The sequence below is a fragment of the Ciconia boyciana genome, chromosome 6 (genome assembly GCF_034638445.1).
Source record: "Ciconia boyciana chromosome 6, ASM3463844v1, whole genome shotgun sequence".
Taxonomy (NCBI): Eukaryota; Metazoa; Chordata; class Aves; order Ciconiiformes; family Ciconiidae; genus Ciconia; species Ciconia boyciana.
The window spans coordinates 68,805,081-69,040,428 of record NC_132939.1 but is presented as its reverse complement, the minus strand read 5'-3'; the positions used below and the strand labels follow the sequence as shown (position 1 = coordinate 69,040,428).

At 52.0% G+C, this 235,348-nt stretch overlaps 6 protein-coding genes and 2 long non-coding RNA genes across 19 annotated transcripts; 4 read left to right on the top strand and 4 right to left on the bottom strand.

Moving 5' to 3' along the window:
* The first annotated feature begins 8,106 nt into the window (after nucleotides 1-8,106).
* ATL1 (atlastin GTPase 1) lies at nucleotides 8,107-41,980 on the top strand. Of its 2 annotated transcripts, XM_072865084.1 has the most exons (14): nucleotides 8,107-8,310; nucleotides 19,581-19,828; nucleotides 20,173-20,307; nucleotides 22,433-22,537; nucleotides 23,543-23,593; nucleotides 25,508-25,564; nucleotides 29,670-29,762; nucleotides 30,687-30,825; nucleotides 32,830-32,957; nucleotides 33,645-33,701; nucleotides 34,508-34,579; nucleotides 35,615-36,046; nucleotides 38,422-38,436; nucleotides 41,159-41,980. In XM_072865084.1, exons 1-14 carry the CDS (start codon nucleotides 8,277-8,279, stop codon nucleotides 41,267-41,269), a joined length of 1,677 nt encoding a protein of 558 aa, XP_072721185.1. In that variant the 5' UTR covers nucleotides 8,107-8,276; the 3' UTR covers nucleotides 41,270-41,980. The 2 variants fall into 2 exon arrangements, with proteins under 2 accessions (XP_072721185.1, XP_072721186.1); XM_072865085.1 differs by lacking the exon at nucleotides 38,422-38,436 and having other exon boundaries at nucleotides 8,109-8,310.
* Nucleotides 41,981-42,613: 633 nt separating this feature from the next.
* On the bottom strand, nucleotides 42,614-64,057 carry SAV1 (salvador family WW domain containing protein 1). 2 transcript variants are annotated; one of them, XM_072865086.1, is made up of 6 exons: nucleotides 63,702-64,057; nucleotides 63,221-63,361; nucleotides 61,356-61,799; nucleotides 51,931-52,201; nucleotides 50,828-50,971; nucleotides 42,614-43,845 (listed from the first exon to the last, which is right to left on the bottom strand). In XM_072865086.1, the coding sequence occupies exons 1-6, from the start codon at nucleotides 63,793-63,795 to the stop codon at nucleotides 43,644-43,646; spliced, it is 1,296 nt and encodes a 431-aa protein (XP_072721187.1). In that variant the 5' UTR covers nucleotides 63,796-64,057; the 3' UTR covers nucleotides 42,614-43,643. The 2 variants fall into 2 exon arrangements, with proteins under 2 accessions (XP_072721187.1, XP_072721188.1); XM_072865087.1 differs by lacking the exon at nucleotides 63,221-63,361 and having other exon boundaries at nucleotides 42,615-43,845; nucleotides 63,702-64,043.
* Nucleotides 64,058-64,738: 681 nt separating this feature from the next.
* Nucleotides 64,739-130,796, bottom strand: NIN (ninein). 4 transcript variants are annotated; one of them, XM_072865081.1, is made up of 30 exons: nucleotides 130,731-130,796; nucleotides 124,223-124,426; nucleotides 117,883-117,964; nucleotides 110,275-110,444; nucleotides 104,441-104,480; nucleotides 102,588-102,778; nucleotides 101,282-101,428; nucleotides 100,055-100,222; nucleotides 98,594-98,730; nucleotides 97,015-97,155; nucleotides 96,664-96,838; nucleotides 95,567-95,677; nucleotides 94,673-94,762; nucleotides 93,365-93,518; nucleotides 92,923-93,044; nucleotides 90,930-91,456; nucleotides 88,105-90,177; nucleotides 86,756-86,881; nucleotides 86,058-86,127; nucleotides 84,877-85,092; nucleotides 84,363-84,476; nucleotides 83,145-83,267; nucleotides 82,520-82,633; nucleotides 81,656-81,802; nucleotides 80,351-80,530; nucleotides 79,649-79,798; nucleotides 79,000-79,098; nucleotides 75,137-75,328; nucleotides 69,743-69,856; nucleotides 64,739-68,714 (listed from the first exon to the last, which is right to left on the bottom strand). In XM_072865081.1, exons 2-30 carry the CDS (start codon nucleotides 124,403-124,405, stop codon nucleotides 68,505-68,507), a joined length of 6,366 nt encoding a protein of 2,121 aa, XP_072721182.1. In that variant the 5' UTR covers nucleotides 124,406-124,426; nucleotides 130,731-130,796; the 3' UTR covers nucleotides 64,739-68,504. The 4 variants fall into 4 exon arrangements, with proteins under 4 accessions (XP_072721182.1, XP_072721180.1, XP_072721183.1 ...); XM_072865079.1 differs by lacking the exon at nucleotides 130,731-130,796 and adding an exon at nucleotides 130,507-130,560; XM_072865082.1 differs by lacking the exons at nucleotides 64,739-68,714; nucleotides 69,743-69,856; nucleotides 130,731-130,796 and adding exons at nucleotides 71,795-72,204; nucleotides 73,273-73,319; nucleotides 130,507-130,560.
* Nucleotides 66,652-84,006, top strand: LOC140653224 (uncharacterized). Its single transcript, XR_012043056.1, has 4 exons — nucleotides 66,652-66,739; nucleotides 75,157-75,413; nucleotides 83,359-83,412; nucleotides 83,894-84,006. It is a non-coding gene; the product is annotated as an uncharacterized lncRNA (long non-coding RNA).
* On the top strand, nucleotides 84,043-94,042 carry LOC140653225 (uncharacterized). The gene is made up of 5 exons (XR_012043058.1): nucleotides 84,043-84,625; nucleotides 86,293-86,458; nucleotides 92,099-92,279; nucleotides 92,397-92,490; nucleotides 93,516-94,042. It is a non-coding gene; the product is annotated as an uncharacterized lncRNA (long non-coding RNA).
* Nucleotides 130,797-135,969: 5,173 nt separating the features above from the next.
* ABHD12B (abhydrolase domain containing 12B) lies at nucleotides 135,970-141,934 on the top strand. Its single transcript, XM_072864824.1, has 13 exons — nucleotides 135,970-136,074; nucleotides 137,895-138,022; nucleotides 138,508-138,610; nucleotides 138,722-138,841; nucleotides 139,193-139,223; nucleotides 139,387-139,432; nucleotides 139,522-139,651; nucleotides 139,870-139,910; nucleotides 140,187-140,266; nucleotides 140,409-140,491; nucleotides 141,051-141,129; nucleotides 141,298-141,422; nucleotides 141,790-141,934. The coding sequence occupies exons 1-13, from the start codon at nucleotides 135,980-135,982 to the stop codon at nucleotides 141,809-141,811; spliced, it is 1,083 nt and encodes a 360-aa protein (XP_072720925.1). The 5' UTR covers nucleotides 135,970-135,979; the 3' UTR covers nucleotides 141,812-141,934.
* On the bottom strand, nucleotides 141,750-155,556 carry PYGL (glycogen phosphorylase L). Of its 2 annotated transcripts, none has more exons than XM_072864822.1 (21): nucleotides 155,404-155,556; nucleotides 154,548-154,800; nucleotides 152,894-152,995; nucleotides 151,112-151,190; nucleotides 150,708-150,811; nucleotides 149,090-149,221; nucleotides 148,376-148,487; nucleotides 148,215-148,297; nucleotides 147,001-147,144; nucleotides 146,727-146,819; nucleotides 146,322-146,468; nucleotides 145,571-145,734; nucleotides 145,361-145,475; nucleotides 145,014-145,115; nucleotides 144,784-144,931; nucleotides 144,612-144,670; nucleotides 144,165-144,306; nucleotides 143,807-144,014; nucleotides 143,593-143,727; nucleotides 142,927-142,993; nucleotides 141,750-142,698 (listed from the first exon to the last, which is right to left on the bottom strand). In XM_072864822.1, the coding sequence occupies exons 2-21, from the start codon at nucleotides 154,788-154,790 to the stop codon at nucleotides 142,510-142,512; spliced, it is 2,568 nt and encodes an 855-aa protein (XP_072720923.1). In that variant the 5' UTR covers nucleotides 154,791-154,800; nucleotides 155,404-155,556; the 3' UTR covers nucleotides 141,750-142,509. The 2 variants fall into 2 exon arrangements, with proteins under 2 accessions (XP_072720923.1, XP_072720924.1); XM_072864823.1 differs by lacking the exon at nucleotides 155,404-155,556 and adding an exon at nucleotides 155,098-155,112.
* Nucleotides 155,557-158,342: 2,786 nt separating this feature from the next.
* TRIM9 (tripartite motif containing 9) lies at nucleotides 158,343-228,281 on the bottom strand. 6 transcript variants are annotated; one of them, XM_072865642.1, is made up of 13 exons: nucleotides 227,395-228,281; nucleotides 188,809-188,904; nucleotides 188,221-188,343; nucleotides 178,653-178,763; nucleotides 177,905-178,058; nucleotides 174,931-175,088; nucleotides 172,726-172,864; nucleotides 167,074-167,262; nucleotides 164,630-164,671; nucleotides 163,890-163,913; nucleotides 162,555-162,858; nucleotides 161,598-161,760; nucleotides 158,343-159,248 (listed from the first exon to the last, which is right to left on the bottom strand). In XM_072865642.1, the coding sequence occupies exons 1-13, from the start codon at nucleotides 228,208-228,210 to the stop codon at nucleotides 159,186-159,188; spliced, it is 2,382 nt and encodes a 793-aa protein (XP_072721743.1). In that variant the 5' UTR covers nucleotides 228,211-228,281; the 3' UTR covers nucleotides 158,343-159,185. The 6 variants fall into 6 exon arrangements, with proteins under 6 accessions (XP_072721743.1, XP_072721745.1, XP_072721744.1 ...); XM_072865644.1 differs by lacking the exon at nucleotides 167,074-167,262; XM_072865643.1 differs by lacking the exons at nucleotides 163,890-163,913; nucleotides 164,630-164,671 and having other exon boundaries at nucleotides 174,931-175,076.
* Between the last annotated feature and the right edge of the window lie 7,067 nt (nucleotides 228,282-235,348).

Sequence of the window (235,348 nt, the reverse complement as noted above, 5' to 3'; positions counted from 1 at the left end):
TGCCATGGCAAAACCCCCCTCTGAGCTGAGCGCCGGAGGCTGATCTGCTCCCAGAGAGGCTCAGAGGTGCGAGAGGAGGAGGAGGAAGAGGAGGAGGAGGATGTACCAGCTGGGGGGAACAGGGACGTGGACTGGGCAGGACTCCCTGGGTCATTGAGTCTCATCCTTTGCAATCTGGATTGCAACCTTGCAGCCGCATCACGTAATCCTTTCCGTGGGCTAATCAAGCACCACAGTATTTAGCTTTGTGGGCAGCCGGTGCAATGATAGTCACATGAGAATTAACTCGGCCTTGTTGGGACTTGTCTCCTTGGGCTCCTAAAGTCAAAAAAGCTGCTGTGAAACTGCGAGATGGAAAGTATTCTGTACCTGCCTTTCCCTCTTCGGAGAACAATTGTTTTCAGCAAGGCAGCTGGAATTCTGAGCAAAGCTCACCTATGATCTCTCAAATGAGTGCTAAACAATTTAAGAAATACAAAGGTGGGGATATGGAGTAGAGGAGTGCTGGAATTAGCAGTAGTATCCGCTGCGTGTAAAATCATGAAGGCCTAAAAGGAGGTGTGGTTTTCTAGGCGCAAAAAAATACCACATACTCAATGCAGGAACTACGTTTGCAAAAGTTAGGTAGAAAAAAATTAAATGGATGCCAGATGTACAAGTCTCTTTGGTGTTCAGGACTCTGGATTGGTTATTTAAGAAGAGATTCTGCCTCTTTGGCAGTCAGACAGCCCACGCAGGTCCAATATAGTCTATCGACAAAGTAGCTGGGTATTGATTCTCGGTTTAAAATGGAGTCTGGGTTTTAAGCTTACTCCAGCACATTTAGAAATCCCACGTGCAAGTACCTGAAACAGCGGTGCTGCTTGCATAAGCTTTTCCTTCAAAACACGGGCTCCATAGCATAACTCATTAGGATCGGCGTGTTGCTTTAGGTTAAACTCAAAGACAACGTATGCAGACTCTCGGGAATTGCATAGTGACATTTGATGTTATTGGGGTTTTATTTATGGGCTCGTTGGAAACGGTGTGTGTCAGAAGCAGGCTCCAAATGTAAACTGTCCTGCTTCCAGAGAGACGGGAGCACGGGACTGCTAACTTAGAGAGATTCGCATTTAATTTCCCCTTGTACTCTGAAAGCCTTCTACATCCTGTATGTTCTCTCCAACATAAATACGTAAGTTTTCCTGAACACCCAGCAAATAAAGAAGAAACTATTTACCCTTTAGGGAGCTGTATTTCCTCCAGCAATTTTTAACAAAACAATTACCTCTCCCCCCATAAATTAGCTTCCTGCACTCCCGATAGCAAGCTGTTTGCGTCCTTTTTGTTTTCTCTTCCTCGGCTGAGGGTTCGAACGCCGCTTTTCACTCTACTGGTTTGCTGCTCTTGACAAGCCGTCCGATGACAGCACAGGAAAGGGGCCATTTCATTTTCCAGTAGCAGATGGTGTATTAAGACTTGGCCTCCTAGAACGACTTACAGATCCAAGGGCCGTCTGACGACTGCAATTTAACGCAAAGGCTCCTGTATTGACCACTGTTTTGTTCTTGCGGGGTTAAAGTTTCACTTCCCACCTGGAGGTGTAGTTTCCCGTCCCATATTGCCAGTGGTGAAGAGCGAGCTCTCAGAGCTCGCCCCGTGATCCGAGGGTCTCAGTCCCTGCTGGAAGCACTACTGGAAAGCGTACATAAATAATAGCAGCACCAGGACTCTATTGCCATTGCCATTTCACGACTAGAAAAATGGAGGTAACTGAGTTGTGCAAAGCGTACGGCGCAAGACTTGGCCTGACACTGTACGCTGCCAGGCGTGTACTCTTGAACACGCGCCGACTCCCACTCTGTGTTTTCCACCCTAGACCACGTTGCTTTTCTGGTCAAGCGTGTTAAGGAATGTGCTTTTATGCAGCATCTTTCGTCTGGATGGGTCCCAGCCTTAAAAGGAATGTTAAGTGGTTTTACATAAGGCATTACGTAGGATTAGAGAATGTGATCTGTTTGCATTGTAGTCTTAAGAGGAAGAACAGCCAAGGTTATTTTAATGAGACATCGAGATTCATCTGGTAACAGTAGATGCAAAACTGTAGAAATTTGTAACTGAACAATATAATAAAAGTGGTTTTAAAAGCAGTGGAATGTGCTATGCGTGTGAACGCATGTTCCCTGTCAAATAAGAAACTGAGCTATGAAACAGCAGCATGAAGAAAAAATACTTCAGCCCTAGTTTTTATCAGACCGCTAAAATGTCTTTAATTTTACATAGTCTGACAATCTCACACGGAAGGTGTTCAAAACTATTCTGTGGGATTGCTTCATGTTTGTGGTGTGTTTGAATAATGAAATAGATTACCTGCACGGCAACGCTGAGGCCAAAGACTCAGGAATCAACTCGAGGGCCTGCAGCTTTTCCCGCTCATTGACTCCAGCAATACACTGTATTTTACATCAAACTTCATTGCTGAGGAGACAGAGTATGCTCTCAAGAAACGCTGCAGCATCTTCCCTCTGATTCGAGATGTAGCTTTTTTTCCTAAGTTTGTGGTTTGGGTTTTGCAGGCTGGTTTTCCTCCCCGACGAAACACAGTGTTGCTACACCCTGTCTCCCCGCGGCCACGAGCGAGGGGCCTGCAGAGGAGCTATTTCCAGGCTCTCTGCGGGCAGCTGCCCGCCACTGAGTCCAATTCTGCCTGCGACAGGCAGGATGCTGAACCTACTAAAGCTTCGCGGCCTCACCTCGGCAGCTCTCAGTGCTGTTAGTGCCGCTTTACCTGCCTGCTGAGCTCTGCTAGTGGGACCCGGAGTAAGAGGGACAGGGCAGGTTTTGCAGGGGCCGTAACGGTCTGTCGCTGCTGGAATGGCCCTTTGGGGCAGCTGGGATGGCAGTTGCTGTGAGCGCATGATGACAGGTACAAAAGATGCCTGGAAAAAAATAAAGAACTTGGGTAAGGGGGCTCCGAAGGGAACATGCTATTTCTGTCACAAGAGCAGAAAGAGGGAGACGTCTTGGCAAGACAGATGCGAGGTACACAGCCAAGGGAGTAGCTTTGGGCAAGAGAAGGAGGCGGAGATGGCATCCAGGCCTGTTAGATGCTCCTTATGTCCAGCATGGGAATGTACTTGCTCAAGAAAGCACCAGTCTCCCATAGACTGAGGATCTCTCCAGGGGTTGTCGCTGAGATGCTCTGGGAAGAGGGAAAAGTCACTAAGGGAGAGCAAAGCCTTTTCAGGAGACTCATGTCCCTTGCAGGAGCAGGAGAATTAAGTAAGATATAGCTCAGACCCTCACGCCAGCTTTAACTGAGGTCCTTCTGCAAGGATTTGTTTTTCACGGAAGGAAGAGGAGCGCTAGCGGCTATACATTATTTTTGTGTCACCCTGTTTACGTAGATGTATCTCAGGAGACTTTGCAGCTGATTGTGCTGTTTGCATTCAAAGGAAGGAAACCAGCTGGATGCCCTTCCCTCCCACGTGCACGCGCGGGAGGGCAGAGGTGAGGCAGGCAGCTCCCCGACAGTAACTGCTCAGCATGAGGATGCCGGAAAATGTGACCGTTCCATTAAAAGCAGAATTAACAAGGGGACTTCAGAGCACTGCCTGGAACCCCGGCTGCTCCCCCTGTTTCCAGGTGCACGAACCTGGCTGGAACATATTGCGAATATCTTGCTGAATCGTGCAGGCAGGTGGATTCGGTTGTTTCTGCCAAGATGCAAGAGGAGCTGGAACCCTTTCCCTGGACGAGGTGTATCTTCAGGGGGAAATCCTAGAAACAAACTTGGCACACACAGATTTTGGCTTGGGTTTAGTAAAGCCACGTTGCAAAAAAAAAAAGAGACTGGCGAGGAAGGATGTTTTGAATACAGCATCCATCTGCCTGTCAGCGCAGGAGAGAAAGAACAAATTAAAAACATTATTGGAAATAAATGGGAAGTTGGGCTTAGAAGAGATCTTACCGACCTCTAAAGAGAAATAAGAGGAAGGAAGAGAAATCTCGGAAGGTTTTAGTTAGTCCTGCAATACTGGCGTGTCTCAGTGTCTGTGACAGAAAGGAATAATGTGGGGCTGCGAGGCAGCGAGGTTCCAGATACAGCACCGAGGCACGCGCAGATGGGTCTGCAGTGTTATCTGAACCCACCGCTGAGAGTGGGATGTTTTATTCAAATCCAGCAAAACCTTGCAAGAAGCCCTGAGGATGCTGTTTGGGGTGAGGAACCTACTAGAAACCAGCCTGGTAGTCTAATTCAGGTTAGAAAAGTTGCGTTTGTTTATTGCTGGACTTCTGCAGTTTCTCATCGTTCCGGCACTCAGCGCTGACCGGACGCAGATGGTGCAAAGGCAGCCCCCGAGGTAAAAACCAAGCCTTGTCTCTGAACGCACGCTGGGGTTGGTTTGGTTGAAGTTTTGGGCTGATGGCTCTTTATCGACGTGGCTTTTTGTATTCTTAAGTAGTTCCTTCAGTTTACAGAGCATCTTCCAGAAGGAAGGACCTTCGCACAGACTGATTAAACAAGTTGTTTAATTAACCGCTGAAATTGTCTCCTCTATGAGTGAAATACGATGGCTCTGTTACAGCCATAGTGTGCAATCATGTTTACAGAAGAAGCAGTAAATCCTTTGGCTGCAAACCCCACGTAAATGTAGGCGGTCATAACACTATTCGGGGGGAGAAATAGGAACAGCAGGAATAGAAGGATTTCCTAAGCAACAAAGATCTGCTTCACTTAAAAATATTTCAGTAAGAAAAAACCAGAAAGATGTCAGGAAGGCTTCAGCTTTCAAGAAGAGTGGGGAAAAAGCTGATTCTGTTTTATCACTTTTTGATATTTGCTAGGAATTGTGGCCTCTTAACCCAAGAATAAGGGTACAGAAACTGAAACAGCGATGACAAATCACCGCCACAGAGTGTAACTGCTTGGGAGAAGTCCCCTTGCAATGCTCTTCAAACACAGTTGAGACGTGTATTCTTTTTACTTTCCCATGCAATTAAGCAGAAGCAGTGAAAGAGCGAAGACTGAGAAGGCAGAAGTGATAATAATAACTGCAGGGAAGAAGCAAACATATTCAAGAAGCTTGTCTAACCACCATAAGAACAGATCTGTCGCTCAGGGTTAAGACAGCGCCTTGTCTGTGTCATGGCAAAAAAACCTCGTGCGGATGGCACGGTTTCCCTCAACAGCAAGCCCCGGCGAGTACTTGGTGGCACCTGAGGAAGAGCAGAGATTCTGTAGCGTCCCTTTCCCACCTCTTACGTAAGTATTGCACAACGCGGCTGGTTTCTGTTTGCAAAGGGCTGGGGATATGAAAAGCAACTGTAAATGCTGCCTGGGTAAGTGGGCCAGTCAAATCAAGGTGAATTATGGAACTGCCCCTGCAAGCTGTGCGAGCGGTACACATGATGGATTTAAATCCAGGTTCTCTCCTAATTCTGGGGCCTTCTCAGCACTGTATCTCCTGGCACCCCGGCTTGGGGAACCCCGGCTGCGGTCTCTCTCTGCAGGGTACTTTCTCTTTTTGCCTTTCCCCCATTTAGCATCGTTTTTCCTCAAGAATCCTTCCATTGCGTGCCTGTTCAGCGCGTCTACTGTGAAATTAGCTCTTTGTGATCTGGCAACTCGGGCAGCAAGAACGTAAAGATACTTCCTAGGAAGGGCTGTTTGCAACTGGAAAAATAAAGGAAGGATGAATTGGTGGAGCAAAGGGATGGATAATGGGAGAAAATGAACAAATGCTGAGTCACCCCCGGAAACGAAATCATCTGCAAAACCCCTTGACTTGGGATCATAGGAAATAATGCAGGAAAAAGCCTTGGAGTTCACGCAGACAATCCCCCCAGCACAGCACAGGATCAAACCTCTCCGCTCCTCTTTCATTTTGATACCACGTGCCATAATGGAAAGGGAAAAAATGCCAGTAAATGGGGCAGCACAAGCTTGACCTACGCAGCAGTTCTCAAAGAGAACGAGGAAAGCAGGACCTGAGCCCATCTCAGTTTAATTAGACTTTCAAATTAACAGATCTCCTTTTCCATCCTCCTTTTTTTTTCCTTTCCATTTCCCAGCTGATTTTCTTTCAACCTATCTGAACCCCTCTGACAGTCTCCAGCGTAAGAAATCCCCCCCTCACAACGCCCGTCGTTGGTCTGCCGCTTTGAAGAAGCAACAGGCACATGCGACTTCAGGGATTATTTCTAAAAATCATAAGGGAGCTTCTGCCAAGGCCATGAGCGGCTGAGCTCCTCGCGGTCACGGTGCCTGGCAGCCGTGGGCAGGAGGATTCAGCTGCCCGCCATGTGAGCCGGCACTTCGGCGAGCTGAAATTACATGTTCCGCTCTGACGCTACAAACAGAGGGAGGAAGTCAACGGGACGCACTTGCTGAGTGTTGGAGAAGGCACTTAGAAATTAACTATCAGCAGTTGAACGGGAGTGCAACAACTCATGGCTTTGGCAGGGATGGGCCGCCTGGAACAGGAGATCAGTTCATTTTTGAATGTTTTCCTGCTTTCAAAAATGAAGAGCGGATCCTCTCGGTTCCTGTGCATCCGACAAAGCTGGATGGCCATTGGCTTTCCCTGACCACTGCAGGCCAGCGTGCAGAAATGAGCAGCACTCTCCCAAAAATCTCCTCTTGCAGATACAGTCTGGGGCTCAGTTCCCTCCTCACCCTTCCAGATTTTGGCCCGTACAATCCTCTGGTGACTGTCACATTTCCAGTTTAGAGATCATGCCTCGAGCGCTGGGCCGAGCTTCTTCCACAGAGCAGCACAGGGCTACAGCTTCAGACGAGTTGACTGGCAGCTTGCTGGCATCAAAAATACAGACGAGCGTTAGCTTGGCACGCTGAGGACGAGCACGCTCGCCGGCGTGGCAGTCTGCGGTGTGCGGGTGGGAGTGGGCGAGCTCTCTGTGGCCAGCATTGCAAAGGGCTTCAACGCTTTTCCTGGGTTTGCAGAGTAAACGCAGGCCTGGGAGGCTGCAGCTGGCAAGAGAGCACGGGAAGGCAAAGAAAAAGAAGTCAGAACGTGCTCCCCGCGTCCCCTCAGGTGGGATGTTGTGGCTGAGGGCACAAGGGGCACCTCGGGGCAGCCGGGGCACGGGGCCTGCACCGCTGCTCCCCAGCCAAAGTTTTGTGCCTGGGCGTTCCCATGCGCTCGGGCTGAGTCACGGTCTCACGTGGCAGAGCGCTGAATCGGTCCCAAATACAAGGGGGCAAGCGCTGGCTGTTAGAGGGAAATCTGGAGGGAAGGTGCGTGTTATCAATCGTACTGCAGCTAAATCTTCTCCAGGGGTGCCCAAGCCCAGGTCCTCGAGCTGCACCTTGCCTGCTGCATCTGCACATATACAGCGCATATCTCCTGCTGCCCGTGGATGCTGTGGGCACAGGCAGAATCGGGGGAGCAGGAGCTGGCTGACCCCCACCCCAGGGCAGGATCCCTCCGGTGATTTCTCAGCCCACGTGCGCCTGCGCGCTCGCTGCGTGCTCTGGGAAGGGCGCGTAGCGTGTCTGAGTTCTGCGTGTGCGTGAGCCATGCTGCGTGTGGCTCTGCTTTGGGGTGTGCGTCCCACCTGGGTGCTCTGTGCATGTGGGTGACCCCGGCCGGGTGGGTGTTTGTGTGTGTGTCCCCCTCGGGAAGGTGTGCGTGGGCATGGGTCCCAGCCCGTCCCGTGCTGGGCAGGCTGAGCGGGGAGCTGTGTGCCCACTGCCCCCACGCAGGTGGGTGCCCATGGGGGTGCCCAGTGCCCCAGATGAGCCTTGTGCCCCGGGTGGGGATGCCCCCAGGGTGTGGGTGCCCATGAGCATGCTTAGTGTTCCCCAGGTCTGGATGCCCCCCATGTGGGTACCCCCGTGAGCCCAGGGCCCTGGCAGGAGTGGCCTGGGTGCAGGCGCATCCTGGATCCCCCAGGCATGTCCCCCCACCGTGGGTGGGTGCCCGTGGGGGTACCGGGTGCCCCGTGGGGGGTGGCACCCTTGGGTGCGGCTACCCCGGGCGGTGGGTGCCCCTGGATCTGCCCCTGCCTGACCCGCGGGTGTCCACGCCTGATGCCCCGCGCAGGGGTGCCCTCGGGGGGTGGACGCCCGTGGGCGGGTGCGGCGTGGGCGGGTGCCCCGGGCCGCCGTGCCGTGCCGTGCCGTGCCACGCCGTAGCGGCGGGCGGGGATGCTGCTGCCGGCTCCCCCGCCCGCCCCGCGCCACCGCGGCAGCCGCGCCAGACGCAGCGCGGCTCGGAGCGCGCACGGAGCCTCCCGCAGCCGCCGCGGCCCGGGCAGCCCCGCGCCCCGCCATGGCCCGGAACCGCCGGGAGAGGAGCAGCTGGGGTAGGCGGCGGGGGGCGGCGGGGCGGCTCCCGCGGCGGGGCGGGGGAGGGGGGGGACGAGCCCGGGCGGGGCGGGCGCGCCCCGCGGCCGCGAACAATGCCGGGCCTGCGGCGGCCCGCGGCCCGCTCCACGCCGGGGCGGCCGGGGCGGGGGGCGCGCCCGGCCCCGCCTGGGCCTGGGCCGCCGGGGCGGGGCGGGGCGGCGGTGTTGCCGGCGGGCGCGGGGCCTGCGGCGGGAGGCCGCGGGGGGCTCGGCCGCCCCGGGAGGGGCCTGAGGGGGCGGAGGGCCGCCCGCTCCCTCCGTGGGGCCACACCGGCATCTTTAACACCCCCCCCACCCCCGCCATCCCTTCTGGGCTCTGGAGCCGGCGGCGGGGGCGTCCGGCCGCCCCTCCCTTCCTGCCTGCGGTTGCTGCCTGCTGGCAGCGCGGCCGGGGAGGGGGGCTTTGGGCTGGAGGTGCCCGTTGCTCCGGGGGCCTCGCTGGGGTGCCGGGCGGGCGAGGCGGCCCTGGCCTGGCACCGCCCTCGGCCTGGCGTGTGCGGGGCCCCGCCGCCGCCCCCGGCAGCCGCCTCCGTGGGGAGCCTTCCGGCCGCCCCGGCTCTCCTCCGGCCTGCCTTGGCGTCCCTCGCCCCATCGCTGCTGTCCCCACAGCACCTGCCCTCAGTCCCAGTGCGGACGGGGCTTGTCACCTCAGCCGGGGAGCAGGAGTCCCGCTCACCCCCACCTTCTCCTTCAGACGGAGCCGCCGGCCTTCCCCGGCAGGTCGCTCCTCCAAAGGGCTTTTCACGTTTCTGGAGGCTGTAGGGCTCTGTCGGTGTGTCAGACCCTCCAGAGAGGGGCCATTTTAAATCCATCCCTTGACAAACCCCGCCCGAGCCCAGGGGAGCTGGCAGCGGCGTCGCCGGGGAGCGGAGCGGGGTGGCGGGAGGAGGAGGAGGTTCTGCGGCGTCTTCCTGCGAGGCTTCCCCGCTCCTCCGGAGCCGCCCGCCGGCCGCGGGCCTGGATCCACGGGATCCACCGGCAGCTGCTTCCCCACGGGAGCCAAAGCTGGTCCCACAGGTGGCTGCAGCGGGCAAGCCAAGGGGCTCCTGCCGCCTTTTACCCTGTGTACAGCCAGGGCTGCGGCCGACCTCCTGCGTCCAGTGCTCAGCGATGTATCGCTTTACCGGCTTCCACTGATGCGCTGCTCGTTTTGTGTAAAACCCGATTTTCTACAGCCATTTGCCGTTATTTGAGGCTGCTGAGGAGCATAATTCGTCATTTTCCCTGAGTTTTGTTCCACGCGAACTCGCTCGTCCGTGCTCGTCAGGCAGAGCAGGCGAGCTGAGCTGTGATGTTTAGATACACAAATTGCATTCTAATTTGTACAGATGAGTGTAGTATTTCCCATGATAATGATCGGGGACACGTTTACGGAAGCGTTCGGATAATGGAGTGTGTGATTTGAGCAAACGGAGCGGGTAGTGGTCTTTTTGCAAGAGAGCGAGGAAAAAATGAGCAGCGCTCGTTTGATCAGTGCCATTTTTAACTGTGACTCTTGACGAAGGTCGTTAGACCCTCAGGTAAACTGGAGGGAAAACTTCCCAGTGAATATGCTGACGTTCTCAGCTTTGTCTCACAGAGCTGTCAGTCCCGTCTCTGTGTGTGTTGTGTATTGCACACACGTACACGCACTTGTGCTTTCCTGTCAGATCTTGATAGCATGAGAAGAAAATGCAAATGAAGCCAAAACGGCTATAAATGGAGAAAACATCATCTTGGAAAGTATAGCCTTGATCCAGCAAGCCAACTAGGCACATCCCTCAGTCTAAACATGCTGCTAAGCCGTACTCGAGTGAAATGTGATGTGTCACTGATTTGCTGAACTCTTCCTTAGCGTCTCTGTAAGTTTTGCAAGAATCTGGAACCGTCCATGGATCCAAGTGGATCTCTGTGGGATCAGCCACCTTCTGCTGCAAGCCATCCAGAGCTCAAAATCATACCCTAGCTTCAACAGAGGTTTACATATTCCTAGAGTGATCTCCCAGCACTTTGCCAGGCTGGTTGACATTGCAGGTAATAAATAAGAGAGCAAAATGCCTGTATTTTTTTACTAGGAAAAAAAAGCCCCTTTTAATAAAAGTGTGCATTTATACAACAGAACCTCATTGCCCTGAAAGATGTGTTTACATCCAGTGACTGCAGCATTGTCTGGTGACATCAGTCCATGGGGTGACTCTTCCACTGCTACATTTTTCAGCCTAGCTGGCGAAGGAGGAGTCTCAGGCTTTTACTCAAACTAAGGCAGAAAGTCCTCGCTGTGTTCTAAAAATGGGCTTATGGGTCATTAAAAATATTACGCTATTTTGAAACGGATCAAACTTTGTCCTAGTTACTCTCTGGTTAGTCAGGCCTGAAAACAGGCAACTGCTTAGTGCAACCCTTCTCCTTTGTTTCATAAAAATAATTTGCTTTTTTAAAGGTCACAGAGCGAATTAGGGTGAGTAAGTATATGGCACCCAGAAGAAATTGCCTCCGGCCAGCTATCAGAGCTGGGTTACTGTCACATACACGCATCCCTGGGAGCTCGTGTAGGGGCGTGTAATGCACCAAGTGTAGGATTTAGCCCTGGGCAGAAGGTCAGCATAAGGCTATGCATCGTTTTAAGGCTCTCTTCCTGAACGTGCGAAGCGGTGCGTAGGCCTCACAACTGCTGCTAGCTGCTGGATGAATGGCTGAGGGAGCTGCAGAGGTGTAATTTTTTGGTAAGAGTAAGGGACCCTGCTTCTCCCGAAATAAGGGTTGTTAGTCTAAATCCTCATTGGCACGGTGAAGTCCAGCCAGCTCGATGAAGGTTTATAGTAGGTTATACTGATTTTTTTCTGAAATTCTTTGCGCTTGGCAGTTGCAGATGCTCAGCAGCAGGCTTCCCCATTAGAGTAAAGCCATTGGAGATCTCTGCTCCCAGTCACTCATGTAAACAGCACAGACTGGAACAAATTGTGTGAAATCTCTCGTGTTTCCCATCATGGCTCGTGTTGTAACCAGAATGAGCCACTCATCAAGAATTCAGTTTCAAAACCATAAAAGGGATTACAGAGGTTATATGTACTTCTTGGTCAGGATTTTCAAACTGGATGTGAGATTCGTGAGAGCTCTTAAAGGAGCCCGATTGCCAGGAAGGGCCGAGCAGCCGTTTCGGGGAGAAGGGACTCCTCTCCAGCAGCGGGCAGGCTGAGATCATCGATGCCGCACTTGCAGACTGCACAGCAGCGGGTTAAACTGGAAAGAAAAGGACTATTTTGGTAGTCTTTTTTTTTTTTTTTTAACTGATAGTGCTAATATCCTTTTTGTTTGTTATTTGGTTTCTGATCTTTTATGGTGGATTTTCAGATTCCACTTACTGGCATTTCTTTGTGACTCTGAATGCTGGGAACCTCCTGAACAGTGAAAGCTGAGATGTTTCAGACAGGCGGGCCTTTACACAAAAAGCCACTCAATATGAGAAGATTCACAACCAAATTACTAGCTTGTAAACGAGAAAAGAAAATGAAACGTTGGGACTTGAAAGAAGAGACAAGACAACATTGCAAGGTAGAGACCCAAACCACTAAACATGATGCTTGGTCTTTGTGCCTTTGGTTTTGAGGCAGCAGCGTTGTACAAAGAATTTGAATAGCGTGGTCTGATCCATTACAAGAAGAGCAGGAGCAAGATCAGCCTGCCTTTCCCCTTTTGTGGGAAGAACCGAGATGCCCTGAGCCTGCCTCGCAGCGGTGACATGGTGCCCTCGTCATGCTTCATGTCGTGTCCGTGACGCGAGCGGCTTCGGCGTTGGCTGCCTGCCTGATTAATGGAAGGGGGAAGCAGCGTATGGAGTCGGTTGTACCTTGCTGCATTTTCTCTGCTAAGCCCATGGGTGAGAAACAGCACACATAAATGTTGTTTAGGGCTTAGGTGATGTTCATAGGCAGCAGGCCTTATATTAACTCCCCTGCATCATTGACTGGAACCTTCTCCAGCAGGGGAGTGTGTCTGGTGCAGGTATCATCGTGCTCTGGGAGGCACAGGATGTCCCGTGGATCACCTCCGAAAGTCACTTCAGTCTGGAGAGACCCCAGCTCCTTTGGTCCTGCCAGAAATGCTCACATTTGCTATCAGTTGAAGGAAGGTTAAGTGTTACGGCAATAAAGTAACTGAAAGCAAATTTCCCAAATGGGGTGGGGGCTGCAGAGAAGGCGCTGAACTTTGCCAAGCCAGTAAAACGTATTTGAAGCACTCTATATACATAAACATTTTCTCCAGGGCGTAATCACCTTTCATGCTATATCCTACGATTTCGTGGCACATTTACCAAACTTTATTTTCAGTCAATTTTAACAACAAAAGGGTAAAAACAATTTCATGTCAGAAATGACTAAATCAAATACTGGTTGTGAAGGGAGGCTGGTTGCTGACAGACTGGATGAAGGACGGTGCAGAAAATTCATGCTGGGGGTGAAGCGAGAGTTTTGGAGATGTATTCATGCAAGATGCGTTTCAGTCATTGTGTCACACCTGAATCTGGCTAGGCTTAAATGTGGGTAAGCGAGCAGGCCCAGGATTTGTACCTGACAAATAGATGATGGCCTTTTGGTAGCACTCTCTTATGACGGTCTTTTGACAAACACAGGTGGGAATAAGATTCCCTCTGAGAGTTGCCCACCTTGCCCTTGAATCGACCCGTGCTGGCACGTGAACTGGCATGGACATAGCCACATAGCTGTCTAATGTGACCTCAAACTTCCTGAAAAACTTCTAGAAAAACCTCTGTCTGATCTGCTTTCTTCCCAAGGTAGTTGTGTGCCTGTGTCTCTGAAGCATGCTAATAATGAACTCAGCCTGGGAATTCCACAGCGGTAGGCATGGCTGCTGTTTCAGAGCCAGCTAAGGCACTGTAGCTTCATGTAAGTCGTAGTAGGTGTCATCGTTAAAAAGTTTCACGTTGGATTTTGGCATTTGAGATGTGTCTGTTGTAACAGGTTTGGTGGCCAGTAATCATCCAAGCTCTTGTTTCTGTCAGCAGTCTTTCATGCAGGAAGGTCCCAAACCACTCGTGTTATCAGCATAATCATTCATCTCCTTGTTTCGTCTGCCAGAGGGAAAAGGGGCTGAGTTGGCCACGCTCTAGCTGAAGCTGCTGTGCTGCCAGCTGGATGACTCAGGGCTGGCAGGAAGAAGGTGCACTCTGCATCGTACCACTGCTCCAAAAAAAGCAAAGGATGAGTACCAAGCCTGGCAGCGTTAGCCACCCTCCTCGGTTCCCTGCTGCAAGCATCCTGGGGTGCAGAGAAGTGGGGTGCTCACCAGGAGCACGTGGGAGTGCAGATTGCCTTGGGCAGAGGTGTTAACACTGCTGTGCAGCTAGGTTATAAGAATTCGCCCTGACTTGGGATAGGATAGCTTGGTGATCTCAAAGTGAGACCCCAAATGACTACCAAGTGTGGCCTTCTACCTGCCATTCTTGATTGTTGAAGGCTAATTTTTTACATGACAGTTTTCTTCACCTGTTTTTAAGCAATCCCTGCAGCTCCCTAGGTGGAGATGTTCATCGCGGGCTGCGTCGTTTACCCATCATTTCCACAGAAATGAAGAGCCCGCTTTGCACCTTGGTTCATGACAGAGCTGTGATTGCGTCTGTACATCCAGTCTGGGGAGGTGCAAGTGATTTCTTGCTTGGGCACGAGAAGGTCTGGCTCTGCCTTCCCGTTCACTGCTGCATTTCCCAGACCACCAGCCCCACGTATAAGGAGGCAGTGAGCAAGGCTGGGGGCTGAGGGAGGTACATGTGTACATCTGCGGCTTCAGAGGGGCTCGGTGGCTGTGGCCAGTGTGTGTTACTGATGGCTAGCGCCAGGCATTTCCCCTCCCTGGGTCCTGGGGTCTTCTCACTCTGTGGGGGTGTCACAAATGCCAGCAGAGGTGTGAGCAGGGTGGAGGGAGGGTTGTGTGGCTGTGTAGTCAGCCGTGCCCTGGGTGTAGGAGGTGCAGGTAGGATATAGAAAGGGGAGGTGAACGTGTGTGCGTTGTGAAACCCAGCTCGGGAAGCTTTCTGACCTGCTGGCTAGGAACCCTCTGAGAGCGCGGTGCAGGCAAGACTGCAGAGTACTGATGGGTGTAAGAGAGGGCTTTACCCAGCCAGGCTTCCCTGCTTCGTCCTCTCGAAGACACCCCCTCCCAGGAGCAGCTCAGTCTAGACACCTTATGGCAGCCCTGCGCTGAGGGAATTTGCTAACTCATAGCTGTCCAGGCCAGGCTCCTGCGGCAGCCTCAGCGCTTCGAGATGCAGCTGTGCCCTGCCGTGCATCCTTTGTGCAGGATCCCGTCTGATCCTTTGTGCAGGATCGATGCAGGTTATTGCTCTACAACATCCCCTCTGCCCTGGCTGTCCAGTATATATGCTTTGCTTCAATGCTTTATTTCTCATTTTTCCCTCATTAGCTGGATAAGCTGCAGAGCTCTGCGCAAGCCTGTCTCGGAGAGAAGGAGAGGGTGGCTGGTGCATGCTCAAAGTGGTGCTGCCTTTCCCAGCCTCCTCAGAGCCTTGCTGATGATCGTTGGCTGCTTGTCGTGCGGCGGAGGTAGTCCAGCATGAATAGAGTGAGCAGAACTCATGTCACAGGGGCAGCCGCGCTGAATGCGATAAGTGCAAGGGAGACCGCAGCTTGGAGAGAGATGTCTTTCTTTGCCAGTGCCATTTGCAGAGGGCAGATAAGCTTTCTGGAAGCTGAATCTCTCTGGAGAATGTGCAGAGGGATCAAGCCTGATTGTAAGGTCTGTTCAGTGCTTGGCTCGTGGTATCGTCGGTGGCACTGTGATATATTTGTAATGTAAACAGCTGGGGTGAACACAGCTTCAAAAAGGATCCGCACAGCTATCGCTGCTGATCGAATTAATCCCTAGAGGGCTGCTGATAAGCGACCTAACCCGATCGATGTAGGGATGCTCCATTCCAGGGAAATAACAACAAGTTAAAGCTTCCCATCAAACCTCTATTTTCTCTCCTTGGTAGTTTCTGTTTTTCCACGCAGTAAAATAACTTCGTTCGAATACCCTCAGAACAGCAGCACCGCATGACATCTGTGTATTTTAGGGAGGGGGTGGGGGCCCAGGCTGCAGCCCCTGCGTTTCGTGGGCAGCGCTTGGATGGGTAGGGCTCCTGGGATCCACAAGAGCACAGGAGCAGGGCTGGCAAATTGGCTTTCTCAGGATCTGGTTAGGCAGCCTGTGTTTGCACAGATGATGCCATGGGTCACAGCTGCATTTCATTCTCGGGAATGAAATGTATTTATTGTGCAAACTCATTTAAGGAAAAAGGTGACTTTATTAGTTGGTCTCTGGAAAGCAGTCAGCGTTTCTGTGACCTGTTCTTCCATAGCTAAGGAAGAACAGGCTTAAGCAAGCACTCGCCAAAGGTATGTTGCATAATTAGTGACATGTAATTTATCTAATTTAGTCTTCTGTAGGATCTTAAATACATTAGACATCAGCTGTCAGTGCACACACAGGTGCAATGTGAAATATACTGTTTTAATTTATTTAATTTTAACCAAAAATAAGTCCTAGAGCAGTTGAAGAACGCTTTATTTTTTCCTTAGACTCTAATAAAGTGAGCTGTATGTCCTGTATTATGGGGCTGTCTGTGGGAATTGGGCCATTTCCTTGCTGCTGTCTGACAGCCCAGTAAATATGAATGCAAATTCTGATCTCCTTCACCTTTCCACTTTAAATCACCATATGGAAAAGAGACGCGGATTCCACCCCGCTTTAGAGTCATGGAAATGAGCTGTTATGAAATGGGGAAGAGGAACTGTATCCTGGCAATTTCTGAATGAGCAGCTTGAGAATTGACGTAATTGCAAGGCACCGGGAGAGAGCTGACAGAAAGAAGGAGTCAAGTTAGAAAATGAGTGAAAACAAGAGTGAGTTTAGGAAAGCTTAGCTCTCCTTCCTTTCCCTTTTGGCCAGATGATGTTTCGCCATTGCCAGGTATAACTTCCTTCAAAGCAGGTAACTAATTTATGCCTGAAAGACCAATTAAAATAATTGATTTCCAGTAATGCACAGCCATCTTATAAAATAATCTCTGGCTCTCCAGTATGGCAGATAATCTAATAAACAGAACATGGAAGTTTCATCACATGGAAATAAATGTGAAAGATAGGGTTTTGTCTGCAGATGGCATACATGAAAGAAGCAGAGATAACAGGGCTGAAATTAGTTCTGAGACCTGCTTAGTATAATGCCTTTTCTCCTGATGTCTCCAATGAACTGGGAAATCAACATATCCTGCTCATAATACTTTGCATTTTGCCCCTGTGTTGTGCAAACAGCTTGGCTTTCCTGGTGTTCAGGCGATGGAAGCAAGGACGTCCCCTAGGAGACCACGGCCGCTGTTACCTGTGTCCAGAGACATTCTCCCAAAACCTGTCAATACCTGCTAAAAAAAATGTGCTCCTTACAGATTCTGATGATTTGAAGGGACAACACAATCTCTTCTCCTCTGCGCTGGTTGTCGCTCTTTCCAGCAGCTGAACCGGAGGGAGAGGAAGACCTGGGGAGATCCCGTCCAGGCACCGGCAGCAGCAGGAGAGGGAATCTGGCACCAACTGTCCCTCTGGTCGCAGGATGGGAGGGACTCTCCTCCATCCCCTGTCATGGTGCTCGGATCCTGGACCAGGACTGGCAGTCCATTCGGCTGTCTGAGCTGGGCCATCCCTGCTGCCTTTCCCTGTGCTTGAAGCCTGCAGACAGCAGGGTTTGTGCCCATCTTGGTACCCAGCTGGGCGCTCGAGCTGCAGCTCCCATTACTGCTAGTGTGGGACGAGTGAAATGCTGGTCCCCCTCGCCCTCTGTCTGCGTGCCCGGAGGTGGGACTTTTCTGATCTGGAGAGGTGGCACAACTATGTCACCTGCACCCTTGATGGCTTGGCTAGCGTCAGAAATGTTTCGATTTAATTAGATTTACAATTTTTTTCCTGCCTCTGCCATGAGTCACATCCTATACAAGGATCTCTCCACTGTCCTTTCTGTGCAGCTGTAAAAAGAAAAAAAAAATTGGACTCAGTTAGCTGAGCAGGGCGTTGGGAAACACCGCAGGAGAGGAGGTATTTCCTATCGTAGACTTTATATGGCACTTGCAGCATGGCAGTGCTTAAAAAGAGCACGCGAGCCTGTGGCTCTTTGGCACCTATCCATGCTTACGTGTTGGGAAGATCTTAATGCTGGAAACGGTGTTTGGTGTGTGCAGCAAGACTGCTCTCAGAGGCCTTCATTTTCCAAGTCATTTGGCGATGCGTGCCTGGATCCTGGGTCCGTGTGTTTGAAATGGGAAGGGTTTTTTTTTTTCCTGGAAGCCCCTAAGCCGTGACACGGGGCAGGGGCTGGTGTTTGAAGGGAGTTTGGTGCTGCTGGTCCCTGGCTGCTGCAGTCTGGTGGAGAATCTAGCTTTTCAGAGCGTTTGGGACTTTTGTTTTGCTAAAAAACCTCCAAGCATGGGGAAGAAAAGATCTTTGTCTTTCAACTGTGAGCAAAGAAAGCTCGTAGTATATGCCTGAGAGCCACCAGAAATCCCCTAGCAACCAGGCTTAATGATCCCGATATTTTGTTGCAGGATCATAGGAAATCAGAAACTCTTACAAAAGCACTGCTGTTATTTAAAATATGAAGTTGCTGCTGGAGGCTTCTTTATAAAGAGGCCCAGAATGGGCAAACCCTATTCCTCTTGGTATTTATAGCTTGCCTTTTAGCATGTGCACACATAGTCCTTGTGCTTTGAAACATCTGGGACTGACTGAAAACTGGGTCCCCGAGGTCAGGGTCTGAAACAGAGACCGAGGAGTTTTAACTTCAGGCTACCGTCTTTGGAAACTCGCAGCCTGAGCCAACGAACAAGGAAGTTTTTGTAGAAATGTGGGGGAACTTCCCATCACACGCTCCCTTCCCCGCTGGCGAGGAGATTTCACGTGGCTGTAGGTGAGCTGACTGGCATGATTAATCACCTTCGGCATCCCTTTCCTGTGCTGGGAAGTTTGGACACAACAAAAGGAAAATTACTGGAGCCGGCCTGCTCTTTGCAAACCCCAGGGCTGCAGTGTCTGTGGATGGCAGGTCTTAAAACGCATCCGTCTCCCGTATTGCGGCAGGTACACAAAGCAACCCAAACGGACCACGAGGCCATTGAAAGCTGTAATCATCTCGGCTGCCTTGGCCTGGAGGATCATGCGGGTGATACGTATCTGTCTGGCATTGCCATTGCCGAGCGTGGATGCAGTGACCGAACGCTGGGTCCCTTCCCGTCCCCTCCAAAGGCTCCTGCTGCAGCTTCGCGCTTGTCACTTCTCCCCTGTCCTGGCGGGGACACGAGACCCTCTTGTGAGGCCGTATGAACGCTGCACAGCCTGGGCAGCACTCGCCTCTGTGCCGGGGAGCAGCTCCGCAGGGAACCTTGCCATTCTGAAGTGGGAAAGTGAGCAGTGCCTGTGCTTTGCATATGCTTTCCACTTGGGAGGGAAGAAGTGGCTTTTATCAGGATGGGCATGTGTCTTCGTGGCCTGGTTCCTGCTGGGGCTGTCTCGGGGGAGGCCGTCCATGAGGTCGATGGCAGAAGCAGCAGATTACACTTCGAGCATTAGTGCAGACTGCAGATGGAGCAGGACTCTGCTATTGCTACAGAAACAGCAGTCGCACAGGAGGCATAAAGGCAGTGTCCTTTGATAGAGACAGGAGGTGCTAGACACCTCAGCTTGAATGCTGCATCCATCTTTGAGACAGCCTTCAGGGAGGACCCGGTGTGGAGTGTCCAGAGGAGAGCAGTCAGATGCCCAGTTGACACGGTAGCAAGGGGTGAGCGGTGGGCTTGGACTTCTCTTTTCTAGCAGATAAAAAGCTAAGGGAGGTTCCATGGTAGTCTTTGTGTACGTAAGAAGTTGTTGCAGGCAAGAAGAGAGTGATCTGTTCTCCATGTCAACTCTTGTAGGACAAAAAGTAAGGGGTGTGTTTTGTCAAGGGAGATTCCAGCAGGGAACTCTCTGCCTGCAGGGAGCATGCGGACAGATGGCCCCAAAGTGGCATGGAGTTTCCATCGAGATGTCTGAGGACAGGCTCAACAGACATCTGCTCTGAACAATGCTGTTTTGGGATGGATATTTGGGTTAGCTGGCCTGTTACAACCCTGTCCAGCCCTGCTGTCTGTGATTCTGCACTTTGCAGAAGAAGGAACCTAACGGCTCTTTTTTTACTTGTTTATGCAGGTAGTTTTGCAGAGAAGACTTATGAGTGGAGCTCAGAGGAGGAGGAGTCCGTGAGGAAGGCAGGACCAGTGCAAGTCCTCATTGTCAAAGATGACCATTCCTTTGAACTGGATGAAGCTGCACTGAACCGCATCCTCCTCTCAGAGGCTGTCAGAGATAAAGAGGTCGTGGCTGTGTCTGTTGCTGGAGCTTTTAGAAAAGGAAAATCATTCCTGATGGACTTCATGCTGCGGTACATGTACAATAAGGTATGGCTCCTCCCAGGGGTATGGTGCTGCTGCTCATTGCTCCCATGTACTGCCCAGGGATGAGCTGGACAGGACACTGGCTTGGTGCTCTAGGAATGCTCAAGCCTCTCATTAGCATGGGCTTCACAAAATAACATAGAGCAGATCCTTCCACAGCCCTGTGCACCAGTGGGTCTCTAGTGGACTCGACTTTGGAGCAGAGATGTTCACATTTGCTGCCCTGTTGGAAACCTTTCTCACAGGGGCTGCCCCCCTCCAGCACTGGGGTGCAGGCAGCACAGAGGAAAAGTGTAAAACCAAAGTGAGATGAGAACTCCAGCAACTACTTCTGTTCCTACCTGCAGGAAGCAGTGGACTGGGTTGGAGATTACAACGAGCCTCTGACTGGTTTCTCCTGGAGGGGAGGGTCTGAGCGGGAGACGACTGGCATTCAGATATGGAGCGAGGTTTTCCTGGTGGACAAGCCCGATGGTAAAAAGGTACGTGCTTCTCTGTTGCATAGCTGTCTGTTGCTGGTCAGCTCATTTTTCTCTTCCAGCTTTTGTAAGACTCTCCTGCCGTGTCTTAGGTGGCTGAAATGCCTGTGCAAGTTTAGAGAAGGTCTTCAATACCATATCCCTAATTTAGCATGAATGGGTTTAATGCAATGTGTTGATCTGATGTCTAGGTGTCCCTCTAACTCTGGGTGTCCAGAGTTTTTTCTCTGCTATTCCCAGGGATCTTGAATCTGAGGTCCTTGCAAACTACTCCCCTTTCCTAGAGCAGTAGCTGTAAAATGGAGTGTCTTCATTCAGGGTGGTCAAATACAATGCATACTGGATTTTGGGGCATCCTGCAAATTCAACTTACAGCCAGGAATGTTTGTATTCATCTACTCTTTAATGAAGAGCCCAACACCAAAGTGACACTGAATTATTCACGGTGTGATTTCTAATACTGGCTGGATGTGTTTTGGGTTAAGGAGGTGCAATACACTGCCGTGTTTGGCTTCTGTGGCACGAAGCTAATGCAGACTCAGGAAAAGACCCATCCACACTGACAGCAAGTATTTGAGGAGCAAAGCAGTTCCCTCCTCTGCATTGCATAGCATTCATTTTGCTGCCTGCTGGAGTCATCACGCTGTCAGGAGTGACTGGGGCTGCTCTTTTCACAGGATCACAGAATCAGAATCACAGAATCGTATAGGTTGGAAAAGACCTTTAAGATCATCGAGTCCAACTGTAAACCTGACACTGCCAAGCCCACCACTACACCATGTCCCTAAGCACCTCAGCCAAACGTCTCTTAAATACCTCCAGGGATGGGGACTCAACCCCTTCCCTGGGCAGCCTGTTCCAATGCTGGACAACCCTTTTGGTGAAGTAAAATTTCCTAATATCCAGTCTAAACCTCCCCTGGCGCAACTTGAGGCCATTTCCTCTCGTCCCATCACTTGTCACCTGGGAGAAGAGACCGACCCCACCTCTCTCCAGCCTCCTTTCAGGCAGTTGTAGAGAGCGATGAGGTCTCCCCTCAGCCCCCTTTTCTCCAGGCTGAACAGCCCCAGGTCCCTCAGCCGCTCCCCATCAGCCTTGTGCTCCAGACCCTTCCCCAGCTCCGTTGCCCTTCTCTGGACACGCTCCAGCCCCCCAATGTCTCTCTTGGAGTGAGGGGCCCAACACTGAACACAGCATTCAAGGTGCGGCCTCACCAGTGCCCAGTACAGGGGACGATCACTGCCCCAGGCCTGCTGGCCACGCTATTCCTGATACAAGCCAGGATGCCATTTGCTTTCTTGGCCACCTGGGCACACTGCTGGCTCATATTCAGGCGGCTGTCAGCCAACACCCCCAGGTCCTTCTCTGCCAGGCAGCTTTCCAGCCCCTCTTCCCCAAGCCTGTAGCGTTGCATGGGGTTGTGACCCAAGTGCAGGACCCGGCACTGAGCCTTGTTGAACCCCATACAACTGGCCCCAGCCCATCGATCCAGCCTGTCCAGGTCCCTCTGCAGAGCCTTCCTCCCCTCCAGCAGATCAACACTCCCGCACAACTTGGTGTCATCTACAAACTGACTGAGGGTGCACTCAATCCCCTCGTCCAGATCATTGATAAAGATATTAAACAGAACTGGCCCCAACACAGAGCCCTGGGGGACACCCCTTGTGACCGGCCACCAACTGGAGTAAACTCCATTCACCACCGCTCTTTGGGCCCGGCCATCCAGCCAGTTTTTTACCCAGCAACGAGTACACCTGTCCAAGCCATGAGCAGCCAGTTTCTCCAGAAGAATGCTGTGGGAAACGGTGTCAAAGGCTTTACTGAAGTCTAGGTAGACAACATCCACAGCCTTCCCCTCATCCACTAGGTGGGTCACCTTGTCATAGAAGGAGATCAGGTTAGTCAAGCAGGACCTGCCTTTCATAAACCCATGCTGGCTGGGCTTGATCCCTTGGTTTTCCTTTGTCCTCCACTAATTATAAGTCTGAGACAGAAGCAGTGAGATTCCCAGCACAATAGTGCAGCTGACTTTCATTTCCTCACCCCTTTGGCATTTGAGAGTGATTTTGCTTGGATGCAGATGCTGAACGGGTGCATCCAAGCTGAAGTGGAGCTTTCTGCCTCTCAGGTTGCGGTGTTGCTGATGGACACGCAGGGGACCTTTGACAGCCAGTCCACCCTGCGGGATTCGGCCACCGTGTTTGCCCTTAGCACAATGATCAGCTCAATACAGGTAAGAAGGGCGATGTCTCCAGGAATCAATTCCTAAAAGGTGGTGGCAAAAACCCAGTAGCTTGGCACCAGCCTAACACAGCAGCTAGCCAGGGCCTTTGGTGGGAGAGACAAAAGCCATCATGTTGGCTGCACTGAGTGCAGGATTCACACATGACTCCATCATCACAGAATCACAGAATTGTATAGGTTGGAAAGGACCTTTAAGATCATCGAGTCCAACCGTAAGCCTAACACTACCAAGCCCACCACTACACCATGTCCCTAAGCACCTCAGCCAAACGGCTTTTAAATACTTCCAGGGATGGCGACTCAACCCCTTCCCTGGGCAGCCTGTTCCAATGCTTGACAACCCTTTCAGTGAAGTAAAATTTCCTAAAATCCAGTCTAAACCTCCCCTGGCGCAACTTGAGGCCATTTCCTCTCGTCCACAGGGAACAGTCTCATCTCCCCATCTCAGGGCCAGCAGCAGATGCACCCCTTTGCTTCCGGCTACCAAAGAGGAAAGGACCTTGCTCTGGGGAACTGGGTGTGCTTTTGTCTCAGTGCTGCTGGAGAAACCTCTGGGCTGGAGGTGTTCACACACCAGTAATCGCATAGCCTGTTAGGGCTTCCCTTCCTACCATCCGGCCTTTGCTCTCGGAAGACAGCGTGAATGGGATGGAAGCTGTGTCTTGGTACAGACCTCAGCACATCATAAAAATAGAGAAGAAGGAACATTATTTAAACCTGACAGGCTTCCAGGCTGGGGCATGACAGCCCCTGGTGCTCCCATGCTGGAGTGTTTTGCTGCACAGGGAGCAGCAGTGCCTGTCTGTCTGACAGCGTGAGTCTGTCCAGCAGTACAGCTGTGCTTGGGGGCCTGTCTTGTACCGGCACCATGGGCCAGCTGGGACTTTGGCTGTGGCCCCATGGTAATGTCGTAGGCTTTAACCACACCGACCCATGTGTTGGCCCGAAGGACAGGCCATTCTGAGTGCTCTGAAGTTTTTGTTTTTAAATGCAGGTTTATAACTTGTCCCAGAATGTGCAGGAGGATGATCTGCAGCACTTGCAGGTAAGACCCTTGTCCCTGCTGCTCCGCAGCACTGGGGTGCCTGGATTATGCTCCGCACTTGCAAGCTGCGTTGCTCTGGAAAGGCATTTTCGCGCTTGGAGCCACAAAAGGGTTTTTCAGTTTCCCAACTCTCTTATTGGTTCATGGGCATGGACGAACGGTCACTTGGCTTGAAACCTGTCTTGCCTACGCTCTCGTAGCCTGGCTTCTTGGGGGCCCGGGTCCTTTGGCAGGGCAGTCAGTGGGGCACTTGCCAGGAGGGACTGTTCCTGTCTCTGGGACACATGCCTTCCTCAAGGCTGATCGCCTGTGGAGCTGGAAATGGCCCACGGCTGTGCTTCGTGCTGCAGCGGGTGGCTAGAGGGCACGGCGAGGCTGAAAGAACCAAGGCTGTTAAGTCAAGACAAAAGTGGCCGAGAGGGGAGGTGGTGACGGTCCTCAGCTGTGTAGGAGGCCACTGCAAAGTGGAGGGCAGTATCTCTTCTTATATCCGCAGTGCACGGGACCAGTTGTCATGGGTGGTGCTGTAGCCAGAGGGGGATAAGTTGACTTTCTAATGGTGAGGTTAGAGGAGCATCAAACAGACTGCGTAGGGTAGAGTACCCATCACAGACCATCTCCGTGTGGAGCACCCATCACAGGTCTGCCAGGAACAGTTTGGATACAGCTCATGCTGGCCTGTGTGTCCTTCCATGGGATTACACTGGGGTTCCTCGGGGAGCAGAGACCCATCAGAGGCCAGGACTGACCCATGGGGCTGGAAATATGCAATGACTTGCAGCGAGGGGCTAAAGTGACTGGCAGTAGGGAGGGATCCAGGGTAGTTAACCACGTATTGGCTGCATTCCTGCTGCTGCGAGCGTCCGTCTGCTGCCCCACGAGTATGGGCAGTAAAAGTGCTCGTTTGATGTAAGCGATGGGGAAGCTGAAGGTAGAAGTTGCGCTGTTCATGCTGTAGGATGGGATCTTTGGATTGTTAGGAGAAGCCCAAAGAAATTGAGTAGCCGCTTATAAGCCTGGATATTGACATCTGGTACTGGCTCAATACAGGTGACCCCTAAGGGTAATTACAGCCCTGACTGTTGGAGACAAGCAGCTAATTGGATTTTTGTGGCACACGTGTTCTGCCCATTTCCTGGTATTACCTTTAGCTTTCTCTTCTACTTAGGTTGTTGATTGATTGGTTAGGTAGGTTTTTCCAAGAGCTTAAGAAGAAGGAAAGAAAAGCAAAATCCAGCTGGAAAAATCAGCATTTGAAGAATTTTGTATCAGTTCAGTCAGTAAATATTTTTAACAATAACGCCTTTTTAACATTAAACTTATCCAATGCAACTCTGATCTTTCAGTTTGGATTTTAAGCCATTATTGTTTAACATGTTGACCCATTTTTAGGCATCTGTGAAATACATTATTGTGCCTTCAGTTAGAAATTACAGTCCAGAGAGACTGGAGAGCCTTCAAATCTTGCTGGTAGGCTGATCTTACAGTCTTTGCACAGTGGGGGTTTGCAGGAAAAGTACTTATTTCTGAATTCATTTCCGCTTCTTCTTGGAGTGTTTAAAGAGAGTGGGGCTCCAGCAGTCCCCTGTAGCATGTGAAGTTTCTGGTTGGTATGAAAGCAACAGCAAGCAGCTGATTTGAGCCATTTTTCACAGATTTGGCAGCCAAAAATTCCAGGCTGAGATATTTCACGTGAGGGCTCAGCGCAGTGATTGTCTGTAACAGCTCCGTGTGCCTCTCAGATGTGAACCGAAAGCACATAGCCAGCCAGTTTCTGTTCCAGCTCTGCAAATGGTGCTGTTAGCCCCGAGTCAACAACCGTCCCTTGCTGTCGTGCCTGTGGCCCACAGCCGTCTGCTCGGCCGTGCAGACTGACAAGCTAACAGACCTGTTGTTCTTTGCTTCTCCTTCCAGCTTTTCACCGAGTATGGCCGGCTGGCCATGGAGGAGACATTCCTGAAACCTTTCCAGGTGAGTCCGAGGGTCCTGGCCAGCACACGTCCCCTGTGCCGGAGGTGGCTTGGCCCCGAGCCGGTTGGCTTCACCACGAGGTGTCACTGCAGTTTGCAGGACAGGGAGGAGATGGGGATGCCTGGGGACTGGCTCAGCTGCACGAAGGAAAGGCTTTGTGCATCCTTGCCCCCAAAGAGGCTTCCAAACACATCCAGCATCCCTCTTTCTTTCCTCTCTGAACCATTGCCATCCCGAGAGCTCTGCCCTGTCCTGCCAGATGTCTTGCCGGCCTTGGAAAGCAGTCAGGTTTTGCAGCAGGTTTGTCACGCCGTCTACCCAGGGACTCTGCCCAGCCTTCGCCCTGAGAGGTTTGAACCCGCCTGCCCTGGGAATCCCTGCTCCTGGCAAAGTGAGAGGACAAGGATTAGCTCAGAGCTCTCACGAGTGACAGCAGAGCTGTGGGAAGGCTTGGTTTAAGTGGGGTTTTGACTTCAAATAAGGGACATCTGTTCACCCTGCTGCTTCCCAACCTATGAAAAGCTGGCGTTCAAGAAAGGGAGAGCGTCGGGCAGACAAGAGCTTGCTCTGGACACCAGAGCTGTGAGCCGCTGGGAGGATGGTGGGCTGTGACAGCCCCTTCCAGTAGGAAAGTGGACATGAACAAAAAGAGACAAAGCAGAAGGTAGTGGGGCAGAAGGAACCCGTGACATGGCTGTGGCAGCTCACTAAAGCTCCAGTCCTTTAACAGATCAGGTAATGATTTCTTATGGCTTTGATTACGGCTGCACCGAATCCTGTGCACCTGGGAAGGTGGTTGAACAGGTTTTGAAGCTTTCGGGGGCCTTTGGGACCAGGCATGAGACAGGGAGCGGGGCCTAAGGGGATGGAGGAGCGATGCTGTGAGGTCCCCACGCATCCTCATGCCACAGTGGAACTGCAGGGCTCGTTGCGTGATCGGGGTGGTAAATAGAAGGAAAACATCTGTGGGGCTCTGGCCTTATCCTGTACAAGTTGTTCCTTTAACCAGATGTGCTTTGGCAGCCCCAATGTCTTGGTCCAACTTCCAGCTGGCGTCCGTGGTAGGTTAGGTGGTAGCTGGATGGGGGTTTGTGAGGTTCCCAAAAAGGAAAACGGCAGAGAGCAAAATGTGCTGTAAAAATGCAATTAGTAATTGGGAATGGGTTACAGTTATTTTACTTTTGCCTTCCAACATAAAAAGAGAATTGCCGTCCTCGCCACCATCCTGGAAGGCCTAAGGGGTTTATAGGGTGTCTGTGGTCAGGAAGTGGAAATAAAATTAAAAGGTTAAAAAATACAACAAATGGACAAATTGAGATTTTGGGGAGCTTTGAGGGTATATTGGATGCTGGCATGGGCAGATGACTGATAAACCATGTGAAAGCTACCAGTAAAAATACATGACTTGTTGTAGCAAGAGCTAGGAGAAAATTGTAACATGGTACAGAAAAAAGCCAGACATTAAATAAATATTCCTGTTCCTTATTTAAAAACTATCAGGATAATGTAGCCAGATATTTCAGTGAAAGTGAAATACTTCCTCAGTAAAAACGAGGCTGTAAGGGGAAACTTAAATATGCTGAAGTCATTAGGACTGGATAATAGGCTCTGATTTTACCAAAGACTGTAACTGCTGTCAAGTCACACAGTTTTGTGGATAGCAAGTCTTTTCAAACAATCCCATTATCAATTTTTAAAAGACCACGAGTTCCGTTGATAAAGGTAACTATCACCATGATATGTTGCCTTCTGTAAGCCTTATCTCCCTACGATGCTGATTAAAAGGAAGTGAACAACATACCAAGTCAGCATTGTCTGTTTTAATCCATTGTAAATGGATTAAAATCTCATTAACTGATAGATGACAGAGCACGCTGAACTAATTTTAATAGGGAATCATCATCCTTCAGAAGTGTTTCCATGGGGCTCCCCCCAGGGTCTCTCTGATTCACTATCATCTTTGTTAATGATCTGGGGAAAAATATCAAACGGCCGGTGGTAACCCTTGCAAACGCGATAAAATTTGGTAGAAGGATCGATGGTGATGTGGCAATGGAGATCTCCTGTCCGCATCGCAAAGTGGGCTTGTTCCTGCAGCGCGTGTAAAGACAGCCAAGCGTTTTGGTTCGGAAGCAGGAGAAGGGCGGTGGTAAAGAAACTGCTTCTGCAGTGGGGAGGACGAGGCAGCGTGCAGCTCAGGGTCTGCAGCTGAGGCTGGACAAAGTCCAACTAGCAACGAGGAGCACGCTGTTCACGAGGGGGCAATTTAATGGTTGGGGCGGCTCAGCGGGAGATGCAGGGGCTTCTCTGGTAGCTGCAGGCTTTAAAGCAAGACAGCTCTCTTTGCAGAAGAGAGTCTCCAGCTTGCATTTCTTGGGTGAGGTTCCAGGCCTGTAAGTCAAACAAGCTGAACCTCTTTTGTCCTTATAATAACGAATCTGTAAAGGAGGCTTTGGAAGACGGCTCCTGTAGGAACACGCTGCCAAGCAGGGAGAGCACTGAAAGTGTCGATAGCGAGGCAGTTGCATTGATCCTGCTGGAAGGGAAGTAATACTTGGCAGTGGAAAATTAACGTTTCCCTTTGGCTCCCTGCTCTCCGCCGTGTGTCCTCGCACTTGGGCTGAAGCGTAACCCCCTGCGCTGCCCCACGCGCCCTCGCCCGATGCCAGTCCTGGTCGTCGTGTCTTCGCGAAGGCTGCACGTGGTGCCTGGCAGTTTGCTGGGCTGGAGGGGCTGAGGGTGGGTATGAGGCATGGTGAAGACAGCACGTCTGGAACAATTTTGCTTAAGAAGAAGGAAAATAATTCCCGAGTCAAACAGTGCAAGACATGCATAACGTGTTTGTGGAAAAGTCCTAAATGTGGACATGTCTCCTAAGCATCCCGCAGCCTTAGAAGGAACAGCGTGTCCTGAAACAGCTAACCGGGTGTAGTTGCTGCAGCTTGTCATGCAGTTAGGAATGGCCAACTCACTCTTCTCTCTTTTTTTTCCCCTTTCCTGATGTTTTATGGAAGAGAAATAAGGAGGGGAAATATTTTCCCTCCCTCCCCTAAATCTTTGTTCTAAACATAGCCGATTTTTAGGGAAATTCCAATGAAATGGATTCCACTTGCTGACCTGCTTATTCATGTGCATGAGAGAAACCCTGGCACCCCTGCCAGGCCCTCCTGGGCTTCGGCGGTCAGGGCTTCCCCCTCCAAACCATGTATTGGTTACATGGGATGTAGGTCCCTTGCACAGATGAGATACTGGAAACAGGATTTTTTCTGAAAACTTTTTTTTTTCCTAAAGATTAAAAGTTGACTGTAGTGGTATTTATTTATTTATTGCATAGGAACTTTGAATGCCTCAATAAAGATTACAAAAGCCAGTGATTTCTTATTCACCCTCGTTATCCTGCATCTGCTTCTCATTAAAAGTCTGTCTGGAAGGCTGCCCAGTGAAAAAGGCTGAAAAAATGAGCCTGTAAAATTCCCATAGGATGGAACTAAATGTGGCTGGAATTAGGGAGCTCGTTGCCTTTTGTCCTGGTTAGCAACAATCTCTTTCTTGTTTTGCAGTTTCAATGATTGAGGCTATTCTTCAAGCTAGGGAATCAAACTGCCGCCCAGCAAACCCGTGCAGCAGTCCGGGGTTTGCTCCCCGCTTCCCCCTTGCAGGACACAGCCACCCGTGCAGCGAGTCTGCGTGGTCTCAGCGCCATGCTGGGATGCCCTGCGCAGAGGGGTGTTTCCACCAGTAAAGGTGTGAGTTCCTGCTGGAGCCGGGCAGAGACTCGGGGCCAGGTCTTGTTGCGGCATGAAGGTGGGGACGAGGGTGCCGGGGAGTCCTGCCACCGCTGTGGGCTCTGACGGCTGAGCGTGATGGGCTGCTGCGAGCGGTGGCAGTGGGGAAGGAGGCCCTGAACTCCCTTGTGAACCCCTTTTTGATAATGTACAGCAGAGTTACACGTCTCACGTAGCCACTCCTGGTCCTGCGATTAGCAGCAAACGACAGAGCGATGCCCTTGAAAGATGAGTTTTTCCGAGCTGGAGCAGCTGGTGGCTTTGACTCCGGGGGTCCTGTGCGGCACTGACCCCATTGTGTTTCTGTCTCTGTTTTCTAGTCCCTTATATTCCTTGTTCGTGACTGGAGCTTCCCGTATGAATTTTCCTATGGATCTGATGGTGGCGCAAGGTTTTTGGAGAAGCGGCTGAAGGTGCGTTCTTTCTGACCTGGGTTCGTTTAATGAGCAGTGCTAGCCTGGGGGTACGCTCATGGGTGATGGAGAGTGAAGAGGCAAATCTGGCTTGTGACCCAGGGATGGTACACTGCCATCACCGATGTGGATGGAGAGTGCCCAGGGCACGAGGATGAGATCTTGATGTGGGGGACAGCCGGTGCTGGCGAGCCTAATCCTGGGCAGGGAGCAGGGAACGGGGTGCAGAGCACCAGCACCAGAGAGGGTTCAGCTGGGTGGCCGCAGTGCTGCCTGCGAGGTGTGAACTGCGGTGCACAGAGGTGCTGGTTACGGTCACACTTATCCAGTGCCGTAAAATCACAGAAGCAGCATTTTAGGAGGCTGAATTTCCTTGCCACGTTCAGCGGAGGGCTGAGGCTGCCTGTGCTGGGCTCCTGCCCAAGCCCAGGCTCCCTGGGCTCTCTTGCTGGGAGCGGCTGGAGAGGCGTTAGAGATGGGAGTCAGCAGATTCCCTAGAGACCAGGAACGATGTTTTAGTAGTAGCTAATCGTACAGTAAAACTGACGGGCAAGGGCTCCGCTGGGATTAATCAGGAAATGCATGGGTGATTTGGTAGTCGAGAGACCTAATTAAAGGGGAGACAGGAAAGCCTCCAGTGGGAAATCCCAAATGTTTTTGTATTCCAGTCATACACGGACACGCACATTTTCCAAATGATAATAACATGCCCCAGGGCATGTGGTCAGAGTTCCTTGGTCGCTGGAGGAGCCTTGGCTTTGTCCTCGTGCGGCATAGCCCTACGGGATGTCCTTCTGGCTTGCTCTTCCCGCTGTAAGCAGCCACAGTGCCGAGTACCCTGTGCTCCTGCCAGCACCGCTGGCCCAGCGTTACCGCTGTCCCCATCAGAAGGAAACCCCCTGACCCCAAACTGGTCTCTCACAGGTCTCGGGAAATCAGCATGAAGAGCTGCAGAACGTCAGAAAGCACATCCATTCCTGCTTCACCAAAATCTCCTGCTTCCTCTTACCTCACCCGGGCCTGAAAGTCGCCACCAACCCTAATTTCGATGGAAAACTGAAAGGTACGAAGGCAAAGGTTTGGTTTTTAAGCAGATGCCTTAAATGCCCTGGCAGACTGTCCCACTGGTTCCTGAAACCTCTCTAAGTATTTTCCATGAAAAAACTTCTGGGAGAGGAGTTGGATCCTCCTCCCAACGCCGTACACGCTCTCGGCTCGTTCTTCCAAGTCCAGCAGCTGCCTGTTTGTTGCCAGATGCTTTTAATCTAAGACAGAGGTGGAGGCTGAAAAAGTGCGGGAGGCCGAAAAGGTGTGGGAGGCCAAGACAGATGTGGAGGCCAAAAAGGCGTAGGAGGCTGAAAAGGTCTCGGAGCCGCTGGCAATAAGCACTATCAGGACAGATGGCTGATAGGCAACCGGGAGGGGCAGGGCTGAGATAGGAAGTTTATGGACAGGGTGCTAAGCCTGTAATTAACCAGTTATGCCTCACTTGCAATTAGGCAGAGATGCAGAGCGGTGCAGGCGGGTTGCTGGAAGGCAGGCTGGTGCTTGCGGAGGGTGGAAGGCCCGTTACACATGCTCTCAAGGGAACGTTATTTCACTTTGAAAAGCTTTCCAAGGAATATTTAATCTTCCTGACTTATCTGATCAGCGGTTTTCCCTACAGGTCAGACTTAGTTCAACAGGTAAAAAAAAAAATAGAGGAAGGGAAAAGAGCCATGGTAAGATTCTCCACCCTCAAAGGAGCCACACGCTGTGGCTTTTTTTAGTTGTTTGTTGTGAACCAACTGCTTACCAGCATCACTGGTTACAGGCTGCTTGCAATCCTAGCGATAGAGAAAGTGGCCCATTAGTCACTTAAATTAGCAGACAGAAAGATGTTACTTTTTCTCTGGGTTTGTCTGGCTAGCGATCAGACTTGTTCTTCTGGCAAACGCCGTGCTAACCAGCAAGCGGGAGAGTGAGGCAGCGGCGGGGCGGCGCGCTGATCTCTGTTAGTTCCCCCCTTAATTTCAGGCGCTGAGTAGTACTGAAAATAATTTTTCAGCCCACTGAAAAAAAAGTGGGCTGTGCAGAACTGGCACAGGAGTTGGCAGCGGCTTCTTGACACCATTTTTCTTGTTCCCTCAGAGCTGTACTCAGCTTTTTATGCTCTGATGGAAGAAATCTGGGGAAACTTCCTCTCTCTCCTCACCTTCCAAATGCCTCGATGTTGCATTGTTTTTTCTGTCTCCAGCCTTGTACAGTTTAATTTAAATGGCAATAAATGGATGTCACGCTATGAAGCCAGAAGAATGGCTGTTAGGAGATGAGTCTGCCTCTGGTGAAGTGACACAAGCAGCCCATGGACCCCTCAAGCAGCAACCTGTGCCACCTCTGTGCTTTGGCAAAGGGGACAGGCTGGTGGGAGCAGAGATTGTGGCCGTTCCTGGTACCTGCACTGAGCGGTGTCTGATGGTGCGATGCAGAGTCACTCGCAGGAGTCCGTAGTGTTCCTGTACCAAGCGCCTAATGGTCTGCAAAAGCTTTAAAATGCTTTGCAATGAGAATTTCACGTATGGGTTGATAGAGGACCAAGAACTGCTGGCACAGGAGGTGGTAGGGATGAGAGCCAGAGAGCCTAAGCCCTGGCAGAAGATTTCCACTACGGGTGCCATGGAGCAGAGCAAAGGGGAAGGCACAGCATGTGTCCATGCCCTCTACGCTAAAGGTCATGATTTGCAAAGCGTGTACGTGTCTAGGCAAGAAGATGCTGCTCTCTGGCTATCAGCGTTGCGTGCACATTACCAGCTTCATCAGCAAAAGCAGGGGTTTTTTCCCATGCAGTCACGTTTGTGTTTGCACAAGTATTTTTGAGACCATGAAGCTGGTTTGTGGATATGTGCACAGCTGCATATTCTGTCCGTGGGTTAAGGAGCAACTTAACTGCGGCCACGGTCATTTCTGAGTGCTCACATCACTAAATTATAGGGTGTCTGAGTCTCTGGCGTGACTCTCCTGCCTTTGTTTCATGTGAGTGCACACTGGACGTTGGGCTGGTACTGATGACGTTGGGTTTTGTTTCCAGAAATAGACGATGAGTTCATCAAGAACTTGAAGATTTTGATTCCTTGGCTTCTTAGTCCTGAGAGCCTGGACGTTAAGGAGATCAATGGAAACCATATCACCTGTCGAGGCCTTGTGGAGTATTTTAAGGTATTGGCTTATTTAACAGAAAATGGGCTTATTCATCTGTAGCACGCTCAGACTTTTGCTGTAATTAAAGGGGAAAGCAGCAGCAGGCAGGCTAGCACTGGGTGGCTGGAGGAAATGTTCTTGGTCTAGCTGATAGTCCTGACTGTCATTGCTGCAGAAAGCAAACACCTCACAGTTGCGTATTTGACCACGCAGTAAGCCCAAGAAGTGGTCAGGGCTGTTTTCCTCCCCTGGAGAATTGAGGACCATGGGGAGGTAGGCTGAGGGCCGTATTCCCATTGCCTTTGGAAAAAGCTTATTTTTGTTGTCATGACTACTGGGACATTTTAATGCAAGACATCAGTGAGTAATTCTCACCACCTACTCTCCAGGGCTACCTGACTCTGGCTCCTTCTCCTTCACTGAAGGATGGAGGTAGGTGCAAATTTGATGGTAGAGATACTTAGCGTAAGTGGTGGAGCGAGAGCCTTGAGTGACTGACCCAGGCCACGCAAGGAGTCGACCTCGAGCCATGCTACGTAGCATTTTCTGACAGCATCCCCTGCTGAAGCCATCTTGTGCCAGGAACATCCTCCTCGTCTTTTAACATCCTGTTAAAGCTGTGTCTGGAACTGGGTGGGGGTGTTTGCATGTTGCTCGTGAATGCCGTATTCAATGTGATTTCATTTTCTGTGCGCTGTTTTGCAGGCATACATAAAGATCTACCAAGGGGAAGAATTGCCACACCCAAAGTCAATGCTGCAGGTATGTGAGCATGAGCTGTGAGCTGGTGGCCATTCATGCACTGTAATTGCCATTGATTGCCAGTTAATTGTCAGAGGTACCCAGCTAGTGCAGGATATTGGCTCTTCTGTGATTTTATTTCAAATGCCTTACCGTAACAACACAAGAAGCAGCCTTTTTGGAAGCATTTGGCAGTCACGAGTCTGATGTAGCTTAGCAATCGCGGCAGCACGGCTCGGGCACCTTGGCCGGACTGTGCTGACTCGCTGTCTGCGCACACAGCGTCAGTCAGCTTCGCTGAAATTATTCCCCCGCAGGTAAATAGCATCGTCTTTGGCTGCGGTGGGACCGCACACGGTGACGTGGCCCCACACGCGGGCAGCGGCTGCTGGGCTGCAGCTCTGCTCTCTGAGCCAGACGGCTTTGCGGGAGGTTGCAGCTGTAGCTGTTTACATATGACTGAGCCTTTTATCTGTTTTCTTGCTGTTTCCCACAGCTGCAGCCAAAGTTTTCGTTGCTCTGGCTTGGAGAGTAGGAATCCTCTCTTCGTGGAGCCTTTTGCTTGGGGGGACTGAGGAGACTGGACGTGTAAATGTGGGATGAGCTTATTTGGCATTGGTCAGAGGCTGGGGAGAGTACACTTGGCTAAGACAAGGGAGCTGTTTAATTCTGTACGTGAGCACCAGGGTATGGTGCACACGTCCTGGCCGCGTACACGTGTGGACCATGGGTACCCAGGCAGCCAGTGGCTGCTACTCTCTGCAATTACACTTCTTAACCCTGTCTTTCTGCGTCTAAACTTTGTACGCCTTTTGCCCTTCTTGCAGGCCACAGCAGAAGCCAACAATTTAGCAGCAGTTGCCACTGCCAAAGACACCTACAGCAGGAGAATGGAAGAGGTAGGTGGTGCTGAGCACATCGTTTCACAGCGCTCATGTCTCCTGGCTCTCCTGTCCTCGTGGGGAAACCTCCCTGCCTGGGTTCCTGGTAGAAAACGTCCTGCATGGACTTGGCCGGGCCTGGTTACAGTGCTGCACGTTCAGGGTCCCAAAGAGGGTCTCTCCTCTGGTCATGGTGGAAAAGGGGCTTTCTCGCAGGCTGGAGGAGAGCAATGCCCGGTCAGGGTATCATGGCAGGACAGGGGAGGGTGATTGACAAATGGTCCCTGTTTCATCCGATGGCAGCTTTTCGCAGACCACGTGGCCTCTGCAGAATTTGCATCCTCTTCCCAGCGTTCCCCAGCGTGGGTAGATGCAACCCAAAAAAGTAGTGGGGTGGCAGTGCTGCGTGACCACGCAACCCGTGCTATGGCTGGTGCTCATTCAGGGATAAAGTGATTATAACTGGCTTTTCACCTATGCCCTGCCCTGTCAGCCCATCTCTCAGCTCTTGGGATGTTTGGGATGTTTTAAGGTGAAGCTCAGACCCCAGCCTGTCTCCAGCCACCTCCAGGCCCCCACTCTGTTCATCAGTATTGGAGGTTGCTGCCTGTTGGCAGGAAGAAGGTACGGAGCTGCGTGGCCAAACTGCCTGTGGACTGCCCTGGTCCTTAAAACTAATGCGTCCATTCTCAGAAGCAGAAGGAAAATGCCGCAGAGTTTCCAGCACTAGAAAATGCTGGGGCTCAGTGTGCTGCCGGTCAGTGTAGCTCAGCCGTCAGTGTTGCCCGAGATCCTGGCTTAGGCTGTGAGTGAATTGAGTAAGGGAGCTGTGGGACGCAGCTTCCCAGTGCAGACACCCACTGCCCCGTTTTAACCTGCACCTTGCAGAGCTGTCCCAGATGGACAGCGCAGTCGTGGAGGTCTTCCTGCAGGATCTAGCGGTCCATGCCAAACAGTGCCTGCAGAGCCCTAATGCCGATGGTTTGCACGGCAGAGCACAGGAGCTGTGGGTGCTGAGGTTTCTGGAGTGATCGGACTGTGTTTTCCATGCAGGTCTGTGGTGGGGACAAGCCCTTCCTTGCACCTAGTGACCTCCAGACCAAACACATGGAGCTGAAGGAGGAGGCTGTGAAGCTGTTTCGCGGGGTGAAGAAGATGGGCGGGGAGGAGTTCAGCCGTCGCTACCTCCAGCAGCTGGAGAACGAGATAGATGAGCTTTACATCCAGTACATCAAGCACAACGACAGCAAGAACATCTTCCACGCCGCCCGCACCCCCGCCACGCTCTTTGTGGTCATCTTCATCACTTACGTGATAGCTGGAGTGACCGGCTTCATTGGCTTGGACATCATAGCCAGTCTGTGCAACATGATCATGGGCTTGACACTTATCACACTGTGTACCTGGGCATATATCAGATACTCTGGGGAGTACAGAGAACTGGGCGCAGTAATAGACCAAGTGGCCGCAGCGTTATGGGACCAGGTAGGATAAAGAGCTTTTGATTTAAAACAAACAAACAAACAAACAAACCCCACCAAGTTCTTAAGCGTTGAGTTTCCTGGGGCTTTCCCTCCCCTTTGAAATGGCTTTTGCATTTAGGGTTGTTAGCTGCTCCGGCTGGGCCTGCCCGGGCAGATCCCGCTGCTTGAGCGGGTTGTGCTGTGATCAGTGAGAGAAGGAAGACCTGGGCCCTGTCCTCAGACAGCAGGACAACGAGTTTTAGGCCATTCCTTAGACCTTCTAGACGGGGAAAGCAGGGTCAGAGGAAATGTTTTCAGCTCAGTTTGTGGAGTTGATTGTAAGGGGGAGATGTCTTAGGGACCGGAGATGGGCCTGGGTGGAGTGGTTGTAGCACGGCGTGGACCTTGTGGTTGTAGCACGGGCAGGCAGTGCGAGATGGGCTGGAGAGCAGGAGTGAACAGCAAGGCTGGAGCTGCGAACCAACCCACCCCTTCCCCTGCTCGAGCCTGAGCCTCTGAATCCTGCCCAGTGTGAAAGACAAGCCGTGTAGATCCGGGCTGGGGATGAGAAAACTCACAGCAAGCTATTTTGTTCTGCCTTTTTTGTCTTCTTGTCTAACCCATCACCAAATGCTAGTTTGTGGGGCCTCAGGCCTTGCGGGAATGGGGCAGCTTTGCCTAGGGTCCCACCGGAGAGGCGTTCTCCCAGCCGGTGTGCGTGGGTTTTGCGTGCGTGTGTGTGTATGTCAAAAAGAACAGACCCGTAATTTCTCTCCTGGTTCAGGGCAGGGATTTTGGCTCTCCCCGGCTCTGCCGGAGACCAAGGCCAGGTCTCGGCTCTGCCTGTTTTGGCACTGGGCCCCGCTTTCCCGTTACAGCCACAGCTGTGCTGGGTCAGTTGGTCTCACCTGCTCTTTTTCAATTTCTTTTTTTTTTTTCCCAAACAACATGGGAAAGCCTTGGTTGGGCCCTCATGTCAAACAGAACACCTCCAAAAATCTTAAAGGTGATCACAGTGAGAAATCACCCCCCCGTGTCCCCCTGCGTTGCTCTGGCTGCCTTCCGAACCACGCCGTTGCAGTGTCCGGCCCCGGCAGGGTTATCTGGCAGCCCACGGCCGCAGTATTTTTAACGCTCGGTCCTTCCTGTTTCCCCTTCTGCAGCAGCCCTTTCCTCTCCCCACTGCAGAGCTGCCGGGAAAGCCCAGACCCTGCAGGCTCCCACTGCCCCGCTTCGCCCGGGCCAGGGGAGCAGCCCACCGGCACGCAGCTGCAGCCGTGGGCCCATGTGCCGAAATACCATTTAAAGGGCTGCGATGGCTTCCTGCTCTTCCCCTGGCAGAGCCGGGGTGAGCTCATTGTTTGCCCGGCCCTCAGAAGCCACCAGCCGCAGTCGTGGGTTTCATTTCTGCAGTGCTCCAAGGGGGAAAGGGCCGTTCCCACCAGCTTTACCTGCTCCCTCCCTGCTTTTTATCCCCCAGCGAGTTTTTCATCAAGAGTGACCACGTTGCTGCGCAGAGACCTGCAGCTGGAGCTAAACATGCAGCTTGGGGGGGAACAAAATGAAGCATTTATTATTCAGTTCCTTCATCTCAGAGCTGGGTAGCGGTGTGGCTCAGCCAGGCTGCCTTTAAAATAAGGCGGCTTGAGAGCAAGGGCAGCCCAGTGCCTGCGTCCCAGGTGGGTTCAGCCCTGTCCTCAGCAGCCTGAGCATCCACAGCAAACCCCGCTGCGGTGCGGTCAGTGCCTGTGCCGCAGCCGTTTGCTGGGGGACCCTTCCCGAGTGCCTTTGGGAGAAGCTTGGGAGAAGCTAAGCCCAGCATTTGCCCATCCCTGTGCAGGAAGCCGGGGGGGTTAAGCAAGAACAGGACACAGCCAGCAGGAAGCCAGAGACGCTGCCCGCTTGCAACCTGCTCAGCTGGGGAAAAAATAAAGAGGTTAAAGTGCCTGCAGCTGCTCCCTGGCACCCGGCTGGCCCCCGCGGGCTGCGTGGCATGGCTTTCCAACTGAGGGGAAAGTTCTGCCGAGAAGGAGCTGCGCAGACGGGTGCTGCCGGCCCTGCTGCAGGCGCTGGGGCTTGGGCAGCACGACTCTGCCCGCCGCGATACGCAGGGCTGGTGCCCGAGCACCCCGGGTGGGTTCAAAGCCCTTGTGGCTCTGTCCCCTGGGAGCGCTCGGTGTCCCGTGGTGGTGGGGTGGATGGAGCTGTGAGGGGTCCTGCAAGAGGGGCAGCCCGCGCGGGGCGAGCACCCCCCCGGGAATACACGGCCACGGTGGCACCAGCAAGTGGCTGCGGCCAGAGGCGTGAGCACCGTGCGCTCCCCTGGGCGTGCGTGATACACAGAGATGCTTTTTTTTTTTCTTTTTCTGTCTCCCCCTTCCCAATGCCTCTCCCCAGGGAAGCACGAATGAGGTAAGTGGCTCTTGTTCTCCGCATGCGACACCGCTCAGCTCCCCTGGGCCAGCTGGGCCATGGGCTCCCGGGAAAAGGCGTCTCGGACCCAGATGCACGTTTCAGCCATGTTGCTGCCTTCGGGCTTGCGGAGGACGGGGGCTGCGAGGGCTCTGGCATCCTGGCCCTGCACCAGGACGCTTGCCGGCGGCTGGGCTCTGGTTGTTCCCTGTGATCCAGACGCCTGGGGAAGGGGGTTAAACGTGGGTGCTGCGCTCCAAGTGGTGCTGGAAGCCAAGTGGGGGAGAGATTTGGGTGGGGAGTGTGTTTGTTATGACTGGGATTTTTTTTCATCTTTCTCCCATCGGTTTGGTTTGGGGATTTTCCTGTTGTGCTGAGAGGTCAAACCGAAACGCCAGTTTGTTTTGTAGCACCAACCATGCAGGCATCGCGCAGGCAGGGCTCCCGCCCCAGCAGCCGAGGAGCCCCTACGCTCGGCGAAGCCTCTCTGTGCTGCTGGAAGCACCACGTGTTGTGTTTTGGGCAAACCCACCCCGTAGCGCATCGAGTAAGCCGAACGCAGAGCCTGGGAGGCATATTTGATCTCCCCAGCCCCTTCCTGGGGCAGCGCACCGAGTACGGCCCCTCTCACCCTGCACGGCAGAGGAACCGCTCCAAGGGGAGCCGGTCCCTGCCTGGCACTCGTGGTGCAGGGGACACCTGGGTCGACAGCCGTTGGCAGCCCTCGTCTGCCAGCTCGGTGCGGCTCCGCTTGCCCAGTGGCTCAATGCTGAGCTGCTTGCCAGGCCTGCGCTGAGGGCAACTGGAACCTTGTTTAGGCAAAGCCTTGCAAGCAGCTAATTTAAAACAAACAAAAACAAAAAGGCATCCTTACCAGTCTGTACTACTGCGCACGTACGGTAATCCTGCGCTGTAGCCAGGTGCCACCCCGGGCTGGCCCAGGTCTGTAACAAAAGACAGCTCCATCTTCTATCGTGTTGCCAAAGCCTGACAGCTCCGTCTGTCAGTGTCAGCACACCTTGCAGCTACTGTTATGTGGGGAGTTCCTCCTAAAAGAAAGTTGGAGCAGCTCTCACAGGTCCAAAAGGCCATTTAAAAAAAAAAAAAAAAATAGTTAAACATCAACCCCCTCCTTCCCCAGGGGCCAGCCCAGGCCCGGCCGTTTTGGTACCTCGCTGTGCCACGAACACTGAGCTAAAAGCTTGCTGACCGCTGGGTCCGTGGGCTTTGCTCTGGTTTGTGCAACAGCAAGAGGCAGAGCACGGGCTTTGCTTTTGATGAGCTGTTGAACAAATCCTGGCAAGTAGAAGTCAGCTCCGTGAGACTGGTTAGGCATGGAAAAAAGCCTGACAGCACAAAATGCTGCAAGGGCGCTTACGTAGGATTTGATGGCGTATTTTTCAAGAAAGAAACCCAGAGAAGCTGCATGAAGACTCCTCCACCAGGCCGCTACATTCCCAAACAGTCCCAAAACCCTGGCGTGCAAAACCCCATCTCCGTTTCCTGCTGCCCACTCGGGATGCGGTCAGCATCGCCTTAAACACCCCTGGAGTCTTCTCACCCCACCCCGTTCCTTGCTGCAGTTTCAGCCTCGCCTGCTTCATCCAACGCCCCCGAGCACACGCGGAACACATCGCCCCGTGAGCCTGCCGTTTCCTGCCCGTCGTCTGCCTCTTCCCACCCGTCCTGAGCTAATCCTGGCTCCCCAACAGTCCTCAGGTCCCCAGCAGCAGCCGGTGGGGTTTTTTTTTGCTTGTGTGGTGGTTTTTTTTTCCCAATGACAGGTTCATTTGAAATGGAAAGGTCAGAGCTGTGCCAGCCGTTCACACCAAGTCCTCTGCAACCAGAACTGTATCTCGGCATCTCCTGTGCCATTTGCCCGCGGTATAAAGCCCACCACGGGGTGGGGGACAGGATGGTCTTGCCTGTTGCCACATACCCGCCGCTGCAGAGACAGCGCCTGCAGCAGCCCCTTGGGATCAGAGCCTTGGCTTGGCCCGTGACTGCCCTGACGTTAGTTCTGCAGGGGAAACGCAGCCCATGGCCACACCGACTTTGACCGCGCACGGGCAGCGCTGCGGCAGCCGCTCCTGCTGCCCCGTGTTCGGCTGTCGCCCTGTGAAGACGCTGCTGAGGCCGGCAGCCTGCTCGCAGTGATGCTCTGCAGAAACGGGTACACAGGTTTATCAGAGTGTGGTGCTGCTGTTTGCAAAGAACGGGCTTGGCTGTCGGACAGGAAAAGGCACCCGGGTACAGATGGAAAAGGGTAAAATTAGAAGGAAAAAAAAAAAATCCTGCATCAATCTGCAGAAAAACAATCTAGACAACTCAGCTGCCCGTTACACAGCGAAGCCCTCCGCGTGATGCAGTACGTCTCTGCCTGGTGGTGTAGAGCAAAATGCTGAGGCTGCAGAAATTTAAACTCTGTGTGTGAAACCCACAGGAAAAAAACCCCAACCATTCCCCGTAAGTCCCGTACGCGTACACCAGGTAGCCCTTGATTTAACACAACTCGAGGCAGCGCCTCCTGTAGCCAAGACGTTTGAAAACTTAGCGAGCGAGACATCTTTCTTCTTCTCCTTCATGGAGACGCGCTCAGGAGTTGGTGCACAAAACAAAGGCCCGGTTTGACCCCGCCGCTGCAGCACAAACGCGAAAGTGCAGCCCGTACGCGACGCAGGCCGGGGCTGGGGACGTAACCATCTTCTCTCTCTTCTTCCAGGCTTTGTACAAACTGTACAGCGCAGCCGCGACTCACAGACATTTGTACCACCACGCCTTCCCGGCACAGAAAGCGGAGCCCACCGAGGGCTCGGAGAGGAAGAAGGTGTAAGCCAGGCGCGTTCCCGGCAACGCATGAAGGAGGCGCGGACGTCTCATCCTCGGTTCAGTACTCTCATCCTCGTACCCATCACAAGCTCCTGCCGTGGCACAGGGAGAGCGGAGAACAAGTCACTTGTAAGGTGGTTCAGTGTGTTCGTTCAACAAGACGGTGTTTGACGGGAAGATGTTGGCGTGTTTTTCGTTTTGTTAATATGTACATATTGGTACTGCCGCAACTACAAAGTGCTTTTAATTTGTAATAGCCAGCATACTTCCCAGCTAATTTATGAAGCCTTATTTTCCCCTTGATTAGGTATGAAGTCACTGAAGAAATCATAATTTACACAGTACTGCAACTAAAAATCTTCCAGCCCTTAGCTTATTCAAAAGCCAACTTACTTTCAAATACTTGAACAAGTTATAACATGTAACCAAGTTTTTTCTTCAATTAACTATTTAATTCCATAAACATAATTAAAAGCGTATTAACTTGCTTTATCAGAAACTGTAAGGGCACTTCTGCTATGGTGTGTTAACGATCTTGTACGGAAAGCATCCTTTTCTGTTCGTAACTGATGCACCAAGCATCACGTTGTATATGTATTGGAGAAAGTTTCACTGTATTTCTGTACATATATTCATTATAGTGCATAGGAAGCGTGTTCCACAGCTCTATTCTTTTATCATCAGAACTATTAAAGTTTGCTTTCGGTTCCTAAGACGTTGGTGAGACAGGAAGCAGTTATTGACTAACGCGAGGTGAGAGCTTGTTGCCTTCTTGGTTTCCTTTTGGCCTCCAGAACTGGCGTTCTAAGGGTAAGTTGGTATTTTGGGAATACTCCTGGCCTCTCTGTCCCTACTAAGGCCAAGGCAGGTTTCACAGCCCTTCGGCAAAATAAACCCTCCAGCTTTTAACAGCGGAGGAAAAGCCGCTTAAGCGAAGGCCAGAGGCGAGGGTCTGCGCCGAGGTCCACAGCCCTCGCGAGGGACAGCACCAGACACCTCCCCGTCTTCCTTTGACGAACAGACCTTGGTGGTACAGGAGCCGACGCGTAGGGCTGAGCCGTCACCGCCTCGGGTGCTCATGGGGCCAGCGGTTGGGTTATTCCCCCTGGGCCCCGCGCAGGCCAGGCCCGGGGCAGCAGGAACAGCCTCCTCCCTGCCAGCCCCACTGCCGGCGCAGCCCAGCGCCGAGCACTCCCCCGGTCACGAGCACAGAGGATGGGGACTGCGCTTGTCTTCACCTTTTTACTGGCGATAGGAACATTTTATGTGATGTTCTAAAAGGCAAAAAAAACCCAACCCTCAGTTGAACAACCTTCCATTCATTAAACAAAATTATTTTTATTGAATTAATAGGATTTACAAGAAATGTAATTTTTTGTCTGCAACAGTGTTTATTGCACTAAAAAGAATCCATAAATAACATTTCAGGACAATCAATGAACCAAATGAAAGTATTGGAGAGGGTAACAGTATAATTAAAAATTTTCCCCCAGTGAGGAAGTTTTAATACAAGACAAAAGCTCGTTTAAAAAAAAAGTAATTGTTGTTACATCCCTGATTTTTTCCATGGTGTGGTACGGCAGGCAGGCTGGCAGGCTGCTTGGGCAATGCGGTCACCTCCTCACATGGCTTGGTCACGTTTTGGGAAACGCAGTTCAGCTGGCATTTAAAAACCAGGTTGCTTAGAGATCTTGGTCTTTACAAAGGTACAGGTATTTCCCCTCTGACTAATTTCTGTGAAAACTAAAAAAAATCTGTAAATCTAAAGCAGTAATGCATTAAAGTAAAAAATAAGGCAACTTGGATTGCACTTCCGTGAAGCGCTCGGTTTAGACTGACAAAATCCGCTTCTGTCTGGTCCGCACTGGGCGTTACTGGGCAGTAACGGTGTCAGTGTTCCGTACATTAAAGCTGTAAACAAGGAGCAGACCTCCCTCCCTCCCTCCCTCCCTCCCTCGGGATAGGAAGTCCCAAGGGAAACACACGGAAATATTCATTTGGATTTTAACAGTGTTTGGAATCCAGGACATTTCGTATAGTTGCATCTATTGCCCTTTAAAAATATATAGTCAGCTTCTTAAATAATACAGCTGACTGCTAGCAAAAGATACCAGAATCAAGTCTCTGATTAAACGCCGCGCTGGTTTTCAGAATAATAAACTAGTTCTTGTACGGAAAAAGATTAACAAACATTTTTCATTTTTATAAACAATACATAATACATGTAGAAAAATATTAAAGAGGATAATAACAAAGGTGCAACATCAACAAAAATAAGCTGCCTTTTCAACAAAAGCACTTTTTCATAGTTTTAAGTGTGAAAACCTTTTAAAGCTCTCGGTGTCCTCATACAAGTCTATTAAAAAGGAGTTGTTAGCTTAAAAATTCTTGCCGTGCTGCTGGGCATACCACTGCTGCCTCTGCTTGCGATGCTCCAGCTCGGTGAGGAGGGCCTGCCTGTACGCTTCGTACAGCTTCACGATCCGTTCCAGTTCTTTCATGAAGAGCAGCTTCAGCATCCCCTGGTATGTGTCCAGGTCCGCCAGCTGGAAGAGCTCCCACTTCAGAATGTGATCATATCTGGTTTGATAGGAAAGATGATTATCTACATGCCCCCCGCCAGCAAACGTGCAGCACTGTGTGTTTTCTGAACTGGCCTCACAGCTGTACAGCCGCCCATCAGACTTCTAGCCAGCTACCCTAGCATGGGTTCTGTCAAGAACGAAGGTCATTAATACCAAAAGACACGGAGCCGTGTCGCAAAGTGAGCTGGAGAAACATCACGTACAACTAAACGGCAGAGTCGCTCCCGATACGCCAAGATAAACTCCAGAAATACTAAAGATCCTCTTAACTGATTGTAATAAACCGATGGAGAAAATGCATTTTGGACGCATGAAAACAGCAATTCCATTCAACAAGCCTTGAAGATTTCGTAGTAAAACATCTTTTAAAATTAGAGTAACATAGGAAAAAAAAAAAAAAAGAGAATTATTTCGACAGCTTACCCTAACACTGCCCGGAAGGCACAACACTGCACGCCTTCCCTCACCACACACGTTTGTTTCCAAAGCGTTCTTGTTCCGGCCTTAACAAGCACCCCTGGACACCGTCCCCCTCCTGGTTAATTAGCAGCGGTAACTTAACTCAGCGCATCTCAAACCGCGGGTCACGAACCCCACAGGGCCAAGAAAGGGGGGTGCTGGATAGCACCAGTGAGGACTGAGGCGGGGGGAAATCCAATTAGGCCGTAATTAATGGCTAACTGCCCGTAGCTATCAGCGGGGATCTGTCTGCCACAGGGGGAACGGGGTGCGTGTCAACGGGAGCGATGCAAGCTCTAACAGCTAAAAATCCTACATGTTCTTACTCCCCACACTGGAAAAAGTGAGCTGCTGTGGACGTGGGGAGGTCCCCTGGAGACACGTGCCAAGAGCCTGAAACACACTGGTGCCACCCTGAACTCCTCCTTTAGGAATATCTGATCTAGCTCCCTGCACGAGCTGGAAACAAGCTCAGCTGCGAAGTCAACCGATTACTGTTGTGTTTCTTCCCACCTCCACTGGTTACAAGGAGTTGTTGCTTGAGCAAGGCAAAATATAGCAGCTTGGACCACCAAAGCACCATCCACGCTGTCAACGCTTCTTCCTCGAGGAGGGAAGCGGACGCTAGTCAGCAACGCAGAATGCGACAGCTCGCAAAGAAAATACCAACGGGTGGAAGAAGGGGGCTACAGACAGACCAGCTCTGTTAGAAGCCACACTCCTCGCTCTCCACGATGGAGAGCGGAGTAGGTGAAAACAAACTGCAAAGAAAAGTGGAAGCACAACATCAATCCATGAGGTGGGAGAAACAACGTACGAGGAAAGCTGCTGAGTGTCGCCAACCACCGCAAACACCCCCGGGTCAAGGGGCTGCCAGCGAAGCACGTTCTGCCTCGCATTCGGCAGGTCGTCTCCTCTCCTACTCAACGTGCAGCCCTGCTTTTCTTACAGAATCTGCAGCACTGTCAGTGCCGGGGTGTTTTTATTTTTACTTTTTAATATGGAGCAATTCTGAATTTCTGTTTATACTCCTCATGCTTTTTTCAATTTCTGAAACATATAAACACGCCCCTCCGTTCAGAGATTTGGGATATCGAAGCTGCTGCCATTGGACAGGTACAAACTTAGTGTAAGGTAAGCCTCTTCAAGCCTCCCTTGTTTCACTAGCAGAGCTGAAGAAGTTTCCTGAAGGCTGTACTTTGCGTCGTAACTGCCAAACCATTCTTGTGACTAATCAAGGCTGTGCCATTTCTCCTGCAAGTAATTCTCCACAATCCAAACTGGCACTCTGAGGTCTGCGAGGGAGCTAGAGAGCTGGTCAGAGGAAGTCCAGTTTTGTCATGGAGCTCTGTTCAATCATACATTAGTCAGCGACTTGCTTTCGTGCCACAAATTCTTCAAAGCTAGCGCTGACAGTCTTTTATACCAAACACATGGTTCTACATTTCCCAAATGTAATGTCTGTAATATTTACCTTTATATATAAGCTACACAAACTGTCCAACCTTGTTGAAGTGAGAAAGTACCAGAAGAAAGGCCGTGCGTGTAAACACGTTCTACCTGTCCACAAGTCTGCAGTGAGAAGGGTTAAACACACGTCCACACGCTGTATTTTCCAGCACACTCTACATTTCTATCAGTCTCTCTTCAGCCACCACCAGAGCAAACTAGACGGCGGTGGGATTGCCTCCGCAATCCCCACCTCTGTCCTCCCTTCAAGCAAGCAAGCATTTTTCTTCATTACCTTTTTTTAATGGACCCCTTTTTGTGCCAGCAGTAGGGGAAGGTTTCCAAGATCCTGGTAGAAAACTAGTATTTCTAACAAAGCTTTTCAACAAAATCACGGTAATTCTACAGCGATAGGATTAAAGGTCTCCGGCTCATGGCCAGGTGCCCAGTACTACCACCACATCCTGTGGGGCAATAGCTGCGGGATGATATTAAGCAGGAGACGCAGGTGTTCAGGATGTTCCTCGAGGAGACTGGGCCAACAGCAAGACAACTGTTCTGGTGAGCAGCTCACAGTACATTAGTGCAGGCTCCGAAGCCCACGCGGCCAAACGGTTACTGACTGGGATCTGGCTCGTGTCCGTCAGCGCGTCAGTCAGGCGTTAACAGCCCACAGCGCCGACCTACCCTCATACGCTTAAATAAAGTAGTACAATGACTTCAGATAGCTAGATAGATACCAAAGCTCAAAATAAACAGGTTGTGCTCTTTGATGGCCTCCTTCACCTGAGCGTGATGACTGGAGAAGTCTGGCAGGGTGACATGAGCTGGCAGCCATGAAGAGACCGGTGGGGTTCAGGAACAGACACACTTCCCAAGGCTCAGAGGGAACAAGGGACACAGAAACAACGCGTGATGCAACTGGAAGCACAGTTCTCATTAGCGGGAATATCTGGGCTAACCTGAGTCTACCTAAACTTGAAGAGACTGGTGCGAGAGAACTTCAGGGATATCACCCCAAAATGAGGAGGGGTGCTAATGCTGCCCCTGCGAAGGGGACCTGAGCAGCACGGAGTGTCCTGGCATGGGCCTGGCCAGCTCTGGGAACAGGACAAGCCGCAGAATTTCCTAAGCGAGGTGAGGAAACAGCAATTCCCAACCCAGTTCTAATCTTGATTTTGTCCGAGTCTTGCTCTGCAAAAAGCATTTTAATGCTACTTTATTTTGATAGAAGAAAGCCTTGATATAGTTACATCATCACTGCAATACCCTTCATTTCCTGCTTTTTCCCAGTGCTTCTAAATGCATACAATTCATTTGCAATTTGAGTTTCTTATCTTGGAAATAGGCAGCTGACTACTATAGATATTAAAAGAACAGAAGAAACTCAGGGAATAAACAGAGTTATTTGAGCCAACTGAATTACATGAGAAAATATATTCACTTGAATATATTTTCCTCCACTCAAGTGAATTTACGCAAATAAACTACATATTGAAATGATATATTCAGAAGGCTGTATGCATCAGAGGAGTATCAAGACATAGAGATGACTACTAAAGATGCTTCTGAGGAATTTCAAGAACTTAAATAACCACAGCTTCTATAAACTTCCCAAATAACAGCTTCTATATTAAAGTTATCCCAAGTCTTGACAGGGCTGCACTGCTAAAATCGCCTCTCCCCAGAAGCAAGAAAAAACAAATTGCAGCTGTTTGTCAGGACAGAGATCAAACTCCAAAGAGAGGCAGATTGCAAGCTGCTGCTTTTGAAGGTTTGCCAAGTACAACTATCTTTGTAAGCACTTGATTATAGAGTTTAAGTGAACAACACCTTTCCTTCTCTGCTCCTTTCCCACTCATGAGCTGAATTCAACTGCAGCAGGATTTCCCCTGGCTTGCCCTGCGCTAACATATCCTTTCAAATGTTCTGGGCCAATGGCATTTATTAAAATACACTCCACAGCAAGGCCGATTCTCAATGGAAGGGCTGTTTCTTATTAAGGTGGCAATACAAGCAGGAAAGAAAACAAAGCTCCATCACATGCAGGAATGTGTTTGCAGGTTTTCTGGGGCCTGCAGCTTTGTTTTTTTTTTTTTTAAAGCATCATCACAGATTGCTAAAACCTTGGTGGTTCTTTAGCTCTTTGAAGCTGTCACTGCTGACAGTTTCTCAAGAAAAGCAGCACATCAGGATGACTCTTCTGTGTGAGTTTCATTTCGCCTGCCCAGAGCAGTGTTGAACTGGGGAAGAAGTCTAATTGAAGATTAAGCCATCAGCAGTGCCTCAATGGGAATGGGCTCATTCAAATCCAAAAGGTCGTAGGTCTAGGCACGCTCACCACAGACACGCCTAGAGGAACAGGGCATAGAGTACCAGTACCTGACCTAGACGCCCCAGGCGTTTTTTAGACGGGCAACTAGTCACAGAGCCAGAGATGGAGGGGAGAAAGCACGTTAGTACAAATTTCCTGCAGAGCCTGCCCTCCTGGGTGAGAAAGCAGGAGCTTACTAGACAGACCACACAGCCAGAATACCCCGTCTCCAGAGCTCCTCCCAGTAGATAGTAAGTATTTAATATAAAATAGGACGCTTTCAACACAAGAGACACTGAGCTGCCCCCAATATTTCCAGCCTCTCAGTTAGGGCTGGAAGAATAAAGTCCTGGGCTCAGATCCTTGCTCCAAAAGGGGCGGGGGAGGGGAGAATCTGAACCCTGATCTCTTATATAAGGCAGGCATTTTTTGTCTCCTCGCCCTCACAGTCCCATGCATGCAGTGTGGCATACTGTGGGAACACCTACCAGACTGGTCTACCTAACCTGGAAGGTGGAGAAACATTCAATTTTAGAGTCTAGCAAAGGGTTAAACGCAAGCCAGGAGTCCCGAGTCCACTGTGCTAAGATTCTGCTAGCTGCATTTATGCTCTCAGAACAAACCTCGATAGATGCCAGGAGAGAGGGGAAAAGGACACTTCAAGGTATCATGATACTTTGAATACCTTGATACTGGAAATCATTACCTCACATTGTAACTAGTCAAAGCCTCTTCACTGTTTAGTGAGCCAAATATCTTCATTTTTTATCTTAACAGTTTGACCATTTTTCACTAAAATAGGGAAGCATTATGGCTAACACCTACTAAACGCTCCATTACACTTTTCCAGTGGCCAGAATTCTTATCCTCTAGAGAAACTTGTTGAAACAAAAGCTAACATTATCTATTTTTGCTATCATTATCTACTTTTCTGAACAAAAACGACTGGCCTTTAGTCAGCTAAATCAAGCTACAGTGTCAGGTGTAAAGAACAAATCGTAACAAAATATACCACAATGATTTCTGATTTCAGTGCAAAACCGTAGTGATAATAAACAGATTTTTACAGTGAATTTCAAATAGCAGATCGCAAAAGGTATTCCTCTACTACTACGAAAGCGTTTTGCCCACTTACTTTCATTTCCGCACCAGAACACAGGCGGATATGCATACAGCTCTGATACTCAGCTTTTGGACAACACTACTGAAGAACTTAAGCATTACTGGATGTTTTTCTCCAGCTTTAAGCCCATTGCTTTGGCAGCAGAGAAGAGGTTCATTATTAAAATTACATTGAAAATATGTAAGTCATCTTGATTTTAACAACGGTGAAAATTATTTTATCAGTTGTTCCTTAAGAAGTCCTCAAGATGAGGTGACACTAAGCCAGCTGCTACCACTCTTCCTCACTTTTCCAATATAATATTAGCATAAACCAGCATTTACTTCTTCCCAGAAGTGTTTGAGAATTACGACAATATTCCTACTACCACCAGCACTACTTTAACAGAAGGCTAAAAGGATACTGGGAAATACATGATTTTTGATTCCTCTGAACAATGTAAATTCTATTCAAAGAGCTTGAATTAATTAAATGTTTTTGATTTTTTTTTAAAATTAGTCTCAGCCTACTAGATGTAACAAAATTCCTGATAATCTTAAATTGTTTAAATTGTCTTAATTTTGTTTCTCAGGTTTCAAGAGAAGTACCAACAAGAGTCCATACAACAGGCTGAAATATTTAAAGCTACATTGTCTGGATGTGCCAAAGACCTAAATAAAGAAATGCAGCTGCAGCCAAAACCTAAAAGTATTTCTAGGAAACCAGTCCTCCCATAGGTTACAGGAACTTAGCATGTCCCTGGTGCATAAATGCGCTGGTGGATTTTAGGCCCATTTAAATCTTTATGGGCTGCTGGCAAGCCCAGCAGCCACAAGAAGTAATAAAATCCACTCAAATTATAGTTACTAGAAGCAGCTAAAAAAAAAGGAGGATTTTTTAGCTGAAGTCACTGAACATCATACATGGTCTGAATTTGCAACTACAGACTGACCTGCTCATTGCTGTAAAACTTAATTTCTCCATATTCTCCTTATGAAAAAGTACATGATTTCATAATTATTAAAACGTATCTGGATTTTTAAATTGCTTTTCTATTTAGTGTTACTCTTCTGCAGAGCTGTACCCCTTAGAAAATGTAATTTATTTCATTATGCTGACTCAAACCTTTTCTTGGAGGAGAATCCCTGTTCCTATACCATTGTTTCTTTGAAAAAATGACTTTTTACTACCACTTAGCTTTTAATTAAAGTTCTTGAATAGAAATATAGATTTCAGTCTGTATTCAAAATTCTTAATTGCGAAGGAGAATTTGTATGTCTTTTTTAAAAAGGAGTAAGACATACATTAAGAAGTTAACACCCTAAAAATATTTCACGTATTTTATAAGCCATGTGGTACCATTCTCACATATACACTGAAAGTAAAAATCATATCTTCAACTCTAATATATCATTCTGCAAGTCACGTGAACTGCAAGAAGTACTGTGATGATTTTAAGTAATGCCTAATACAAAGCAAACTAATGTGATGAACACCTGGTACAGCTTCCTCATGCGCTGTCAGCTATAGTTCTTATGCAACTAAGAAACAGATACCAGCTAGAGTTCTACTTTCAGTTATCGAAATTCATTTGTTTTCCTTCTAAGCTAGGCATGCATAGTGTGAAACATAGAGGGAAAAAAAAAAGCTCACTTTACAGGAGCCCTGGCATAGACCTGCAGCCAGTCTGGAATCTCTGCAGTGTGGTAGGGGTTTGCAGGGACGAGGAGAGGCTGGCTTCTCTCAGCTTGCTGCGGCTGGTAAGTCACCGGGGGAGGCTGGTCGTAACGGGGAACGCTGTACAAAAGACGACAGACAAAGTCTGTAACCTCCAAGCAGTAACTTAGACATACCAATATAATTAAATTGTTAACATTAATACACAAGTTAATACATGCAAAGGCCAATGATGCAACCACATACAGAATGTTGCCTCAGCAGGCCTATACTGAGAGCAACTTTCTGTTGCTGTTTTTGTGCTTCGCTCCAATCACAACTGTAAGCGTTGCTGCTATCTGTTAGCATGCTGTAAAATTCACCTGAGACCTAATCACCTAGTGCCTGCTACCTGGATACCAAAGCAGAACACAAAATGCTGTCTGTTTTTAAAAGGTTAAAAAGGCAAGTATTGATTCAGCCAAATAATCCAGCATTTAATGTGTTAGAACAAATTTATTCAGGCAGCAGCTGATAACGGTTATTCCATTTATAACAAAGGACATCCTCATATGTTTATGTTTTGTGCCACATGTTAAAAAACTTTATTTTCCTGGGTAACAGCGAAATAGATTGAGTAGCAGAAATTAACTGGTAGATTTGGTGTATACTAACTTTATTTTGCCTTTAATTTATGAGTAGCTAAAATACCCATTTTCATTCTAGGGAAGACTTAATTCATGTTTCAGATGGTATGTGCTATTTGTCCAGACAGTCTCCTGGATCATCAGATCAAGTTTCTTTTCAGTCTACAATTCAATTCTTTTCTCGGCAACTTTGTTGTTTAACCGACAGTTGAAGAGAATAGCTGCTTTGTTTTGGTGAGTTAGGACAATATCCTGTTTCTAAACTCAAGACAGTAACAGAGGAGAAAAACCCTAACAATTATAACATCTTCTAAAAATCTTAGTCAAGAACCAGTAAAGCTTACTTCTAAAAATAATAAGTTTTTGGCACATTATATATGAGACAAAAAGAGTTCCACTTCCTTAACAGCATTAGGAAAAAACCAATCACAGAAGAGAAGGTGGATGTCTTACCTGGGAGCGCAAGGATGTTTATATTGAGCTCTTTTATTGATGTGATCTACATAATACACTCCAAATTCTGCTGACTCAACTCTCTCCCATCCTGGAGGCAGCCCCTCACGCTCAAGTGGATGGCTCCAGTGAGTTGTATTAGTGTTATGATCTATATAGTATTTCCTTCCTCTAATAGTCCAGTCCACTGACCAGCCAGGAGGAAGAGGTAAATCTTCAGAACTATGATTTGTTAAGTTTCCTAGAGATGTAGCAGCAACTCTACCGATGCCTAAAAAAATGGAAAGCAACATTTAGCTAAACTGGTAATACCCAAACCCAACATTAGGTACGAAGTCACCCCCCTCCCACCTGAGGCACTCTAGGAACGTCGAACAATACCATAGTGTTTATGGTCTATGCTCTTGTACATTAGTAAAAAAAAAAGCACAATTAAGTAAAAATAGCTATTCCCTTTTAAGTCTCGCTTGTTTCGCTCTCCTCCAACTCCAGATTCACTAGACAGCTTCATTCAGAGACAGTTAAAGCATCCTCGCTTTTTCAATTAGAGACATATATTAGCATACATAACAAGGATGAAGCTGTTATTGTCTCAATTTGCTGAGCAGAGAGAGCTGACGTAAGATTACAAATGTTAAAGCTTTACATAAATGACAGTTTCTGTTAATATGCTATCACAGCTACATCAAAACTATTTATCTACCAAAACCCCACAGCTATTTCTTTTTCTAGTTACAGTCAGAAATTACAGCTATCTAGAAAAGTCCCTGAATACCACAGAGCTTTTCAGATTAACCAGTCAAGAACAGTAACAGGACCAGGTAAACCAAGAGGGGAGGGACAAGAGAAGTTAGCACTATACTGCGCTGACCATTATTACTGAAGTGTGTGCAATTGCGGCCAAAAAGCGTCATCAGTAACAAGAGAAAACAGAAAAGCAGGATCCATGCAGGATCCTGCACAAGCCCTCTGCTGAACAGAGTCATCCTGCGCACACTCAAGTTGATGTTGCCATGTCTTCTTTGCTAAAACTACCCACGCTCGTTAGACTAGCTAGTTTACGTGCACTGCTGGGTGGGACAGTCAGGCCTTCTGAATGCAATCCAGACAAGATTGAGATACCTTTTGTTCAGAGCGAGTCACATCATCTCCACATCTCTTCTCCAGATCCCCCTCCACCCCCTTCCTCCCTCCCACAGATCTTCGAAGGAAGTGTCATTGTCTACTAGGCTGTACATCTGCTTCTCTACATCTTGCTCTTCTCTAGAACCGAGCACCTATGCTTCATGACACTGAAGAGGCACGTGAAAAAAAGTAATTTCCAGCTTTTCTTGGTGATGTGGGCTGCACTAGGAGAAGGGCTTCTCCAGCCAGAGAACTAAAGCCTAGGTTAGGTGCACAGGCAGTAGGAGAGCTGACAGGAATCAGCAGCTGATTAAGTCCCCACCTCTGTCCTAGAGACACAGCACATGTAGGATTTATCACTAAATAGCTGATTTAGGAGACTGTTCACTAGCATTTTAAAATATGCAATTTTTTGTAACACACACACAGTTTTTACATTTTAAAAATTAGCGTGCTGGATGCCGAGAGATGTACTGAAGAAACATAATTCCAATTTCATCTTTTCCTTCCCTCTATATACTCTGGATACTTAGGAAGCTAGTCGAAATAAAAGCCGCCATAACAACTACAGAAAACTAAAAAAACCCAAAACAAAACATCCCCAAAAACCTGAACCACAAAACCCAAGTGACATAATCAAGAATTCTGCAGGTCTCTTTCCATTCCCTCAAAGGCACTACCTACTGGATGTGCTGGCCCAAATTCAACTCTCTTTTAAAAATCCTTTTAAGTAGCTACCTTCAGTTACCCACAGTTCTACAGTTAAACAGTCTCTGGCTTCAAAGAAATTGCAGTTATCTTTTCATCCCACAATCAAATGCATCTATTCAATCACAGTATTCATCAGAGTTTGTGTGTTACTATTTCCCATAGCCAGAAGAAGGGTTATGGGAGCCACTTTTTCCACTTGCTTAGAAGTCAGAAAGTGACTCCGTCACAAGCACCGCGTTTACTGACTGAGGAATACACCCCTTTCCTTCTGTTTTTCAGAAATAACATTTTTGTGTGATTATTTTTTTGAGAGAGTGGAAGAGAAAGGCAGAGTTTCTCTCATCTAAAGCATGCTATAAAAAAGAGGTTTCCGGTGTGGTCATTAACTCAAAAAGACAACAGTAATACTGAAGTAGCAGCAAAATTGTTATATTTCTCAGGCAATTTCATACTCTTGTTTGCTGGCAAAGGCAAAAGTCCTTTTCAACAATACATACACAATATAGCACGCTAGCCAAGGGATGTCATCTATTTTAAGCATTAGTTTACCTATAAAATGACACAGATTGAAAACTGGACAGGCTCTCATTCTAATACAAGATAGCAGTCATCAACAATAAAGTAATGGGAAGGCTCCAAAGCAACTCAATAAATAAGAAACAAGTTTAAAAAGTCTCACAAACTTCCTCCCAAGTACTGTTCTTTAAAACATCTGTGCTCATCTACAAATCTTCTTCTAGCCCTGTCGTGTTCTGAACTATTTGGCCTTAAAGTGTTTCCTCTTGTTATAGTACTTACCTATTTGTTAGCTTTATAAAGGGAAGTCGATGGCTGTGTTCATGTGATAGCTCCCGTCTCTCATTAGGATTAAGCAACCTAGACCTTTACTTCCAGTGAGAAGAAACATCCTAGAGGCTTCCTGACCTTTAGCAGTACTCGGGCAGGGAAACTATTTCAGCCCCTAGCTACACTGATGTCACTGGTTTTGTTTTCATTCCAGTGACAAAATACAAACATTTAAGCTTCTTGAAAATACCCCACTTTGGATAAACAAATTAAGTATTTTCTCCAATTAACTGGACCGCTGTGTTGTAATTTCATGTACATATAAACAGTGACTATTAAATCACCGCTACCAGAAGATCTGAACACACAATCCTGACTGGGGAAAAGAACTTTCACAAAGGCATAAACATATTTTTCTGTTTACTGTAAAACCAGCACGTGTCTGCATTTGTTACAGTTCTTCCTACTTAAATTCTAGCAGCAAATACATATATATTTATTCCTTTGGGTAAAGGTTAATTCTTTCTAACATTTGGAAGTTGGTATTAAAAGTTGCACAAACCATCCTCTGCACAAGAAGGTCTCTTGACACAGTGCCTATACCTCTTCATACCAAAGCCAGAGAAGACTGGGGGATGGACTCAGGTAGAAAGGAAAACCAAAGTCTGATTACACAGAGCAACCACATAGAAAGCAGGCTAAAAAGCAATGCTGCACCCAATGGAAAGGCAACACTGTGCACAATCGTTTAATTCTAGCTACATGGCTTCTCCCAACACCAGCTTATTTTTTTTAATTTCCAAGATGCAAAGGACAAAAATAATACCAGACCACAAATACATTATACATTCCTTTTGCCATTTTGACTTCGTATATGAAGAAGCAGAGCCATACCATTAAGATAAACTTACATAGCTGTAGCCGTTACCAGTTTTGAACACTGTTCCAAGCCCCTACAACTAGCAAGCTCTAACTATGAAATCAAAGGCCAGATTTATAAACAGATGGTTGCAAATACTTCAGGTTGTAGACTACCGTGTCTAGTCTTCATGTGCACTTTTTCCCTTAAAAATCACAGATCACACTGGAATATTCTGTCCACTGGAAGTTTTAAGATGTCAGGTAATAGTCATAGTGTCCTACAACCATCAACCCACTATGGCATTCAAATTTGCAATTAGTACAATTTAGACATTTTATATAACTGGAGTTACTAGAGATAAAAGAAATTGTATATTGGTTTTCCTTATAAAACTCAGCAGATGCTTCCTTCAAGGGAGAGCAGATACACATGTAAGGGAAATAGCTCCCAATATGATTTTGAACAATAACAGAAGGTGAAAATGGACTTTCATATATATACACCTACAAGTATCAGTAAGACTGAACAACACTTGGAAGAGTAATTCGTATGTGATCTTTTCCAAAGTATAAGCCAAAGAAGAAAGTTACAAGACAGCCCTAAACCATCTACGGTGAACACTACCTTTTCTGTGTCATATTGCCCAAGTATGATACTCTCCTGTGTTTGAATGTCAGGTAAGGTCTTGGCCCTAAAGCATTTTCATAGCAGCCCAAAACTTCACGTAGGATTTTACTGCACAGACCAAGGACACTCCCCGAGTCATAGGCCGGTACCAGATTCACATAGCACAGTGCAAAATATCTACAGAAAAAAACCCCAAACTTACAACTTGAACCATTTTTCTCAAAACATCTAGTGTAAAACCTGCAATTTTCCTCTTGGTGGAGGATATGATCGCTACCATAGGATAAGCAAAACCAGACTAGTCTAACCACTTCACTGTAACGACTCAGGGTTTTCTTGCTCCCATACTGTTTTATCTCTGACAAGACAGAAATTCTCATTCTTCCTGCTTTCCCAAGGAAGAGAGTTGTTTAAATTATCTGCCTTTTCCAAATGTTAAAAGTCTCCTTTCCTCTGCTTAAGTATGAGCACTGTTCTTTATAAACTCCCCTGAGTGGCACTATGAAATCTCAAGAACGGTCAACAATGAATTTAAACTTATGCAATTGTAAATCCTTTTCCGGTTGCCTCTGGAACCCGTCTAGCCTCAATTGTTAATTCTGTTTCCTAATGGTATATGTTTGGGGTATTTTTTGGTTCAGCTGTTGCTTTTAAGGAACATCAATACTGAACATTATTTGTGGTTTTGTTTTTTCCTTCTCTTGTAAAATATCTTCAGTTTAAGGTCTTGAATTACCTGTCAACCAGGCCAAGAGGCATTATATGCTGTTCCAAAGCAAAAGAAAATCCTGTTCAATGCAGTTTGCTTGCTTAGGAGTATCACTGTGTGTGTGTTCTTTGAAAAAAGGAAGTGCAAAGGAACAGCAACCACTTATTACTAGTATTAAGAAGATTTAAAGAGTCCTAAGTAAGGCCAGGCCCTATATTCAGTCTTATTCTCAACATCCTCAGCAATAGGGTGTCCTAATACCAGAACCCAAAGTTTAACTTTGAGCACCACATTCCAGTGCATTATAAGATATCAGTGCAAAGAGTTCCTTCATTTAATATTCTTCTCTTAAAAATCTATCTTGAGCTAATAACGTCACAAATGTGAAAAATACATAGTATCTTCTTCAACCAAGGAACTTCTGTTTGGTTTGTTCCATTACTATGGAACAAAGAAAACCCTAAGTGATATACATTAATGCTTTCACAGCCCAATGAAGGGGTTTTATTGCAAAGGCATTCTGCCTGGAAAGAAGTCCAAGTTCTTAGGAGGAAAGGTCTCCAGGTCAGCAAAGGACAGTTCTTCAGTCTGCCTGGTAGAAAGTACAGGAGAAAAATTGTATCACCAGAGCAGTCCAGCATAAAGGAAAAAAGAGCAAAAACACTGAAGAGAAAGTCTCACTTTGTTCATTAGATACAGTGCTGATGTAGGCAGAGAAGTGTCAGAGCCTATGAACTCCCCACAACTAGCTTCAACCAAATTTCAAAGTGTTGAAGAACAAATCTAGCCAAACAAAAGGCCTTCATATTTGTCTTTAATTAGGTCAATTGTCTTGAGAGCCTTTTTTCAGGATGCCAAAATCCTCTCCCTCCCCCTCATCAAACCAGGATGAAGAAGAGGAAGAGAAGACGAACGAACTGTTTAAGAGAATATGTAATAATAAAATAGCAAAAAGAAGTTCCAATAACTATCCTATTTAAATAGGTCTGCAGGTTCTAGGCCTTCCTAACCCATTCCAAAGCATCTGAAGGTACTTCCTAAGCACAAGTACCCCATCTGTCAGAGGGAATGGGGCGTTCCAAGTAAACATAAATTCACAAATAGGAAACGACAGGAAGTACTTTGAAAGCTTCCAAAAGTATGCTACAAAGAAATTACTGCAAAATCAGCACAAAAGAAGAAAAGGACAGGAATTACCATTTTTTAAAAAATGAGTGAAGTGTACGCACCTAAAAAGAAAAGCTCCGCTACTTTAGCTCTAAATAGGTTTCATTTAACAATTTGTATTTCTTTATTTTGCTCTTATATTAAACATGACTACCAGTCTGCAATTTTTAAGGGGTACAGTTTAACAGGAGATGAACCTACTTCTGCTAAAGTGCACTGGATTCTCTGTTCACAGGATTAATCATTCTTCTCCTCCAACATCAGAGTCAACTGCTTACAATCCACCATCGGAAAGCCCCTTTACACTGTGATTTTAAGCTCAGCAATTTTCATATACACGTAAGAATTTTTTAGCTTACCGCTCAAACAGGTACAAATAACTCTGAGGTCTTGGTTACAAGTTAGTTCCAATCTATACTGTAGATATAACTTCAACCACAGACCTCCCCAAACCTTTAACCTAGAAGAGAGGAAAGAGATGTCGAGGAAAGACAGGTAAAGTCTCTTAGAATTAAGTTTGAAATGGACACTAAAAAAATTTTTCAAGCCACAGAGGTAGCTAAACATACAAAACTAGGAAATATCTCAACTGAAGACATTTTTCAGGAAAACCAGCACCACTAGATTGCTAATTAAAAACAAATCTAATGAAAATAGAAAAGGAGGACATGGTAGAATTGAATCATACCGAGAGAGAAAACATGACTTCAAGGAGAAATGCCTTTGAAAGAACATATCAATGCTGTCAACATCAACTGTTGAAAAATCATGGGACTTTCTTAAATACTTTGCCGAATACTTTGAGTATGAAGATCTCAATGAGAACATGTTTTCAACTTATCTCCAAATTACAAAGAGAATCCTTGTTTCAAATGAAATCTGAAATTCACATGCACCTCTTCACTTCCAGAGCACTGCTTCTCAAAAGTCATCTCAGTTGTAACCAACGCTGAATGGAACATCACTCACCAACAGCAAGCATACCTCGTGTTCAGCAGGCAACATCTCTGTAGCAATCAACCCAAACCATAACAGAACCAACTGAGGGGACCTTCTGAGGAGGGTGGGAGAGGAGGAAAAGGGAAGCAGAAAAAGGCAGCATTTACAGATTCTAGCTAATGAACAGACTTATACATTGAAACTGTAGGTTTCAGGCAATGTTGTCATCCATTATCTTGATGAAGAATTTTGATTAGGAGAAACATTGAGAAACAACAATGGAGATGTGCAAGGAAAAAGTAATTTAGACAGAGACAATGAAAGTAAAAAGCCTGCCTCAGTATTCTGGAAATGCAGGAAAAAAGGGACTAGAAATTACAGAAAGACTAGTGTCACTCAAGGAAAACACTGACAGTTTGAAGACAATGGATGTTTCAAATAAAAAGCAGCTCAATGGTGAGATGAAAGAAGTAAGAAAATCTAAGGTCTTCTTATTTTTGGCCACCTAGTTCTTTTACTGAGAAAAAGTAACAGCAATTCTTGAAAAGATGTACAGAAGTTAAGGACATAGGTCAATATTCTTACTGCAGTGAAACTGAAAGAGTAATTTAGGAGTTCATATTCCATGCTGAGATGAAAGAAAAAAAACTAAATAGAGGAAGAGAAAAACACTTTGGCAGACAAAGGGCTCACCTTTTTTTGCCTCTCCCTACAAATGCTTAAGACTGAATACGCACCCATTACAAAATATGTGTAGAATTTGTTCGAACTATTAAACGTAAAAACATGAGAGTGAATGACAAAGACCAATGAAATATCAGCAGCTCCTTTATGATTTCCAGTGGCTCAGGGGCCATGTAGACAAACAGGGAAAAAAGTCTTTTTAGAAAGAAATCCATGTTGCTACACTTGAGGAAAATATGGCTGTACTTTTGGCTTGTTTTAAAAATTTGCTAGATTAAACTCCACTTTCAAACCAACAGCTAGAGCTCCATTTCCACTTCACATGGTTTCAGTTCTACACAGCAGCACCACCATTTTTTGGAGTCTGCCTCAGCATACACAGTTACTGTAGCAATTTGGAATGTTAAAGTGAGGGATTGCTTTATGAAATCCTCCCCTCCTGCCTCTCCTCCCTACAATATCCCAGCACACACTAACAGGTGCTTGTTATCTGGACCAGGTAAATGTTTAATGACTGCCAGCTGAACAACAACTGACAGAGATGGAGGGCTTCCATGCAAAATCTAGGTAGATCAGATATATTAGCATTTAGCAAAATAAATAAGGATAAAGTAGCAAGTCTTAAACCTTAGTATTTCAACATTTACTGGCTGACAGCAGTAATGCTAGCTTTACACTTCTGTCACTTTTCATTGAAGTGTTTCTGTAGTAAAAAACCCACAAAGCATTGTCAGGTTATAATTCCACAGACATCAGCAGCCTTAAATGTTGACGTTCTTCCTAGCAGATTTATTTTTCTAGACAGGAAATTTATTTCACTAGAGACTATTTACTATTTTGTTTACAAATTACAAGCAATGACGAACTAACAATGTATTTCATATTGAAGGTACATTATTTACAGTTTTAAAATGTTTGTTTCAAACTCCTCCTTGAACAGAGTTTCCATAGTATATACAGTGCTCGAACACAGCCAAATTCACTACTTTTAAGGTCACCTTTCTATGGGCAATATTGTAATCCCAGACTTTTTATTCCACCAATAGATTCACAACAGCACACTGCACCAAAGAATTATTCTTCAGTGTCATCACAGATATAATCAAATATTTCAAAAAGTAATATTTAATAGATTCTTCTTTCTTATGCTGTTCTTCCGTTAGAAAACAAAGACAAGTTCCAGTGAATATGGAAGGGAAACAGGCATATTTACAAACGATATTACAAGCCAAAAGAAAAAAAAAGCAAGGACTAGGAAGTCAATTTCAGCACCAGCTATATGTCAATTTGCTCATTACACAAAGCAGTCGTTCCTCCCTTTGACTATTTATAATAAATTATTTTAATTATTGAGGTCAAATTAACACAAAATTAAATAATAACACAATGATAGTTAAAATATAATAAAATAAAATGGCAATGCTGTAATTTAGAGCTGTTGGTTATTCTCTGCATCGTGAAAATAGTAGATGTTCCCTAATGAACAAAATTCCTTGCTAGTTAGCGACTGAATCAACTTTGTCATGAGGAGTTGCATGTATGTTTGGCATTAAAAAAAACTTGCTCAACCTTACCCCATTTATTGAATCATGGTTTAAGTACATTTTTTCCTTTCTGGATATATGCAATCAAACTCTTAACTCTAAGAAATGTGAGCACATAGTGTACTCAGATCACAGAAATGTCATTAAAAAGAAGCTCTGTCCCACACAGTGTAACTCCTCAAAACATGACCCTGATCATCCAGATATACCTCTGCACCTAAAGTCTTGTCAAAAACATGTTTTAAAAAAACAGCCATTAATCGATACCTACCTGAAGCGTGCCTCCCATGATTCTGTGACATCCTCTGGAAAAGATCACTGTTGTGTTCATAATATCTGTAGTCCTCATGTACGCGATCATTTAACTGACGTCTCCTCTGGGCATCATAAAAATGATCGTAATAATAACAACGGGCACCAGCATCTCCATTTTCCAAAACAGAATTAGCTTCTGTTAAAAAGGACTGGGAGGAAGAGCCATATTCTCTAGGGACATCAGCTAAACTTCTTGCAAGATAGGAAGGCGCAGACAGTCTGTTGCTTTCACGTCTCATTATTTCATGAGGTGGCCTCTGCACTGGAGTTCGAAGGAAACTCTGGTTTCTGGAAACAATTCCATCTCCACCAGAAGCGTATACAGAAGTTGAGTCAGGAGGACAGATATCAGTTCGTCTTGGAATGGTTGGACCATGACGGATAAATGAAGGCATCAGATCTGATACATAGCATGAAAGAGAAATAAGAACTTTGGCTGTACTTACACGTAAAGCATTTGGCTAGCCACAATGCCGACTGACACCATGAAACTGAGGAAATTCAAATGCTAGAACCCCTTTAAAGCACCTCTAATACATATGCAAGTCTAACAGTAATGCTGCAGTTTGTACTGGTGTAACAGAAACCATCGCACCGTCCACCAGCAACAAACTATCGCCAGAAGAGTGCAGTTTTGCCAGTATAACTGATCCACAATAAACAAAAAAACCCAAAAGCCATCAAAAAACACACACTGCACCCCCCTGAAACCACCCCACACTGTACTGTGGCTACATCAGCCAGGCTTCATACCTCTCTACTAGAAGGGTCAAGAAAATCCAAGTATCCTGGCTACCACTCTACCACTTCCTTGGGACCACTGCCTTTATGAACTCAGAATAAGTGAAGACATAAATGCCTACATGCTCACAGGAATCCACAACAGAACCAGGAACAGAATTCACACCTTCTCCCCTAATCACAAAGTTCAGCCAGCAAAATGCTGTTATTCTGCACATGTTAAGTTCTCAAATTATCAGGAAGATATTTCACTTTCTCCTTTACCTAAAGAGGTTTCGCACATGAACAGTGACACCTATTCATAACATTTCCCTGCCTCCCTCCAGCAAGCGATACATTACTCCTCTCCTTACTATTACTTTCAATACGACATAAATAAGTAGTTTCCCTCCATGTGAGCTAACAGAAATTATGACTTTCATTCAGGAGGAGGTTATGCCTATTATTAATTACTTGTTAATAAACTCTTATACCTGAGGGTAAAAATTCAGTGCATCCCAGAAGGCGTCATCAGTAAATTTACAATCATTACAAAGCAGTCATGTAATAGCTGGTCATTACATCATGGCAAATAACATGTGTAAAAGGTGTTAACCCCTCAGACACACCTACAGCTTAACAGGAAAAAAAACTTCGTGGGTTTTGTTGTTTTTTTTTTTAAAAAACTAAGTCAGTGTAATCAGACTACTAAATGATTTTGCCTGTTGACTGGGGAACCAGCTGTTCATGCAGCAAATACTTCCAGAAAAGCTGAGTGCCTGCTCCTGCCAGCAAACCAGCTGTGATCTCCAAGCTAATCCTGCAATTATAGCAAAACACATTTCAGTCTCCGGTTGTTTTCAAAGATTAACAAAAAGAAACCTAACTGTGCTTTCAATGTGTATTTGCCAGTCTTCTGTAAAGTCCTGAAAAAACAGGACTGTGGCGTTAGCGTCGGGTTAACCGCGGGAAGATCTGTGCATCCAAGGTACATCGCGGTGACCTCATCAAGTTGATGCATGGTTTAGAACCGGAGCACTTGCTTCCGCAGGGATTTTACGCAACTGTCTTGTACAGTTATCTCGTTTTCAAAGCACACACCTTTTGGCAGCGCACGCAGCCTAGATCGGGAAAACAACCACTGCCTTCTGGAAAGGGAGAGGTGATCTGTTCCGTTCCTCTGAAAGAGATCTGTTTGCAGACTATCTGAACCCCTACCTGTTGAAAACTGAGCAACGGCGGCTGAGAAAATAAAAAAAACCAAGTCTGTTTACCGCGAGCACCTGGTGGTAACACTACGCGCAGGGCTGCCTTTTAAATTCAGCCTCCCTTTCGGGTTTCACTCCCTCCATCAGCTCCCGGGTCTCACAAGAGGAATGCCCCCTGCCCTTCCCTGAGGAGGGGAACCCCCCAGAGCCGCGCAGGGCCTCCCGGGCCGAGCGGAACCCCCCAGAGCCGCGCAGGGCCTCCCGGGCCCGCCGGACCGCCGTCGCAGCGCACAAAGGACGCGGCCGCCCCGGAGGCCTCGGGCTTGTCCTCCCAGCCCGGCCCCCGGCCCGCCGAGCCCGTCCCCGACACTCACTGCGAAGCAGAGGGCTGGTCTCCTTCTTCACGTACTTGCCCTGCACCTCCCCCGGCTTGGAGAGCTCCGTGCGCGTCTTCTTCCGCGACAGCATCCCACCTCCCGGCCCGCTACCACCGCCCGCATGCCCGGCGCCGCTCCCCGCTCCGCAGGGCAGGGCCCGGCCCCCTCAGGCGCGGCGGCGGTTGCTCCGCGTCCGCATGGCTGCGCACCGGGCGGGGGGAGCGCTCGGCGCTGAGGGGAGGCGGCGGGGCCGGTGCGCGGGGGCTTGTGGGAAAGCGGCCTCCGCCCTCCGGTGCAGGCCGTGGGGCAGGGGCGGGAAAGGGAGGGGAGGGGGCGCCCGCGCTGTCACAGCGCCCCCGCGCGGCGGGGAGGGCGCATGCGCCGGGGCGGTGGCGGGAAGGGGGCCGCCTCAGGGCCCGCCCGCTGCCCCACGCACGGCGGGCCCGCCCCACGCAGCGGATCACGGCCCCGTGGGCAGCGCCGGCAGGCCGAGGCGGGCTGCCGCCGGCCTCTCCTCCCCGGTGGCGGTGGGACCCGTCACCTGGCTGGGGAGGGCCGAGGTGGCACCGCTGCCTCGCTGGCAGGGGAAGCTCAGGCCGCACAGGAGCTCAGGGACTGAGGGACGGCGGGCCTTGTGCTTCCAGCGGGTATCCACTGCCCCGCCTTCCACAGCGGTTACCAAAAGAGTAAGTTTTAGAAGGTTAAACAGGAAAGGCATGCCACAAGCAGCACTCGATATTTTCCATATAAAGGTGAAGAATAGGTACGCAACTTCAGCTGAGAGCAGGGTGTGCTTGAAAGTAAGCGAAGATGCGTGTGCACTGCCTTTCAGTTTTTTACACTTTAATCAATTTTATACTTTCATAATGGAAGAAACTACTTTTAGCAGCTGCCAAACTGTCTTTTTTATTATTAGAGCTTTGTGTACGCATTTGATGAATTTGCAGGTACTACGTGAAACACCTACAACTTCCATGGGAAGACACTGAAATACTTTAAAGTTGGATAAAAAATGAAAGACACAAGCATGGATCATACAGTAATTTTTATTTTTTTTTACATTCATTATAAATAATGTGTAAGTTGGTTCATCTTCCAGTTTTACATGTTCTAAGGACAATATATTACACTGTAACAAAACAATAGAAAAAAAAATATACAATTGTTTTCATTTATACAGAAGTCATTTGTCATGAAATGACAGCATCTGACACTGAACAGGAGACTTAACAGGTAAATGATGGAAAACCTGAGAGACAGTGATGTCATTTGCTGGAAGGAAACGAAAGGATGTTACTCTTGGTAGATCCAGACTGTCCCCTGCTCTACTTTACATATAATCTGGCTAAAATCAAATATGTTACAATCCTTTTTTTTTTCTTAAATCAGAATGCAAAGAATTCAGTTTTCCTTGTATTTAAAGTACTAATTGGAGAATGTGTGACAATGTATACTTTTAAATCATTCTAAATTGACAAGTAGCACTTCAAACGGTGTGAATTTAGTACACAAATTTAACTTGGGGTCTCTCCTCTTCCAAAACTCCCAACCCTAGACATCCTTGTGCCTTTATTTTCACAGTGATTCATAAAGCAGGAGTTGAAAACATTTAACTACTTTATGACCAGAAGGTGTTTTAATACCTTAATTGGCAAGACCTGTTGTATGAATGAGGCCTAGAAATTCAGTGACTTTTGACAGATACAATCCCATTAAATACTTTGGTATCTTTAAAATGCCTGTGCTGCATAGGAGACACATTCATGCACAAAAGACGGCTAATGCTTAATAACTTACATGTTTATATGCTTATTTTCCGTAGCCTGGACTTTGTAAAACTAGCTCCTTATCTTCTGAGCTGACACAATGCACCAATAAGCAACATGACACTCGTTTGTAAGCAGCGCTACCTTTCTCCGTGTTCCCTCCGTTTAGGAAGGGATTGTCCTGAATTGTCCTGTAGCAACAAAACCAGTACAGTACAGAAAGGCTCTAGAATATGTAATTACAAAAGGCACTTCTGAGAATTAATTCACACAAGTATTCCAGTGAAATTGGAGTTTTGTCTAAAGAATATTTACCAAATATTTTCCTCCTCCTACTCCTCCTCTCTCCCGTGGCTAGGTTAGTTTTTTGAAGCCAAATGAAAGAGAAGTAGAGCAAGGTAGGATAGGGTGAGAAAGGGAGAAGTCAAAATCCCTTTTCTCTGTTTCTCCCTTCTATTCCAACATCTGGGTTCCCTTTTTAGTACTGTGCTCTAGAAATGTTGTTATGTTCGGTTTATAAAAACCTGGTAACTTCCAGGAGATTAAAAGAATCACTTAAATAGTCTAGCCTTTAAAACTGAGTAATGTGAAATTAATTCCACAATAGTTTAAGTGAAATACTCATTCCCTCTGTTCAGCATTCAGGCTTCGGTCACATACTGAGCATTAGAAGTAAAGCTAGGTCAAGATATGAAGTAGTGTTAAAATGTGCTAGCTAATGATATTTTTCCCAGATACAGTTCTGATCATCTGAACCTCATTTACATGGTTTCCTGGAAGTATTTTGAAACTTTGCTAATTTCTGTAGCATAGGCATGGTTTTAGGGTGTGCTCAATTACCATATTGCTAACATGCAGCCCTGGTACCCACACACAGAGATTTATTGTAACTGATACTACTTACTGATTAATATTAAAAGAAACAAGGTCTCGCTACTTCAAATTTTTAAAAGCTCTGATTTATATCAATGCAGTTTGTCAATTTGATGCATTTCCAATTTTTGAAAAAATTTTTGCAGCCTCTGAAAAACAGGATATGTAAATCCCTGAATTTGAGATTACTTAGAGAAACACCCAGTACAGGCATTTTGAATAGCCTAGCAGTGAAATCATTTATAAGGACTTTGTGATACTCCAACGTGTTCTTCTTACATTATTGTATTTCCATTTCCACTATATTGCCTGCGTAAAGCAATGGAGGAGGAGTGGGAGGAGAAGAGGAAGTCATGCCCTGTATGTCTAGTTCAGTCCCTCAACCCTCCAAAACTGGTAAGTAACCATGTGGACACAGAGAATATCCCCTACAGCCACATGCGAATCAGTACCAAGAGAAAGTCATTTTCCAGAGGTTACTCCACAGCTTGTAGGCAGTATTATCCCAGTTTCTGGGGGACTTTTGGCTCATTACAAGTGCTGTCAGAATTGTCACCTTGCTAGCGGTCTCAGAGACAAAATATCTCACCCTCTTCCTCTGCATTCTCAGTTCACGCATATTTAAAGAGGTCCAGTTTCAAGTATCACCAGTATGGCCCCTTTCACCAGTTTTATTTACATTGTTTAAATGTGTCTTACTGGTCTGATGGAGGCAAGGCATTTGTAGGGCATTTAGACTATTTGCAGTAATAGGTTATATACAAGCATTGGAGCACGCAAGCTCTTACTCAGCTGCTTCTGTGTCAGACCCGTCTCAGTCTTGAAGGTGTTCCCAGAACACTTGCATTTCCCGAGCCTCATCGACGGATCAGATGGGAGGTATAACCTGTTGTTACAAACCTTGATGCTCTTCGACCTTCATGACTACAGCATTTCTGCCTGTTGGTCTAGGAGTACTAAGGTAATACTCATCCAAATACAATTTGGTTTATCCTGCTTTTCCTAATGCACGTTTATCTTCATCTATTGACATTAATAGCCACATTTATAATGTTGAAGGAAGGTAATTTAGGCTGTTATTCCCTGAGTTCTTCATATTCACATTGAATATGGTTCTCCACGATTAATTACAAACTTAGAGATTCTGTACTAGGATCTACTACAAAAGACAGGCCTTTTCAAATTATCACTCAGGTCAAAATGAACACTGCATTAATCCAAAGGTCCATGTTTGTGAGGCCTAGTGACAGGATTTCACTGAAGAAATCATTCCAGTGACTCTCTGCATTCTTCTGCCAGTTATTTAATAAACATACTCCACTGCTTTACTGAATTTAAAAATTATATAAACAAAATTCACATCTTCACTTCTGTTTAGTAACTCTTCCTTTGTTTAGTATAACTTATTTCCACATACAAAAAAATTAAGGCCTCTACAATTTTTAAGTTGTCTGGCAGCCCAGCTTAAAAAAAAAAAAAGTTGTAGTCTTTATTTGCCAGCTGGGAAATTTCTTCAGATGAAATACTGTTACACTTAGTTGGAGGCAGTAGTCTATTTACATATTTTTAAGAAAACTTTTTTTCTGAGCTTGGCAGAGAAACAGCCATGAAGAATAACCCAGAAGCCTAATGTGTAAGGTGGAGCATATTGCTTTACAGAAACCAGAATCTATTTGCGGGACACAAACCGTATCAGGAAAGTCTTGTTTTCAATAGCAATTGTACTGACAGTGTTGAAGACTGACCTATCAATATTACTAGATTTGGACCGTGAAGTATCCTAGAAAGCAAAAAATATTTTAAAGTTTTGAATTCAGTAATGTATGCTTGCATTAGACCTTGGCTTGGAATAATTGATTCAGTACAGTAAATCCAGAATTTATATTTTAAACTAAAACCAAAGTATCAAAATAAGTTAACTTAGAAAAACGTGTCTCTTTACAGAGTGAAGATTACTTTTAGGCAAAACTTAACAGAAAAAACGTTTGGGAATAAACAAAAGTTCTCTTTTGGCAGTGTCTGGTTTGGGATTTAGATCTGTCCTCTCCTTGGAGGCATCTGTTAACTAAAAATCATCAATACAAAAAGGCAACACAGTGAAAAGCTGAAATATTAACATTTCAGTAAAGTGCATGGGACTGTGGCAGACTTAATGGCTTTGCTATGACCTTATCTCGGATGCTGAATTAAATGATGGGGATGCCAGGTTCTTTACTATTCTATTGAGGTTGGCAATTTTTTCTTCTAGTAAATAGTTTTTCCTTTCAGCAGTTTTCTGCCGCTGTTCTGTCATCTCCAAAGCCTTCAGCAGCTGTGCATTCTCAACATAGAGATCCTTGACCATTGCATCTGCTTTAGTATTCTTGGAAAGCTGCATTGTGAATAGAACATAATTACTCAGCAAATTAAAAGCAAAATAAAAATAAAAAATTCAAAGCAAGAACAGTGCTGGGAAAGTAGGTGAATGTGTTTATTGTAACTCAAATATCAAAGGAAGACAGCCCACCCATTCATCTTATTTTCCTTTGTTAAAAACCTATATGTTTGTGGAGTCTTTATAGATACTATGAATGTTTTGAAACTGGAAAGACTTCGTAAGGAGATCAGGCAGATTGATAGAGGGCTTCAAATGAATCTTGTCAGATGAGTACTGCTTTATAGCATTTGTGCTCTAAGGGTAACTCCCCTAGTTCACAAGAGGATCCACAAGCCCAGTGATCCCACAGAGGGACTTCCTCCAAGGTTTGGACCACCAGCTCCTATAAAACTGGGGAGAGCAGCCTAGCACTTGTCTGCGTGCTTTTGGGAACAGCCCTTTGGCAGGAGACCCTGTCAGTACAGCACTTCCTTAACATGAAAGAGGAGAGTTTACCTCAGTAGAAAGCAGATGCCGTTGTCACGCCTGTCTAAGTGCTCCAGAGCCACCTTTCCCTACACTATTGAGGACTCCTGAAGAAGGCAGACCAGGGCAAGAACAAAACCCCCAAAACCATGTCAAGCAAAGGGTGTGTTGGAGCAGGGGGTGTAGAGAAATCAATAATTGTACCGTAATCCTGTCTGTACTCTTCAGGAAATTTTTTCCTCCTTTTCTAAGCAACTTTTCCAGTTAGGATACTTGTCTGGAATTTGATGTTTGTTTCCTGACTTCAAGTGCATCAGCATACCAAACAAGCAAACAAGCATAGCTTTTAGGAAATTAATGAGTGGTGGATTCAGTCCCCAATTTGGAGTTTCAGGAATTTGGGGGCAAATATATTGTACTTTACCTCAGAAGCATTAAAAGAAAAAGGAAAGCACCTCTAACCTTATTCTAAGCAAGAATAGCTTGGCAGCTTTTGCCCACTTAGTTGTTTACAGAAGTAATGGAGATGATTTGAGGAAGAGAGTAAGAATGCTTACTTGTTCTTTCAGCTGATTTACTTTATCTTGGAGAAGCCTCTTCACAAGCCTTAGTTTCTGTTCAACATCCATCATACGTTCTTCCATCATTTTTAGAAGCTGCTCATGACCCCCCTGGAAAGCAACATTTATGTGAGGATCAGTTAACAAAAATCAGTTTGCATTCACCAGTCTCCTTTTTTTCAGTTTGTGCTTAAGAAAATAGCTAGCACTCCACCTTTGAGTATTTTAAAGAGTTGACTAAATTAATAAACCATTCACAGAAGCAAAATGTTATGGCCACGCTTAAAGGACACTCACAGCATTGAACTAGTTTTCCAAGTCTAAGTTACCCTTGAGATTACCAGATCTAAGAAAAATTGATATAAAATTCTAAGTTCTGCCTTGACTGTGATAGTCAGATCTGGATAGTTTCCTCCTCTTGTTCTTAGGTGCTGCCATATTTCTGTTGAATGTGGGAAACAAAATACCAATCAAAATCTTAATGATTTCAGAAAAAAATTAAGGTGAAGTCATAAGGGCATGTTAGTTTGACAGTATAACTCTCCTGTGCTAAAGCCCCCTTGAAATTGAGTAATATCCTAAAGGATTAGATTGTTATCATCCCAAACTTGGTTTTTTACTTCTTTTTTTTAGCTTAGTTGTTGGTAACTAATGTTTCCAAATAGTAACTCTAGAACGCTTTTGCTCTTTTTCTTCAGGGAGGTAACAGACAGTCTAACTAAAAGCATAGTAACTCACTGTCATGAGCATGCCCGTGACACCAATGGTTGAGTGAAATTTTCCCAAATAAATTAGAAACACCAGGAACTACAAGAAAGCTTGTTTGTATTTGGGAACTTTAGACACTGACTTCGGGGAAAGGGATTCTTTATTTTAATGCTAGCTCGTTACTCTTAAGTCTAGGAAGTCATCTGACAAGATTAGCTTTGAGAAAGCACTAACCTTCTCCCCAAAACAAAATACCTTCAAAACCAAAGTACCTTCACACACGTGGGGGAGGATAAATGAAAAACTGAGGGAGGAGTGTTTCAGGTAGTTAGTTGCTCATCTAAACCACTGTAGAAAGATTCCCTTAGGGGATTGACTGAAGTCCAGTCAACATTATTTGTGGTAACACCAGAAACTCCTTAAGTCTGTGTATGGGGTTATATGACCACTTAGCTTGTGAAAAAATTGAAAAAAGTTACATTAGTCATATAGAAAGCAGTTTTACAGTGTTGCTGGACTGGGTATTTTTCTGGATTAAAAAATTACTATTAAGCAGAACTTGCAGGGGACTTTCCAGCCAAGTTATCCTGAGCTATCTTTTGTAATTTGATTGGAATTCAAAAAGATGGCTGACTATTCACTTCATATTGGTTGCAGGAGCCTTGAGTGAGTAGTTAAGTGGAAACTAAGAATTATAGTGGTCCCAATACCTGTGAGCTCTGTTTTTTTGGCTTAAAGTTGATTTGAGAATGTTCTGTCTAATTTGGTATTATTTCATGTTTAATGGGAGAAGCTGGCTCAAGCATTAGCTTTGAGGTCATTAGAAAGATAGGAGCAAAAAGATCTCTGAAAGCAAACAGCTGGAATGGTTCATGGCTCCCAACTAGAAAAATCACAGGCTGTAAAGAGGTGTTTTTCTGACCTCTTAAAGTATTAAAAATCTAGTTTAATCTAGTAATGTGAGACAAAAGAAAAACCCCTAAGGAATGTTATCCAAGAAACAAGCGTGTTAATGATTTTCCCTTTTCTGGCACTGCCTTTTTACTTTATGGCCACAGCAGTAGAATATGCCCATGTACTATGCAAATTCTTTTTCTTAAACGTGCAGGTCCATCTGCTAAAGAGAAGCTGAGTATCTGTACTTAAGTATATCCCCTATTACAAATCTTTCCCAGAAGTCCTGATATGACAATTCTCAGTACCAAAGACAAATATTTTGTCTAAAATTTGTTAATTCTTGTTCATAAAGCTGAAACTATTGATACTATTAAGACAAGAGACATTATGTTTAAAAAAATTTTATTTTTCATTTACATCAAAAAATGTAATCTTTCCCTGTTAAAAAGTTTATACATCTTATACAAAAATGCAGTATAAATACCCCAGATTTTCTTCAAATCTCATATAAAATTAGTACCATTTGAGAAAAATAGTCTCTTCCCACACTGAACAACTCCACATTTTAAATAACATAAATAAAAAGTATTTGTAACAAATTAAAAAAGACAGCTTATGAACTTTCACAAAAGAGCTTCTAGACAAATAAATAGGAAATAACACTGTGGAGACTTTTTTTTTTTTTGAAAAAACACAAAATAATTTGATCCTCAAGTTTCTCAGCTTATGCCAGTTCGTGTGTTTGTGTGTGTTTATCATGGTAAGCAATGAGATCATAAGCAGCCAAGCTGTCAGAGGTGCCCGATCCTCCGGTAGGAATCTGCATGCACTGCTCGCTGCTCCGGTAGCAAGGCCTAGAGAAAGAAGGCAAGTGGGATACTTCACCCTGATATCCAGATTTTCTTTTAAATACGTACGTATACTTAGTTAAAGCAAACCACCAATACAAGCGAAGCAAGCAACGCAAGACAAACAAAAACACACACAAAAGAAAGCATGCAGAGTCTCACATACTATATTTCTCTAAATACTAGTATTAGCGCTACACATCTGCGATTGAGGAGATATTCAGGATGCATTTTCTAGATGTAAGGACTCTTCAGATGGCTCATCCACGGTTTTGGGGGATTTAAAAAGATCAGTGACTGTGACTGACTGCAATTAGCAAAGCAGTTAGGTTTCTTAGAGGTTATCACCACCACTATATATATAATCTCACAGATTGCTGAATAGCATTTGTGAAAAATGTAATCCACTGACCTCCTTCGGAAACTTATTTGCATTTCTATTTTAAACCTAGTTGTAAGTCTTTTCCTGAGACAGGTGAAGAAGCTGTTGGTCAGAGGTGATTTGAATTTTGAAATAAAGAGCTGAAGAAAGGGGAAGTTGAGCAACTAAGTACTCTGAACAAAAATATTGGTTGGCAGAGGTTCTAAGAGAACTTAGGAAAATACTGGGTCATTAACAGGCTCCCAAATCTAGTTATTGAGCAAGGAATATGAGAGCAAGTGCAGTGATTGCTACTGTGCAGCAGGTAAGAATCACAGCACTAGACACAGCAGAAACACTAATTTGGAATTCAGAAGAGTCCAGACAGGTTAACGCAGTAGAAAAGGCTCAGGAGTTTTAATTTAGTGAAATCTGAACGTATGACAGTAGTCTTTGGAGGACAATAGCTCAAGATTGACTGTAAAAAAAAAAATGAATGAGAACGCAGACCACTGTAGCAATGATCAAAACGCAATGAAATTGCAAAGCACGATGAACATAAAATAATCCCAAAAAGGAAGGGGATAACTTTGGATACCTTATTACACAGAAGGACTCAGTATCTAAGAAAGCTGCAAAGTGCAAAGCAGCAGCAGCAAAACTAGGTGATTAAATTTACACAGAAAGCGTGGATAACCTGATGTTGTACTCACTGGTGAAAAGATGATGAAGAGGGATTAGGATGCGATTTTTCAAGATGCTAAAGGGGACATTAAAATGGACATAAGCTCAACTAAATGTTAGCCCTAGAATTCAGGATGACGAAGAAAAATCAGTGAGAATTAAAGCAAGATGTGCTTACAGAAATGTCAAAGTTGAGACAAACTAAAATTTGGCCTTGTTTATAGTTGTAGAATGCATGTGCTTAATAATGATTTTAGAAAGTTATCTAGTAAAGCCCATGAAAAAAGCTGTAGGAGATGTTATAAACCGTAATATCCACTCACTTGAAGAAAAAAAAAATCAATAGAAAAAAATTTAAAAGGATTAAGTGCATTAGTGCATTGACAGAAAATATTTGCAAAGCCTCTCTGAAAGTATTTTTAAATTCATGAAGCCTTCCAGAATAAAAGCGTTTACAGGAAATGTAGAAGTGATTTATCTGTAGAACTACAAGTTCCAGGATGTGACTAGTTTGCAAATTGTTTCTCAGGCTTTCAAAGGCAAAATTACAAAGTCATCACTCCTAATGCAATACAGAGCACATTCATTTGCAGATGCGACTGCTGTAATATGGCTTTTATTGATTTCAAAATTAAACTGCACGCTCCACTTTCCATTGTATGCGACCAAGTACATTAGCCTGTGGTAATGCACTTCTATCAGGACTCAGCTGGAAGGGAGAGAACCTTACAATTGGTTTATTATTATTTGCTGTTAAGTTCTTTTTTGGAGGGAACTTTTTGATTTTATGCTTTTCTCAAAAAAGAATTCTTACTCCAAGTTTTGGAAACTTTACAAACTGTTACTGCATATACTGTGTCTCCATAATACCTTTTCTCCAGAATACCCTATTAACATGCTTAGAGACTTTTGAGCTTCAAAGTCTTGGTCTTATTATTTTTTTTAAAAGTGTAACTGCAATCTGAGTTTAAAATGTAAAGGTTTGGGTTTTTTTCTGCTAACAGATTAATAAAAGTGTTAGTATTTTATCTCAGTTATTTACAACTTTATCTTTTCTCATAAGATAAAGTTGTAATATTATTTTAAGAGCTATGGCCTGAGCCAAAGCTTTAGAGATTTAGAGATTCAGTTACTTTTTGAAGAAGAGAGTCATGTGGCAAGCCTAGGCCCCAAGCTTAGTTTTTATATGGGAGGTGCAAACTTTTCTACCTGTTGCCTATAATTCAGTTTTACATGTTAAAAAAACCAAAGCAACACTAAAAGTGACTCAGCCCAATATGTGCAGTGGCTGGAGTCTTCCTTGGAATTAGATTGTGTTTCCTCAGAAATACCAGCATTGAAGTTTCTGTGTAACAGTAACAGTGTTCTCCAAACAATGTCGTGTCATATGGCCAAATAACGAAGATAGGCTGACCTTATAAAAAGGATTAATTTGTTTGTATTCTGCTCTATTTCAGCTGACAGAACTCCCTGTGACAGCAACAGCCCAAACCCATATTTTATGTGTGATGGGTATGTGCTTGTGCAATATGTGGTGCAGTGCGTTTTTTAAAACAATGGTTCCAGGCATGGACGTTAGATAGAGAAAAACAAAACAAAACCTATAAACACTTCCTGCACATTGATCAGAAGGAGAAAAGCCAGTTGAATGTGGAGGGGAGTGGTTTTTATTTTAAAAAGATTAAGAGGACTTCAGAATTAAGCTATGGCTCAAACTCAATATGCTAAATAACAAAGGTTTGGTTTGTACATCCCTTTGATAGAATGAATTTTAATTTTCATTTTTGAACTGGCATAAACAGAGAACGGATCTCATCAGAATTGAAAAAAAACCAAGGAAACTAACCAGATATCCTTTTAAATTTGTAACCTGCAGAGTAATGAGAGCTTTACCTGTTGCATGTTTGTTTCAGAGGGTCTGCTTTCGAGTTCTTCTTGAAGACGTTGACTCCTCCTCTCTGCTTGTAGTAGCTGGTGTTGGAGCTGCAGGAACTGTTCCTTGGGCACCATAGCACAGCCTTGCTGCTGGAGCTCCCGGGAGTGCGGTGACTGGCTAAGCATCACACTGGCGCTTGAGTGGAGCATCTGAAGAGTAAAGTCAGCCAGCCATCAGGAAAAAGCAGCACTGCCGTTCATACAACATATCTTTCAGTGATGCACTAGACATCAGGTTAGTCTTGAACAATTTGTTGGACGCAAGAGAAACAAGCCTGAACTCAGTAACAGAAGCTAAACAGACAACTTTTTTCATCAGAAAGAGAAAAGATGCATCTTTATGTGCAGTTCTGAAGTGTAAAGGAATCTGAGCTTTGATTCATGATTTCAGACCTGATTTATAAATTCACTGAATTTCTGATGAAATCCCGTCAAAGTTAAATGGGCCTGTGGTGAGCTTTAACTTTATAGTCCTTTTTAATTTTAACTTTGATCTCAGCAGCTCTTCTAAAAATAGTATCCACTTACAAATAAAAGCACTAGCATGAGGCAGGCTGAAGAAGTTGTCCACCAGTGATGATTATTTCTAGTCTTTAATCTAGGCTGGAGAGATAACATTCTCTAAAGCAAAACAAATTTTCAGTGTAATGTATGATAACTTAAGTAATTTGATGCCAGCTGCTATATTACATTCAGAATTCAGTATTTAGAATCCCATATCTTTCCTTATGTTCACTAACTGTAGAAACTTTAACACATTTTACAATTTTCATTTTGAGACATGCCACAGCAGAGTTTGATAAGCAAGTCTGGAGACCTCCTGAGTGTCTGTGCTGCATAAGCAAAAGTATACTCAGAGGGGCCCTCGAGATATGGATGCATGTAGTAAACTGAAGTAGTTTAATTCCAAATTTAAGTCTTGCTTTCACTAAAAAACCAAAAAAAGTTACCAAATGCCTCAGCAAGCCTACGTAATGTAAAGGTAGTATATACCAACAAAGAGTTCATGCACACTGGTTGTCCTTTGTGAAGTTATACTACCAGAGAAGTCTTTTAGTTGGTAAAACTAGGCGTTTCATGTGGGACAAAAGGTTCGCATTCCTAATAGTCCTTGCTACAGCAAAAAGAGCACCTCAGAACAGACTTGTCCCAAACGGTTTAGCTTCCCCACATCATTTAATTAAGTGCTGCTCCCAGGCAATGCTATGACAGTTACTGGATGAAGGTGGCTAGAAAAGAGGCATTTCTGGCATTACCTTACTACGGTAGCATTGCAACCATGCGAGCCCAAGTCAGATAAACTGGCCCAGCACTGGATGAACTTTCGGACAATATTAAGAGCTAAGAGTGTTTCATGTGACTATTTAGCGTTTTTCTAGACTAAAGTAAAATCCAGGTAACACTAGCTCACAGCGGTAATAGTTTATAATACTAACAAAAAGACCAGAACTGTACAGTAAAACCCCCTGATGTTTCAGACAAGCTGATTTGCAGCTTGAATTCACGTAAGATTAATACTTTCTTCCCATAAAGTTTAGCTGACCACATCATAACATTCTCACCTGTTATCTCAAAACCATTACTCTCTTCCCTTAGGAAAAGGCATATAAGATTATGTTAGTGGTTTTCATTTTCCTTCCACAAGTGGTAGAATTAAGGCCTCAATTTGTAATCATATTTCAGTTGAGTTCATCTATAATGTAAACAACTACAAGTATTTTTCATAATGGTGCAGCTCTTCTGGCCGTGTTAGCATCTGTACATCTCTGCTGGCCCACGTAAACAGAAAATAGGTTTGTAAATATTTTAAAATAAAACTATTTGTATTTTTTTAAGCTATCAGGAGGTTCTCTTGAATCAACTTGTCTGTAAAGGAGCTACTCTTTTACTGACAATATAAACAGTACAAATAATGAGCTTTTGACGGAATTTGTTTAGGGTTTCCTGTAATGTTGTGAAGCACACAAGTATCTAATGAAAGAGCTGAAGAAATAGTCAATTAATGTTAACAGCACCTTAAAAATAAATACCAATTGCGTGGCTAATGAAAACAATATAGTCTTGCTGTATTCATCTATGGAAGAAAGTGGAACAATAATGAACTTGCTAAACTATTAGGGATGACACTGAGTGTGATCATATATCAGTTAATAGTAAGGCAACATTTGACAGTCTGGTGACAAAGCATGCAGTATCAGAGGTAAATACGAAAACACCTTCAAGCCTCACAGTCAATGGGTTAGAAGGAAGGGGTTGAGCCACTTTTCATTTTCTTACGATCAGTTTAATTCTTTTGAATGCAGCTGATGATTTCTCTCCATTTTCATGGCAATGCCTTAGAAGTATACAACTTCTTGGCCTACAGAATCAAATTGCACGATATACTAACCGCAAAGAAGTTAGTGTGCAGCTGTCAAAGTAAACATCATACATCAAAATGAATAGTGGCTTCTTTACTTAAAAGATGCATGGAATAAAAAAAAAAAAAATCCATAAAAGAAAGAAATGTTTTCTCCATGCTATGGTATTACATTGAAAACGATTGCTCTACCTTCGCACACTATTTCAGAAAGAGAACTGCACCCTTCTCTGCTAGTTCCAACCACTGAGTTCTAGACAGGTTAGCCACGAACAAAAGGAGAACAGGCACAAAAGAGAAAGTTAGAAGTCATAAAGTGCTCAGTGAATGTTATACACACCTGCTGGGAAAATGTTATCAGGAGTATCAAAAGTCCTGCATGTTTGAAATACAAGTTTTAGGAGAAAATGCAATTCCATGCTTGGTGTTTATACTAAAGGGTTTAACAGTGTTTGGAATTTTCCCAAAGCTTAATTAAGACTATATAAATAAAAGCGCAGGGCACATAAACAGTCTTTTCAGTAACTTGTCAAAATCTCATCTTTTCTAATCAAGTTTTTACAATTTTATAGCTAATTACGTAGTATATTCAGCATAACATGTTTCCCATTTGCTCTCTTGATGAAAAACATGAAGTCTTTTAATAAATGGTGTTGTAAAAGCCTCATCTAGAAGATGCTTTGATTTATGGAACAAGTCAAAATTGTGGGTTTGGGTTGGTTTTTTTTTTTTAATATTATGTTTTAAACTCAAATTCAGGACATCAAGTTTAGGCAAGACTGCTGAGAGACAACTCAGAGGTCTAGCCTGACCTTAAGGGATACGCTAACTTAACGTAGTTAAGCTTGCCCATTCTTGTAACCGAGGACACCTAAGAATTATGCAGTTTTCATAACATCCAGCATGATCCATCTCCAGCAGTACTGAACAAACATCCACATTTACAGCAGGCTTTGGAAGAATCTCAATTGAAGTTTTCACTCATGCCTTCAGATTAACAGCAAGTTGTGTGAATTGTTATTCTATCACGATCTAGATAAGATAGCAAGGCTTAAATTCAGCAAATTATTCCCAGAGTAAATAAGAACAGGTTTCTACATTAAGAGCAGCATTATGCAAATATTAGTTAGGAAACTTCAGGTTACATGTTTTAGGAAGGAAGAGGAAAGTGTTAGCCTTGCCTCAAGCACAGAAAGAAACTTCTTCGCTATTTGATTTTATATCTGAAGCCTTACGTGAATTACGATCAACCACAACGTGCTTCAGAGAAGTATGTTTGTCACACTAACATCTTGATCATGAAAATGAGATTAGGCATTAGGAGAGATTAATTCTTCTAGTTTCGATCAGTTTCCTCTGTTCCTACACATCTAGAAGTTGTTTTTAAATAAATTCATAGATTCAGTGAGATAGTGATAAAGCCCCACACTATTCAGTACAGTCAACACTAATTGAAAAGTACCTCCATTAACTGATCATCCAGTTTGACTTGCTTTTTCCGTAGTCCTTCATTTTCTGAGCTGGTTTCCAGTTCACGTTCAAGAGAATTCATCTGACTGATCTATTAAAGACAAGAAGTTTCCTTAAAAAGATAGTACTTTCTCATTTTATCTGTGGGTTTTTTTTTTTTCTTCCCAATATGCAAGGCATGAATCACTGCACATCAAGACAATTCAAGATTAAAAGACCTAACTATTTGGACAAGTGTAATGCTTTGCTGAAAGCGATGTCTAAGACAATGTCACACAGCGTCTCTGACACAAGTTTCAAAGAATAGGCACGGTAACTGATTTTTAATCTGAAAGTGGTAATACCGGCACACAAACGCTGTGTATTGCAGAGCACTTGGGCAGGCTGCGTTTTGTTTATGGTTTCCATGTTTTACCACTGAAGTGTTTGTGCCCACTAGAAGTCCTGCAGCACGTTGGCATAGACTTCCACCCTGCATGCTCTGCAGCAGCACAGACGACAGTCAGCTCCTTGGGACAGGCATTCGTAAGAGACAAAGAACGCAAAGCTCAGAGTAAAAGAAGAAAATTAGAGCTTACCCCATTAGCTCTTAGAGATGGAAAGTACTGCACAGAGTCACTTATTTACCATCTAAAACTAACCTTCCTGTTTGCAGATGACAACTCCTTCTGAAGCTGTTCACACTCTCTCTTCAAGCTTAATTTCTCTTGCTCTATGGCTTTGACGATACCTGACTGGCTTTGATGCTTTTGGTGCTTTAGGGAAAGGATTGTAGATTCCAGCTGTCTGATCTAAAGAGAGCAGAGATGAACAAATGTGGGAAAACATTCCAGACCATTCAAAAATCAAATTGCATCTACTTAATCTCAAATACCAATTGATTTCGGACTCATAGCAGATTCCGGTGTATTTTTGACATTTTAGCTTTGAGCAACAGAAGGTCTTTCCCTTCCTCTTCCCCATAATCTGCCTAATACTGTGAACCAAGAAATTGGACACGCAGAATGCTCGGAATATTACGAAGTTGTTATGAAAGAAAAAAACTGAAGGGCATTAAGTGAAAGTCGGACCAGAATCTTAGACAAGAATCTTAGAATCTTAGAGTTGTCAGGATTTTCTTATAAAAATAAATTTTAAAAAAGAGCTGTTTAAGAGTGTCTGCATACTCAGTGCAGATATAAAAGGAAAACTATTCCATTATGCATTCTTTCTGCAAATGTTTCTATTCAAAACTCATGAGCAACATTCCCCTCCTGTATTACCCACTGCAAAACAAGAATCATTCAGTTTTGCCCGTAGCTCGCGCGGACCGCCTCTCTGATCTGTCAGCTTGCTCAGGTTACCTTCTCCCTGGAGTGAGTCAGGTCTGTTTTAGTGCTCTGGACTTCTCTCTGCAGCCTCTCATTCTCCTGCCTGAGCAGCTGCTGCTCCTGTTTCGTCAGCTGGTCCAGTTCATCCCAGTGTAGTTGCCTCTGTTGGTCCTGCAGCCCTGAGGAAGGCACAGCCAGTTCTAGAACCCGATTCTTAAGACAGACAGAATTGCAGGGTTAGGCCTTAAACAAAGCAGCACACATTTTCTCTATTCAGGTGGGGTTTAAGTAGGCTTTCAGTAACTGCAGACTCTAAAGTCACAGGATTCCCATCTTCCTCCCAGCCTACACACTGTTTTCCACTAAGAAACCCAACATGCTAATCACAGTGCAAAACCAAACTGCTTCCCTTTGCTAAAAACATAGACGATAGCTGCACGCCAGAATGGTTGATATGAGTACGCAGAGTTCAACAACACAAAAAAGCAATTTGTGCTCCATTTCACAGCCTCATCAAGCAAATAATAGAACTCAGTATTATATATTATTCAGTAATAGCTGTAATTTAGTTCCTGTCGTACAATTCTGAAACAGCCTCTTTTCTGTGTGGACATTAAATATTCCTTAATTACATGGCAAACAAGCCAAATTACTAACTGAATTCATAATACCAATCTCAAGACTGCTGTCTACAACCTCCTTCAATTACAGTTCCTCATCAGTTAAGAGAGGCTGATACAATACTGCGCCTTTCAAAAAACAAGTTTGACTGAAAATTAGATTCCCCTGTCAATTACTAGTTGGACTGTTCATATGTTATAGTTTTGATAGGTGTAAATTCATACATTGTCCATAGATTTTTTTTTTTTTTTTTTTTGCGCAAAAGATTTCTTTCAGGGAAGAATGGAGACTCAGGAGATGGACTGATCATTGCCTGTCCTTACGTTCAAAACAAGTTTTTTAAAAATAAGTTTTAAATCTGCACATTATATACAATCCAACAAGACTAATTATAGTTATCTATTTTTAAATGGAAAACTGCTAAATATAGAAAACATCATTAAAATAGGGGTTTTTTTGTACCTACCTCCTTTCACCTTTTTTTTTTTTTTAAAGTTAGCTTTATATCACTTGTTTAAAAAAAAATTTAAAAATTATAGTTGCATAACTCAGAGTCTGCTTGCTCAAGTCTGCAGCACTATTTGTGTCCTTTTAATGGACAAGCCAACCTGAAGAAATAAGTTGGCTACAGCAGCAGGCTGCAGAAGAGCAGCAGCTACTGTCCGTAAACCCTGGCATGCAAAACTGACTGCCTTTGTGCCACCTGAAGTCCATTACCTTCTCAGTGGCATTCTGCAGTTGCTTGTGTAACGAAATCACTTCTTGTTTAAGAGTTTCCTTCTCCTGTTGCGTCACCCGTAAGTCCGATTTTAGTCGGGACATTTGGAGGTTGGTATTTTGCAGCGTTTCATCTAGACTCTGAACCTGTAACAAGCAGGAACACAGCTTGGCGTTTGCTGGACCAAGATTTCTCGTAACCTTGGTCTGCTAGGATGTGTATGCACCACATATCACACGCATTTAGGATCTCTGATGGAAGGAGTGAAGAAGTTCTAATGCTGACAGCCCCCTTTAAAAATGCTAAATGATTTTCTGACTTTCTGTTCCAAATTAATAGCCATCCCCTTTGACTACAGCCACAATACTGCATTCAGAGACACATTTTCCACCCCTGAATACTTATTGTGATATGCCGGGAAGAGAAGATTTCTCTTGAATTATTTATTCTTCCTGGCAGCCCACGGCCAACAAGAAACCCCAAGCATAATTAGCCAAGCAGATAGCCATTCGTTCCCCTCCCCTGCCTGGTGAGAGACGAGCCACCGCCAGAAGAGCGGGGAGCAACAGCAGAGTCTCTGCAGTATTTTAGGAATAACTGGGCAGAATGAATTGGCAAAAGGAACTTGGCTGTAGCTGCAAAACAACATAGCTTATTCTCGGGGAAAAAAGTCCCTCATTGCATTTAACAAGTTTCCTCTTGTCCTTTAAGAATGTCACTTTGAAAGCCCATCAAAGCGGCCATTCTTAGCTGCATGACATCTTTGCACACATTAGAAGAGGGCTGTTTTTTATGAACAAAGCACTACAAGAGATTAAAAAAATGCTTTTGATCTAGGGCTATAACAAAAATCACTATTATACCTTTTCTTGTGAAACGGTGAGCTGTGTTTTCAGCGTTTGACTCTGCTGTTCCCAGGACTTCTGTTCCTGCTTCAAGCTGCCAATTGCATTCTCTAAGCAGCTTACTTTAGCTACCTGAAATAAGATTACATCGGTAAGCCTGACTCATTCAGGATTTTCTTTAACTCAATTTGACTTTGAGAGTTAAGCTAGAGGGAGTTACAGCTACCAAAGAAAATGGAGGAAAGCAAAAAACCCCTCAGCTCCCAGCCCGAATCTCCACACAAGAGGATCATTATTTATAGCATGCATATTAGTTACACTGCTTGACTTCAGAGTTACAATATGTTAGAGTTGCAATAAAAGTGCAAGAACACTGTCTTCCTTGTCCTGCTGCAATATTTATATCCAGGCCTCTGTTCCTTGCAATGTTTGGAATTTTCTACATAATCAAGAATTTAAGCATTCTCTTTAAGACCAGCTAGGAAAAAAAGGCCAAGAAAATTAAGCCTTTATCTGGCTTGAAGGTAAGAAAAAAAAAATCCAGCGTAGTTTTACAGGTTAGGGTGATACAGATAATGATATAAGAATTTTAACAGCCCATTACAGCATGTAGGCAGTGATGTGATTTGCAGCTCTTTCTTACCTTATCAATACATCTGTTTAATTCCTCACTCAGGGCTTCTTTTTCTTTCTGCAGCTTCTCATTTTTAGTAATTAAGCTCGAAACTTCATTTTGCAGATCAGAGAGATCAGGACATCTGGGCAGCTGTGGAAAATAAACCCCTCACAGTTGTGTTTCTGTGCCATTTCTGAATTTTGCATGCAAGTGTTACACAAAGCTTTCTCTTCTCCCCCAGGCCAAGCATCCCACTCTGGACAGAGCGGAAGAGAGAGGAGCATACTGCAGTTTGGTACGAATGACCATACAAGTATCGTTCATAGGATCCAGGGCATCCTTCCTGCAACGGCAGCGCTAAAGATTCCTAACTGGCCTGTCATCCCTTGGATTTGCTTTAGGGCTGGTCTTTTCTCTGCCTCTTCTGCAAAAGGGGAAAAAAATACCGTACTGCCGACTTCTGATCCTTTTCCCATTTGACACAGTGCTTTAGCTTGACACTCTGCCTTCCCCTGTGCCGTTCTGTCTTCGCTCACTCAATCTTTTGTCTTTAATTACACTCAAGCCACAATCCACTCTTTACTTAATAGGCCTCATCTGCTTTTGCTTTTTACGACCATTATCAATCCTAAGCATTGGGTGCATCAAATGAGTGCTTTACACTGTAATGAAAATTACTTTGTGGAGCCCTAATCAGGAGAGCTAACTCATTTGTAGCCTTCATTATCTATGTTTCTTAGCATATATTTACAGCCAATTGAACCATGTTTATACAGGTGATAACCAAGCCCTCCAGGAAATTATCCTCAGAAGTTGTGAGATATCAAAGTCTCCAGCCAGTTTCAGCAACAGGATCTCTTCAAGAGGACGTGCTGGAAGAGACCAGTCCTTAAATGGAACTGTATGGGTATCACCAGTTGTACAGGAAAATGTTCCCCACCTATCCCAACTGCACTAGAAAAGCCCTGTCTATTCCTTGATTAGAGCTTTAAATCTTTGTCTTCATTGTCAAAGCCTGTCTTTGTAGAATCAGTACTCTGGAAGACCTTTTGGCAAAGGCTAAGTGAAACCAACCTTACTTGAACAATTGTGCATTGTACCCGGAGACTGTTTCAAGCGGGTTTATATTCCCCTACTGTTACAACCTTTCTTTAAAGAAATGAACTATTCCTAACTCAGGCAAGGGAGCAGGGCACACGAATAGACAGCCAGCATTATCTGATGGCACTCAATAGGATGCCATACCTGTTTTGTCTTCTCGAGTTCCTGCTTGAGGATGTGGTTCTCCTGCTCCAATATATGAGCTTGAACCTTCATTTTTGACAGCTCCATCTCCAAGGAAGACACCATATTTGACGACTGCAAAAAGTAAAAGGCTCAGATTTCAGATTTCAGCTTTGGAGACACACAGAGTAACAAAGGTTAACCAGAGGATGCTGCAGCCAGTGCCATGGGTTAGAGCTGGGATGGCACTAGACTGAACAGAACAGGCATGCTGGAAAATGCAGGTAAATATTTAGCATCACTAAGCTCCATTTTCAAGACAAACCTGCACACTTCTACCTCCCTGCTTTTGGCTGCTGCCATGCTTTCCCTCCACCCCCACCGCTGCGTGCATGTACGTTTGCAGCTAGTACTTAGGCAAGTTCAGCTTTGAAAGACCACGCACAGCTCAGGAACAGGATGCTAATTCCATAGCACCTGTGCATTCCTAACAGTTCCACTGTTTCATACCGTTAGAGACAGTATAATCCCGTACCTTTACTTTGGAGTTTTCCAGTTCCTCTTTCAGTACCAGTCTCTCCTTTTCCCATTCTTCCAGGGTACATTTTCCTGCTTCCCTTTCCTTTTGCTTGAGCACCCTTGCCAGCTGTTGGTTAAGATCCTGCACATCTGCTTGATTTTTGGAGTTCCTCTGGCTAAGTTCTGTGTTTTCAGAGTCCAGCTGCTGGTTTCTGGTCTTCAGATCTACTACCTGAATTGGGACAGCAGTGTCAGTTATGACTGCTTTTACACTGGGAATGAGATGTTTAAAACATTTCCTTTCTATTAAGATGATTAAAAAGCTTGACAAGTGTCGCTCCCACTCAGTGGTGACTGAACGGTGGGGCATAGCTGTTAACTGCACTCTCTGTAACAGTCATAACCCCAGTAGCACTGCTTTATTTATTTCCCTATAGCTATTTAACTTGCTCCATGCCCTAATTTTAGGTGAAATCAAGTAGAACCACATTTAGGAGTAGGAACCCTCCTGATGGCCTGTTGCATGCATGGTTGGCCTCACAAACTGTTAATTTCTCATAACTGGCCTCAGTTATATCAGTTATGGTATCAATCATCTGGCACACCACTGTTCCTCCTTCCCTTTGCGATGCTGATGTATATTTTGAGGGTTATGCTGGTGAGCTAGATTATTCTGAGCTAGCAGAATTTTATTAAGCAATGCTAAGAGGGACATGAATGTAAGAGCTACTTAAACCTTCTACTTTGCCTAACATAACAAACCACCCTTAAAATAAAAGTAGCAGTCTCATGGATACAAGCTAAGGGTCACAGCTGGCAGCATTCCTAGACCCAGCTAGCTGGGAAATAAGTAGAGGCTGAGTCACATAACCTCTGCTTCCCATGGGCTACTGCAGAGCATTACCCACAAAGACTACAAAAGAAAGATTTTAACTTTATATTTCTATTAAGTAAACTTTCCAGGTTGACTGTGGAACGCACTCTCAAGCCTGTAAGCTAGATAGTTACAGTGGCGTTGCAGTTGTCTTCTGGTCACGTCAAACAAGCCTCATATCAATCCCAAAGAGTTAGAGAATAGTTATCAAAAAGTTTAAGTTTATGTAATGGTCATTTTCTACTGCCTTTGTGACCATCTAAGGAACAGCTTTTACACAGCGATGATTTCTACAGAGAAGGTTATGGGCTCAGTCCGTATACCTGCTTTTTCAGGTTGTCAACCATCTTCTGTACAGCCACTTTCTCCTTTCTCACAGCCTCTATCTTTTGCCTAAGGAAAAAATTAAAGCTCATTAAACATTAGGGTCACTTGTTAATATACACGCCTACAAGAATGGGCTGGGTTTTGACATCACCAGAAATGGTAATTCTGGATATTTATTTATTGCTTAGCATCACTGTTTTGCATAGGCTTGGCTCAAAGTACCCCATGTAGTTCTTTTCTAGAAGGGAAGAACACTCCCAGACTCATGGATGGTTATCTACTTGCAAAAGACCAAGTCACTGAAATGCTCTGTCACACTGTACCTCTTCCTGCCTTTTCTAAGGCTACACCAGCCCAACAAGCTCTGCCTTCGCTGAAGCAAGAAGAATTGCATCAGGTCAGCTCATAAGTAGGTCCTGTGTCTGTATGTGTTACTGGGTCACCTGAACTCCTACAGTTAAGCCCCTGCTTTGGCTCTAGGAATGGGCAGGACAAGCTGGGACAGGTGAAAAGGATGGGGAATAGACTGTCAACCAGCTGGATTTCCAATGGCACCATGAAATAAGCCCATTTCAAATCCTGTAGAATACCTAACACGCGAAGGAGCTTTGAGAGAAGGGGTATAACCATCGTGTCTGCACTGCAGTGAGAGCCTGAAGGCATACACGTGGTGCATGCCCCATTGAATTCTTACCACATTTCTTCTCGGGATCCATTTAGCTCCCTCAGTTTCAGGCTGGAAGCACTACCTTCCTCATTTAACAAAGTCACTTCATTTTTCAGAATAGCATTTTCTTCTCTGAGCTTCTCAGCTTCACATCTGTGGCAGAGACACGAGACAAGTGAAAACTGTTTCTGTATATCATCTAGGCCCACAGGGAGAAAAATTACTAAAAGCCTAAGCTACCTGTAATATTTCAAAACAAAGCTACAACTGACTTATTTTATGTCTGAAGAGTATATGGATTTTACCTTTCATTTAGTAAGAGTGCTTCCCGGATCACTGAAAAAGGGGCTTTTTGGGCGTGTTTTTGTACAGCTAAAGTTAGTTAAAGCCTATGATACCCAGTAGAAGTTTCACACTAATATTGTACTATACCTTTCAGTCCTTAAGTTACAAATAACATAACTTTAAACAGCTTAACACCACGATATGCAGACTGCTAGGGGAGCGAGCTGTTTCCCCAGCTGTTTCTAGAGGCCAGTATGCTGGGAACAGCAGCATGGGAATGGCAGTGTTGGAAAGTGCCTTTTCTGTCCTGAGGCGACTGTAAAGAAATAAAACTTAGCCATGGTGCAATACCTGAAAGAACAATTTCGTGCAGGAAGCTGGTGCTGAGCAATAATTAAGCCACTTGTAGCTACTTTATGGCCTCCGAAAAAATCCTTGCTGAAATACAGCAGTTAAAAACAACTAGGTAAAACCTATTATATTCTCTGTTATAATGGTATTTACCATATCACACACCTGATGGATTCCTAACACTAAGTGCTCCTGCTGGGAAAAAAAGTTACCATAATTCTCTAGTATTAACTTAAATATTGAGACAAATAGAAGCACCTTTAGCATTCCAAGTAACACGCAGTACTAGAAGGGAGCAAACCGCATGAAGAATTGATATTAGTAAAAGCTAAAAGCATTCTGGAAGTGTTACCATAGTATTTTGGACATGGAAATACAGGGGTTTCTGATGTACCATGAACTAGACACTGCGAAGGTGACTACATCCACAGACAGAACAGCTGGCAGGTTGCTCCTGTTTTACCATTCATGTTAGGTCATGGTCAGAGAGGAGTAAGTCACACACATTTATTTCAACCGTCGTTATCCATGATTAATCAGCCTGCTTGCTAGTAGTTAGAGTCCAAGGCACTGTTTTCTAATCAAAGTTAAACTACAGTGGTTAATGCAGCAACCGTACGGCAGGCAGGCAGGCGGCTACGAAGCGATGAGTGGGACGCTAGGTTAGTTTCTAAGCGGCACGTTTGATTACCATGCTGGGGCCAGCATGTTTCCCACAAAGTTTTGCAAGTGTACGTTACCTCAGAAGATCAACTTTTTGCTGCAGCTCAGTGCACGTGCTTTGTAAGCCGTGTGTCACTATATTCCTCTCCTCTCTCTCTTTGTGGAAATGCATGTCGTTTGGGTTAACCAGAGCAGCAGCTTTCTCCTTCAGCTTTCTGTTGGGCTCTTGCAGCTCCCTCTTTCCTGCCAACATTTCTTTCACCATGCTGTCACTTTGGGCATGCTTGTCTTGCTGACCTGTAAATGCGGCGGCATATTCTTCCGGCTTCCCGAGCTGGCATCGCAGTCTTAACTTGTCCCTGTGTGCATCTACGTTTCCTTGTGCATCTTGTTCTTGGACATCTTCCAATTCTTTAACTTTTTGGAGGAGCTGTGTGTTTTCCTCTCTGAGCTTAATGCTTTTCAGTTTACTTTCTTCTAGTTTGCAATGAAGGCTTCTCAGCTTATGCAGGTTGTCTTCTAGCACTTTATTTTTTTCAACTAACTTGATAATTTCAGATTTCAGATCCTCATTTTCTACCTGAATTTCTTCTTGTAGCGACAGAAGTTTAGCCTGTGCCATTGATCTGTCTTCTAACTCCTCGACCCTTTTCCAAAGCTGAGCTATTACACTTTTCAGGTCACCATTTGTTGACCCAGGAGCATGGTCAAGCTGAAGAGAGGCTTCACTCAGTTCTTCAGCCTTCTCAAGCTCAACCTGCAGCTTCAAAGCGTCAGAAACAAAGCCTTTATTTTTGGGAGATATTCTGTGATTTAGCAGATGAACCTTCTGCTGTTTAACATCATTGCGTAGCATTTTTGGTCTGGGAACTCTCTCAAGAGTTTTCTCAAGATCTCTCTTTTTTTGCAGAGGCACCCAAGAAAGCAGCTCTTGATTCTTGTCCCGATCCTGATTGCCATCAGCTTCCAGTGCTGCTTTACTTCCTTGCATCTGACCCACCTGCACCTTGAGTGCATGGCCAGCTGCTCTGGCTTTAACACATGCTTTCTCCAAATCTGAATCAGTCTCAGTCATTTCTTCCAGGTCTGTAGTATCAGCCTCCAAAAGCGGAAGGACATTTGAATCTGTTCCCTTGTCTGCATCTTTACAATCACTGGGCAACCCTTCAAAAATGGGGTCTATTTCATCTGGCAGCTGAGATCGTTCTGAGCCAGAGTCAGAGCAGCCAGGACTGGGAGGTCGCGCAGGCTCCTGCTCCACAGCTTGCAACCTGTGCTGCAGCCTGACGATCTCAGCAGCCATTCGGACATTTTCCTTCACAGCTTGCTCATGCACTTTCTGCAGATTTAAGAGGACATCCGCATCATCTCCCAGAGACGCCATACCAGAGAAAGAAGCAATTTTGCTCTTTGCTTTTGCATACTCATTTTCCAGGACCCTATAATGATTTTGTAGTGCGGAAAAACTATGGGTCTCCCACTGCAATTTCTGAATTGTTCCTTGAAGGTTTGAGATTTCCAAACTCATCTCAGCCTTTTCTGTTTCTGCTCTTACACAAATGTCTTTATTTAAACTCTCCAAAGCAAGAAGTTTGGAATTGAGTTCTTCTTTCTCTTGCTTATATTCACTGTCAAGCCTCTCCAGCTTTTGCCTAACCAGCTTCCCATTTTCCTCCACCACGGATATATACTCTTCTTTGTTCTTTAGCTCTTTTTCATGGTCATTTTGGAGTTGTGTTATTTTATCATTCAGCTTTTTCTCTTGCTTCTCAGCAGCATTCCTCAGGTCTCGCAGCTCCTTCTGAAGCTGCTCTCTCTCGCACACAAGCTTATTCACTTCTTCCTTGAAGTTTTTCTCCAGGAGATCTTTCTCCTGGGTCAGGGCAGAAGAAACAGCCTTTTCATTTGCCAGACTTTCCTTCAGTTGCTCACGAGCTTCAGCAACCTCCTGAGCAATTTCATCCTTTTCAAACTCCCACTGAGATTTCTCCTCTCTTTGCTGTTCGGCAAGTTCATGCAACTCTCGCTGGTAACGTCCTTCCAGATTTTGGATCATTTCTTCATATTTATTCACAAGTGTTTGTGTGTCGACAGAAAACTGAGTTTCTGCATGAGATGCTCTTCTGTTATAGTCACTTTCCATTTTTTTCCTAAACATGGTTAACATAAGATATTACTAAACTCTGGGCTAACTCAGAAAGAGATTCAAATGGCTTTTTAGGCTGAATAAAACAAGCTGAAAAATTACTTTTTCCACTGAGTTTTAGATGAAGTACTATTTGACCGGTGTTTCTGAGAGCCAAAGTTAAATTTGAGGCAATTTGTTGAAACTTCAAAAATAAAAATCTAATTGCCTTGGAAAAGTGTAACTCATGAAACGTCCTCAGAAAAGGTTTCATGGACAATATATGCCCTTTATACTTGTGATCAGATTTGTGGGGGCAGATGTTCTTAACCCCCATCCCTCTCCGTCACCCCAGGATGGTTTCAGGTTCTTTTGACGCTCGACCTTGGCTAAATGCATTTACCAGCCATCCCTTTACTTCTTCAGAAAAGAACAACTCTGAAAACCCAAATGCTTTAAAAGTACAAAGCAGGGCTTTGTAAAGCACAGGGATCCTGAACAGAGCTCAAATTAATCACGACTAGTTATGCTTTAACAGTATTGTTGCCTCTGGGTGAGCTAAAAATCAATATAAGTATCTGCTTGAGAAAGGTCAGAAGAAAAAGCCCCTGGATAGCAGCCCAGTGTTCTAGAATAAAACCGGTAACAGCACTGTACAATTAGTACACTTGAATTAAGCATCAGGAGTCGTTTCTGCACTAGGTTCACCTTGGTCACCATGCCAGGCCATCAGGGTCCCCATACACCCCTACCGTCCCCGCCAGCGGTGACACTCACCTTTCCTCCTCCAGGTCCTGCTCGTGCTTCCTCAGCAGCTCTTGTTGGAGCTCTTCCTTGTCCAGGGCATGCACCTCTGCCATCCTTTTCAGCTGCTCGTGAAAGCCACGTTCCAGCTCTCCCTTCTCTTCCTGCAGCGTCTGCACTAAAACTCTCATCTTTTCTTCCACCCAGACACCATTTTGAATCAGTTCTTCCCGTTCTTGACTAAACTTCTTGTTTACCTGCTCCAGTCTGGCTCTGACATCTTCTTCGTGCTCCTGCCTCAATAGCTCTTGCAGATTCGCTTTTTCCTCATCGAAACGCATTTGTAATTTGTTTTTCTCATCATTATATTTACAGTCAAGCTTTTCTTGCTGTTCTCTGAGCGCTGCTGCCTCTCCTTGCAGTTCTGCAATTTGATTTTTAAGGCCAGTTATTTGCTTTTCCATGACGTGCATCTCTTCAGTGTACTTCTTCCTCATATCCTCTTGTTCTTTCTCACAGTGGATTTTTGTCTCATCTAGCTGCTTTTCATAACGGCTCACCTACAAAAAGGAAAACAGATTGGTTTGTTTTCTACATAGTGTTCTACAGAGATGTTTTCTCTACATTTCTGTATTATATATTTCCCTATATTCTATAGAATGTTTTGATTTACACATTAGCATCTTATATTGATTTCCCCTGCAAAGAATGCTAAAGTGCTCAGCTTAATTTCTTCCTGGGATAAAGATGATTATTATGTAGAAGCCAGTGAAATTCATGCTTTTCCATTAAGTGAATTCGTGAAAAAAGAGAAGCCACTGACAACTTTTAAGTCCTAAGCCAGTTTTGCAAGTTGCAAGTGGGCTCTTTTTATTTCACCGATTACTTTTTCAAAACCAAATTAAGAGGCAGATGAGGCCTTTCCTTTTAAAAAGGCTGGGGTTTTTTTGTTTGGCTTTTATTTGTTTGTTCAGGGGTTTGGGTGTTGGGATTTTTTTGTTTGTTTTTAAACACAAGTTACATGAGACAAACTCTTAAGGAAAAGTAATGATTTTGGGGTAATATTTTATCAGTCCCCTTTTCCCACTCCCATCCCAGCTTCGTCACAATACAGTTTCAGTGTACCCGTGTTATGCCATACATGAAATTAATAATTATAGTTCTATAATAGTTATAATTATATAACCATCTCTCATCTGGAGGCGGGCACTGGTCTGACAGATGCAGGAGAAGCCTGATGGGACCCCCGACTTCTGGTCCTGAACTGACTGCCACAGAACCAGCCTGGCCATCTCTGCACCAGTGCACCTCACCTGCTGAGCAGGGCAGGTCTCACGCTTCGAAACACCGTGACCCCGGTGCAGATGCTAGCGTAGGCTGGAGGTAGGTGTTGTGCTGTGCCCAAAGCTGTGCCAGCTCGCCCCAGCGCTGTAGACAGGCACTGGAGTGGAGCTGCCCCAGCCTCATAAGCCCATCTCAACCCAGGCTTTCTCCACGTAGAGCCAATGGAGATATTTCTGCACGTGTGGCAAGATTAATCTGCAGATGGACACCCAGCAAATGGGGAGCTGACGGCCCATTTTCAGTAGCACAGGTATCATAATAGCAGAGTTTCCATACTCCCACAGCGCAGATCGCGTTTCAACGCCACCAGACTGCACGAGCATAGCATTTAGCAATGCAGACTCCTGCCAGCAGCCTTTCTAACTCACAATTATCCCATGCCAGCGGGAATGAAGTGGCTAATTCAGATGCAGCAGGCTTTCAAGAGAGGAAATGCAATACTGCCTCGGAAGGGCTCACTGCTCTCTCATAGCTGGTGGGCGGCGGGAGGATCTACTGCAGCATTCATTCAGCCCTCTCCAGCCCCTCTCCATCACGCAGCAGAAGGAGCAGGGAAGGTAGAGGCTTAGATTCACAGAAAGGTTATAATTTGACCAGGAATAAAAAGTCCTCCAAGACCATCCCACTTGGATGAAGAGGCTGGAAAAGTTGTAAAGGTTTGTTTTCAGTTAAAATAGCTTACTGTGTCTTCAAGCTCCTGTTTGAGGTGATGTAGATCCCGGTGATGTTGCTCCTTCATTTGTTCAATAGCCATTTCTGCCTCTATGCTCATATTTAATGGGTTGCAGTCTTCTGAACCAAGGCCTTTAAAAAATAATTATATACATATTCTTGAAGCCCAAAGAGATACATTCTCAACAGAATTATTTCATCAATTTAAATTTGTTTAGGCAGCTACTTGCAGCTCTCAAATTCCCATCACACACTGACAAGAAACTGCAAACATTAATTTCAGCTGGGAATATAGTACAGCTGCTGTATTCCACTTAACGTTAAATAGCAGAACAGAGGTGGTGTTTGAGTCTCACTGTGAAGGTTTGGGAAAGTTTTTATGTAATTGCCTCTAAGATGTTATCGTAAACACCTACAGCACAGGAGCTGGTCACGTGGGAGATGTGCTTTACCTTGGTCAGGCTCAATACCACTATTACCATGGCTTTTCATATCAATGTCGAACTCTTCCGACAGTGAATTTTTCAGCGAAGGTCTGAGCACTTTGCCTTGGGCACGGTACTCCTCCAGCTCCGAGTGCAGCTCATCTATCTGGTCTTGCAGCTCCTGAGAGGGGCGGAAGAAGAAGCCTGAGTGAAAGCAACCGAGGCAGCTGAGCAGCTGTACATCAACACACTTCCATGAGGAGACATTTAGGAGGGAATTACGGTAGGTAAAGACTTGTCAGTAATCTTGCCATCGTGGCAGTTAGTCATCCTCCTATCACCAAAACAACGCCCTTCTCCAGGTTCCAATCTGTGCAAGTAACAGAGGTGTTTCTTACTAAAAGAGGAGAAGCTTCTTCAGACTAAGAGCCTATATATATTCTGCCTCTAAAGTATATCATGCTCCAGGACCTTCCACTTTATTCCTTCTTCCCATGACCTTTTTTAAACAGCAGCTTACAAACATTTTCAAACAGTCGAGAAATACCTCCTCAAACACCATCTACTTGAAAAATCAAATCGGAAGCAAAAGACCAAGTTAGGAAAGAGATATCCTCATTACTGCATTTACCATCTGGTACTTCTGCCCGCTTGCCAGCAGAATATCCCAAGTGTTTGTGCCAAATGCCATGCACTCAGCTCAGTGAACAGTGTTTATTGAGGAAAATGAATCCCTGAATGTGTAAACACGCAATTCTGTGGATTTTAGTGGTTCACAAAGTGAACCTTGAGTACCGATTCATATCTGACAGTACTCAAAAAAAGAATCAATTGCATATTCAAGCAACTTATTATCAAGAAGTATCAATTCAGCAAATATTTCTAGAAAATCTTTGCTTTTAAACTGCAACTTCCCAAGAGAGCTATCGTGCTGTTTCAGATTGGACAGCCTTTTGCCAAGGTAGTCCTTTACTGAACGAAAAGGATCATGCAGAACAGATGAGCCGAATGCTTGTGGCCATGGTAGTCATCAGAAAATAGATATGTAAATAGACACCTGCAGGCCCACCTTAAAGAAGTATTTCAGCCATACAAGATTTGGGGAGGAGAAGACCAGATTTACATTTTCAACTTTAAAAAAATACTACTGTTTTGGAAACCACCAAACCTCACATATATCTTATTTCTGCTGTTAGGTCCTGCAACTCTGAATTCAAATTAGGGAAAAATTTATTTCAACAATCAAAACACGCTTAGTGCATAGTTTGCAGTACAGGCATTCTCGGTGAACACGGGCAGACGGGTGCCGGGTCTCCAGCCCTGGGCTCCACTTACTCTGCACTGCCGCTCGTACTCGCTCCTCATCTGCGCCAGCCTCTCCTCCTGCAGGAAAAACTCCGCACTGCTGGGATCCAGGTCCCCAAACTGAAACGGCATGAACGGGATCCCGTTACTCTTCCACCAAACAGCCCTGCTCATCACAGCCCAGATGCCATTCGCAAGCAGTCCTGCAGCCTGCGCCCTCTCCCCTCTGGTTTTTGTTTTTTGTTTTTAATTTTAAATACAGAAGCTCTGCTTCCCTGCTGGTAGGGGACAACGAGCAAATACTAGCTGCTGTCTCACCACAGCTCTCATGCTAACTGGGATTGCAGACCACAGCTTTCTAGCTTCGCATACGCACATCTCGGTTTGATCAATAATCCCAATTTTAAAGTCTGGAAAACAGATGCTGGGTGAGAATCCCAGTACGTGAGCCTTTGCCTATAGATGCACACGCACAGAAATGCCTTTGGAGAAGCTGATATTCTGATGAGTTTACTGTAATACAACCAGGATCGGCTGTTCACCTCAGTTTTCACTTAAGTTCAGTAGAGATGCCACGTAACACCTAACACTTCGTGTATCATCTTCCCTAGAAAGGACCTGCACGTTGGGTCTATCCAAAACCATGTGCTGGGGAAAAAAAATCCCTGCAGATCTGCGGGATGATTGCTTCACTGTAAGGCTCCCTACTGCTAATTACTATAAAATGACAGCTAAGGTGGAGTATCTTTAATTTCCTTAACTGGAAGTCAGTCAGGCGGTCCATGTCAACGAGGAAGGCTGTGTCGTGGTCACATCTGGATAGGGACCCCAAGAGCCTCTGGCTATTAGCTAAATTGGCAGCTCGAGTGTAGCAACCGAAAAGCGATTTAATTCTGGACGCATCCTGGGAAGAGGAGGATTTACCTTCTCAGCCAGGACGTTTTCCAAGTTCCTCTGCAGTTTGCTTGCCAAACTTTCATACTCGGCCAGTTTTTCTCCCGTTTCCAATAGCTCGCTTTCCAGGCGGCTGTTTTCCTGGACCAAACAAAACCCCCCGACAGCCTCAGCATTTGGAGAAGGAAAACATTAGCACATGGTAACTTATTAGAAAAAAAAGAGTAATCTTCCAGTCAAGTCAGAGCATGACACTGCTACAAGCTTCAGCCAAAGATAGGAATTGTGAATTTGTTATCCGCGCCCGTACAGCCCTCTTGCCACGGCAGAACAGCAAGTGTGAATGCCGGGCCCGCAGCTGGCTCACAAACCCCACGCTCCCTGGCTCCTCTCGCCTTTCAGATCGCTGCTTCAGAAGGAGTATTTTACAGTTTTCCTGATGCTCACAGAACGCCCAAACCCTTCAAAAGCTGCTCTCCTGAACACCTGTACAGGCGTATTGGCTCCCTCTGACTGTCAGCACTTTTGATGTTGTTTGTAAGACAACACCATTACCATTAACTTTTGCTCAGTTAAAAAAAAAATTAAATTATATGGTTATGCAGATGTCAGATTCAGAAAAAAGTTGTGACTTCAGTGTTTTCTAAAAAAATGTTGGAAAAGGATGTGAATCTGTAGGGTCATGGGTGGATTATACTAGTGCATTAGACAGCAGATAGTTTATCCAAAGGAATAACAGCAAACTTGCTTTAGATATATATTTTTTTTTTTTAAGCAATATTTTAAGCTTTGTATTTTAAGACGTATTATCTCCTGGCTGGACAGCCAAACAGCCAGCAAGGCAGACAGCCCATCCCATAGCCGTACACACACACACTCTGCACTTGATGGCAGCAGAGATTTGAACTGGAGCCTTATGAATCCAAGGAGTAACCTATCGAAGTGACCCAAAAACAATTCTCACAGATACGCCTCTATCTTGCTGCTGAAATTACTTCCAACTAGCTCAACATGCACAGCGACGCATCCTCACAACAAGGACTGCGTTGCAAGCCTCTCTCCCCGCTTCTGGGCATCTGGGCATCCTAAAAGGGGGAAAACACCAGCGGCATTTTAGTCCCCGTTACCTTCAGGGAAAGGGCCAGGCGGTCCCGGATGTAGTTCTCATCGGTTTTCAGCTTTTCTATCTCCTGCTCCAGCTCCAGCCGCTGTTTATTAGCCTGCTGCAGGATTTGCTCCCGCTCTCTCCGGAGCTCATTCTTTAAAGCTGCAACTCGTTCCTTGTACTCCTCGTCCAGCTTCCTACGAAGGCATCAGAGGTAAGAAGAGCTCATAAGAAGCAGCAGGTGGAAGACACCACTGCGAGTGAAGCTTGGTGGTAATCGGCAGGCGTGAAGCCACTAGGTCCATCACAGAGTCCCTGCAATGCCGCAGCAGTGATCCCAAAGAGGAGGGGAGGGGTGAACCGGACACCATACCTGAGGTTGTACTCATTGCGGCGCTCAATCGCAGCATGGTGGTCGTCCACTTCGGAGGCCATCAGGGATTTCAGCTTTTCGGCTTTTTCCAAGTCTGACCGCAGCTTCTCTTTCTCCCTGGCCACTTGGTCAACCCTCTCCCTAGGGCAAGCACAGCCTGGATTAGGTCACCCCTCCCGGCTCCCCCAGAGAAGGTAATTGCAAGAGGCTTGTCAGAGAACAGCAGCTCAGGAAAGCTCTCCAAGGGTCTTTTATCATCAGCTGCATTTAGTCACTAGATACGAACTTGCGCACATAGCTCTGGACCTGTCTTGACATCCCCACAGGTCCCCGAGACCTCAACACATGAACTCCTCAGCTGAGGTCTAGCCCCCCCGAACTGCAGCTCTACGCCATTTTGCTTGGCCACTTTCTGCCCCATTTACTTGTTCTCATCATTTTATTACCTTTACCACTTCATCCTTACACTATGTCCAGTCTGGTAAGATCTGCTATGTTGAGCAGCTTTCTTGATGGGAACTTAATAACAAATCTCTCCACTGAGTGAATGTAAAAAGGTATTTAGACGTGTAGATGCAAACCAAGGGAAGACTCATCTTGTAGCTACAAGTGAAACAGGCAGCTTGCAAGTACAAGAGATAAACTGATAGGTAACAGGACGCGTGCGGTCTTAATGAGCAGCAAAAAAGTCATTAGGGTACTGCATGGAGGTGGATGCATAAGCTGAGAAATATCTAAACTATTCAAAGGTTTACAGTACAAACAAAACACCACTAACAACTGGAGCTTGTGCACGTGGCAGATGGACGGCAACAGGAATGAACCAATGCAAAACTGAGGGTGCAATGCTTAGAACAAGGGTCTCCAAAGCGGGGTGCGCAAGATGAGCCGTTGGTGGGCAGGAAGAACTACTTGAGGTTCAGTAGTACATGTATATAATTTATAAGTGAATAAATATACATACAGGGAAATGCATATATAGGGAAATGTTTCCCATCTCCTACACTCTCTCAATAGAGAAGCCTGCATGGCAAGTCCAGCGCAAAGTCAAACTGTGTTGACTTTCAAATGAAAAAAGGGGGGGTGCGTGGTGTTTTTGTACCTCGCCCACACCTCTAGCACATGGCAAAACCTACGTAACACTACTGCAAGAAATCAGTTAGGATTAAAGGTACTGCTTATCAAATTGCACCAAGGTACTGCTTATCAAATTGCACCAGCCTCCCTCTTCAGTTTTGCCTTCCTTGCCCATCGATGACCACTGCAGACTGCAATGACCATTTCCAGACTGCTGACTGGGGCCGGAAACAGCCTGCTGCTTTGATTTTTTTTTTTTTTTTTTAAAGTATATTTTTCTGCGATACTTGGGTTTGAGTCTTTTAACCATACAAAATGAGAGGTGAAAGTTTCTGACCAAGCTGACACAGAACCTAGCCTTCCAGCGAAACGGCAGCACCACGCTGATGCCCCTTGGAGAGGTGCAATGAGCCACCGTTAATCAGCTGCTCCTTAAGCTCCTGCTCGGCCAGACGGAGAGGGCAGCGAGGAAGCGGCAGAGCCGGCGATCCTGGTGACTTACAGCAAGTGTCTGATCTCCGTTTTGAAGCTTGCCAGGGCTGCCTGGTGGACTCCGTTCTTGGTTATTAAAAGCTCGTTTTCCAGCGCCAGCGTCAGCTCCGTCAAGTTCACCTTCCCATCCAAGCTGAAATCCAAAGCCTGCAAAACAGCACGATGTTAGAGCGGAACGAGCTTTCCTGCCCTGCAGGAGCCCGCAGACATTTGTTCATGAAGTGACAGAATAAAATGAGGCGGCTCAGAAAAGATCTTTACTTGCTGATTATTAATCTGTCACGAATGGCTTTGGGGCAACAAACCAGACATCTCTGCCACCTTCCTACCTTAAAGAGCTGCTGCCAGCTGTGGAGAGGGAAAGCATCCTGGTTGTGCTGCAAGACCAACAAGAAATTAAGCCCATGCCTGATTAAAAGTACTAATTCTCTAGAGGACGTAACTACACCGGCCTTTTTACATGTTCAGACGCTGCAAGAAAGTGGTCAAAGATGTTCATGTTAAACAAAACCAGCTCTTGCAATAGGGACAACACAGAAGCAGCCTTGTAGGAGGTATTTGATAGCAAGGATCCCACCTCTGAGAAAGTAAGTTATCAGCAGCGACCGCTTGCAATTCCCTTCAACCTAACGCTGCAGGAGCGCAAGGCAGAGCGCAGAAGGGCGAGCAGTGGGGCTGAAACACCACAGACGCCGGAGAAACCACCCCGGTGACGCCGGTAACAAAGCAAGTTACTGGTGGAAAGCAACAAGCAGAAGAGAGGGTAAAGGTGTACCACGCAAGTCCGGTGAGAACCGTACGGCGTCACCAAACTGGCCTGCACGAGCCCAGGCTACAAGTGGGTTCTACAGCCTGAGCAATGGCAGAGTTTAGTACAGCCTGGGTGTCCAATATCCACATGGACATCAAGTGCCAAGAGAAATCTGCCGTCATCGCTGCTGGGAACCCAGCGACGGTCTCAGAACAGACACGTGAAATTATCTTCTCTCATCCACGGCTTCTAGCGAGACGGACAGGGATGGGGTTTACTTCAGGTATCTGATTTGCAACCCCCATTACCCTTTTACTCTCTATAATAAAACACTAATTACTGGGCAGGGTTTCAAGTGCCATCCTCCACCTCAGCACAAGCAGTAATTCAGGTCATCCCAGTGCTAAAAGGTTTGCAGGTGCAGCTATTTAGTGAGGTAAAGGAATTAAATTGCTTTTACAAATATAGGTGACCTCTTCGAGCTAAGCTGGAGGTCATATTACATTTTAATCATTAACTTCTAGCTCTCTGGGATGCACCATCATTTCAATAAAGGAAATTATTGGAAATTTCCCAGAACAGTTAGACTCTTGTCACTAGCACTGGGAATTTTAAAGGAGGGGGGGAAAAAAAAAAATAATAATAATCCAGCTACAGTCCAGCATCCCACGCTGGGGAAAAAAAGGCAAATAAAAGGGGTGAGATGGAGCTGCCGGTTACCTTCAGGATCTCCTGGCTGTTCTCTATGCCCTCCTGGTGCCAGCAGTCGAGGACGCCCTCCACGCAGCCGTAGCCCATCCCGTCGTCCAGGCTGGAGAAGAGGCAGAAGCCGATGGTGCTGGGCATGGCCGAGGGGGTGGTCGTGCGCCTCCCGCTTTCATCGAAGGACTGCCGGGAGAGGGGAGAGGGTGCGATGGGGCGTGGGCAGAGCCGGGCATCTGGCCACCCCGTGACGAGAAACGCTTATAAATGTAATTTCACTAACACTACTCTGGAGATTAAGGATTAAGGTCTGCTTTTCCTCACTGCCAAACAAATACCCAGCAGGACGGCCGCTGCTGACCTCATGGGACCACAGCACAACCAGGCGCTTCGGATTTAAGATAAATCCAAGAAGGAACAGTTTCAGAGCTGTCCTCAATGCTCCAAGAGTGTTTTCCACTGTCTGCTTTTGGTTTCAAGCGTCACTTCCCCTAAAAAGGCTGCAGGGAGCATATGCAGGGGTGCTTTTGCTATAGCCCTCAGCTTCACAGAATCACAAGAATCACAGAATCGTATAGGTTGGAAAAGACCTTTAAGATCATCAAGTCCAGCCGTAAACCTGACACTGCCAAGCCCACCACTACACCATGTCCCTAAGCACCTCAGCCAAACGTCTTTTAAATACCTCCAGGGATGGTATAAATACCTTCCAGGCACAGACAGGCAGTAGATTTCAAACTCTCTCTCTCAAAAAAAAAAAAAAAAATTAGAGAAGAGATGTGGGACCTGCACGCCCACAGCCTCCAGCCTACCCCAGACCACTGCTTCCCCCTGCATCCAGTTTATACCAGTTACCTACTGCACTTCGCAGCTTGCAAGAGCCGTCTCCAAGCCATGCTACTTTAAAGGGGAGCCATCTCCCCTTTATCATGACGGTGTTTTCTGCATTATCTCCCACGCCCCCCAACACACCCAGAGGAAACCTGCAGCAGCTTCACCCCCTCGCTCTCGCTCGGGGCCGAGGCGGTCGTGCCCACGGTGCTGCCGTGCTCACCGCGGCATCCCTGGCTCTGCTCCGCGCCCCAGCCGGGCAGAGCAGGGGAGCGGCAGCTCACTGCCACCACCTCCAAGGCTGCCCACCAGAGACAAACGTGGAGGAAAAGGAGGAGACAGCCTGGGTGGAATTTGCCCAGGACTTCTCCTCCTCCTCCCACTTTTACCCCCGGATCCACCTCTGTTTCTCACCTGCATGGAGAGGTGTCGTTTCAGCTGTCTGTATGGAGTAGACGCCGAGGGTGTCAGCGACTTTCCGTTTTTAAACAAGCCGTAGAAGAAGTCCTCTACGCTCATGGTGCCATCTTGCTCCAGGTTACGGAGCACCTCTTCAAGCACCTGCAAGAGGCAGGGGATAGAAATCACGTCTGCTATTGCCAAAAACACTGCGGCAACAATTTGGCACAGCAGAAAACGTCCTATTCCCTAAGACTCTACCAAAAAAAAAAAAAAAAAAAGAGTAAAGCAAAAGAATTACCTGGTACACTGCATCAGCCTAACGCTGGTACGGCAAGCTTCATATAGAAAATTGCAGAGCCACATACACTACCAAAATCCTGCCTGTAAAAGTGTGTAAGCTCCTGGTCATCTTGAAGCCTCCATCTTGTGAGGCAGCATGAAAACCCCTCCTTTCATTCTGCTCGAGACAGGGTGACCTCAGGAATTCAGCGCAAGGCAGAGACACAGATGCCAAAACCCCAGCAGCTTGTGAAGTGACCGGGCAAAAAAAACCATAGTAAGACACTCCAAGGTTATAATAAATCTGTTTTATGCTTCAGGGCAGTCTGCTTTCTGAAAAGCAAGACCGACCTTATTAGGACCAGAGATGTTAAGATTAGTCCCTTGCTATTTCTTTGTCTACAGTTTATTTTTTCCATTTTCTGCCTTAATATCCTGAAAACATTTTGTTGCAAATGCTGCAAAGGAATACCTGCTCAGAAACACGTTTTATGAAGGAAATGATTACAAGCCATGTTATTTTAAGATGCAAAACAGTGGGGTTTTTTTATAAAACTAAATCCTAAATTGACAAGAGACTTTTTTGCTAAAGAAATAATTTTCTTGTGGACTCTTCCTGGAGGAACAGAAACGGCCCACAGGCCTTCTCAAAGTCAAAAGCAATCATCTATGAATATTTTAACCCATATTTACTGTCTAGCTAGAAGATTTCTGGGATCAAGGAGACACGCTTGGAATCTAGGATATGTTTTTAAATTCCAGTTTACTCTGCGATTGCACGAGAAGACACACATGCTACAGCGTCCGTAAGGCTGGCAGCTGCCTTCGACTAGAGCAGCCTCCCACATCTGATGGCTCGACACCAACAAACTCGCTGGAAAGCCACGAGCTAGAGCTGAAAACCGCTTTCCAAGCAGCGACCTGTTAACCAGCACTTGTGCTTTAGGCTTGCGATCAACCGCAGGACAGACTTTGTGGGGGCCACGCTAAAACCCAGGTGCACGCGCTAGTGTGAGTGGGTCCGTACATGGCCGCTCACCTCCCCGGCCGCTGTTTGGAGCCCATACTGCTCACAAATGGAGATGAGCTTTTTCCGGTTCAGGTGGCCGTCCCTGGTGATGCCGAGGTGCTCGCAGACCTCCTGCAGTTTCTCCTCTATCCAGTCCGGGGTGGGCAGCGATGCTCCGGGGGAGGCATTCAGGTCATCCGGGTTCCAGAAGCGCAGCTGCCCTGAAAACGGGGGAAACTGCTCTGGTTTCTGCCCACCCGCTGCACACAAGGGACCACCAGAAGACCTGGGGGTTTCGCACGTCAGAGGGGACTCGCTGCTGCAGCGGGCAGACCCTCCCTCCTCGCTCATCAGACCCCATGGGACCGTTTGCCTTACCTCATCCTGCGCAGAGCACACTTGTCATTTTGGGGTACAGCTACGGGCACCAGCGTGGCTATCGGACTCTACCAGAAGGAGCAGACCCTGCTCAGCATTCAGCTCGCATGTGCCACCACAGGCGAGGGAACCCCGCATCCGGGCGCGGGGCGAGCTGCAGCCAGGAGGGTCTCTGGGGACACGGATGAGTCCAATGGCCAACGCGGGCTGGCGGCCAGGGGAAGCACAGCCCTGCCGCCTGCATGGATGGAGAAGGGACCCCTCCTCTTCAGGGCAGTTATGAGATCAAGGAGGAGGACTGAACCAGTTGCACATCCATATATACCTTGACCAGGTCAAGAACTTCAGTGGTTGCCTGTCTCCATAAATGTCACCCCCCAGGTAGAGCTGCCTAAACTCCCACCCCCTTTGAAGGTAAACTGTAGTGTATGTTTTGACCTAAGTACTTCCAAATACCCCTTCAGGGGAAGAAAAAAACCCAATAGCCTTCAGCGGAAGATGTTTCCTCTCCCTTCAGCAAATGCCTGGAGTGCCTTTGCCGTGTCACCCAGCTGGGAATGCTCACAGAGCTACTAGGCACAAAACAGTCAGAGCTCGCTCCGCTGCAAGGCCACCTCCTCGCATGCGCTACCTCATCCTGGGGCTGGAAAAGCAGCTTTTGGAGCAAAAATCTGCTCTCATTGGACCGGGTAGGGGATAGAGAGCAGCTAAAATACGGAAGGCACGTTGAAGCAATTCGAAGTCGCATGGCTTAGTTATAAGCACAGCTTTGCGTGCTGCGGGTTGTGCCGGGGGTTAGTGCCAAAGCCTGCCAGCCCGGTGACAGGAGCAGCTCGCAGACGAGCTCACTGCGACGCTGCTAGCTAACGTTGCAGGGTCCCCCTCAAGCATCCCGGCCTGAACCAGCGGTAGAAAAATCTTCGGCCACATCCCAGAGCAGAGCAGGACGTGTCCCACTGCTACCCCTGCTCCGTCCCCAAGCCCCGCAAGCTGTGTCCGTGCGGGACAAGGAGCGGGGCGGGCTGGGGGGCCTCTCCGCACCCCGGGGGTCACCCCGCTCTCCCTTACAGGACAATTAGGAAACATTTAAGGACTGGTCCGTGCTGACATCTAGTGCCGACCGTGCTCCACTACAGCCAGCAGCCCCGCAGCCCCCAGGGCAGGAGTGGGGACCAGGACCAGCCCCGGATGCTGCTCTGGGGGTGCTGGGGCCGGGGAGACCGGGAGCACCTGCAGCAGAGCAGCCTCTGCACCGGACAGGAGGAAGAAAAGAGGGCAGAGAGGGTAAGGCACAAGACTGTGCCCTCCAAGGAGCCCCGCTTTAGCTTTCATTCCCAGCTGAGGGCTTGCTGGCCCCACGCACAGCTTCCCAGGCTCTGCGCTGCGCCAGGCTGGGACTGCTCAGCGCAGCCGGCTGGCCTGCGACCGTCTTAAAGTGCTCCTCTGATTCATCTTCAAAGCCGAAAAGAGAAAAAGCCCAGACAAGTGCTGCTCTTTGCTCTTACCCTCAGCCTCGTACTCCTCGCTGTCTCGCGTCTTCCAGTGCTGGGGAGAAAACAAAAGGTTCCCGAGTTATTACTATTGCAAGACATCACCCGTATGAAAGAGACGCTGCGATCAGCATCAAACGAGCTACAGGGCTCCAGCAACGCCGCCAGGCTTTCATCTCCCCGCTCCCCACGGGCTGGGCTGGCAAGCCACGGCTCTTTGATGCTGCCTGTTTCTGGCACACAAGGTGCTTTGGTGGGGATAAGCCACAGCTGCAGCAAAAGACGCCTGAAGCCCCGCAAATGACCCACGAGAGGAGACAGGTCAGGGTCCGGCAGGTTGATGGGGAGGGAGAGATTTGCCCTCCAAGCAAACCGTGCCGCTTGTCTTAGAGGTATCGATGGTCAAGATGATGAGGATGCAGGGAAGATCACGAGCTGCATATAGGCACTGTCTGAGTTTGGGTTATCCTTTCCTTCCAGCACCCTATTTTCCCATTGCAGAACGGCTACCTGCAGCCCACAGGTCTCGTAGGCAGCTAGCCTGCGAGCCAGGACGCGAGCACAGCACGCTTTGAGTCTTGAGCATCCCCATCACGGGTAGCCCTTGACAGAAACCTACGTGGCACAACACCATCCCACAGCCCTGCTCCCCTCTGCGGGCGATTGCACATCACCCGTGCCAGCCACAGAGCCCGGGCGTCCCGGGCACCGGAGAACACGCGTCCACGACAGGTAATTAAGCCGCAATGAACCCACAAGTGCGATCAGGACATCTGCTTCCAGAGCACGTGCGATTTGGGAAATGAAGCTTTTGCTGCTTTGTGCTTTCCCTTTTGACAAGGGGCACCCATCTGCCTGCAGAGCTTGAGGGCCAGCGGCCCGCGCTCGGCCAAGCCCGCTCCAAAACGCCTTTGCTAACTGTAGCTCTAGGTCAGGAGATGGAGCTGTGCTGCCAGCAAGCTCTCCGCTGAGCTAGCTAGAGAAAAAAAACACATACTCTTTGCTGGTCTTAAGCCATCCCGCTTCCTCTGTGGCAATACCACATCAGCTTGGGCGGCACCGGGAGCAGGGCAGAAGTACGTTGTTTAAAATGATTTCCCCGTGTACTACACGTCGTCTCGTCTCTACCAGCCTTGTACCAGCCGAGGGTATTTACTCACACACGATGTTCAGCGATGTTAACTTCTGGTTTAGCAGCAGCATCGCGTTACTTCGCCACCGTTACAAGCGGATACTTCTGCGTGCACGTGACTGATGGATTTGAAGCCAAAGTCACCCAGGACATAAAGAGGCTCTAAATCATCATATAAAAGTTCAATACGTCTCATTCAGATTACAGCTAAAAGCCATTAATCTACAACGTTACCGTGGAAACTGGATTAGATCGCTGGACTTTTTTTTAGCTCTGCTGCTCGCTCCCGTTTCATCTGCTGGAGCAGACAAGGGCCGTTCGCTGCTGCTGCAGCATCTCCATGTACCCCTCGGCTTCTGGGGCCCGTCACAGGGCAGGAATCGGGGAGAGCCTCGGATGGAGAGGGGGGCTTAACCTTTGCTTTCCCAGGCAGAAATCAGCCCGGCGGAGGCAGGTCACAGGCAGGGCTGGAGCCTGCGGCTCTGCTGGATGTTCCGGACAAAGCCAAGAACATATATAATGCTGCACTAGAAAGCTGTGGATTTTGGCCCAAACAAGCGTAGCCCAGCTAGAATCACCATCGAGGCGTTAGGGTGGCAGATTCCTGGTTTGCCTGACAAACCGTCAGGACAAGCACACAAAAAGCAGGAGCTGAGGCAACAGGTACCGTCAAATGACCGTCTGCAAAGGCAGAAAACAGCCCGTGTTCCCGAAAATGCGTGAGTTGACACCATTCCAGCCCGTAAGCGCTCGTACATATGCAACAGCCAACCTGGTGCTGGGAGAAGGTATCTTTGGGTGCCGGACAGAGCTACCACCCTGCCGCCACTCGTCCTTGTCCTTGGCGGGGGGGCACCAAGGGGAATCTGGGCAGCGATGCTCAGAAGGGAGGACCACTGCTGCGTCCAAGTCTTTTTGCATAAGCAACGTATATATATTTTTATATACAATCAGATCTAAAGCATTTAGCACCAGAACCTCTCGCTTAGAGGACTTGCCTCAAAACCAAGAGCCCCAAACCACAGCACACAGTAAAACCAAAAACCTGAAGAGGCTGAATATGGCCGGGGGGGCTGCGGGCTGGTGACCCACTGCCACCGGCCCCGGGGAGCTCGTGTGACCTCCCTCCCTTCCCGTGCCGGGTCCCCGCTGTGGAGGGCGAGGGGGTCCCTTTGTGCATCGGGGGCTTGGGGTCGGCCACCGCCGGCAGAAGGACAAAGGGGGGCCAGGGCAGGCGCGGGGGGACGGCGCATCCCGACGTCAGGCACGGCATTGTTTCCCCAGCCCCGGTGGTGCTACAGCTGGATGCGGGTCACACACATCGGCGGGCCGCGTGCGGGAGCGGCAATCCCAGGAATGCATTATTATTTGGGCAGGCGCGTGCTTGGCCGGGCTGAGGAGCAGATGGCCGTGGCTTTCAATGCTCGTCGCCCTCCAACCCGGGGCCCGGGCGAGCATCTGCAGCCTGTGCCGTTTGCTCACGGTGGCCTCTCCCCATAATAAGGCAGCAACCTCTCCCCCCCTGCCATCTGCTTCAGCGAGACAGACCTTTGTTCTCTGCCAGAATATATTGCTAATTAAAATGACGATCAGGAGCGCACGCTGAGCCTGTTCTGCTTTGCACGCGGCAAGGTGAGCCTTCGCACCAACGCTGACAGCCCCCATTTTTCCTTCCCTGCGTGCTTGCCCAGAGATAAGCTCGCTGGTCTGAGTGGCCGCAGCACAGACCCCTGAAAGATGGCAAATCTCCACAACCCACTTTGCAAGTTGCCTTCAGCTGCAGAGCACCAGAGTCACATCAGAAATGCACTTTTGGGGGGAACAAGCACTATCCTGAGCTGTTATTTGCAGATCCTGGCGTTACAGGAGAGCTGTACTCCAGGAGCCTCACATTTGTACATCGAGGCCCTGAAGACAAAGAGTTTCAGCCTGACCCTCCCAGAAGGTTTTGCTCTGAGAGGCCGTGCCATGCTGGAAACCACTCTATGCAGAAGCAAACAAATGGATGTCTGGGGAGCGAGTGACTTCGGCGGGCACTGAAGGGACAGAGCTGGGACATGACAGCGGTTTCTACAACCTGCAAGTAGGAGGGACCTTTCCCGGAGCAGAGCCAGCAGCTGGGGAAGGGGAGATGACAGATGCCCTACACTGAGGTTTGCAAGTCAGCATGGCCTTAAGGCTGGTGCGTCCGGCTGTGTAGCCAGGGGTGTGCTGCTGGGAACCCATGAGCCAAAGGGTGCTGCTGCCCTACCACCAGCTTGGGGTTGGTACCCCATGGCCACCAACCCTGCTCCTCATCCCAACCCTGCACCACCACCATCGCGCAGATCCTCATCAGGTAACGCAAGGCGAAAAGGAAACGAAAGCGAGGCCACAGCACTTCCCAAGCACACTCGGCCAGCTCTCAGCTGCCACGGGCTTGAAAGCCCACCAAGACCCATCACCTGTAATCAAGAGTTTAGGACAAACAAGCTCAAGTGGCAGCCAGGGCCGGAGATGCACAGCTTTAACCACTGCAAGCTTTCACACTGCGTTTCTAGGTGCTTTCATGGCTGCAGCTCCATTAGCACCACATCTATACAGCTGCCAGAACCACTTGTTTCTCATCACCCTAGCATCTGTGGGGACAAACTCATGCGGGTCGGAGGGAACCTCAGGATCCCTACACCACCCTCTGCTCCCAGCAGGGTCAACACTGAATTCAGACCCGGCTGCTCATGACTTTGTCCAGTGGGACCCAGAAAGCCACCAGGGATGGAGGTGGCAGAGCCTCTCTGGGCAGCTGATCCCACGCACACACCAGCCCTCCAGCCTCTCCTCTCGTGTTTACGGAGACAAGAAGGGGAAGGAAGTCTCCCAGACAGAGCCTGAGCCCTTTTAATTGGCACCGGTTGAAAGAAAGCGCCAATTAAGCCACATTGCCCCAGTTCTCAGGCCGGCAAGACACCCTGGGCTGGAGGCAGGCTTGCGGAGCGCAGGCAGCAGCGAGTTTGTAATCACAGCAGGAGAAACCTGGGCAAAAGCTGCTAGTTGTGCTGAGCCCCAAGAAGTCAATGCTTCAGGAGTCTCCAGCACCGCCCGGCGTTTCAGCCCTGGGACCCCCAATGCCTTCAAGCAACTAATTTCTATGCATACCAAAGGATCTTCTTGTAGAGACAAGAGAGTAATGCTGCTGAAGCTGGAAAGTGGGGATTCTACAAATTTAGCCTGGTTTTTGCTCAAGTTGCAAGAGAATTAACCATCCCATCCACCCCAAAAGGTGCAACGAGAGGTCCCACCAGGAGACCGATGCAGCCAACGGGGAGCACAGCGTGGTTACGTACCACTTAGTTGACTGACCTTGTTAATGGGTCAGTTAAAGCCTGGTCAGTTAAAGCCTTTTACACCTCCTTGACAGCTAAAACAGAGGAGTAAGATGAGAGTGGCCTCTTCTATCGAGGGCATCGCTTCCCTGGGGGTCATGGGCAGATTAACATCGATTTCAAGGTCAGGGCAGCCCATGTGGCCAGCACCAGGAGATGGATGAGCATCCCCGTGGCAGTAAGCAAAGGTTACCGAGAACAGGGTAAAGAAGCTGGCTCCGGTGGAAAAGCTTTTCTTTGAGTTTTTTTATTTATTTTTAAGCTCACCTGCATAGGGATAACACCGGAAACCTGGAAATTGGAAATTTCTCCCTTGCTTCCCCATGCAGGGTTGGGCATCCCCCTGCGCAGGGTGGCTGCAGAGCCCCCACCATCTCTAGGAAAGCACCAGTGAAGCGAGGGGACAGAGGAGGGGAGAAAGCCAGCAGCATTTCTCCTTCCTGCTGGAAAGCTCCCACTGCGCGCTCCTGAACACGCAACACTGAATTGACGATACTCGGCAAACGGGGGCAGGCTGGAATGAGCCCCGCACCAGGGAGATGCTGCTGTGGCCGTGTGCTAACGCACGCCACCAAACCCAACCGCTCGTCACCTTTTGCTTTTCTGTTCTGGAGAAGCAAGAGGAGATTCTGGCGTTGAAAGCGCTAGCACAAAGAGAGCTGCTAATTTTGATCACGAAACCAGGGAGAAAAAAAAATATCTGGATTTTTGAGCAAGCATATGTACAGGTATACGTGGGGCTGTGCAGCTCCTAGGGTGGCCAGCCTTTTCCTTTCATGCAAGCTGTTTGCTGGGAAAATAAAACCCAGAGGACTGACCAGAGAAGCGGGTGGCTCTGGATTTAGGGCACCGTCGCAAGGCAGCCGCCTGCTGCGGAGCTCTGCCGCTCACCACCCCTCTTCCCCATCCCCTCTACTGGAAAGCGCTGGAGCCACGGCCGGGTTTTTGCAGGGGAGCTAATGGATGAGGACGTTCTCCTTCTGCTTGCTTAGCTCCCAGCCCACACTTCGTTAGCCACGGAGGCGGCATTACAGCCCTCGCTTAATTGCTGGCCCGCACCGCAGCCAGTGGGGCGGGGAGGCCAGCAGCACCGGCACCCAGTGCACGTCCCCACGCCGCTGTGCGAGTCCCGCTCCTCCCCGGCTTCCCACGGCAGCCTGCCCGCGGACGGGAAGTCGGGGCTGGACAAGGGAGGTGCTGCCTGGCACGGCTGATCACTGGCATCAGGCACGAAAAGCAACCGTCGCCTTCACTGGGACAAGCCCAGGGACATCCAAACCACCTTAGGATGGCGCGGGAAGCAGCGACATTTGGGGGGTACAGCCCAACCCAGCGCCCAGCCCCTTCCCGCTCACCTCCTCGCAGCCGCTGGAGGCGATGTGTGGGGGATGCGCTTCCTCGCTCAGTGGCTCGATGACGGTCACCTCGGCAAAGTCCTCCACCGACTCCTGGAACTCCGGCAGGGACCGCCGGCCGTAGCGTTTGCCGCCTTTGATGTACTTGGGCTGGGCTTCTGGGGAAGAATCTGTGAAATTCAAGAACAAAGCACACGGGTAACGTGATTTTGGCAGATCCAGCTCCCAGGCCACAGCACACAGGGCTGGTTTGGTTGCAGCGTTGCGAGCACCAAATTGCCACCACCATTCCCCCTGGGCAGGCACCAGCGGCTGCTCCTTTCCAGGACCACTACCCTCACCCTGGCATCGGGCCTGATGGGTTGGAACTGCTCCTGCTCCAAAAAAGAAAAAAAAAAAAAGAAAAGGCTGTCGCCAAGTGGAATCAGGGCTCCATCTTCCTCACCCTTCCCCAATTCCCAGATCAAGTTTGCTCAGTTAACAAGATGGGGAAAAAACCCTCAACCTTGCAAACACAGTCTCGGATGGAAAGTCAATTAGGTTTCTCCTCCTTGCACTAATCTTCATTACCAGCGATGGGCAGGTTTAATTAGGGACAGTGCAGCACTTGAGCAGCTCAAGTCTCCAGATTACGCAGACACCTGGGCGACTGCCACTCCTTTCGGTGGATTTAAATCACAGCTCGATTAAAAGTGTGAAAACAACCGGGCGAGTGGAAAAAAATTGGGCAAGTTTGGAGGCAAACATCTCCCAGGGGCCGACAAACAGCTGATCCGGGCGACGGCGGGGCAGGTCCCAGCTTGTGCTGTGCAACTAATGCCAACTGCAAGATCTAAATAACCCTTTGGAGTCGTCATCTAATTACAGGGGGCTCCGCTCGCATTCCCCAGCTCCAGCTTCCCGCAGCAAGCTCCTGCCTTCGGGGACTGAATTATCCAGGAGGACTCACGGACAGGGATCAAAACAAAATAAATAAGCACGTTTTGGGCTATTTTCAGTGAGAATCATCCGACATCTGGAGCAGGGGGCAAATTAAATGAAGGACCACATTAACCAGGGATTCAATTAGGGAAAGGCTCTCCGCCACGCTTTGTTTCAGTGTTTGCTAACCTTACCATCGAAACCCCCCCAGGACCATCGATCATCTTTATTTTCCGCCACTTGCGGCATACCAAGGCAGCGGCAAGAGCAGCAGCTTTTTAAAATTTTATTTGCAGAGCGCTCTGGTACAAAAGAAATGCAGAAGTGCAATACTAATAAGGAGCAGGGAAGCTGTTCAATCATTGACAAGCAGTACACAGAAAGCAGCGGGTCTCTAAACCCCCCTGCCCAAATGCCTCCTTAGATAATATTCCTTTAGATATGGAAGAAGGCTTCCAGCTTGTTAGAGGAAAAATATTCTGCAACTTAGCTATGCAATGAATTATAAAATACACAGGACTAGGAGTGCTTTGATTCCTCCAGCCTTGCACTCCATCCATCCATATTGCAGCTCTAGGGAACAAACCCGGCGCCCGTGTTTGAACAAGGCCATTTTAACAAGATTTGCTGCAGCTGGGACTCGCACATGAAAGTTGTGTGATGAAGTGCGCCGATAGAAAAATCGCAATGAGACAGGCTGATTAAGTAAGAGCTCGAGAACAAAAGCAAACCTTATCACTCCTATTAAAGCCTGCCCGGTGGTGAACAATCTCCATCAAGCAGCTCTCTCTGAAATGCTAATATTTGTGGCTACTCATTCACCCATTTATTTTCTCCCTGCCATCTCCCCCGCCCTCACAGAAGAGGGCTGGGGGGCTTTGTGTTTTTGTTTTTGTTTTTTTTTTGTTTTTTTTTAAGAAATAATTTTTCCTCCTCTAAGACAGAAATGCACCTCCGCGCCTATCTGTCTTTGGAAAGATGTGGGGGAAAAGCAGCAGTAATTTAGCAATAATGAAGCTATGGCTTAATTTCCTTCTGGATTTCCCAATGCTCAGAAGAGTCCTGTTTCCACCACCCCCCCCACCCCGACAGCGTATTTAACCACTGCTGGCAGCTAAAAATCCAGCTGTATATGGAAACACAGGTGCCTTCACGCCGTGCCACCCTGCGAGCGCTTTAACAGCAAGCAGGGAAATGGGAGCATCTCCCCACTTTTGTGTTTTAAGCTTTTGGAGGCTGGCAGCCGATTTCTCCCTCTCCTCTTTGGTCTGAGCACCTGGGTGGGCTTGTTTTTCCTTTGCAATTAAAAAATTGTGAGAACAGCCATGGGAGGGAAAGGTGACCCTTCACAGTTTGAGAACAGCAAGCAAAAAGCTTGCTCCTGCCTTGCAAAGCTCCGGCTTTGAAATAGGCTGTGCCTGAGCCCGGCTACCAAGGAGATCCCTGCTCAGGCACCCTGAAATCCCGTTTCCAGAGCCCGGGTGCTTTCGTTAACACGGGGTTACAGCTCTTCCCCTGAAAGCCCCTGTGCACCTTCGGGCTGGCGGGTGCACGGCGCAGAACAAAGCCCTCGTGTTGCGGGGCCACGGGCACCGCACCAGTGTAAGGGACCGCGTCCTGCAGCCCCATCCCCGGGAGCAGGGACCCGTCTCCTTCGCAGAAAGCCCCACGCACCCTCATCTCTGGAGCGGGCGTGCACGGATACCTCCCATATGTGCAGCATCCTCTAAGCCCCCCCCACCCTCCCGCTTTCCCGACCCAAACCCCCAGCACAGCAGCCGGTGCCCTTGACGCTCCCACCATCCCCAGTATTTAGGGAAAGCTGAGCATACATGCCAGCAAAAAGCAGCAACCCGTGCTCCCCGAACGCAGAAAGTTCGCTGACGAGCTGAACGGAGTTTCTCATTTCCAGTCAAAACCGATGAGGGAGGATGGAAAGAGCTGCTCGATCCACACGTGCTTTCAAAAGACACATGAGGAAACAGGAGGGAGACGTCAAAAATCAATGCTTCCTGTGAGAAAGATGCGCATGAGACAGCCCTGCGTGCTATTTATCCCAAACGCTGTAAAATATACCCCTGTATTGAACAGCGAGGGGGGGCTGCTCTTGCTCGAGCCTGACCTCTGGTACCCCCTTCCCCAACCAGCAGCAAGGCGAGATGCTGCTCCTCACAGACCCTCGCTACTGCACGGCTGACAAGCCGCCAAGAAAGGGAAAAAAAAGAGAAAGAAAATAGGTCGAACCCTCCTTGCTTCCTACAGCCCTCGGCAACGCGCGGGCTTAGTAAAACACACACTCCGGAGCTGGTGCCTAATTAGACACCGGGGTCTGATCTGCCCCCCTGAACTGCCCCTGGGCTGGGGGTGCGAGCAGGAGCTGCCGAGAGAGCAAGCCTCTTGCCTTCCTGCCCTGCTGCCTGGGGGGGGGGTTGTGGCCCCCAAAATGCCCCCTGGAAAAAAAAACAAAAAAAACCAAAAACAACCCTAAATCTGCATTTCACAAGAAACCCCCCAATTTAAGCACTGCAGACAGAAGCCATCACGTCCCCAGCTCGCTCCCCCCGTCCATCTCGGCAGTTAAACGTCTCCATGGTTAGAGATTTACGCTTGATTTTCTGCCTTTCTGCGCTAGATCAGTCATTTCAAAAATCCTGCTCTGCCCTCAGACGCTGGGGAGGAGGAGGGGGGGCTCCCCTTGATGGCGAGCAGCATTTTCCTGGGCCCAGCATCAAAGCCACCCAGCGCAGACAAAAGGGGGTTTAGAGGAGGAAGACCCTCACCCTGCAAGCCTGTCATTTAGAGGCAAAATTAATTTATTTGCTGCTTAAGATTTGGAACAGAGGGATCCTCTTTGCAGCAGCAGACAGCCTACTGCTGGGCAAAGCACATCACAGCTAGGATCTGCTAAATCCTAATCCCCCGAGACACCAGGTACTGTCTAAACTCCTCCTAGTCCCTATTTCACACTTCAGGCTCAGCAACCGAGGCAGAGAGGAATGGCAGCAGGGTCACGGCAGCCCAAAACCAAGGCATTTTGGCCCAGAGGCATCGCCTGTGCCTAAATCACCCCCGTCCTGATGGTGGCACTGATTTTATACCCGTCCCCACCCAGGTTTGCTTGCAGAGCTGGACCTTTACGGCCTTCCCCGCGCGGGTGGGATTCCTGCAAGGGCATCATCTCCACCAGCCCCTCTTCGGGAGGGCAACTCTGCTCATGTGCTGGGAAGAAAAAACCCAACAGCCCCTCGTGACCACGCGGAGGATGGTGCCAAGCTGCTCTTTAATTTGTCCTGGGTGTTGCCATAATCCTGCGCTCCACCCCGGTAATCCCTCCCTATCCAGGCTTCCAACGCACAGAGCTGACTTTATTTGCCGTAATGGGGAGGAAAAAAGCCTGATTATTCTTATTTTTCCCTAAACACCCACATAACTGATTTTTTTTTTGTCTCCAGCCCCCCCCCAATCTATTTTATTGTCTCCAGACAACCCCTCACTGCTACAGTGACCCATGGACAAAGACCAGCGGCAGCAGCAGCACCCAGCCCGGGTCCCACGAGGCTCCCAGCAGCCACAGGCTCGGCCCCCGGCCCCACTGCAGCACCTCTCCCGAGCACCAAACCCCAGTAATTCTGGCTGCAATTTATCCACACGCACCACCTTTGTCAGGCAGCTCCGCAAAGGTGCTGCCGGGGGTGACGGGTCTCCCCAGCGGTCACGCTCCTGCATGCAGGAGCTAAAATAACCACTATTTTAAGAGACATTCAGGCTTTTTTCTGCTTTTCCTGGGAGTCTCCCTCATTTCTCTGCCCAGCCACGCCACTTCCCAGCAGAGCCGGGGTTTGCCCGGCCAGCTGATGCTCCGGTTTGCAGCTGGGTCGGTGTCCCCACACCAACGTCCTCGAGGGGACAGAGGTGACGACAGCAGTGCTGGGAGCTCTGCCTGCCTTGGTTTTCAGGGCTGCTTCCCAGGCAAAGTGCCTGCAGCCTGCCAGAACCATCCTCCCTGCCAGCCTTCCCTTCAGAAAGGGAATTTAGCTTCTTTGCCAAGAAAAAAAAAAATAATATCTATCAGCTGCTCTCTGCAAGCCTGAGTGCCTCTCCCACCTGCTGCTTCCCCCCCCCAAAACAGGGAAACCCCCGTCAGCCGCTTCTGCAGGAACTGCTTTTGCATCCCACGGCAGTTTTGGTTCCTCGTCCCCAGCCCGAGGGTCCCGCTGCGAGCTCAGGGGCTGCTCCGTCACCCCTGGGCTCCTTGTGCCGAGCCGTCCTCCCTGAGCCGGGCTGCGCTGCACCCATGGGGACGGGGATGCTGTCCCCTGCCAGGTGCCCTCGGCCGTGTCGCACACACCGTCTGGGGGCTGCAGGGGAGCAGCTGGTTTGGAGAGCAAAGCCACAAGCCCTCCGGCTGCTCGCAGACCCAAGGGACCTTCCCGCTGCCCGTCCCCGGGTAAAGCCACAGCATCGAGGCCCACGGCTGCTTCCTTGCAGAGCAAACTCTCCAGATGCAGCAAACAGCCCTAAAATCGGTGCTTGCCCCCCCCCCCCCCCCCATTAAATTTTCATTTAAATGATACAATTTGGAGCTTTTAACTCAATTTTTCCTAAGCCCGGGGCGGGCTGTAACACCAGCATTTCCACAGTCACTGACAGTTTGACACCAAGAGCACAAAGCAGCTTGTTCTCCAAATCTCGAGTTTGATCTAAATTAAAAGAAGCAAAGACTTTGGCGTTAACCGACCTGTCAAAACGCATTAAAAATAAATGCCTGCCAGGCCTGCCCGGTGCAGGCTCCCTACCTGCACTGCGTGCCCTTTGATTACCTGCCATGCAAAACCCGGCTGACAAATGTGTCCCCAAGGAGGGCTCTCCGGCTCCAACGCAGCCTCTTGCCGGCTGCATTTGTAATTTCCCCTGCGATAGCCCCAAATTTAGCCCTTTCTAGAAGATTTATTTATATTTAAATCAAGCCGGAGCTTCTCAGCCATATGATTCCCCAATAAACAGAGCGCTGGATTAGTTCTGGTTTGCCGGGGCTGCCGCCCGCTCCGTGCCAGCTCTTCTCCGAGGGGCTGGAAGGGATCGCAGCAAACTCGACCCCTTGCCAGGTGCCGGCGAGGCTCCCTCCTGAGCACCCACTGACCTGCGGGAAAACTGCATTAAGGGATGCTGGGTGCATTAAGGGATGCTGTCATCGCCCATCTCCCTCTAAGGACTAAGAGCTTTGGAAAGGAGGGGTGGAAAAAAAAATAATCCATCAATTGCATCCCTTGGGCCCTGCGGTTTTTGCAGCTTATTTAAGGGGGAAAGTTGTCATTTTGCTGACTGGCTGCGCTCGAGCGCAGGATGCTCCAGCTGAGATTGATGCTCCAGGAGAGGAAACGTGGAGTTTCCCTCTCCCCCCTTGCTAAGCTGTTTTCTTCTTCAGGGATTTCGTGGCCCTGCTGCTCCGAGGGCAGGATTAGGGATTTACATACAGGTGTGACACCAGGCAGACCTCGGCCCCCCGCTCCAGCGGGAGCTGCAGGGGCTCAGCCCTCGCCCTGGCCCCACACCTCCCCAGTGCTCCCAGCACCACCAGCCCCTGGTGCACAGGGAGTGGGGACACACCGAAGCTGTGACCCTATTTCCTGCTGAGGGTCTAAAAAGCCACATTTTCAAGGCACACTGAAACAAAGCAAGGAAAAACCAGGACAGTGAGGACTCACAGCACCCGCTGCTTTCTCTGACCAGCCCCAGCCTGGTTTGTCAGAGGGCTCGTCTTGTTCAGAAACACCTTTGGGCCAGACCGACCGTCCCCTGGGAGAAATACGGTCACCTCAGGGTAGCTTCCTACAGGACCGAGCTCACCCCGCTCATCTCGGACACAAGCAAACAGAATGGACTTTAAAAAAACCCAAATATCAGTGCTAGACAGGAGGGGTCTTGCTGTGTCCAGCAGCCCATCTCCAGGAGAAGCTCCTGCAGAGAGCTTCCCCTTATAACCTTCACAAAAAACAGAGCAGCATCCAAAGCCAGCACGGGTTTTTGGCGAGGCACTGCTGTGCCCCGAGACAGATCCCACCGCTGGCCCCCGCAGAGGCACGGCAGGAACGTACCGGCTGCCGGGGCTGCCGCCGGCTCAGCCCAGAGCGGAGCTCACAAACCCTCCTGCCAGACTGGGGCTTCCACGCCTGCGCTGGGGTCACGGCACCTCGGGGCCTGGCTCCCGGCGAGCCCCGAAGCACTGGAGGGGAGGGCAAGGGGATGTGCCAGCCCCAGCCCCAGCTGGGAAAAAGCAGCAGCGGCATTGAAGCGACCGCTGGATTGCCTGCCCATAACCGTCTGCTGCAGCTGGAGAGCTCCTGAAGCATCCCTGGCCACCACGAGCCTTGTGGGATAGAGAGACCTCAGCCCATTTAGCAGCCATGGGACATCTTGGGCAGCTGAAGTGCTGTTAGCTGTCTACACGCAGACATCACGTGCCTCTCTGGGCATTTAGATCATTATAATGGGATATAAATATCTAATAGCTCAGAAAACACTTTTGTACAAGGCTCCACAACAGACCTTAACTCTCCCTTCTCCCTAGGTGTGGGCATCCAAGCAGAAGAGCTTATCTCAGCACCTAAAAGGCACTTTCTCTTTGAGAGCCACCCAAATCTGCTTTGCCAAAGGAAATGTACTATTTTAGATCATTTCAGTATTTACCTGGTTCTTGGAAGTGCTCTTCATTTGACAGGGTTCTGGATAAGATGAGGATAAGTGCTTCTTTAAATTGATCAAAGTGGACCTGTGGAAAAAGGTAGAAAGGAGGAAATCAGCTGGTACAGATAATTAAATATCAGGCCAATAATCTAGCAGGAAGACGGACAGCAATGCAAATCACCCAGACCACCACGCAGAAACAAGAGCATGCCTGTGTCCACCGACAACCTCGGCAAGAGGCACGGATGAACCTCGGCTTCTTCAGTCTTGGGGCCTGGAGAAATGACAGCAAGCAACACAAAGACACAGCCAGCATCTTTGAGCACGTGCAAAAAATGATTGCTATCACAGAATGACTCAAAGCCACTGCTATAACGCATTGGTCGGGTTTTTCCATCAAGCAAGAAGCCAAAATAACATGTCCAGAGGACCAGGGAGCACCTCCATCGCTTGAGATGACCTGGCCAGGGTCAGTGGCTCCTACAGCGAGATACCAGTCCTGACCAGTGATGAGATACTTGGCTATGGAAATGCTCCGCTGCCCTAATTAAGCTTCAGAAAACACTTTCCAAAGCGGATGGCAGAAAGTCGCACCCTTTCCAGGGCAGCCCTGCCCCGGCTCCTGCCTGCTGCAGCTCCACGAGAGCTGGACTGGAAATACCAGGTCTGGAGTGCGACTATGGGAAAAACATGGAGGGGTGATCCTACCGCTGGGGTTTTGGTTTTTTTTTTTTCCCCCCTTTTCCATCTGTGTCTTCCTGGAAAGCTTCCTGCCTCCCCGCCACGCGCAGTTGCAAAGGGGCTACAGCATCCTTCACAGCCGCGCTGGGGAACGTCAGCAATTCCAGCCGCGGGGGACGGAAACCCGGGGACAGCTGGAGAAGCTATTTGACATGGGTCAGTGGCGAGGCAGACGAGCTGGCTGCTACGATTTCTTTTGGCCAAATAAATCTTAGGAGAATTTTTAGCATCGAACAAGAGACTTTGTATTTAAAGAACCCACTGAGGTTGCTCTAGCTGGCAGAGTCGATTGCTGCGAATCCGGCACGAAGGGCAGGAGCCGCAGTCAGAGGGGATTTTAATGCTGCTGGGGGAAGCACAAGCCGCAAAGTTCAGGTCTGAAGTTTGCCAGCTTGTTCTCGGGATCAAGCCAGCCCAAAAAAAGAGCAACGTGCTCCCCGGCAGGCAGGGGACGACAGCGGATCTGGGGGCTCAGCCACGGGCCCTGGGGAAGGGGAGCACCTCACGCCACAGCTCGGGCGGTGCGAATCGCCCCTGTGGTTTTAAACACCGGCTCCCTGAGTAATTAAACAGTTAGAAATACATTCAGCGAAGAAACTTGTCAGGGATGCCTTCATCTGAATACTAATTGCTGCCATTCATTTCCAAACGCTGGTGTGCTTCAGAAGGACAGTTTACAGAGACAGTTGAATTTGCCTGATTAAAAAAACTTGACATTTAGACTAAATGAGGATGAATAAAAGATGAGGGTGTTCAAATAACAGGTCCCCTCCCCACGGGATCTTCTCGGGAAGGGAACGGTGACAACAGCCATGGGGACAGACAGACCCGGTCCCTCAGATGGGTGCTGGGGCTGGGTTTGGATGGGACCTCATGGCAGCAAGAAAACAAAGTAAAAATCACTTTGCATCGCTCATGCAAACACACCAAATGAGAGGGCAGAGTAAAACCACCCGGGCAGGCGCGGAGAGCACCAGTGACCTGTAACCTGCCCTGCCCACCGAGCCCCGTAACTTGTGTTTGCCAAGAAGCACTAACGAAGGAAGGGAGACGGGGGGCTGAGCCCTCGCTGCCGCAGCTGCGCGTGGGACAGATGGCTCCGGCGTCGAGGCTGCAGAGCAATTTTACCATGACCACCACGTCCAAAGGAGCCCGGGGAAGATTAGGCTGCAGGGCAGGAGGCGGCCATCCTCCAGCCCCCCCGCAATGCCAGCGCCGTAGTCGGCCGTGCAGCAGGATTTAAAAATTTAAAATGCAAATCAGCAGGGCAGAGATACACAGCGAGCGCTCGCACGGGCTCAGAGGGGTCCCGCTACCCCGTCTGAGCGGCAGCGCCCAACAACGTAGATGCAGCCCAGGCTGGCAGAGGGGGGGGACATTTTTCTTCGGGAAAACCTCCGGCCCATGCTAACACCAGATAACTGGGAAAAACAGCAGGAAAAAAAACCAGTTTGTGCTGCGCATTTGACCTTGGATGCTGCATGTCTGTACACAAAGAGTACTTAAAGAAATGCAACCGTTAAAATTAGAGCTGTGCTCAAGTACAAGCCAGGCAAGGCAGCCTGTGTGACAGCAAAGGCACAAATGCTACACCACCTCACATTTTAAAGGAAGCAATCCTCTGCTACAGCTCCCCAGCAATGTCCTCGCTCTGTATCTCCATGCAGTTTCAATGCCCGCGTGCATGCGGGGGGGATGTGCAGCCCCAGGAGATACGGTGCAGGCGATGCCCATATCACGGAGCACCCTACGCATGTCTGCTCGGAACCTGCACACCTCCAGCACCCGTGTGCTGCGATGGAAGGTCACACTCCTGCCCGGAAAACCCATGCCAGCGAGGCTGTGGGCTCCCCAAAAGTGTAAGGGGCACCTCCAGGGATGCAACAGCCCACGTGGGCAGGCACGAGTCTGCATCGATAGCCTTTGGTTTTTGCTTAGAGAATATTCCCAGCAAAAGGACAGGCCTGGACAGCCCTGGGGAGGAGAGCACTAACTGGGGCAGCATTGCACAAAGCACCGTCCACTTCTGGAAAACAGCCTCAGACACTCAAGCCAACCCAAAAACTTTACAAATGCAAGGCAGAAAGTATACAGCAGCAAAACAGTGTCGGGGTATTTAAAGTTCGATGCTCTTTTCAATGTGCTCAACTGAATTTGGGGTATTTTGGAAGCACCAACTTGTGCATCTGCTCATGGGGTCCTCGAACAGCAACTCGAGAGCTGATCCAAACCAGCGTGAACGCAGAGGAGTTTGGGAGGCAACGGCATGGCGTGCGTTTGTGCCCACCCAGTGGCGTGGATCAGGGACAGGACACGCGTCCCTGCAAACCCATGAGAGCAGGGCTCTGCCTAGTGCCGGGGGGACGTTAAGTCCCTGGTGAGGAGACTTTTGCCAGAACAAGTAAATCAGAGACAAACAAGACTAATATGCCAACACAGGCACAGCAAGCCCAGCCCAGCTTCCCCACTGTAATCAGGGACCAACCAAGCTGCCAGCTGCTGAGCAACCCCAGCACCTTTGAGAAATCTTGATGCCTGCTTTAAAGCAAGTTTCCTAAGAAGCCGTGACTTATTAGCACTAGAAAGAGAGCGTGCATGTGCCAAGCTACCTGCTGCTTCTCGCTATTTGTCCCTGCAATGCAAAGCAGCAGTCTGCAACCCCGGTCTCTGGGGCAAACAAGCGTCGGTGGCTCCTTCCAGCTCCCTCTCCTTCACCTTCGAAGAGAGTTCTTTTCCCAAAGCCCTGCTTACAAACTCCTTCCAGCAGCGGTGGCCAGAAGGTTGCAGAGGGAAACGTCAGGCAGGGAAGACATAGGAACAGGGCAACCTTGCAACCAAGTCTCCTGCCTGGCACGCAAAAAGCCACCGCGCATTAAGAGGAGCGGCGTCGCAGCGGGCTCAGAGGGAGTGTATTTGCGAGAGGTCACCAGCCAAAGCATTGAAGGGAGCCGATGAGTGAAACCCCACGCCGCAGCGTCCTTGCTGCGGGCTTGCTAATGCAATAGCACAGGGGCAGGGTGAAACCTGAACTCCCTGTCCCTGCTTGAGGACAGCCACAAAGGACAGTCCTTGGGCAGGGTCCGGAGGTGCCTGACTTCCCCCCGTCCCTGCAAATCATATAACCACAGTCATCGCTGTGGCCCACGAGCACCGTCCCCGAGACGCCGCTCCGCGTTAGCTGCTAATTAACAGGCACTGCCTCTCGGAGGTGAGAGGAGACGGGCACGCCTGCACCCATCCCCTCGGTCCCCCAGACAAGTGCAAGGGGCCTGAGGAAACAGCCTTCCCGAGGAATCCCAGGAATTGCTGCGAGCATCGCCTCTGCACGAAGTCGCGTGAGAGAAACTGTTCTGGGATGGTTTGGCTCTGCTGCAAGCCAGGGCAGGATTTACACACCCCCGCCGGACCCTGGAGATAGCGTGTATCCGTTAATCCCCAAAGCATCGCACAGAGCGGGGCAGGGAAGACAGCGCACGCGGCTCCTCGCCGGAATGCCGGCCCAGCTCCCGCTCCACCCCAGCAGCCCCATCACGCCGCGTCCATCCCCAGAGCAGAGCCTCCGGCACAAAAGCAAGCACGTGGCCCCGCCGAGTCGCCCCTCGGCAGACAAAACCGTCCCCTGCTCCCCCCTCCCCGGTGCCCTCCCGTAAAACCCTGGAAGTGCCGACAAACAAAGGCTGCTCCCACCGCCGAGAGGGACCATCTGCGGCGAGGAGCCGGCGGGGCAGGTGCAAGAAGCCTGCGCTCGGGGAGCAACGTGTTTGCTGCTATTCTCCCGACGAGCTCCCTAGGAAACCCAGAGGATTGGATAGCTATGAAATCAGGCTCACACTTAGCCATGGACCATTGCTGCCGCTAACGAGCACAAATGCCGGGGAGACGCGAGGAAACCGCTGGAGACAAAGATTACTCTGACATGCAAGTTGCAGGTTGTAAGTGAGAACCGTCCTCAAAAACAAAGCGGGGGGAATGAAATAAAAACGCCCCTCGGGATGCCCAGGATAGCTCGCAGGGATGGAGCTCCTGGCTGGAGCAGCACAAGCGTGACCCAGCACTTGGGATGCTTTAGCAGGGGCTTTTTGGTGCCGTTGGGCCGAGCGTTTACTGCCTTTAACTTGGCTTTTCACCCACTCTGAGCAGGTCACAGGGACGAGTGCTGTTGCTTTAGCCCTGACCAGCTGTGACAACCACATCTTTAGTACTGCTCTTCCTTTCCCTCTATCCCACCGCCCTGCGAGCGGCAAAGCCAGCTAACAGCACCCCAGCGGCAGAAGCTCAAGACGGCCGAGCAGCACGGAGTCTCCGGTGCCCAACCAAACGCCACGCTGCAACTCCAAAGGTCAGAAACCTCCGTCCGGATCCATCCGTGCTCCCACACCAGCACCGCTCACTGTCAGCAGAAGAGCTACGGCCCCAGGGCAGGTGAGGAAGAGGAGGCTATCTTCATTAAAGGAGTTATTCTGTTATGTGAAAACTGCAGTTTGATAGGAAATTGGAGTCGCGACGGCTGCTTAGCTCATGTCTATCGAGAGCCTCAGCTGCCCTGCTCTGTGTTTTCTGATTTTAATGAGCAGCGATAGGATTTCAGGGTGATTTTGAAGGAAGCATCCGACGCACTCTGAGCACAGTGTGCTGGGAAGGAGGTAGCGCAGGAGCACAAGGACATCCGTGCTGAACATGAAGGTCCCCAAGGGCGAGCAGCTTGTGCTCAACACCCTGGCATTTAACTCTATAAAGGTACAACCACAACTAAAAAAAAAAATAATCGCTTTGGGAAGCATTGTGTCCTCACCAGCCACAGCTCCCGTCTGCTGGCTGGCAGGATGCTGCCGCCCTGCAGAAGGAAGGAGCCATTTGTCCCCAAAAACCTGTCCCAGGTGGGTCTGCGATAACCACAGCTGCCTGTAGACACCCACATCAGGTAACATGGACAAGGCAGCTCAGCCAGCGACTGCTGGAGTTAGACCATGTTCTCTACTTTAGAGAAACGTGCATGACTGCATGTGGCCTCACCAGTTTAACTACAGCTTAAGTCAACGTAAATCACAGGCTCAAGCCCTGGCTTTAGGTCCCCATGTACCCAAGCACCACAGAGTTTGTGCAAGCACCCGGGGAGCTGGTTCGGGGAGATGACCCAGGCCGGCAGCAGCACTAACCGCTGCTGGGGGCACGTGTGCTGTGTGGGCCGGCATACGCGTGGCCGAGCACCGGTGCAAGGGCAGCGGGGACCCGGCACCCGATCCGGCCTTGGACACCGGGAAAACACACCCTGCATCAGCGCAACGCCAGCACACGAGGCTAAGTGTAAAGCGGTGGTTTCTGAGAGTTTCAGACTGCCTCCAGTCAGGGAGGACACACCAGCGAGCAGTTTCCTTCCCCGTTATCGCTAATCCCCCTCTCAGAGGCCACCCTGCGCCCACCCTGCTCAACAGAGCGACAGACACTGCAAGTCCTGCAGCCCCAGAGCCTCAGGGATGTTGGATATTCACAAATTACAGACATTGGGCCTCTTTTCATCACCCTCCCATGTGTGCAAGAGCAGCTGCCCAGCACTGCCTTGCACCCGAGCCGCAGACCCCCGCCACCATCGCCCCAGCCTTACCCTGCCTAGGAGGTTGCCTTGGAGGAGGGTCTGCTGCAGCGCCGGGGCCACCTCCTCCAGGTGCAGCATGTGGCAGAGGTCGGTGAGCTCCTCCTGCCCCAGGGACCCCGTGCCCGTGCTGTCGAAGCTGTCGAAGAGCTCCTTGAGGCGAGCTTCATACTGGTCCTGCTCAGCTTCATCCATCCCATAGCCTGCCACGCTCACCTGCGGGGAGAGATGGGGCCGGTGAGCATCGACCGCGGCACCCACAGCACGGCATGCAAAGGTGCAAACCCCAAGGGCTGGTACAGGGGCGGCCCACCAGGCCATTTTGTTCACATTAAGCGAAGCTGGTGCTCTGCCACCCCTCCAGCCTCTCCCATCCCGCTGGGTGAAGCCAGAAGTCATACAGCGGAAAGACCAAGGGGAAAAAAGCCTGCAGAGCCAAACCCTCGGGGTGGGGACAGCCCGGGTGGCTGGGGCAGCCCTGGCTTGCACGTCCCTACCTGCCACCTCGCACTGGCTCCACGAGCAGCTCGCTTGGCTCAGCTGGAGCAGCTGAGGTGCTGCAGGGGAAAATTATTCCCTTGAGCTCGGCTGGTTCCCAGGTGTTGCAGGCGATGCTTTGCCCACCTTAGCGAGGAGAGAAACTGCGATCCTGGCAGCCACAGCTTGCCAGCGGCAGGGAGCAAAGCGTGGGGCTCTGCCTGCAGAGGGGAGGGCAGGAGATCCCAGCCCCTGCCTCTCCCCCCACCCCGAACCCTTCAGGCCAGCCAGCCACCGTGTGCACCCCCCTCCACGAACAGAAAGCCACATCCCTGTGCCAAACATGCTCCTTTTTATGCTGGCCTGGGCACAGGGAGCCCCAGCGTGCCGGCAGCCCTGTCGACGCCAGCGTGCAGCATCTCTGCTTTCCTCCACAGCCCCGGCACAAAGCCACGCGGTGCCCTGGGCCTGGGGAGGACGCGTCCCGGCTGCGTCACTGCCCGGTCCCATGGCACTCCCTGCACTGCTCTCCTTTAGGTACTTCAGGTCAAAGCCTGTCTGAAGGCAGAGAAGTGTTTGACAGGGGACGCTGCTAGGGCAGCGGCAAACCCAGCCCCGGAGCAGAGCTGACCCCAGCATGGAGACACCTGAAACGCATCTTGTCTCCTGCACCAGCAAACAAAGCCCGGGTGGTTTCCCTGCCACTCGCCCGAGGGCTTCGTCCTCCCCTCCAAGTCAAGAATTTTTCATCTCTCTCATCCCACTGCTAACCAGAGCATCGCAGCCCCAGGAGCTGTTTTGGCAGGGGAGCAGGGAGGGAAATTTCCTGTTTGAAATGAAGGATTTGGCTGGCACCCGTTTACCCAGCCCGGCTCGGGGCAGCAGCAGCGTAACCCAGTGCCACAACGCAGCCTTGGCATGCACGGCCACCGCGGGGGACGTGCCACCACCCCGGGGGGCACGATAGGCACTGCAGCCGTCATCGCTGGGGCGCAGCAAGTGGCAATGGGCATTGCAGGGACCCGGTGCCCCAAGGACACGACCCCAGGAGGCTCGGCCAGCCTCAGACCAGCACCCAGCGCCAGCCAGGTCTCCGTGTGAATTTTGTTTTGCCTGCGCTGCTGCAGGTTGTCTCAGCCACATTTCCCGACACGGGGGTCCTATCCAAACCTCCTCGCCGTCCAGCCCCGCTACGGAGCGGCCACCTCCCCTCCTCCCTCTTGGCATCGCAGGGTTCCCACGGCCCGCAGCCACCTGTGTCACCGGCGGCGCTCGCGGACATCCCAGAACAAGCAGAGCTGCCCCGATTGCAAGGCGCAGCCCGATCTCACCCCCCTGCCCACCACCACAGCCTCGAGGATCACTCCTATCTTCAAGAGTATCACGAGCCACCACATCCACTCGCACAAGTGCCCCGCAGCAGAAGGGCCATCAGAAACGCCTGTCCCACCAACGCAGCCGGGTAACTGGGCAATCTCCAGGGCAGACACTGCAGCAGCCACGTCCTTGATGTCACCGGCCGCAGGAGCAGATGCCAACGCAGAGCAGCACCGGGCTCCCGCGCCTGCTGAGGGATGCAGGGCTGGTGCCAAGCGGCACGCAGGGTCCATGGGACAGAAATAGCCCAGCCCGGCTGTCCTTCCTCCCGTGCTGACATGGGCAAGGACAGCAGCATCGCCAGATCTCTTGAGAGAGTGGACACGAGCCCTCCCCGTCCCCACATCGCTCTACCTGAGCCTCACACCCTTCGTGTCCCCTGGTTCCACCCCCCACCCCCCCCCCCGATGCCTCTTGAGCTGCTGTAGCAAAGCACCCAAGCGCTGCGGGGAAGAGCAAGGGTGCAGATGCATTTGCATTCAACCCAGGGTGCAGAGGAGGCGTCAGCACCCAAGAACTCAAGTGCCTGCAAGCAGAAGGAAGGCAACAAACTAGTTTCCCGGTTCTCACGCCGGCAACCCCATTTCCCACCTGCACCCACGGTTCAGCACACATGGGGCTCGATAGCAGCTGCTGTCGGCTACCGGCGTCGGGAGAGCCCCGCACGCCCTGGCTGTACACCCCAGCAGCCCCAAAACTCACAGCCGAGCCTACAGCAAAGGTGATTCCGACCCGTGGAGCTTCCCAGGCATTTTTGAGCCTCTTCTCTTCAGGGTCAGCCACCTCCTGCCCCCCAGAGACCTCTCCAGCACCCGACCCTACTTCCACACCACCAGAACCAGTTCCCCCAGTCTGACAGTGCAGAGAGCTAAATGCCACCTCCCAATGTGTCCCCGAGCACTCATGCTGCTGGAGCGTTGGGGTCACCCTCTCTCGGTGCCGTACCAGCAGGCAGCCCCAAAAATCTACCCCGGATGAGTCCAGATGGGCTCAGGGAGGAGGCACTGGGGAGCCCATAAAACCAGCAAGAAAAATACGATCCCCAAAGGAGAAGAGCATCGGGTGCATGGTGCCTGCCTGGGGCCAGACCTGCCCTACAGCCCGGGTGAGTTTTTGACAAGGGCACGGTGGCCCCGGCAGCCTCGCATGTCCCCTTGGCGAGGGATGGCTGGATCTCACCGGGCTCCGCACCAGCTCGGCACGACCCAGCCGCCTCTGCGCAGCCTGGGGAGGGGATCTCATGCTTTCCAGCATAAAAAGCATCAGAAATAAATAAAGAAGGACAACGCTCTTCGCCTACCTGCAATCAGTCAATGATAGCAAGCTGCTGCCAGCGAGGCGATCCCGCACGCATCCTGCGCAACCTCCATCTTAGGAAGCCGGCTCCGGCATGCAGCCGGCTGTGCAAGGTGACCCAAGATGCCTACTCCCGGCTGAATTATTCAGCAGCGCTTCGAGAGGGGAAAAAAAAACAAACCCAGCTCTCCTACCTGATGAGCTCGCGAGGCTGCCTGGCATCACCCAGCAGTCAAAATAATGAGGTCAGCGGCATCAGAGACCCGGCGTGCACAGCCACCCTCCGCACCCGCGCCGGAGCTGCCTCGCAGGGTCGGCGATGGGAGACTGGCAGCAGAGAAAGGGCTAAGAGGGGAGGGAGGGAACACAAGAGGCACACAAAGCCCGAATTAAACCCCAGCCTTTCATCTCCACTCCAGATGGGCCAGCAGCTGAGATGCAGGAGGGCGGCCCAGAGGCGGCAGGATAATAGGGGCGGGTGGGTGGCAGCTGAGCGGGGGCTCCCCGGTCCCCTGCGAGGCGGAGAGGGGCCGTTCCCTGCACAGGGCATCACTTTGTTCAGATTTATAGCTGGCCTTCTGTGTTAGGTTAAGTCCCCCAAAATGACCGGCTTGAGCAGACGGCACAGAAAGGTGCAGGTTTAGGAGGACCACTTGGAGTCGTAACCCCGTTATTCTTCATTTCTCTTCTCCCTATAACAAGTCCCGGGAAGCAAAGCACTCGGGGATGATGAGAAAAGGAAGTTTTCACCGGCGTTTCTTTCCTTCCTTTAAATCCACCCCCTCCTGAGAGCCAGATAACCTTCACAGCACACAATGTAGAGGCCTGATACGACTAAATTCTCGGCTAAATTTAAACTCAAACAATATAGGCTTAAACAGTAATTACCGCTTCGCATATTAAGTGCCTGGAATCAATATCAACCTCCAAGCTTCAGCCTTGAACTAATGAATACACAGATTACCTGGTCAATCAATGGCACCATCAAGCAAAACCACCACAATTAGCACAATGCCTTTTTTTGTGCAAAACAGCATTAATACAAACAGCACGTTTGCTGCTGCGCAGTGGCACAACGTGGTGATTTTGGGGATGCTCTGCCCAGATGCCCCCACGGCTGCATCACCAACCGCCCCTCTCCAGGGCCCTGCCTGTGTCCCAACCAGCTCTCCGCAGAAGGCAGCGGCCTCGAGCAAGTCATCTCCTTCAAGGGACAGCAAGGAAAATATTGCTTTCAGCGCTGCTCTCAATTGCCTCGACTCAAACGAGGGCCTGGCAATTAGCAGCGTGTAAGCGTCCAGCAGAGCGGCATCACGTGGCCACCTCCAAAACACGAGCACCCGCTCCCCGAAATGCAACCGTTCGGTAGCGTCCACCCCACGCTGAAAAGCAAGGCCACGCGTGGGCAGGTTAAAAGCAACTTGCCTTTCCTTCTGCACTTGTGACAACCGGGACAATGTGAACACAGCTGGCAAAAACCACCAGGACCCCAGTTTTTAATGGCAGGGTTTACGATGAGATGCCCAGCAGCCACCGAAACCAGACCCTTGAGCCCTTGCTGGAAAGGCAGAGCTGAGGTTGTCTCATCTAACTCATTATCTCCTTCCCCTAATGAACCATCGCATCCATCGCAGCTGGGGCTAAGCTGCTGTGATTCACTGCGTACACCCCCACGCCGCTGCCTGTGTCAGGGTGATTTCCGAGCTCAGCCCACCCCACAACACCCCGTCCCCTCTTGGGGAGCAGCGGCTCCACAAAGGGTCGCACCGAGAAACCAAAGGGAAAGGGGAAAAAAAAAAACCAACCCAAAAGGACAATGAAGCACCCAAATATCAGTAAATCACTTGACAGCATGCCCGGCTCTTCAAGGGTCACCACCAAAGTCAGCTTTACAGCTGGCGGTTCCTCCTCCCCATTGAGCACGGTCATAATTTTTGCAGCCCAGCGCTGGCTGCTTTGCACCTCAATGCCACCTCTCACCGTGCTCCCCAAAACACGGCCAAACCCTCCAAAGTTGGCAGAAAAGAAAAAAAAAAAAAGGGATTCTGTTAACCAAGCTCCACTCCGGCTTAGCAAAGCAGCCATGGGATATAAAGCGCTATAAGTTTATGTAAAGAGCTTCAAAAGAAGCGCAGTGTTTTGAATATTCACGCCACCCCGGTATTTGCATTGTAATAGGGCCTTTCAATAAGCAGCCTTCCCCTCAATAAGGAAAAACAAAGCGCCCATCTGTTTTGATTTTGCAAATGGGGCGGGAGTTGCACGGCACTAACTCGGGGAGCCCCGGGTGCGATAAAGCCCAAGGTAGAGGCACAAAGCTGATTATTGCAGAAGTAAACAAAGCGAGCCGGCAATTTATCCAGCGATGACTCGCATGCCGGGAAATCAGGGATTCGGTGATTCTCCTGGAACTCAGCCCTGTGCCGGCTCCGATAAACGCGGGCCATGCTGAATCACGGCGATAACGCCGCGCATCCATCGCGCTGGGGGGACCGTGCGGCGAGCCTCTCGCCGTCATCCCCGTTTTGGTGAGCAAACGGGAAAGACGGGCAGGATAAGCGCACCCACCCAAACTGACACCCACTTGCACGGCAAAGCCCCTGTGGCCCCGGCTCCGGTGGCCGACCCTCCCGGGCTGCGGATTTGGGCTTTCGTGGCTCACGGCCTCGGCCCCATCCTTACCCGGATGGGCCAGGGGTGATGGGCCCACGGTTTGCGACCAGACAGCAGATGCCGTCTGCCACCCTGGTGACGGCAAGGGCTTCGCCAATGACAAAACAACTGCGGTTATGAATTCCTCCAGCCACAGCCGCCTGCTGCCTCTGCTCAGCCCGGGCAGAGCCACTCCACAGCCCCCAGAGTTTGGGGTGCCCGGAGCATCTCTCCGGGGACAGGACGGGGTGCCCGTGGCAGGAGGGCGAGCAGCACCCAGCACCCCTCACCCCGCCGGACCGCTGCTACGGGCGCCAAGGCCGCTACCGGGGACCGCGGGGGCTTTTGCGTGGCCCCCACCCCCCCTGCCCACGCAGGCACCGCTCCGCGCCCACCCACGCCCCCGAACCCCCGCTGTCCACGAGACCCCATCCCCAGCACCCCCGCCCCCGACCACCCCCACCTCCTCCAGCACCCCCCACCCCAGCACCCACCTCGCCCGCTGCGCCCCGGCCCCGCCGCCCGGCACACGCGGCTGGCCGCGCCGGGAAGAGGCGGGCTGCGCCCCGGCACCGCCCGCGGAGGAGGGACCAGCGGCGGCCAGGACCCCCCGCCCCGGTAACCCCCTCTCCCGGTAACCCCCTCCCACCCCGCCGTGCTCGGCGCTGCTCCCCGGCAGCGCGGCCCCGCTCCCCGCTCCCCCCCCCCCCGGGCTCACCCGGCGCGGCTGCCGGTGCCTCCGGTCGCAGCGGAGCCGAGCGTTGCGGCGGGGAGCGGGGCCGGGGCGGTGCTGCCTTCAAACGCGGCGGCGTTTATTGGGCCGCGGCTCGGGGGCGGCCCCGGGGCGGGGGCGACGGCGACCGGCGGCCTTTGTGCGGCGGGGCCCCGCTGGCACCGCCCGGGCCCGCCCCCGCCTGGCACCGGCAGCGGCCCGCGGCACGGGTGAGAGCTGCGTGGGGTCCCCCGCGCCGTCCTGCCCCCCCCGGGTGGCATCGCCTCGGTTCCCACCATCCTGCACCCCAGGGTGCCATCACCCCGGCTCCCTGCTGTCCTGCACCCCAGGGTGCCGTCACCTTGGTTCACACAATCCTGCACCCCAGGGTGCCATCACCCCGGCTCCCCACTGTCCTGCACCCCAGGGTGCCATCACCTTGGTTCACACAATCCTGCACCGCAGGGTGGCATCACCCCGGCTCCCTGCTGTGCTGTCCCGCAGGTGGCATCGCCTCAGTTCCCATCATCCTGCACCCCAGGGTGCCATCACCCTGGCTCCCCACTGTCCTGCACCCCAGGGTGCCATCACCTTGGTTTCCACCATGCTGCACCCCAGGGCGCCATCACCTTGGTTTCCACCATGCTGCACCCCAGGGCGGCATCACCCTGGCTCCCCACTGTCCTGCATCCCAGGGTGGCATTACCACAGCTCCCTGCTGTCCTGCACCCCAGAGTGGCATCACCTCGGTTCACACGATCCTGCACCCCAAGGTGGCATCACCCCGGCTCCCCACTGTCCTGCCCCCCGGGTGGCATCACCTTGGTTCACACGATCCTGCACCCCAGGATGGCATCACCCTGGCTCCCCACTGTCCTGCACCGCTGGGGACATGGCCCTGCAGCTCCTCATTGTCCCAAAAACCACAATGGCACGTCACCTGGGCTGCCCCATGCCTGAAGGTCATGGCACCATGTCACCCCACTGTCCCCTGCCCTGGGGACATGGCACCCCAGCTCCCTGCCATCCCAGGGCTGCGGGGTCAGCATCCCCCCTGGGTCTCCTTGCGTCACCGTGATGCGGGGGCCACGCTGCGCCTCATGGCACCCAGCCCTTCCACTCACCCCAGCACCCGTGGTGGCTCGGCATGCCGACCCGCCTGTGTCCCCCACTTGCTTTGGCGGGGGCACAACCGGGGATCACCCTCTGCCCCTTGAGCCGTCCCGCGGGGGGTTCCGGGGGGCCGACGCACCACCCACGGCCACCAGCAAAACTCAAACCCTCACTTAAACCTCGGCAGCCCTCGTCAGAGGCTGGAGCCATCAGCCGCCCGTGCTCCTGCTCAGCGCCAGCAGGCACAGGCCGAGTGGCAGGGAGCTGGCGGTCCCCAAGGGTGGTGGCTTGTGGATTCTCTGATGGCTAATAAGGGGTTCAACTCACGCTGCAATCTGCTCTCGCACAACTGCAGGGGCTTATTTTGCTGTTTTTTTGCGAAAATGCTAGGGACGTAATAACTTCTAAGCCCGCTTCCCTTTTTTAAGGTGACTCTGAGATCGGTCTGCAGGTTCAAAATATTTATGGGGGAGGAGCAAGGGAAACACAAAAACCTCGCAGCCAGATGCACGGCCGCACAGCAGGTTGCATAAGCCTTGCTTCGATCGGAAACCAGGCTTAAAACCCCGCGAGGCCCTGCAGTGGAGACACGGGCTGGTTTGCCACGCAGTCCCGCTGGCTGCGACAGGGCCACCCGGGACACCACACCTGAGCTGAAAAGCGTAATAAAATATTTAGCCCGCTGGAGTAGCTCTGCTGCCCGAGCGCACCTCGGCACGTCGCTGCCGCCTGCCCCGGTGCCAGCACCAGGGACGTGGGACGTGGCAGAGCTGAGTGGGTCCCCCAGTGTCAAGCAAAGCCCTGCCCAGGGACGTGGCCGTGTCCCTGCAATGACGGAGGCGAGGAAAGGTGACTTTAAAGGGAAGGGGGCCTTGGCGAGAGGCTTTGCTGGACAGATGTTAGCAGCCATGGCTTTGTGCCGGGGGAGGGCTTTTTGTTTTGGTTTTTAACATTTGCCATTTTTCTCCGATGCTTTCTTCTGCTCTGACACTTGCTGAGGGTTTTCCTTTCTTTTCTTTCTCTCTCTCTTTCCGCATTTGCTTTTTCATCCCCGGTTCAAACACTTTTTCACCATGTATTATGCCGAAGTTGAAACCATCTGGTGCTTTGTTTTGTTGCGAGCCCGGCGAGTGCCAGGACCTTTATCCCCCTCACCCTCCTCCTCGCTGCGACAGCACCGGTGCCTCGCTAATCCAAGCGACAGCCCCGAAAAATCTCCGCCGTCACCCAACAAAGCTACTCAGCGCGTGTTTGCACGCGTGCAGCCCGATGGGTGACAGGAACAGGCAGCACACTCAGTGTCCCCGTGCCCCCAGCCAGCCCACGGGGACGCACAGACCCCGGGCTCGGCAGTGCCAGGCCGTTATTGCCACAGTGCAAATTCCTGACTCATTTTTAGGACCGGCTGTTAGCAAAGGCATCCTGATTTTATTTTTTCCCCCTTTTTCCCACAGGAGGAAAGCATGTTTCTAGCAGCCACGGAGCCCCACCAGACACAGACCCCGCCAGCCTATTTTTGGGGCCCCCTTCCAGCAAGCAGCTGCATTTGAGGATGGCGTTTGCAGCGAGCGCCTTCCGAGCGAGCTTGGCGGAAGGAAACCTCCGCTCGCCCGTGCCATCACGTGTGACACACGCCACAAAAAAAAGGGGCACGTGGGAAAATCTGGGACTGCTGGACATGAGCTGCCTCCCACGGCCGGGCCGGATCCAGCACCACGGCTGAGCTCGGGGGCTGGCACGGAGCCACCCGAAAACGGGGTCAGCAGCCACGGGCGCTTGCGCAGGTGGTGGGCGACCGCTCTGCGAGGCCGTGGGCACCCGGTCTCTGCAGAAACACCCTCCCGGCACGGCTCTTGCTGCCCTGTCACGCTTTCCTTCCCATTTCCCCTGTACAATGGGGTGCTTTGTTCTGCCGGGGCCAGGAAAGGTCCGGCCGCGGCCCGGGGAGCTGGGGGGGAGCCGAAAGTGGCTCCTGCCTTCTGGGGGTCTCCTCCTGCCGTGCCATGCTGGGCGAGACACCCTTTGCCCCAACCTCATGGCAGGCCAGGGGAAAGAAGGGCCTTAAAATAGAAAAAAAAATAGCAAAAAAAGCTATGAAACCATCCAAAAAAATAAACAAAGGTGGCGTTTAGGAAAAGGTGCCGTAAGAAAAATCAGCCGGAAACCTCCCCGTCTCGCAGCTGGTGCGGAGAGAAGTTTGGAATGAAATAAGCCCAAACTTGTTTTTGTTTTTTTTTTTTCATAAAACAATGGCGGGCCATGCTAAGTTCCAGCGGTGTCGCGCCTCCTCGGCCGCGGCTCATTGCTGCCATCGCACGTCCAGCCCCCGCTGTACAAGTCATATTTCCGCCACTGCTGCTCGGGCCTGATCCTGCACACCCTTTCGGTTGCAGGATTTTTCCCTCTGGCCCAGGAAACCCTCATATTTGCTACATTTGCTGTACCAGCTCCTTATTGCAAGAAGTATTTGTGCGGCTGCTCCATCCTGGTATTGCCGAAGCATCTGCCATAACTCCATGCCGATCGTCTCTGGCTCTCGCTGCTGAATAAAGCCCCTGCAGGCAGCGTTGGCCGCACCCTGCCCATCCCTGTGGGTGATCTCTCCCATCGTCTTCGTGGCAACACACTGCCATGTGCCCCAGCTGCAGCCCCGGCACCCACCGGGAACGGGGAAAAATTGGGGGTCGAAGGAAAAAGGTCTCGTGTGTAAAACCAGCCGGATCTGCTGGTCACTTTCTGTGGCCCTGTGGCACAGGAAGAGCAGCTTGCGGCTGGCTTGTGCCACCTGATTGCAACATCTGCTGATGGGGAACGTGCACCCGCCTGCCCACGGTCCCGGTGGCCCCGGTTTGACCAGACCTGTTTGTCTCTGGATTTGCATTCGGGGTTTGGGGCAGGCTGCGGACGCATAAACCACACCGATTCACGTAGCCGCAGATAAGCGCCCTGCTGAGCCCCCACCTCAGATCCCCACCATGGGTGCTGGGTGCTGGAGGGATGCAGGGCCACCTGCCCAGCTCCTGCCTTGTCTCAGCAGCTTGTCCCACCATCACGTCCCACCTTGCCTGGCCCTGGAGCTCGGCTAAAATCACAGGAGCAGTCTGCTGTGCGCTGTGAACTCAGGGGAAGCGGCAGAGGTCTTGCTTTGGAGGGCAGGTGAAATAAGAGCAGCTTGAAACGGCAGCATGGGCTGGCTGCTCCTCTGCAGAGAGGGTTTGCTCCCGGCCCTCCCGCAGCGTATTTAACGAAGCCCTCTCGGTTGCAGGCCCCATCGGCAGGCACAGCGAGGCAGGCGATGGCCCAGCTGTGTGCGCCCGCATCCAGGCAGCGCATCCTCCCGCGCCTGGCGAAGTGTCACGGGGAGTACCGGTGAAATGGGGACATTTCTGGTGGGAACTTTCAGCCTGAAAAGTTCGGGCTGACTCAGCCTGACAGAGCTGCAGGCGGGAGCTGCAGCCGAGAGGGGAACCAGCAGCAGGTCTCTGCCCTTCCAGTGAAGCCAAGGGACAACCTCTGCTGGGGGAGAACCCGGCTGAGACACCAGCTTTGGTCTGAAAGCTTTTTTTCTTTTTTTTTTTTTTTTTAACCTGGAAGCTTCCCCTGTGCGCTCACGGCAATCAGCCCACGGCAAGGCTGATTTTCCCGGCGTGTCACCTTGCTGCCAGCCCCGCGGTCTCCCTGGCCCGGCCCTCGGGGACAGGGGGCTGCCGCCCCGCTGGGTTCCCCCCCCCCCGCCCCAGCCCCCGGGAGGGCCGCGGCCGCATGCGGGGCAGTTCTGCCGCACCCCAGGAGCACCGCCGAAGCGGCCGGGGAGCCGGTGCCCCGCCGGGCCGCCCCGCACCCGCCGCCCCGGGAGCGCGCAGCCGGGCTCGGCCCCGCCGGCACCCGCGGCCCGGGTAGGGCGCGGCGGCACCACGTGGGCGGCGGCGGCCCCGCCCTCGAGGCTCAAAGGGGCGGTGAGGGGCGTGGCTTGTCACCGGGGGGGCGTGGCCTGCTGGCAGGAGGGCGGTGGCGAGCGGCGAGCCGTGCTTGACGTGGGCGGAGTCTGGCAGCGTGGGTGGGACCGTGCGTGGCGTGGGGCGGGGCCTGGCGGCGTGGGCGGAGCTTGGCGGCGCCGGGGGGCGCGCGCAGTCAGCGGGAGGATGCGGCGGCGCGGGGAGCGGGGCGGCGGCGGCGGCGACGGCGACGGCGACAGCGGGCGGGCGGAGGGCAGGGCCGGCGCGGCCCCGCGGGAGCGGTGAGTACCCGCCGCGGTGCGGGCCGCCTGGGCTGCCGGGCCGGCCTGAGGGCGCTGCCGGGCGCCCGGCTGCCACCGGGGCCGGGCAGCGCCGCGCCGCGCTCCCCGCGACCGTGTCCCCGTCCCCGTGCGGTGTTTCTCCGCCCGGTCCCTCTGTTTCCTACCGCGGCCATGCTCCGTCCCCCGGCCATGCTCCGTCCCCCGGCCGTGTCCCCTGTGACCACGCGCCACCGCTGTGTCCCCTGTGCCGTAGGTCCGTCCCCGTGCCGTGGCCGTGCTGCCCCGCCGAGACCGTCATCCCGTGCTGTGGCCGTGCCCCTCTGTCCCCGCGCCATGGCCTCGTCACCTTGCTGGGGCCATGACCCCATGTGTGTCCCTCTGGCCATGGCTGTGCCACGCTGCCATGGCCGTGATCCTGTACCACGGCCATGCCCCCCTCCCCCCCCCATCATGATGCCCTGCTGTGGCTGTGTCCCCATGTCACCTTGCTGTCCCCGTGACGCCATGCGGTGGCCTGTTGCCAGCTGTCAGCAGTGCCCCTTCGTGGGCATGTCCCCCCGCCCCGGTCCGGACCCATCAGTTCTCACCTGCGGCAGGTATTGTGCAAGGGCGGGTGTGGGTGCTCGTCCCTGCGCTTGCACATTAGGTGTAGACCAAGAGCAGCACCCAACAACTGCGGCGACTGCGAGGGCATTGCTGGCCCGTTGCTGCCGGCGACTGCGAGGGCATTGCTGGCCCGTTGCTGCCAGCGTACAGCGGGACTGCTCAGACCAAAGTCTCAGGGCCGGGACTGGGGTTCGAGGGTCTCTCCGTGGCTCCAGCACAGCTCGTGCCACGCTGCACCCTCCCGGGAAGGGTGCTTGTGCCCAGGGGACCATGCCACCTTGCCCTGGCCGCCCCCCTTTGCAACCCTTTCTCACCATCATGCAGCACTCCCCCGGGCAGGCAAGGGACTAAATCCGCTTGTGCAGGAGTGACCGTGACCCTGGGCAGGCGCTGGCAGGGAGCGAGCCGTGCTTGGACGCCTGTCAGATACCTCTGCCCTAAATCCCCCGTGCTCGGCCTAGTTTCCCCATCGCCCAGCGCCGTCAGCCCACAAGAGACGTTAATGCTGGGCAATCTGCAGCTCTTGGCTTTCCTGCCCCTCGCAGAGGCTGGGGCTGGGGCTGGCCGGCGGCTCGCTGCAGAGGGCACGGCCCGGGGTGGCTGGATGTGTCCCCCAGCCCTTCGGGGCAGGACACTGTCGGAGGTGGTCACGCTCCCCACCCTGTGCTGGTGGCACTGGGGGGACATCGCTCTGGGGACTGGTTTCTCCTGCGGTGCTGCTGTGGGCTCCCCGAGCCCCTTTCCCAGCTTTCCTCCTTGTCCCTGGAGAATTGCAGCGGCTCTCGGTGCCAGGCTCGGGGACACCTCCGTGACCATGTCTCAGCAGGCATGGATCAGGGTGTTGCCACAGAGTATCGGGCGCTCCTTATTGCCGGTTTGGCTTGCAGCTCCCGCCCTGGCACATGCCCTGCCCTTCCTGCCTGCCAGCATCCCGTGGGAGGCTGCGGGGAGCCAGATCGTGGCCTCTCATGACACTGTGTCACGGTGGGGCTGCTCCGACACCTCAGCTCCATCCCAAAAGCCAAACACAACCCCGGTGTGGGGAACCAGTTCCCGGTCCCGAGGGGACACAAACGGCAGCCTCAGGCCCTTCCGGGGGAAAAGCCGCTGTATCCAACCGTCACAACTGGGGTTGGGAACGGGGACCCCGCTCCGCTGTGCCCCAAAGCCCCCGGGGCGGGAGGGGATGTGCTAACAAGGTGCCTTCTTTGCAGGGGCCGGCTGGCCTGGCGGCCCCGGCTGCGCACCTTCCTCCTGGACCTGCTCCTCATCTACATCTCCGTGCCCTTCCTCATCCGCCTCTTCCCCGTCCTGCTCACCAAATTCGTCTTCCTGAACTTCCGTGAGTGCCCCGGGGCTGTCCCAACTGGGAGAGCCCCCCCCCAGGATTTCAGCAGGCAGGGGGCTGGGGGGGGGTGTGTGTGTCCCCAAAACGCGGGTGGGGCCGCACCCAGCATCTGGGTGGCATCAGGACAGCACCCGTCCAACCCCCCCCCCGTTTGCTGTGGGTTTGCAGAGGAGGCACGGAGGGACCTTTCCCGTTGGTGCCTCGTGTTTTGCAAGCTGTAATAACACGGCGCTGCCGACCCTGTTTACTGCCTAAAGTTGCAACACGTCTGGGCACGCACAGCATCGACGGGGCTAGAAATTTGTGTGGCAGAGGGCTGCGCTCGCCTACCCGCTCCCTGAGCCAGATGTAGCACAATCCTTGACTTCCAGGCAAATTATTTAAAAAAAAAATAACATGTTGCTTTGGAAAATGTGCAAAAGCAGTTGGGTATGAGGGTTTCTGGGTTGCCCATGTCATGGCTGTGATTTCTCCATCAGTGGCCTTCCCCTTCTTTGTGGACCTTCGGCATCCGGAGCTGCTGCTGAACAACACCATCAGCCTGTACCTCGCCACCGAGCCGGGCGTCACAGTTGGCATCTGGTGAGCGGGGCAGCCCCGGCATCCCGGGTGGGCAAAAGCCGCGTGGCTACGCCAGCGTCCTGGCTAAACCGGGTGGAGCCTTCCCGGGGTAACCCCGCTCTGGCACCGCAGGCACACGGTGCCGGGCAGCAGAGGGGCCGAGGCGCGGGGCAAGGACCAGCGCTGGTACGAGGAGGCGCTTGCCGACGCTCACCCCGTGATCATCTACCTGCACGGCAACGGGGGGACCAGGTCAGCACCCGTGAGCGCTGCCGCGGGGCCGGGACCGCGTGCCTGCCTCTCCCGGGGAGGGCGGGTGCGGCGGCCGTTCTCGGGCAGCGTCTCTGCGTGGGGTGAGAACTGGCAAACTCGGTGCAGCAGCCAGCGGTGCTGCGGGGCTGGGGATGCTGCAGCGGTTTCTGAGCCTGTGGGAGGAGGAAAATCCCTTTGAGTTAAAGGGAAATGTGAAAACCCACCCACCCCAGGGCACCCAGCTCTCCCCTCCTGGGAAAAGGTCACCCTGGTCCCGTGCCTGAACCGGCGCTGGAGGGGAGGGTCCCTTGAGGGTCGCTCCCCGAGCTCTGACATCCCTTTCCCCATCAGGGCTGCAAGCCACCGTGTCCAGTTCTTGAAGGTAGGTGGTCCCCTGCGGTGGGACCGGGACCTGCCGGGGGGCTAAGGCTCACGCTGGCTCCGGGACCCAAGAGGGACCCTGGGCAGAGTGAACCCGGCGATGGTGGGGGGTCCTGGGGCGCGTCCCCCTCCCAGGACATGACACGGTGCTGCTCCTCTGACAGACGATGGGGGCTGCTGACTTCCACATCCTGGCTCTCGACTACAGAGGTAAAGTCATTCCCTGGCCTCTCACTGAGTGACCCCCCTGGGGCTGGTGTCCCACGCCGGGTCGTGACACCCAGCCGTGTCCCCCGCAGGCTACGGGGACTCCAGCGGGCACCCCACGGAGAGCGGCTTCACCACGGACGTCCTGGCACTCTACGACTGGGCCAAAGCACGGAGTGGGAACAGCAGCATCCTCTTCTGGGGACACTCCTTGGGGACAGGGTAGGTGCAGGGCCAGGTGACGGGCAGGGGGATGCCCCATGGGTGCCGGTCCCCGGGCTGTGACTGCTGCCAGAGCAGTGCCACCCGGGGATGGACCAAGGGGCTGGAGCAGCTCCTCGGTGGAGGCACCTGCAAAGCAAGGGGGGTGTCTGAGGATGCCGTGCATCCCCCTGGGGTGTCACGGCTGCCCCCCCCCACCTCCACCTCTCTTCTCACAGGATTGCCACGAACGCGGCAAGAAAACTGCAGGAGGAGCGAGGTAAGGGCCAGCGTGGCTGGGGTGGCCCCGTGCAGCGTCCCCCTGGGGCTCTGCACACCCCTGGACAGATTTCGGGGGTTGCTGGGGAGCCCCATTGCTCTCTGCTCAAGCATCAGGCTCGGCCCCTGCGGCGGGGACAAGTGGCTGTCCCCGTCCTTCTTAGCGGGATGGGGACATCTTGGCCACATGGCTGCTGCCTGGGACAGGAGCGTGGCAGCAGAACGGGGGGACATCCCCCCTGCAGCCATGCCTGCTCTCGCCCCGCTCTGCCCTCAGGGGTCCAGGTTGATGCTGTCGTCCTGGAGTCACCCTACACCAACATCCGTGAGGCGGCCGCCCACATCCCCATCACCAAGGTGAGCCCAGGGGCTCTGCCCGCAGGGTCCCCAGCGGTGACGGGTGGGGGGCTCTGCCCGGGGCTCCCCCCCGGCAGGGGAAGGGTGCAGCAATCAAAGCCACGACTTAGCACTCCCCCCCCCAAAACTCTCTCCCTGGCAGATCTACCGCCAGTTCCCGGGTTTCGAGTACCTCATCCTGGACTCGCTAGCTCTGGGCGACATGTTCTTCCGCAGCAACGAGAAGTGAGTGCCCGGAGGGATGGGGCGCAGCCGTCCCCTCGGGGCTGGCTGGACATGTCACACCATGCAATCCCTGCACTCTTATTTGTGTTTGCCCAGCTTACTCATGCTTTAGAAGTGGCTTTTTATTTACATAATTTCAGATATCAATATTACTATTGAGCAAAGTCCACAAGCCAACATCCTTTTTTTGAGCACTACGTGCTCGAGTCCCACCCGCGTGGCAGCATACACAGGCTGTGACAGCAGGGTCCTTCCCCCTCCGTGTTTGTGGGTGCCTTTGCTAAAAACCACCTGGTTCGGGGGTGTTTCTGAAGCCTGAGCACCCTGTGGCAGCGGTGTAAGGTTATTAGGGTGCTTGGTGCTGCCGTGCTGGGGCGAGCAGCGCGGGCATCACCCTGGGGCAGTACGCTGCCCTTAGCCACCGCCGGGCTGCGACGGCTCTGAAAGGCTGGGCCTGGGGGGTCAGGGTTGCTGTGGGGGTTTTAGCAGCACCCAGGGAGGGTCCCGTGGGTCCATCGGCTCCGGGGTGACTCCTCGGCGCTGTGCTTGCTGCCCACAGCGTGAAGGTGCTGGCCTGCCCGCTCCTCATCCTGCACGCAGAAGATGATGCTGTGGTGCCTCCACACCTGGGCCGCAAGGTGAGGACCACCATCGCCTCCACATGGGCTTTAACGGGGGTGGGTGCTGGTGGAGCCTGGTTTTGGGGGGCTGAACAGGAGGGAGAAGGGGTGGCCAGCCCTAGGGTGCTGGGAAGTGGTTTGGGGTCCCCTGTGCATGCTGCTAACCGCGCTCTCACCCCATGGCAGCTCTTTGAAACTGCACACAGCGCCTACAAGGACAAAACCAAGGTGAAGTTCATTTCCTTTCCCGAAAAGCTGCACCTGGGCCACGACTACATCTCGTTCAACCCGGAGCTGCCTGCCCTGGTGAAGTAAGTGCTGCTCTGCAGAAATGGAGGGGCACAGAAGGAGCCTTGGCCTCTTCTTCCATGGGTGCATCCTCCCCCTGCCGCAGCCATGCAGGTGCCTTCCCCCTTTGCTCCTTCCCCTCCCGATGGTGCTTGCTGGCATCAGTTTCTGAGCTCCAGTCGCTCCTCACGGCCCTGAGCCTGTCCTCGGCCCGGGTGTCATGGGAAGGTGGCCCTGGGGGCAGCCCCCAGCTCCTCTTTGCCCTGGGTGCAGGGATGCAGCTTTGCTCTAAGCCCAGCTCAGACCCACATCCCGGGATCAAAAATCAGGATCTCAAGCAGCACAAGACAGTCAGTGATACAGTGTAAGATTTATTGCATCTTCTTACAGAGACTTCTTGAACATTAAGTGATGCCAGCTGCTGCACGCAGCGACCACAAGCACTCCCTCAAACCCACACCAGGAACCCCTGCGTTGCACTGAACTTACTGCTGTACGTAATAAAAAACTACTGAGAAACTTTCTAATTCACCCACTGCCTCGAGGATGCTGCAGGTTACTCGGGGGATGAGATCCTGCTGTGATCTGGGGGCTGCTCCGGGACAAGACCGTGCAAGCGGGGGCCAGGAGCATCCTACGGGGCAGCGGTGGGGGTACACGGGCCCGATTGCAAACACCCCTTAACCCCCCCGGCACTGATGCCTCAGGAGTGGCAAAAGCTGCACCCCAAGTCCTGCTTCAGCATCGCCTGCAAGGGCTCAGACAGCTGTGGCCAGCTGTGCTACCCACCCTGTCCTGCTCTGAGCCCCAGCAGCTCGCCCCCTGTGCCCTCTTTCTGCGTTAGCGTCGGTGCAAGTGAGCCCAGTCCCTAATTTTAGGCTTCAGCAAACAGCCCCTTGGACTCCAATGGCACTTTTATTTTTAGCACCTATGCAAGCAACAGGGTGACGTGGTTTCGCTTTCCGCACGACACTTAGGTTATAAAAATTCCCCCCCCTTCCCCATCCGTAGGAAAGCCAGCAGCAGCAACATAGAGACTAGACAGCAGAGACAATTTTACGACACGCGCGCTCACGTCCCCCGGCTCCGGCCGACAGCAGCTCCATGCCCCTACACCGCTGCGCCGTTGGGGGTCTTGTCCTCGGCCGCGTCCCGGGGCTCGTTGGGCGGCGGGATCTTCAGGTCGGAGGGCTCCACGTGCCAGATATCCCGGGCGTACTCCTTGATGGTGCGGTCGCTGGAGAACTTGCCAGCCGCCGCGATGTTCCTGATGACCATCTTGGTCCATGCCTTGGAGTTCTGCAAGGAGAGCGGTGGGACGGTGCGGCCGGAGGCTTGCGCGCATGTCCCTTGCGTCATGTTGGCCCTGAGACCGGCTTTCAACCAGGGACCCCCTGCAGCAGCACAGCCAGGAGCCTCCTCACCAGGAACCCATCTACGTGCTCAGCCCCACCAGACCCCTTCTCCAGGATGGGAGGTTGTGCCCCCATCACAGCTCCCCCGCCTCGCCCCCGGGCTGGCACTCACCAGGTACAGCTCGCTGACCCTCTCCTGGCATTTGACGTAAGCCTCGTAGTCTGCAAAAACTTTAAACCTGTAGCAGCGAAGAAAGGGGGAGTCAGCGACGGCAGAAATACACGGGTGGGAGTACGGCAGTGGCCGGTGCCTGCAGCGCATGAGGCTTGGGCTGCCAGATCTGGGGCTTCCTCAAACACGAACGCTTCAGAGAAATTTGGCCTCCCCAAGCCCTGTTTGTACAGAGCCCTGCAAGCCCGCGGGCGCTGCGGCACGGGCTGGACGAGTGGCCCGGGAGGGGACACCCTGCGTCAGCTCACCGCGAAAACACTTCCCCGGTGCAAACACCCACGGCTCTCGGCTGCGTAGTGCTCCGGCCAGGAAAGCCCTTGAGATACCTAAAAGCATCTATCATCTGGCAGGAGCTGTGCACCCAAACGCAGCTTGGCCTTAATGTACCCCAGGCTTTAATGCGGCAAGCGTGAAGCGCTGTACGTGGAGAGCCTTTTGTAGCCCCAGAGCATCAATTGCTCGTCCGCGTGCACAACATCAGGGCCAGAAAATGGGACCTTGTCAGCCAGAGGGTGGGTGGTTGGTGCAGGGGGCTGCTCTGCAACGGGAACCAGGAGTTTGGTGGAGACACCCAACCCAGGGGATGGATGGCATCCCAGGTCTCACCGGTCATGGTAGAAGAGCATGTTGACCACGTCTTTGAAAAGATCAGGCTCCTTTGGGGAGAAGAAGCCACTCTTAATCTGGTCAATGACTTGCTTCAACTCGGGGAGCCGGTCATAGTACTCTTGGGCGTTGTACCTGGCAGGGAAAGGTTGATATGAGATGGTGCTGCTCCAGCTGCCCGCGGTGGCACCCCTGCGGCGTCCCCAGCCCTCACCCTTCCCTGTCCAGCTTCGTGACGTCCTCCACCCTCATGCCAAAAATGAACAGGTTTTCCTCTCCAGCCTCCTCGGCCATTTCCACGTTGGCTCCGTCCATGGTGCCGATGGTCAGAGCCCCGTTCAGCATGAACTTCATGTTCCCCGTACCCGACGCCTCAGTGCCTGCCGTGGAGATCTGCTCCGACAGGTCGGTAGCAGGGATCACTGCCAACAAAACACATGGACACAAGGGGCTCACGGTGACCAGCTTTGGGTTTGTATCGTGCCGAAGGACGTTAAGATCTGCTATTTCGCAGTGATGGAGCCATGGGCTGGTGGGCATCCCCTCCCCACAGCATGCCCCACGTGGTCTACCTTTCTCTGCCAGCGAGACCCTGTAGTTCTCCAGGAAGATGACCTTCAGCTTGCTCCCCACAACGGGGTCATTGTTCACCACCTGAGCCACAGCGTTAATGAGCTTGATGATCATTTTAGCCATGTGATATCCTGGGGCAGCCTAGTAGAAAAGCCACAGGTGAGCCCGGAGGGCTGGTGCCAGGGCCAGGCGAGGAGCAGCCAGCTCCCACCTGCCCAGGGAAGCACCCGCTCAGCCCTGCTCCCATCCCTCATCCAACCCATGTGTTGTGCCACCAAGTTTTTGGGGGCTTGCATGACCATAGACAGCAGAACCTTGCTTGGGTTGAAGCCAACTTCAACCCAGGGCTTCCGGGACACAACCCCATGAGAACATCTGCACCCCAATCCCCTAGGGCATTCTCAAGGACTTCCTCCAAAATGCCCAAAACTCCTGCCCCAACTTACCTTGCCCCCAATGATCACTGTCCTCGGCACAAACAGCTTCGCAGGATCCCTCCTGATGCCTGGAGAAGACAGCGGTGCGGTGTCACCCTCTGTTTTAGCTGCAGCCCCGGGGGATAGGGATGCTCGCGCACCCCCAGGGCAGCCCGTCCCCTCGGGGCGCGTGGTGGCTTACGGTTGTACATGGTGATGATGTGCAGGCAGTTCATCAGCTGCCGCTTGTACTCGTGGATCCTCTTCACGTGCACGTCGAACATGGAGGAAGGGTTGATCTTCACTTTGTACTCCTTCTCCAGGTACAGCGCAAACTTCACCTTGTTCTCCTGGGTGAGGGCAGGGAGCACGTCAGCCCCCAGCCTGCGCTCCCCCTGCCTGCGTCCCCCCCCGCCCGCCCGCGCCCCTCACCTGCTTCACTTTGGCAACCTCCCGGATGAAGAGGTCGTCGTCCACAAACTCGTGCAGCTTTGTCAGCTGGCTCAGGTCCCGCACGTAGTCCTCTCCTATTTTCTGCAACAGGAACGCAGGCACGCGCTGACCGCGGGACGGGGGCGGCCGCCTTCATCGGGCACGCTGCTCCCGCCCGGCAAAGCCAGCGGCGCTTGGAAAGCGGGAGCAGGGGACTCGGGTGAGATGCAAACAGAGCTTGACCATTTAGAAGATGTAAATGGCTGAGGTCGGAGCGGTGTCCCCGGGGGCAGCGTCCCTGGGGTGGGGAAGTGTCAGGGGCCAGCGCGCTCCCCCCATGCTGTTACCTCCGCGATGAGCTCCGCCAGCCCCGGGTTGCAGAGCAGGAGCCAGCGCCGTGGGGTGATGCCGTTGGTCTTGTTCTGAAACTTCTCCGGCTCCAGCACTGCAAAGTCCTTGAAGCTACGAGGAGGGGACAGCTTCAGGCTCACCCACCTGGCACCACCGCCATTGCCAAGCCGAGGGTGATCCACCACCGCCTCCCTCCCCGCGCTTACACTTCAGTCTTGACTATTTCGGAGTGGATCTTCGCCACGCCGTTGACGGCGTGGGAGCCGACGATGCAGAGATGGGCCATGTTGATCCTCTTGGTGCCTCCCTCCTCTATCAGGGACATCCTCCGCAGCCGGTCCACATCGTTAGGGAAGAGGGATGCGATGTGCTGCCGGTGGAGGCCGGAGAGGTGAGGAAGGCGTTTAGGGATGTCCCACCCGATGGCTCCCGAGGAGGGGGCCACAACAATGTCTCCAATGCATTTGACACCAGCCAGAGCGGTGGCTTTCACTCCAGAGTGATGGTGCAAACCCCCTCCAAAGGGTGCCCTTCCCCAGCACGGACGTCCCTGGACAGAAGGACCCCCCCCAGAGAGGGGGGCTTGTGGGCACGTGCTTGGCCAGCGGGGCTGTTTCGGCAAAAGCCTCATGCTGCCAGACCAGGAGGCCAAGCCACCATCTCCTTTGTACCCCAACCTCATCCTTCTCCAGGATGAATTTAGGGAGCAAAGAAATGCCAACAGGCAAGTCCCTGGAGCAACGGGTGAAGTCTTTAAAATAGCCACTAACTGCGGGACAGCAACAGACTGGTGGGCAGGGCTTTCCTATACACCGAGCTCCCAAAAGAGCAGCCAGAACCACCCGGCCACACACCCAACATCATCGGTTTGTGCATCCCCCTAATCCCACCAGCACAACGCGTGCCGTCCCCGTCCCCCTCTCCGAGAGGGCTCCTGTGCTGCCCCAAGGCACTTACATCCAGGTGCCTCTGGTTGATCTCGTAGATGATCTGCAGGTGTCTGGGGAGCAGCTTCTCCACCAGGTCCACCGGCCAGCGCTCCAGGGCTTCGGGGAGCACCGTGTGGTTGGTGTAGGCGAAGGTCTGCTTGGTGATATCCCAGGCCTGCCGGGGGGAGAGCTGGTGCTGAGCACCGAGGATGGAGGCAGCCCCGGGGTGGGTGCCAGCACCCACGCGTGGTCCTCCCACAGCGGCCAGCAGCACCGCCGAGCCAGCTCCTCCAAGTCCACACTGGTTAAACCCAACCTGGCTGCTCCACATCGCTCCCCAGGCCACCAGCAGCTACAAAACTGGTTCCCCCGCTCCTCCGCCACGGGTGGGTGCAAGCGGAGGGGACCCAGGGGCCAGGTCGGGTCTCCTTACCTTGTTCCACGGCAGCTTCTCGATATCCACGAAAATCCTCATCAGCTCAGGGATGGCCATGGCGGGGTGTGTGTCATTCAGCTGGATGGCAACCTGCGGGGAGAGCGGGGTGGCACATGGGGACCCGTGCGGGACGCGTGGGCATCCCGCTGCCCAAGTCAGCTGGGCGCAGGCACCCACGGAGGGTCCACAAAACCTCTCCAGCCCTGGGAGTGCATCTGGGAGGCATTGAAACGGGCTCCAAGGCACACGTCAGAGCAACCCTGGCTCGTACCTGGTCGGGGAAGGAATCAAACACAGTTCGGACACTGTCCGTGCTCCCGAATTTGGACGCTTTGAAGCGGCGTATGATGTCCTGGAGGGTGGCAGCCACAACGAAGTACTCCTGCTTCAGCCGCAGCTCCTTCCCCTCGAAGAACTGCGAGCAGAGGAGCAGGGTGCTGCAGGACTGCACCGCGCTGCCCAGGCGCGCCTGCGCTGGAGGAGCTGCGCCTTCCCGGGGCTCCCTGCCGTGCGGCGACCCGCGCCGGCACACATCCACGGCACGGCACAGCACAAGACCCCGGCGCTTCCCCCAGCGCCTGTGTCGGCAGCATCTCTAACCCCAACATCTTCTCGCTTTCCAGATTTCAGCACGGGGGTTTGAAATGCACTGGGACAAACAGAGGTTAAATGCCCCCCGAGCGCTGTCGAAACCTGTTCTCCCTGGTTTGAAAGTTTCGGCTGCGAGGAAAGGTACCGGGGCAATGGGAAGGGAAGCCACAGGGGCTGTAACACCTAGCAGCTATTTCAAAGACAAGAATTAAAACCACCGTTCACGCAGCACAAAGCATCGACCCACTGGTCTGCAAGGGAGGATCTGCAGGAGGCAACCTCAACCGCCGGAGCTGCCGTGGCCCCAGCTCTCCTCGCCAGCTGGGAAGGCTGGGGTAGGATTATACAGGAAAAAAACCCCATCAGGGCCTGCCCAAAACAGGCTGCAGAGCAAGCAGAGCCGCTCTTTGCCTTCTTCCCCCATCCTGCAGCTCGTTTTGTGCCCGGGGAAGGGCTGCACATCCCATCGCTGGCCTCCGAGCCAGCCAGCGCGCAGCACAGAGAGAAGCACAACCCGCAGCAAGAGGTTGGGATGCCAAGGGCAATTTGAGGCATAATCTCCGGTCCTGGGCTGCAAGGGACAGGCAGGAAAATGCCAGCAGTGTTCACCAGTTTGCCCTCATATTACATTTCGAGACCCAAGGAACATTTCTGCAGCAGGACGTGCTCATCCCCACTCCCCCCCCTTTACCGCGCTGAGCACAGATTTGCCCGGGAACGGCCTCGTCTCTGCTGCAGCCCCGGGCAGCGCTGGTGAGAGGCAGCAATCCCCATCCGAGTGCTACAGACGGCTTGAAACACAGCTAAAACATCTCTGCAATGTCCTGGCGAGAGGGGCTGCTCTGCAGCCTTTAGCCACCCCTAAACCAGGGACGCCCCTCCATCCCGACTTACGTTGTCGTTGGGGTAGAGGACACGGGATATGTTCTCCGCCAGGTTTCTGTCCAGCACAGCCTGGATGTAGTCTCCGACGTTGACTGGGGAGGAGCAGAGGGGTAAGGTGGGACCCCCCCCGCGCCCCATCCCGCTCAAGCACCCCACCAGCACCCACTTACAGTCCCGCAGGTTGAAGTCGTTGGGTGCCCGAGCCGACCACAGGCGCATGGTGTTGACGGTGTTGTTCATGTACCCGGGCACGGGGGTATCGTAGGGCAGCGCCAGCACCACCTAGGACATCGGCAGGGCAGCCGAAGCTGGGCTGTGCCCCTGGCTGGTGTCCCCACCACGTCCCCCCCTGTCCTGCCGGAGCCCTCCCACCCCCCAGACCCTCCCGCAGGAGGGAGCTCAGGGTCGCAGCCACCTTCACGGGGTTGCATGCATGGGGATGTGCTTGGTACCCCCGGCCCCTGCCCCGGGGACACCGCGGCTCCCCCAGATCTGCCCGGCAGCTGGTGTTTGCCAGAAGCGCTCAGGGGACGGAGAGAGGCTCGCGAGGGTCAGGAGAAGCTTAATTTAAGCCACTGTGCCAGGCCGTGCGTGGCACACAGACCTGCCGGAGGTGCTTTTGGGTATTTCAGAGGTTGGCTGCAGACGTGGAGCAGCAAAACCTGTCCCCGTCCCCACGTCCATCTCCTCCTCAGTTTGTTCCACCACTGCCATTTCCACCCCAGTGAAGCAGCCTCACCAGCACGACCCTCCCTGCCAGGGATGCTGGCAGGGCCCGTGCCCGGGGCGCAGCCAGCCAGCCCCAGCCCCGTAGGCGACAGGACAGGCCGTGCAAGGGGGGTTCCCCGCGCGCTGGCCCCACCAGGCTGCACGGTAGCCCGTACCTGGGTGTCGACCCACTTGGCACCCGTGGCAGCGTGCTCCACCCGGCCGTAGAAGTGCACGGGCAGCATGTACTCGGGACGGGCTTTCTCCCAGGGGTTGCCGTGCCGGAGCCAGTCGTCGGCTTCTTCCACCTGCCGGAGGGAGCGAGAGCGGTGACGGGGCCACCCAGCCCCAGGGACCTCCCCGAGTTGTGCCACATGGAGGATGGCCGGGAAAGGCTCCGGCGGCTCATGGCAAAGGGGATGATGCTTCCGAATCTGTCCACCCTAAACCTGGATTTTGGCACCCGGAGGCAGGGCTCTACCCCCACCACCCTGAACCCTGGGGTCTCCCTGCCGGAGGGGCGATAGATGGGGACGAAAGCAACATTTCTCTTAGCGCACCGCTAACACCGCTGTGCTGCGGCCAAGATGCCGTTAGCCCTCTTAATTGGAGTTTCGATCTCAGCCTGCTAACGAAGCGGGCTCGTTCCCTAGCCCGGCAGGGCTGTTACAGGGGAGAGCCTGGGTTAGACAAAGCCTTTGGCACGAGTGCTGGGCGGCAGGGACGACGCGTGAGGGTCAGAGGAGATAAGCCCCGTTAGGACGCAGCAGCCAGGGAATCGCTAGTTCACAGCACCGAGGAGGAAAGGCCGGCTCCACTTGCCGGCTGTAGATACAGCTTTTTGGAGATGCTCACAGGATCCCTCCGGGTATTCGGAGTTGTCTCCCACCAGGGGTTTTGCAGACACACACCACATTTTCCATTGCATTTCCAAAACAGCCTCTTCCACCCTCTCATGCTTTAAAACCCAGGCATCGAGCAGCACAGCCAGGCTGGGGGGCCGCATCTGGCCTCCCCCGGACTTCCCCACGCCATCCCGGTACCACCTCGACGAAACCATCCCCACCCCGCCAGGAGCAGGGACACCGCTTCTCCATCCTCGCCTGCTCCACGCGACCGCGGAGCGGCTCTCGCGGTGGTGCCGGCCCCGAGCAGGGCACGCTGCGGACGTGGACGAGGGCAGCCTGAAAACTCCCAAGGAGAGCATCCCGCTAGCCCCTGCGAGGAAGCACAGGGCAGCTACGGCTCCGTGCGGGAGGAGAGGTGGAAGCGCTGACCTCTCTGCTCCGGCAGCAGCCCCAGACAGGGGTTCTGCTCCCGGCAGAGATTCGGCTCACGTCCCCGCTACGTGGGCAGGCATCCGCACAAACCCGCCTCGGGAGGAAAGGATCTCACGCTGATGACTCGCAGCTTTCTGCTAATTAGCGGGGCGTGCTGCGAGGAGGATCCGCTCCCTTCCGTGCCGCTGCACCGAGCCACTAAACGGGCTCGACCGGGAACCACGGCACCGGGCTGATCCCCAGCCCCACACGCTGGAGCAAGCCAGGGTGAAGGATCAGCTTCCCCGCCGCAGGGAGGGATGCTTATGTGCTTGCACCGGTTTAAGAAGTTAAACTCGTTCGAGAAAACATCTGACAAGTTTTAAATATCACGGCACCATCTCTGGCTCCAGCAGCCTCCAAGCTAAGGGAGAGCGTCCGTACACCCTGATCTTGGCCTGATTTAAGGGGGAGCCCGGACCTGGGGCTTCGGCTGTGCCGGGGGAAGGCGAGGGCTGCGCACCTCTGTCCGTACCTGCCACCCGTCCCGGATCTTCTGGTTGAAGATGCCGTACTCGTAGCGGATGCCATAGCCGTAGGCTGCCAGCCCCAGCGTCGCCATCGAGTCGAGGAAGCAGGCTGCCAGGGACAGAGGAGAGCACTGAGCTGCACTTCCCCGGGGAGCCAGGAGCCCGGGAGCCAGCGGGTCCTTCTCCCCGTGGAGAGCCGATGGCCGCCAGCAGCCACCTTGCAAAGCCGCGAGCCAGGGACAGCAGCCACCGCTCACTGCCCGGCCACCCAGCACCTCTCGCCCCATGCACGGAAAAGCTGGAGCCATAAAGCCCCCCAGGTTTAGGTACCCCCCCCGCAGTGGATGCAAAGGCTCCAGGGCTGTGCCCCCCTACCCAGGCAACGAGACCGTTTGGGGGGCTCACTCACCAGCAAGCCTGCCGAGACCGCCGTTGCCGAGACCGGCATCCTCCTCGATTTCCTCCAGCTCTTCCATATCCAGCCCGAGCTACAGGCGAGAAGGAGAAGGCAACGGGCTGGAGGTTCTCAGAGCACCCAGCCCCACGGAGGGGACAGTGCTGGCACGCACCCCTGGGTGCTGCCCTGCGCCCACTGCTGCTGTCCCCCCTTGCGCCAGGTGGGGTCCAGGAGGGGTGGAAAAGCACCCGAGCCTGCAAGACCCATCCCTCCAGCTGGGGATTTGCATCCAAAGCAGCCCCTCTCCTCCACGGCCTCTCCACGTTGTGGCAGGGACCAGCTCTGGAGCGTTTAAATCACTCCACCAGCCTTTACAAGGGACATGCAAGTCCCTGACCACGCTGTGGATGAGATCCTGGGGGTGGGGGGCACCCAGCCATAACGAGGGTGCTGCTCTTGTGGTCCCAGACATTTCAGGCACGTCTCCCAGGGCTCATTCCCCTCCCTCCATGCCCCAGCCCCCTGAGGCAGGCACCCGGGTGCCCGTCCCCCTGGCTCCAGGCATCGCCCTTTAACAGAGACGCCCAGAGAAGCAGCCACACCACTTTTACAAGGAAATTTAAAAAGTTTCCAGCCTGGGATGCTGTGGGAGGAAGAGGTTTTGCCTATGCAAAGCTCCTCGGGCAGCTCAGCGGGAAGTAAGACAGTGCCTTGCCAGGGCTGAGCCACCTTCTCCCACGGAAACCTCTTGGTCCGACGTCCCCCGATGTCCCATGGTCACAGTAAGCAGGGACAACCCCGGTCCCACGGCCACCCGCGTGGGAGGGCCGGACCCCGCACTGCTCACGTGTAAGTGGGCAGCACCTTCTCCCAAACCGGCCGGTCAGGGAGCACCAGCACCGGCCGCAGACTCGCCGGTGTTTCACGGCACAGCTCTGAATTTCATCGGCAGCCCTGAATGCCTACGGAAATATCTTCAGTGATTTATATTATGCCAAACATTTTATTTTAGAAACGTTTGGCATTTGTGTCCGGGGTGCTCAGCATATGCAGTAAGGAGGGTTTCCCTCAGAGCTTTACCTGCCATCGCTGCAAAGAGGATGATTTCCAAATAACCCCACACCTTCTGCTTCCCCAGGCTACCACCACGTAGCATCCCAGGCTCTTCCCCTCCACCCTCACCCCCAGCTGAGCTGCCGTCCTCATTGCAAGGTCAACTGATTAAAAAATTTAAAAAAAACCCCTAAAAATAAGTTCCTCTCCTTTGAATGTGTTTGCACGAAAGCTGCTCCTGCTGTTTTGCAATGGCCCCAGCCATGTACGACGGTGCTGGTCATGAGGGGTGCAAGCACAGGGTGGGGGGGAAAGGAGCCACCCAAAAACCTTCGACAACCCGAGTGCCACGTGGTGCCAGCGCCAGGCTGGGGTTGAGTTAGGCCAAGGTTTTCTTCCCCTCTGCCATTGATCGCAGCTATCAATGGCCTCATGCACAGAACCGTGAGTTTCCTTGCAGTTTATGGGCTCGAGCCTCCATCCTGCCGGCGCTCAGCAGCACCGTGCCGCATCCCTCGGCACGCAGCCACCGGGCTGGGCAGCCCCGATCAGGCTGCAAGCACCGGCTGCGGGCCCGGGCCTTTCGAGAGCAGGTCCTGGAGCAGCGTTTATCCACCGAGGCATCGCCTGCGGCTCCGGGAGCAGTTTGCAGCCAGTGTGGTAAAACACCGACATCCCCAGGAGCCGGAGAGCGTGGAGCCCTCCCGGTCCGGGTCCTCACCGACCCCCGGGGATGCTCACCTGGTAAATGGCTTCATCGCAGGCATTCTGCAGCCCCAGGTTAATCATGGTGTTCTGCAGTGTCCGCCCCATGTAAAACTCCAGGGAGAGGTAGTAAATCCTCTGAAAGAGAAAAGGACCCCCTGGTCACGTTCCCCGGGGCCGGAGGAGGCTCCTCTGGACCCCGGAAGCTGCTATCGGGCGTTATCTCGAAGCGAGAGGAAAACCCTGACTCTCAACAGAGCAGGGTGGTTTGCACCAGGAATTTGAGGGCTGGAGCTCCTCGGAGGCGGCTGTGCCCTGCAGCCCCAGCCCTGCTCTCCTGCCACCGCCGTTTCCCAAGCTGGGAAGAGGGTAGCACCGAGGTGGTTTTGTTTGGACAAGCCCCGGCACCCTGTCCGAGAGCAGGGACAGCTCCAGGATGGTCACCCGGAGCATGCCGGCAGCCGCGGCGGTACAAAGTTAAACTTTAAAGAGGAGACGTTTCCTAACGTCACCCCGAGCTGCAAAGCAACCGGAAAACCGAGCGAGCTGCCGGGGCCGGTGCGTGCGGCAGCTGCGGGGACACGGGCTTCCTCTGCCAGCCCCGGGGGGTCGGTCTCAGGAGCACCGCACGCTCTTGCCTCCCCTCTCGCTGACACAACGGGTGCAGGATGCGGCCGGTAACGGCGGAGGCTTGTGTAAGCCGTCCCCCGGCGTCAGCACCGGCAGGTTTTAAGGAAGGATTTAGGCTGGAGGAAGTGGCTGACTTGATAGGTTTCCCCAGGACCTGTGCGGGGTCGGGCTGGGGACGGCGATGGGGTGTGCTGGGCAGGATCAGTTGGGTTTACTGGTTTGGTCCCAGCAGAGCCGGAAGCAGTGACACTGGGCGGATGGCACTCGGCTCGGCTATGCAGGACAGCCCCCGGATTCGAGCCCTGGAAGAGGTTCATCTTTTTTTCTCACTCCTACACAAGGCGGGGGGGTTTGAGCTCTCAGGGCCTGGCCCGGTCCCAGCGAGGCGTTTGCGGGGCCAGCCTCGCAGGGAGGGAATTGGAGCTGACAGGGCCGTCCAGGTGTCAGGAGAGGATTACTGCTTAATCCCCCAGCAGCCAGAGCCCCGCACTCGGTGCGAGCCGGCGCGGATGAGCGGCAGCACAGAAACTCCTGCACAAACCGGATCTTTCATGCTCAAGATCCCCGTGGCGCAGATTAGGCTTGCGCCCGTTTTCAACAAGACCTTGTGGCTGGCTTCGGCTTCGTTTAAGCTCTTCGACTAATCCCCCCTAGAAGGCTCTGCAGCTGCTTTGGGCAGACCGCACCCACGCCAGCGCTGCGGGACAGCAAACGCTGTTCCCATGCCCTGCGCCCAGCTCCCGGCCAAGCTGCGCTCTGTTTGTTTTGCAAAGCAAAGGACAGTGGCCTCGCTTGTTAAAGTCCAGTCCCCGCGCTCGGCAAAGTTTGGGGGAATATCCCTAAACCCCAGAAAAACCGAGCCCCCCGTTCTCTATGCTCTTCTGGAGCGTTCGCGGAGGGAGGGCTGGCACCCCAGGGGTGACGACGGCTGTACAAACCCCCCCTCTCCCAGCCCGGCCGTAACGCAGGACCCACCCTGGGAAAGCCGGGGGGGCTCCCACCACCCTCCACCCCCTGCCCTGCAAGGAGGGGTCCCCCCCCAGCACCCCCTCGCTCCCACCTTGGGGTCCTTCTCGTAGTAGTACTGCTGGGTGCGGATCCAGCGCCCCACGAGGTGGTCGCGCACGGTGTGGGCCAGGGCGAAGTAGTAGTCGCGGGGGGTGGCCACGTTGCGGTCCTTGACCAGGGTGAAGTGGAGGTGCCGGTTGAAGCCCCGCTTCAGCTCGGCCACGCTCTCGGCTCCCACGATCCCGCGGATGCTGATCTGCTTTCGCCGCTCCTGGTCCGACAGCGGCCGCGACATCCCGGCGGGGCTGCGGGGACACGGGGGACACCGCCACGGCGGGGCTGGGCGCCGGCACCGGGTTCCGCCTCCGCCCCGGGGCCGAGCTCGCCGGCTGGGCCGGGGCCCCGGGGAGGGGACGGGGACGGGGACGGGCCGCCGCCGCGGGCCGCCCACTCGTGGGGCGGGAGCGGCACCCGGAGGTGCGGGGGGGGCGGCCCGGGAACCGCACCCGGGGGTGCGCAGAGGGGAGGGGCGGGGGCACCCCGGGGACCGCCACCTCGGGGTGCGCGGAGCCGGGGAGGGGCACGGGTGCCCCCGGGCGCACCTGCACCGGGCGGGGGGGAACGGAACGGAACGGGGCGGGGCGGGGCGGAGCGGAGCGGTCCCGGCCGCCTCCCCCGCGCTTATCCGGGCGGCGGCGGGTGCGCGGCACCGCCCCACGCTGGGCTCCGCCCGCCCGGCCCGCAGGGAAATGCCGCTCTCATGGCCGGGAGGGAGGGTGGCACCATCCCACCCCTGCCCGGCTGCTCCCCTGCAGCCCCCCTCCCCTGCAGCCCCTCTCCCCTGCACCCCATCTTCTGCACGCCCTCCCCTGCAGCCATCTCCCTCCCTCCTCTCCCCTCCTCCTCACTTCTCTCTGCCCGCTCCGCAATCCCTCTGGCAATGGCGTGGGATCTCTGCCGATCGGCTCCCGGCGCTTCCCAGCCGCCTTCCCCTGCCTGCCTGCCCTGCCTGCGGAGCGCTGCCCGGCCCTGCCTCCTGCCTCCGGTTCCTCCCGAGGGCAAGAATAGCTGATCTGAGCGTACAAGGCAACACCTCTTCCTCTTCCTCCAGCCGTGCCTGCGCGGCCTTTCCAGCTTTGCGCGTTCTCCCTGCCCGGTTCCGCAAAGCTAAACCACGCGCGGCCGAAGAGCGAGACAACCCAACCGCTGCCCCGTGGCCTGGCCGGCCCACGCGTGCTCCTGGGGTTAACCCAGCCACCCCGGCTGTCGCCCTGGCCGGGACCGAGCAGCACAAGGCTCCACGCTGAGCCAAGGCCTGGCAACGGGCTGCGGCGGCTCACCGAAGCCTTTGGAGAAGGGGCTGGGTCCTGAACCAGCCCAAACTGCCCACGTGCAATGTGGAAAAGAAGGAATGTGACCCATCTTCCTGATTTTTCACGGGGCAAATTGGAGGATTATTGTCCGGGCGGAAGCTGGGCCACGGTTTCCGTGTCAGTAAATGCCAGGCGCAGAGCAGGCAGGGGCTCGGTGCCCAGAGCAGGTATTTCATGTCCAGGACCTGCCCTCCAACGCAGGCAGCAATTGCAGCCGTGCAAATGGTGCCGTGCAAAGTCCTCCGAGAGCTGCCAAGTGTGGGGCAGAGCCCTGGGTGGCTTTGGGCAGCCTGAGAAGACCTCCGGCCCTGCTCTCTTGGAAGTCGGAGCGGGGACGCAGCTGGCAAGCGGCTCTGCCCTCGCCGCTGGGGCCCGTCCCCGGGCGCTGGGAGTCCTCTGGCCCTGGGGTGTTCCCTCCCCTGTCCGTGACTTATAGGCTGGGTTTTACACGCTGCGGGGAGGATGCAATTTCCCGTATCCCTGGTGTCCTGGGCACGTTCCCTCTCTGGAAGGGACAAGCATTGTTCTGAGACATAAATGCACTTAATGCAATGCATTAGCGGTTTTTCTTTAGCCCTGGACTGGAGCCCATGATGAGCTCAGAGGCCTCGCATTGAAAACTTCTCTTGAAGCACTCTGAGAAAACGCAGAGCGGGCGCTAACGCCCCAACGGCGAGCCCTTCTCAGGCCCCTGGGAGAACCGTCCTTGCCTTGCCTTCAGAAATGGCCCCAGCACCACTCATCCCTTAGCGTGTGCCCCTATTTCTGGAAGAAAGACCCCCCCTCTCCCCCCCCAAGGGATTTTAATGTTGCCAGCACCGTGTCACAACGATGCTGGGCTCTTTCACTTCTTGACATCTCCCGATTTCTATTATTTTATCTCGCTTCCCCACCTGGTCCTTGCCACCAGCTCTTGTCCTGGCAGGCAGGGGCTGGTGGTGGGGTGGCTGTGCTGTGCTGGGTGCAGCGGCTTGTCCCCCCGGGGAGATGCTGCTCTGTATCCAGCCTAGGTAATTCCTCCCTCCCGCCGGATGCCATCCCTCTTTCCTTACATCCTGGCTCCTCGGCACCCAGGACCATCCCTCGGCCCCCCAGACTCCCCTGCTGATGGCCGCAGGCGGAGCGGGGGGCCCCGGGTGGGCCCCGTGTCGCTGTCGAGCTGCCCCCTCCCCTCTCCGCTGTCCCAGCTCAGCACCCACGTTGGGAATGGGGAATCGTCACCGCTCCTCGTGCACACGAAGGGAGGTGGGAGCGTGCCGGGGAAGGGAAAGCGTCAGGAAAAGCCTGTGTGGGATGGGGGGCTGCTGGATTTGGGGTTCATGGCCGTGCCTGGGTTAGCTCCCCGAGAGCCCCACGGGGGTCACATGGGGTTTGCAATGCCCCCTCTCCCTCTGGGGCGTCTCCTGGTCGTGGGGTGGAAAATGCTGCGGTGCTGGGGATGGGGACACGGTGGCATGAGCTCCCCCCGCCCCTCGGTCATCTCACGGTGCTGCCACAGTGCTGGGTTTCAGCTGGCTTCTGTGCCCCCCTCCCTCCCATGAACCGAGTTCTGTCTGTTCTCTGCTGCCGTCTCCCGACAGGGACAGCGCAGGGATGTGCAGTGCGCTGTGGTGACCGCGCCGGGGGGGGACGAGACGGGAACCGAAGCCAGGGGCTGCGGCGGCACAGAGATGCTCTGGGAAGCTCTGCCCTTCTCTCATAAAAGTCTTTTATTAGAACAGCAAACATGACACTTCTCGTCGGTACAGCGGCTGTATGCAGCTATCATCGCGGTACAGGGGGACGACGTCTTACAATCACTGGGAGTCTAATAAGCACCATGAACATCCTAAAGAACGGGGGATAACGGCTGAGAGAGGAGCCCCGGGTGAGCCGGCCACGGGGGCTCGTCAGGAATTCACCAAAGAGCTGCTCGGCGTTGTCCTGCAACACGGCTCTCCTGCAGCTGAGAGAAACTCCTCGGTGTAAGTCAACAAGATAGCACCCATCCAATAAATTAGGTAAACTTAATACTAGAGCAACAAGGGGACAAACGGGACCGTCCTAGAGAGAGGGCGCGCTGGAAGGGAATGGTCTATTTACAGTTGTCTTTCTGCTGGACCGGTACTCCCGTAGCTCTCCCCGACCCCGGATCGATGAGCTGCAGCTCTCTGGCCAGGCTGGGCACGCCGGCACCGGCCCAGCAGCGACACCGCCGCCTCCCCCGGCCCCACCAGCCGCGCTGGGGAGATGGCGAGGGACCGAAAAGCGAAGCGTGGGGACATGCGCATGCAGGCGCCCTCGGCACGGGAACGGGGGCTGGCACCGGGCACAGCGCCCACGACCTCCCGCTCCTCTCCTGCCTCTGAATTACCAGACAGTCAGGGCAACGGGCACGTATTCCTGAGTGCGTGGCAGGGCTGTGGCCAGCTCTCCTTCCTGCCCGTCCCCGTCCCCGTCCCCATCCCCGTCCCCATCCCCGGGCTCCCCGACAGACCCTCACTGCAGAACAAATTCTCTGGTGAACGGAAGGACACTATCAGTTAGTATTTAAGGCTAGGCTTTATACGGCAACTATAAAAAAATAAACGCTAATCTCCAAAGAGCCGGGCGAGGGCTCTCCGGCATATGGCTGTGGCACGCGTGCCGGCGCTGGGCTGCGGGGAGCAGGGGGAGAGCACCGCGCAGGCGCTTGGTGCCGGACCAAGGGCCTGCCGGCACCCAGAGCACCCCGGGACAGGGTGGCCGCCCCTGCCCCACCGCTGCGCCCCACAGAAATGCCTCGGGGGGACAAGGGACAGGGCCGGGTGTTTCGGTAAGGACGCGGAGACTGACTGGTAATCCAGGACCCACCTCTACGCGTGACCGAGGGCGCTCTGCAAGAAAGGCCACGGGGGAAAGAAATATCCTGCAAAGTAACGGGGCTGGCGTGGGTGAAAGCTTTCCCGTGGTGGGGGTCCCTCCTCGGTCCCTCCGGCCAGCCCCACGGGAGGGGAAAGCGCTCTGCCAAACGAGACGAAACTGCACCCCCCCCCCCAAACCCCAACTCAAATCAATAAAACCAAACCTAAAAGCGGACACAGAGGAACATCTCAGGCTACCTAGGTACTTCATCAGCCAAAAAGAGCTAAACAGCGAAGCGCACACACACAGGACAGCGCGGGAGGGCGGAGATCAGAGACGGCCAAAAGCCAGGTTCTTCCTTCCCGCTTCGCCTCCCCGTCTCCGGCCGGCGGCCGAGCAGGGACCCGGCAGCTCGGCGGCCGGCCTCGTCCCGCAGGAGGGAACGGGCTGGCTCCTCTCGTCCTGAGAAGAGGCAGCCGGCTCCGGAAGCATCCTCATGGCATGGCCGAGCGCGAAGCGTAGAATTCGGGGACCGGCAGGCCGGTGTGCAGCGTCACCTGCAATGAGAGACACAGGGCTCAGCTGCGTCCCTCCATGCCTGCTGGGTCAGCCCACGGAACGGCAGCTGGCACGCCGTCTCCAGGGAGGGCAGGAGCTGCCCCAGGGGAGAGGCAGGATGCGGCCGGGGACGTCGCAGGGAGCCCACCGCTCCTCCTGCCCCACTGCGCAGCCTCCGCTGCAGCGGGGACCTGGGGGGGTGGGAGAGGCCATCACCGGGACCACGGCGATGGCTCCATCTTGCTGCTTCACGACTCGGTTGTGCTGCAGGATCCCCTACACAGCTCCAGCGTGAAGTGAGACCGCTCGTACCAGTGGTACCAAGTCCCAAACATTCCCAGCGGGCTGCGGATAAGTCCAACAGCCAGCTGCCGGAGAGGTGGGACACGGCAGCAGTTGGGTCTTTCTGCAGGTGGGATGGACAAAAAGGCTACGGAGGGGCCTGAAGGACAGCGAAGGTGCTCAGTACAGAAGGAGACCTCCGAGAAGCCCCCGAGCCGAGCACGGGCCACACAGCGGAGGGGACGTGGCCGATCGCCGGCGGGAGGAGGGACCTTCGCAGTGGGGAAGCTGAGCAGCAGCAGGGTGCCGGGGCAGGGCCATGCTACGGCGCGAAGGGATGCTCGAGTGAGAAATGGGAGCTAGGCACTCGGCCTGGCGTCCTCCGGGGATGGGAGCGATGTGGCAGAGACTGCAACACAGGGACAAAGGGAAGTGAAAGAAATACCAGAGACCTGCTGCTCACTGCCTCTAGGAAAACCCCGGTCTGTGGGAAGGGATATGGGCAGGCTCCACTTGTACGGACTGACCGGGCAAGGGGCCAGGTCCTGCAAACACCCACACACGTGCCGGGGAGCTGTGCAGGGGTAATTCAGTTTCTTCCACAAATACTTGAATTTGGGAGGAAAGCACAATTCCGTCTTTTATTGGAACAGCAGCATTTTCCCCTTCGGATACAGACTTACAGAAAACTTTGTCTAAAATACAATTATTTGCCTCCTAATTAGAGTAATTTTTAATTACTCATATACCTTCGAAGAAGGATAATGAATGGCTTGGGTTTGTTAGCAGCCTTTTATCAGCATCCCGTGGGACTCCTCTGTTGTCAGGGGATTTAAGCTCTGCCTTGCCCAGAGAACTGTCAGAAAGCAGAGGGGCTCCAGAAACGTGCTTGTCTCAGGGCTGCGCAGGGGATTGTGGTAGGAATCAAACCCGTCCCAGAGCAGGACGTTTTTAGCACACCAAATGAATACAGTAACCTCTAAACCCAGCGCAGACAAGATGGGCTGCTTTAGTGTTTCCTAATTAAACGCCCCGGCACAGCCCCGGCACGTCGCCCGTTTGCCAGCCCTTCTCCAAGCCGGGCAGACTCCTCTGCCTGCCTTGGGGTGGGACGCTCCGGTAGGGACGCTCCCAGGGTTTGGGATGGCACTGACCAACCTCCAGCACTGCTGGAAAGCTGTCACGGCCTTGGTGACAGCGCGGTACACCCTATGCCCTGATGGACAAAAGAGAGCCATGCCCTAACCCACGGATCCCGAATTTACAGGGGCCACGTGGTGCCTCTGCCCTTGCGCAGAGGTGATGCCTTTGCCTTCCACTGCAGAAGACCGTGCCAAAACGCTCGACGCCCTGAGGTCATCCGTTACGTGCAACGCGTCCTAGGATGTGCCTGGGCACTTGTGCAGTGTTGGAGGTGCAAGCGGTGGTAGAGTGGATGTGCCAAAGCCAGGCTTAGTGACTGCGGAAAGACTCACTGGGGGAGATGATAGCAGGGATGCGATCAGTGAGAAGAGAAATGAAAGACGAAAATACCGGATAGGCCCAGGGAGCCACCGCTTGGTGATGTTCAGGAGAGCTGAGAGCTTGGGAGAGAGGGAGAGAAGAGGGGTTTGAAACTCCCCAGAGGAAAATAGGCTTTAAAAGGTGCCCTTGTCCCTGGTAATGCTCCTATCTGGGCCCTGGGAGAGCTGCAAGAGCTGGCGAGGCTCTTGTTGGGTAGTATCACGAAACGGGCTTGTCAAACCCCATCAACCAGGGAGGGCTGGAGAACCTTGGTGCTTCATCAGCCCTGATGGAGAAACCTGGAGCAGGGAGCCGGAGGCAGCAGCTGCGGCTGCAGGAAGGCCTGTCCTGATCTGAAAGACTCGCAGCTGGTTTCGGGTTTAAGTTGAGCTCTTTCCAAGCTGCCCCTGTTGCACAAGAGCCCTCCCCGCTCCGCAAAGTCCCCATGCTGCCGAGCATCAGCGCACACCGCAGTGACAGCAGCATTTGAGGGAGTCTGCCAGCAAGCTCAGCCGCAGGGTATGCTGCCGTGGTGCACCAGAGAGCACGGTCAAAGCACGTACCTGCACGTTCCTGTTGAGGCTGACCGCGGGGAAGAAGAGGCCCTCCAGGTTCTCGAAGGCGACGGGCCCTTGCTGGTCTTCATTGATGGAGAACGTCAAGGTCCTCCTGGTCAAATCCAGCAGCACTCCCACCGTGGCGCCTTTCGTTATCCCACCCTCGGTTCTGCGGGGGCGAGAAGAAGATCAGAGCATCTCTGTGGCTTAACGTCCCTTGTGCTCCCGGCTCAGGGTTCAGGCTATGGACCTCAACGGCTGACGATGCTGAACTTCACAGCTCACCCAGGAGCCAGGCCATGACCTGCACCCATCCCAGCCACGCTCGCAAGTCCCTGGGCACCTCCTCCTCAAGCCTCCCGCAGAGGTGCTCTCCGCTTGCCGTGATGTCCCTGAGGGCAAAGCTACCTACCAGAGCAGCCACAGCAACGCAGCCACGGGGGAAAGCAAGTGGACCTGGGGAGCAAAGCTGCAGGGCCCACTTCAAAACCCGACCCGGCAGGGAACACGGCTCTTGAGGCTGCAGGAAGGTGACACCAGGCTCTCCCCAAGCTACCGCAAGCTTCAAAGCCCCCAGCCCCGCTGTCCCATGGGGAAAGTGAGCAATAGCTGTGGCACAGGGATAAAGGCAAACGCTGTTTTCTTGTTGCACGGGTTGCAAGGCTCTGGGTGTTAACGGGAAGGAGGTCCTACACAGGAGTGATGCTGTGCATGCTCGGGGGAAGAGTCAGCACGGAAAGAGTCGCAGTCGGCAGGGACGGAATATCGGAGCAAGGCAGAACCAGGGAGGCAGGGACTGTCCTTCGCTTGGGGCAAGGACACAACCTCCAATAGAGGCGATGAGGAGCGATGTCACCCTTCCTGTGGGCGCCTGTAGGTGCCACCGGAAAAGTCACGGGCTCTTACTTGGGCTGCGATTGGGCTGTGGTCTCTGGGAGGAAGACCCTGTTCCAGACCACGTACCTGTTGGTGTGCGAATTGTTGTGCATGAACCAGCTCCGGTTATTGTCCACGTACATGGCCCAGGCCTTGTCGTCCTTGCCCAGCATGGCATCCTTCAGGACATCAATGCGTGCCACGCCAAAGGCCGGGTCAGGGTGGTTATCGTAACGATCGATTGACAGCTCCCAGTAATGGAGCCCTTTGGAAAAGCCCGTTTTCCCCAGCACAACCCTGTCATCATAGCTGTTGCAGGTGACAGTCAGGTTGTCATTAGAAAAGATGATGTCAGCATGGGCAGAGGCAGGATCGAAAGAAAACCAAGCAACTGGAATACACAAACAACATCAGGTTAGTCTGGCAGCAGCGCGGCCGTCAGCGACCGAGCCACGCGGAGCGGACACGAAACAGCGCATGCTGCATGCAGGGCCGACACGTAGCGCGAAGGCACGGCGGGGGCTCGGGCTGCCGCCCGCAACGCGGCAGCAAGGAGCAGGCAGGGAGCTGCGCAGCGGAGGGGGCTGCTGGCTCACGGAGGGCACCTTCCGTCACGGAGGGATGCTTCGAGCTTGCGCAGCTGCAGCCTGCCAGCGTGGCTGAGGTTTTATGGCTGGGACTCCTGAGTTTTGCTCTTGCTGCTCCCCGGTGCCTGGCTGTCTCCATCCCCTCCCACTGTCTCAGCTCGTGAGCCCGCAGGATCCTCACGATCTCCTAAAATTTGGCCCTAGCGGAAGGAGACGTGCGATCCTGGCCAGGTCTCCAGGCTCTAGCTAACATAACTTACTCTTCCGACTAAGGGTTGCTCATGCAAGCAACGCTTTGCAGGGTCAGGCCCAGCGTGGGAAGGGGACTGAGGATCAGCAGATAAACTCTGTGTGTGTATTTGAGGGCTGGCAGTCCTGGGAACCAAACGCACGTACAAAGGTCTACATTGACAGAGATGCTACGTCACACCGAGAAACCTCCCTGCAGAGCAACCAGCCACATGTAAGGCAAGAGCTAGCTCGTGGGAAGGCTGGAAATGCCCAAAAACCTCCACGACTCGGTACGGCTGCTGGTTTAAATGCACGGGACTCGGATACTGCAAATCTGACAGATACAGCGTCACGTCCTCGACAAGACAGAGGCACGGGGTTTCACAAGCCACCAGCCCGGTTCCCCAGGTGGTTTTCTCCAGCGGTCACTGAAACGTTAACTGACACATCCACAAAACACTCTCACGCCTGCAGGAGTAAATACGGCTTGAAAAACAAAACACTCTGGTGAGATTTATTCATTGATTTATTGGATCGTTTCACAAGACAGCTCACATGCACGCGGGTGCCCCAGTTGCGCAACTTGACGGAGGTGATTCCGTACCTGCCACCATTTTTTTAATGTCAACTGTGGTCATTCCCAAGGAAAGGCATGCAGGAGAGAAAACAGCACGTAAAGTTGGGTAAAGAAAGGAACGAGAAACTATTTCTGCTTGCCTGCTTCTCCAGTGAGCGCACGGACCTTTCAGCGTTTTGCATAAAGGTGGGGAGAGACGGAGCGAGGATGGGCTCGGGCTGCCAGCGGCCGTAGGCTGGCCGGCACGGTGGGCGAGCTGCCCGAGGAGGGAATCCCACTGGGCTGGGCACGGGGCTCCTTCTGCGGGGGAATGAATGGGCCTGACCCTGCAGGCTGCTGAGCCCCGCTGCCCCGGGGGGACGCAGTCTGCGTGGGCCGGGCACCCAGCGACAGCGAGTGCTCGCTCCAATTAGCTGCAGAGGGGCTAATCACCCCCTTGGCGTTTGGCTCATGTTCAAGAGCCCTTAATGAACTGGAATACATATTGGTTTGAGCAGGAGGATCAGTTCTTAATGACAGGGCCACTTCCAGAGCACTGACGCCAGGCTTCTTTTTAAAACCATCTGGGGGAAAACTTAAAATGCCTTTACGTCATGTGGCAAATGACCAAATTTGCCTACTGCCATGACATCTGTGAGCGCCCTGCAAGCAGAGTATGCGCAAGAAATGCTGCTCACTCGCCAAAGAGAAGTTAAAGATTAAAAAAAAAAGGCAAAAGGATGAGCAACGTGGAGTAGGTGCCAGTTAATTGTAATAAATATACTTGCCTAATTGAGAGTAAGGCGTTCCTTGTGTCTCAAAATTGCATCCTATAAAGAGATACTACATTTCACACATCACAGCTAAGAAACAACAACCGCCTGAAAAACACTCATGAGCTTTTAACCTTTAACTAAGCAGCCAGCCAGCCACGGGAGGCCTGATTCATTAAAAGCCAGAGAGCATGGAGAGGGGTCGCAAACAGGACCCGGGAGTTTGAGTGCAGACTGTGGGCCGTTTTGGTGAGTCTCACCTCTGGGAAGCGTGGAGTATCTGCTCTTTCATTGCCAGATCCCATCACAGCCTTCAAGAGCATCAAGTCTGACTGCTACCTGCTCGGGATGCCAAATCATGGGCCTTTCCTCCAGAAAAGGAGCAGGAAATTTTAGCCTTGGCAGAATGTCTTGGCCGCTTGATAAGTATTCTCTAGATTGACCCTCAGTTGAATCACTGAAAAAAAACCCCCACTCCTTGGAGGACAGGGACTGATGAAAGGAGAGCAGCCGCTGGTGTGTCCAGTGAATAGGGGCCGCCGGGCTCGCCCAGGTTGCCTCCCCGGCTGTGTCTGTGGTCTGGGCAGGAGTGGAGCAGGAGAGGGGGTCCCCGGGGGCAGGTGCCTGGCCTCAGACCCCCACTCGCACCCAAAGGGCACCGGGCCATAGCTTCGATTGCAGCTGCACGGGCAGGATGTGTTGGGGGGCCCTTCATCCTCCTGTGACCGGGCTGTGCCTGACCGCTGGCCGCAAACACCTCCTGGGAGCCCGACTGCAGCCCAGGACTGATCCAGGAGCTTGTCCTGATCCAGGAGCTTGTCCTCGCCAGGAGGAGAGGGCAACACGAAGCCCCACGTTGGTGCTGCACGAGAGGGCATTCGTGAACAGGTGCTGGATTTTTAAGGAAAACCCTGTCTTGCTCTGTGACTGGTTTTCACCTCTCCTCTGGCAAGGAAGGAGGCTTTTCACCCTGCTGATGTGCGTGATGGCGGGAAAGCATCTGGCCGCAGTCGCGCTCCGTGGCGAGTGCCAAGCAGCACCTCCCGAGGCTGTTTTAATGAATCGCGCCCCGTGCTCCTACTCAAAGAGTGGTTTTCAAGGTCTCTGTGCATCGCTGTGATACAAATACACCTGAGTGCGAAAGAGCACGGACACACGGGCACATTCCGGACCCCGTTTTGCCCTGCCCCACCACCCCAGACCGCGGCTGCAGAGGTCCGTACTGCACACACAAGTATTGCTCATGGCCATCGCAGTGGATCTCCGTACACTGGACACAGAGTAAGAAACGTCCGTAACAAAACAGAGTTCAAGCCATTAGCGCACAGCAGTACGATGAGAAAAAAAACATAAAAAGCACAAAGAAAAGAAAGTTGCAGGGCCCCCGGTTATTCTGGCAAGGGTCATGCTGCAGCATTCCTCATTCCGGGTTATGGGATGGAAATCAAACAATCGGGGGCCCCCATTCTTCCTGGGCTTACACCAGAGAAAGCCGTGAATTACTCCATTGGAGCCCATGGAGTGGTGTAAATCCAGAGCGGCGGAAGAATCAGGGCCCAGGATCTTTAGCAAAGGAAGATGTGCAACGACTGGTTAGAAAACAGCTGTGAGATGCACTGTGCCTGCGGCTCCTTCGTTGGCTGCCCGACACCGTCACTCATTCTGCCTGTACTGCCTACGTCCCACCACAGCCCCCGAGGACCGGGCGCAAGGGGGCAAGCAAAGCGCTTGTGGGTGCTGCCAGACGAGCAAGGTTTCACAGGAGTGGTTTCCTCTGCTCTGCAGAAAACGAGACTTCGATACGATCACGTCTGGTTTTGCAAAAGCTGAGCCCAGTGCTCAAAGCTGAGCAGACGAAAGCCCACATCTTCAGGGCCTTAAGAAGCCAGACTGCAAGGGGTCTGTGAGCTGGCCTTAGCTAGACCTCGCTTGCATCTAGACTTGCTTCTTTCTTAAGAGCGGTCTAGATTTAATCGAGCAAACTAATTTCACAGCACAAATCTCACAGCAGAGGCTGCATTTTCTGGGTGTATAGGGCAAGCAAACCATCGAGATGTCCCCACAGGTTTCTCCCAGGGAGGGTCTGTTCTTCTGACTGTCCCTAGACACGAGATCAATACAAACTAGAGATGAGGGACCTGCTCTGCCGGCTGGCTGTGCAAAATGGTTCAGCCATGCCGGCCCTGCCAAGAACAGCACCCACGTGAGGAGTTACTGTGCTGCTCTCTCACCCCACGCCCGAAACTGCCCATGCTGGTACGTACAGATGAACAACACCACGAGAACTATGCCACTGAACGTCCCTCCGCGGCAGGAGCAGGCCACGGACAAACAGAAGGAGTTCCCCCTGCCATCCGCATGTCATGGGAAAAACAAACACAACGGAACAAAACAAACAAATACTTTGGAGATGCCCAGAAGCACAGACCAAGAGGAAATGCCAGAGGCACTCAGCTCACCGGCTGAATTCAGGGACTGTAAAGAAGAATGCAAGCTCAGCTGGTGGGCCGAAGATCTTAGCTCAAAGTAGGATCTCCCCGGAAAGCTGGGTTGTAGGTTAAGGGTGGAGGAGAAAGGACTCATTCTACGAAGCTGCGATCTTTCCAAAGGCACTGGAAAAGGGAGGGTCTGTTCTTCTGACTGCGTGTCTAAACGTAAGATCAATGCAAACTAGAGATCAGAAATCGGGTCTGCTGCACAGTGTCACTCCATCGCCCAAGACCAGACCTCGGACCAGAGCACAGATGCTTCGGCACGCACGGACCCTGCTTTCCTGCAGCGAGCGTGCGTACGGTGCATGGAGCAGAAATGTCTGGTGCTGTGCAACCCAGCGAGACCCTTCAGCAAAGCCTTGCCTCTGACAGTATCGGCAATAAAGATATTTTCATCTTCCACAATGTTCCCATGTCATCATGACAAATTCAATACGCTTTTCTTTAAAGTGAGTCCTGCACCTCTTCACAGTAACGCACCTAAAAAAATTCACAAGTTACCATGCACCCTTCCCATCGTTCTTCAATAAATCTCATACCTTTTTGTGCACAATAATTACTGGCATAAAAGCTAGTGGGCTGGTAACGCTGAAAGGCATTTTGCAGGGCTGTACTAAGCTATATCACCCTAAGTACCACCAAGCACCCACCTTACTCAAAGGTTGTTCGGGATGTTGTGTTCTTGGTATCCCTTTGTACCTGTCAAAACACATCTGAGCCTTACAGTAAGAATTTAACTCATGTGATTCACAGCAAAAGGTCAGAGTAGAGGGAATTTTCTCGGGTCATCGGTTTCCGCTCCCCGCTACCACAAACGGTCACCTCCTGCGATTTCTTCCCTAGCTTTGTCAAGGGATATGTTAACATGAAAATGTAGGATCCACCATCCTCCATACATTCAAATCAGATAAACTCCTGGACACTGTATCCCCAGCCTTCCTGTCTCAGCTGTAAATAAGGATTGAGCTGGAAATCACGTTAAAACAGATAAAAGGAAGCGTTTCTTTGCACAGTGGACTGTAACTTCTGCAACTTGCTGCTGCGCGAGGCTGTGGAAGCAAAGAGTGTCAGTGGGTTCAGACACGGGTTAAATAAATTATTGCACAACAGGTCAATAAACGGAGCTCGAGGTTAGGGAGGGACGTGCCCTCTAACATCTACCAAGAGTGAGAGGAACTACTACCAAGAGTAGCCGGGCTCGTGGCTCTCCCTAACTAGCACCTTATGTTCCTATAGCTCCTTGCAGTGTATCTCCCCTTGCGCTGTTCACCCCTTTCCAAAAGCTGCCGGTTAAAAAGCCCTGGTTGCTGCTGAGGGTCACTCCATGGCTGGTAAGGAACTTAAAGTTGGGCCCCAGATGAGGAACTGGGCTTGAAAGAAGAGGAAAGCTTCTGGTGCTTGACTAGGCTGGGGAAGGGCTCTCTTGGGTGGTGCCGAGGCCCTTTGCCACATCCCCAGCTCAGGTGGGTGGCAGAGGCCGGCGGGAGCGGCTGCTCGTGGTGTTGGCAGAGTCGGCCAAGTTTGGGAACCCGGGAGAGGGGACAGCAGGGCACAGGGTGTGACAAGCCAGGTGTCCTTCCCTGACCCTCTGCTCCTAGGCTTGCGTCTCACCAAAGATACGAGAAGCCAAAACCAGGCTTGCCTTGAAACTCTACAGCCATGCCTAAAACTGGAGACTCAGGGAGGCTGAGAGGAGGGGGAGCGGAGACACGGCTCTTCCCCTGCACTGGCTCTCAGTGCACGGCCGCAGGCAGCACAGGTGGCACGTGCCCAGGAGAGCGTGGCTGAGGGCACGAAGGCATGAAGCAGCTCAGAGGAAGGGCTGAGGGGTGGGCAGTCAGAGACCTGGGAAAGGGTGAGAACAGAGCAGAAGGTTTTGGCAGGAGGTTTTGGCCAGTGCTGTCCTCTGCACCAGCCAGGAGAGCAGATCTGGGCCTGGGAGCAGGCAGGGACAGTCCCCTCCAGCACTGCCAAGCTTCTCTTCTCCATCTCCACCCGGAGCGAGTTGGTCCTTCATCCCGTCATCCAGCTTGCCGGGCAGCCCATGGAAAGAAACAACGCTGGAGGGACTCAGAAGCCATCTCAGAAATCCTTGTAGAGAAAAGCAGCCCAACAGCCAGCCAACCTGCAGACTCTAAACCCACTGCAACTGGGAGGTCTCCTCCTCTGTTCCTTGCCACGGTGCCTTAGGTGCCTGTTCCTGGGAGCGGCCGTTTGCATCCCACCACGACCAGCGGACCAGAGCCAGGGGCTTCTGCAAGGCCTCTTCAGAGGCTGCTCTTGCCGCAGCCAGGAATGCATCAAGGAACCTGTGGGTAGGGTGAAAATGGGAAACTGCTGGGAGGAGAACAGACTGGGTCCCTAAGTCAGCAGGAGACTGGCCAGAGGCTGGAAGATCTGCTGGATGAGGAAAGACCAAGAGAGCTGGGGCTGCCCAGCCCAGCGAAGAGGAGGCTGGGGGGAGACCCGAGGTCTCCCGGGGGTGAGGGCAGCCAAGCGGTGCTGCCGCTGGCCAGGCTTTGTAAGACGTCTGTGCCCAAGGACAAGGTCACCTTGCCAACTTTCTTCCAGAATGATTTCCAAGCCTACAGCTGAACTTCACGCAGGTGCTGAAGAAACAGAGAGGTTAAGCCAGGCCCCACATCGCAGTGCCTTGGAGCCTGGGAGCACCCTGGCTAAGACGTGACAGGGCACGAGATACTCCTAGGGCTGCTGTGAAACAGCCCAACATCAGGTAAGGAGAGGACACAGTTTGAGGTAAGGACCATGGCAGCCCTTGCTGCCATTTGGCTGTGCTGATGATGAGGATCTTCATCCCTGGCAAGCCCCAGAGGGCCCAGCACATGGGAAGGGCTCTGGGGCACAGACCTTCTCCCAGCCAGGAGCCACCTTGTGCTGCTGGTGGCACCAAGCAGCAGCTTTAAAAGAGTGAACTGGAATTTCCTCAGCTGGAAAAGGTAGTTCCTTTGGGATGAGGAGGAGAAGACGTGCCACACCACCTTGCTGTAGGCTTGCGTGTGTGCTGGCTTCCCGTGGGACATTCCTGTCAGTGCTGGCTGGCTCGCCTCGGCTGTTCAGGACAGGACCACAGAGGCATGCCTCCAGAGGCCCAGACACAATTTTACCCTCTTCTCATCCTTGTTCTCTTCAGAAGCTGAGACCCTGCAAGACGTTTCACTCCTCACTAGCCTCTACAGCCCATTTCACTGCTCGCTGAGGGCAGGAGGAAGACTTCAGTTAACTTCCACAGGCTGATCTTGTGTGCTAGGACGAGAAGCCAGCTTTTAAATAACACCCTCTAAGCAGAATTTCTCATAACCACCTACAGCAGGACAGCCGTGTTCAGAGAGATGTTCTCTTCATATTGAGCCCGTCTCTTCTTTTGTCCCCTCTTCCTGCACGAGCACTTTGCAGCAAGCTGCAGAGCATGGCTGAAGGGGAAAGCTAAGCCTACTTCAGACAAAATAGCACTTAAAGGCCTGATGCTGCTGTAAAGGCCAGAAATAAAAGCCTAACCGAGAGCTGTGATGTGCGAGGCGGCTCTATTCAACAAGTCACTCGGATATCCAGAAGCTGCACACAGATGTAATTTATTTCACTTTTGAGTCCAAAAAGCTCAGATGGCCTCTAAGAGCAGAAAACGCTCCAGGCCCATTTGACTTCTCCCGCTTTCTTTTGTGCTGGAATACCAAATGCAAAAAAGCCCATCCAGTGAAAAGGCTGAATGCAGCAAACTTTCATCCGATGCTCAGAAGAGCGAATCGTCTGTTTGCTGGCCCAGACCAAGGCACCAGCTCCAGGCGCAGCCTGGCCTGCCGGGACCATGACCAGCTATTTTCTCCCAGGTTCCTTTGTGTTTTGGAGCTGCGCAATAGGCGAGCTCGGCTCGACAGTGAACACACCTTTGAGCGGAAAGCGAAGCTGGAAAGATCATAGTGGGGACCCTGCAAACTCCTGGCTGGGACGACTTAAAGCCCAGCTGGTTTTGGTGAGGAAACTGTCTCAAATGGGTCTTATGGGACACAAATGTGATGAGAAGCCGAAGCTCTGCTGTCTCCTGCAAAGGCTGGTGAAGCTGGTAGTGAAGTGAGTGAGAACTGTTGACCTTCAGGCTTTGGGAGCAGTCCTGGCCACCCCAGCGTGGGGCTGGATCGGGTTGTCCTGTCCCTGGATCTCCAGAGGAACGCCGCAGCTTCCTTGACGCTGGTGTCCAGCTTTGCGAACGCGCACACAGCTCTCAGACGGATGTGCCAAGGCCTTCGTGGCCTGTGATTTGAGTTTTCGGCCTCTCGTATGAGAAGGGTTTGTCACCGGTTTGCTCTCCACTCCTACCTCTGCCACATGCGAGTCCCATTCCTCGCCGACCTGTCCTGCCCACGCATTCAAACCTGGCACATGCTCTTTCTGAGCTGGAACAGTTATCTCCTGCAGATGAGTGCAGGCAAGCAAGTGAAAACCCTCTGTGTAGCCTTGCTCTGCTTCTATCTGTAAATCAGTTTTCAGCAGAAACCCCTTTCTTCTCCTTGCTCAAAGCCACCAGAGGTGCTTTGTGGCAAGAAGGATCTCACCCTCCTTCTGCCCCACCAGCAGCCCCGCGAGCTGCGTGTGTTCCCTTCTGAGCCCATGCTGTGTCTGCCGGCAGCACCCGGGGCTGCAGGAACACGCTGCTGCTCTCGAGCCAGCTGCTAGCCAGGTCTGGCAACGCTGCTGCGAAACAATTCTTCACATGGCTTGGAAAAGACAGATTTTCATCTGGGAGTAAGGAAAAGGGATTCCACCGACCGTGGAAAACTCCCAAGGAGGGGTTTCTCGCCGGGCAGCAAGGCTACGGGGCGGCAGACGTGCTGATGGGTGCTGAGTCCTTCCTTTATGGCCGCATCGCCCGCTGCTTCTGACTCCCACCTCGTTTCTCGGAGCTAGCCTTACGACTCTCCACCTGCATGTCAGAAGCAAGCCAATTTTCCGCGATGGATTAAGTGCCTGGTATGACAAATATACTTAAAGTCAGGCAGGGAGACTCCTCTGCAACCTGCAAGGGAGCGTTTAATATTCTAACTGAGTGCCTGCCGGTGTGGGGGCGATGCAGACGATGCTGGCATGGCTGGTGTACACCCCGTGGGTTGGCAAGGACACCCGTGTGGCTCCACGGTCCCTCTGCTCTCTGTCGTGCGCTGCCAGGGGCTGGAGGAGACATCGTGCGGTTATGGCGTTGTGCAGCCATACATAGCCCGTAGTGTCTCAGGAGCAACGCCGCCAGTGTTGTTTTGTTTTAAATGGAATTAATGAAAACATCTAAGCTTCCCTGTGTGTAATACAAACCCTGCTGCAACCACATTTTAAATACCTCTCTGCAGGGTGCCTCTCACTGGACCTCCCCAAAGAACATCTTCTGCAAAGGAAAGGGGTGAGAGAGAAATTCTGGCACTGTTCAAGGCTCCTGACATAACCTTTCCCCTTCCCGTCAGTGCTGGCTTTCCTGCAATGATTGCTGAGGTACTGGAGGACCAGCGGAGCGGTTCCCTGTATCGCAATGCTAAGCTTGGGTGGGCTGGCCGGGCCCCAGGCGTGCGTGTGAGCAGTGTCCGAGCGCGTTGGGCTGGAGCTGTTGCAATGCCTTACCCTCAGATGTCTGGAGGACCAGGGTCTTGCTGTACGGGCTGACTCCTGTTTTGTTGAAGGCTTTGACACGTGCGCTGTACGTGCTGTTGAAGTGAAGCCCGTCCACTGTGCACATGGTCTCCTTGCCCACGTACACCTCCTGCAAAGCAAGCACAATCAGTGCCCAGACCATGGAGTGCCAGGGTGGGAGAACAGCTCCCGGCGGTCCTGACGCACAGGGTTCAGCCATGCTCTGCTATCTGGGGCAGACCTATAAGCACTGGATATCACTAAAGCAGAGCAAAACGGCCCTATGATTTGTTCCTTGACAATACTGTGCCATAAACCCAGTTTCTGTAGGGGAAGGATATGCGACTCATATACGACCAAGTCATAAGGCACCGATCCCAGCCAAGCACCCACTGAATCCTGGAGGAGCTCTGCCAGAGAGAGGAATTTATACAGACTGAGCCCAGGACACAGAAACATCCTTGCAGAAAACTCTTGGGTGGCAGGATCAAAGCATTCCTTGAAAGAAAACAAGGTGATCACACCAAACGCGCTGACTCACCGGCTTCTGCTGCCGTAGCCCCGCTCAGAGGAACGGAGCTGTGCGAGCAGGGACAGCGGCGAACAGGCCTACGGGCTACTGAAACACACGGCTCACAAAACGTTGACTCGTATTTAGCAGATCCCAAGACAAAGCCCTGTTTGCTGCCCTTCATGGAGCAGATGGAGGCTCTGCGCAGGCAGCTTGCCCACGTGGGAAAGCTTCGCTGCCCTGCTCCCACTCTAGAGCCTGCTGCGCTTTGCTGCCCGAGGTCATGGGGTGCTGCTACTTCCAGAGCCAATGCTTGAATCTGGCCCCTTTCCTCACAGGTGGGTGCATGACCCCAGAGTTTATAGTGGTGCCTGCATGCTCCCCTCCACTGCAGAGCAGAGATGATGGCTTCCACCCCTCCTGAGACCCTGACCAGGGCTGGGAGCAGCCCAAGCCACAGGGGACCTGGGAACAGCGACGAGTCAGTGCTCGGGGTGAAGGGGTGCAACGTAGGTGTGCTAATGACCCGAGTGAGATCGGTGATGGGACGCTAAGGTGGCCCTGATCTACCTGGGCTCCAGCACCCACACAGCTCTCCAGCAGCCGGCACCCCATGAGAGAGCACAGCTCCCACTTCACCACCTCAGGCTCACTGCAAGGAGTCCCGTTGTGGTTTGACGCCCAAAGGCAGAGTCCTCTTGCCTCAGGACACCGTCCCAATCTCTCCTGCCTGTTTGTGTGGGAGGTAGCGAACAGGCTGGGCCACGCACTGACCTGCTCTCGGCAGGGACTGGCACCTGTATGACAGTCGGCAGCTCGCTGGGCAAATCGCTGCCTGACACAGTTGGTCAGCTCGCTGCTTTCGGGCAGGGCAATGACTCAGTGATTTGAGAAGCCAGCGACATTCCCCTTTGTGGCACCAGCCGTGTCCCATCGGCTGCAGCAGCTCCCTATAACCCCAGCGGCAGGACCACCACGCACATCCAAGCCCCTTCCCACTGCTGGTGGGAGGAGAAGATTGGCGTGCTGGGGAACGGCCTTCCCCTTGCCAGGGTGGCTGTGCTGAGCCTTGGTCTTCCCACACCCAGCCTCCTGCTCCCTTCTCTCTCCAGATCCCGCATCACCTCTCTTCTGCCTCGACTCTGCTCTGGCTCCTGCCTGCCCAAGTTTCTCATGGATGAATTCAGAAAACGTGATGGGCTGGTCCCTGCGCTTGCTCTCGGTGGATGTGAACACGCCAGGATAATTATCAGCGTGTCGGATCAGAGAAAAATCATATTTTAATTGTGTAATTACAGCAATTTAAAAGCCCTCAGGCCTTTAACACCTCTGCTTGCTGGCAGCTGGCAAACCGTGAGTCTTTCATGGCAATTAGCATGCCTTGCATGAAATATTTAGCAACCTAAGAAGACGGAGCTTCAAATGCGTTCTTTGTGTTTGCAAGTCATATTGGTCACTGGAAAAGTATTTCCACCCCCTCAAATAACACTGCCCCCCAAAAGAGCCCGCAGCTTGTCTGCACTGTCAGCTTCCCTGGGCGTCCCAGAAGCGAGTCTCACGTTTCCAGGGAAGGAGGGGACTTGCAAAAAGTCTGGGGAACTCTTTGGTCACTTCATGGCAGGGCAATAGTGGAATCAGGAGCAACACCTTGCTGCCGAGACTGGCTTTGTGCTCCGAGCACCTACCCTGAACTGGCCGCCGTTGCCGTCATCGAGCTCCAGGATGTAGCCTTCCACCTGCACCGTCGACAAGGGCGGCTGCTTCCAGGACAAGGTGGCACTGTTGTTGTGGGTGCAACACTCTTCCAGCTGCAGGATCGGGGGGGCCGGCACTGGGGAGGAAACTAAACACAAATTAGTGTAACCCTGGCTGCTAGCACCAGAGGAGGAGTGGGGGGATAGCCGCGGCATGCGCGTTTCAGCTGGAGCACCGAGGGTGCATTTACTGCCTTGGAAGCCAGCACGGCACAAGGGATGTAACTGCGATCTCGTGGGGAGGAAGCAGAAAGGACAGTTCTCCAAACAAGCTCCACCAATTCCTCCACCCCGCAGCCTGGTGAAGCTGAGATTTCCCCAGAGCTTCTCTGCTTTCTTCCTGTTTTCTGATGAATTTTGGTGAAATACGGCAGCACAACAATACACCTGGTATAGAACTGCCTGGATTCTTCACAGCAGCCGGTCCCAAACCTGGGACACCCTCCCAGACACACTCTGCAGAGCTGGCTGCAGCCGTGGGCCTGGCCTTATCTACAACCCGGCAGCAAGGGCTGCTCCCTTTTTCCACCACACAAATTCACTGCAACAAAACAAATGATGCCGGAGCAGCGGAGACAAACCTTGGGCCCTGCGGAATAGGGAGCACCTGATCTTTTCGCCATGGTAGAGCCTACCCTGAAAGGGGAGGCGACCGCACGAACTGCAAGACTTGGTGAAGAGATGAGTGTCTCTCAACGATGCTGTTTTAGTGCTAGGGAATGATAGCCCTTGACCTGCCAAAAAAGGCTCAGGGTCCTTCCACGCTGTCCCAGGCAGAGCATCCACTCCGGGGCTTTCCGTGGGTCCCCAGGGCTGCCCCCTCTGCCAGCTCAGCCAGCAAACAGCTCTCACTGCTGAACACCTCCTGGGGAGGCACAAGAGGCACAAGCACATTGCAGAGCGGTCTCCAAACAGGCACCAGACATCCCTGTCCTCAGCCTCTGCACAACACTGGAACTGAAGCTGGGAGGCTGATGGCCTCCCATCAGCCACACAGGGGACAGAGAGGCTGTCAGGGCCTTTTCTGCTCCAACTGCTGTATTTGGGCACCTGCAGATGGGTAATGCAGCCCGCTTCTGCTCTGCAAAGCACGGAGGGGTGACAGCACGACAGGGAAAGGGGATGTCCACGGACACATCCCATCCCCTGGCCAGGGAGAGCCCTCCCAAACCTCCTCTCAACAGAGCTGCTCATCCTCCATCCTCATCCTCACTGCCCGAAGTCTGACAAGAGCCAGTGAAAAAAAGACATGGAGAATCCAGACAAGATGTGGAGGAGCCACGGATGCCCGGGAGAGAAAAGATGGACTTGCTGGCAAAGGTTCACCATTCACCACCTCCCGCTGTGACTCCTCCACCTCCTGGGCCGGATCCTCAGCAGGAAGCACCAGGCTGAGGGCCTGGAGAAAGCGAGTGGAGAAAGCCCTCATGTTACAGCTAATACAGCAGAAGGGACGCTGCTCATGCCCAGCACGTGCTGGCAATGGATGCGGGATGCCCTGTACCTATTGCTCACCTCTGCTCTTTACCGAGACCTCTGGTGTTGCCCTGCCTCCCCCGGTGCTGCGACACGTGTTTGGGATCCAAACCCAACCTTCTGCAAAGTCTACAAAATGTCAACTTATTCCCACAGTGAGGGTGAGACGAGAGGACAGCCCGTGTCAGCTCTGCCCTGCCTCCACAGAGGGCGGGCCGCTAAACTAGCAGCAGATTTGCTCTTATTAATTAAAAATAACCCTCCGGGCTAAATTGAAAGAAGGGAGGGCAGGAACACGCTAACATCTCCACGATTTGTGTGTAAGCAAAATAGTAATCCAGCCCTTGCTGGGTTTGGCTCCTCTTGCTATCAAAAAATGTTACTGACACTTCAAATTAACGGCCTGGCTAACGATGAGCAACGAGCGCTCCCAGCAGCCATGCCCAACGCACCCCTCTCACTGCAGCAAATACCAGCGGGACCATTATTTGAAGACACCCGTTATCATTACAGAGGAAGCGCGTGGTCAACGGCCTTCCTGTGTCTGACCGCTGAGAAAAGCCTCTGCGTGCAAATGGCTCCCGAGTCAGGAAACTGAGCCGTGATGGCAATGAAGAGCCATGTCAGACCCACAGCTGGTGGTCTTTCCTCCAGGCAGCTCGTTTGCACCAGCTGAAGGTACAGGCCCACGTTCAAAGTCCTCCTGAGTTCCCTGTGTCACAGCCCATTTGCATCTTCTGCCAGCTTCCCAGGGCTTGCCAAGTGGCAAATTGCTCACAGGTTGCAGCACCTCGCTGCTTCCCGCAAAGCGATGCAAATGCAGTGGCTCTCCGTGGTACGGCAGAGCGAGTGCAGAGAGAACGGAGAATGAGGAGGAAATTAAAATTGAAATGAAGGTCTAAAACAACAGGGAGGAGAAGGGAGGGAGGAAAGACCCCGAGCTAAGTGGCGCGGCTCTTTGTGGCTTTGTGTTTGGAGGGACAAGGTGGCTGCCCGCAGCAGAAAGCTCGCTAGCTGGCCCATGCCAGATGCTGCTCAGCACTGAGCGAGCGAGCGTGTGTGAGCAGAGGTTTGGGAAGTGCCTTGAGCTGCTCCCAAGACCCTGGTCCCAACCTCCACCAGCTGAGCAGGGACCAGCCTGGCTCTCCTGGCACTGCAGAGCACTTTCTAAAGCACTGCCAGGCAAAACCAAGCTCCCGGCACCTTGATCTGGCACGCAGCTGCCCAGGGATCAGAGACAGGGAGGCAGATGGCTGGCCAACGGGTGCAAAATACACAGGAATGGGCGTAACTCTGGGTCCGGGGTGCCCAACCTTGCTGGGAGAAGACGAGAAACTGTCCTCTGCTGCCCCTTCCCTGTGATGAGTTGCATGGAAGCACTCAGCATGAGCAGAAGCAGGCTTTTGAAAGGCACCAGAAACATTCTTACCTTTCATCTGCACAAAGTCGAGCTGGTGGATGGACTGCAGCAGAGGGGCGTTGTCAAGGTTCAGGTCGAAGTCCGTGGTCATCCGGGGTGTGAGCGTCCCCTTTCCCCACTGGTCCTCGGTTAAGTGCACTCTCCTGATGAGAGCGTCGGAGATCTGGTGGCAAGGAGCAGCCTCAGCTACTGAGGGCCACCTGGGCTGCGTGCTGTGCCTTGTCCCTACCCTGCCCTCCACCTTCTCTGCGCCTCCCAGGCTGCCACGTCTGTCCCCGACTGCCAAAGGATGTCCATCACATCCTTTGTGGTTTCTAGCATCACCCTTTGCTGCGGGCTCAGATTGGCAGAGGCACCCCAGGAGCTTTGGGGACTATTTTAAAGGCAGGGTCTAGTACCAAAGGGACCAGCCCAGGAATGAATGGTGGGATGCAGTTCTCAAGTGCTGTATCTCCGTCTCTCGCTGGAGAACCACGGCACAGCACGTTATGATCACTGCTCCAGAGATACACCACCGTCTGCTGCAACCCTCTGTTCCTCCGGTCAGAGTAAGAAATGTCCCCGGCCTGGTTCTGCTTCTGTCCTGCCATGACTTGGAGGTGATGAGAGGTTGGCCCTTGATTTTATGGCTGGAAAAGGTGGGGACATCATCCCTGGTGTAACTCCCCCAACTCTGCTGCGTTACCCCGGGGCCCTCATCTGTGTGATGCCTTTCCCGCTCCCCTCGTAGCCCAGACATGAGCGGCTCCACACCAACCTGCAGGAAGCCGCTGGGGTCGTTCTCCTTGATGACCTCCAGGCAGTACTCCATCAGGCCCGTGGTCTGGCGCAGCTTGACCGTGCAGTGAGAAATCTGGTCTCGCACCACCTGCAATGGGACAAGGAGAGCAGCGTTGCTCGGAGCTGCGGGGTTTTGGGAGAAGGGGAGCAAACGGGCTTCGGTGCTGCGTGGGCACAGGGACAGGGTCAGGGCAATGCGAAGGGAGACAAAGACTCAATGGAAGAGAAAAAGGCAGAACTGGCCAAGACTCATACACCGAATTCCAGGTCTTTGAAAACCTGGTGAACAACAACAAGCCTTGTTTAGCTCAAAATTATTAACCCACGTAATTATTCAAAGCAGTAGGGCAGTTCCTTGCTCTGTCTTTAATTAAGACAGCTTCCAAATGACAGCTTATGAACTCCATGCAAAGCAAATGCCTACCTCCATAGATACACAGCTGCTGCTGCAGCCTCCGTGGGGCTGCCCTATCCATCCTCGGCGTGGAGCCGGGCTGCGGGGCTGGCTCTGGGGCAGCTGCACCCAGCCACCCCGGGGCGGGGAGCGAGCCTGGTGTTTTGCTATTTCCGAAATGAATGAGCACACCACCTCCCCCAGCTTCAGCTCTGACTAATGATCTGTTTGAGATGCTCATCTGCCCATCAGCTGAGATGGACCATGCTGCAGAATCGCCTCATTTTCTCCACCGGCTACAGCGGGAGCCTGGGGATGAGCTCAGAGGGAGAGGTGTGCCAGTGAGAGGAGATAAATCCTGCACGCCTTGTGGCAGGGCTCCCTACAGCCTGCCAAGCTCTGCCTGGGACTGTCCAGGCTGCACGCTAAAGCACGTCTTCTTGCACCTACGGATGGTTCCCCCAGGGGAACGTGTTTCAGCATCCCAGCAGTGGAGTACAACCAAGCGTGTGGCTTGGCCGGTGCCCGCGGGCTCTGCCGACCTTCCCTGAAACGCAGCGGGGAGGACGGGGTTCAGGCTCCGATACCGCGAGGGTGTATTTGAAGGTTGGCTGGTCCCTCAGAGCAACTGCTGAATTCAGCAACTGCTGAATCCCCGCAGAAGGAGACAGTGCAGGTCTGCACCCGGCCTCAGTGGGATTTCTTCAGCAGGACAGACAGACGGACCTGGCGGTGGATGGGAGATTGGCAGAGCAGCTCAGGAAGAGAGACTGTATGCTTTAGAGGAACATGCCCAGGGCAGATTTTTTTTTTTTCTGGAAGAGCTTTAAAGCTGTGTAAAGTTCTTCACTAGGACTGAACAAAGCTATGCAGCTCTAGAGACCACAGCTATTCAGGATGTTACAGACAGTAGAGATGAGCTTCGCATCAGCATCTGCAGCTGCAGCGTGATGGAAAAGACTGCAATAAGCAGCGATTAACATTTCTGAAAGCACAGTTGTGTCCTCAGCACTGCAGTCAGTGAATCCCAGCGCCTGCGTGCCCACAGCTCCATAGGCACAGCAGCGTTCGAATGAGCACCCCGGGCTGAGGAGCACCTCCTCCCGTGAGCATCCCCACGGTCCGAGGGACAGGGAGGTGAAACGAAGGACATGTCAGCCTCCTGCGGTGAACAAACCTGGGTTTCAAGGGGGGCAATGACTCCTGCAGGGCAATCAATCACATCATGTGTTGCTTAATTATAATTTAATCACCTCTATTTAATCACCTAACAGGAAGAAAAGACTCACCAGTCCCACAACTTGGGACAACATATCTGCTTCTGTGAAATGCTATGAAGCGCTCTCCTAGCCAGCTCCTTTTTTTTTTAGGGAGTTGCTGTTTGCAGAGCCACCCCTGAGATTGCTTTTAGCAATCCCAGCCTGGTGTTTCCAGCCTGGGGCAGAGGGAGGCCAGAGCAAGCCCGGGCGCTGGGGAGGGGGCTGCAGCCAGCGCACCCCGTGTGCAGGGCGGACAAGGCAGCAGGGGGAGCTCCTATATTGCTCCTCTAGACCAAGATGTGGGTATGGAAGCTTGCAGAGATGCTGGATGGCTCTGAGACAGGGCTAGCGAGGAGCAGCGTGATCGGCACACACCGGTTTTGGCCTCGAACACCGTCGTTAGAGGGAAAACTTCATTCAGTGCCAGTTTCTAACACTTGAGTGCACTAGCATGGGTCTGCTGGGATGGAACAGAGGCAGCAGCTAGTCCTGGAGATCTGGACTCCTACGCTGACCTCTTCTGAAAGCGTGGGCAAGCCCGTGCCCTTCCTTTCTCCATGGGGATGGTCAGTCCTTCAGGGTGGGATCCAGAAGGTGCAGCGGGGGTGAGAAGCCTTGCAGCAACCTGCAGCCCCTGCCATCCAACGCAAAGCAGCCCCTTGCATTACATTGATCTCTTCTGCCCAGAGAGAAGGTGTTGGGGGGTTGTTCTGCTCTTGCAAGGGTTGTCGGCCGTACGGATGTAGGGTGTCTCAGCTGCAGACCGTGGTGTTACCACTGAGTGTGAGATGAGCCCAGCCTGCAGGCTCTAACCTTGCTGTTTGAGCATATCCTGACTGCAACTATCAAGCCAGAGCAAGGTTTTGCATTCCCTGCCTGCTGGGCTGCAGATGGGCAAGTGGGGATCACACCCCGAACGCCTGGAAAAGCAGCCTCCTCCTTTCATGCGAGACCCCTCTCCGGGGAAAGGCACATGCCGCCAGGAAGACAGCAAAGATGGGATCGGTCAAACAATCTTATCTTCTTTGCAGCTTAAACCTCCGTCTGGTTTGCCCAGGATAATGAATTTGTGAGTCTCTCCCTGCCCAAGTAGATGCTTTTGAAGTATTACCAGCAGAATTGCCATCTGCTACCGCCAGCCGGACACGAGCCTCCAAGAAACAGCATTTGCTCGGTGAAGCCAGGCACGGTGTCCCAGGACAGCCCTGGACACACGGCTGGCTGCCCGGCACCCGCTTGGCCAAGAGAGGGGGTTACCGGTGAGGCAAGGGGACCTGCCACCGCTGCTCCGGTGTCAGCGTGAGACCTGCGGGGCTTCCTGGCACTGTCTGGGAGGATGGAGCTGGGGCACGGAGATGTCAGCCCCGGCTTTGCCCCTCTACCCTGCCTGCTCCCCAGCAGCAGGGTGAGGTGAGGCCAGCGCCAGGCAGCTCCAGGCTGAGTAATTACCGAGCTTCCTGGCAGATTATCCCTGCTAATAAAGGTCTGTTCTGGAGTGGAAGTGCTTGCTGCAGGCTGCCACTGAGGCTACGTAAATCTTTATGTATGTGGGTGCAAACTGAGGTACAAGAAATTCCATTTAAACATAAGTAAAAGCTTTTTTTTTTCCCCCATAAAGGTTGTCAAAGACCAGAACAGAAAGGCTGTGGAGTTTCCAGCCTTGGAGACATTCAAACCTCGCCTGGAGGCAGCCTGCTCTAGGTGCTCAGAAACTGCACCCAAAGCAGCGGTTGTGGCTCCGTCCCAGCCCACACCTTCGGCCCCAGCGATCCTGCCCTTCCGTAACTCTGTGGTCATCCCCTTTGGGGCTCCAGCACCTATTCATCTGGAGAACTCAAGAAACATGAGAACATGAAGCAGCAGTTTAATTGCAGCATCTACACAGCAGGCAAGCCGACAGCAGAAATCCATGTTTCCCTTCACCACCAACAAACTGTTTTCAAGGCAAGATGAGGGATCTTTGGTTGGGACCTAGTGGGGCTTCATGGCTTTACAGCTTCTGTGCTCCGCACAAGAGAAATGGGACGCAGACAGGAACAGTGAGACTCCATGAGTCGCTGAGACTTCGTGAATCACTTTGATTAGGGAAATGCAAGGTTTTAAAAGCAAGACATAAACATCCCCCACACCTTTGAAGGCACGGTCTAAACCCAATGGGGCCAGTGAAGCCCACAAGTTTACCTTAAGCATCCTGTGGTTCTCCTCATGCATCAGGGATTTCCACTCCCTGGGTACCGCAGCTCCCTGTTACTCCAGTAATGAAGAGTATTTCGATGAAGAGAGCTGAAAGCAAAACTTGGAAGTCCCTCAAGCCTTTGACTCATGCAAGCAAACGAGGCTGTGTTGGGTGGAGGGACAGCCTCAGGAGGCCTCAAAAGGCTTGGAGTATTCACCACATCGCCGGGAAAACCAGGCTGCCCTGAATTCTGCATGGAGGTAGAGTTTACAGACCTCTCCTGAAACTATGCGGGTAACACACCTCACTGAACGGTGGCATCTTCTGGGAAAGGGCTAATGGCTCAGCTGGTGAGGGGACTGGGGTAGCTCCATACATTTTGTTTGTGGTTGTTTTTATCCAATGCCTTTTTTTCCCTTTAGGTGCCAAAGGAGGCAACAGCCAGAACCTGGCTGCTAATTACAGCCTATAAAAAGGACTTTTGCTGTGCACTCACAGCAGTTCACTACTACCTTAAAATAGGAAATTTATTTCAAGAGCTTTTCTTCCCTGTAAGATGACATTAACTATAATTTACATTTTAATACAGCTCCTAGAAGGCAATAACATCTGCACTCATCTCTACTTAAATGTCTTCCTCACCTTCCTCCTCTTTTTAGTACTTGGCTAGATAACTGGTTTTCAAGGCACTCAACCCCGCTTGAACCTTGGCTCCTCAGCGCCCGGGACGAGTCCTGCTGGGGATGTCACGTAGAGGACATGGAGCCTCCTCACCCCAGGCACACGGTGGCCACGGTACGGTGGCCACGGTACGGTCACCTGCACAGCCGTGGGGACGGAGGGTGGTGTTACGGGGAGCAGTGCTGCTGTGCTTTGCCGCAGCGCTGCGAACCCAGACGGAAAAATCCCAGATGGAAAAATCCCCGGGACAGATCCCGATGGTTTGATCGTGCTGAATCCCACAATCGCACGTCCTCTGAGCAGAGCATTTCCAGGTGGATGTTTCCATGGTGACTTGCCTCTTGCTACTGGGAGAGGAGGCTCAGGCTGGAGCTGGGAAAAGCAGAGCTGCTGCGTTAACAACCCTATGTGATGCTGGCGGTGGCACGTCCTGGAGGCTTGCACAAGCCCGGTTTGATCAAAGGCACCAGCAAGCATGGGAAGGTGCGATATGGAGACCTGGTCTCCAGTGCAGAGCCACTGGAGAACATGGCACATGGACAGATGCTACGGAGGACAGACTTGATCCACCTCTTCAAAAAAACAAGGGGAAAGCTTGAGGGACATCAGAAAACCAGAGGCATGCCCTGCAGCCTGATGACAGCTCTGCAGAGCTCCTCAGTGCCCAGCTCTTGGTGCCACTGCCCGTCCCAAGGTGCTCAGACACCATGGCAGGGGGAAAATAGTGCAGAGTATGGAGGGATTTGTAAGGGAAAGCAGCGGTCTGCTACCTGCATCTTTGGGAAATAATGCTCCTCGTGATGAGCTTATCTGACCTGTGTGTCCTGTCTGGTGTTTCCGTAAAGAAATGGTACGGTACAGGAAACCAAACCTGTGCTTCTGTCTTGTTTCTCATCCTTTCGCACCAGTCCTGATCACCAGTGACCTAATCCAATGGGGGACACCAAGTTCCCTTGGGCTTCCTGGAAAATCCTGACTGTAGGAAGGGTCCTATAGTCTGAAGAAGGGTCACGGACCAGCAGTTCATTTCTGGAGATCCAGGGCTATGGACAGGAGCCCTTGGTGAGCGTTTTCTATATAATTAGCTCCTCTGGGAAATGCGACAACCGCTCTTTGCCTGCAAGGGCTCTGCAGCCAAAGCACCGTGGTGAAATCACAGAGCAAAAGCACCCCATGACCTGAAGGCCAGAAGAAGGCCAGAATTGTCCACCACACTGCCGAGAGCTTAAAGGAGGTGCACACAGAGCTCAGTCCATGTGTACTGTGAACTAAGGAGAGATTTCTTCCTGGGACAACACTGCAGGGAAGCCCCCATGTCCCCTGCTCAAACTGGCCTGTGCTGTAGGGCATCTTCCCTTGGGGAAGACCATACTGGTCCTTTGAAAACCAGGGCCAGCAATGAGAAGCAGGTCAGACAAGAAGGTCTGTCCCAGAGGTGGAGCAGGCACTTGGCCCCACTGCTCCTCCAGCTGTTATTTTTTTAAAGCCTGGGTTCTTAATCTGAAACCAAGTGTAGGGGGAGGTTGGGGAAAGGCAGGGAAACATCCCTTCCAAGTTAATTTCCTCCCAAACCTCTCCCCCTCCGGAGCAATTAGTGTTGGCCCACAGGCAAACCTGGATTTGTGCCTGCCTCCATGAAATATGTGTCAAGCCAAAGCAGGTCAGTCCTGAAGCCGAGCCAAGCTCAACTCCAGGCGCCACACGGGAATGGGAACTTGGACTCCCTGGTGAAAGGCACCAGTGGCACCGTGCCAGCTGGCAGGCTCTGTCCCTTCGTGCCTCTCCTCCTCGCTCACACCGTGCCGTGATGGCCAAGCTCCCAGCAGGCAGGAGGGGCAGCTCACGGAGAGATCGGCTGCAGCCAGGGTGCTGCGGCTCCATGCCGGCTGCTGGAGCAACTAGTTTGGATCTGAAAGGGCTGCTGGGTGGCACAGCTAAGTCTCACCGGTCAATCTATCTGCTCATCTCCTCCTCAGCTGACGTGCTCTGGGGACATGGCAGTGGCAAGCGGACACACAGGCCAGGCTAGGATGCTCTGGACTGGTCTCCTACGGGAAGCGGTGAAGCTATCACCGCAAGCCAGCAGCCAGTGTTGTCCTGTCCTAACGTGAACATCAACCAGGACAAGCCCCAAGGCCCTGCCAGCAGGACCCACCATGGGTCTAAATTCAGTGCAAAGAGCGTGCCAGGGCACGTGTAGGAAGAGATGGTGCCGAGCACACAGCGTGCTGCTGCGGACGGGGCAGGCGGAGGTGGGGAGGCGGCCCCTCTGCTGCACAGCCTCACACCCTGCACACCGTCCTTCCTGACACCCTGGAAGGATTCCTGCTCCCTTTGCAACCCCTCCAGAGCTCCAGAGACTCGGGGAGAAAGCTGGGGGCTTTGTTATCTGCCCCAGCCAGCCCCAGCCTTGGGCAGCAGGGGGGATGTCCCGTCGGGAGGCAGCTGCTCCAGGCACAATCCTGCTCCCCTTTCATGGCTCCTCACATTCCCCTGACCCTTTGAGCGAGGCCAGCCCAGCCCACGCCCAGCTGGAGCTGCAGGTGCTGCCTTTCATAGAATCATAGAATCATTTAGGCTGGAAAAGACCTTTAAGATCATCGAGTCCAACCATTAACCCAGCATTGCCAAGCCTACCACTAAACCATGTCCCTAAGCACCACATCTACACGGCTTTTAAATACCTCCAGGGATGGTGACTCAATCCCTCCCTGGGCAGCCTGTTCCAGTGCTTGACAACCCTTTCAGTGAAGAAATTTTTCCTAATATCCAGTCTAATCCTCCCCTGGCGCAACTTGAAGCCGTTTCCTCTCGTCCTAAGGGCCGCTTCCTTTGTCCAGGGGGTTCCTTGGAGGGGGCAAAGGGGAAACTGCCCCACGCGGCGATGACCTGGGCAGCCTCTTCCCCTGGGTGACAGAGCACATGGGGACAGTAGCGGTGCCAGGGAGGGGAGCGCAGGGGACCAGGCTGCAGGGTTGGTGGTGAACGCTCGTCTCGGTGGCCTGGTGAGGCTGGAGGACCCTGTGCGTGCACGAGGACAGCAGGGAGGTACCCAACAGGACTGAGACTCTCCTAAACCCCCTGTCCTGTCTGCAGCTTGTGAAAACAGGCAAGACCCTCTCTGTCCCCGTCCCCAAGCCAGAGGGGAAGGATGGGCGTTCACCTGGGCTGCGTGCCAAGGCTGTGTGTCCCAGCCTGACGATGCTGAAGCCCCGGGAGGCAAATCTCAGTGTGCAAGACCCTAGCTGGCCCTCGGGTGGGTCAGCGCTGCATGACTCTCCCCATACAAGGCTAAGGCCAAGGCAGCACAGCTGTATTTATTACCTACCTCCCCACCTCCGCAAGAATTGAAAGGGAAAATCAAATAATTTCAGGCTAAAAATCTAACCAACACTCCATGGGCTGCAGAGCAGAGGGAAGCAGCTTCTGGATTTTGGAAGCTGCTGTGATGCTACGGGTAACTGGATGCGGGTTCGTGTGCAACGTCTGCTGGAGCATGAAGTGCCACGGAGCCCTTCCTGCCCACGCAGCTCCCTTCCCACGGCGTGTGGGGAGCTGCAAGAGCTCGGTCCTTCAGGGAGGGAGGCTCGAGGGCTGATTTTAACAGAGTCCAGTCTGAAACCCCAGGGCTGTTTCTTCTTTTAAGGGCCAGGCCTGCCTAATGACAAAGCCCGGCTGGTAACAAGGGTGGATGGGGACAGGATGTACGTGTGCACGTGTTGGGGGGACAGGCAATATGGTAAGAACAAGCAGGGGGATGCAGTTCCCCTTCCTCCGGCCAAAAACTGAAAGGCCTCCGCGGGTTGTGCTGAGCAGGGAAATTGCTTTGTGCTGCCCGGCTTTGTGAGAGTTTAATTAGCCATGGCCTGAAGGGGAAGAGGGAAAGAGAGCCCACCAGGCAGTGGGGTCCTCTCTGCGCCTGGAAGACAGGCTGGAGACGTGGCATGCCTGTTTGCGGTTGCGCTTTATTGTCAGACACCGAGCACTGATGCTGGGCTTGGTCCCACAAAGCTGCTATTGTCCATCTCCCGGCGGCAACGCTCACAAGCCCTCGTGTTGCGGTGCTCATCGTTTGCAGGCAGACTGGTGGCTTCCTCCCTCATTTTAGGCAGGTCCAGGAATCCCTTTGGGAGCCTCCTGGATGGCCCAAAGCAAGACCAGGGGGGATGCAAGTGGAGCCAGAGAAGAGATACAGACGTTTCTAGCCCAAACACTGAAATGCCCGTGGAAGAGGGACCCTGGAAGCATGAAGTGATGTTGGTGTGAAATGCCTCAGCTGGCTCGTATCAGTGATGGACAGTGTGCAGCTATCTTGTCCAACAGACATGGGGCACTGCTACACCCGCTCCACTGGTCCCCGGTGAGATTTGGCCCTTTGCTTCCCTTCTCAGTCCCAAACCAGCTGAAAAGACGTGGTGTAGTGACTGCAGGAATGACACAAGCCAGGAGCCCGTTTTCACAGCTACCTCAATGCTCACGTCTAGAGCTGCGTCTCAGCTCCCCCAATGCCAACAATTCACCTCTCAGTGCAACCATCACCCTGAGACCATGAGGTGCTCACCAAGCACAGTAAACAGCAATTCCTGCTCCTGCATGACGACGAAACTGGCATCTCATGACATCAAGTGCCCCAGGACTTCAGCTGAAGCCAGCAGAAGTTACAGGCACCCAGCATCCTGCAGGATCATGCTCGTAGCTCAGAAGCAACACGGGGCATGAACAAGGTCCTTTTCCAGTCTGTGGATGCTGTACGCATGGCTCTGCTGACCTAATGACTACTATTTGGCCCAGTAATGGGGTAATTCAGTGGGAACCAGCACCTGGAGGAAGCAGCACTTTGCTCAGAGCCCGTCACGCTGGCAGCAGGCTGGGTACCTGCAGCAAAATGGAATTCAGCTAGTGTGGCTTTCCAGTGACCTCCCCACTCCTCCTGCGGTGCTTCACCCCAACAAACAGCATCACAGTCCTCGTCCCCATCTGGTGCCAACCCTGCAGAAAGCTCTCTGGCCACCCCGGCCGGTGGATAAGGGCTCACCTTCAGCTTGTGCTCATGCTCCTTGTTGACCCGGGACAGCAGCTGGGCTTTCCTTCTGTTGAGGGCGTCGATGAGGGCGTCACACTGGGCCACCAGGCAGGCCTCGAACTCCACGCTGTTCTCCTGCGGGTCAGAGCAGAGCATCACAGCCCAGGGCACGTCTCCATTGCAATTGGGAAACCTGATTTTTTTTTCTGATACCACACGGGCCATTTTTATATGTGCAGCTGCACCGCTGCAACACACAAATCCATATCACTAGCACGTGGGGTGCTTATACCTTTGGCTCATGGCAAATGTGGTGGTGGCAGGTGAGGAACAGGTTTGGTCCGTCCTGCCACATCCTTGGATCTGCCTATGGCAGAGATGGGAAGGGCTGGGGTCTCTGCCGCTCACTCCATGACACAGGCAGCTTTGGGAGCAGCGGTTTTTGGGAGGGCTGCAGGGGATAATATGAAAAGGCAGGTGCTGATTGTGGGCCCCTTTGGGAGCACCCACCAAACCAAGGCGGGGAGATGGGGCAGAGGATTGCAGAGAGCAGCTCATCCCCGTGGGAAGGGGCTGTTCCTCAGCCGGGAGACACAGTACCTGGATTTGCTGCACCATGTTGCGGAGCTGGACCAGGAACTCTTTTGCTTCCTTGGCTCTGTCTGACAACCCGTTCAGGGCCTGGGAAAGCTGGCTCTGCATGGGGAAGAAAGAACAGGGTCATTTTCATGTCCTGGACTCATCCTTGTGCTGGAGGAGCTGATGCCTGTGTGATTTGGGCTGGGGATGGACTGCAGCCCAGCACTGCCTTCCCGGGGTGTGCAGCCTTCAGCAACCCACCGAGGTGTTCTGCCCCTGCTGCCCTGAGCGTAAGGAGAGGAAACAGAGGGTTAGCCATCATCACGGATGCCCTGGGTTTGGGAAGCAGATATTCAGCATCTACCTCCTCCACAGCCTTCCCCGGGTGATCAGAGACAAGCCACATCCTGGATCTGTGCTCTCCAGGGAGCCAGACGCCAAAAATCCTGTAGGATCTGACCCATGTCTGCTGAGGCTGATCGGCAAAAGGGCATAGCTCAGGCCACCTGAATCAGACTGAAAATCTCCCAATCCCTCCTGAAAGCTAAGGTAAAGCAGGGTCCTCCACCACCACGCAAAACACTGACTGCCCCTTCCTCCTCCGGTGCCAGGGGTGGGAGCACACACGCACAGCCTGCTCCGGCCCGTGCTGAGCTGCGTAACACGGCGATAATAACGATCGTGTCTTGTGCTTTTTCATTTTCCTGGCACTTTCCAAACATTAACTCTGGAACCTTCTCCTTTTGCCGTGATTTCAGTGAGAGTTATTCTCTCAAGAGCTGGGCAAATCACCCGCAACAATTCACCTCCAGGAGAGATTTTGCCTCTTTCGTGGGCTGCAAAATGCCTGCAAACACCACGCAGGTTTTGAGGTGTGAATTTTCTTTGTGGCAGACACGGAAGGGGGCCCGGAAGATGGCTGATGTCCCCAAATCTCCAAAAACCTAATGTGACCGTCCCCTCCTGTGGTCAGGACGCTGGCACCGAGCTGTCACCTGCCCCGGTGTGCCGTGCTCCCCTGGACGCCGGCACGGGGAGAGGGAGGAGGTGAGACGGGAGAGGGGAGCAGGGGGAGTGACGGTGCAGGAGGGATGCGAGGTCACCAGAGCGCAGTGCCTGCTGAGATGGCGCCGGGCTGAAATCGAGAAAAAAAGAATTGCTATCGAAGAGACGAGGTAACAAACGAATGGCAACCATTTAACGGCCCAGAAAATGACCTTCCTGCTACTTCCCCAGGAGATGTTAATATAACCCTAGTGATCTCCGCATTTCCTTTGTAATTTATCGTGCCCGAGTCATTACGATGTGGAGCTAATCAGTGAATGCATCTCTAATAAAAATGGGATTGCTAAATCAGCTCAGCAGGGCCTCCCCACCTCTCCTCCCTCCCCTTGCCGAGCAAAGGCTGGAGGAGAGCCGAGGTCGGAGCCTGAGCTGCTCCCCGCGGCGCTGGCAGCCCCACGCACCGCAGGGACGACCCAGCCCTGCCTCGTCCTCTGCGCTGTGCCCCTGCGAAAGCCTCCGTCGCCCTGCCCCACGCTTGCCCTCCCCAGCCCACACACGGTTCCAGCCCTCCCAGATTTAGGAAGACGTCTTAAGCCCAGCAGGGTGGTTTGCTGAGAACCAAGCGCTGCAGGGCCCTGGTCTTCGATAACGCAAGCAATTAACAGAGAAAATCAGCAGGAATTTGTTATGTTTACAAGCTCCTCATTAAAATTGCAGCACGGTGGGTTTTTTCCTTTAATAAAGTCTTTGGATGCCTTTTTTTCTATCAACATACATTTCAGAAAGGGGATCTTTATATCAACATAACTCTTTGAGGTTTTCCTAATGGGAAAGCATTTAAAATGTGCTTTTAAAATTTAATAAGAGCTCTGCAATGCCAGTGTGCACTGTCCACGTGCAGCTCCTTCACCCCGGACACCCCCAGTCTCACAGCACAGCGGCTTCCATGGCACAGCCACAAAAAGTCCACAAAAAGATGGTCCATCTCCTTCAGAGCCTCCCTCCTCGAGGTCTCGCACTGCATCCCCCTCCTCAGCTCAGCCCTTCCCTCTGCTCGAGACGTTCCCAATGCCACCAGTGCCTGCAAGCAAGGGGCAGGTTTATGAACTAGTCAGGAAACTTTATTTTTTTCCATAATCATAAGGTTGATGAGGTGCACAGCGGACACCCTGCCCCGTCCCTCGTCCCCGGCGCGGAGGCTGGGGTGCTGACACTGGCCTGCCCAGCTCACAGTGCTGTGCGGTAAGAGCTAGCATCGCCTGCGCAAAGCCGGGGTGTTTTCAAATTCCTACGGACGGGTGGCCACAGGCTCCTCACTGCAAAGGGGAGCTCTAAGGTTTTGGTTTTTCATCGGCACAAGCTTCATGCCGATCTCCGGGAAGGGTCCCCACGACGCCAAGGCTCTCCCGGAGCGGAGACACGTTCCCGGACACATCTCCTTTGAAACAAACGTCTGCCCAGCTCTCCCGCCGCATCCCTGCTGCTTACGGCAAGAGTCACCCCGCTGGGGACTCAGAGCTGGAAGCCATCACGGTTAGCCCATTAAACAAGGTCAATTAATGCTATACGACAACGGAGCGCGTATGGGAATGCGCGCGGGGACCCGCGGGCATGCCTGAATGTATTCATTAAGGGCAGCGCTGCAGGCGCAGTGACAACATGATTCATAACCGTACGCCACAAAAAAACAAAGTCCTTCTGGTTTCTGTTATTATGTTAATAAGTCAGAGGCTGCGGAGAGAAATTAAATGACTGATTGGGTCCATAAATTCTACAGGTACCTTCCATGACCCCTGGAGCAAACCCAAGCTTTAATGCAGTCTGTTGCTTCGGAGAAGAATTTAATCACTGGACATGGAAGGCAGTCACAGGTTTCCCACAAGCGTGTGATCTTCATGGAAGGAGCAGGAGATGGAGACTCAGGAGGAGCCCTCCACGCAGGAGCAGAGGGTCGGAAGGACCTCAAGCCTTGTCTCCTGCAGGAGCTGTACCAGACCGCAGGAAACAAGATGCTGTTAATATTTCTGACACACGCTGGAAGGATTTCCCCTCCCTGCAAAAAGCTGAAACGTTGCACTTGGGATCTCCATGGGGAAACAAAATCTTTGGGGCTTCTCAGGGCCAGGAATCCCGCTCTGGGGACCACCGTCTCCTGCACAGACCAGGGGAGGGTGGATGGGGACCCAGCGTCCTCCCGAGTGCAGTGGGCCAGCCAGCTCGCACGCGCTGGACCGGAGCGGAGTCCCACTCTGAGCTGGCACAGGCGGGGGAATTAATGAGTGTGAAATGAAGAAAAATCCCATTTAGCAGCGTCTTAAAATCAAGTGAATTTGTTCTTTGCAGAAAGCTGGCCTCTTTTTCAATGCTCTTGTTTCAAGGCAGTAAGAAGAGACCTCTGTAATTCACATTAGCATTAACGGGAGCTAAGCATTTAAATCTCTGTCCCCGGAGCACTTAGGAGAGAATCCATCCCCGCTAATAGCTCTGTAACCCTCCTTCCCAGGCACGGCTGACAAAGGGATTTCTGTCACTCTCTGATTCTCTCTTGTCCCAGAGCACGGGTGAGCACAGTCGGGTGCAGAAGGCTGGTGCCTCAGCAGGGCTGAGCAGGCTCCAAGAAACGGAGAAAAGCACCATTTTAAACTCCGCATCATCTCTCAGATGGAGCTGGTCTGGTTCTCCTCCCGTATAACCCAGCTGCCAGCGATGGAGCTCCTCCAGGTTTACCTTGAGGCAAGGAGGGAGCTAAGCCTGTTATTTTAGGAGGCACCGGGTCCCACTCGGCACTGGATGCTGGACTTGCGGAGCCGGCTCTGTGTGACAGCTCCATCTGGCATACTGAGAAAAATCTGAAGTTAGCTAGTGTTGGCCACCACCAAGAGCGAGGAACAGTTGCTCGTTTCAAACCGCAACCCGCTTGCAGGCTCTGACACTAGAGAAACTACCTGGAGTACTCGGGAGAGATGAAGTCCTCTCCTCCTCTGCTCAATGGAGAGGAGGGCTCCTCTGCAAGCCAAAAACCAATTGCCAGGCCAGGTCCCCTGGCCAGCTGGTGGCCCCGCTCCCCATGCCCCTGCCCACCCAGGAGCTGTGCAGCTCTGCGCTGCCTGCCCCCAGCCCGCAAGGGCTGCACCCATATGCAGGGAAGCAAGCTTGCGTGTGATGGTGAAACGTCACCAATTCAAACGAGATCAAGAAAGGACATTTCCGTTCAAGGTCAGGCCAAACGTACACCCCAGTGCAGCATCTTCTATACAGCGGTGCTCTTCCAGCCTCCAACAGTTCACAGGTCAGGAGCCTCAGGAGCTTGGCATGGCTTTCAGTAGCCTGTGTAACCCCCCTCGGAATTCTCTTCCACAGAACTGTCCTGTCTCCTCGTGGACCAACATAGGCTTTTATCACCCACAAGGTCCTGTAGCAAGGAGTTCACAGCTTAAGGTTAGGTTTACGGTTGGACTCGATGATCTTAAAGGTCTTTTCCAACCTAAATGATTCTATGATTCTAAGCACGTGCCCTGTGAAAGCCACCTCCTCTGGGCTGCTGCAGACCGTGCCTGCTTCAAAGGCCATTTGCACCTAAGATTTCAGATGACTGCACCTCCTTACCAGCCACCGACGGGCTAGGTGCTCCCTGTCACCCCAGGACAGAAAACTCACCCCAAAAGAGCTCTCAGCATTACACTGAGAGCCCAGTACCTGCCCTGACATCCCAAGTGTTGCAACCAGCTCCTGTTTCTTCTCTCCTTCCAACCAAGTCATCTCGCAGTCAGTTCCTATGCTGGAGCATCCATACGGAGGTAAAAGAGAAGAGGAATAAGCCACGGCAAGAAAAGATGCCGTTCCCAGCTGTTCTGCTTGTGCCCTCAAAAGGATGCGGAGCTGTCACAGATGCTGAAGTCATGTGCCTCTTTCTGTTAATTAAAGCATAGGACCTACAGACTTTGAATCTTGAGGCAAGCTTACTGTATGTGATGCCTGACTAATTAAAATAGGATGTTTAATTAGAACTTGCATTCAGTCAGGAAGCTGATGAAGCTAAACTGCTGCTAATTGGCTTTCGGCTCCAGTCACGAGAGCCTGACTTTTGGATTCAACGGTACCTAAGAAGAGAAACCAGGAGCTCTGCCTGGAGCTGCAGCCTGGGCTGAACCTCTCCCTTGAGACAGGAGCCTGCACCGCGGGGCGAGGGGAGCCCAGACCCGACAGTGCCGTGTCCTGGGGTCCTGCAGGGGATGGTCCTCATGGGAGACAGGCGACCGTGGGGAGCTGTGAAGGAGCCTGCCGATCCGCTCCGGGGGAGGCTCCTTTCTGAGCCTGCTCCCAGCAATGATAAATGCCAAAATGAAACCATGCCCTCACCCCTCTCCTCGTTCCTCCTTTGCGCCCCTGACGATCACCCAGTTGCTCCTGCTGGGCCTGCTCTGGGGCTGACTTAGCATCGCTGCTACGTGCTGACTGATAAAAGCCCTGGCTGCTCTCCAGCAACACCCCCATGCCCGCGGGCCGTGCTGCCTCTGCTCCCACGGAATAGTCCGGGCCCCTTCCCTGTTTCCCTTGCACACATCCCCAAACTGTATCAGTGATCCCTGTGTACTTACTCTGACGAGGACACGTAAACGAGCCTGAAGCCTGCTCAGAAACAGCTCTATATGATCACTGCTCGCAGACAGCAGCTTCTAGAGCTCCAGCAGCCCGCCAGCTCCTAATGCACACGATGTGATGTGACACCACGCAGGGCTAGGCACTCACTACCTGTGTGCCCGTAAGGAAACCTCTTACCAAAAATGCCTTACACCTCTGCAGCTACGGCTATCAAACCTGAACCTCCTCAAAGGTCCTCTTCTCTTCCTCGCCCATCTGCTCTGCTAAGCCTGGTCCCCTGAAATCGCACTGGAAACGCAGATGTGTGGCAGACAGTGGGTTACACCCCGAGGCAACCTCATCCCGAGCCTGCGTGCCCAAAAGGTCGGTGGAGAGCAGCGCTTTCATTGCAGCCCACTCGGTCTCTGCCTGCTGAACTCCTCGGCATCTTCGGAGAGCAATCAGGCAGCAAACAGCCTTGAAAGCTGGAGACCAGTGCTCGCTCCCAGGCCCACCCTGGCACGCCTCTGGCAGGGATACAGAGCAGATACAGGCGACTGATGCTCTGTACCTGCAGGGTGAGCAAAGCCGGACTGTCTTAGTTGTTATTAACTGTAACTTTGAGCCAAGGCTGGCGACAGGAACAGAGCACGGGTCTGAATCACCCCTCTCCAAACACGGCGCCATTCTGCTGCTGCGCATTTGAGATCGGTCCAGCTCAGGTTTTCCTGCCTTCCCATGAGAAGGATGTGCTCTCAGCCTGACATAAAGCTGCAAATAAAGTAACAGGCAGAAAAGCCTACGCTCGTCAGCAGGACACACACACACACACACACACAGAGCCAGGTTAGTGAGCAAAGCTCCTGGGTGCAAACTGCAGGCTAGAAATGAACCCGTGGGAACAGCTCCCGCTCGGGCAACGGGGGGAGCACGGGATGGGAAGGCAGCGATCCCTACCCCTGCGTACTGGGGGCCGTGGTTCTCCTCTTCCATTGCAGTTCTGCCGGGGAAACTGGGGTATGCAGGAGGAAGATGAAATGTAAAATATTAAGATACGGCAGCCCCTGGGAGAGGAGCTCCACGCGGGCAGCGTGCCCCGGGGCCGGGCTGCTCCTGCTGCCTCTGCAGCAGCCTGGAGGGCAGCTGGGGTCTGCAGAGCAGATGATCCTCCGCAGCGCAAGGCGGGCTGGCTCTCGGGGGCGGGCAGGCATCTGCAGAGCAGATTATCTCTGGGGCAATTTGTATTGACATCGGAGTTAATTCCAGGGCCTGCGGAGGGGCCCCTGCATCTCTGGAAGAGGCAGAGATGCCGCTACACCCGCTACTATCAATCCAAGACGCTGGTGGGTCCTCCTGGGGGAAGCATGCAGCCCTTTGCCTCTGCAACACTGGGAAAACCCCAGGCAGAACCCGAGGGGGGAGGTCCAAGCACCTGGCAGGGGAGGTCACCTGAGATGGGGACACTTTGGGGTGTCTCGCCTCCACGGTGGTGGCACCCACGTGCAGCTCCACAGGGATCCCCAGCCCTGGACGGAGCACGGGTGAGTTACAGCCTTTCCAGTGCAAACTGGGAGGGACGCGGTGGGCTTGGGATGCCCAAGGGTCCAACCTGGCACAGCTGTATCGATCTGCGTGGCGCAGCAGAGCACCCAGCCCTCGACCCCTCCGCAGCGCTGAGGGCACCCAGTGCCCGCAGACAGCAGCAGGTGCTGAGGGTGCTCAGCATCCCTGGGGACACGGACTGTGTTTTGTGCACAGGGAATCTTCCTCCTGCAAGCCTTCTCCTTTCTCTCATCTTCTACCCTTTTCCCCTGTCGCCGTGTAGCAACGCAGCAGACTCAAGCGTGCCATCCGAAGCTGGCAGGGGGAAGCCCTGCTCCAGAAGGGACTGTGGACCAGCCCAGAATGGAGGCAGTGGAGAATTCAGCTGGGAAAAAAAACCTCATATCCCCTCTGCCAGGCAGACAGGCTGTCTGCAGCCCTCCCGTGAGCTGCGGGTGGTGATGCAGTGGGTTTTGCCCCATGCCAAGCCCCAAAGCTGGGCTGCTGCCTGCCAGCTGGTAGGATTTTGTTAAATCCACTTATTTTTTGATAGCGTTGATAACAGAACAGCAAATCTGTCCTGGGTGCTGCAGCACAGAGAAGAAATCACTGCCAATCCTGGCAGTGTCAGAGTTGGAGGCCTTATCAGCTCGGCCCAGGTTGTTTTTATTTATTCCTGCCTGCCCCAAGTCATTGCCTATCAAGGTGAAATCTTGCACGCAGACGCACATCTGTCCTCCCCTGCAATAAGGAGCTGCTGCAGGGTTAGGGGTGTTTGTTGGGTCTGGGGAGGGCCGGGCACGGCAGGGTCCCCAGGAGCAGCGGTTGGGACGTTCCTGTGAAGGGCAAGCCCTGAGAGCTCAGGTGGGACGCTGCGGACAGCAGCCTGCCCCTGCGAGCCTGGATGGCACCAGGATGCCTGCCTGCTGCGGCACCGTGCCGGCCTAACTAACCCCTTCGGTAGGCAGCTAAGCCTGAGTCCGTGCCATTTCTGGGCCCAAGCCCTGTGTTTGTGGGATTGCTTGCTTCCCTGGGATCCCCATCCTACCACATCATCTTTGCTATGCTCCCTGTGAGATGACGACTGCAGTAACCAGCCAGGAGCCGAAGCCCCCAGTACCGATGGGCTGTCACTTGGGTGCACAGATGGCCCTGGCCGCTGGCTTTGTTCACGCAGACACTAGGGCAGTGTATTTCCTCAGCAGGCAGAACTGATTCAAAGGCTCCAGCCTGGAAATAAAACAAGGATATATTCTTTTCAAGCGTGACCTTGCTAAAACCCTTTCATTGCCTCCCGTGTGGCTCCGGGATTCCCTGGCCCCGGGCAGGCATGCTGCTCTGCCTCCTCCCAGCCTTGCTGTGGGCAACGCTGAATTCACACTGAGCTTTTTCATGCACGTTTTGTTTAGTCTGGTCTCAGTTATAACCTGCAGCAGCAATGTCCATCAGTCCGTCTGTACTAGCCCGGCGCCTTGCCTAGCCCAGCTCACTGCCTGGCTGCCCAGAGCCCCTCACCCTGCACACACGGCAGAAAGGGACGGGGACCGATGCCCCGACCAGCCCCAGGCTTCAGGGTCCTCTCTGAAAGGAGACTTCTAATGTCTTGAAAATGACCTGCTGCGACTTGGTCGCCAAGCCCTGGAACTGCACGCTAGCCAGCACTGGGGACACTGCTGGAAGCAAAAGACTTGGAGTAAAAACATCAATTATGCTCTTTGCGTGGACTTTAATGCATGTAATTGTTATGCCAAAATTGCGACAGAATAACTTTGGCCTCCAGACGTCCTGCTAGGATGAGCGTGCATGACAGCCTAGCTGGGACGCCCAGGCTGCGGGTGCCTGGGGGGACAGGTCACATGCTGCTTCTTCCACTCGGAAGCAGCAGAGCATTTTGCTCCTGCTGTGAATCCTTGTGCTCACTTGAACCTGCTGCTTCCCTGTTCGCAGGCCTTCTGTGGCCAGGACAGCTGGTGCTCTGCAGCCTGCAATGATTTCTCAGCAGGCTTTGGGAGAAGCCTGTACGAGGAGGAGGACCTGAACCCCAAACTTCCAGCATCCTTGCACTTTAACCCCACTTCTTCAAGGGGCAAACAATCAGGCATGCAAAACTCTCCAGCAGAAGATAGGGCTGCCAAGTAGCCTGTGAGATAACATGCCTGTGGCTGGCTTCCAAAAACGTGGGGACACCAGATGAAGTTATTAGATACCACTGGAGCCGCAGTGACCTTCTATGTCCCAAGCACTGTTGTGGGATCAACCTTGGTTTAGCTTAGCCCCCTGGAAGAGGGTAGATCTAGGATGATTCCTTGCCACCTGACGAAGGCCAGCTTTGCACACAGGGACACTCGGTGTGGATCAGTTCATGTGTGGCAACTTGCTTGGCTGTCCCTAGTCCTTGGACTAAACAAATACAAGAGGTATGTAACGTCCTGGGCTGCTCCTTGCTGACAGCTCCTTGCTGTGAATATGTGTTGAAGATGCTCTGTCCTTGCTTTGATATAGGATATAGTCCTTGCTTTGATTTTTAGGGAGGATAAATGTAAGCACCTAGTAATAGCCCTTTGATATTGTCCAATTAATTCCTGTTTTGCTTCATTAACACTCAACAACAAATTATCTTAGCTTTTCATTAGCAAAACCTAACACACGTCCCTTTGAAATCACAGACAGAACTGCCAGCTCTATTACCGGGATGCTGAGACAAACACAAGCTAAGCAAGGGTCTGCTGCCTGCCCACGGGTACACAGAGGGGCAAACAAGGTAAGGGTGAGAAAACATTTAAAAAAGGCCAAATATTGTGGACTGATGGGTGCAGATCTGTAGAGTGAGTTGACGCTGAGGTCCACCACTCTCCATATTTCAGGAGGAAAGACAGTTTGGACTCACCCTTGCCTGGTCCTGCTTCACCTGCACTGCATGAGGTGTGCTCCTGGCGTGCATCTTCCAGTTGATGTCCTTGAGAGGAGTCCAGGTCCTGCTGCAGCTCTGCACACAGACATCAGGATGGAAATGCAGGTCGAGAGTATTGCAAATACACGTTGCAGCTGTCCACTGCAGGCTGTTTTTCTGAGCCGAGCAACTTCCACATCCTGGTCTGGGTGGCAGTCTCCCTCAGAGTCTTGTAACCAAGGTGGTACTGATTGAGTCTGGCTTCTTCTGGGATCTGAACCCCGGCAAGAAGGCCATGAACTTTGCTAGTGGCTGGTTCATGCAAGCGAGACTAGAATAAATTCCTCCCCATCATCCCTCGTGGGGCAGCTCAGGGTACGGCAGGCAGCAAGAAACTCAGCTCCCAGCTTTAAAGCCTATAGCTAGCCGAGATCCAAACGGGATCCTCAGGGCAAACCTCTTCCCCTCTGGAGCACTCACAGGCAACCTTGCAGGCGTGGGGGGGAAATCGGCACACAAAAGGCTGGACCGTTGTGCATTCCTGTACAACCCTCCTTTTCCTTCCCTCATCCAGGCCTGCTGTACATCCAAGGTCCCTCTCCTGGCATCAGTGCACCCAGGAGCAGTGTCTTGCCAACAGTGAAGGGTGGTGAAGTTGCACACTGGCCCTTGTTTCATCCTCGTCCGTGCCTCTGCAACTCTGGGGTAGCTTTGCTGCTTCTACAATTGACAGCCACCGGGCCCAGCAAGTCTGAAGTAGCCCAAAACAGGCACGGAGGGCAAAGCCACGCGTCTTTGCTGTGAGATAGCGGTGAATTTGTAGAGCAATTAACAAGAAGGCATCAACTAAAAGCAGTCTTTGTTCACCATCTTCATCAGATGCATAAACAGTGTCACTGCCGGAGGCCAAGATGAGAGCTCAGGGAAGAGGGCTCCCCTCCTGTCTGCATTAGCGATGCCCAAGCCTTGACATAAGGCTGACTTCACTGCCGACTTCGTGCATCTGCACAGCCTCTGACTGCCACACCAGTGAGAGCTCTGCGAAGGACATGACCAACAGATCCTCCCACAGCCTGGGTACGGCTCCCAGGTACCAAGGGCGCAACACGGAGCTGGGCTCGTTTCCAGCTCCATAGGTGTATGCTAAAGGAGCAATCTTTGGGCTGAAGAGACGTGCAGACGTGATGGATGCAGACACCAAAGTGACACGTGCCAGCAACAAGAGTGCGGGCAGCTCCGTATGGGTTGGAATGAGGCTGACGGGAGGAAGCAAAGAGATGTTTTGGCTGGAAAAGGCAAAGTGAGGATCCTGGTGCAAGCCAGTTCATCCAGAGCAACAGCAGCACGTAGCTCCCCTTAAAGACTGTGCTGAGCCATGTCTTGAGGAGTGCAATCGTAATGATGGCTTATTACCGTCACTTGTGACCCAGCTGGGAGCACGCTGATCTACAGCTGCTGTCATGCGGCCGGTGGCATTTCCAAACCACCCTGGAAGCACAGGGCTCATTTGCTGTGTGTCAGTGTTGTTATGTTTCCAGAGATGAATGAGGCTGGTGAGAGGCAGAGGACAGCTCGCGGCTGAGCAATGACTTCCCCAGGCTCCCTCCCCTCCCCTCCCCTGCAAGGCATGGTCCAGCAACAACATGCAGTGTCCTGAGCGGGTGGAAGTGCTCGTAGCTCCCTTGGACCAGCACTGACAGCCACATCCCCAGGCAGACAGGCTGGTTCTTCGCTAGAGGTGCAATTCACAGGCAGAATAAGCACACAACTACACCTGTAGTCCTCTCTGGAGAAGCTGGGAACACACCATCTTGCACGTGCTCTTTCTATATTGGTGGAAAAAGGAGGTTTAGGCACCTTTTGCTGTTCCCCAGCCCTCAGAGGGCGGGGTGCTGGAGCAAACCCCTGCATAGCGAAGGGCAGCCTTGTGGGCATTGTCACTGCAGCCACCAGGGCTGTTCCACAGGCTCCGGCCCCTGGGCAAACAGCGCCTGGGCCATGCCCTGCTCCTCCTGGGCTCCCACCCGCTGGAGGCTGGAGCCCATTTCCCCCATGGCTGGAGGAGTCAGGAGGGACAGCATGCACCCCTCTGCCCTGGGGTGCCTCCTCTCCTCATCTGCAGAGGGGCATTCCCACCGGGCACGGCTTCCGCCAGGCTCCCCCGCTTCCGACTGCAGCTGCTGCTAGCACAGGGGCAGGGAGATGAAACGAGCAGAGCTGAATCCAATTAGAGAGATCCGGAAAACAGAGAGGAGATGGGAACGTGTCCAGGTTGCTGAGAGCTCCGTGTGCCCTCGTGCCAAGAGAGGAGAATCACAGATGAGGAGGACAGCGTGCCCGGTCCTGCTTAGGGATGCTTTGGCCAAGCAGTGGTGTCAGAAATCTGCAGGCGAGAGCTGAGCACGACACCAAGCAGCACGGCTTAGCATCGCACCACAGCCCCATTAGCATGCCCGGTGCTTGGGCTAATTGGCCTGGGTGCAGCTCTGTGCTGCTTGGGCTGCATCTGGAGAAAGCTCTCAAACGGCACCACGGATCTGCACTGCGGCCTCCTGCTCGAGATGAGCAGACTGGGGTCGTGCCTGGCTGGCAAAGGGCTTCCTTGCATGGAAATCAGTCAGGGGAGAGTATAAGAGTATAGCTGGCAACCTCCTAACGTCACTGGGGCTGCCGGCTGAAACCAGGCACATTCTGGCCTGACCAACAGATGTCCTTCCCCTAGGGATGACAAAGGGCAAGACACATTGCAGACAGACTACTAGGAATACTCAGAAAAGCACCCAGAAAACGAGTCTGTGCTGAAGGGAAACTGCAGAAATTTGGCTTCCTGGTGCCCAGGAAAGTGAGATGCATGTTACCCAGAGCTGCTGGTAATGCTGCTTTCCTTTGCTACCCCTCCCAACGTAGAACCAGCCCTGAACGAGCACCCAGGAGGGAACCAGAGAGATGGCTTATTGACACAGAGTTACCCACCGGTCTGCTGCACAGCTGTTGAGGAAGTCAGTGCACGGCAAATATTGAGAGTAATAACGTTCGGCAGTGCAAGGTAATCAAGGCAACTGATCTAGTTATAATCAACCTCGGAAAGCACAGAGTTCAGCTTCTGGAGGAGTACTCTGCAGGTCAGAAGGAACTGGCTTATCAAACAAGATCTTCCACATCTCAGGCAGCCACTGAAATAGCATTATTATTGTTTTTAAAAAGTAATAAATTCATTGCACAGCTGTAATGAGAGAGAAAGGCAGTTAATAGAACCAGACACTGCATTTCCTGAGAAGGCTGCTTAGCAGCTAATCTCCATGGCAGCTGATCCCTCCTTAGATCACTGCTCCTTGGGGCATTTCCCCTTCACTCTGAATAAGCCTCCGAGCCCTGGATTCCCCTTCCCACGGTGTAAAAGATGTAAGGGAACAGGTATTAGGCACTCAACTTGTGTCCTGAGGTCCTGGACCAGCTCCAGGTGTAGTCTCCCCTTGATGCTGGCCTGTTACCCCAAGCGCCGTCCTCTGAGATGCAGCGGTCATGTCTCTAGGTCATCCTCCCAGCAGCAGCAGCCCTCCATGGCCCACCTCTGGCTCAGGTGAACGCCGGGGCCGGTGAAGTGACGCACACAAGAAACCCCAAGCAGCCAGCTCCAGGGACCATCCCAGAGCACATCGGAGAGGGAGCTGCCTCTACAAGGGGTCTGGAATTAAACAAGGGGCAGTGGAGGAGGCTGAACAAGATAAAAAGACAAACGGCTCAGCGGGAATGCACCGGTAAGAGCATGGGTTCTGTTTAGGAGCTTTCAGGCACGCTGCAGAAGTAGGAGAACCTGGAGAAATGGGCCTAAAACCAGCTTTTCTGTGAGTGATAAAGGAGTGTGCTGGTGTTGCATCCATCCAGCTCTCCGCTCCCTGCTGTGCACAGGGAAGAGCCGGTCATGGCAACTCCCCAGGCAATAGCATGCTGACACATGGTGTTACCCTTAACAGAAGTGCTCTTGCTTGGCCTCATTCAGCAGGAGAACTGGGCCAAACATCACTTACTTTCTCCATTAAGACCAAACAAATCCTCTGGCTGTTGCTGTTTGCCTCATGGAAGAAAAACCCCACTGTCCAGCACAGACAGAACCTGAGATACGTTCTTTAACTTGCCTAAAAATGAATTTACAAGAGCAAAAGTAGTTGCAAGGTAAAAGCCTGGACATCAGGCCACCTTCTGACCCACAACACTGCTGTGACCAAGAGCAGGCTCTGTTCTCTGGGAAAACTACTTTGGGATGTAAAAGACTGCACCAGTAACACCCTCCAAGAGAAGGTTCTTCTGCACCATTCCTCCCACAAGCTAGTGGAAGACCTCAGGAGAGGCAACGGCCTCTGACGGAGGTGCAAGGCCGTACACCCATCATAGGACTAGAGGGATAACCACCATACGACCAAGATGCCACCGTTGCTGTCCTGTGAGCATGGCATGTCTGGCCACCTCGGGCAACTGTATGTCAGGAACACGTCCAGGCAGGGCCCCATCACCTAGCTGTTCATGCAAGCGTGCCTTCTACTAAGACCATTAGCTCCCAAACAGTGCAGGAGGGAACAGGCTCATTCTAGCCACACGGCAAATGCAGTGCTGGTTGTGGGGAAGAGAGAGGCTGTGGGGTGCTATGAGTTTCCACCAAAGTTTTAGAGGCAGAGAAGCAGCCTCTCTGGGCAACGGCAAAACATCAAAGCAGGCCTCCGCGTGATGCTCAGGGAACTTATAGCTACGGTCAAGCTTGTCAGCTCTTCCCAAGGACTCCAATGTGCCCATGACATAAAAAGTAGGATGTGAAACAGTGATGGTGTTACGGCCAGCGTTAATTATAGACATGAAGCAGCAAAACCCTCTCCCTACTTCAGATCATTGCTGTAAAAGGCTCAAGGCTGTAATGCGTTGAGGATGGGTCGATCACCAGGGCTGCGTCCATACTGAGACAAACCTCTCAAGTTTTGGTCTACATTTTCCTGGCAAGATCCTCTCATTATTTTTCTTGCAGAATTCCTTAAACCCACCCATGCATTGTGAAAATACCTAGCGAACAGCCCATTTGCCACAGGTCAGGTTCAGGTTTGTTGGCAGAGTGACTGAGATAGAGAGGTTCAGTATCTCTCATAACGAAGGAAAAGCAACGCAGCAGCAACCTGCTGCCATCTACGTAGCAAACACCCCCCAGGCCAATGCTCCACTTGACCTCCCTTCTCCTTCAGGCTCAAGGAGTGGCAGAGGGCTTGAGTCCATCCAGAAGAAAATGAGCTCCCCAGGGATTGCTATGAAATGCTCTTACTTATGCAGAACAAATGAGCACTAGGGGAAGGACTGCCAGAAAAGGTCAAGGAGCTTTAAACTACTTCCAATCAGGTCAGTAACAGGGAAAGGTTTGGATCTGGCTAGGTTGGAACGGCACAAACTACTGCTCCATCTTTTTATTCAAAAAATCTGGGGGACATTCCTGTAAATGGTAAGGAAAGTCCCACCAGGCAAACCCTGTCTCCTTAGACCCCATTTTTCTCCATGGTGCATGGAAAAACACGTAAGCAAAGACTCAGGTTATGATCTCACGGGCCAAGATCTGCATCCTGTACAGAATAAAAGTACTATGGATGCACAAGCGTGCAAACCAAACAAGACCATCAGCCTGCAGGAGAAGCTGCCAGGGGACGAGCGCACCCACTTTTTGGGGTACAATTAGCACAAGAGTACACAGACGCCAGGCCACTGCTGTGTGCGAGCACCAAGCGCCTTCCCCTACGCAGTCATCCAGGCAGCCCACGTGGTCCTGGCATTGCCCAATACCCGGGAAGGTGCACGCTGCAGATCTTACGCTTTCTGCCTTAAAATTATGCTCCATCTGCTTTCAATCCAATTACTGCCTTCCCACTCAGCCTGCCTCTGTGGTTACTCACACTTTAGCTCTTCCATCCCATTATTGCATTAAGTCTTTAAATCTGATTACTTTGTTTGGAGTTAAATTTAAACCTGATTAACTGCATAAACAATGATTTTTACCAGTCCTGGCCCAAACACAGGAGAAAGCAGGTTGAAAGCCCCATGGGGCAATTCCTCTTTCTGCAGTGAGTGTATTGACCATCCTTTTGTCTTGTCCTATAGCCTTTAATAACCATCTGTGTGCTGTAGTCTGGCATAGTTGTAAACAGCTTGACAGCTAGCCAACATCTTGACTTTGCTTTGACATTTAATTGCCTAGAAATGCAAATTGTGTCACGTTCTTCAGCTCTGAGCTGTACTCACCGAGGCGCTAAGGTAAAGGAATACACCCCATTGCCGTGATCGGCCGGCATGCAGCGCGCTCACCGGGGCTGGTGGGAGAACAACAGCAACTCATCAGCAGCACCACTGATGACCATGAAGCCCCACCACAGAGGGCAGCTCGATGAAACTGCCTTCCTACTGAACGTGGTCCTGATACGGCATCCAGGAGGCCTGGAGTCCAAGCTCTGCTCTACCATAGGTGACCAGGGTGATGCTGGGCAAGTCCACTTCTCCCATCTCCTGCTGGTGTAGATCAGAAAGCTCTGGGGCAGTTGGGTGGGTGGGCACCCAGCCTAAGGAGGCCTCGTGTGCCTCATGAATGGCAAAAGCACAGCTTTCAAACAACAAGAGCATGCAGATTGACACCAAACAGGTCACATAGCCTTTAGAACCCTTGCAGCTCTGCGTGTTGTCGGTCCTGTCGGTATCTCACCGGCCATCTGAACCGAGCTGGCAACGCACCGCGGCTTTCGGAGATCCCGGCCCGGTGCCTCAGCAGCAGCTTCTCATTTTACAGCCCTTTGCCTCTTTGGCTGCTGACCAAAAATGAGATTTTACAGAACATCGGCAAGCACTCGTGGACTTAGCTGAAGGGAGGTTTTCAAAGGCACAGATGGGAAATGGCATCTCATTCCCTTTGGCTATCAACACACCGGCCTTCCCTTCAAAAGGGAGGAAGCACGTATATCCCCCCAGCATCTCCACAAAGCGGGGCTGCATCACGGCCTTGCAGACAACCCATCTGCTGGCATTTCCTAATGAATCCTTGATGCTGCAGCCTCTGAGGATGGGCTGGTGTACCCAAAAGCTTGTCTGCCTTTCCCAACTAAATTAACATACTAAAAGGTATCTCCTCTCCCACTCAAATCTTACCTTGGGCATATCCAAAGTCCTACACAATTACAAGACTATTGCTCTTCTGTGTATGTTCCTTCTGGCTATTTGCTCTTAACCATCTGCCCCTGTGTCGTGGTTTAGCCCTAGCCAGCAACTAAGCACCACCCAGCCGCTTGCTCACTCCCTCCCCGTGGAATGAGGGAGAGAATAGGAAGAGCAAAAGTGAGGAAACTCGAGGGTTGAGATACAGACAGTTTAATAGGGAAAGCAAAAGCCGCACACACAAGCAAAGCAAAGCAAGGAATTCCTTCACTCCTTCCCATGGGCAGGCAGGTGTTCAGCCATCTCCAGGAAAGCAGGGCTCCATCACGCCTAACGGTGACTTGGGAAGGCAAACGCCATCACTCCGAATGTCCCCCCCTTCCTTCTTCTTCCCCAGCTTTATATACTGAGCATGACGCCGTATGGTATGGAATAGCACTTTGGGCAGTTTGGATCAACTATCCTCGCTGTGCCTCCTCCCAACTTCTTGTGCACCTGGCAGAGCATGGGAAGCTGAAAAGTCCTTGACCAGTGCAGCAACAACTAAAACATCTCTGTGTTATCAACACTGTTTTCAGCACAAATCCAAAACATAGCCCCATACCAGCCACTATAACGAAAATTAACTCTATCTCAGCTGAAACCAGGACACCTTGCAGAAAGCAGTCTGGCATGTGCTGAAGTGAAACAGCACCGGCACTGAAGGACCACAGCCCACAGTTGGTCCTTTCCATCGCTGTCTCAAATCTAAATGTTCTCAGCATGAGGCCATCTTTCCCATTTTGGTACTCCCTAATGGGATGCTGGCTAATACCTGTTGAAGGAGATGGTATTAGCACTTATTCTGGCCATTGCCCATATGCAAAACTCCCAATCACAAAGCCTGCTCTGGGAGAAGGGTAAATTTCACCACATTTCCACTGCTACAATTTAAGCGCTAAACTTTTTGCTGCATTCATGGAAATACAAAGCCTGCAGCAGCCCGCTATAGGCTTGAAGACCATCACAATCCCCCTCTCCAACCTCCTCTTCTCCTCTCCACACATGCCCAGCTCAGTCGTTCTTTCCCCTCTGGTCGCTCCAGCCGCTCTCCCCATGTGCTACGACCCTGGTTTGTAACTGCCTCGATGCCTGGGTGCCCCACACCGTCACCATCCTCCAGCTGAGGCTGTGCCGGCATGGCTTTCCCCTACACACAGGATAACTCACAGCACCTTTTGGAGTGTTTCTTGTGCTCTCCTCTGAGCTCCTCAATCGGCTGCACTGCATATGGGACCAAATAAATCAGAGGATATTATCATCTCTTGGGGCAAATACACCACTTCCCACCTAACCTCGGAGTGCAGAGCAAACCCCCCTCTCTCTGCTTCTCTGACATTTTTAAGAGAACGTGGGTTCTTTGTTCCTGTTTTTTTCTAAATGTTGCTCTTGGCTAGTGCTTTAAAGCTCGTGTTTAACGGTGAGCGCCTGATGAGCATAAAAGCGGAACGTTGAATCTCCAGAGATGTTCTGTGTAACAAGGATGCCCAGAGCCATCAGTGAAACTCGCTTCGGGGACCCGAGCATTTCCAGCAGCTGTCCTGAGCTTGCCCTCACATCTCTAGGAAACAGCAGCGAGCTCCGGCTCTGCCACAAACCCCCGTGCAATGGCTGAACCGCAGGCAACACCACCCGAAACAGCCGTGTCCTGTTATTTAGTATATTGAAGTGAGCGAGAGAGGACATCACCATAACCCACTCGGCTGCAAGGTGTGACTGCTCAGGAGCCGTTTCACCACACCAGCCCGTCGGTGCCAGCCAGCCTGCTCAGCAGAGACAGTACCAACGCTGGGAGATCTCTGCTTTGTTAGCAGTCACTGGCAGACAAGACTTCACTAGCAACAGAACGTCAGCAAATTATTACTAATTTTATGCTTTCTGCTTTTAATAAGATTGCTGGTATCACACAGCAGCAGGAGGAGGAGGAAGGGGGAAACAAAATCAAGACGCATATAGATCGACTGGCCTTTCTGCTTCATTCCTTCCCTCTCCAACAGGATGGGAAACTGCTCTCTGGAGACCACCACTTCGGATGTGTGCTTTCAGCCATGAGCCTCTTGCAGACTCCAGCCAGCCCAGACGAGAGACAAGGAGCTCTCAGGAGTACCGAAGCTTTTCTCATACGTGGGAAGTTGCAGGGATTGCAGGGTTAGCATTACCTCTTCTCATGTCTCTTGAAAGAAGCAGAGGCCAGAGGGACTTGCCCCAGGTTGAGCTTACTAGAGAAACTGTCTCCTTCAGTTACTGCTGCTGCTCCTAGGCTCTTGAGCTCTTCTTGAGCTCTCTGAGGTCCCTTCCAATCTGAAGTTTTCTATGACCAAAGCTATGTAACTAAAAAAAAAAAGACATTTTGCCTGCTGTGAACATCCCTCCCTGAGCAGAGGTGCTCCCACCTAGTCACCCACCAGGGTTTCAGCGCAGGGGCAAAGCAGCTCCAGGCTCTGCAGCAGAACAAGGCCACTGCCAAACCCCTTGGGCTTCGTGCAGTGCTGCCTCTCCGTATGTGATCTCTCCAAGAGCGGTTCCTCTTTCCCCTGTGGGCAGAGGGAAGACTCAGCAAGCATGCACTGAGCTCCTGCTCGTTTAAACCGACGACTGTTGCCTCTACTGTGCGTAGGGGAGGGCTCTTTCTGTTCTCCAAGGCAAAAACCAAGGGCAGGTGCAACAGAGACCAGAGGGCAGGTCCAAGGACCAGGATTTCATATTTCCTTTGAAGCACCACTTTAGAAATATTTCCCATCACCACGGATACCGGAGCACGGGGAATGCAACACTCACCACAGCAGTGGCAGAGATGCTCGGGTGGCTGCTGCTGGGAAAGCACTTACAGCAGAGTGAGGAAGCTCAGATCTCACTTCAAGTGCAGGAAAAACACCGTAAACCCAGCCTTTCTCCTCTGTTAACTCCTTCCTCCAGCCACTGGAGTCTGAGCCCCTACATCTGGATCCAAGATTCCCAAGTTGGAAAGGGTTGGCTTTGGGATTACTCCCAAAACGTGATATCAACCAGACTGCATTTGGTGCTGCAGATACCCAAAAAGCCAGTCTGGATCCCAGAGACTTCAAAACAAGGAGGGAACAGGACTTACAGGGAAGGGGAGAGACAGGAAAGCATCTCATTCCCAGACTAAGAATAACCAAGAGTCCTACTTCAGACAGGCAGCAGACTGTGTGTGCGCTGGATGCTCTGTCCCCATACTGGGGGTGCACAGGGGGCATTTTGCAAGCCCCTTGTCTTCCTCTGGCTGGCTGCTGGAGATGGCCTCAGGCAGACAAGCTCGGCAGTACTGCAAACCCCAAGCTCCCTAGTAGCCATTTGCTCCCAGTAATGCCCCGGCATTTCTCCAGTAAGCTCAGGACATGCTCCAATGGCTGCAGCACTTTGCTCCAGCGTCCATCAAATCAATCCCTTAGGACACACCATGTTTTTTTACCTCTGGGGACACTGAGCAGAAAGCAGCCCCGGCACCAAGACACAATCATCACCCCGAGGTCCCCAGGCCTCCCCAGCCGCACAGAGGATGCCACGGCGAAACCAACGGAGCGACTCTGCGGGTGTCCCGTTTGCTCAGCAGCTCCGAAAGGGTACCGAGAGGCAGAAGACCCAGACCTCTGGTCTCCTCACGTTGCTGGCTTGCAGGTCTATAATCCCTTTTGGAAAGCAGGGCAACGTGGCACAGCAGAAGGCAGGAAGGAACAAGCAGCCAGTGGAAGTGGTTGAACACCAGGTTCTCCAGGAAGGAGCCTACCAAAGCCAGCAAGGTGCCCAGAGCGAAGGCGCAGGGCAGCGCAGGAAGGTGTGAATTCAGCAAGTGCAAAGATTTAAAACCTCTGAGGATTTCAACTTCCAGCTCTCCTAATGCAACCCGGGAACGAGCTCTTTGGAAACCCCACTCCAGAGATCAGAACATGTGTTTGAAGTGGCCTCTTGAGAGCCCACGCTAAGATTTTAAAGGAAAATAAACCACAGAGAGAGGCAGAGAGTGACAAAAGCTCTTGAAGGCAGAATGAGACTAGGAAGATTGTAGGCAGGGGAGGATGAGAGTTGTTATCAGGAAGGCTAACCAAATGAACTGGATGGATTATGAGAAGATTGTAGACCCATTAATAAAAAAGGAGGAAGAATAAATCAATAATTCTGGAAGAGCTGAGATAATGAGCGCCTTTAAAAAAATTATTCTTTAATAAGAAAGGACATATGGCTAATTAGGAAGTAATGAAGAACTTGTCAGTGTATGTACAGAAAGCGAAGAGGTGAGGGGACTCCGCACCCAGAACTGAAGGATATCCGAATCACTGGAGCTGAGCAATACATCTTAGTGTCACGAGGAAAGCAGTTAATAGACTCACTGAATCATTCATGATTATTTATGAAGAAGTGAAGAATCCAGGAAGTACCAAGGGACAGCAGGGGGGAATAATTCACATTTACTTCAGTAATAGTTTTTTTTAGAGGAAAGAAAGAAGTGCTCCCAAGACCTTAAAGAAAAGCCAGCCTAAGGAGAAAAGGAGACACAAATACAATAAATACCTCTAAAAGTCTCTAGAGAATAATATCCTGTCTCAGTGTGGGGAGGGTACACACGGATGTCGGACTCTCGCATCCCCCGGCAGCAAAGGCACCACCAGCAAGGCCAGGGCTCGCTCCGCAAGGAGTCCGAGCCTCGCCAACCTGGTCCCCACCGCTCTGGAGGGCCTCAAGAAACTTGGCTTCTGCAAGGACTTCAGATGTGCGGTTGGGATCTGAGCACAGCCGGGTGGACGGAAAGCCAAGCCGGGGGCCCACCATGGGCACAGCAGTCAAAAGCAACACAGTCACATCATGTGAAGGAGGAATATCCCTGGACGGGCAAATGGGGGTTTGCCAGCACCCCTAAGAGTAGGAATCTAAACAGCTCTAAGATATCTTCCTGGCCATAAACATGCATGAGAAACCCATGTGAGCTCCAGCCAGGAAGAACTTTGGAAGATTCACATAGCAATCGCCCCAACCAGCGTGAAATGAAAAAGGATGCTTCGGAAACAGCAAAATGAGAAAAAAAAATTGAGGTGTGCAAGAGACTTCTGTGCCTTTGCAGCATGGACCCGGCTCCCCTGTGCAAGGACAGGCACCTCTCAGCTGGGCTGAGAAGGGGCAATGACCACCAGAGAAACTGGCAGAGAGGGAGCCCGGCAGAGGCAGAACGGAGGAGCGGGGGAAGCTGGGGAGGGCAGGAGAAACAGGGTGACGGCAAGAGAGGGAGATGAAGTCTCAGGGAGGACTAGCAAAGATATTGCGTCTCAGTCCAAAGTCCTGCACAGGACCCTGGTTATATGCTCACAGTTTCCTCCGGCTGACGATGACACCTTTAAAAATCCAGATATACCTAACACTTGCTTCTGTGCTGGCTCTGCCCGATCGGGAGAGGGAATAGAAGTCAGTTCTCCTTTATCTCGAGCAGTGGCCGTGACCACCTCACAGGAGTCGCTGCTCCCTCATTCTCCTACTAAAACATCAACAGGTCAATGTGGGATGAGAAATCATTTAAACCCTTATAAACAAACATGGGAATGAGGTACCCAACGTGCTGAGAAGCCCAAAGACCAGACGAGAAGCAGCAGAGAAGGGAGAAAATGGTGCTGAGGAGTGGGGCCCCAACACAAGAGCTGCCCCTCTCCTCTGCCACCCACTTGGTGGGAAAGGAGCTTCCAGGAGGCCAGGGAAGTAATGTGGGAGATGCAGAAGGACCCGAGAAGATCAAGCAGCTTGTGACAGTGAAAGGACAGTCAGGGGTGACACAGAAGTGATGGTGATCTCTCCTTGGGATGTGACAGCCAAAGGAGGCCATGAGATCCACGCTGGCATCCAAGTCAGGGGCAGGGCAGGAGAGAGGCAGTATGGAAGATACCGTGACAACTCCAAACCGAGCCTCTCGGGGTCACTGGGCAGCAGGCTACATCTCCCGGTTGAGAGCTGACCTGCATCTCCGTGTACCCCAAGGTACGCGGAACAGAAGACACGGGATGCACAGCCGCTCCTAATAAGTAACAACCATCATATTAAAAGAAGCCCATCACCTTGGTCTCTGACTTGCTGCTGTTGCTAGCTACGGTAAGGAGACAACCCAATGGGAACATGTGATTTTTAACTTGAGAGCTATCAAGGCAAAGGAAAATACTGGAGAAACTCTCCTAATTTAAATGTGAGCAGGGAAGGGGGGAAACAAGAGACAGGTTTAGTTCACAGAAGGCACACCAAACGGTCGTCTTAAATTGTAAGCTGCCGTGCAAAGAGCCGCGTACGGGATTAACAGGCGGTATCGCAAATCTCAGACAAGGCTGTGCAGTATTTCTCTTTACACACAAAAGCCCTTTTAAACCACAAAAGCACTAACGCAGTTGGAAGTGATAAATTTGATCTCTTTTACAGAAAAACCTTTTTTCCTTTTTTTTAAAAAAGGGTCTCTGGAGACCTTGTGCAATCTGTATTCCACAGGCAGTCAGAGACCCCTCTCATTTTGCAGGGGCAGAAAAGCCCCACTCTTTCCACTTCGGTGAAGGGTTTGTTTTAAGTCACTGGTTTAACTTAGGGGGAAAAGAAGTCTCTTGCAACATGCCCGCTGAGGGTTTGAAAATCTTGAGGAGATAGGTACTTTAGTAATATTTATAAGCTCAGCTTCAAACCCAGCACTAAGCTGGCCAGCTCGCAGTAGTGGTCCGCAGCATCTCAGGAGCTCTGTTATTCCAGTCTCCAGCTCTGCCGCGATGCCAACAAACATTAAAGAGAATAGGAGAGGATCTCCCGGGTGTGGAAAGCAAACACACCACGATGTGCTGGCAGAGGCTGGAAGCAGCTTGTTAAAATGCTCTTTGCTGCTGGGCTACGTGGATGAGCCGCAGCAGAAGCGAATCTCAGATGAGTTACACTCCTCCTGCTACTTAATTCTGGTCTGGTGCAGCAAGGACCTCATCGGTAAGCAGAAAGTAGCTGCTCAGGAGAAGGGGCATCTGAGCAGCAGCCCGTACACGTCGCAGAGGGGCTTCACGTAGCTTGACAGTGTCCAAAGGTGCCCTGACAGGTATTGGTTTCATTGGGTATGTTAACGTGGTGCAGAAGAGAAGGGTGCCGGGACTCCCATGGGTGTCTGAGCTGGGATGTCCACCCCACAGAGCTGGATGAACAACAGACCTACTCTAGTGGGATTAGCCCAGTGCTCTGCCTGAGCTCATTAGCCCTGACTCTTAATTAGGTCCCAGGTGGTCAGCGTGAGTGTCCCTGCCACGACTCCTTCGTTTCACAATTCATATGCACAGGATGAGCCTGGGTTTGTCCCATGGCTGCCCCATGCTCTTCAGCCTGTCTGTACCACCCAGCTCCGGGCAGAAAGCTGTACGAGGCAGCACGCGTGCTCGCCTTCACCTCTAGCACCGCCGGCTTCAAAGCCCTAGTACTGTGAAGAGGCTGCAGTTGCTTCTCACGACAGCTTGGAAGGAATAAAGGACAAAGGCTCTGAACGCAAATGTTGCAGAAAACCAGGGTTTCTAATATAACTCTAAAATGTGACGTTTGGGCTGTTTTCAGTGGCACATTGCAAGCCAAGGGGGTGAGTTACAGAAGTGCCAGGACCTGCTCCTTTGGGTTGCAGCTTTGATCCTTGAAGATTTTGACTTACTTAAATATGTTTCTATTTAAACTTACAACCAATTTTGAACACAGAAGGGGAAACCAGCTCATTAAGCAAAGCTTGCCCAGGCCTGTCCTCCCCTTCCTTCTCTCAAGCACAGGGAAGGGGCTCACAAGGCTCCCAGCAAAGCGGCAACAGAACGCGCTCGCTGCAAATGCAGCAGTACCAGGAGCAAACAGCACTGCGGGCTCCATGCCATCACAGGCATGGCTACTGTGGAAAGCCACCGAGGCGGCACCTGCGTGCCACAGGACGAGCCCTTCAGAGGAGGAATGTATTTCACGCTGCCAGGTGTAACAGCCCCAAAATAAAATCTCGGTTTTGCAAGGCAAATAAATCAGTGCAACTTGCTTAAGCACGCACGTGCGAAGCCCTGCTCAGAGGGGCACGCGAGCGGGTCCTCCCACCCACCGCCCTTTGAGGACACTGCACCAGCACAGCCACGGTGCTGCCCGCGCGGACCCCTCTCTCCCGGGCACGGGAAGGCCCAGCCCGCCGACCAAGGCCACTGGAAACCAGGCACCCGAGGATGTGCTGGAGGGAGCACATGGAGGGCTGCGCAGAGCTGGGGCCAAAACGCTTCTCAGCGGAACAAGAGACCCTTCTCCCCCTGCACTCCTCCTCTGCCTGCCACATTTGCATCCTATCATCTCCATATCCCTTGCCTAGGGCCAGGGATCTTACTGGTATTTAATTATAGCCTACATTATCTGCCACTCTGAACATTAGATTATTAAATCTAATCATCTGAACATAGATTATTAAAAATAATCATCTATGTATCAACTGTCTCAGAATAAATACTGATGCTTTATTGCACAGCTGTGCTGTCGCTGAGGCTACCTGCTTTTAAAATATTCTCAGTAACGAAGAGGTAATGTATTTATGCACACGCAAAATTGTGAATGCAGTAAGTTGTTACATAAACTGTTACATAAATTACCTACCAATTGCATATAAATTTTCAGAGTCAAATTCCACCAACCACACGCTGAAGGAGTAGATCTCTTCAAGTTACCACGGTTATTCCTGATGGCAGGGACCACCCTGCGCAAGTGAAGGAGGCAGAATCTGGCCTTAAATTACACACTCAACACACATTTGTGATAGTAATATCGCAAATATTCAGAGATCTCTTGGCTCCTTCAACCTGTAACTGCAAATCAACTTGGAGACCCAAACCAAGTAAACCATCTATTTAAACAAAATGACTGCAATATAATAAATATTGATTTTGTAAACATTTTGCCGAGGTTAAAAGCTTTTCACAGAGATGGTCATTAGGCACATAACTCTGCTCCAGATCCCTGGTAAGCACATTTATTAATAGGTCATATATTACAGCGGAGTCTCAGGCAGTCTAAATCAGCACAGCCCCCCTGAACTCGACACTGCAGCACATGCTCTCTCACCAGGTGATGATGTTGGTCCTGTAAGTTTCATTATATTTAATTTAAATCAAATGTATTTTGGGGCAGGTACAAATAAAATGGATGTTTTCTTGGGTTCAGGAACCCAGCTGTGATGTACACTCTTCTGGAATGGCTTCACACCTGGTGGCTGCATAAATACAAACTCTATTTGTATGTTTTTGTTTTAAATGACACTAATTTTACTGTTTATAATATACAAGGTGATGAAAAACACACTCACTAGAAGGGAACTGTTCCATGACCTACCTGAAGACAACTCTGAATAAATCGCACTGCCTGGTACCCTTCAGACGGCCTCGGTGATCTCTGCTGGAACCCAGCAGCCCACATGCCGGGTGAGGAAAAGCTCCAGTATCCTGCCCTTCCAATCCCAGCCTCCTGATTAAATATCAGCTCAAATATAACTTATTTTCTGGCTAGCACCTTTCCTCCCATTTGACAATATGACTGCTCTCTGCAGTAGGGAATCACCACCAATTCAATGATAAAACCCCAAGGAGCCCTTACAAGACTGGGGGACGATGAAGCCCTCAGATGCCTGCTACTGACACAGACTTTATCTGCTGGGGAGGACCACTGCGGGCGGTTCAGATTACACGCCGGCCAGGTGCCATACGCTGGAGCTGGGCAACCATAAATAACCCTCCAGTTTTGCAAGAGTATGTAGGGCAATCATTGAGTTTCTGTCAACTCTCATCACATGCACAGAATGGAGATGGGACAAATCACTGCGGTCAATGGCGTTCGATGGCACGATCTGCACAAGGCCGTAGCTGTATCTTAAGGCTATCAAGTTCTGCACATGTTGCCATTCCAGACCCATCTGGCATCAAACTGCTCAACTGTCATAGACTCAGAATGGTTTGGGTTGGAAAGGACCTTTACAGGTCACCGAGTCCAAGCCCCGGCCATGAGCAGGGACATCTTCAACCCGATCAGGTCGCTCAGAGCCCCGTCCAGCCGGACCTGGAACGTTTCCAGGGATGGGGCATCTCCCACCTCGCTGGGCAACCTGGGCCAGGGTTTCACCACCCTCAGTGCAAAAAATTTCTTCCTTGTCTCTAGCCTGAATCTCCCCTCTTTTAGTTTAAAACCATTACCCCTTGGCCTATCACAACAGGCCCTGCTAAAAAGTCCGTCCCTCCCTCCCAGATCTCTCTGGGGCTACAGGCTGGTTTGTAAAACCCAAGACTCTTAGACCTGACATGACTCATGACAGCTGTAACAATTTACAGCTTTATTGAAGCCAGATCTGTGGCATATGGCAGGAAGGGCTTTTATCCTACCATGCACAGCCTGCTGCACTCATGACATAAATTATTCCCCCAACTTTCCTTTTGATGCATCACAAGATGAGCGGAGATGCCAAATGCTGAGTGCATGTGCTCCTGCAGAAAGATGATCTGTGCTAATTGCCACAAATGACCTTGCGCAGTGTCATCCTCCTGACATTGCCTCTGCCGAGTTGCAAACGATCCCAGGAACTGAAACAGCCCCATAAATGTATCCCACTTTTCCCACTCAGCAGAAGAAACATCACGTAATTGCAGGAGGTATTCCCCCAGGTCACACTCATGTTTGAAGCGGGCCGTGTACTCCCCTTGTTTCTAGAGGAGTCACAAGGAAAGGATCATGCTCAGGGAGGGAGACACACTTCAGTCAATGAATCTATGTTGATTTACTGCAGCTGAGAAATAGGGCAGGAGCCTGGGGTAACGAGCACCTGCTTATAAATCTGATCTCACTACCTCACTTCCAGTGCTTTCTGAGATCCTGAGCACAGCCAGACTTCGCTTCCCAGCAGGGCCCACTCTCAGGTGAAGATGACCATGCAGCTACCAGCGCCCAGACAGCCACAAAACCCTGGAAATCAAGCCTGTGAGGCATGAGCTCAAAGCCAGCTAAAGCACCACATGAACAGCTCCATGAGCTTTGGCATCTTCCCCCATGATAACCTACTCGTGCCAGTCTCATACCACCGAGAAGACGCAGCTTGCTTGTTCCTCCTCCTGCTGCATTGCACCGTGCTCTCGCTCACTATGGACTAAGAACTGCGCTACAGTTGAACAAAATATCTTTTTGCTGAACAGAAATGGGGTTGTTTCAAAACAAAATCCACCTGCATTGGTTCTCACAGCATACTGGAGCCAGCTGACTAAAATGGCTCTAGTTCAATCACAACGAGGGTTCAAATGAGGTCTCAGTCTCATCAGGTGGAGCTCCTTACGCTCCCTCCCTCCATTGCTAGGGGAAAGAGGCTTATTTCTCCTGAGAGCTGGAGAAATAAAGGAGAAATAAAGAAAGGAGTCAGACTTAGCCCTACTAAATAGCACTCCTCTGTCCCTGGATTCTCCCCAGCTGCTCTCCTTCTCCTGGGGAAGGAGAAAGCAGGTGAGACCACAGGATGGGATCCCACCTCCTTTCCCTTCCCTCCTCTCACCTTTCTCCCCTGCAACAGATGCATTCCTCCGGGCTTCACACAACGATGAGACATCCCAGCAGCAGAGCAGCATGGTGGCCTTCCTCTGGCACCGACCTACCGCTCACAGCTCCTCAAGGGATCACACGTCAGGCCAATCAGCCACATCTGGCACATCTGCCAAAAGCAAATACCTGGGGCACGGCAACACGAGCCAGAAACCCACTGCGACGGGCAGCTGGTCAGCTTGCAACTCGGCAGGGTCTGCGGAGCAGAGATGTGGGCAAGTCCCCTGAAATGGAGGACGGATCCTCCTTGGAGCTGCCTGCAGCGTGCCCTTCACCATCTGACAACCCGGCGCAGCGGTAGGAAATCAATAGAGAGCCTAACCATTGCCCAAGTCACAGACGGATCCACTGATCGGTCATCTGGTTCGTAGCTCTGGGAGCACAGCATGATACACGCAGTCGATACAATCAAATAACCTTCTTGCCCCTCGATCTGGGCTGTCATCTGCCATTAGCAGAGCAGAGGGGAAGGTGCAGCGCTCGGCTCCCCTCCGTCCTGCTGAGCAGCCAGAGGGCAAAATTTAAAATGACACAAACCCACAACTCTTTGTGGGTATAGGGGTTTTTTTTGTTTTTTTTTAAAGCCAACAACAAATTTTAACTGCTGTGCTCCGGGGGAGGTGAGAAATAATCTCATAGGTGAGAAACCGTGTCTACGCACTTGCTCTGATTCACCGAGCTGTGGGCTGATGGCGGCACAGACCGAAGCAAACGCCCTTTCAGGTCCTCATTTCCAGGGAATTCAACGTCAAGATGGAAGAAGCGTTGCTGCGGGATGGATACAGGACGCACTCGGCCATGTCTGAGCTGCAGAGCTGAGTGGGTTTTATGCAACAGAGCGACTTGAACCACCGCTGCTGCTCCTCATAGAAAAGACCCTCACAAAGAGCTGGCTGTAGATTAAAAATGGCATAAGAAAGAGGCAGTCGGCTGAACTACAAAGGAGCACCAATAAAATATACGTCGGGACAATCAGAGAGGCATTTTGATTGCTTCCTCAGGCAGCAAGACTAAGACTTTACTGGCTTTACCATGAAAGTCAAGGCTTGTTTTACACTTCTGTCTTGCACCCTGCCAAAGAAAGAGCGCTGTGTTCCCAGGAAACAGCAGCATCTGTCACTGAGCCAAGGGACAACGCCAGCTCTCACCCAGCATGCAGTTAATCCGACGCCGTTTGCACATCAAGGGCTCTCACCAGTTTACCATTTCAGACGCCCCAACTCAAGAAAGCATTTAAGTCATGCCCTTAAATCTCTGTGACTTCAATTGAAGACTGAGCATGTATGGAAGTGCTTTCCCAGGGAGGGAGGCTGATGCTCTCATTATGTCCTTGATGGGATTTCACCCAGCCCTGACAGCTACGAGACCCTCTGCGTCGTTGGAACTTCTCAGTACGTCTCCACGTGTAGCAGAAAGCGCTTGGTTATGAATTTGCTTTACACCGTGATCAGGTTGCTGGGCTGGAGGAAGGGAGCTGTGCTAAACGTACGCTTCTAAGAGGCAGCTTTGGACAAGCTAGGGCAGTCCGAGGCAGGGGAAAGGACAGACAGGGAGGCTAAGCAATTATTTGTCCAGGAGCACAAGGCAAATCCTCAGCAGCGAGAGCTGCCCTCCAGTCACAGCCACGAGCCCAGCCCTTCTTTTTCCAGCACCCTCAGGGAAATGCTGCCACAGTTCCCTTCCTCGCTGCAATGCAAACAGCCAGAGCCGCGCTTGCCAGCATCTTCCCACTCCTCCCCTGCTTCAGACTGAATCACCGGGTGCTTTGGGTAACACAGCCCAGCCCTGTCAGGAAGGAGAGCAAGGGAATGGTGGCTCTGACCCCAAAGCAGTACGTCTGTGTCTTGAAATCAATAAATACGCCTTGTAAGAAATGATCCATTTCAAAGCTCGCACACCCCCTTCCCCCAGCTTTGCATACTCCAACGGAGAGACTACGGCATAAAAATCAGAGAAACTTGTTTGGAAAAGGATGCTTTCCTAACAACCCCCTGGAGACAAAACCAGAGCTCTGAGCCTGTCTTACAGACAGAAAGGTCCTTCCCAAGCAGAAAAGCCACCAGCACAGCAAAGCCCCCAGCTAGCAAAGGGACAGAGGCCCTGGGCAGCCAGTGCACTGAGTGCTGGGCCAGGAGCAGCAGTTCTTTTCATCATCTACAGCTGATGCCTGCAAAGGTCAAGAGGTAAAGAGCAGGGAGGAGGAAAGTGGTGAAGTTAAAAGAATTAGTGAATTAATGCCTCTTGAATCAAGGGGCATTGGTTAGCTGGGAAGACAGAGGGATTTCATCAGAGAAGAGCCCAAGAGCTGCAGGTGGAAAGCAGCTGCGTTTCCACAGCACAGGCTCCAACAAGTGATGCTACGGATGCATTATGCACCCTTGAGCTGAAAGCACAACCATAAGCCGTCATTAATTCACAGACACTAAACAATCCTGCCGCAGGGCATCGCGACAAGAGAAGGGAACTGACGGCGCAAATCCAGAAGTACCAGCCAGGGGCAAGGGAAAAACGGAACTAAATGCAAGGGTCCGACCCCCAAAAAAAGAAAGAAAAGGGATCACTGGGTGAAAGATGTGCCACAGTTCCAGGGTTCATGCAAATAATTTAAGTGATATTTGCCCAGGTGTTTAGGCATTACGCCTCCTCTCCAAGCTGGAAGCAGCAGCCCAAGCAGAAGCACCCAGGCTGGGATCTCCGCATGAGGCTTTCCAAGTTGCAAACACGATCTTCCACTCAAATGGCTCGGTGCTGCTGCATCACTGGAGCCGTGCTCATTTACACCAGCTGCGGATCCGACCCCGTGCTGATGGGCAATGGCAACCGTGGCTCCAGCCCTCAGCACTTCAGGCAACAAACATGCATGCCTTATTAACGTCCAGTTCCCATCCTTTTTTTAAATCCATCGACTAATATAAGGTTCGTGAAGGGCTAACTAACACTGATGGGAAATCCCTCAACTGTTAGATCCCTTCCAGAGCGCTTTCTGGTGTGTTACAGAACTGAGCGTGCACCTATTAACACCCCTGTATTTCTGTAATGCGGGGAATTTAACGGCTAATCAAACGCAAAAAACATAACCCAAAAGCTAGTCCATGCTACGCCTACTGGGTCATAGTTTGGTATCACCTCCCACAGTCAAGGACCTCTCTGCTCTCTTGCTACAGACAGATGTTGGCTCATGAAAATTTCAAAATGAACTTGGTCTTATTCTTTCTAGCTAGAAATTCTGCTCTTATCAGAAAAAGTTGAGCCTCCACTGAGCTTTTCCAGCCAGCTCCAGGTCAGGCTGTCCCCAAATGCTGCATCCAATTCTGAAGGCAAAACGCGAGTTAGTTCAGACAGCCAACAAAATTTTCCTTTGAATAGGAAAGCTGAATCCTTTGACAGGCTGTTCTCAGCTCTGGTCTCTTTTGCATTATAAACTGACATATCTCCTTTTCACACTCATCAGCGAGATGCCATTGGTATGGGTGAGAGTTGGGCCCAATTTCTATATATGTATGTCTCATACAACATATGTCTCCATACAGATGTCTCCCCAGTGGGACCCTCATCCAGTAAGCCAGCGCTTAACAGCAGTCCCAGCGCACCAGTCTACCAAACCATCCTACTTGCACAGTCTTTTCAGTTAGAACTTGAACGGTCCATGAAAATTTGAGAAACTTTCATCCAGAGAGCTTTCGTACCACTGCTTTACTCTTCACAGTAACTGGGCTTCTAATGCACCAGCCTCTGCCTCTCCTTCTAGGACGCTACCTGAGCTAGGGTCACCAGAGATTTATACCATGAGCTCTCTTTGGCTTATGTGCTTGCTCTAAATAGATAATTATCCAATTCATCCCAGTAGGACTATCTGAATGAACATGGAATGAGCTGGCTTATTTATAAGCCAATTTAACAGGTAAAATGCATACCACAGCCACACAGAATGCCTCCTCCCAAAAATAAAGCAGGGAACAAGGCTGTCAAAAGAGCAGTTTTGAGAATTGGGGAGTTGTAAAAATTCAACTGTCTTTTTTTTTAATTATTCTTTGATACAGCTGGGAAGAGCACATGCAATTCGAAAGCACTCTGCTTTAAATGAATATGTATGTGAATCATGCAAGTTAATCAAGGGATACAGAAAATGCCTTCAAACTTTAGGAAAGACAATGAAAATATCTCCAAATGGTAGGTGCTGGATCTGTAGAAAGTACACTGCAAGAATCCTTAAGAGGATTTTGTGGTCATATGTGAACAGGTTCTGGCAAGTGACACCAAGCAAAATTTTCCCTCTAAAAACCTCAACTTTGGGGTGCTAGTTTATTTAGAGGAGTGGAATAAGCAATGCAGAGCAGCCCCGTAAGCCTCTTGAGAACGTGTTCCCAACCAAGATCCACCCTGCACTGCTGTCAGCTCTCCGAGTGCATCTTGTGAAACCTGGTAAATAAACAGCAATGCCTTTTTCTCGCTTTCATGTCATTTACTTAACACCAGGTGCAGTGTTTGCTCTGCTTGCTAATTCTCCTGGTTTTTCAGGCTAGGGATGCGGTGACAGGAGAATCTCTGGGTGACACACTGAGACCTGCTGCAATTTCCACGAAAGAGAGACAAGAATTAGTCCACGGGCTGATTTTTCCCCCATCTCAGCTGCAGTGCTCCTGACTTGCGCCACAGTAAACACAGCAAGAAGTTATCGAGCCAGTGGGATCCTTCATTGATGAAGTGGCCAAGAGAAGAAAAAAAAAAAAAAATCAGATACAACTGTGTGGGGAGAATGGAAAAGGTTTGATATTTACAGAGCACAGGAACCTTCTGGATGAAGATAGATCCCACCAGACACCAGTCTGCACGCCAAGATGCTTAAAAGCCTTTGGAGTGCCTGAGCACAGATGGTGCAGCACAGCATCGCCCTGTCAGGTCGGTGTATTTTTGGACTTCCCACTGGAACTGATGAAGCTGCAGTGATTTACACCCGCTGTGAGACGGCCCTGGGCCCACTTCCATTTGCAAATAACTAAGAGGACATCTCCTGGCATCAAGTGCCACAGGGGGTCCAAGAATGCCTGGTAGGACTTGCTGTACTGCATTATCTTTGATTAACGTGATATTTGTGGTTGCTCCTTACCCTGTTAACTGCAGTAAGTGCAGAGGAAAGAGCCACCTGACAAAGTTTTTTTCCTAAATAAATTAATAGAAGGTGGCAGCATCACCTCCAGATCCCGGACAGACAGAAGCTGGTGTAAATCCTCAGTGACATTTCTTTGCTTTTTTCTGACTTCAAAGCATCTCAGCCTGTTTGCCACTCTCAGGATTTGGCCACAGAAAATGGAGCAATGGGGAAGGCTGTTTGGCATTGCTAGAGAAGGACAGGAGAGACCCTGCCGCTGCAGATGGCAGGTGACGGAGCAAGCGCGGTGGGATTCGGGGAAGGCCATCAAACCAAGGCTTGGGAAAGTGCATTGCTTGCAACAGGAAAAGATTAAGGATTCTCACTGCTTCTGTTTTAGCAGCAAATATTTTACTTTGCAAGTGCAAACAGATCGTTGTCATACAACAGCTCCCTGGATACTTCCCACAGGCGCTGTGGGCTACAGGAATTCCCATGGACCCAACAGCAGTACGTTCACAATGTCTCAAGAAAGCGACCTCCCACAAAAGTTTCTCTGGCAGCTAACACAGAGGCCCAGCCAAGTAAGCTAAAGAATAACGCTGTCTGCCTGTCTCCCCCGGGGAAGAAACCAAGAGGCACCAGTGGTGTTTTCCACCCCCTAGTTCATCCCAGATGTGCAAACCAACTGGAACAAAGTCATGCCTAGTGTACCTAGGATTTTTGATTCTTAAAAGAAAAGCTCCCCCCGCATCCCTCATCCCATCTGTGCTGGTGACAGTCTGGATGAGCCAAGGTCTAGAGAGTACCTCTGCTAATTAGCCTCTGACTGCTAACAATCATTACAGCTGATTCAACACAGTCCGTAACCTCAGTTTACAGGGTTGGTCTCTACCGCAATCTGTGCAGAGATGCTGCAGGGGTTTGCAATCAGAGGACAGTTTGTGTCTTCAGCCTGGGCAATCCCATCCCGGGCAGTTAAATCCCACGTACAAGTATAACTGAGAGCTTGCACTGAAGTCAAGACCTGTTTCTGCTTCACTGCAAGAGGAAGCGGACAGGCTGCCTAACCTGCTCCCCTTTCAATGTCAAGGCAAAGCAGACAGTGGTCCCACCCCAGAGTCTTGGTTTAAGACAAAAGGAACGTGAAAGAGGTGCTAGTGGAGAAAAGAAGCAGAGCCCCATGAGGCCCTGTAAAGAAAACCCACGATCCCAACCCAAAGCAGAGGGAAGCTTCTTGCTTGACTGCCCAAAAAGAGAGCAGAAGCTTGCATCACCGTTCACCATGGGACCGCTGACCTCTTCAGCCTCTTCCTGCGCTTGGTAAATCCAGGTTCACGTTCGCTGCAGTGGGGTACCGACCTCAAAGACAAAAGCAGCCTCTGGCAGGCACGACCCACCCCAGGGAGGGTGTCCAGCCACGGGGCAAGAAGTACCAGGGACTCTGCAGAGGATAGCCAGATATAACAGCGCTGGGCAACAACCCGACACCCAGAAAGCTTTCAAACCTGCTTAAAATCTACTACCAGAAACCATGAACTTCTGGGAGACCTTTCCAACGTGCGTCGGCAAGGGTAAAATGTTTTTAAGACAGAGCTTGATCAACTGATGGATGGCATTTCAGGGCTGTCAGAGATAGCTGGGGACTGGACCGCGTGACCCTGGAGGTCCCTTCCAGTCCGTTTGTATACGTATCTATCTGTCTATATATAAAAACCGCTAGCAAGCTGCTGAGCCTGCACTCACCACACACTTCCCAGCAAAAGCAAGAGGGACTTGAATGCGCAAAGAATGAATGATTCAGCTCCATCTTGTGTTTCTGCTTTTGACATGCCAAGCAGCACTCCAGCTTGTCAGGATAAAATCCAGACAGCTGCAATATATGTACAAAACTGGGACAATTCAGATTAAAACCCCATTTTCCTCTATGTTTCTCTGAATATTTACCCCTGTCCCAACAGCTGTCCTGAAAGGAAGAGAGGAAGAGAGAGGATTTCCCATGATTTGTGTCCGGCTTAGAAATCCTCGCTCCCTCAATTATGTTTGATTGTGCCTCAGCACAGATTATTTTGAAACGATCATCTGCGAGAACCACACAATCAGCGCTCTGTCAGAGGAAAGCAAAAATGGGGGCAGTTCCCGAAGAGGTCTGTAAAAAGCCCTTTCCTCTCCTTTCCAAAGCGAAGCATGCTGCACTTAACAGCAATTGCCTAGGGCCCAGCAATCACGTACTGACGCGTGAATGCTGCTTTCAAGAACAACAGCTCACCACGGCACTCTCGGGTCATCGCAGACTGCAGCGAGAATCACAGTCTCCTCAGGTCAGAAATTAAGAGCGCAGACGTAAACCAAAGAACACTTTGCACTGAGCGGTGTTGTAATCGTGGAGAGGTCAAGAGCTGACGTCTCTGTCCTTTCCTACGAGCTGTAGGTACTCGTTACAACCACTCAACGCAGCGAAAAGATCAGGCAAAAAGGGACAGTCGCCCTTTCAGCGAGCTTGTCTTATTGCCAAAGGCCTGTCCCCTCAAAAAATGACACCCAGATACTTCTGCAGGAGGTTTACCGGCTCAAATCCGCAGGTGGTTTGGTTCCTAATGCCCAGTCCCAACCAAGATCAAGCTTGAAATGTCAATAGCCTCTCCCCTTGATTCAGTGACACAGCACCTCAGGGAATGCTTCTGAAATCACCCCTTCAATTATACCGTGCTGCCACAACTGACTCTTTTTCCTCCCCTAACGAGCAAACATCAGGAAATAGCAGCAAACCCCTGCACCGTCATACCAGAAAAGCCATTTTGACTACCTGCAGAAACACAGGCTCACTCAAGGCAGGTGTGACTTCACTTTCTGATTTCCAAAAATCTGAGAGAAATTGCATGAAAATCATCATTTCAAATGCCATTACAGTTCCATGTCTGTTAGCTACATCAATGAAATACTGCCTTGCTAAAGCTCTCCCCTGTGAAAAGGTATTTGGAAAGAAAAGCTAAGTACTCAAGGAAGAATAAGCTGTCCTAATCAAGAGTGCAAGGATTGAACCTGAAGTATCCGAGTACTTGCACATGAAGTTGTCCAGCCACTCATGCGTGTATCTAAGTAAGTGCCTTGCTGCACCTGAATCAGAGCAGGAAGGTGAAGCCAAAACCTTGTGAAAAGGCCTGGTACCCATTAGATTTCTGGACCCGGCTCCACTCCTGCTCTGTGTGAGCACACACCCAACAGGTTCATCCTCCACCAAGAGCTGGGCCAGGAGGACCAGACTCTGGAGAACAGGCTGCTCTCGCACAGCGAGCACTTACTGGGCTTCATAACAGGCAAGAGGAGCAAGGTGCTCACAGCGTCCTACAGCTTATGCCACGCCAACACGCTGGCGAAGAAGAGCTCCCGCGCTCCTGTGAGCAGGTCAGCTGTTACCTGTGCCATCCTGCACACCGACAGCCCGACGCCAGTTGGGAGCAGTGACTGCACCCCACGTGTAAGGACAACGGCATGGGGCACCAAAACTGCTCTGGCACACGGGCTTCGTCTTTGTAAGAGTACAGAAAGGCTGTGGAGGAGGTGTTCCTGCTCCCAGTAAAAGCCCTTTCCAGCAGCAACAGGCACCACCGTACCCTTTCCTCCCACACCGCAACATAACGTGGTTACCCTCTTACGAACTGTCATGACAAGCGATGGCGGGTCCCTGCATGCATCCACTGACCCAACATGGGGCACAGAGCTGCAGCCCAGCAGCCTGCGTCCTCCACGGAGCCCCATGCCACCACGCAGCCTGCCAAAGCACGACAGGGACGTTCCTGGAAAGCGATCCAGCTGAGCACCTTTTGGCAGGGGTGTCACGCACCTCCCGATCTCCTCGTCACAGGTTCCCCCACTTGCTCCTGCCAGCACCGATTTGCCGGAGCGGGGGACAATTATTTCAGTGTTCATCCGAGGAGTGACACCAATCCCCTTGCGCCCTGTCCACCCGCGTCCCAGTCACTTCTGCCCCAGCTCCCTGGGCGAGGGGGTCACTGGTGCGAGGAGGGAGAGAGGCAGCGGGGTGGATGGAGTTGAGCTGAAGCTCATGACAGCCCACGTCCCTGCCTGAAGCGCTGGGACCCTCTCCTCCAGCGAGGACGCGTGTGGGAGTGAGCGTGCCGAAGAGGAGCTGATCAGTATTCAGCGAAAGGCTTCACTACCGCGCTGCCCGCTCCCGTCCCTCCTCCTCCCCGTGACTCGGTGTGCGGGAGGAGGCAGTAGCCCTTCCTCAGCAGCACCCCATGGCACCCCGCTGCCACGTCCCCGTCCTCCCCCGCGGCAGATTTCACGCCTCCCTCCTCGCGAAAGCATCGCTCCCCGTTGCTTTTCCAGCTCCGCGGCGCAGGTGTCCCCAATCCACCCCCAGGCCATCACCCGCGGGCCCTGCCGGCTCCTTTGGCAGAACCTCAGCTCGCGGGGGCCAGCCAGCACAATTTGGGGGCCCACAGGGAGCATCATCTGCCCGATGCCAGCCTCCCCGTGCCGGGGGGCAACTCTCCTCCCAAGCAAGGGTGCCAAGGGCAGCCCCAGCGCGGGCGAGGGCGGGTGGCGATGCTCCCACCCTGCCAGCTGGGGAAAGGTGGGCCGTGCGGGGCAAGGTGTGTCGGACAGGCGGCCCTCCACGGCCACCTCCCAACCGCGGGGCTCGGCCGGGGCTGCTGGCGGAGGCCGCCCCGGGGCCGGGGCTCACCTTGTGGAGCTTCCACATGGCGCCTAGCGCCTTGACTTCGTGGCTGGAGTGCTTGCCCTCCTCCAGGCACTGGTAGCAGACGGGGCTCTTGCACTGCACGCAGTACATGCTGTGGTTCTCCAGCTCGTGGTCGGTGCAGGTGGAGATCTTCCGCGGGCTGAGGCGGCGGCTGACGCGACCCTGGGCCGGCGGGACCAGGCGGTGCTTGGCCAGCGGCCCCCGCGGCGGGTGGCAGCGCAGGCGGCAGGGATCGCAGTAGAAGACGTCGCACTGCTCGCACATGACGGCCGCCTCCTTGGGCGCCTTCTCGCAGAGCTGGCAGCGCAGGGCCGCCGCCCTGCCCTGCTGGTAGCGGTCGATGACGCCCTCCAGCAGGCGGTTGCGGGGGAAGCCCCGCAAGCCGCGCTCGTCCAGCACCAGGCTGCGGTGGCACTGCGGGCAGGTGAGGCAGGCGTTGCGCGGCGGCGGCGGCGGCGCCAGGGCGGCGGGGGGCGGCGGGGCGGCCGGCGGGAAGACGCGGACGCCGTTGGGGGACTTCTGGCAGGGGGTGGTGGGAGCGCTGGCGAAGCCGCCGTAGGAGCCGTAGCCGCTGTCCGCCTCGCTGTACAGGCTCATCTTATCCAGGTCCAGGTAGTCGTAGTCGGAGACGGCCGAGCCCGAGGCGCGGCGGCTCTGCGGCGACTCCGACTCCGGGGTCTGCACCAGGATGTTGCGGGCGCACGCCTGGCACAGGTTGTGCGAGCAGGGCAGGATGATGGGCTCCCGGTAAAAGGAGCCGCACACCGGGCATTTCAGCTCCTCTTCCATCTCTTCCATAGGGGAGGGAGGGCGGCGGCGCGGCGCCGGCAGCGGCCGCGGCAGAGCGAGAGGAGCCACCCGCACCGCACCGCGCCTCGGCGCCGACTGCCGCCCGCCCGCCGCCCGCCCGCCGCGCGCTCCGCCCCGCCCCGCCCCGCGCCTCGCCATTGGCCTGCCGCCGACGGGGAGGCGGGCTGCGCGTTGCGATTGGCTCTGCCGCCTGCCCGTCCGCCCTCCCGTCCGCCCGCCGGCCGCGCTGCGGGGGTCTCTCCTCAGGGCTGCGGTGCGGAGCGGCGGAGCGGCGGGTCGGGTGCCCGGGCTGGGGCCTGCCCGCGGGGCTTGCCCCGGCTGCCCCCGCCTCGGCTCTGCCCCCGCGCCCAGCGGGAGCGCCCCGACCGCCACGGGCTTCTCGCCTTCCTTGCGGGCAGCCCGTGGTGCCTGCAGCAGCCTGCCCCAAGCCCCGGGGGTGCCCCCCAAGATGGCGGCCTCCCTCGGGCCCCTACGCTGCGGTGTCCCCAGGCCCGCAGGCTGGCCGGCGAGGGGCTTCAGGGGCCTCGCTGCCGGCAGCGGGAGGGCCAGCAGCGTCCCGCTGTGTGCTGCTGGCGTGTCAGGACCGTGTGTTGGATCACCGCAGCGAGAGTCATGTCCCAGCCCTCAGGCGTACTGCGGTGGTCTGCTCAGCCTGAGGGGAAAGGGACCTGGGCTCCTTGCAGAAGAGCCCCATGAGTTCGATGGCCGCAGGATGGTTTGCAGCCTCTCTCCTCTTTGGTTTTTAAGGGGACCCAGCGGGTTAGGCTCCGCTGTGGGGGGCTTGGCGGGGCTGCAGGGGGCTGAGCCCCGGGGCCCTGCCTGCATGGTGGCAGCAATGCTGTGAAGGGCAATGGAGTGAGAAGGAGCCCTGCATCCAGGCAGAGCAAGAGCGTCTTTGGGGGGAAGTTTTGCAGAGGACAGGGCACGTGTGCGATGTGGGGGGCTCTTGGGGCTCCTGCAGTTTCCCCTTTGACAGCACAAGTTGACTTTCAGACCTGGGAGAGCGGGAGGCAAGCAATCTACTGAGGGACTGTGTCATGAGGCTGTAGTAATAATTATTAGAATAGCCACACATATCTAATAAATGCAACGCGCTCAATAATCCTATAGCTTTCTATTAATCATACCAGTAAGGTGACTGCCTTGATACACAGGCTTGCACGAGCAAAGGGGGTGCAGGCTGGCTTGCGTGGGCTGGTGTGCTGCGGTCCCTGAGCCTGGCCCTGGGACGGCCCCGTGGGGTGCTGCTCTGCCACTGGAGAGCGGGGAGGGGGCCTGGTGGGTCTCCTGCAGCTGGCTTGTCAAGGGTGCTTAACTCTGAAGGTCGTCTAAGGTCTTTAAAATACCCTGGCAATGTGCAGTGTGGCATAGTGGTTCCTTTCAGGCAGTGGAAAAATAAGATTAACTTGGAATGTCTCTGTATTATCTCCTGTTTCCGTCTCGCTGTGGACACATTTGGGGCTGCCTGTTAGCGCAGTTGCTCTCTGCCTCCTGTGACGGTGCCTTTGGACCTCTCTTGGGAGAGGAGGCATGACGTGAGAAGCACGGTATGGGAGCTTGAGGGCAGAGAGTCCAGCCTGGAGCTTGAAATTGGAGCTCGAAATTGGAGCTCAGAGGGGCTGCAGAGTCTCTGCGAAGGTGAGGGGCTGAAGAAGGTTGGCTTCTGATCCTGTATGTGGGGCCCTTACCACCATCCACAGGCAGTTTCTAAGGGTGCGGGGAGACTGGCTTCAGGATCCTGATGCTCAACAGCTAAGCCATGGGGTGACGCAGGGGGATTGGTAGCAAAGGTGGGGAAACTGAGGCAGGGTCGCAGCAACTCCCTGGTAAACATGAGAGGGTGAGGGCTGGATGCTGACAGGCCCCTGTGACTGAGGGTTTGGCCAGTTCAGGGCTAAGACCTGAGCTTAGCTGGAGCTCCGGGACCCTGGGCAGAGGGGTGGGGGAGCCCCCAGTGAGGCTCGTCAGCGCAATTAAGTGCCCTCAGAGCCCTGACACAGTGTGTGATGGTCCCCACTGTTGGGGATGATCTCACAGCATCCAGGAGAGGCAGTGATCTGCTTGGCGCTGGAAATGTCCAGACAAAATGGGACAGTCACCGCTGCTCTTTCCTCTGGCTGCTTGTACGTGCACATCCAGAGTGCTGGGACCTGGTACGGATCCCACTACCCCAGAAATCAAGGTTATTTTCTGAAATAGTTCAAGCCACATAGTGCACTTGTCACCAGGCTTGGGTGCACCCATTTCCATAGTGGGGAGATGACAGAAGTACTGGGGGGCACCCCGGGGCTGTCCGTCTCCTACTCGAGGATTGTATGCCCCCGACACAGGGCTACCTACCCCTTCTTGAGGAGCCGTTTGTTGGCCGCTGTCGCTGAGCCGTGCTGTTCCCCTGAGTCTCGGGCCGGTTAAAGGGATATGGTGTGAGCGGCCATGGCGGCAGGGACCTATTGCCGGCTGCTGAGTTCATCCCTCTGCGGGGACACAGGTGCCTCCGCAGCCCGGGACCGCTGAGCCTGAGCTGTGGTGTTGCGTGGGCGAGCACAGGGATGGATAGCAGGGGAGCGGAGGAGCGGGATCCCGCTGGAGAAGAGCATCACTCCCAGCACGCCTGCCCGTTAGCCAACAGCTGGGGTGGGTACTGCAGAGATTGCAGTGGGATTTATCAGATTTAGCCTTGGAAGGCCCAGTCCTTCACAGGCACAGCTTCGGGCGAGGGCACCGAGAGGCTCTTTCCATCCCCTCGTGGGTTCGTGCAGTTCCCGGGATGCAGCGAGCAGGTACAATTCCAAGCTCCCACATTGGTATTCAGAAGGGGGAGAAGCCCAAGAGCTGAGATGCACAAGGAAGGCACCGCCATTTCTCAGCCTGATAAGGAGGGACAAGTGATAAGGAGAAAAGGACTTTCCGAGTGTGTGTCTCTCCTGCTCTGTGCCGGGGTGAGAGCAGGCGTGCTTTGTACTTTCCTTTCTGCTTCTCCAGGCTCCTGCTGGCTCCATATCGACCACCGGCACTGTGGCTTCCCCTGAACTCTGTGGAGCGTTCCTCATTTGCTCCCTTTTGGTGTCTGCTGGGAGTTGGTCATTTTTTTCCTGCTCTCATTCCTCTAACTGCCCTTTTGCTGAAGTAAACCCATCATTCCTTGTTTGCTCTGCCTCTTGTTTCCCGTGGCCGTTTTTCACTCTGGCAGGCTATATGATGCCATTTCTGCTGTAGTGATATGCTGATCATGTAAACAGGCAGAAAGAGGAAAAAGCCCTCCAAAGAGGAATGCAGCCAGTGCATTTGGAAGCAACTCTTGGTCATAAACATTTAGCTGTTTTCTTTTTGGCACAGCAGCTTATGCCTTCACTTTCATCTCAGCAAGAGGCAAGCATCCCCGTGCTCTGGCTGCGTATTATTTACAACTGTCAGACTTGTTACTGCCCCAAGAACTGTGCAGCGTGCAGCTATGGACCTGCAATAATTACTTGACCCAGCTTCAGCATTCATTTGTCTAATGTCGCTGTGATCAGCGATTACAAGTTAAAGGATCGAGAAGTCATCTTGTTCTAAGCTGGCTCTTGCTTTTCTCATGTGCCTCTTGCCAGGAGCCTCAGCTTTAGAAGCGGCCCCGGCTCCCGCTGCGGGAACGGTGCAGCTGCGTTTCTCTTGCAACCAGCCTCTGCTCTGGGGGATGCAGAAGACACCGCTGGGCTGAGAGAAATTAAAGTCGTTGGGACTCTGTGTAAGCGCTGTTGCATCCCCTTGGTGATTCCTAATAACAAGAAGGACCGTTATCATGAACATCAGTTGCCGGCTCCTGGCCACTCCTCTCTGCGCCCCGCCAGCCTGCAGGTGTGTTTGCTTTGTCTGCTGGAAAAGCAGATTAGAAATCAGGATCAAGCTTGGAGATACCAACAGGAGCGAGATGGGGCGGTGGGCGATGCTGTTTGAATTGTATGTGGGGTGTTACCCCCCAAAAAGATCGCAACACCACTGCGGTTCTGTTAAACTGATTGGAAAACCACAGTAATTGGAGTGTGACATAAGGGGAGGAGGTGGCCCATGGTGTCAGGACCTGCTCCCACATCCCCTTCCAACCTCCACCCCAGCCACCTCCTTTGGCTCCTGGTGCCCATCAGCTGCATCCCCGAGACATTCCTTGTCTTGAGAAATAAGAATATGAGGAGAGAGGAGACGGGCAGATGTCAGGAGGGCCACAAGGGACCATGAGTCAAGAGAGGAAAAGGGATGGAGAGCATGAGAGCGCCTAGTCCCTCCAGTTCCCTGGCAGGATGGAGGTAAGGGTTGGGGTAACGACCAGGACCTGCCTGGAGCTGGGAGCTGGAGGGAGAAATCAAGTGTCACATTCTGGATTTATCTTGGGGAAGGGAAAATCTTCATCACAAACCTGGTCAAAACGTCCGAACCTCTGCATTTTTCCATGGAAATTCTGCAGTATTGCGTTTCGTGAAATCCCCGTGGAGGAAGCTGTTGGTGATGGTGACAGAAAGGTGGAGACAGAAAGGCCCTGGGCCCACCCCAGCGGGACCTGCGGGGGATGCCGGGCTCCTGGGCAGGGGGAGCGCTCCATGGCAGGACACTGCAGGCACAGAGGGCTGGGAATCCTGCTTGGGAGGCAGGGCTGTTTCTTCCATTTTAACAACTAAATATTTTCTTCTTGTTAATATGACCTTGATGACAAATAACCTAAACTTCACTTGCTTTGGGCAACAGTGATTTCTTAAACTTCCACTGCTTTATATTTATGCATGTGCATGTGCAAACACACGTCCACCACAATTTTTTCTGCCGAGATCCCCACCAGCAAAAGGATTACAGGACAGAAGGAAGGCGGGACTCGGGAAATCAATAGCATTCACATCTTAGGCTGTAGCGAGGAGCAGTGGGACACGAAGCTGAAGGCTGTCTGTCGCTAATTAATCTGCCAGCATCATCCCTGCGATGCCGATCGATCTCCATCCACCAGGGCAGAGAGGGAGCCCGCCTGGATCTCCCCATGGGTGGGTTGCCGGCAGGGCCTCAGGAAGGTGATAGATTGTTGGGCTCCCACCTTCACTCCCCGGTACCGCACAGGGTCCTCGGGTCCAGGGTGGGATTTCAAGGGGAGAGGTGGTCTGGGCAGACAAAAGCGTGCCAGCCCACAGGTGCGTGTGTGCAGGTAACGGGTAGCTGGCAGGGTGAGTGTGGGTTGATTTATGAGGCCCTGAGCTGGGCTAGAGCTAATAAATAAAAGAGAGGAATGAGCTGAGACAAAGAGCTCTGTAGTCTCCTTTATGCATTGCACTCCCGTAACACCTTGAAGAGATAAACAAGAGAGCGGACCAGGGCTCAGGGCTCCCCTCCTGAGAGGAGGGGATTGGGACGTGGCTGGGGTGCCCCAGGGCCTTCCCAGAGGTGCCCCCATGCTGCTGGAGAGGCCTCGGGTGACCGATGCAAGCTGATGATCTTCCACTACCACGTGGGAAACCTGCTTCAGCCTTTGGAAATGTGTTCTCCTCTCGTGCCTGGACGTACCACGCGTGGTACCTCGTCAGCTGCCTGGGGCCTCTCCAGCCCTTTCTGCAGGAACACTCGTGTTCGCCTGTGTCTACTGGAAACATCTCAGCGGATGCAGCCTAGGATTAGAGTTGCCTTTTTATGACTTTAAGACATTGGCAGCTTGTAATGCATCCCACGATCAACCAATACACCCTGATCCTCCTTCTTCTCAGTCATTTCAAATGGATGAGCGCTTGGCTGACAGCAGAAATCCTTGTTTATTAGTCCCTGCATGCATGCATGACCTTGACATCCATATCCCTGCTATCATTCCACTCCTCCAGGTCATTCAGAGTTTCCAGCATATCCTGCTGCTTCTCTGTACTGATGACACCTCCTGGCTTTGTGTCGTTAGCACGTTTGCTGAGGTCACCCTCATCTTTGGCGCAAAGATCAGCAGCAGAAATGCTAGGTGAGATGTCTAACAGCATCCCAGGTCTGAAACTCCCAGGGCTCCATCAGTAACTACCTCCCAGCACAATTTTCCAAGCTTCTTACTGGTTATACTGTTTTCTCCAAGCACCATTTCAGGTGCACTGAAGAAACTCAGAAAGTTGAAACCACCTCCCATTTGTTTCTGAGGTCTCTTCTTTTCAAGGAAAAGTGCCAAATTATTGTGGATGATCGACCTTCACTGAACCTAGGTGGCATCTTTGCCCATTTTATCTCACTGTCACCAACTTGCCTGATCATGCGGGATCCAAGAAATACTTTGTGCCTGTAGCCAAACCTTCACGTTTTTGAATGTTTTGATGCCTAGTTCTCAGAACCAACCTCCCCTTGCCTGGGACAGGTTGCTTTCCATCACTCAGAGCCTGCTGCGGTCTGACGGCTGTTGCCAGCTCTGTTGCCTCACTTCTGGAAGCGAACAGCAGTTTCCTGGGATAGTGATGAGGTTTCCTGGGGCTAGATGGATTTTGGAAGCTAGAGGAGAGCTTCCCAACGGTAAAACAGTAGAAGTCAGAATTTTTCCTGCTGTGTAGGAGACAGGCAAAGCTGCGGGGAAGTGGCTACCAGGAAGTCCTCTGTACCTAGGCGATGGCATGAGCACCATCAAAGCACGGAACCGTAACACCTGTTTCAGACAAGCAGCACTTATTGAGTCACAGATTTGCCCATTTTTGAGCTTGGGGCTGAACCAGCATTGGGAGGAGACTTTCCACCGACCTCAGTGGGCTCTGAGTCAGGAGCTACATGAATCACAGTCAGAGTCAGCATCTCACTGCTTCCCTCTCATCCTTGCTCCCCGAATGATGACACTCAGGGCTTCTTCGACTGATGAGCAACATCTCTAGACTTACGTACCCAATACACCGAGAAAGTTATTCATTGCCACCCGCACAGAGCAGGTGTTAAATAAACCCCTGGTTCGTAACTGCTTAAACCCCTCTGAAGAACCTGTGGAGGTGGCCGAGGCTGCTGTGTGATGGGGGCTTGCCCTGGGCAGCCAAGTCTCTTCGGCAGGGAGGCCACGTCCTGAGAAACACTAATGAGAACATTAACAGTGTAACCGTTTTAAATATTTAATGATTTTTTCCTTTAACAGACTTTAATTACAACCGCTGAGCACACACTTTCCTTA

Bases quoted from the DNA above. Each gene is read 5' to 3' on its own strand.
- NIN (XM_072865081.1), bottom strand. From the start codon at position 124,405: ATGGATGAAGCTGAGCAGGACCAGTATGAAGCTCGCCTCAAGGAGCTC. The intron at 96,839-97,014 runs GTATGGTGTCCG...ATGCCTTCGTAG, and splicing joins CGCAATGAGTACAACCTCAG to GAAGCTGGACGAGGAGTACA. The intron at 81,803-82,519 runs GTATAATAGTGA...TGCTTGTTACAG, and splicing joins TCACCGTTTCACAAGAAAAG to GTTCAGAGTCTAGATGAAAC.
- TRIM9 (XM_072865642.1), bottom strand. From the start codon at position 228,210: ATGGAAGAGATGGAAGAGGAGCTGAAATGCCCGGTGTGCGGCTCCTTT. The intron at 163,914-164,629 runs GCAAGTATATTT...GAATGACCACAG, and splicing joins AACGCCTTACTCTCAATTAG to TTGACATTAAAAAAATGGTG. The intron at 161,761-162,554 runs GTACGTGGTCTG...TCGCCCCCGCAG, and splicing joins AACAATTCGCACACCAACAG to AACCGAGGGTGGGATAACGA.
- PYGL (XM_072864822.1), bottom strand. From the start codon at position 154,790: ATGTCGCGGCCGCTGTCGGACCAGGAGCGGCGAAAGCAGATCAGCATC. The intron at 148,298-148,375 runs GTAAGTGGGTGC...GCTCCTCCCCAG, and splicing joins CGACTTCAACCTGCGGGACT to TCAACGTCGGAGACTACATC. The intron at 145,116-145,360 runs GTAACAGCATGG...TTCCTGTTGCAG, and splicing joins TGGCGGAGCTCATCGCGGAG to AAAATAGGAGAGGACTACGT.
- ATL1 (XM_072865084.1), top strand. From the start codon at position 8,277: ATGGCCCGGAACCGCCGGGAGAGGAGCAGCTGGG. The intron at 30,826-32,829 runs GTACGAAGGCAA...TTTTGTTTCCAG, and splicing joins TTTCGATGGAAAACTGAAAG to AAATAGACGATGAGTTCATC. The intron at 32,958-33,644 runs GTATTGGCTTAT...GCTGTTTTGCAG, and splicing joins GCCTTGTGGAGTATTTTAAG to GCATACATAAAGATCTACCA.
- SAV1 (XM_072865086.1), bottom strand. From the start codon at position 63,795: ATGCTGTCGCGGAAGAAGACGCGCACGGAGCTCTCCAAGCCGGGGGAG. The intron at 50,972-51,930 runs GTAAGACATCCA...TCTTTTGTACAG, and splicing joins AAACATCCTTGCGCTCCCAG to CGTTCCCCGTTACGACCAGC. The intron at 43,846-50,827 runs GTGAGCTTTTTT...CTATCAAACCAG, and splicing joins TATGCCAGGGCTCCTGTAAA to ATATGATCACATTCTGAAGT.
- ABHD12B (XM_072864824.1), top strand. From the start codon at position 135,980: ATGCGGCGGCGCGGGGAGCGGGGCGGCGGCGGCGGCGACGGCGACGGC. The intron at 138,611-138,721 runs GTGAGCGGGGCA...CTGGCACCGCAG, and splicing joins GGCGTCACAGTTGGCATCTG to GCACACGGTGCCGGGCAGCA. The intron at 140,267-140,408 runs GTGAGCCCAGGG...TCTCCCTGGCAG, and splicing joins CCCACATCCCCATCACCAAG to ATCTACCGCCAGTTCCCGGG.